General features: G+C 40.0%; 1 protein-coding gene and 1 pseudogene across 2 annotated transcripts; both read right to left on the reverse strand.

Annotated features, from left to right (window-relative positions):
• Positions 1–29,267: 29,267 nt before the first annotated feature.
• On the reverse strand, positions 29,268–186,583 carry FSHR (follicle stimulating hormone receptor). 2 transcript variants are annotated; one of them, XM_040994129.1, is made up of 10 exons: positions 186,357–186,583; positions 123,955–124,026; positions 80,975–81,049; positions 80,664–80,738; positions 56,752–56,823; positions 55,511–55,588; positions 51,881–51,949; positions 51,694–51,768; positions 35,886–36,071; positions 29,268–30,698 (listed from the first exon to the last, which is right to left on the reverse strand). In XM_040994129.1, exons 1-10 carry the CDS (start codon positions 186,506–186,508, stop codon positions 29,465–29,467), a joined length of 2,088 nt encoding a protein of 695 aa, XP_040850063.1. In that variant the 5' UTR covers positions 186,509–186,583; the 3' UTR covers positions 29,268–29,464. The 2 variants fall into 2 exon arrangements, with proteins under 2 accessions (XP_040850063.1, XP_040850064.1); XM_040994130.1 differs by lacking the exon at positions 55,511–55,588 and having other exon boundaries at positions 29,360–30,698; positions 186,357–186,535.
• Positions 56,811–56,926, reverse strand: LOC121165507 (annotated as a pseudogene).
• Positions 186,584–288,358: the final 101,775 nt, after the last annotated feature.

A 288,358-nucleotide genomic window follows, 5' to 3' on the forward strand; every position in this document is an offset into this window, starting at 1 on the left:
ATGGACTTTGGGCAAATGAGATGGGCGGGACCTCCTTCACATGGCCTCAGGGCTCCAGGGGTTAGTTTCAGTGCAGGTTAGTTGGAGGATTATTGTGATCAGCTGCACATATTCATCAGCACTTGAACTGGGAGGTCCTGAACCTTTGAGCAATGGGGGTTAGGAAACATTACATGAGCCATGTGGGAAGGGAGATGAGAGTCCATTTATGGAGATGGGATGCAGAATACAACTGACAAATGATTCTAATATAGCAAAGCTAGGGCAGCTACCAACCCCTTCAGTGGCCAAGATGATAATGAAAAATAAGAATAACAAACACCTTTGCTGAGTATTTTACATGAACTGTTTAATTTTTTTGTTCCCACTGCAACCCTGGAAGGTTGCTATTATGACTCTTATTTTGTAGCTAAAATTCTAGTCTTTCAGGGACTGACTTCTGAGCTCCTCACAGCACTGCATAGCCTCTGTGGGAAGATATCAAAGTAAAAGAGTTGGTTTGAAGTTAAATTGTTCTCACTTTGGCATTCAGATGAGCCCTAAGGAATGGTTGGTTGTGCTTGCCAACACTCTCTCTGTAGGAGGGAACAGAGGGGACCTGGAAAGGGATTTCTCAAGGAGAGATAGTAAGTCCTGTTAGCTAGGATTGTAGTCTTCCCACTGAAATGACAGACACTCAGGCCATCCTGTCTGCTCCAGGCCTCATGGAATGACTCCTGGATATTAGAATTCAGAGCATGCATGGTTGGACACAATGATACCGGGGATAAAAATAAAGATAATGTGATGTCTGTTACCAAGACTGTTACCTCATCCTACAGTGATGGGAGAAAGTAAGAGTCAGGGGATGGAGCTGGGAGAAGAGCTTATAAAATGTTTGGATTTGAGGCACTGGGCACACTGCAGGTGTGAAGGAAGCAGATGGCAAGGGAAGAGTGTCATGAGCTGGGTCCCTGCTCCCTAAATGGCAAACACAAGCAAAGCTACTTGGAAAATGTTTTTGGCTTGCTGGATCATGCCTGTTTGACCATGGCTGCTCTGTCACCAACAGACTGTTGCCATCATGCCTCTTGGGAAGATGCATTTATGGGGCACTTTAGTCTAAACAGGAATTGCTGGCCAGCAGAAGGGCCTGGTCCAAATAAAGGAGTGAAGAGCCAGCAAAATCAAAACACTTATAACCCTGTGTGTGGTCTTGCATTTGGGTTTTTCTGTTGTTCATGTTCCATCTTCCTCATTTCTAGCAGCGATATAGATTGGTATTATAAAGCAACAGCAAATTGCAAGTGTTTTCTACTATTTGAATTTCTTCTTGTTACTGAATTTCAGGCCTAGACTATCTGCTATGGATATGACAAATAATTTTGTCCTTTTTAAAGTAACCAACAATAATTGACTGGAGTCAATTCTTTTAAACATTTATTTTCTTTTTATTGAAAAGGCAGACTTACAGAGAGAAAAAGAGACAGAGAAATCTTCCATTTGCTGGTTTATTCCCCAAGTGGCTACAATGGCCATAGCTCAGCCAATCCAAAGCCAGGGGTCAGAAGCTTCTTCCAAGTTTCCCCTGCAGGTTCAGGATCCCAAGGCTTTGGGCTGTCCTACAATGCTTTCCCAGGTGACAAGCAGGGAGCTGGATGGGAAGTGGAGCAGCAGGGACATGAACTGGCACCCATAATGAATCCTGGGCAAGTAAGGCAAGGATTTAGCTACTAGGTTAGGCCCCAGAGTTAATTTTTCCCCCACAGGTCTCCCAGCCTGTGGAAAACATTGTTAATCCAAACAAAAAAATTGACTCAATGACTTACCACCTACTGTCTAAAAGTCTCTCTATTCTGGTCCTTTGTGCCCTTTTCCTGGTTGCATACCAGAGACCATGTTAGACCTTTGGTAAATGACTGTGCATCAGAAGTAGGAGGAAGCTTTGACAGTCATCAAATATTGATTGGTGTGGGACATATTTGCCTCCTATATAGTGACATGCATATTGTAACAAATACCCTTTAGTTATAGAATACATAATTATGTGGACTTCTCTCTGGACCTCACTTTCCTGATCTGTAAAATGAATGGCTGACTACATGACTTCCAAGCTATTTTTGAACTTTAATGTTCTAAGAGTCTGAATTTTTAAACAATGGACAATGAGGATCTCTCTCACATCTTTTCATGATGCTACAACCTGTTTTAATTTTGGCTCTGAGACTGAATCTTCTAAACTGTAATCAAATTAATTGAAGCAAACAGTTATCCCTCCTTGAATATTTTGACTAAGTAAGATTTCTCTATAAGGGCACCCAATTGCCACAATTGCCAGTCTGTGTCCTGAGCCCTTCATGGAAATGCAGATTTCTGATGAAATCAGGATAAGTCAAAATCAGTAGAATGTTGTGGAAAGGTGGCAGCTGGTAGGACTGCTGGTTCTGGAGGTAAACTGTAAGCACTGTAGAAACACAAGAAGTGAGACTTACAGGTATTTGCTACCTGGGATTGGTGAGAAGAAGGTTCAGCTGGAATACAAAAATGCCCAATGCCCGAGAGACAGCGGAAGCAGGAACCAGCTGTCCAGGACAATCCTGGGTGCCTCAAGTGTCCCATCTTCATCTCCTCAGATCGGTGCTATTCACACAAATCTTGCCTCAGTTCTTTGCCATGTCTTGCAAGCTGATTCAACCATCACTTCCTGAGATCCCTGATGGTCCCTGAGAAATAACACCCAGGCACTGAGACGTGTAAATGTTGCTTGAAAACCAACACTTATTTTCTGGTGATAAAGGAATCATCCTTCTTTCATTATTGTTCCATCAACTCCAACTCACAAAAGGGCTTAGGTTCCAAAGAGCACTCACATAATTGCCTGCCCAAGTAATAAAGAGGTTATATTCTTTTCTGTTGTGATGGCAACAGCACATTTTAGGAATTTCATTTCTTCTGTGGGATCTCCACCTGTGATGTATTTGTTGCAGGAGAGATTCTGAATCTGATGCTCTTTATCCATTTGCTAAAATTAAATCCCCTGGAAATTTGTTTCAGATAACTGAGATGAGGGCCCAAGATCCTGTTCAATAGTAGTAAAATTTTATTCTTTTTTTTAAAACTGAGATTCCTTTGATATACCTTTTTAGGGGCGGGAGTGTCAAGACTTTGGCTGTTCTTTTGGGTTTTAGGGTTTCAGAAATGCCTGCCTCTCCTTCAGTGCGACTTTCCCTGCCCTGGAAGGACCCGCTCCATGTTTTGCTTGCTACTCTTCATTCTGTTAGTACATCCTTCCAGAACACACAGTACCAGCCCAGGCATGGGGTCTCGGCATGGGTTTCTTTTGCTGCAAACATGTGGTTTGGGAGAATTGGTGACTGTCTTGGTCTCTTTAGGTTTCTTTTTCTTCTAGTTTGTGCCAGTGAACATGAAAACCACATCACTTACCCAGGTTTGGGATTTTACTTAAGAGTATCTATCAATAGTAAGGTCTAGGTAATTACCTCTGGACAGACTAACACTGTCCTGGGTAGATGGGAAGCATGGCTGCACCTACCCAGCCTCCCCTTCTGTGCTGTCCCACCACCAGTGAGTGAGGTGGCACTCTGGGGCACTAGGCTTTCTGGCTGCCTGGAACACTGTTCTCTCATTCTGCTTGGTTAATTTCTTTTTATCTACTCTTTGATCTTCATCTTAACGATGATATCTCTTATCAGAAGATTTTTCTGAGCTCCCAGAGCTGAGTGAGATATACTTTCAAAATGTCCCCTTCCCCATCACAGACATAATGATTTATTGTGGTTTCCTATTTACAGCTTTCACCTTGTGAGGGTGCATGTGGGGCTGAGGGACGGGGCCCTGTTTACCTGAGCTCTGCCCCTAGGTTGGTGTGTTTGCAGCTCAGCAAATATTTATTAAATGCTACACTTACCACCTCTATTCTCTCTCCCTACTTCTCTTCCTATTTCTCACTCTCACTCTCTATTTCTCTCTTTTTCCCTGGATTCTGTTCTCCCCAAGTGACTTGAAGCATTTGTAGTTTCTACAGTATACAGAGTTTTAAAAAATGAGTATTATGAAAGAAATTGCACTTGGATTTTTTTTTGCATCAAAATAAGCATACCTTTTAAATCCTATTATCTACAAATTATTTGAAATACTCTGCCTGTTGCATACATGTGCTTTTGGCTTTCTCTGCCCATTGATTTTTCCTTATCCTTTGCTTCCCTAAGTCTATCAATATTGTCTTTCTTTTTGCTATTCCTGGCCTCCAAGGTCTCATTGTGCCGTGCACTAGACAGCTCAAGTTTCGTTCCTCTTCTTTCTCCATTTTAAACCAGTGCCTAAGATGAAGGCTCTTTTGATGACAACCCCCCAAATAATGTTTCTGTGCTACATGACTTTGCAATAAGAGACATGGCCTTGCCAGCCTAGAAAATCAGGTGACCAGTTAACTTTTTGTAGGTAAGCATGTTACAGGTCTCTCTGTCTGAACTTTGCCTTTTGTGGTTTGGTCTTTTCACCAGGAGCAGGTGTGAAGCAGGATGGCTGCTGGATGATTCCTATTGCTTTCATGACATTTCTTTTGAATCTTTTGAATTCCCGATTATTCTTGGTCATCTTGGGCACTAACATTCCGAAACGTAGCAAAGATATCTTGCTTGCTCCTGCTATTTCTCACAATAGGCTGAGGCTAGGTTACAAGGGGTTGTTGTATAGAGATGAAGCTTTCTTTTCTGTGCTGTCCTTCAGGGTTTCACTTGCTACTTTCATAGCCCTCACATGCTGTTGGCAGTTATGTATTCTTTTCCTGCCTTAATTCAAGGCTGTAAGTAAATTGCATTTTTCTATTCTCTTTTGGTTTCTCTGCACTTCTTGCTGCCTTATAGGGCTTAAATAGGGCTTAATCATGTGTGGCTGCTAAGAGTTTGTAGTCTAAACACCGAAGGCAAGGCATCAGTGTGCTGAAGCAGCCCGCCTTGATCTGGTACTATTTCTTACCTGTGTAGTGGGTGACATCACTTTGGGTGTCAGAAATCCACCATTGTGGGAATATCAACACCAAAGAAGTTGTCAAACTTAGCAAATGCTACAAATCATGGTGCCTGTGTATGTGTGTGTAGGTAATGCGTGTATATGTGTGTGTGTATCTTGTGCTTAAGCATTTACCAGCACACTGCTGGCTAAGTCATCAACATTCTAGCACTGTGCTATCCAATATGCTATTGAATCGCCACATGCAACTATTGACATTTTTACAATTCATATTTAATTAAAATTGAATAAAAGAAAAATGCAGTTTCTCACTCTCCCTAGCCAGTACTGAATCCTTGATAATCGTATGTGGCTGGAGACTACGGTATAGTCGTGGATAAGCACAGACAGTTTGGTCAGAAAGCTTTAATGCACTGTCTGTGTGGTTTTTGCTGTGCTAGGTGCTTTGTCCCAGACATTTGGTGCCACAATCTGATCTGAGGCATTCGAGTTAGAATTGAGTATTTGTAGTTTCCCCAGAACCCACATGCCGGAAGTGGCTTAGACTACACTCTGTAGATTACAGGGTGGCATTTTTCTTTCCCTACAAAGGCTGTAGAGTATTCACTATGTGGGCCATATGGTCTCTGTTGCAGCTATTCAGCTCTGCTATCACAGCAAAAACCACATAGACAGTACATTAAAAAATTGAGCATATCTGTGTTTCAACTAAACTTTGTTTACAAAAACAGCTAATAGGCCACATTTGGCCCATATGCCATAGTTTAAAATCTTTGATGGATGCAGCCATCTAGTTTTTTCATGGAATGCAGCATATTTAGCAAATCTAGTTTGGGTCCATTTTAGAGCAATAAATTTGCTTCTGTGTTTGTATATGCATATGCAAAATTTGAAATGACATGAAAGCAGAGAGAAAGGTATAGTGGATACATTCGTAAGTCAGTTTTAGCAATTATTAATACAAGCCATATTTTAATATCACTTTCATTTGGTATCAATTTAGTTCCACTTAAAACATTATTTTTGAAATAGGAGATCTTTTCATTTGAACAAACCAAACTTTGAAGAGTTTTCAAATGCAACTGTCTTACATTATTTCTTGTTATCAATGACTTCTGAGAGCCACTAATTCATTTAAAATTATTATTTACTCATTTGTGATACATAGTGGGGTGGGGCAGAGAAAAAGAATGAGTGAGTGAGAGAATAAGAGAAAGAGAGACTGAGATTGTCGATTTTCTGGTTCATTTGCATGCAACATCTAGGGCTGGGCCAGGCCAAAGTCCCTAACCAGGAATTCTGATATGGGATTAAACATCCCATGCAAAAAACATTTTTCTATACTAACTTTCATTTATTTGAAAGCAGAGAGATAGATTTCTCGTTGGCTGTTTTCTTCTCCTAATCTCTGTAAAAGCCAGGGTTGGGCAAAGGTCAGGCCAAAGTCGGGAGCACATCTCCCACATGGATGGCAGAGCTGCAAGTGTTTGAGCCATCTTCTAGTGTACATATTAACAGGAAACCAGAATATGGATTAGGATCAGGACTTAAACCCAGGCACTCTCATAGGGTTCAGGTATCCCAAGCATATTCTAGACTCAAAGCCAAATGCTGGCTTCAGGAACCAAGCATTGTTAGCTCACATATTTACAGCATCTTTGCCTCCTAAGGCAAGAGGTGCTCCCCACTTGTTGTGCCAGGTGGAGTTGCATATCATAGATTTGCTTGGAGTCATTAAAGAGAAAGCGACTGTGCAGCAGATGACAGAATGCTCCTACTTTTTGGTGTTCTTGTAGCCCTAGGCTGTTCTTTAACAAGCCCAGTCCTTGTCTCCAGAGAGCCACAGGCCAGGTACTGGCCTGGACTGAACTCAGCAGCTGTTCAGGCGTGGGACCTCTGTTTTTCTCTCCTTTCACCCCCTTGCTGCCCTAGGTTTTGCTGAGAGAGATCTCCAGGCAGGCCTTCCTTCAGAAAAGAGAAACTTCCTTCAAAAAAGAGAAAGAAAAAATGGGAAAGGGCCCTCCTCTCTTTGTTCAACTCTCACAAATTACAGGTGATAAAGAAAAGGACTTAGAGAAGGGACTGGTTTACTCAGGGCTATACAGCTTGATTGCAATAGGCCAGGGTCTAGGATGGAGTCTCCTGATCCCTAGTTTAGCATTTGCTAGAAAGATATGAGGGAGAATGGAGCCCTGTACCGATGATTAGTTCTACTTACTTGGGCCCTCTTAGCCTATCTTGCATTTGATTGATTACTAACTAACCCCTGACTGAAGCATGAAGCCAACTGACAGCAGCCAATGGTATTACAGTTGTCAAAGAAAAGTGTGCCATAGCAGTGGAGGCTTAGGTGTAAACACAATGCCATGATGCCAAGGAGTGAGTGAGGCCTTTCATTTGTTCTTACTTTACACAGTGTTTTTCTCCCATGCTGGCTCAAATCAAGCTCTATAAATTAGAAAGCTTCCTGCTGCTTCTGCACCACACAGCCACACAGACACTGCCCCACTGGCAGAATATTAGGAAACTTCTTGTAACTGCAGGGCAAACTCTGTTTCTCCACCCACCTGCAAATAGCTAGAGCTTTTGGCAGCAGTCACATTTAAGCTTCCATCCAGTGGCTTCCATCTTCTCTGAACTTGCTTTCCAGAAAATTAAGAATAAATGAATTGAAAAATGTAATGAGTAAATTACTTTGAGCATTCTGTAGTATTTCTTAATTTATTTAGATAAGATGAATGAACTTCATGTCTTTCACAATACAGATATAGCAGCACATTTTCCACTCAATCCTTCCAACCTTCCCTATCCCCCATTTCCCACCCACCTTCCTTCTTGCTTATTTTCTTTTTTTGAAAAAATTCTTACAATGATATATTTCACTTCACAATTGCAGGCTTAACACTCCAGTAAGTAAAGTATACAACAAATAGCAGGTAGAACAAAAGCTGCCCCACTACTCTTTGAGAATATAAAAAACAAGGCTGCAAAAAAAATCGAATTTCAAAATGTCAATTTCACTTATATGGATTACATTTTTGCACTTTGTATTATTATAGAGCAAAGAAAACATGACATTGATCTTCTTGGAATCTTCACTAAGCGTAATGTTTTCCAGTTGCATTTATTTTGTTGCAAAAGACAGGATTTCATTGTTCTATTATGGCTGAGTAGTATTCTGTAGTATATACACACAATCTTTTCTTTATAAGTCAGAAGTTAGTAGAAATCTTAATTGTGCTTAATTCCATAACTTAACTGTTGTGAATTGAACTGCAATCAACATGAGAATACGAATAACTGTCTCATTCACTGATTTCATTTCATTTGGGTAGTTTTCCAGGAATGGGGTGGCTAGGTTACATGGTAGATCTATTTTCATATTTCTGAGATTTCTCCAAATTAATTATTTTAAAATAGACTATTAGAGTGGCACAGATCTGGTTTTCTGTCTACTGGTTCTTTCTCCCAAATTCCCACAACAGCCAGGACTGGTCCAGGCTGGAGCTGGGATCCGAGAATTTCATCTAAGACTCCCGCATGGGTGGCAGGGACCTTAACCATGAGAAATCACTTATTACCTCTAGTGTGCACATTACCAGGAAACTGGAATTGGAAGCTGAGATGGGACCTGCACCCAGTTACTCTGATGTGGGATTCAGACATTCCAAGTAGCATCTCCACTGCTGAGCCACACACCTCCCCTTGGCATTTACACACTACATCATTAAAAAGCCTGTGGTTCTTCTCGGCTTGATGTCATTCAAAGGCTACTGGTTCCCATGGGAACAAAAGGCAAACTCCTGCACTTGTCCGCAAGGCCCTTTGTGCTGAGCCTTAACACTTCTCTGCTGTCCTCTCCAACCCCACACTGTTTGAGGATATCCTTCCAGGGAACACTCCTGGGCTTTTGTACATACTATTCCTCTGTCTGAAACACTGTGCCCTGATTTTTAATGTGCTATTGTCACTTTCCCAGAACAGGCCTCCACTATAGAGCCAAAAATGAAGCCGTTTTTAGTTAGACTATGTAATACACACATGTGCTACTTAATACATACATGCTTGCCTGTGTTTTGCTGATTTAATAGCTTGATCTACATCTACAGCATCCACTGCCTGAGGAAAGCCATACCTTATCACTGAATACCTACGTTGTAAGAAGTGGACTCAATAAATGTGAGCTAAATAGGTTTTCCTAATTGTTTCACGCCTGTCTATCAATCTGTCTCTTCTCTTTTCCAATGAGATTGCAAACTCAGCATATTCAGGGGCTATGATATCTCTTCCTCCCCCCCACCTTGCTATTCCCATTGTCCAGTCCAGTTCTGGTAAGTGACCATTCACCTGGAGCTCTGGTTCTTTTCAACACCCGGAGAAGGGCCGTTGGAGCTCTCAATTCAGTGAGAGAAAGTTTCTCTGTGTGATTTTCCCAGGTATAGTTACATGTTTTTGTTGTTTGTTTGTGTGTTTTTTTTTTTTTTCAGAAAGGTCTTATGTCACGTGGCAAAGTTAAACAAGATGCTCAGAGAGCCGCCCGAGGCCTCCTGCTTTCACACACCCTCCTGCGAGGAACCCACAGCAAGGCATCGGTATTCCCCAAGGAACGGAGTTTAGTTAAGGTGCTGCTGGGGTGCTTGGCACTGTATGCCCTGCAGGTCAGGGCGATGGGTAGCACCAGAATCTTGCAGCATGGTTGCACTGCCCCCACTGTCCTGCAGGCTCTGGCTGTCCCCTAATTCTGGAAACTACTGATCTCCACACACTCTTCATAGTTCTGTCTTTCCCAGAATTCCATGGCATTGGAATCATGTGGTATCTAGCCTTTCAGGTTAGCTGCTTTTCCTTAGTAACAGGCATCTGAGTTTCCTTCATTTTTTAAAAAAATTGAACTGCAAGATGATCTAACCCAGCATTTCCTAAATGTATGCTTTGTGGATGATCCCTGAGCCTCTAGGTGAAAGAGTAACCCACGGTCAATTATGTTGGAAAATCTGAGTGCCTTCTCTCTTTTGGGAGGGCCAAGTTCACATGGGCTTTATTAGCATCGTTTAACCCACTTTTATCTCAGAGTCTTTTCCAGTGAGAGCTATTAATTGCCACAGAATGGAGTTCCTGTAAAGCCCTCATCTGAGCCAGCCCCGTCTTTGACCTCTTCTGTTTGGATTCTCACTCAGCCTGTGGTGCTGTTACATTCTCTTTAATTCTTCTCATGGAAACAAGGCCAGAAAATACCTCCTGAAGCAATGTTTCAGCGACGTCGCATGTTCTGCACCAAATTTATCTGTCCAAATGTTGCTGTGGTAACAACAAACAGTTGAACAGAAGATAACAAACTTGTGGGCAGACTGAGATTATTGTTTTTTAAACTAAGCCGACTTGGAAAAACTTGACACATTTGTGGTATATTCATTTAAGATCTTGGAGAGATTCTGAAAGGCAGAGTGATTAGTCTGAAAGTTTACCAGCAATGTATGTTTTGGGAATGAATTCATGTGTAGGTTTATCATAGTGATGGTTGTTGGCCATTTGAGTACACGTCAAACAAACTAACGTAAGGAAAGGGCTTGCTAATTTTGTGTAGGTTAGGTAACTGCTTTGCTCCCTTCCTGTTGTGTGAAGTAGGGGATCTTCATCAGGACACGGGTTGGCAGTTGCCCCCAGACAGTGTTCTGCCATCTCATGCTATGAGCACTTCTGTTTTTGTTTACAACACCTTCCTTCTTGAGTGAGAAATGCTGACCCTTCAACTCTCACATAACCAGTTCTTTTAGGTGAAGTTTGGCTTGATTTCTACTTGCCCATCTCAATAGAACCTTCCACAAGGAACCTCATCTGGCTATCTCATAATTTTACAACTCCATGCTCTGCTAGAATGTTTCTTATGGGTAATTAAGACATCATATTCTACTAGTTCAAACACCAGCCCCAGGTCCTGAGAATTCTTTGAAGGTTAAACCAATGAATAAATAAAAGAATGGGTAAATTAATCACTTATAGAGGCCTTCAAAATCAGCAGTGATTATTGGAGATCTGAACAAATACAAGTCCTGCTGATTACCTTTTAGGATCAGTAAGTGTCAATTTGCGGCTCAAAGCCTTGGGACCCTGCACCTGTGTGGGATACCCAGAAGAGGCTCCAGGTTCCTGGCTTCGGATTGGCTCAGCTCCAGCCTTTGCGGCCACTTGGGGAGTGAATCATTGGACAGAAGATCTTCCTCTCTGTCTCTCCTCTTCTCTGTATATCTGACTTTCCAATAAAAATAAGTAAATCTTTAAAAAATAAGTGTCAATCTGATGATTAATCTTTCCCTGTATAATAAACATGATTTAAGATTGTTAGGTTCCCAATGAAATGTTCAAAACAGGAACATGTTACTGATTTGCCTCCTAGTAGCTAAAACTGATGGTTTAATAGTCTTAGCAAGGTAAGGCACATGGATAATTATTTGCCTAATTAACTGCCTACCTTCAAAAGTTTAGAAATTGTTTCCTAATTTATGAAAATGACCTCATAAAAATTAAACAAGACTTGAGGTTTAGGAAAACACCACAGGCATTTTATTCTCTTCCTTTTGCCAACAACTATATAAATGTTCTCAGTGACCCTGCATTTCGTTTCACTTCAAAGGTGTGTGAAATTAGTGGAGTGTCTTGTTCTGTTGAATATAGGGGAGGGAGGTGACAAAATTGAGGAGATTTCCTTTATGCCTCTTTCCCTTCAATAACATAGAACCAGGTTGCTGCTTTATTCCTGCTCTGCTCACTGTGCCTCGGCAGGGCCAGTCATGATGCTTCGGACAAATATTTGCTGAAATAACAGTCAGGGTAGGGGAAATTAAGGACCAGAATCAGGGTGGTGGGCATAGAAAAATGGGCAACTGGAATGGTGAGAAATCCCTGCAGGCGTAGGGCTGATGGCCTTGGAGTGGACCAGACAGGGCTGTGGGAAAGGAAGAGGTTAAAGTACCAGCCAAGTGTCGAGCTGGTGGATGGATCTGATGTGCCAGGAAAGGTGAGTTGGGATGTGAAGTCTACAGATCTTGAGCATTGGGGAGATTGAATTCAGTGATCTGGGGCTATGGCTTTGGCAGGCAGTTGAAAAAAAAAGCTAGAGCTGAGATCACTGATCACTGGTGATACAAATGTGACAGCTTGAAACCACCAATGAATTGGTTGCTAAAATGAATGAGAGAAAAATGAAAAGAGAAGGGCTTCCCTGTGGATCTCGAGGGAATGCACATACCTTGTGAGGTATGATGGGGGTCTAGAAACTAGAGGAGTGACCAGAGAGGCAGACGTACAACCAGAACACAGGTCAAGTGATATTAAGGTCAGCAGAGAAGCCTTTAGGACTGGAAAACATGATTCTACAATTTTTGTATCAAATATATTCACCTAATATGATGATGGTAGCTTTATAGGATAGTAAGTGGCAGACCAAAGCAAGGATACTGGAACCCTCGCGACGTTTACTTTAGATAGCTCACACTGCGGTTACTAATTTTGGCCCATTATAGTTGGTCAATAAACACTTGGTCTTTGAGAGTGGGATCAGACAAAAAGGTGGGTTTATTTCAGGAGTACTTGCTTGACTTCAGGAACTTCCTAAAATTGACTTTGGTGTAATTTTCAAGAAAATAGAGTCTAGGGCCCAGCGTGGTAGCCTAGTGGCTAAAGTCCTCACTTTGAACATGCTGGGATCCCATATGGGGGCCAGTTCTAATCTGGGCCTTCCTGTTTCCCATCCAGCTCCCTGCTCGTGGCCCGGGAAAGCAGTCAAGGACAGCCCAATTGCTTGGGACCCTGCACCCATGTGGGAGACTCAAAAGAGGCTCCAGGCTCCTGGTTTCAGATTGGCTCAGATCTGGATGTTGCGGTTACTTGGGGAGTGAATCAGTCAGTGGACGGATCTTCCTCTCTGTCTCTTCTTCTTTCTGCATATCTGACTTTCCAATAAAAATAAATACAGAAATCTTAAAAAAACTACGCATGAATTTCAAAACTGCTTTGCCCCAGAGTAAGCTTATCTACCTATTATGCTTATTTTCCATGGACTTTTTAAAGCTCCCTCATATCAGTTTAAGTATATTAACTTAGTATATGGCTAAATTAAAATCAATTAAGTTAATCTTTGCTACTGTGATAGTAAATTTCTTATTGCCTTTGTAAATTCTTCCTGGGAATTTGCTTAAAATGACGTGATGGCTGTAGGAGGCTTGGGGATGAAACTAGATTTAGAAAAAGCTGAGGCATGCTGTGTCATTTGCAGTTACTCCCATAACCACTAGATGGAGACGTTGTACTGGCCTGATGAGCTGCCCCCAGCAAAAGGTGGCATCAAGTCAATTTGTAGGTGGTTCGAAGTCATTACAATGAAAGAGAAGCTTTTTTGATGCTGTGAAGTAAGATGGTGGATGCGATTCCTTGCAATACCAACTGGGAGATGATGGTGTCCTTCTGATTGCACAGACTCTAAGGAATTGAGAACTTTGAGCATCTGGTTCAAAATTTCTTTTGGGGAATGGGGAGAATGCTATTTTAAGAAATAAAACCTTCCCCTGAGGTTTACCTGCTGCCGCTGTTCACTGCTGTTGCTCACCTGCAGTCCTAAGGGTTTTGAGTCGCACTGTCTATAGAGCAGAAGATACTAATTTCTCTCTCTCTCTCTTCAAAGAATTTATATATTCTTGTTGGAAAGGAAGATACACAGAGAGGAGGAGAGGCAGAGGATGGTTCACTCCCCAAGTAGCTGCAACAGCTGGAGCTGAGCCAATCCAAAGACAGAAACCAGGAGCTTCTTCTAGGTCTCCCATGTGGGTGCAGGGTCCCAAAGCGTTGGGCTGTCCTCAACTGCTTTCCCAGGCCACAAGCAGGGAGCTGGACGGGAAGTGGGGCTGCTAGGATTAGAACTGGTGCTCATATGGGATCCTGGCGCATTCAAGGCGAAGACTTTAGCCACCACACTATCGTGCCAGGCACAGAAGATACTAATTTCTAAGTCAGGAGTTGGGCCCACTGTTCCCAAGACCTTCTCCTCTCCTAACAGTGATGGAAAAAGAATAGACGCTTACTGTCTAAAGGACATGAAGATTGCTTTAAGGAATCTCAGTCACTGTTTATTATTTCTTTCTAATTTCTTTTCTTGGCCAGGTACATGAAATGTTAGATATTTCTCTCAGTGGTAGAAAATATGACTATAACTTTCCCACAGCCTGAAACTAGAGAAGGGAATAGGGAAGGAGCTTTGAGGGAAGAAGTTCAGCAAGCGTCGTGTGTGTTTGTGTTGGCATGGTGAGGTGGGGAGGGTGTATGTGTGCAGGGATCCAGAACCACCACAGGGTGAAGAAACTGGAAATACCCATTGTCTCGTGGGCTCCCATGATTACCCCCAATCATTAATTCCTCCCTACAATACTTGGTGATGTTTTTGTATCCCATCTTCATAGTTCAGGGACTTTTGAAGGTCTTACAATATATTTATTTCCTATTAAGAACTTATTTTCCATCTCATCATCAATATAATTAAAAATGGCAGTGATTTTATTTCATGGTTAATCAAAAGGCCTGACACGAGGGACATCTTAACTGTTTTCCAGACATTATTTCAGTTAGGAGTTGATGCCATTTTCATAAGAGAAAATAATATCTATAGCAGGGTAAATTGTCAACAGGCTGAAGCAACAACTATTTTTCCCAGGTTCCCAAGGGATATTATCCAAAAACATTTTGAAGAGAAAAGAAGCTCAGTTTTGTCCTCTGTTACACAGAATTTCCATAACCAGAGGAAACATCTTGCTCAATCTAAGAGTAATTCATGATTACCTAGAATATCTTGAAGAAACTGGATTATAAACTTGGAAATCTACTGTCCAAACCACTGCCTCTGTCTTCTTCCCAGAACTGAATAGATTCAATTCGAGTAATGGAGACTTGTTATTTCTGGCAGGAAAGGATCAAGCGAGAGCCATGCAAGCTTGCAGTGGTCCTTGATGAGGGCGGCCCCGTGTCCTGCTCGACGCATCTCTGCCACCGCCTGCTCGGTCCTCTCAGGAGTTGCTGCCTTTGAGCAGCTGTGAAAATTCATCAGGTATTTTCTCTCTAGTGCTGCTGTTCATCTTTGACAAAATTAAATTGATTCTAAAATTATCTCTGGTTTGAGAATGGTCAGGAAAGCCATGTGGGCTGAGTTCAGAGATAGCACATGGTTTAGCTCCAATACTGTTATCAAAACCCTCCATCTTGTAGTTTATTAAAAAAAAAAAAACCTCTTGTCAAGTTCTATTCTGTAACTTTAATATTTCCTAAGTCCCTGTGGCTGAGTCTTTGCTTAGTGTTGGTTTTCTTCTTGAAACCCAACAATGGAAATGTCATAGGGGGAAAAATATGATTGGTAGATCTCAGCTATTTTCATTCACACACACAAAATGTGGAAACCCTTAGGAAGATAAGTGTGTTTGGCTGCCAGAGTAGGAGGAATAACAGAGTAGTGAGGAAGAAAGCCAGAGACGGCCAAAGGACGGGTTGGTAGGAGCATGTGTCCTCTGTTTTGTTCTCATTACTCTGGGTGATCTGTTGCTTGTCTGTGCGGTCATGAAAGCAATGGTAGCAGGCAGAAGGTACAGAGAGGCCGAAAGTAAGAAGCCAGTAGCCATAGCATTGGGAAGTCTCCTGAGCACTGGTTTAGTCCCTGTTTTCCTTCCGTCAGTGGGCTGCCTGAGCTCAGAATGTGCTTGGAGACGCGATGATGAGAGGCCAGAGACATGCTTTGAGCCTTGAAGACCATCTTGCCCCAGGTCACCCAGAGAATAAGCAAAGCCTACGTTTCCACTGCTTGCAGGTGAACATTAAGACTTGGCAGCAGTTGATAGTCCTAAGGGCATTAGACATCAGTTTATAAGAAAAAAGAAAAAGCGGTGAGACATGTGAGGAGTTGAAGGTCTTATTATACACATAATAACAAGAATAAATACAGGTTTATAAAGAAGCTTCACTCATTTGAGTGGGGTGAAGGAGAATACTGGAAACAGTAAAGCTAGGAGAACCAAACACGAAGAAGGATGAAATGGAAATATATGATCTCAAAATATAATTGCTGACCTGTAAAGCTCAATGGATGGCCCTCCCTTAAGAATGGATACAACCTGGGCCTGGCGCGGTGGCGCAAGTGGTTAAGGTCCTCACCTTGCACGCCCAGGATCCCATATGGGCGCCGGTTCTAATCCCGGCAGACCCACTTCCCTTCCAGCTCCCTGCCTGTGGCCTGGGAAAGCAGTCGAGGACGGCCCAAAGCTTTGGGAACCTGCACCCACGTGGGAGACCTGGAAGAGGCTCCTGGCTTCGGATCGGCATAGTATCGGCCCGTTGCGCTCACTTGGGGAGTGAATCATCGGACGGAAGATCTTCCTCTCTGTCTCTCCTCTCTGTATATCTGCCTTTCCAATGAAAAAATAATAAAAATAAATCTTAAAAAAAAAAAGAATGAATACAACCAAAGAGCTATTACCACAATGGAATATAGAACAAAGGATTTGCTTAGAAGACCCTAGAAAAGGATACAGGCATGTAGAGAAAGCACGTGTGTAGAGAAGAAAATTGAAGTAGAATTGTAGGGGAAGAGACAGACCTGAGCTGAAAGGACACAGAAAATAGAGCAGGAGAAATGATCTCACACAGAGACATTCTAAAAGCGACCAAAGATGGAGGACTAGGAAACTAGAAAATCAGATTATCCTCACAACTTGCAAGAGCTACAGTGGGTCTTGGTGAACTGGTGAAGAAGAAACTAGTTGGAGCACGATGCTCCTGCATCAGAGGCCCTGTTATGTGTCCTGGCTTTTCCATTTCTGAGCCACCTTCCTGCTAATGTGTACTTGGGAGGAAGCAGATAATGGTTCAGATAGTTGAGTCTGACAGCCATGTGTTGAGTTTTGGGCTTCTGACTTTGGCCTGGCCCAACATTGGCTGATGAAGGTGGCTCTTGGTCCATCTTCTGTTGCTCTTCCCAGACCACAAACAGGGAATGGGATCAGAAGTGGAGCAGCCAGAACATGAACTGGTGCCCGTATCAGATTCTGGCATCATAAGCAGAGGGCTTAGTCACAGTGCTGATCCCAGCCAAACTGATTTTTTTTTTCATTAAAAAATTATTTTCATATAGAAGTGCCCAAGTGCCCACCATTGTCACCATCTATGCCACCAACCAGCTTGCAGAATAGTCATTCAAACACAAGTGTCATATCACTTGAAAATCCAGCTGTCTGTCACATGTTCTTGCAGAAACTCGATCTTTTTTTTTTTAGATTTATTATTATTATTATTATTATTTTTTATTGGAAAGGTGGATATACAGAGAGGAGAGACAGAGAGGAAGATCTTCCATCCGATGATTCACTCCCCAAGTGAGCCACAACGGCCGGTGCTATGCCTATCCGAAGCCAGGAGCCTCTTCCAGGTCTCCCACGCGGGTGCAGGGTCCCAAAGCTTTGGGCCATCCTTGACTGCTTTCCCAGGCCACAGGCAGGGAGCTGGAAGGGAAGTGGGGCTGCCAGGATAGAACCGGCGCCCATATGGGATCCTGGGCGTGCAAGGTGAGGACCTTAACCACTTGCGCCACCGCGCAGGGCCCCAGAAACTCGATCTTTAAAGATCCATGCAATCCTTCTCAAGGGCAAAGTTGGAAATTCTTGAGGACTTGCATTGAATTTATATATACATGCAGGGGTAAATCCATATCAAGAATATTTACTCTGATGAGTAAAATTTGTCTCTTTCTTAGGCCTCTCTTTGAATGTCTTATACTTCCTTTGTTGTAATTATTTCTAGGTACCCAGTAATATGAAAAAACCAATAGTTTTTCATTACTGACAGGATTTTACTCTTCCTTTATTATATTTCTAATTGTTACCACAGGAAAACAACTAGAACACCTTTGTAGATTTTTTTAAAAAAAAATTGAAGTATAATATAATGAGATACACAGGTCCTGATCATTGTTTGTATCCATGGCACTGCCATAGAACACAAGCTGCTCTCACTACCAGGAAAGTCCTCTGGTTGCAGTTGATCTCCCAATCCTGAGATAACTTCTGAACTTTTCTAACCATACATCATCTTTCTCTCTTCTTGAACTTCAGTTTATAAATGGAATCATATTGTGTTTACTCTTGTGTGTCTGGCTACATTCACTTTTTTAAAGTGCAAATTTTTGCTATGTAGTTGAAAGTTTTGTGGTATATTTGTAACTCATAATTTGCTTTTGTAGCTCAGTAGTATGCCTTTGTATAAATATATATAATTTTGTTTATCCATTTACTTTCCAGTTTTAGCTTTTCATGAATAATGGTGTGATATGTGTATCTTTTTCTGGTGTGTCTAAAAAATGTGTCTTTTAGTGGCCAGCACTGTGTGCAGCAGTGTTTTTTTTCTTAACCTGATGTCCCACAATGCTGGCATTCCATATGGGCACTGGTTTGTGTCCTGGTTGCTCTATTTCTAATCTAGCTCCCTGTTAATGGCCTGGGAAAAGCACTGGAGGATAGTCCAAGTGTTTGTGTCACTGCCACCCACATGGGAGACCTGGACAAAGCTCTTGGCTTTGGCCTGGTCCACCCTGGCCCATGCAGCCATATGGGCCATGCAGCCTTCTGCATGCATTGAGCAGCCCCTCGTTGGGGTCAAATCTGGGAGCCAGAAATTCAACTCGGGTGGGATGCTTGAGCCATCATCACTCTCTCCCAGGGCTGCACCAGCAGCAATCAGGAGCCAGAGCTGGGCATTAAATGCAGGGCTCCAGGATGGGAAATGGTCACCCCAACCAGCATCTTAACTGCTTGTCACTTCGTTGTCTTTCTAGTGTCTGCTTACAAGGGTTCTTTATGTAGTCTGGATATGAGTCCTTCTTAGGTAAGTGCATTGAGAGTTATCTTTTGCCCAGGCTTTGTTATGCATTTTAATTTTCTTAATGTGCCTTTTAATGAGCAGAAGTGTTTTATTTTAATCAAATCTAATTAAAATTTTTATATGAGAGTGGTTTGAGGGTCCCAACCAGGAAATGTGGTCTCCCAAAAGGTCATGATTTTTTATGATGAACATAAAAATTCCATAGTTTGAGCTCTTGTGGTGTTTCTATTCAGCAGTGACTCTTTTATTTTTAGTGTATGTCCTTAACTAAAATTGTTTATTTCCATGCAAAGTTATTGTGTCTCATTTTTGTTAACCAAAACAAACGTTTAATACTGTCTTTGGTTGAGCAGCCTTGGTGTTTTTAAAATCTGTTGAGCAATAACTGTTTTCAAGGGTCAGTCGTTGATTATATCTCCCCCATGCATTGTTGTTTCTGTGCTGACCATTTATCTTTGATCCCCACTCTTGGATTTATTTTTCAGGCTGAGGGGGTGGGTCACAGACACTGTATTCTGGAAACTCCATTCTGTCCTCATACTTCAGCAATACTGTCGTAAAAAAAAAAATCACAGTTTTACATTCTGGAGTTACAGCTGGGGTTAGCTAAGTTTCTTTCTGCTGATAATTATGCTTGCTGGTGGGTCTTCTCTGATTGTCTCATAGGTACCCTCCCTGGTCTCAGGCTTTGTCCTGGGCTGTGCTCAGGCCCCGGGGGAGTTTGGGTCATGTGGCATGGGCCAGATTGCTCTCAGCACTACTTCATTTCTGCATGGTCGCACTTCTCTTCTAACGCTCATATCCCCTGGTGCCTATATGGCGACCTCTTAACTTTTACTCCACATGCATCCTCGCTAGCTCCACTGTTCCCTGATTCTTCTCCCTCCTTCGCAGAAACATTGAGTGCCATATTTCCTGAAGGCAAAGAAATGATAGGAAGCATTAATTACATCATATTTGTTAGGTACCTCTCCTGAACAACCTTTGCATTTCAACTGGACCAATATGTATGTTTCTGGGCTGCTTTTGCTATTTGTCCTTATACTGTAATTTACAAAGCATTGCAAAAATAGTATTTCCACCCTCCCTTCCAACTGTCTCACCTAGGAATTAAGTGTTTTTTTCAAGGCCACAAGACCACAAGACCAGTCCACAATGAAGCTACGTATTTGGGTATGTTACATGTTCTTCCCACCATAGTGGATTTGATGGATAGAGTGGGGGTTTCAGATTCTGCAGGACATTGATGAGGAGACATTATGGCTCTGGTGTGTAGGTGGGGGAGAGGAAGAAAGAGGGGGAGGCATTAGGCTGTGTAGCCTCTTTCCAGTTATGTCATGTGAGGGATGTGCCTACAGATCACAGTGACCTAAACTCCTTAGTCAGTGAAGCATCATTAGTCATGATTTCCTTAAGAGCCTGCCCTCTTGATCATGCACCAGCGCCAGCACCGACCTTTCCAACTGCATTCAGAGTGAGAAGTATTGTTCCGCAGCATTTGTGGAAGAAAATCTGAGAGTCCACAGCAAGTTAAGTTTTGCAAACCTTTGTCAGACTTTGAGTGTGTTGCAGCGTACATGAGAGTAAGACTCGCCATATAAATCATAGAACACACTGGAAGGACAGAACAGCATGGGAAGAGCTGTGCCTTGTAACTAGACAGACCCTTCACTAACCTATCTCAGATAACATTGGCCTTCTTTCCAGATCCTTCTAGTTAGGCTCTGTTCAGCTTTTTGTTTTTTTAGAGCACGGTGATGATGTTTTGCTGTCTTTTTCTTGATTTAGTTGTTTATGAGCTGTCTTCACTGACCAGAGTGGAAGTGCCACCTGGGCAGTGTCCACTTGTATTGTTATGGTGTACAAGTCTATATGCAGAGTCTGGCATAAAACCTAGCATGCACTTTGAGGTAAAGGATGCATGTAGAATAAGCCAATCCAAAAAAGACAAGTATGTATTTTCTCTGAGTTGTAATTAATATATGCAGTACAAAAATGTCATGTGTAAGAGGTGAAACTGACATCTAGAATGTGACTATCATTCTACCCTTGTTTATACTCCTAAGGAACAGTGTTCTAACTTGCTGAATTACTTTTTCCTCTAAAAGATATATTTTATTTTTTTTTGAAAGGCAGATATAACAGAGACAGAAAGAAATATGGGAAAAGGTGCCTGGCATGATAGTGTAGTGCTTAAAGTCCTCACCTTGAAAGTGCCAAATGGGCGCCGGTTCTAATCCCAGAAGCCCTACTTCCCACCCAGCTCCCTGCTTGTGGCCTGGGAAAGCAGTGGAATACAGCCCGAGGCCTTGGGATCCTGCACCTACGTGTGAGACCTGAAAGAAGGTCCTGGCTCCTGGCTTCGGATTGGCTCAGCTCTGGATGTTGTGGCTGCTTGGGGTGTGAATCATTGAACAGAAGATATGCCTCTCTGTCTCTCCTCCTCACTGTATATCTGCCTTTCCAATAAAAATAAATAAATCTTTTTTTTTTTTAAAGAAAGATGGGAAAAGAAGATCTTTCATCTATCAGTCTACTCCCCAAGTGGCCACAATGCCTAGAGCTGAGTCAATCCAAAGTTGGGAGCCAGGAGCTTCTTCCTGATCTCCCACATAGGCGCAGGGCCCAAAGGACTTGAGCTGTATTCTACTACTTTCTCAGGTCATAAGCAGAGAGCTAGACTGAAAGTGGAGGAGCCAGGACAGAAACTTGTGCCGATATAGAATGCTGGCACCACAGGGCAGAGTGCCAGCTGGGTTCACCACTGTGCTATCACCCCCAACCCCTCTCTGAATTCTTTAGTGGACAAACAAGCTTGTGATGACAAAGTGAATTAAAAATAGGTCATCACAAAATTATAAGTAAAATAAGAGAGGGTGAGATGGTAGAAAAATGGAAGTATCATTTTGCTGCTAGACCTGTATCTATGAACTATGTGAGATCTTTTCCTTTTTTATAAATAAGTTAAAAATAGATGAACGAACAAATAACCTATTGGGTCAGCATTTTAATGTTGGATAATATTTTGACTTAAGTTTGTAAGCCTGAAAAATGGGAAAATACTTAAACATTTACCTTACTTCAAATCACTGTGAAATATAAGACACATAGAGCTAAACTAATATTAGTTTTTTTTTCTAAAAATTTTTTTAAAAAAATTATTTAATTGAAAGAGTTAGAGAGAGAGGGAGCAGAGAAGAGGGAGAAACAGAGAGCATAAGCTTTTGTCTACTGGTTTGTTTCCAAGTAGTCTGCAATGGGCCCGGGTGGATCAGGCCCAAGCCAGAACCAAGAGTTTTATCTGGGTCACCAACATGGATGGTAGAAGCCTGAACAGTTGAGCCATTTCCCACTGCTTTGCCCTGCTGTTAGCAGTGATCTGGATCAGAAGAATAGCAGCACAGACCCCAGGCAGTACTCACATGGGATGCTGGCATTGCAAACGGCAGCTTTATGCACTATGCCGTCACACTTGCCCCAGCTTCTTCATCTTCTTCCCCTAAGATGAGGCTATATTCAAGAAGGTGATGATCCAGTGGAAGAGATCCTGTGAGGATGTTTCCATTTGGCCTGTAATGTATGCACTGTTTTGAAGAAGTACATTCGGGTGTAAAATTCCAGGCAGGTGTCCTCTGTTACCGCGCATAGTACCCTGCCAAGCAGCACTGAGTCTGATAGTAACCTTTCTTTCCAATTTGTTAAATGACCACACTGACAGACTTATGTATTTACTTATCTATTTCCTCAGCTGGCCTCTGCTGCTTTTTGTTTTGTTTTGTTTTTTTTTTTTTTAAAGATTTATTTTTATTATTTTTTCACTGGAAAGGCGGATGTACAGAGAGGAGAGACAGAGAGGAAGATCTTCCGTCCGACCCAGGCCACAGGCAGGGAGCTGGAAGGGAAGCGGGGCTGCCGGGATTAGAACCGGCGCCCATATGGGATCCCGGGCGTGCAAGGCGAGGACCTTTAACCACTTGCGCCACCGCGCCGGGCCCCTCTGCTGCTTTTTGTAATCCTGCTGCCTAGCACAGTGGTAAACTTCCCAGTAGGTTCTTGACCAGTGTGTACTGAATGAAAATATAAGTTGCTCTGAGCTTTCATAGAGGAGGGGGACATATTGAACACACAGAGGCAAGGAAGGCCTTCTGGAGAGTGAGGAATGAATGGCAATTTAAAAGTGCGTCGGGGGCCTGGCGCGGTGGCGCAAGTGGTTAAGGTCCTCGCCTTGCACGCCCAGGATCCCATATGGGCGCAGGTTCTATCCCGGCAGCCCAGCTTCCCTTCCAGCTCCCTGCCTGTGGCCTGGGAAAGCAGTCGAGGATGGCCCAAAGCTTTGGGAACCTGCACCTGCGTGGGAGACCTGGAAGAGTCTCCTGGCTTCGGATAGGCATAGCACCGGCCGTTGTGCTCACTTGGGGAGTGAATCATCGGACGGAAGATCTTCCTCTCTGTCTCTCCTCTCTGTATATCTGCCTTTCCAATAAACAAATAATAAAAATAAATCTTAAACAAAAAGTGCTTCGGGCTGGTGTCATGGCTCAACGGCTAGTCTTCCACCATCAGGCGCCAGTATCCCATGTGGGTGTTGCTTTGTATCCCGGCTGCTCCACTTCCCATCCATTTCCCTGCTTGTGGCCTTGGAAAACAGTGGAGGATGGCCCAAGTCTCTGGGACCCTGCACCCATGTGGGAGACCTGGAAGAAGCTCCTGGCTCCTGGCTTCAGCTCAGCTAAGTTCAGCTCTGGTTGTTGCAGCCATGTAGGGAGTGAACCAGTGGTGGAAGATCTTCCTCTCTGTCTCTCCTCTCTGTATATCCGCCTTTCCAATGAAAAAGTAATAAAAATAAATCTTTAAAAATAAATAAATAAATAAATTTTAAAAAAGAGAAGGCAGTACATGCTCCAAGAGGCATGACCTGAGAAAGAAAGATGGAAAGATTGCAAAAGATTCAGGAAATAGTTCTCTGCAAGTGAAGATGACAAGATGAGGATTGTTGGCACACGATACCAAAGTCTGTAAAGACTGAAGGCGCTGGGAATGAGTGAGTTAAAGCATAGTAAGGCTGAGATGGAGTCTGGGTGATCTCTGAGGATGCTCAACTCAGCAGGAAAGTGCAGGTGTGGGGAAGGAGATGGAAACTGAGGGAAAAGGGATGGAAAAGTGAGTTGAATATGGTGGAATCATCTGAAAGGCAGAGCAGGGTTTCTGGGGATATGTCCCAAGTGAAAATGACAACATAGGCTTGTCACCTGTGTTTTAGGTGGGTTTTTCTCAGCCATGGGGCAACTAGCACATCTATTTACCACACTGTTTCATCAGGAAGACCACCACTATCATTGGCAGAACTCAACCAATTGGTACCAATGAAAGCCCCTGCCTGCAGTACCTCTTTTTTTCCTACTATAACTCCAACCAGCATTTATGTGGCTAGCCTACTCTGGGTCTCTGAGCTCCATTGTACTATGCATAGGACAAGATAGACTATGAGTATTTAGGCAGAAGGTTTTGAGGCCTCAACCACCAGAGCATGTTGAAGGTAGGCTTGGCAGCCATGTCTTCCTGGCTGTGTGGGCTCTCAGTAGGAAAAGCAGGCTGTGAGAGGACTTGTGGAAGTACTTTTTGTAGCACAGTCCAGGGCAGGGGCCTGGCTGCCCAGAGTCTAAGGACACCTCTGTTCTCATATTGCTTCCTTACCATTCATTTATGCAATGTCTGATTGCAGCAGAGTAAATAGGTCTTGCTGTGGTCTTACTTTCTTCCAATAAATGGGCTGTTTTTGGAAGGAGAAAACACACACTTAAATTAAAGGTCATTCGCCTGTTGAGGAAACACCTTAGAGATCTGGAACTCTGTCTTAAGCACATCAGCTCACAGCCAAGTGTGGCTCTTGAGTTAGGACTCTCCTGGGCTAGCATACACTGCATGGATGTCATTTGTTTTCGCTCTCTCATTTTTGCTGACATCAGCTGAATGCCGGTCAAGGGGACCCTGAGCTGATTCGCAGGAGGAATGGTGTCATGAGGAATTAGTAGAAAAATCCTTTACACAGGGCTTTGCTCTGTGAATTGTGTGTGTCTTTGAATTCACATCACCCTGGCTTCCAAGTGACCAGGGAGTATCCGCTGCATGAGAATGCAGTAATCGGCCATCCAGCAGCCCAGCCGTGCTGCTAGAGGTGTCTGAGGTAGGTCAGTGCCCTTTAGTCATGCTGAAACTGACAGTTACAAGTCTCTCCACTTCTGTGCAGCTTCAGGAAACGGACACTCTCAGCACTGATAGTCTTTGAAGGGACAGTCTGGCTGGAATCAATGCGTGTGAATTATATTCTTTTTCTACTGTTAGTGAGCTGCAGGACCCTAACTAGGTCACTTTACATTTAGATGGTGAATGCCTTTAGAGCAGGAGAAGTCCTGTCTCACAGGAATGTTTTGAGGATCTAATGAACCAAGGCCAGCCGAAGTTTTCTGGAATGAGTAAAGCATGTTGAAGTGTAAGAGATTATTATCACTGTGGTGTAAGCCATTTATCATATCATTTCCACAGGGACAGCTCCACAGGAAAGCAACTTTTTCTGTGGGGAGAGTGGAAAGATAATGGCAGGGAAGATTAGAGTAGGGGCTGGGAAAGTAGGAGAGCAGGGAAGAGAGAGGATGAGGCGGAACAAGCTATTTAAGGAACTGAAAAGTGTTTGGAGCGACAACTCTCTTCACGTTAAATGCTAGGCTAGGGAGTCTATGCAGATCAGCTCAATGAATACTTACTACAATGTCTCGGGCTTCCAACGTTTTGGAAAAAAGGGTAGAAATGACTCTGCTTTGTCTCCTATTCTTTTCCACCCGTTTTGCTCTGCTTCAATCACATAGCTGTTGTTACACAAGAGCATACCAGGCTCAGCTGAGAGCAAGGGTTTTACACTTAGTATTTGTTTTTCCTGGAATGCTCTCCCTTGAAGATTCACTATCTCACCTTCCATATCTGATTCATTTTTCATCATCAGTACTTACTATGATTTAGCATCGTTACATTTTACTTATTTAGATTCTATGCCATTTGTCACTTCTACCAAAACATGAAGTCTGTAAGGTCAGACATTTTGCCCGTTTTCTACTTTGCTTCTAGTGGTGTGAATGATTTTTGATTTATGGTAGCCACTTTGCAGGTATATGAGTAAATGAATGGCTGGAAAAAGAAATGTGTGGATTTCCTGGGAGTTTTTGATTTCTGGAGGTTTCTTCCAGTCATACAATTTATCTCAAAGCTAAATATTGAATTCCAAATACTGATCTTTATGGTTTTTTTTCTAAAATTAGTTTTCCACCCACAAATAAGTTGGCTGTTGAATTTGAATTTGGATCTATTCACTGACATGCATAGGAAATTAAGCTTCTTGCATTTCAGGCTTCCTAGGAAGGAAGGCATGGCACATGAGCTTTGTTGACTCACAGCCAGTGTTACAATCAAGGTGGATGGGGGTCTTCCTGAAAGACCACTTCATTGGAAGGGTTTTCTCGTCCTGAGGTCTTGAGGAATCTAGAGAAGAAGCAGCTTATCCTGCATGGGGAACACATAGAAGAATTTAGTCAAGTTCTGGGTTCCTTGGGTCCCAGATTAGGTAGGGGAGAGGAGTCCAAAGATCTTACTAAAATGCAAAAAAGTGTAGAAAGTGGTCCGTTCACCTGATACTTGTCTGAAAAATTTAGAAGCCCTGAATTTAGCTACTCATAAATGTATTTTCTTGTTTAGAAAAGTCTCATATCAGGAGTGTTGTGCTGACAGGGTGATGAAGGGAGGATTGCCTTCTGAGCTTCTCCAGGTTGGTGTTTGTCTCTGAAACAGAATGGCTGTTGGAACCAGAATCTCATAAACCAATGTGTCATTAGAAGCTATGTTGTAAAATAATTACTACTGTACCGTATTTATAATTTAGCTGCTACTTGCTTTTGAGAGTCTAAATTCAGAACATTGCCTCTAGCCATAAACAAGGAGAAAGAGAAACTGCATATTTGGTTTGGAGCAGCCCAGCAGTATAGCAAGCTGGTGAGTAGGGGTTCGGGAGGGAAACATTCAATACAGTCTTTATTTTCACGTGCAAGCCGTAGGTGTGATTTAAAATTTTATAGTAGTCACATTATAAACTATTAAAAGCTAAGCATAAATAGGCAAAACAAAATTTTAAATGTCTCTAATTTTTCTCAATACATCCAAAATAGTACATACTGTTCTTGCACGTAACTGATATAAACATCATTGAGCTATTTTTTATTCTTTGTTTATTTTTTGTATTTTTGATTGTTATTTTCCATGGTATGGCTTTGTGGGTACAGGGATTTCCCCATCCACCTATTTTTTTTTTTTTTGCTTTGTATAAATACTTGGCAGCTAGCATTTTGTACTTATAGTACAATTGGTTCGGTCTAGACTTATTCCTTTTTGAAAATATTTTTTTTTGAACGTTTTATTTGCAAGACATAGTAACAGAGAGAATGAGAGAGAGAGGGGAGTGGGAAAGGAAGAGGAAAGATCTTGTATCTACTGGTTCTCTTGGCCACAACAGCCATGACTGGACCCGTCTGAATCTAGGAGCTTCTTCCAGGTCTCCTTCATGGTTGCCATCCTCTGCCACTTTCCCATGCCATTAGTGGGAAGCTGGATTGGAAGTGGAGTGGCTGGGATACGAACTGGCACACACAGGGAGTGGTAGCACTGCAGGTACAGACTTAGCCTGCTATGTCATGGTGCTAGCCCCTGGGATAGCCTCATTTCATACACTCAACAGCTGTATGTGACTGGTGGCTACAGAACTAAATAGCAAAACTGGCTCTATTTGCAAAGAAACTATTTTTTTCCCTTGATGCTCATAATATATTGATAAGTAGCAGAGATGAAGACTTCCTTATTCAGATATTTGGGATCACATTTTGAAATTGTTTCCCAACAGTTGGGGCTTGGGACAGAGGAAGTGGGGATGGTGGAAGGAGGAATCCATGAGCCTTTAGAACTGTATCATGAAAAAAATGATAAAAAGATGTTTTTCAAAGGGCCAGAGGACAGATTGGCTACAGTGTTGGAAGAGAACAATTTGAGAGGAGACTCAGAGTTCTGTGGACAGTGCCTGCTGAAATTTATGGTTGGCCTTTTGATCCAGTTATCCAGATGGGTCACTTATGAAAATAGATGTAAGTAGTATGGTTATTTATCAGGAATGTAATGCTGTAATGGAATGAAATCTAGACTGGGGGTTAGGAGAGTTGGGCAATAGTCCAGGCAGTGGTCAGGGAGGAGAGGAATAAACTCGCATTTAGCAAGCCAGTTATGACATGAGAACCTTTACAACCATTTACTATGCACTCTTAGAAAAAGATTACAAGTTAGGCAATAACTTTCATGCAAAGAGGAAGAAGTGGAACTTTGAGTTAAACGTGAGTTCTGGCTTATGTTGAAGTCTGAATAAAACTCTCAGCTCTGCCTTATTCTAAAGCTTCAGTGTTCTCAACATTATAATCCATATACATGTCATGTATTAGGCTTATTTTCTCATGGTTAGTTTTCAACCAAGGAAGCAGAACCTCTCTCTCTCTCTCTAGATATGTGTGTGTGTGTGTGTGTGTGTGTGTGTGTGTGTGTGTGTGTGTGTGTGTGTGTTTAGGTAGGTGATAGATATCTACTCCAAGGAATTGGTGTGTGCTAGTGTGGGGATTGGTTAGATCAAATCTGTAAGGATGTTGTTCCCATGCCTGCTGCTGGAACTTCAAGTCTTCAGGGTGGGGATCATAAAGGGAAGATCACACACATGCTGGAAGTGACAGGCTACAACGTAATGAGGTTGTAGTTTTTTGTTTATCCCCTCTGGCTGTGACCATAAAAATATTCTGTGGTAGTGGGTCTTTTCATCACAGAGCTAAATCTTTATGCCTGGTTGAGTATTCAAAGAACCTGGTGGAGGATCAAGGTGGCAGGAGAGTGAATGCAGACCTAGTGGCTGCTGCACAACCAGGAGTGGAAACAGCATCAGCAACAAAGTACCATGAGCTTTACAATGGTTGCCATTTCTCTCTGCCTATCCTATCTTCCCCCAAATCCTCCCACTATACCACACTAACTGGAAATCTAAGGAGTTGGCTTGTTACAAATGCAGAATGTGTGAATGGATGAATGAGTGAATCCTATGGTGCTTCTCTCTGAAGTTCTCTGCCAGTCAGAACACTTTATCCTTGCACTACCTTGTAGAAGACAAGAAATTCTGAAGCACTCACTCCATTGAATTTTGGCTTTTTTATTTTCACTAGGAATAAATCTTATCTGCCTATTTTAAAGGACTTATGCAAAGATTATTTATGATAATGTGAACAAAAATATTTTAAACATTATAAAGCACAAATCAAATGTGATTTAGCATTGTATTATTTTAATTATTGTTGTGACTAATAATTCTCCTGCATCATATGGAATTATTAAGTCTGGCCTCTGGTATACCAGGAAGGCGAAATTAGATAAAGTAGGAGGAAGTTATCTGTCAGTTACCTTACACTGTAATCTACACAGGCAAGATTGAGTTATCATTCAGAATCTAAATATATTTTCTCATTGTATTTTATTTTTTGGTTAAATGGCTTAGAGGTACAAACATGTAACTAGAGCCATTGCTGACTCTAGGGGCTGAAGAGCAGTGGCTATTCCTTGGCTGGGAGTTGTGGGCAGTGGATGAGAATTCTGTCCTATAAATGTGGGCTTGCATTTTGTAGCAGCCGAACCTGCTCAGCAGAATGAACAAATCTCTTCGAAAATTCTTGGTGAAGATGGCATAGAGGAAGGGGTTGGCACAGGAGTTGATGGGGTAGAACAGGACCAGGAGGATCTTTGCCTTAGATACTGTGATTAGGGGCACCTTAAGGGAGGCTGAAATGGCAAAGAAAGAGATGGGGGCCATGCAGAGGAAGTCGGTGAAGATGAGCAAAGCCATGCGCTTGGCGATTCTGGTGTCACTGGAGGAGGACGCGATGTTAGGGTTCCTCACCGTGAGGTAGATGCGGGTGTAGCAGCCACAAATGATGACAAAAGCCAGAACATTGAGCACAAGGAGGAGCATGACATACAGTTGTGAGAGAGTGCTGTCAATATCCATGGGCAGGCAGATGCTCACCTTCATGTAGCTGCTGATGCCGAAGATAGGAAAGAGGGCAGCTGCAAAAGAGAAGATCCAGCCCATGCCCATGACACTGGCAGCATGGCGCAGCTGCACCTTGCAGTCCAGCCGCATGGCATGGGTGATGGTGTGCCACCTTTCCAGAGTGATGACTGTAAGAGTGTAGACTGAGAGCTCACTGGCAAAGACCGTGAAAAAGCCAGCAACATCACAGCCTGCTCCAGTTTGCCAGTCAATGGCGTAGTTGTGGTATTGGCTTTTCGTGTGAATGTCAACTGTTGCTATGAGCAGCAAGTAGATTCCAATGCAGAGATCAGCAAAGGCCAGGTTGCACATAAGGAAGCGGGGAACTGTGAGTTTATATTGGCTGGTTATCAGGATCGTTAACACTACGATGTTCCCAGTGATGGCTAGGATGCTGATAAACCATATCAAGACTCTAAGGATGTTGTACCCCATAATATCTTCACATGGGTTGAACGCATCTGGCTTAGGGGAGCAGGAGACATCAACCATTTCATTGCATAAGTCATAGTCAGATTCACCATATGTCATATCAAATCCTCTGCCATAACTGGTTTCATCATCTTCAACCAAAGAGATTTGCTGACCCCTAGCCTGAGTCATGTCATCAATTTCTTGCCTTAAAATAGATTTATTACAAATTGGATGAAGTTCAGAGCTAGAAAAAACACAAAAGGAATAGAATTAACATATAGACCCAATGTGGAAAATACATTAATCTTTGCTTCATCTGGAAATGATAAGGTTTCTTCCTGAAATAATACTTATTATTATTTTTTCTTACATCTTGTCTGCCCTTGAGGCTGAGCACAAGGGTTATGCTGGTTACTGTAAATGAGCAGAACAACTTGTATATATATTTGTAGAGTTGGATGCCCCATTGGGGAAACTATCTAGCCACAACCTGAATGTGGGAAGGAAGGCGCCTGGGACTAGCTGAGCCTTGCTGTTAAGTGCAGATAATTTATATTCCTGGTATCAACTCCACCCTTTGTCTCCCCACATCTTCATTCAGCTATCTTTCAACATGCCTGAATAGCACATACCCCCATTCCTATACTGTCTACTCCAATCCCTGGAAGATCCAGCCAGTTCTCTGACTCAAATGGGAGCTGGTTTGCTTCTTTATCTAAGTAAATTAGAGGATCAGGGTCTGCAGTCCCCTCCCTTTGTTCTTTAACTTAGGCTATTAAGACACCGGCTCATTTTACTGAAGTGCTACCAGGCTGTCTTCTTTATTCTCATTTCCCAAGAGCCACAATAGCTTGCAGACCTGTGTTTGCATTGCAAGGTGAGTTTGGTTCTCTCATATTCAACACTTCCCTAGTAGGTGACCAAAAGAACAAATGCGGATTACAAAGGGCTCAATTATTCTAAGACTGTAGTCTACCCCTGGGGAGTTTGGTTCTTTTGGTGGTCACTCTTCTGTTTTCTCTTTTAGCCCATATGTATGAGAGACCTTCTCAAGAGGTCATAGGCACTTGCAGAAGGATTCAAGTGAGATCCAGAGGATAAATATCAGCCATGAGCATACCCATAAATATTCTAACCTAGCGTATTTTACACACTCTGCATGTGGAGATGCAGAATAACTACTACTGAATTGAAGCAAATGTATAGGATGGAAATGCTTCACCCTGGGTCTCCTTTTGGATTGAAGTAAATCTCTCTCACACACACTCACACACACTCACACACACACACACACACACACACACACACACACACACAGCCTCTCCATCCTTCCCCAGGGGACAAGTTCACAGAAATATTTAGTGACTGCTTCTCTCGAACTTGAATCTCAGATATAAATGCAGAAGTCAGTGTTAAAACCATTTGGAAACTCTCATGAGAGAGATGACTGAAGGCCCAGAAGAGAGAAAGATTCCCTTTGCACTAAAGGATGAGTGCTCACTGCGTGTCCAGGACACTGAATTTTCACCAGTGGCTTTGATTAGAAGAGCTACGAGGCAGAACTGTCTCTTGCCAGAAGTGAATTGCATTGCCAAGAAGTCATTTTTCTCTTGAGGAATTCTCGTTTTCATGAAGGGTATATCCTTTGTTTTTAGAGGCCAAACCAAATCTTTGTGATAAGACATCTCAAATCAGGAGAGGGTTGTTCTAAAGAAGGTACATGGTTAAAACACTTATATTTGGCTGTGAACAGAACTAGACTGCAGAAAATATTTTGATATAGTTGATGGTCTTGTAATACAGGCAAGGGAGCTTCCAAGATGGGCACAGAAGGGAAAGGAGGGCTGTTCTGTGGTTCTGAGTCTTCACGGCCAAGTGTCAAAATATTGTTATTAAATTGGCAATGTTGGGGCACACTTAAGACTGATAGAGTTATAACTCCATATATGAAGAACTATACTTTATGTAATACTATGGGGAAAATCAGACAGGCAGTGGGAATTAGGGGGGAATCCCTGACTACAAAATTGCATCATGGAATTCAAAAATTAAAATAAAAATAAAAACAAAATAAATTAGCTGCAGCTTGATTCTAGGAACAAACAGAAAGAAAACTGCTTCTTGCTGATTGCAGTTTGGTTTATTGGAATGAGATCTGACTTAACCATCTAAGGATGTATTTTGAATACTGATGCTTCTCTCTCCTGAGAAGAAATGACTCACTGACACTAGGTGGGGGAAACATAACACTGTATGTTTCTGAGATAAGAAACATGAATGGGAGCGGAGGGAAGTTAAGATGTACTCCTACAGTATTTTGGCATACCTTAAATATCGTAAAGAGTTGGACATTCCGATTTGGGGTCAGTTTAAATATTAAGCTTGGAAGATTTTTTTAAAGATTTTTTTTCCTCGGCTAGTCAGATTTGCAGAGAGGGGAGACTGAAAGATTTTCCATCTGCTGTTTTATTCCCCAAGTGGCTTCAATGTTTGGAGCTGAGCTGAGCTCTGAAGCCAGGATCCAAGAACTTCCTCCAGGTCTTCCTTGCAGGTGCAGGGTCCCAAAACTTTGGACCATCCTTGATTGCTTTCCCAAGCCACAAGCAGGGAGCTGGAAGGGAATTGGAGCAGCCAGGGTACGAACCAGTGCCCGTATAGAATCCTGTAACATGCGAGGCAAGGACTTTAGCCACTAGACTACTGTGCTGGGTCATTTTGAATCAATTTAAAAAGTGATACACTTGGACTCCAATTAATTAATGGGCAGATGCATGTAGAGCATCTCAGAATCTGAACTTCGGAGACAGGCACAAATTGGGGGTTCGTGTCTGAGTTGGTTCCATGTGGGCCAAGCTATACTGTATCTCACATGGAGCCATAGTTTCTGCCTCTGTGAGAAAGATGTAGTATTACTACAATGTATATTCCCAGTGTGAGAATGAAGGGAATGAGTAGGCAGAAAATGTCGACATTATGAAGATGTTGGTGGGTACATTACTGAGTTCTTGTTGGAGCACAGTTCTTGTGGGTATTTAACTGCATCAGCTTAACATAGAGTTGTGAAAAAATGGCCTAAAAACAAGAAAAATGAGAACAAGATGAGAGAAAAATGATAAGCAGAGTACAGAACAATGGCAAACATTCTGGCTCAATGACGTGGCCTTTTGCTAAGAGCTCGGGCAAGCCATTGGCTAAAAATCTTAGTCACAAGGCTCCACTATTTACACACTAGAGATTATTTTCAAATAAGGATTGGGAGAAGAGTACCATTATATGAGTTTAAACTCAAATCCCATTACCAAAACACATTACCTATAACATACAAAGAAATGACACTGTGTTAGGAAAAAAAAAAGCCTTAGATTATCTTCTGAGCAGCTTAATTGTTTTTGTATTGTACTTGTGTATGAAATTTGGTTACATGCCAAAATCAGTTTGTTATATCTAAAGATCAAACAGGCCAATACTGTGTTTTTACCTGTCCTGAAAGGAGCACAAATATGTCCCTTGTCGCACCCCAAGGGGCCTTGATTGTTAATTACAAGAGGAACTCAGTGGTGAGAGCCTAGAGGCCTGGAGGGCCCAAGGAAGGCTTCTTGGTAGGGAACATTATTAGAAGCCTGGAGATCTCCATCTGGAATAGCCACTACCAGGCAGTGTAAGACCTGAGGAGTTTGAGCAACATAGTGAGATAATAAATTCCTGCAGCATGAGCATGCCACAAGCCAGTCTTGCTGTGATCTTAACATCCTTCAGGATTTCTCTGGAGGAGTATTCAGTTCCAGGGACTTGGGGTGAATTGGTAGTTTTCCTCACCCAGGCTAGAATTATTCTTGCCTGGAATGTAAAAGAGGCAAGCCTTCTTGTACATTAGCCCATGCTGTTAAGAATGCAGGTTGTTGGAAAGAAATTCTCTGGTCCCTGAGCTACCCTATGAAGAATGCCCGATTCCGGATAGTTTCCCAATGATATGAGGTAATTTTGAAGAGCAGTTCTTTTAATGAATATAATTCAAGTGGGTGATTGTAGACTCCAAGTTCTTCTAAAACATTTTAGAATGTGTGATATTTCATTGTTTTGACTTACTTTTGAACCAAGGGTATATCCACATGGACAGGTCAGTGTACAAGAGTTCTAAAACTTTGTGGATAAGTGGAATTTAAACTTTGCTTTTGAGTGCTGAGTGTGATAGCCTAGTGGCTAAATCCTTGCCTTACAACTACCAGTATTCCATATGAGTGCTACTTTGTGTCCTGGCTACTCTACTTCCATCCAACTCCCTGCTTGTGGCCTGGGAAAGCAGTCAAGGATGACCCAAATGCTTGGGACCCTGCATTCCCAAGCGTGGAAACCTGGAAGAGACTCCTAGCTCCGGCTCCAGAGCTCAGCTCTGGCCATTGCAGCTACTTGGAGAGTGAACCAGTGGATAGAAATCTTCCTCTCTGCTTTCCTATTTTCTGGAGATCTGCCTTTCCAATAAAAATAAATGGAATAAAATTTTCTATTTATCAAAAAGGTAACTGAAATCCATTATTTTTTATGATATGTATTTTCCATGAATGTTTTGAGGATCCCCTCCATATGCTAGAAGTTGAAGAATAGAGAAGACTGGGTTAAATAGTGAAGTTATATCACAGGGAAGCTATTTTCATATTAGGTTGCTGTGCAAACGGTAATATAAATGTAATATAAACGAGTCATTTGAGGGCAGCTACACAGTGTGGGTTGTATATGTCAATCCGAGGGAAAGTGAGAGATTTGAGGACCTTGATCTCCAACAAGTTCTTACCTCCAGTGGATTCTTTCATGTGTGGAATAAGCACAGTCTCCAAAGCCACTCCCTTCCCCCCTCTGTCTAGATTCTAAAACTTTCAACTAGTTATCTGATAGGCCTTGGTTCTGGTTGGAATATCCTCTTTAAACCTATGCTTCCTAGAAAGCCACAGGGGTGGTATTGGGCTGTGAGGTGCTAGATTTGAATGTGCATCAGGGAGGCCTAGAGTAGTAGGGCAGTACTGGAGGTGGTACATCACATCAGTCTGTTGTGGCATTTTTGCTTCCTCACAAAAGTTGGTTGAGGGTAAAAGGATGAGGTTTTATGTGGGGGCAAATTTTGGTATTTAAGGAATCAATGTGCTATAAAGGAAACAGGAAGCAGGTACTAAGCACCAAGTAGGAGTCAGGCATCAGGTTTTGTTTTTCATGCTTCCTCATTGAATGTTTCTTGATACTTTAGCAGATGTGTATTCCTTTGCTGTGAACTTATTTTTGAAGATGTTCTTTCCCTACCACAGAAACGACTCTTCACTCTAGCATGCAGCTGATGGTTTCAGGCAGGGAACACTCTGCTCCTGGCTTCTCTGCGTGCTACATGGGTAGATGTTGGGGAAGGTGTCATAGCAGGGTTGAAAGGATCTTCGGGAAGACTTACGTTTTCCGTCTCCAGTTTGCAAAGGCACAGCAATGGCTGGGGTAGGTGAGACTGGCTTCCATGAGGGCAACAAACTTTTCCAGATTAGGAAGCTTTTTTAAGTTGTATGTTGACCTGGCCCTTAGCTTCTTAAGATTTTCTAAGCCACAGCTAGGCAGAGCATGGATCTTTGTTCTTGAAATATCTCTATGAGGAAAAAAGGTAAACATAATGTGATTATTATGGGGCTAACATTGTTTGCTTTCAGTAATAGGCAATGTATTAGACACTGTAGTGCTACTCTAATGTGAGTGAGGCTCCAGTTTGACCCAACAGATATTGGTTTAATCAGTGTTCAGCTCATAGGGCATTTGAGTTGTATGGGAACCCTGGCTGCAATTTGTGTGTGTGTGTGTGTGTGTGTGTGTGTGTGTGTGTGTGTGTGTGTGTGTGTGGTAGGAGGAGTTAGATAATAGACCACCCTGCTTCCTGGTTATATTCACGTTCTGATTGTTGAGCTTCACTGTTGCTGCAGTGTAGAAATAGTCACCTCCTCATCCATAGTCTATTTGTGCTCCCAAATTTGCACAGGACTGAAAGGTTGAGACCATCTGCTGCTGCTATGAAAGTAGTCCTAACAATATTTCTGATGTGCTGGTATGAAATCTGTGGCTGGCCAAATTTCAGAAAAAGGTGGGAGAGTTACATATCGTAAGAGGAAAAGGAGCCTGGAAGGCAGTAGAAGCAGCCCCAGTACCAAGTTCAAGTGGCAAAAGAAATGCAGTTGATGTCTGTGGAAGACTTTCCTGCAGATGTGCCCCACCCTGTTACATATTAGATTTATGTTCTTGGTCAAGTTATGGTACTTTTAGACATATAGACATATAGATCATGTTTACTTCTGTGAAGAGTAAATGAGTTTAAGATCTGCTTGACCAGCAGACAACACCAAGAGGGAGAAAGGAGGGCAGAGGTGGAGAGCAGGGAGAAAGTGATGGGAAAGGGGAGAGAGAGAGAAAGAGAGAGAGACAAAGAGACAGAGAAAGAGGGAGAGAGGGGGAGAGGGATATGTAGAGGCTGATCTTGCTATGTAGGAGAATCTTCCTGGGTGAAACAAAAGAGGTCTCATGGGAGCCAACACAGGTAAGTTTAATCAGATGCTTTCCATGGAAGGCTTCATGTCTCATTCTATTTGGTAGCAGCATCATTGATGTGATATATTGTTTGACAGTGCCATTGGTCATGGCAAGGCTCAAAATGAAGACCAGCTGGTGAAGAATGAGATTTAAAAGATGCCGGTTTACACCTGCTGGGCACATGTGAGCAGTTGCTGTTGATGGAGATGGCAGCAAAGAATGACTAGAATAGGTTCATTTAGACACCTTGTGGACCCTTGAATATTCTTAATATTAGAATTCCTGTGAAGTCAAAGTAATAAAAGAAATGAAGTTTGGAGGTGTGGGTATATACTTGCTAATAGTGTGTACTTATAGTCAGTTGAAAGTTACAATATTAAGGCCTTTTTCCATGTGCCCCACTCTTCCTCAAAAATGTATAGTGCCTTGTTACTCTAAGTGCTACACTGTTGGTTACTTTCCTTTCTTGCATTCCCTATGATGTTACTATTTCCTCAGATGGGCCCAGGCTTAATCCAGCACCCCAGAACTCAACCAGGGACACAACTACTTGAGTCTTCATCTCCTCTGCACTCCTAGGGTGCACACTAATAGGAAAATGGGATCAGGAACAGAGCTGCAATTCTAAGCCCGACACTCTGATGTAGGATGCAGATATCCCAGTGATGTCCTAACTGTTAGGCCAAATTCCCACTCAACTTCTAACTTGGCTTGGTTTCTCAGTTATGTTACACACACAGACACATGCTCTTTCAGAGATACTTTCTTGGCATCTCTTTGATTTCTTTGCATTTGTGCTTTGACTTCTTTCTAAATGTTTTGTCTCTCTTCTATCCTTTAAATTTTACTTCTTCAAATTTGGTACCCTCTAACTGTAAATAACTTCCTCATGATCTTTCCTTTCCCCTAGTTGAGACACTGAGCATATGCTAGTACTTCTAACTGCACACATGCCAATTCAGCTCTCTCAGTCAGATGTTCTCCTCACTTGTTGCTCAAAGCTAGGCTTAGCTGTGATGATCTACACTGCTGAGCTCAGCTGTGAGCCCCTGTGTGATGCTCAGGTTGATTCACATATTCAGAAGTAGTGATTATCTATGAAAAAACGCATCTGTCTGCACTTATCCATCTGAATCCATCCATCCCATTCATCCATCACCTCTGTGCTTATTATTCTTAGATGCCAATATGTCAAATTTGTTCATAGTATTATTTAAAGCTTATATATACTTAGTTCTCTGCTTCTTTTGTGGTCTATTACTGCTGAGAGCAGTTCATTAAAATCTGCTGCTGTGAGTTTGGATTTGTATATTTTTAATTTTGTCTCTTTTTGGCCTTATATATTTAGTGACTTTTAAAAGTCCATATAGACTTGGAAATTTTATATACTCCTGATTTTTAAATAATATATACTAGTATCTGTCTCCTAACTCTTTGAAGAAAGCTAATTGTTTACTGGTTCTTTCCTGGCTTCCAATTGTTGGAATCTGGGGTTGGTGTCTATATTTCTTTATCTTATCACATAAGTTTTGCCTAGTGTTATAACTTAAAACTTGTCTTATTGGTGACTCTGAAATTGTTGTATTGGTGGCTCTGAAATTTTTATTTTTGATTGCTTCTTTTTTTGAACTCTAGACTCTTACATTTAGTTACTCCTTTATAAGACTTACTTGGATATTTGAGAGTTCAAGCATTGAATATTAAAAGACTGAAAACTGTTGCACCTGCAGTTTTTCTGGTTGTTGTTGACAAAATGTTGAAGTCATCCTTGATTCCTTGCTTTTGTTCACATTCCATTTCCAGCCTTTCAGGAGGGCTTCTTAGCTTTATGTATCACATATGTTTGGGCGTTACTTCTATCAACATTCATTGCTGTCCCCACAGGATGAAAGTTTTGGTGTACCAAGGGATCTTTTCTAGTTCCTTCTTTGGTGTTAGAATTCTTCAATTATGGGTTCCCTGCAGGTAAGTGTCTTTTGTCCCTGGGATGAGGCTTCATCTTTCTGTTGCTAAATGGTATTGTTGTGCTGGGTACTTTTGTTTTGTTTTGGGGATGCTTGGGATGCTTGACATTCCTCTGTACCTTTTTTTTTTCTCATCAGATGCATTCTTCTACTGGCACTTGCTGTATTGTGTGTGACCAAATTCTCATTCCATCTGACATTGGGATCCTCTTTTATGCTTAGTTAGAAGTAAGCAATCCCACATTATGTCTACAACAGTTTAAATATTCTAATAAGTGACAGAAAAGCTTTGGAAAAGATCTTCAGAGGTATTTTAAACCAAGTCAGTGTTTACCTGTAATGAATTTTTCTCACATTTCTAAAAGCAAGCAATACAAAACAGATTACTTATTTCCTTTTTAAAAAATTGTATCTTCCTCTTTAAGCTTAGAATGGTTAAAGAAAAAAGTAGAGTGGGTGATTAATGCCCCAAAAGAAACAAATTCCCAAACAATGCATGAGATATCAGAATCAAGATGGCGGAATAGGGTAAGGACATGTTTAAATGAACAGAAAAACATTTATTCAGGATGAAGCAGAGAGGACATATTTCAGGAAATAAGAGAGGACAGAACAACAGCAGAGGGGCACCTGGAGACTGACAGACATAGGAAAGCAGCAAAAACAATGCTGTGCTGTTGCAGTGATTGATAACCCAGTGGCATTCAGCTAATGGTGATCTGAACTCCACCAGCAGTCAGAACTCCACCAGCAGCCAGAATTCCACCAGCAATAAGATGGGGAGGGATGTTTGCCAGGAGCTCAGAAATTGAACCTAGACAAAGAACTGCTTCTCCTACTGGTATTTTTGATTTGACCATGAGAAGAGACAGGGCAGCAGGTCCCAGATGGGCAGTGTAGGAACAGGGTGGATTTCACAGCCCTGTCCACCTCCTAGAGTCCAATTAGGCACCATTTTGTTTGAGGAGGCAAAGGCGATGGGGCAGGACTGTGCATGCATGAAGCTGGAAGTGAACTCATTTCTGGCATAGTGAACTGCAACAACATGGCATTGTATAGGTTCCACCCTACAGGTCCAGGTAGCCCTCATACCTGACAGTGAGGGCTCATTGCATTGCACTGGTCCTACAGGAAAATAATACTGACTATGGCATTGTACGGGTCAAGATAAGTCCGTGTGGCCCTCAGACCTAATGGCCAACAGTTTCCAGCGAGATCAGCACCGTCAACAACCTAGCTATATAGGACACCTGGTGTCCCCTAATGCTGGGACCTACTCCAACCAGAAGTGGGAGAAAGGTTGTACAGGTAGTGGTGCAGCCTCAGCAGTATCAGAAGGTAGAGAATGGTGAGCCAGGAGGTGAGGCTGTAGAGACCATGGTGAAGGTCTAACATGAGAACCCAGACCTGGAACTCCCTGGAGGGGGTGGCACAAGTGACTTCAAAGAAAGAGCTGTGTACCAACTGCCATAAGCAAAATCGAACTGTAGACCTGTGGGAGACCCGGAAGAGCTCCTGGCTTCAGCTCCTGGCTCTTGGCTTCAGATTGGCCCAGCTCCAGCCATTGCGGCTGCTTGTAGAGTGAACCATCGGATGGAAGATCTTCCTCTCTGTCTCTGCTCCTCTCTGTATATCCACCTTTTCAATAAAAATTTTAAAATCTTAAAAAAAAAAACTCACAGGATACCTTTCACAGGAAACCCTACATGCCAGAAGAGAATGGAGCAACACATTCCAGATTCTACAAGCAAAAAATTGTTGGTCCAGGATAATGTATCCAGCAAAACTTTCCTTTGTTTTTGAAAATGAAATAAAATTCTTCCACAGTAAAGTTAAAGGAATAACCCTCTTCCAAACCTGTCCTACAAAGCATACTTGAAGATCTTCTCTTGACAGAGAAAAGGCATAATGTCCACCGAAACCACAGCTAAATGTAAAATAACAACAGAAGACTAAAGCAACGAACAGCCCATTGCTAAAGGACAGAACCAAATTAACAGCTATTTGTATTAACCCTGAATATAAATGGCTTAAACTCATCAATCAAGTGTCACAGATTAGTAGACTGGATTAAAAAAAACAAAACCCACCTATTTGTTCCTACAGGAGATGCATTTCACTAACAAAGATCAGCGGACACTGTATCATGGATTTTGATTTTTTTGTTAGTTTCATCTCTTCAAAACACTTTATTCTGATTAAATTCTTCAGTGACTCATAGGTCATAGAGTAGCATCATTTTCTTCAAGAAGGTTCTTGATTTTCATTTCTTCAGCCACATATTAGTCATTCATTATCATGTTATTTAACTTCATGGTGGTGTTAATTTCTTTTATTTCTTTTTCATTTTTTTAGGTTTTACAGTTCTTTGATGTAGATCATAAGCATTCTGGCTCACATTAATTGTTGCTTTATGGATTACAACGCATTATCTTATTGCATTGGATACATGCTGTCAGAGATTGCAATAATATTACAATATATAGGTATTATTTTCCAGATTAACAACTTTTCATCACAGATTAAGGCAAATGTGGTATTTAACCTTTTGGGATTGGTTCATTTCTCTTAGCATAATGGATTCCAGTTGGGCCCATTTAGCCACAAAGAACTGCATTTCATTATTTTTTATAGCTGAGTAGTATTCCATGGAGTATATGAACCATAGCTTTCTTATCCAGTCCTCTGTTGATGGGCATTTCGGTTGTTTCCAAGTTTTTGCAATTACTGATTGTGCTGCTATGAACATAGGGGTGCATGTTGATTTCTTGTGAAACAGGTGTTTTGGATATATTCCTGGGAGTGCTATTGCTGGGTCATATGGTATGCTGATTTTCAATTGTTTCAGTATCCTCCATACTGATTTCCATAGAGGCCGTACAAGTTTGCATTCCCACCAACAGTGGAGTATGGTTCCCTTTTTCCTGTTGTTTATTTTGTTTTGTGGCTTTTCATTTAAGTGGATGTATAGTAACTGTGTAATGGAGACTATCATGTCTAGATGTGAGGATACAATGCAATATGCATCTCTACTTCCAGACAAAGATGGACTCCCATTGAAGCTGTTTACTATATCTTGACAATAAGATGCTGGATTCTCTGCTATTGTCCATGTCCGCAGTGGACATATGACTGTGTATGAAGAACAATGCTATCGTAATGATATAGGGGAACTCAGAAAGGGGAGAGGGAATTGGGGAGGGAATAAGGGAAATCCTAGAGCCTATAATAGTAAAAAGAAGTAAAATAAAAAAAAAAACAATGCACGAGCTATGACCCTACTATTTCATTTTTCTGGTGTAGATGAAAATAACTAAATTCTTTGACAGTCTTGCCATCAAGGGCCTGTTTGCTCTCTCCTTGGATCTAGGTTGAATTTTGATGCCACTGGATAACAGAGCATGATGGGAGTGTTGCTCAAATTCTGAACTTCACTGTTAAGAACATAGGTCTTGTAGACTTGTAAGTTCCCATAAAAGAACTCTGAATATCTCAAAGCAACTAAATTGGTAGGGTCTTACATCACTTTGAGAGCCATTACAGAATTGAAAGCTGTGTAGAGTGAGGGAAAGAACACACACACACACACACACACACACACACACACACACACACACACCCCTGTAATACACACAGATAAATCAGGCCATGTCAGAGAATGGGACAGTTTGGCACTGATTGTCCACACCACCTACCTGAACTGACACTGCACGAATGAGGGATGTGACATTTGGATTTCTGACATGCAAAATTACAAGCAAAATGGAATGATTGTTTCTAAGCTACTAAATTTTAATGCAGCAATAAAAATCCAAAACAGACTCCACTGAAGTCTCTGTGACTTCACCATCTCCATCATTTTTGGCAGATTTAGAGTTATTTTTTCCTTGAAAACCAGTAATAGTGCAATAACATTATATTCTATATACTTTCTGCATCTATTACTGCTTACTATTTTTGCTTTATGTACAGGCTCTTTGTGTTTGCATTTTATCTCTCCTTGTGGATAGAATGCTGTAGCTTTCTCAGTAGTGCCCTTCATGTAGCAAGCGCCAGGAAACGATTTCTTTGTTTTAGGTTATACTGGAGAGTGACATTACAGAGACGTAGGAAAGGGGCGGGTAGATCATCCAGCCAAATGTGGTGTCTTGACCTCCAAGGATTATAAAAAATCTTACACCTTGTGTTTTCTCTTCGGTGGCTTTATCATGTTTGACTTTATAGGTATGCTTGTTTGTCTCCTAAACCAGATTTCAGATGGCTTCAGAACAGAGATGGTTGGGGCCCTTCTGTGTTCTGCACCATATCTGTCACTGGACAGGGATCATGAGATCTTTTCAGTGGATCATTGTGTGACTAGTGAGTGTGTCTCAGCTTTATAATAAAAAATGACAGTCTGCAGCAAGTCTTATGGGAGGATTTATTCTAATGGGAGAGTTGTACAAGACAGACTAACAGAGAAAACTTGATTTTAAGTGGGTTCAGTAAAATGGTGTTCCCTCAAGAGGCATCAATAGCTGTGCGAATGATATCAGAGGTAGGGAGGAAGGGAATGAAGCTTGCAGAAAGATGGATGCTGCATCTTAGAATGAGCAGAATCCTGTGTTGGCTGGATTGACTTGAGTGCAATCCAACATCTGGAAGTTGGATAAGGAAGCCTCCTTGGAAAGCTATGTTGCTTTGTATCTGCTCAGTTTTCTGTAACTAGCATGTTAGATTTCTGCTTCTCAGAGTACTAAATATGTGTCCTGATACTAAATGAGAGGTGGATTTGCTGCTGTGAGACCAAGGCATTTTGTCATTGACCTGGGATCTTGATCCCCTGTGGCAGAAGGGAATGAGGGATACACAGTCACTTAAAATTTAGTAAAGCAAAAAAAAATTTTTTTTTTAGTAAAATCATTCTTAGAATATAAGAAAATCAGTGGAAATCCTTGTAGAGCTGTTTACATAAAATGTTACTGAGCATGGGGCCCTGCACAGTAGCCTTGTGGCTAAAGTCCTTGCCTTACATGGCCAGGATCCTGTGTGGGTATCTGTTCATGTCCAGGCTGCTCCACTTCCCATCCAGCTTCTTGCTTGTGACCTGGGAAAGCAATCAGTCTATAATGGGCTAAAGCCTTGGGACCCTGCACCCACGTGGTAGACCTGGAAGAAGCTCCTGGCTTCTGGCTTTGGATCAGCTCAGGTCCAGCCATTGTAGTCACTTGGGGATTGAACCAATGGATGGAAGATCTTTCTGTTTTTCCTACTCTGTAAATCTGTCTTTCCAATAAAAAATAAATCTTTATATATATTTTAATATATTTTTATTTTGAAATTTGAATTGTGTGGTACAATTTTATGTAGGCAGGAATTCCCCCCCAAACTCCCACCCCCGTCAGATTTTTCCCATTTTGTTACAATAGTGTAGTCCTTCATAAGGAATCATAATTCTATCAGTCCCTTATTTAAGTGTACCCTGACATTGTTGGTACAGACAATGTCAGACAGTCTAGCATCCCATTGTCTACACATGTCCAACAGTTTCATTGGGAATCCATCTTTCGTCTAGATGCAGGGATGCATCTTCCATTATACCCCCATGTCTGTATATGATAGACCCCAGTACTCCATCACTATACATTACTATAAGTGAGAAGCCATGAAACAAGGTCAACAACTGGTATGAGTTAGAACAGCCAAAACAACAACAACAACAAATTACAGTACCATGAAAAAAAATGCGCCACTGAGTAACCAACACATGAGTGATAAAAAGGGAACACAGAAGTCTCTTGGGAAAAATGATGCCATCGTATAATTCATGAGCCCATGATGAATTTGACTAGAGAAAATAGATTATTTGGAATGACCCAAACTGAAATAAAAAAGATCAAAACACATGGGATACAGCCAAAAAAGCAAACAAACAGTCAAAAACCAGTATGGATTGGACTATTGGAGTTACATTTTCCATGTTGGTTTCCTTATGTAAGAGAAAAAATAAATCTTAAAAAAAGTTACTCAGTATTTTCTAGAACAATCAAAGTGGGAAACTGTCAAGCTTTCTAAATGTTCAACTATTGGAAAATTGTTTTTTCTGCCCATAAATTAAGGAAAATCCATAGGAATTTATATCAATAGGGACAAAGAGAATTAGATCTTGTTTACTGTGGCTTGAGACTTAGTTGTACTGATATTATTGTACTAATCCGCCAGTGTTTTTCTCACCATTCCCCTACACACATACATGCTTCCATGTGTACACAGTTTATTACCTAACTTGCACCCTTCTAAATGGTTCAGAAACCTGATGTTTAACTCCTTGATCTAAATATTCTCTATTTGTAGAGTGCAAATATTCTTGGAGGTAATAACAAAAAGAAAGTTATTGTGATTGTTATGGTTTAGTTTTAGCTGTCAGTTTGCCTTGTATTAAGGGATACTTAGCTGGCAATTCCTTATTTCTGGATATCTGTGAGAGTGTTTCTAGAAGACCCTGACATTTGAATCAGAGAACTAAATACTAAGGTTTGCATTCACTTCATATGTGCTAACACCATCCAGTCAGCCAAGGGCTTGGATAGATCAGCAAGGCAGAGGGGAGGCAAATCCACTCTTTCTTTTCTGTAGCAGGGACATCATCTTCCCATTGCAGGTGTTCCAGCCTTTAGACTCAGGAACTTATACCAGTGGAAATCTGGTGTCTCAGGTCTTTTATCTCATACCTAAAGTTACAAGAGAGGCTTCCCAAAGTTTTTGGCCTTTGGACTTGGGCTGAGTTAAGCTGTCAGCTCTTTTGGTCCTCCAGCTTTCAAATGGACTGTTGTAGGATTTTTCTGTTCCCACATTAACATGAGACAATTTCTCTTGTAAATTCACATATATTTCATATGGAAGTATCTTAATGGTTCAATTTCTTTGCCAAAGCCTGATTAGGGCAATGACTATTGGCTAAAGCTGGGCTTGGAGAGAGGCCCAGAACAGAGAGTATGGCACAATGGGCATTCTTAAGAGCTACTATTAAGAGAGGTCAAGGAATCATGTGTTGGAGTTAGGTCTTGGAACCTTGAGAAGCAAGCAGCTGAGTTTAGAATTTACATGACAGGAGAATGACTTAATGAAATCTCCTTTTTGTTGTTGGGAACATGAGACCGGCATATAGAAGGTAGTCAGTAAATGGTTGTAAATAAATTCTAAAGAGAATGGACTGAAAGTAGGAAATGATGAATGCCTATTGCATAAATTCAGTCTTGAGAGGATAGAGATTCCCTCCCTCCCACCAGGTCACTTCACCTGCTCTAAGTCTTTGTGCCACACTGTGACAAGTGTTTATTAAGGGGCATCTGCTCTGTTCGTATAGCCTACTCTGAAAATTTTTGCAATTCTAATTGTACCAAGAAGTAGGAACATTTGTTACTCTACTGGAGATACTTTAGGCATAGTTTTGCTTTTACATCTGTGTTTTACACTGATTTCCTCACAACTGGGACATACAAGACACTCAACATCAGTTAAGTAAATCCCATGTAGGGTTGGCTATCCTCAATGATTGGGTCAGAATACTTACTTTATTCCTACCCTCAGTTCTGGAACTGAAGAGCTAGACAAGGAGGAGGCAGGAGCTGTGGGCTGATGTTTTTGATCCTTGTCTTTTGGCCTGGTCTGGTCTAATGACTGTGGTCTTTTTAAAATATCACTTTGGTTAACATTTCAACACATGTTATATTCTGGCAGTGAGTGGTTTTGAGACTTGCAAGCTTGAAAAGTGCCACCAGAGACACCGTGAGATGAAATGATGGCTGGCACTGAAGAGATTTAGTAATCCTAAATTGTTTCAGTACTGTTAGGATTCTTGATTTTGAGACAAAGAGTAGCACGGGAAGACAGCAGTCAGTAATATGACACGGAGTCAGGGAGAAGCAGGAGTTAAACAGAATTCTGTGTGCCATTTAATAAAGTATATGTTATAGCCACCACCACAAATTTGATTTGAACAATTTCTCTTTTTTTGTTAGAAAAGATGTTATTATAGGTCAATCATTTCCATAAGTGAGAGCACATTGCTGGTGTATGCTACACTGACAGATGGCTGGAAGACCTTCCTTTCATGATCCCAGGCGGGATAAAAAGGCAATTTACTATCTATAGGGCTGTGGGCACACTGGTAATGGCAGAGAATCATTCTTATACAAAATAACTCAGTGTTTGAATCTAAACTATCAAATGAATCTGAGCTATTGCCAAATCAATTTGATAAACCATCAGAATATGATTGTGCTGGCATCAACCTGCAAAGGCAGTGCATTAAATTGTCCCCATAGGAAATTCTTTCCCAAAGAAACAGAAATTGTGCAATGGCTGAAAAAAAAAGTAAAAGAAAAAGCTTAAGTGAATTCAGAATATCAGGTTAAAATGGTTGCTAATGTTCAAGGTCAAGACTCGTGAGGAGAAATGAAGGTGCTGGACTGTTCTCAACTCCATGGAGCTCTTGTGCACACTCTTGGCTAGTTCCACACTGTATTTTTTTTTTTCCCAATGGAACGGTTTGCCCTTGGCACCCTTAGGTATTTAGAGGCCTTCCATCCTTCCTTTACTGTTCTAGAAATTTTGTCTTCAGGAAAGGCGTTAGGGTAATCTTCATGCAACTCCCTTAGTATCCCTTACATATATCTTCTGGGAACTGTGGCTGTTCAGGCATACAAGACTCACCACAGTAAGCTTGTGTAGGAGATATTGTGCATGCTGGGCAAGGCTCCCAATTCTCACTATTGGTTCCAGGGCAGTGATTCTCAGAGCATTCTTGTACTTGCTACATTGGATCCACTGATGGAAAATTGTTAAAGATGCAAATTCTGAGGCTCCTACCCTGACCTCCTGACTGTCAAGCTAGAATAGTCAAATGTTGTTCCAGCTATGATTCTGACTCACAAACCAACCTAGAGTCACTGAGGTGGCTCACAGCCACGTTCTACTCTGGATATTGTCCCAAGATTTGGGACCCCCCCCCACTCCTGCTGAGTTCAAGACCTGGTCCCTTGCCCTAATTCAATACAACATTGAAGGCCCATCTAAACTCCAGAGATCTCCATATGTTGAGGTTCTGTTGCAAATATATCCCAGTTCAACTTCTCCTTTACACTTATTCTTGCTTTCATTAAGAATTCCCATTCAGTGTGAGAATTTTCTTCTAGAAAACTCCTAAAGACAACCAGATATATCTGAGTTTTCTTTTGGTGAGCAGCGGGTCAGTCTGTGCCAAGGTCTAACATTATCCTGGCTTGAGTATCTGGCAGCTACTACACATTCCAACTCCTCCTACCAGGAACTCATAGCCTTTGAGACAGACTCATCTGCTGCCTATCTCCAGCAGAAACAGCTGTCAGGCCAGAGCTTAGCTGAGCTGGCATGTCAGGATATAGAAGTGGGAAGTAGGCTAGTCCTCTGCTTGCATCCCAAGTCAGCAAAAGAGAGGCTTGAAGGGCATCAGTGGAATAACCTGTAAGCTCCAGATAGGAGCATGATGTTAAAGCAATCCACCTTCCCCTAAGGTGAGGAGAAGGAAATTCACAATTACAAACTCAGCTTTTGGCCAGGCTCATGCACATGTACCCTCATGCAAGGAGAGATAAGATAAGTGTGATATATTATTACTCTCTGCCATTTTAAGCCATGAGAAGTGCTTCATAATTCCATTGGATTTTCTGTAAATTTTACTCACTCAGTTCTGGCCAGATGCTCCCATAGTAAAAAGTGATAAAACAAAAGGCTTTTAACTTGAAGACCCTGTATAACTCCTTCTGAAAGTAACATCTCTCTTCCTCTTTACATTGGTTGCAGGACTGACTGGGAAATATGAATCTTATATTCTCTGTTATGCATTCTTCTTTTTAGGAAAAAATTATTTTTATTGCAAAGTCAGATATACAGAGAGTAGGAGAGATAGAAAAGATCTCCCATCTGATGATTCACTTCCAAAGTGATGGCCAGAGCGGATCCAATCAGAAGTCAGGAGCCTGGAGCCTCTTCCAGGTCTCCCACATGTGTACAGGATCCCAAGGCCTTGGGCCGTCCTTGACTGCTTTCCTAGGCCACAAGCAGGGAGCTGGATGGAAAGCAGAGCTGCTGGGATTAGAACCGGTACCCAGATGGGATCCCGGTGCATGCCAGGCAAAGACTTTAGCCACTAGGCTACCATGCCAGGACCTCTCTTAAGCATTCTAATGGAATGCTTTGGTCCACCTGCTCAGGAAAACACAGGAAAGCTATTCTTCCATGCCATGTTTACCATTCATGGCCTGTCTTCTGAGGCTGGGAAGGTGGTGTCATTTTCTCCTGTATTTTGGTTCACAGCTAGTTGCATGGTGCCTCACTGAAAGATGTTTAGATGTTTGAGTAGACGAATTTCTGTTAACACTATATGGTAGAAACACATGAAGTATAAAGCAGAAGAGCTAGTTTCTGGTCTAAGCCCTTCAGCTGTAGTCTGATCTTCAAATAGATTCTTTACTTCCTCCACCTCTGGTTTCCTCAGGTGGAGAAGGGCAAGTTGGGACTCCCATTTAGCTGGGCCTTTCCCAGGAGCAGACAGGGGTTAAAGTGCTATAGATTTGGTGTTGTATCTGTTGCAGTTCACATATGGAAACTTAGCCTATCACTGACATCCTGTCTTGAATGGAGAGAGGTACTTATTTAGGAACCCTGAAATATCTTGGAGTTTTTGGCTAAGAGAAATTGACAGCTCACCTGGGTGTCAAAGACATCATAATTCATGTCAGAGTAAATTTGTTTCCCAGGTACTCTTGGAATAAGGAAAATTGAGCATTGTAAGTTCTCAGTACTTTGTATTCTTGACCACTTGGCACTGTATGCCTGGTGCTTTCCCTTTGTTAGACCCATGTCCTGCTTTACACTTCATAGCATACATCAACCTGACATATGAAGGTGTATATTAAAATACTATCCAACAACATAAGGTTTCCAAGAGGAAGAACTTGATTTAGTTTCCCATCCCATATATGGGACATGGTGGAAGATGATCCTTAATGTCTTTCTACTGGGGTGGTTCAACAAGTTAAGCCTTCACCTGCAAGTACCAGCATCCTATATAGGCAGCAGTACATGTTCCGGCTGTTCCAGTTTCTATCCAACTCCCTGCTATGACCTGGGAAAGCAGCTTTAGAGAATGGGCAAGTAGGTAAAACATCTTACTCTCTCTGTGTCTCCTACTCTCTGTAAATCTACCTTTCAAATGAAAACAAATCTTGAAAAAGTCTGTCTACTGAATACGTGAAAAAAGCACACAGTACAAATGTGTATCTGTAGGTTTCATGCATATTTAAGAAACAGCTATTATTGCCTTCTTCAATGTTTAGGTGAAGAGACTTAGGTTTTGGGAGTAAAGGAACTGCTGTTATGCCTCTGTTTGAATCATGCCAATGCTCTCTTTTGCATATGCTTCCCATTTAACACTAGCCATTTTGGAATAACCTTTGAACTTGTCCAGGATAATAAATATACCTGGAGGAATCCATTCCTTCCTTCAGAGGGAACAGAATCTCGGGTGTGGGGTCATCACACATTCTTTGTCATAAATACTTGACATTTAATATTTATGTAGCTTCTGCTGCACCTTTTGGGCCAAATGATTGAGACACATAGGTTATAGCCTGAAGGAGATGAACAGTTATCAGGCAAAGACAAAAAAGATGTTGATAATTGTTAGGCAAGTAGACCACTAGACATGATAGCTGACACCACAAGATAAGAGGTACAAGCATGGGACTCCCAAATGCTTCAATTGACTATGGATAATCTACATAAGGATAATCTAGTGAAGTTTACACAAACTATTCTTATATTTAATTGTTTGCTTATCCTTCCTTTTTGCATCAAATTACATCCTTCTGGATTCCTTCTTCCTGAAGCAGCTACTTTAGGGAACTCAGTAGGCTTTGCTTAGAGCCCAGGAAACAAGGTATTTATAAATCCTTCGGAAAATGTGATTTAAGAGGACAGCAAGGTTACACAGGAGGAGGAAGGAGCTGATAGCTGAGATTGTCAGATTTAAGAGCATGTGGGACATAAAGTAATCCTTGATGGAATGTGCATCATAGGTTAGAAGAGAAAAGGGAACATTTAGTTTTGGAAGGAATGATAGGGGTGAAGAAGTGACAATAGAAAAAGAGTAGCAGATTTAAGGCTCTGGGGGAACTGAATGTGTCCCAAGGGGTCTAGAGAGAAGATCCCAACACAATGCACATTTGATTCTCACTGGGTTGAAGAAAACTCCAAGCTGCTGAGTTTTAGGAAGGAGACCTGTACTGTCTTTTCCAGGGAGGAGACCCAGTGAAGAGGGGTTATGAGTCTACACCAGGAGTCAGACCTGTTTGACCTTATATCCATGTTGTAACATTTACCTGGCCTTGAGTGGGTTACTTAGACCATCCGTGTAGGCTAGTTTTTCCTTGAATGGGAGGTTATTATAGGGATCAAGTGAGAAAATACATCTTCACTCTTAAGAACACTGTCTGGCTCTCAGTAAGTCCTCATTACACATGAGTACTATTGTTGCTCTTGTGTTGAAAGCTATACTGTGGATCAACCTGATTCATCCCTGTAAACCTTTTCAGATAAGCATGAATACAAACTGACATTGATTGCCAGTTGTGTTCTTGGAGCTGGTGAGAGGTGCCTACTAGGTAACACAGTTGAGTTCTTGCTCATGGAAAAAGGGCAGCTACTCACAGAACGATGGGTCCAGAGGCTCCCTGAAAAACATCATTAGGCAGTTCTTCCAAATTATTGTTATCACTTAGGTTCCTGGGAATATAGTTGAAGAAAAGAAAAAGGGAAACATAAAGACATGTGAATTTCACTATTGTAAGAGCCATTTCCCTCTAAATGGCCTGGAAGAATAGTCAGGGTTACTTACAGCTCATCTAGTTGGGTTCCGTTGAATGCACAGTTGTGTATTTCTTGAATCCCATTCTTTTTCAGCCATCTGAAATAAAAGGCTCATTAGAAACCCAACAATATCAGATGCAAACAATACAGGGATTTCATAATTGGAAGCACTGTGCAAGGTCAGCAGCACAGGTAAGAGGCAAAAATAAAATGCTACTCTTAAAACTTAGGGACAGGAATGGGAAGGAAATTGATTCATCTCTGTGTTGTCTTTTGTAACTTCTGAAGTTTGTATTGTGTGAATACATTGCCTGTTCAGAAGAACAATTGAAATTGAGATTTTGAAAAGGCACACTGAGGTGCTATAGACTGGATCTTGTAACTATAGGGGCTTTACACACACCCTGGCTGCTATTGGGTTACAGTAGGGGAGAGGGACAGAAAGAACTCTTTCCCTATGCGATTGTTGAACAGGTGTTTCTAAGACAGGAAAAGAACATTTTGTGTCATCTTTCTCTGAGGTCTAAAGCCATTCACCCAGTCTCCCCCACAGCAGCAGTCCTGGCTGTCATCAGAAAGTGATCTAATTAAGTTGTCAGACATCCTGAACATCTCCCATGACCTGTAAGAACCTGGTTATTGGAGGTTTGTAAAGATGACTCTGGGTTAAGGCAGGATGGAAGAGAAATCAATTATAGCAACTGTGGGCTGGGAGAGGGTGTGCCTATGTGAGTAGTCATGGGAGGAGGTTGTGGGGGAGGTGAGGCTGGGTTTAAATCAGTCATCCTGACAGTGCTGAGAAGGTCAGTGAGCAGGTTTATCTAGACAGAGGAGCCCAAGGACACCTTGGATCTCCAGCTCTGCCTTGCTTTGCTCCTGAGTGGATCTGAAAACAAAAAGATATCCAAGGTTGAGAAGGGGTAGCCCAAGAGCCCCTGACTTGCTCTTGTTTTGCTGTTAAGTTCTCTCTGTCAGGCTCAGTAGGTTTACAAATAACGCTGTTCAAAGAGCTGACCCAGAGAAACTCCTGTGTGCTCAGAGCTCTTTTTCCTGAGCTGCTATGAAGAGCTGGAATCACTTGAAATCACTGGAGAGCAACACATGTCTTTTTCCTCCTCCTGAAACCCCATTAAAAAATCTAGAGGGGAGTAAGCTACAGCTTTGAAAACATTAGCAATCAATACATTGATGTTGATGGCAGAGAAGTAGTTATGCAACCCATTTTGCCTGGCCTCCCATCTGCCCTTGAAAAAAACTTTCTAGGGCCATCCAGGCTCTGGACTTATTGTCAGGCTGACCTAAAGTGGAGAGAGCTGCCACCCATAACCCTTGGGAAATGGATCCTGAAGGTTTTGAACCAAACATAGGGCCAATCAAACTTTTTTTTTCTGCACAGAGCTAGATAGAAAATTCTAGGTTTTGTGGGTCAAGAGACAAAAAGATATGTGGATGCTTTGGGTGGGTACTTAAAACTTCCACAATTTTTATTCATCTAATTTACTGATCAACAGAGAGCAAATTATGACAAGAACTCCTGCTCTTGGTTTTTCATTAGACTGTAGGATCCTCAAAGTATTCATAAAAGCAAACTGACCTTTATTCTTTTATTGTCATTATGAATCCTTATGTATTTGAAAGGCATGGGGAGACAGATGAGAACAGGGAGAGGGAGTGGGGAAAGGGAAAAGGGAAGGAAGAGAGTGGTGGATAAGGGGAGGGTGAAGGTGAGGATGAAGGAAAAGGGCAGAACGAGGGTGAGGGAGAAGGGAAAAGATCTGATCCAGGCCAAAGTGACGGGTCTAGAATTTAGGTCAGGTTTCCCATGCGGCTAACAGGTACCCAGGTGTCTGAACCTGCAGCTTCCCAGTGTGTACACTAGCAGGAAGCTGTATCTGAAGCAGAGCAGCAGGCATTTGAACCCAGACGCTGAGTATGAGTATGAATATCCCTTGGAGGCTTAACTGCTGTGTCACAGCACTTATCCAGCAGCTGACCAGTAAATCTGCTCATCTTAAAAGCAGGAAAAGAAGATGATGGTGGCCATCCAGGCAGAGCTCAGCTAAAGAACTGACTTGCTTTTGTCTCCCTTGGAAAAAGACTAGTGTGCTTACTCAGTGGAGGGCCCTCATCCTAAAGGCTGAATGTTCTGAAGGATCTGGTCCCTTCAACCTATATTAAGCAATAGGCAAGGGAGAGAGAAAAGAGAAAATATCCTGTAAAGCTGAACCTCTTGAGACTCAAGCATGCTAAGAATTGTCACATATGCAATCTCATTTTATTTTGTTTGAAGCAGATTGTTCTTTTGGTTATATTGAGATCCTTCCCTTTCTAGGCTTCTGCTTGCAGAGACCCAGCAGGGTAGGGGAAGATTTTAGGGGTTTCATGTTGCTCACTTTCCTGAGTCGCTAGCCACATGTGTAATATGCCTTCCTTGTTGGAGTGTAATTACAGGGTCTCAGAATTTTGCTAAGTGCTATTGGATACCAAGTATTTTGTCATCAGTGCCAGTTTTGTCATATTTTTTCCCCCTGCGTGCACTTGCATGTCCCCACTGAGTGGAAGGATTTTTGCATTAGATAAGCCACTCAAAGTAAGAACAGCTGGAGACAAGCTGCACTAAACATGAATCTTCTGATTCCATTTTCTGTAGATTAAAGGACAGTGAAGGTAAGAAAAATAAATACTGTCATCACAGATTTATCTTTTAGAGACAAATCTGAGACATGTTGACTCTTAAAAGAAAGGTATCCTTTCTTTAAAAGTACATTACTAAATTCCAGGAAATTTCTGTCACTGAACAGGAGTTGGTCAAGAGCAGATAAAATGTACACATCCCTTTCATAGCTTTGGATTAAAAAGATACAGTGAAAGTCATTTTCATGTAGAACAGTGAGAAAGCATGAGGCCTATGTAAAAATACCCCAACAATTTGTAAAAGAATGCTACAATGCTTTTTTAATAGGTGGAACTGCCCTTGCTTCTCTAGATGTCATTGTATTCATCTAACGTTGATGGGCCTCATGAATATTTGAGTAGCCCATCATACCTATTTCTTGGTCATTTTGCAGAGTACATATACTACCATGCTTGCTCCCTGTGCAAAAGATTTAGAAAGTCATTTATTAATGAGTCAGTGCATTTAAAAATATCTCTGGGGGTCAGAGAGAATAACTGAGACTAATTCAAAAAGATGAGTGTTTGAAGAAAATGAGATGTGGTCATCTTCCGTGCCTGGACCTGAGCAGGAATGCATGTCATGGTGCTGGAGGAATGGCCATGACTTCCTAATTCAGTTTCCTCTTGCTTGTTGGCTTTGGGTGACTGAAGCTTTGCCAGGCAATAACTAACTTTATTGATGCCTGAGTTATTCTGTCCTTTGGAACAGATGCAACAACACAGGAGGCCATCATTCAAAGAGCAATTTAAAATACTTGAATTGCACCACAGAATTATAAATTATTAATGAGATTCCATGTTGTGATTCTGAAATGTGAAGATGGCAGAAAAACACAGAACCAGAGAGCGATTTAAATGGTGAAATGCCAAGGTTATTCAAACATGGAGTGACCATTATGAAAGAAGATCATTAAGAGAAAATCCAGATGTTACTATATTAGATTCCCTCTCCCGCCTCCCCCTTGCCAATCCTGTTACTTACAGTATCACACTCTCAAAACTCAGCCCCACAAAAGAATTCCTTTCAATTGTCTGGATGTTTATGTTGTCTTGAACATCTCTATAAGAAAGTGCAGACAAATGAGTGCTTTACTTCAGTTCCGTTAATTCCATGTTTTGTCTTCTTGACATGATGTACCTGTTTAGCTGATGGCAATCTTTTAATGTATTTTTGGTTGAGAGAAATAATTATTGGAAATTTTTGGGAAATAATTGGTCCTCAGCTTACTGTATATCAGTACATGTGAAACATGCAATGGAAGACAGGCAGTGCCTTCTCTTTCTGAAGGTATCCTTAGCTAATTTCATTGTGTTCAGATTCTGGCATCATTTAGTAGCCTTGCCTCCTAAGTTGCTCAATATGACAGTCAGTTAAACTGATATGTCAGCTCATACCAGACTTCCTTATTCGCTTTATTTCAGCTTTCTTCCATCTCTGTCTCCTTCTTATGGTTCAATTCCTTCCTTCTATTCTGCATGGGTTACAGAACAATTTCATCATCAATTTCATTCTTCTTGAATGAAAGGAAGGAGAAAGACTCAATCCTGCTACATTTTGCCCTTTTCCCCATTTGTATTCCTTGTCCTTTCTATCAAACTCCCTCTGGCGTAACAAGTAAGGCCAATGAATAAATGACTTGGAACATTAGAGAAATTCTGGGAGAATCTATTTCTCTCCCCCACCTTCACTCCTTAGCTGTTTACGCTCCTTCCCTACACCTTCCTTTTGTGTTTGTCCGTGCTCTTATAATTTTTTTAATTGGAAAGAAAGTTGCCATTCTATATTTCTTTCTCTCTTCTTCACTCACAGTACAGATTCCTTGGGAAATGGCAAACACATCATATCACTAATGCTTTGGTAGAAACTTGTCAGATCATTTCTTTATGCCTGGGGCAGCATAAAAGTTCTGGAGGAAAGAGCAAATGATGCTAGAAAGCAGAGGGGAGTTGCAAGAGCAAAGTAAATGAAAAAACAGAATGACTTCCTGATTTTATTGCATGTTGGCTGTATTGCCGATACTCTTGTCCAGGAGCCTTTTGACTTCCTCTCAACTAATTTAGGCTGACCTGCAGGTAAAGCCAAGGGCTTGCTCCTTGCCTTCCTGTTTCGATTTATCCAGCACAATATGTTTAGTGAATGAATATAAGCTACAAAATGCAGAAGCCTGCTGGGCAAGACAGCTGCTGAGTAAAGAGCTGGCAACTTCTCATGGAGAAACTTACAGTAAAACTTTTTGGAGAGACTGAATCTTGTGAACATCTGGCAAGTGCTTGATACCTGTATTGGATATTAACCTAGAGCAAGACAAAAGTGAGAGTGAGAAAAAAATGAAGCTGGGTGTTGAACTTCTAAGAACAGATTCTGCACTTGATCCTAGTCAAAAGACTGAGAAGCAGTTGAACCTGGCTATTTAAAGAATTGTTAGAATATGAACCTTGCAGATTCAGCATGTTAGTTTTGAATGATTAGAAGCAAACCTATGAGAAAAGCCCAACAATGTCATCTAGTTTTAGTCATATTAATAAAAATTATATTTTATTGTTTAAGTTCTAACTGGGGTCTTATAAGCTATTGATTCCTTAGAGCAAGTAACACTTGAGTCATCAAGGCACTGGTGTGGCACAATTCACATTATTTTTAAGATTGTTAATATTTAAAAGCAATTTCAAAGTATATAAAATAATTTTCCTAAATTGTCTCCTATTTCCAACATCCTGTTACTTGTTGGATAACTGCCTTTTCCCCAATCTAAAGATCATTCAGGTTAGCATGTGAGTTTCTATGCCCTTAAACCTGAATATACAGGGGACCTCAGCTGGACCAGTTCAGCTCACTCCTGGGAGGTGAGTAGAAAAAGCTGGTGAGGCTGGCAACTTTTGGTGCCATCACAGAAAGAGACAGTCCTAAATACCTGCAAGCTGAGATATCCAGACCAATGTTGGAGCCTTCTCAAAGTCTCATCATCTTGGCCTGGCTTCCCCAGTAAGCAAAGCCTGAGATTAAGGCTGGCCTGTGGGTAATTGATTATATGACTTTAGAACATTCAGTGTAGAGGTGTGAAACACAGAAGGAGGAAAATTGAGCACAAGGATGAATTATTGAGTTGGCCAATTATCTGCTTCATCCCAAGGCCTTGATGTAGAAGATTTTAGATTATATATCAGAACTGTTTGGCTAAAAAGAGGACAGTAGTGAGGGGAAGAATTTATTCATAGACTCTTATTTCCCACTGATTAAACTGACCCTGTGGTATTAGTGCCCTTCTTTTGGCTTCAACATTTGTTAGTATCTGGGGATTGTTGATGAATGTATTTTATAGTGAAGTAGAAGAACTCCAGAGCAGGGAGTAAGAGGTATACTACGGACAGACCCCGTGCTGTCCAGGTGCACCTGCAGTAAACTGGATGAGTTTTCGGTGTCGGTATCTGCTCTGGTACAGATGATGGCCTTCCAAAAGTGCGTTAGAACTGTCTGACACATTGCTCTCTAGCTTTTCCCTGTTATTCAAAATACTTTTAATACCACTCTAGTCCCATTTCCTTTATCTCTGTGTGACTTGCCTAAGCTGAGGTTGATTTTGGGACTTTCATCCGAAAGAAGTCTCATTAATATTCTCCTCACAGCAAAGGACCCTCTGCTTTTGGGGGTTTAAGACTTAAAAGCAGACTTCAGTATGTTGTTATTTAATTCTATATGTCTGTGAATGCTAGCTCTGCATTCTATGGAAGGGCTCCCATGTGTTTTATCCCCTCTTGGTTAATGAATATAGAACCCAACTCAGACAATTGCCTCAGTAAATTGCCTAGAAAAGTTATCATCTTGTTTAATCAAACTTTTGGGATTTCATTTCAGAAAAACATAACCTTTTTGACATAGAAGACTATGAATTAAGATAAATGGGGATACCTGAGCCACGGAACCACTATCATGATACCAATACCAAACACCGAGTCACTATCGGAGTTGTCCTGTACTTTCCCTTTGTAGTTAACCTTTCCTTTACCTCCCGTTTCTAACAACCATTGAGCAGTGTTTCATTTCTAAAATTTTGCCTTTTCATGATGTCGTATTAACATTTAATATGCAAGTGTTGAATGTGGCTTTTTTTTTCACTTAAAAAAATCCAGTCAACATACTTTCATATTGTGTGTATCAGTAATTTATTGTTTTGTCTTTTGGATGTTTTGCTTAATTTTGTATTTGTGGTTAGTATTTTATTTTTAATTGCTAAATATTATTCCATTGTATGGATGTGCCACTGTTTGTTTATCCATGTGCTGATTGGAGGCTATAGAGATTATTCCCATTTTTCATAGAATCTGTGTGTATGTGTGCATGCACAAGTTCACCTCAAAAAATTCTTGGGAAGCGGAATTGAAAGATACATTTATTTTGATGTAAAAAATGCATGCAACTGTTTTTAAATAGTCCACAGAAAATGTATATCATGAGAAAAGTATGCCTGATCTCAAAAATTTTGTGCAGCAAATCCAACTTGCCTCTCGTTTCCATTTCCATGAACATTTTGAAGTACTCTTATACATGAGTGTGTAATATGTGGGTTTAAACATTTATAGAGAGTTTATGTGTATGTGAGGATAGATTGTTATTTCTCTTGTGGGATTGTGGGGTTGTGTTGAATTGTGAACATGTGCTTAACTCTGTGAAAAAGCACTGAACTATTTTCCAAAGTGGCTGAATCATTTTTTTTTCAGTTTTATCCAAAATCAGTGGAAGCTCTAATTATTCTATATCATTTAGTTGTTAGAAAAAAGTTTGTTCTTTGAGCATAGAAGTAATACAGATCTCTTGTGAAATACATGAAATTGTGGGAGAGGTGGGGGGAATCCCAGTGCCTATAAAACTGTATCACATAATAAAAAAAAATAATAATAATGAAATACATGAAAAATGTAAAGATGCAGAGAAGTAAATGCTCCTGTATTAACATTCAGAGATAGCTTCTGTCCACATCTAGATGCTTCTATTAAAACAAATGACTCGCTTGCCAGCTCTCGTAACTCTTGAAATTCTACTTATTTCCATCAAGAATATTTCTGTGAGTCTGAGTACCTTCAGTACCAACACAGTCGTGTTCCATACTTGTTAGTTAATTACATTCAGCCCTCTGCCATTTTTAGATATCATCCCACATGATTGTATATGGTTCCATTGAGCTGTCAAATCAGTGATCATATTTAATATTTTCTGACAATTTTATACTACTGCACTAGGTTTAGAATGCTATGTGTGCTCATAAAATACAAGATTAATTAGCTGATGTTTCTAAAGCATTCTTGCTTCTGTAACCCAGAATGTATCAAAACTCCTTTTCAGGTAATTTACTTGTCAGGTAAGATTGCTAGTTGGTGGTAGTCAATCTTAAACAGAGGTAGGAAGGTCTGGAGACCAGGAACCTGGAGAACCTACATGCCAGTTCTGGTGGACCTAGCAATTTCATCTCTGCAGGAAAAAAAAATGATCCTGATGATAATGTTAAGAAAGATGTATTACATACTTCTGTTCTGGAACTTCCTATTCTTTGATTCAGCCTTTACTCTAGATGTTACCATGCCAACCACCCGTGTACAAACTTAGCTGGCCAACACTTGCCCCAACTATTTTGCTTAACTCTCATTTTCTGCCTGGGATTTCTCTGCTCCCTCCAAGTAGAGACATTTAAGAGGAACCTACTAAATCATAGTGAGGCATATTCAAGTTTAGAAGTACTAGAAACTCCTGACTACTGGTAAACAACTTCTTTTTCTTTTTTTTAAGATTTATTTATTTTTATTGGAAAGGCAGATATACGGAGAGGAGGAGAGACAGAGAGGAAGATCTTCCATCCGATGATTTACTCCCCAAGTGACTGCAACAGCCAGTACTGTGCCAATCCAAAGCCAGGAGCCAGGAACCTCCTCCAGGTCTCCCACACCGGTTCAGGGTCCCAAGGCTTTGGGCCATCCTCGACTGCTTTCCCAGGCCACAAGCAGGGAGCTGGATGGGAAGTGGAGCTGCTGGGTTTAGAACTGGCATCCATATGGGATCCTGGTGCATTCAAGGCGAGAACTTTAGCTGCTAGGCCTCCGTGCTGGGCCCCTGGTTAACATCTCTCTTCCTTGTCTTGGGGGAGTCATTCTGAATATTTTTACATATGTCTTGGAAAGGCTCTAGCATGAATGAGTTCCAGTGCCAGCTGGTGGTGGTCCACTTGCTAACACATTGTTGAGCTGGCTTTCCTTTTTTTTATTATTATTAACATTGTATTATGTGATACAGTTTTATAGGCACTGGGGATTCCCCCACCCTTTGCACACCCCTCCCCATATAGTGGATTCCTCCACCTTGCTGCATAACCTCAGTTCAAGTTCAGTTGAAATTCCTTCATTGCAAGCATATACCTAGCATAAAGTGAGCTGGCTTTCCTTTCTTTGTTTCCCTCTTCCTAGTCATGCAAACATTTTGGATGCACATGAGTCCTTACTTGGACATTTTCTCCCTAGAACGCAGCCCAAGACATAAAAACTTACAGTGAATTTCACATTTTACATAGACTCATTAATTGTTACAAATCTTCTTTTACTTCATTTCTGTTAGTTCTTCTCATCTTTCTTCTTGCGCAATAAAGTTTCCAGAAAGAGTTGTCTGTACATGCTTTCTTCATTTTCTGGAATTTCATTCATTTTCCACCAGCCTTTGTTGTATATCTCTTTTTCCAAAACTATTAAACCACCAACCACCAGCTACCAAAACTAGTCCAAAGCTAGTGAACACTTTGAATTCTCATTTTATCACATGTTTCTGGATTATTAGTACTTCGTGCCACTCTCTAGTTTTGGTTTCTGTCATGTTTTACTCTTTTGTTGCTCCTCTACCCACTTGTACTCTGGGCCTTCTCCCTGCAACCCCCTAGACTTTTTAGGTAGATCTCATTTCCCACAGCTTTAAGGAATATCAGTGACCCCCAGAATCACACTTGTTTCCTTATCTCTCTTGAGTCTATTGCTACTTATTAAAATGTACTTCAGTGAACACCCTTACTCTTGTTCTGTGTCACAGTTCCTGGATTTGCATCCTGGCTCTGACCCTTGCCCCCAGCTTCCAGTTCCCAGTGCAGACACTAAGAGGTAGCTGATGATGGCTCATATAATCAGGTTCTTGCCACCCATTTCAGAGACCTGGATTGTTTTCCAGTTCCTGCTTTCAGCCTGGTCCAGACCCTGTCATTATGGGCTTTGGAGATGGAGTCAGTCTCTCTCTGTTTCTGTCTGTCTCTCTCTCTTCCCTTCTGAAATAAAAAATAAACTTACTTTTCATGTCTTCCTGAATGCCTCATTAATATAACCAACTCAGTATCCCCCCCCCACCATTGTGTCTATCAAACTGCTCTTCTTCAATGGTGTGTAAAATCATTACCATCCACCAGTTCCTTGTTAGAAATCTGATTGTCAATCTTGACCTCTTCTCACTCTCCAAATTCAGTGCCTCTCAATACCCTCTTAAGTACCACTTCCAAAATATGTCTTGATTCTGTATGATTTCGTCCACCAATGCTGGCAACATTTTAAAACAAGCTGCTGTGGTCCTTGCTCTGGATTTCTGAAGTGGTTTCCTTTCTACACATTTGTTCTTTTCCAGTCCATTCTGTATACAGCACACGGAACATTCTTTTGAAAATCAATGGAAATCAAATCGAATTGCCTTATTTCTCTGATGTTAGGGCTTTAATTTTTTTTCATAACACTCAGTACAATTTTACTTCCTATTGCCTGCTCTTATACCTTCATAGCATGCTATCGTAGCTTCTTATCTCAAACTCAAGCAGGGACTTCACCCTCAACTTCATCTACTAGTTGTATTAAGAGTGCACATGCTCCTCCGAGTGTCACACTGAATGGTGGGACCTTTGAGAATTAATTAGCATTGGAAAAGTTCATTAGAGTAGAACTCCTGTGCTTGAATCCTGGTGGCCTTTAACACAGAATACACACAAAAACATGCAAACTCACACAGTGCTTGTCTCTTACCATGTGATGCTCTGCAGAGCCTTGAAACTACCAGCAAGAAGCTAATCACCAGTGTATCTCCTGGACCTTGCACCTCCAGAACCATGAGCTAAAATAGTATCTTTCCCTTTTTAAAAATAAAGGGGTTTATCTCAAGCATTTGTTTATTATAACAACAACAAAAAATGTGACCCAACACACATGTGATTCCTCCAGTATAAATTAGCTTTAGTGGCGTTCTTTGTTTCGTAGACATACTTAAATTCTTCCCTGACTCGTCATTTGCAGGCACTTTATCTGTGAGGCATATACCCATTTTTTACCTGATCAACTGCAATTCATTCTTCAGAGTTAAGTTATACTTGTCATTTCATCACAGAGGTAGTCCCTTATTGACAATCTAAATTAGGGCCTCTGATTTATTCCAAGTATAACCATATCCTTTTTAGCAAATTCTGAAACATATCATATTGTGTTTATTTGTCTAGTGTTTATTATCTATACCAGATTATGAATGACGTTGTGACAATATTTATTTTTTCTAAAATACCCAGTGTTGGCACAGTTGTTGGCACATGTTCTGAGTTTACCAGATTCTTTATGCCATGTAATGTGCCTTGTGTTGTCAACAGATGAGCACACAAAAGATTTGTTAAGGTATGCGTTCATCACACTTAAATATCTGACATTGAATTAGAAGTAATGTGGCACTTCTCTTAGGAAATTAAAACAATTCATATAATCTAAGGTTTGAAGAATTTTTGTTTGTCCAATGAGAATGATACAACTTCATTGAGTAGCAACAGCATGAGTGTTGCACAAATACCATGCTGATGGAATATATACATAGATATAGGTATGTGTTGATACCCATTGAAGTCTTGAGTCTTTATAGAAAAGAAACCATACTGCAAAAAAAAGAAAAGGCTAAAATTATTCCAGTAGAACTGACTTTAAGACACTTAAAAAGATCTAGTGACCATTTGGTGAGATGGATTATTGGTGATAACTCCGTGGCTGAGACTCTCTGTAACCCCAAGATAACACAGGAAATGGACTTTGGAAGAACACTTAGTTTTCTATTCATTTTCACCCTCTGATCAATAATTTTGTGTCAGATGGAGGCTGGAAATGGGTAATTGGCTAGGAGCTCTGTGTTTCAATGGATTTGCTTTGGTTAAATGACTGCTGCAAAAATATTTTGATTGACTCAACCACAGTTTGTCTTCAAAAATAGTTAAAGGCCTGAGAGTGGAATGTCAGCAAATTTAAGTTCTGCAAATGGGTCTTTTATAGGAATGTAACTGGCTCAAAGCTTTCCCTTCTCAATGGCCAGTTTTATATTCATAGTTGGTATTAGATTTTTTTTTTTAATATCTGGCTGTCCCTAGTCTTTGGGTTGAAAAGTGCAAGTGAGTATCTCTGTTATCAGGATGGAGTTAGTGACGTTCTTTCAGTTTCTGGGACCCATTTCCATCTGTCCTGTCTCAGAATAATGCATTTCCATTTCATGAGCAGGTGACCCTGCAGCTTTAAGGAGCCCTTTCTTAAGTGACATAGATGCTTTCATCAGTTTCATTAGTGCTGCTGATGGGTTACCCTTTCTTTTAAGTTCCTAGTATCTATGTTTGCCTGTGTTGTACTGATTACTTACCATTATTCCAGTAAAACATCAGTGTCATCTGAAGGAGGAAGCCAGAGATGGCTTCCATGGTACCATGGTTTCAGGAAGCTTTTCAGGTGTAACTGAGACAAAACAAAGAACTGTATAGTTCTGAAGTGTGTGAAATTATTGTGCCTTAAAGGTTTAGAAGAGGTGAGAGCAGTGTGGGCTAGAGTAGCCAGAAAGAATTACATGTAGGAAAACAAAGTAAAACCCAAATGTGTTAGTGCAGATCAGTGTGTCCTATACTCTCAAAGAGTGGTAAGTTTGTACATTGTTGTCATGCAGGAGTATGAGAAGCTATGAAGCAGAGTAGGCAGAATGAAAGGGAGCCAAGGGGAAGTATCTCAAGAACCTTTAAGCAGAGTAGTATGAGCTTCCTGCATAAGTCTTGAAAATTGGTTTTGGATGCTGAAGGGTGGAGGCAAGAAGACCTGGGGGTCTCTTGCACATGGGTGGTGCATGCTAGCATTGGCCTATCACCTCAGGACTCTGGCATAGTGATCAGGTAAGCCTATGGAGATTACTGATGATCTACGTAAGTGAATACTTAGCCTTTGGGGCTGAGAAACTAAGCCAGGAAAGAGAACAAGATGTTTCTTCTCATCACCCATGATAGTCAGGAATACTTCTTTTTCTCTGGCACCTCAAATCTACCATGGCATGGAATGATCAGCTTTGAGACTTAGTAAGCTAGTTCTTTTTACATTGAAGATTTGAGGCCATTACATGTAGAGATTTCTATTAGCTAGAGATCCAGACTAACTGTATCTTTATGCCACATAATAAAAGAAGTTAGCATGTATTTTCTGATAATTAAATTAAGACTTAGCTAGATGTTGTATCACAGAGTTCACAGTTTGAATAGGCTGTTGTGTTGCCTCAGGCAAATTTGATTTCAGGAAGGGATGCTGTTAATTGTGTGTTCAGCTTATCTTTTTATTGGAGTGCTTTTCCTGGTGGCCAAGATTAGGGTTTGCAGTTGAACACCTTTCTCTAAAATTGGATGCATTTAAGCTGTTTGCATTTTTTTCTTAAAAATTAATTTTTAAACTTATTAGAGACAGAGACATAGTGAGAGACCTGCTATCCGCTGGTGCACCCCCAAAATGGCCACACTGTCCAGGGCCAAAGCCAGTAGACAGAGCCTCATGTGGTTCTGTCATGTAGGTTCAGGGGTCCAAGGACTTGGGCCATCTTCTGCTGCTTTGCAAGGAAGATTTTCAGGGAGCCAGATCTGAAGTGGAGCATCCAGAATGACATCTGTCACCCATGTGGATTATTTGCACTGCAGGACATGGCATAACCGTTTACACTATAATGGCAGCCCCTGTTTTAGTGTTATAAAAACATTTTTACAAAACATTTTAAATTGAATTGTTAAAACCTATTAAATTTAAAGTTCATTTATTTTCCTGATCATTCTGGAAGAAGTCAGGTCAACAATAGTTAAAGAAAAATGGACTGAATTCACTCACATGTAGCTGAATCTGATTATTCATAGTTCTGTTCTATAAAGTCACTGTGAACATTAAATTAGTGAATTTCTGCCTGTAGGGAAATACAGGCTGGAGTCCTGTGAGCCTTTGATCACAACATTTTTGTCATGTTTCCATCAACATATAACTTTGTTTTCTGTGTATTGTGAAATACATGAAATTGGTTTACCTTGTATAAAATAAAATATTGAAAAAGACCCCCAATAGTATGATTTACTGATTTATTAACATTGAACTCACAGCTGTCAGTATTATGGCTGAAGGTAGCCTGTCTAACGCAAATGGTCTCTTCCCAAGGAACATCCTGGCTTCATACTGAGAGGAACAAGACCACGTTTTAGATGGGGGCCATTTTAAGTAGTAAAATCACAACAAAAAGCACAAACATGGAGCAACATGTTACTAAATGGACCAAGCAAAGGATGCTTGTTTATACCGTGTGTGAACTGATACAAGATGGCAGAACATTCCTTGTTTGTTGCCAGTTGGGAAGGTGTGCCCAATGACTTGCATTTTTTACTTCTCTGCACATGTGCGTGTCTGAAAATAATGCAGAGCTGTTGTGCTTATAGATTTTGGCTTGGAAGTAAATTTTAGCAGTAGTCAAGTGAGAAAGAATGAGACATTTAAATAATGAGGATCGATGTTTTATAAGGTTTGCTGATGTTGATATTGATGTCAACTATAAAGCCTTATTAGGAGTTTTCAAATCTATATACAGTATGACTGAAAGTGCTAATATGTATTTTCTGTTCATTGCATAAAGACTTGGCTAGGTGTAGTATCATAGAGTCTTATAGTTAAAGGTCAGGATATGTAAGAAGCTTTAGTATACTGAATAGGACTTTAAGGATTAAGGTCCCTGAAATTGAATTTCCTCCCCCTAACTAGTGGTATGGTACTGAACAGTTCACTTGCCTTTTTAGAGTACATTTTATTTCTCTGTAAACTGATTTTGTTTCAGGAATTGCTGAATGGAAGAGCCTGGTTGCCTGTCTTTCCAACCTCATATCTTCAAAACTGGACCTATTGAACTCTTATATTCCATTCAGAGAGGTCTGTTTCCATGGAAACCAGATTCCTTAATAATCAGATAATTTTACTTAATTTTAAAGGAAGTTTTTTCAAGCCTCTGTCTTACTGTCTTGGCTACTGACTCTGTTTTGACCCAGTGTCCTAGTTCATTAGTCATCCTCTGTTCGGGGAGAGGATTATAGCAAGCGTGTGGCTGGGGCAGGCATTAGTATAGTGGCTTAGATGCTAGTTGGTATGTCCACACCTACAGTAGCTGTGAAATGGAGACTAACATCCAGATGTGAGGATATAATGTAGTATACATTACTACTTCCAGACAAAGATGGACTTACAATGAAACTGTTTACTATATCTTGACAATAGAATGCTGGACTCTCTGCCATTGTCCATGCCCGCAATGATGGACATATGACTGTGTATGAAGAACTATAATTTAGTAATGATATAGAGGAACTATGTTGGGGTAGGGGAGGGAATTGAGGCTGGGATAAGGGAAATGCCAGGAGCCTATGGAACTATATCATAAAATGATAATAATAAAATGTTAAAAAAATAGAAAAAAAGAATATATTAGCTCAGGTGCCAACGCTACTGCTGATTCTAACTTCCTGCTAATGCACAGCATGGCAGGCAACAGAGCATGACTCAGGTAGTTGAGGCCCTGTCACCATTGTGTGAAACGTGGCATAAGTTTCTGGCTCCTGGCTTTGGTTCTGAACCGTACTTGGGAATGAACAAGCAGGTGAGAGCTATTTCTCTATCTCAAATAAATAAAAATTATTAATAAGTCTATGGAACTCAGTCACTGTACCTGTATCGGGGAGTAAGATTTACCTTGTAGGAAAACTAGCACAGTGCCTAGGTGTCTGCTGTGGTCATGCGGCAGCCTTCATTTCCAGCTGCCATAGCAGATGCTGCTTGATTTTTCCTGTTCAGCCAAGACATGGGTCACGGGTTAACATTTCATCAGTTCTTTTGGATGCTGCATGCAGTTTCCACCTCCAAGTTCCTGATGTCCCAGTAGGACTTTGCTATAGCTGAATAGGAAGCTGGACGCTTTCTGTGTTTTCTCAAATTGCTCTCTGCTTCCTACTAATTAATTTGCCTGGATCCACCTTCCTACTTGTCAGACTCTTTTTCACAGTCTCTGGGTCCAGCCCTTAAATAGTTGTGCTCATACTACTACTAGTTTATTGATGACCTTAAGGAAAATTATTTCAAAGAAGTGATCAAATTAAAGATGGCTCTTTTTAAATTAAAAAAAGATACAGGTGATCCACATTTTTGAAAACATTTTCTTTGGTTATGAATGGCTGCCAGATATAATGCTACCAAACAAATGCTTTCAAATTGGACACATTTGAGTTTTCCCTTTAAGGGAAAGACAATGTTACTTCTGGTGTGGAAAATGCAATAAATAGCATTTGAGAAATCTATGCTATATGGAGTATTTGAAAAAGTATATATATAAAGTGTACCACTGAAAGTGATATAATTATTATTGTATGCCGTTAAAGAGTGGAAATAAAATGTTTGACCAGCCCGAGGTTTTTTCAGGAGGTTTTGAATGCTTTCATTAAAAACAAATAGTACAGCATCTTCTAGGTAGTTTGTAAGAACATGTGATTGACATTTGGGAAGAAAATTTACTAGGTGAATTTCATAGATGTTTGCATGAGAAGAGCATATGATTGAATACTAAGTATGATGATTTAGGGATCAAATCTGTGAAGTCATTCTTTTCTTGGATCTACTTACTTCAGTTACGTTTTCATCTAAGCTTGACAGCTGTTAAAATTTAATATTGACATGATCAGTGAATTGCCTTCCTCAGTGTTAAACTAGGGGATTAAAGAAACAATAAAGCATGTCCTAAAATGTTGTTTTTGCTCAAATCTTTCTATCTCTGCATCTATCTATATATGAGAACAAAATAGGCTTACTGTGTGATATAAAATGGTGCATTTTCAGAGAAGATGAAAATACATACACATTCTTTATTCATCTTTATTTCATACTTTAAGGTATCACTTCCATGCTTTTAATGTACATGATGTTGCAGTTATATGTGCACATATGGCTACTTTATAAATTCATTTTAGGACATGTGCTTATGGTTAGCCTCTGACTCTGAAGAACTGCCAGGTGGAAATGGTAATAGATTTGTGCTGTGCTGTTCTGGAAAATAGATATAGGATTCATAATCATAATGGTCAACATTTATTGAACACTTCCTATTGCCCAGGTACCGCATCAAGCACTTACCATCGATTATTTTATTTATTCCTCCCTACCACCTTAGGAGGCAGGTATCGTTTATATCTTCAATGTTGAAGATACTCAATCTAGCCAAGGGAAGTTCAATGACTTTCTCAGAGCCACAGAGCCAGAGCTTGTACTATTTCCGGTGCCTGTCTTGCCAATTTGACCAATTCTCATTGTAAGAGCTGTCTAACAAAGGAATAGGTTTTGATGCTAAGGGCTTGGTTTCTTACTTCTGGAAATGTGTAGCTGTGAAAGATTTCTTCAGTGAGTTGTACACACTGAAATTTGAAACTATGTGTTTCTCTAGAAACCCTGGAGAATCTACCTGCTTTGTTTGAAAATAAAAGACTATGATAGAAAGATGATCTTGGGAAACTCTGGATTAATAGGGTTACAGAGTTTCCTTCCTGCTGCATACTTAGAGCCATTGCCATGGTAATTCATTTGTAATTGCCCAAAGAAGAAGAAATAGTGTGTAGACTTTTTCCAGACATACTGACCTGGGACTCTTCTTTCATTGCAGAGTATCTCCTGAGCCTGGCATTTTCTAGTTCAACCTCGAAAGCCCTGGTACAAGCTTAAACATTTATGGAAATTTCTTTGGTTGAAGACTAATTCTCTGAAAATACTATCACTGTTAGAACATGGTTGGCAAGCCTGTCATAGGCAGATAACTCTGACAGTATCGTAATTCCTCTACCATGCTGAACAACAGTAGGTTTATAGAAAACCAGTATAGAAAACCAGAGCTGCAAAGGGAAGGTTGTGTCAAGAGAACTTTCCTTGAACTTGTCGCAGCACATTTGGGTATTTTAGAGTAGATTTCTCTAGACTACCACAGGGACAAATCAGACAAGAGAGCACACAGCTCACCTAGAATTCTCATAGAATACCAGTCACAGGGTCAGATATGTGCTCCTTTCCTACCCATTGATGTCTACACAGAAACACATTGGGGTGGAAGCAGTGTATGGCAAAATGAACCCAAAGGGCACTAAACTGAGGGGGAATCTTTGACAAAATGAGCTTGATGTGAATATAAAAAAAGAGAAAATATTGTGATTGGCTGTCCCTTGATATTATTTGTCCTGTTAATTTGGCACGTGTGATAGGGCAGCTTTGTGACTAGGGAAAAAGTGTAACAGGATTTAGCAAACACTCTGGTATGAATGGTGCCATGTTGCACATTTCTAGAAACCGGTTATACTATTCTTACCCTCTCACACAGTGGACTTGAAGATGCTACAAGAGTTAAATTTGAGTAGAGACCTTGTGAGAAGGTTCTGGAAAAAGCTGTGAGTTTGCTCTTCCTCCACCTCCAACCTGGGAAGGATGGGATGATGCCACTTTACTTAGATTTTGAAAAGGACTTTTTGATTGTGAATCAAGTTTTGTTCTGTCCATGCAGCTTGGGGATAGGGTGATTCATGTCTGACTTTGGCTTAAAGTGGGCAGGGTGTTGGGAAATCACTGACTTCCTAGGAACTGGTCACGTTGGTCATAATTCTGTCCCAGAGTTCTCTCTTTAAAAAGACTTAAAAATAAACTCGTCTTACTATGTTTTTAAAATTATTTTTATTGGAAGGTCAAATATACAGAGAGGAGGAGAGCTAGAGTGGAAGATCTCTCATCTGAGGATTCATTCCCCAAGTGGCTGCAATGGCTGGAGCTGAGCTGATCTGAAGCCAGGAGCCCAGAGCCTCCTCTAGCCTCCTCCACATGGGTGCAGGGTCCCAACTCTTTGGGCTGTCCTCAACTGCTTCTCCAGGCTACAAGCAGGGAGCTGGATGGGAAGCAGGGAGCTGGATGGGAAGCAGGGCTGATGCCCATATAGGATCCCGGTGCATGCAATGCAAGGGTTTTAGCCTCTAGGCTACCACTCTGGGCCACTATTTTTTTAAAGCACACATAGCTGATAAAGTGACTTGATAGGATTTCATGTGACTTTATAGTGAGTTTCTTAGGCAAGCAGTTGTATTTCCATTTTACCGGTAACAGGTAAGGTTTACAGAGGCTAAATAACTTCCCAGATTTTTTGACTTGAACCACAAAGAATAATATTTAACAGGCCTTTGTTATGTCATACGCTGGGCATCCTTGAAGCCTGTGCACATACCCTGAGGAAGGCACTATTTTATTCACCAGGAAACAGAGGGGTAGAGGCTTTATGTGATCTGTTAGAAAGTAGAAGAAATGGAATTCACAGCTGGGCATTTTGATTGCCATGTCTCTCAGTGATGCACTGCCCTTTAATACTAGAGTGGCTACATAAGAACTTTTAAAATGCAAGTATCTCTCCAGGTTATATTGAAAGTTAATGGCATTGCCAAATGGAAAGCTTTAGGGACCTTCTTGTATGCCAGTGTGAAATAACTAATCACACTATCATTCTGGCAAGCAGTAATTAAAAAAAATACATAGAGGAATCACAAAAAAGTTAATATGTTGAAATGTACACATCTGTCTCACAATGAATTTCTAATATTAATTATTTAGAAAGCTATTTTAGGTATATTTCAACTTGGCCCAAGTAGATGATCACAGGTTCTGAATGGCACAAAGATGAGCATATGGGTGTTGTGCTGAAACATTTGGCTCACTTATACAGCTGGAAAGTGGGATGAGAGAGTTGGAGTCATTCCTGGCTTCAGTTCTCAACTCTTTGTGAGTAACTGTATTTATTTATTTGAGATAGGTGAAAAGAGGGAGACAGCATGTGCTTCTACCCACTGTTTTACTGCCCATATACCTGCTGTGGCAGGTGCTGGAAATGTGCTGAAGCTGGGAGCTAGGAATTCCACCCAGCTTCCCACATGGGTGAGAGGAACCCAAATACTTGAGAAATAATCTGCTGCCATTGTGATTTGCATTTTTAGAAAGCTGGAGCCAGAATGAAATCCATGCATTCTGATATGGGCTGCAGGCTTCTTAAATGGAGACTTAGTCACTGGGTGAAATGTCCACACCAGTTTTCTGTTCTGAATACCATATAATCTCTGAATTTGGAAGAAATGCTACTTGATTGCTTTAGAGGATTAGGGCAGAAGAAAATTGATTTATCAAAAGGCTTAGTTTGGGGTCTGTAGACTACAAGTATACTCAAGAACGATCAGATTTCCTGCCCACCTCCCACCCACTCCAAGCAGAGGCCCTTAATTTTGTTTTGTGAGCTTAAGGAATTCAATTACCATCTGTGAAATTCAAGTTCCCCATGTATGGAACCATTAATACATGGTTCACAGGAATTTGCAAGGGTAGCAAATCAATACAAAGGCAAAGTGTCTTTTGGTTGGTTCCTGTTCCCCACTGCCACACCATACAGTGGTGGGTGGAGCTTTACACAACTAGCTTTGCTTTCACTTGCTTTGAACTTGCAGGGTGCTCTTATACCTTATCCCTTTCTTTCCTTTCTCTACAACAATCTCTTGCAGTGGATAGGAAAGTTTCTTTTCTTTCCATTTGCCCAGGTTTGGAGGGGCATGGTACTTGCTGGTAAGTTCTCATAAGCAGAAGTAGGGCTGGGAACCTAGATCTTTGAAGAGCAAAGAGCTTTTCTGTGGTGTCTTTCTGAGTGAATCTTTGTCTACAAAGACCAAGCTGGATACAGTGTGTAAGTGAGGGAAGATGTTCATTGCTTTCCATACAAGTCCCCCCAAAATCCCATAATGTCTTTATAGCACTCCCATCTTTGCCAGAGAGAAGAGCTTACTGCCTTCTGAACCAAGCATAATTTGCAGATTGTTCACTGTGGATAAACTTGTGATTATACCACAGCAGAACATTTTTATGATGTCTGGTGAAGATGAAAATATTCTTTCTTAGAGCACTTGTCACTTCAGTCTTCACACACTGCAACACCCCAGGATATTTTTCTAAAAACAGCAGCTGCTTCCCTCTCACCCCCCTAACAGAAAGGTTCTAAGCGAGGCCCACATTGCCGGTGAAGGCCTACTGGGTGCAAATGCTGTGTTCTGTAAGGGTCCAGCAATGAGCTGGTTACAGTTCTGGCCATGCATAGGTGTCAGCGTACTCTGCTCGTGACATCCCTTACAACAGCATTGCTCCCTGCTCTTCAGCCAGCTGACCTGGTGGGCTTGCGTGTCATCAGGACTGTGTTTCTTCTGCAGCTCTGCTCCAGGTGGGCAAAGATGGGACATTCAGTTAGAACATGCTATTCCCAAGAGCTTGCAACCTAGGAGCTCATGTCATGAAAGATAAACTAGATGAGATGATTGAATGCATGGAAGCAAAGAAAAAATGATCTCGATCAAGAAATATTTCTACATGAAGTTAGAGCCAGGTTGCAGAAGTCTGCATTCAGCTGGTTTCTTCTAGAAGACACATCGAGTAATATTTACTTGTCTTTCTTTTTCCTTTTGCTTGTAGACTGTATGGAATCAATTGAGTCTACGTGGATGACTCCTTCCTCTCCATGTGCAACCTACCCTTGATGCCCACAGCCATGTCCACCATCTCCTCCCTGTGGAGATGGCAGTTCTTGGTATAACTTAAGTTCACGAATGTTTACAGGGACAGAAATATCTTCTAAGCCTCCCAGCAGTGAGGCTGCAGTTATTGATAAGAGAAGCATGCCTATTTTCTGTGGGATGGTCTTTTTCTAAGATCTTGTAAGGTTCCACTGCTCTGGTTGTCTTTCATTATGTCTGTGCCAGGTACAGACCTTGTCAAGAATGTGTCTTGCCAGGCCAGCTTCAGGGTCTGCCTCTTTACCTTGTCCTCACATCCAGAGCCCCTCAGATTCTGCTGAAGTGGTTGTATCCATTTGTGAGAAACTGAAGTGGCAAGGATGCATCCATGACTATCTTTGTTGAGCTTAAGCTGTACTTCATTTCATAGTAATTTACAGCTGGCTTTAGTTTATTAGTGCATCTGAACATCCGAAGTGTCTGATTAAACATTGGGAAGAAGCATCTGATCTGGAAGTAAAGTGGTCTACAAGATGCTGGGCTTTCTTATTTCACAGAGAGACTTCCTCTTTCCATACAAGGCCCTTTCTGCTGGGCAGAAATAGAATCAGACTCTGGGAATGACACTAGCAGCCCCAGAACTTGTGAAGGTCACTGTTCAGAAACAAAGTGCTTGAGGATAAGAAGAGATCTTAGAGGAAACAAGCCATTTTCCTCACTTCATGCTTTATTATTTCCATTTTTTGGATGAAGAAACTGAGGCTTCAGTGATCATTACATCACTGAGGGCAGTGAGGGAAAGGATTCCAGCAAGGAGGAAGAAAGCAGGGAAGAGCTCTGCTCAGCTCATCTGAGCCCTGCTTCTCACCACATCGTCTCTAGACTTGTCCTTGCATTAGGCTGCTAGTGAGGAGAAATGGATTTGATTTCAAAATTAGTGGAGTGAGGATATGCCTATCTCATCATCTGCAAATATAAGTATATCCTATGAAAATAGCATTGTGTAGAATCTGTAGATGGATGAAGTAAATGACCCCTTATGTGCGATTTGAATGGGTCCTGTAGGTGTTTTTCTTTCCCTGACAATAGCCCCTAAGTCTGGGAGACTCCATCATGATCAGTTCCTGGATTTAATATTACCCTTCCAAGATTCTGCTTTTAAAAATGTAAATTCTTCTGGGAAGAGGAATTTGAGAACCTGAAATATGAATTAAAAGATCAATAGTTCCTTGTGGGTGAGAAAAATATAGTATGGAAATTATACTGAAAAAATTAGAGAAAGCAAATAGCGGGGAAAGGCTACAGCATGCCAACATCATCGACTTCATGGTCAAGAGTTCTTGATCCTCCTAAAGCTGATAGGCCCAGCTGAAATTTCACCTTGACTGTCAGAAAAAGGAAAATCTGGCCATGTTTTCATTTGTTTAACAATAGTAGGTAAAGTTGGTTATGCCAGACAGGTTATTAATAGAAGAAACAATCATATAATCTTTATTGTGCCCAAACATCCCTGGAGCCATGGCAACATCTTTAGACATTTCCACTGATAGCCAGCAAGATGCCTGATAATTCTTCCCCATAATCAAAGCCCTTTTGTAAGGTGACTGAATTCTTGAGTACTGGTACTTTACGAGATGATTCTGTGTAGGGCTCCTAAGGGAAGCGTTAGGGGTAGGGGCAAAACTCACTATAGTTGCCTGTATCCATGTCTGTTCTGAGGGGTGCCATGTGCTGTTTTCACTTTGCTTATGTCTGAGAGCTCTGTCCATATTGAACTAGGCCTTTCTGTTATTCTAGAGACCGTCCTAAGGTATCCTTTGGTCATGGAGATTGCTCCTGACAGGTCTTCCTAGAGTGCGTTCCCTGCCATTCATCACTGTACAGATGAATTCATTGTGTTATTGTCATTGTGCTAGTACGCTGCCCAAGAACCTCATGTTGCACATTTTTTTTCCTAGAATATATGTGTGTTGGAACTTTACTCCTTGACTTAATTTCCCAATCTTATTCAGCCCAATCCATCCAAATGTAATCAGGCTGTTTGTCAGTGTTAAGACTCAGTTTCTCCTTAATCTTTACCTACTCCACAGTCCTTCCACAGTTCTTGATATATACCCTTCTTTTTCTCACAGGAAATTATCCCTCCTTATTGGTTTTCTAAGGCATAGGTTATCCTTGAGTCTCCAGGCTTTGTCCCACAAAGACTTTCCCTGAGTGACCTGACCCATTACACTGGATCTCTCCTCTTATCTGTGATTTGTACTTCACAAGTCGGCAATTGCATTGTTATTTCCCAGAGTTAATGGATGATGGTTTTTCTCCCCAAAAGAATGAGCTCCTTGACATGAGAGATGTCTGTGTTTGCCTCCTGTATTTTTCATAGGCCTTCCTACATATCCTTTCTCAGCCATCCTTTGTGAAACATGATTTCCTCCTTTCTTAATTTTTCCTTATGGCACTTTTACTGCCTGACATTCAACAACATTGTTTGTCCCCTCAACTAGAATAAAAGCTCTTTGGGAACAGAAATTCCATCCTTCTGTAATACTTTGTACAACCAACAGTAACAACAAAGGTTGGGATGCAGGATGCCTCCAGTAAGTGCTTATTCAATGATTGACTGAAAGAATGATTTCTTATCAACTTTCCAATTCATATTCAAAATTTTGGAGGATAAATGGGCAAGCACAAATAGGATCCATGGCTTCCAGAATGTATAAAGATGAATCTTTGGACAGATCATATTCCAGCCACCAAGGACAAATGAATATGGCTGTGCACCAAAAGCATTAGTGATCTATTCTCAAGGAACATTTCATGTTCCTATTTGAAAAGCCCTATGAATACTGTAGGCAATGTAAGCTTAATTCTCTGACAAAAATAGGCCAGTTAGGCTTTGCCTACCCTGTGAATTGCTGTGAGGTTCAAATTTCATAAAGTTTGCTAAAAGTGTCAAATTATAAATTAATATAAAAATGGAAAGTTTTATTCTGCAGACTGAGTGGAAAATGAGAATTAATTTGAATGGAGATAATGAAAACTTGTGGACCACTAGTGTTGAAAATAAACACTAAAAGGCAAGGGTGTGAGTCCTCTATTAAGAAACCAATGGATAATGTGGTTTTATCTGTTGGAAGAATCTTTCTGGATATGTTAAGGTTTCTGTAAGAAATATGATTTTGTCCTTTGAGAAACACAAATTCCATGTTTGAATACTTAATTGATGGATTCTTTCCAAAAGCAAATATTAGAGAAAACTCTACAATGGTAGGGATATTGCCAGGGGATAGAGACAACATCAACACTGACATCCTCAAATCAGAGACATTAATTATGCCCCGGTGCTCTCCCAGAGTCTTTGCATTTGTTAATCTAAAAACCGTAGACCAATCTTGCAATGTATTCATTTTCTTCAGCAGATGACAGAACTGAGGAACAAAGCAACAAAGTCCCATGGAAGGGTATACTGAGATAGCAAATGACAAGTTCAGGAAGTTGATAAGTATTGCCAATATCTATTGAGAATTTTTAAAGTTTGATTCTTCCAAGCACTTCATTTATTTTAACTTATTTACTATAATTCGGTGATGTAAGTCATGTTGGCATTACTGTTCTATCAAAAGGAAAACAAATTTAGAGAAGTTAAGCTTATTATACAAGGTTGTAGAACTAGCTAGCAAGAGAAGAAGCTAAGACCTGGCCCCGGCTTGGGAGGGTGGAACCTCTTGCACTTACTCACTGTGCTGAGCTGCCTCTGGAATCCTTTGCTATGCTATTTGCAACAGTTTAGCTTTTATCATTAGAAAACTTACTTCCTTTACCCCTGCTAAACCCAGTGAGACAGAGGAACATAGAAAACAGAGAGAGGATCCTAGCAAAAGATTGAGGGAGACATGGCCTGGATGTTTCAGAGTTGTCCCAGTGAAAAGCCTCCTGGAATTGTCCCAAACTGGTGAAAAGGGGCAGCGTTGATGGGATGGTTAGCGAGGTCTAAGGGCCCATGTCTCAGTGGAGGAGGGTTTTCAGTGGAGGCGGAGGTTAGGAGGCCCACACAGCTTTGTGAAATTTCTGGTGAACTTGGATTATAGTTTATAGAATAGCAAAGAGCTGTGCCCAGCTGTCTGAGAATTACTTTGACAGAATACAAAGACAAGAGAATATTGTGTAAACCTTACCTACTGATCAATAGATAATCTTTCGTATATGAAAGGTCAGCTGCAGGGAGGCCAGGCAGTAAAGAAAGAAATAGTATCTGTCATTATAATATTGATTTAAAAAAAATCCACCCAGATGAATCCTCAGGTGAGTATTCTTCTAGTCAAAGAACAGTGCTTTATATATGAGTCTTAACCATATCACCAGCAAGAAGGCTTTGATGAGGAGTTCTGATTTCTGATTCTCTTGCATTCTGTGCTGTGAAATGCGCAGCATAAAAGAGAATTCACAGGAATAGCTTGGGAACAACATATCCATATTTTTAAAAATATTTTTCTGTTTTCATCTGAAAGGCAGATTTTATAGAGGATAAGGAGGAAGGGAAAGAGGGAGAGAAAGAGAGAGAGAAATCCTCCATCCATTGGTTCACTCTCCAGATGGCCACATTGGCTTCAACCTAGCTGATACAAAGCTCAGTGCTGTTGGTTCCAATGAGTTCCCTCATCTAGTCTGTGTTCTCCTTTGCTTTGAAGTAAATGGTGTGTCCTTGCAAAGACCAACTGCAATTGTTGCCACTTACTTCGAGGCTGCGGATGCTGTTATTCGAATGTTCATATGCTCAACCATTGTCCTAATTTTGTATGTTTAAACGCTAATCCATACTTAATTGTGTTGGAGATAGTGCCTTTTGGAAGTAAGTAACTGTGTTTAAATGTGGTCTTGTGGGTAGGGCTCTAGTGTAATAGGGTTCAGAGACTTATGTAAAGAGATACCACAGATTCGCTCTTGACTCCATGTGAGAACAATAACTAGAAACCAAATTGGTCCGTAACTTGATTTTGGTCTTCATGGTTGCTGGAACTGTCATACAGTCCGATATTTTGTTATGGCAGCTCAAGCTAACGCATACAGGATGGAAGGTAACTGGGCTTTGCTTCCCTGATGCAGTCATTCAGATCTGAAGAGCCACTGTGAATGCAGTGTGGGAACACTGAGGACAGCTGCAATCTGATCACAGAATAGATGTAGAAGTATAAACAGATTTCAAATTTTTTTTTTACCAAAGCACCAAAGTAAATTTTTAAAGTTTATTGAGTTTACTTGAGAGAAAGAAGGAGAGAATGAAAGAAAGAGAGGAGATTGTTCTTACTTGCTGCTTTACTGCTAAAATGCTTATAGCAACTAGGGCTGAGCCAAGCAGAAGCCAGGTGCCAGATTCCATCCACGTCCCTGACATGGGTAGCAGGAGCCCAATTATGTAAGTCATTCTCTGCTGCTTTCCCAGGAGCATTAGCAGGTAGCAGGAAACTGGAACATGCAGCAGGCAGGACTCAAATGGGTGCTCATGTGAGATGTTGTCATCACAGGGGGTGGTTTAAACCCTTCTGCTGCAATCCCAGCCTCAATGGTCCTCATTAAGAAGAATGATCAGGGGCCAGTGCTCTGGCTTAGCAAATGAAGGCTTTAACTGTGGCACCCGCATCCCATATGGGTGCATGTTGAAGTCTGTGTTGCTCTGCTTCCAATCCAGCTCCTTGCTAATGTACCTGGGAGAAAAGCTGAGGGCAGTCCAGATCTTTGAGCACCTGCATCCATGTGGGAACCTGGGGAGAAGCTGGTGATTCACTAGAATTAAAAGATCAAGTTATTTTTTTCAAAACTATGCAAACTAGGGAGGTGCAAACATTTATGAAAAATGTATATTATTGGTTGGATGGCTGCCATGGTGGTTAACACAGCACTTGGTATGTTCACATCCTATTTTTAAATGTCTGGGATTGAGTCTAAGCTGCTGGGTTCAGCTTGTTTATGACAGTTACCCTGGTAGGCCACAAGTAATGAATCTAGTGCTTGGGTTCATATTACCCACATGCAATTCATAGATTGAATTTGGGCTTCTGCCTTCTAGCTGGCTGAGTCCTGGCTGTGATTGGCATGGGGGAGTAAATCAGCAGATGGAGGATCTCTGTGTCTCTTGCTCTTTCTGACTTTCAAATATGTAAAAATAATTAATTGAAATGTGAATTATGAAAAAATTAAGCCTCTTGAAACTGAGCCAGTTTTGTAAATCGCTTTAGCTAATAAAAAGCATCAGAAAATGTTGTATTCAAATTTCCGTGAAAACTAGCTGATGACTACCTCCTGGAAATGGATCCTTCTTGGAAGACAGCTGAGTCATCCTAATTGGGATCATTCAGAGCCACCACTCTGAGTTGACTTACCTACTAACTACAGATGTGTGATGGATTTCAGATGAGTTCAGAGAAACATACTCTGGGTCAGCAGAATCATTCTGTTGACTGATTCAGAGGGGTGAAATAGGACAAATGGCCTTTGTTCCAAGACGTCATCTTCAGTGGTGGCTGCTTACGCATTGTTGGCATGCTAACAGACAACACCTCCACATACCTGTTATTTCCATTATTTTTATGGGGAACCAAGGTGAGAGACTAATCCTGTGATCTGTTGCTGATCAATGGACCCAGGCAGTTTTAACTTCAAAGTCAGTGACCGCTTTGTGTACTCTAGAGTCTATCAAGCCCGTGGTGAATTTAAAAGCCATTTGAGTGAAGAAGTAGTATGTTTATTCTTTGAGACAGGCCCAAAAAATAAAACACGAAAGACCTCGAATCTCTCTGCTGATAGCACACCATGTATGTTATTGGCTTAAACTTATGAAACAAACACTCTAATGTCTTAGGGAAATAATGCATATATGCAGAACAAGAGAGATAATATCCTTGAGTTCAAGGTCCCAGCTAAATACTAGCTAAAATTTTGGTGACATCTCATTAACATGAAATTATGACTGAGTTTTTTTAAGAGGTCTACATGACAGTCCCATTAATGCAAATAGCACCCCTTATGCCTGTTTTTGCAAATGAAAACAAAATGCAATTATATTAGTGAAATTTACTCATTAAACTATGCTAAAATTTATTTCTGGAGTTGTGTAACTCCACGTTTACCACCCTGACTTCCTTGATTAAAAGTAATTGCTCCTTGGACTAAAACTAGGAAATTTACTAGATAGTAATTCAGAAATTCATAATGGAGGTAGCACTGGGATATATGAGTTCTTACAGATATCGGAGATTGGGAAGGTTCTGGAAGGCTTCAGGGTTGATGTACAGCAGGTTGTTGGCCTTTTCAATTCTACTATAAAAGAAAGAACATACAAATAATTTAAACAGCAAGGAAGGTTATAGAGTTTTTACATTATGTACAGTATATCAATAGTTCCTTTTGTGCTGACTTTAACATCCTATTGTGGCTTTCTAGGTATCTGAGTACAGAGCAGAGCCAGGGTCTCCTAGAAACATAAGAGAATTTTGAGGCTATTATCAAAAAGAGTCCCATGCCACTGTCCCCACATCCCTGTATTTCTTGCTTACATTTCATGTAACTTTGGTAGGTTGGAGAATACCTCTGCCTCTATCACTTCCAAGACTTCATTCTGAGAGATCTCTCTGCAGAGAAAGAAATACAACTCAAGTCAGTTCAGTTACATTCCATAAAGATTTCTAAGGCTCAGTGTAGAATCTGATGCCCAGGAGGATTCATGAGATCACCAAACTCCTTTCCTGCTTTTAAAGAAATCAGCATGGGAATGAGACAAAATTACCAAACCAGTTGCTAATCTGTACCAAACACTGGAAGAATGCACCCAAGAAAGTGGCTCAACATGGAGATCATTCAGATGTAGAAATGGAGGCCCGGGAAGGAGAGTTGATTTATACAGCATGGGAACATATTTGTAGTTCCTTAGAACTTCGGTCAACATATTTTTAGTATTGGGACAAGCAGTACTTTTTGACTTTGTTGGTGAGTTGACCTCTGTTACAACAACTTGCCTGAAAATTTAAGGCAGAAGTAACTATAGCTCATAATGAACGAGCTGATGTTCCAATGAAACTTTGTGGAAATGGGGGACGGGATAGACCAGATTTAACCTTGGGATAGTAGTTCAACAACCCTGCCCTAGGCCATAGAGTCAAGTTCTAATGTGGCTTTGATAGATGAAAATGCTAGTTCAGTCTCTAAAGATAAAGGTTGAGTTAAATGCTCTATCCCTCCAAACCATTGTCTAAGTGAAGGTTGTTATTGAAAGCCTTTGGCATTAATGATATCCTGTCCTAAAATATCCAGAAAAGATCCTTCAGGTGCCAGCATTTTTCCTCCTAGTGGAGTTTGAAGGCAGTGGAGAATGAAGTCCACTGCAGAGAAACCCAGAGCCTGTGGGAAGAAGGGCAGTTTAATCAGTTAATGTTTATAAAGTGGCTCACAGATGAAACGTGCTATTATTAGGCCTCCCGAGGAAGGCTCTCATGAAGTTTTAATGTGGCAGCTGAGAGCGTCTCAGGAAATTTCACAGGCAGTGTGCATTTAAATTGGGTAAGCATAGGGACTGTCTGCTGACCTGATATTGAGCTGAAACGTTCTAGAAAGGTTTCTGATGAGGGGAAAACCCTGGAGGGTAGGTGAGAGAGAAGCCTTGCATAAGGGAAGATTAGGAGTGATCTGGGCAGTAACTGACCCTCTGAAGGGGGATGGTGACATTTGGGGCTTGGTCAGCCAGTGGTGGAAAGGCCATCTTGAGAAAGTAAGGAGACGTTTTGGGAGAGAAAAATCTCTTCTTCTTTCCTTATTCTAAGATAGCATCTTTCATGATTCATCTGGTATATTTAAATCTCTATAGTTTTCACAGTTGGACATAGATGAAGGTAGTGTGTGGGTGTATGTGTCTATTTTTTTTCCTTTGGTTTGCCATTGGCCATTTTATATTTTTGCTTTCTGCTTTGCAAATGGAGGTAGTTCTGGGAGGTCAAGGGATAAGGAAGGGAAGTACAGTGATGGACTTGGAAGATGACATTGATTTGAACACTTCAAGGAGTTGTGGGGAAGAGTCTCACAGGTGAAGAATAAAGGATGAAACAAAAGGAGCAGATGACATGGATAGTTTAAATGCAATTTAGGTCATATTCTCCCAGAATTATTTGTAAGTTCACCAACAGTGAAACACTCATGCTAATAAGAAATATTTTCTTACCTATGTTCATGTATTGGAAATGTCCTTATCTGGGTTTTTTTTGGCAAAAACAATCAGAAATTATTAGAACAAACAAGCCAAGAATCATATCTAATTTAATTATTTCAACAAGTAGTTTATATTTTAATGGGTAAACTTAAACAACAAATGGTGCTACGGTTGGACAAGGGGACCACCTTGGCAAGATTAGCATTGTGGAAAGGAGAATAGAGTAAGGAATTCCCTGAGAAAATCAAGTATCAAGTTCTTTGAAGTATTGTTTATTTAGTGTTTATTATTTACCAGACTTTTTACATACATTCTTGTCCATCTTTTTGGAATTTTGGTCTCCAAGTGTGTCTGTCTGCAAAACCAGCTGTGTTTGACAATAGAATTTCACATACTTTCTGTCAGAAACTGCCTCCTAGGCCCTGCTGGGCATGTCCTCAACTTGGGACTCTTCATTGTAAAGAGAGGGGGGTGAGTCACATGATGGTCAAATCTTTTCCAGGATGGCTTTTGTCCCAAGCAAAATTCTGTGTAGGAGAAGTTCCTCACCTTCTATGAAAAGACTTCTCAAATGTTGACAGATAAATGACCTGGAAGTCTTGTTAAAATGTAGACCCTCGTTAGGGAAGCTCTTCAGTGGAGCATGAGTTTCTGTGTCTGCAGGAGCTCAGCTCACTGCTATTGATCTCAAGACTGTGCGTTGGATCTCAGGGTTCTTTGTGGTGATGGTAAGAACACTCTACCAGACTTTGCTTCACTGCTGCACAACAAATGTCTGGCTAGAGTAGTCTAATTGCATCAGGTCAAGCAAACAGAAGGGCTTGATTTTAGAAGATTTGCATCCTCTGTGAGCTTTCTTTCCCTCTGTTGTCTCCTATCCCCTAAATTCTCACAAAGCATTGCAATATTTGCTTCTTGGGTCAGTGTCTAATTTCGCGACCTGGATTCCTACACAATATATTATCTATCTGTTTCATTCTCTAGTATCAGAAAACTAGTAAATGGTTAAAGGATGAATGTCTATGACTAGATGAATGGATGGATGGAGATGAAGGAAAAGAAAAGAAATCTTAGGACTTCTGGCATCTGATACATTAAAAAGGGGAGAAAATTTCCTGTTGTGTTTTTTTTTTTTTAAACCCAAATCTAGCAAATGACAACCAAACCTAGCTTGTCTGTGACTTAGGATTTTATCTCTGTGATTCTAATATATAACATATTAATAATATGTGAATATGTACACATATTTGGCCTGCTTTATCAATCCATCTGGATATATTCATCTGTATCTTGCTGGGTCACAACCTTATATAACTCCTATGTTGTTACCAGATAAATTAACAGAATACTCATGGAAAAGGGAAGACCGGGGATTCTAGGGGGTTCGTGAAGTATTTGATTGCGATTGGAGGTGATAACTTTTAAGTTCTCTTCTATGCCTCAGATTTTATGTTGGCATTCAGGAAGGGAAATGTACTCAAATAAGGAACCAGAAATTATATCGGAACATTGTCCCTGGCATGGCTTTCAGGGACATTATAAATTTCTTGTCTTTCATATTTGCATTCTTTTGGTCAATGGCATGAGGTACTTTTTGGTAGGGGAAATTAAAGAGGGTAACTTAGCTTTTAGAATTCATTCAGGTTGGGCAAATATTTCAGTCTATCATAAATACCAAGGTGCCCACCGTTTTACCTGGCACTCATTTACTACATGCTGGCACTATTTCAAGCTGAATTACTGATGATTTATGGAATAAAAAGTAGAATATATGTACCATATGTTTTCTTTCCTGTGTGAGGCTTTAAAAGATTACACTGATTCTGGTGTTCCACAAAATTTTAAACAGATTATACAAGACTCTGGTGTTCCACATAAAAATAGGGTGTCGAGAGTCTATGGTAAAGGAATTGGAATGGCAAACTGCCTAGTGTGATGGGAATACATTTGGTTGGAGAATTGCTGTATAGTTCATAAAATATGTGGCTATTTCACATCAATTCAGAATTAGAAAAAATAAGCTACAGCATGCCAGTGCCTCAACACAGATTGTCCCTGCTTCTGAAGCTATCGTGTAGAACCACAGCCTTTTCTCTGAAGGAGTGTCAGTAAAGGTGGTTCATGTTAGCTGATGTTAGAGACATATCCACAGGACTGCACTTTCCTCTCAGAGGCCAACAGGTAGCTACCCGACTTTCCCAACATGTCTTTGATAAAGACACCGTTAAAGATGTCCCCCCCCCACACACACAATGAGAAAGATTAAATCACTGCAGTAACTCACTCCATTCAACCATGTATCTTTTAAACATGTTAACAACAAACGACCATGCTCAGTCTTTTGTATTAATTTCGATGTTACATTGTCCACATTGTGGTGTAGCAGATTTTCCATGCTTCCCTGGGAAACTGAGAAAATGGACCAAGAATCACATTTATAAAAGCTAGTATTAGTTCAGCATTTTGTGTCACATCATTTTTCTGACCTTCACATATGTTAAGTGGCTTTATTCTCACAACAAGCTTGTTAGGTGGCACCATTCTCAAACCTTTTCCCAGAAGAGAGAAAAGAAGCACGCAGAGATTATTTGTTTTCTCCAATACCATAAGTAAGTGAACGTTCCCAGAAGCCACTCATGTAAGTGCTTTTGAAAATATCTTTTCTGTGCAAGTGTAGACTGTAGAAGGTGATAAAAAGTTGTATTCATCCCTTCCAAGAACCTGCAATTTATATAATTAAAATCACCTGCAGGAAAAGTTGAGCATGCAGTCAGTAGAAGGGAAGTGGAAGAAAGTGTGGGAGGAATGTGAAGTAGAGAGGTGGTCTTCATCCTACTCTTTCTAAATGTAAGTATTTCTTAAACCCTGATTGGCACCCCCAAAGCTTTTCCTGTTGAAGCCTTGAGAGTACCTGCATGCCTCAGTGTGAACCCCTCTACTGATGAATCACACATCATTGGAATCAACTTCCCATTTGGAGCAGATCCTGTTTCTGTGACTACCCAAGGCATATTCAACTCTATTTTCTGCGAATTCTTCACAGAGACCTAGTCTAGAACAAGATGATTATTTTCCTCTGCAAATGCTGCTTTTCTTCTCAACATAGCCCCATGGCAATGGCTGCACCTGACACGCCTGTCAGTCCGTTGGACCAGTCTAGGTGTTCTATCCTGGAGTCATCTCTGACTTCTCTTTGGCATTAACTGTCTAAATCTCCTCAAAATATTTGCAGAATTTTTTCTTTTTCACCATCATTATTATAATTAGGGCACTTTACATGTTTTTGCTAGTCCAGCAGTTCTTAATGGTCATGTGTGACACATGAATGGTCTGATATGGATCATGGCTCATCATTTTTGAGACAACTGTCCAGTTGTATATGTAAAGACAGAATATAGACTCAAAGTTTATCTATCTATCTATCAGCTGTCTATCTAAAATGTGGTGACATATACACACATAACATGCCGGGTAGTGGTAGTTTGTGAGTGCATTTCTGCATTGATAGAGAAATGTGACTGGTACTTATACTTGACAGCCACATATTGTATTTCTGTCTGAGAAAACAGAATGAAAAGATGATTCTAAAAAGTGAAAGAGCGGGGAGAACGAAATTCAAATTGGACATTAGAAAATGTAGTTTTTATTATTCTGTGAGTGCTTCTTAGAAAATGCTTAAGCAGTAATTCATGGAGCTGCAGTCATGAAAGATAAGGGTAGTGTGGAAGTAGTATGAAGTGCACAGTGTGTGTATAGAAGAGAAAAGAGAAGGGCATTGATTGAATCACTTGGTTTTAGGGTAGCTTGCTGGTGAAAGGATTGCAGTGGTTCTAACAGTCCCTGGTGCACATGGGCTAGTCAGCTGTCTATAGGCCTAACGTATTTGTTAAATTTGAGCTGAGTAACTCAAGGCTTCAGGAACAATGATGATATTGTAATAATTAACCTTTATGAGACGTTTGTTATGTAGCAGAAACAATGCTAAGTGCTTTAGTTACATGGATACTGCCACAAATGGCCTTTGACTAATTGAGGCTCTGTTGATTTGTTTTTGTCTTAGTGTTCATACACATGTGACTGGCAGCATGAAACTGTAATCCAGACAGGTCTGAATTGAAATTGTAGCTTTATCATTGTCCAGTTGTGTGACCTTGGCCAAGTCAAAACCCATGATGTGTTTATTTCAGTGGAGTATAATTATACCTACTTTTAGAACTTTTGTGGGAATTGTAGAGATAATATATGTCAAGAAATTTATGTCTAATTGTCTTATAAAATCTATTTTCTCTATTTTTATTCATGAGTGTATAGCTGAAGTAAGCCTCCCAGGCAGTCTGCTGTTAGTTGTAGCATTGTCAAATGAAAATTCTTCTCATGGAATATTAAGAGAAGTGATATATTTTAGTCTAGGCCTAGTCCTTAACCCTGTATGTGCTCCCTGAAATTCTGTCCTCCAAAGTGTGGGGCTGGAGGTGTCCAAGACAGTTAATCCATAGTTGAAGAAGGACAAGCTGCTTTTGCCCTATAATTCTAAATAAAATACCCAGGAAAATCATCCTGGATCTTTAGCTGAGAAATAAAATTATTTGTACTTAAGGTTCTTGACATTTTGGAGTTTGCTGTTATTATCTATCACACAATAGTGTCTAAAGTAAGATTCTAACACCCTGCATGGTTCCTGGTATTTGGTGAGCAAGTTCTCTAGCCACAACTGGATAAGAGTTTTGCATCTACCTTATGGCAAGAAATAACTGTATACAGTGGATGCCAGGTAAGTTTTTATTACGTGATTGGAAGTTGTGATGTTAGGGTGCAGCAGATAAAACAACTGCTTCTGACACTGACATCTCATACTGGAAGATTTGTCAAGTCCTAGTTACTCCACTTTTGACCCAACTTCCTGCTAATGCTCTTATAAATGCAGAATGGGAGCCTCACATCAAATTCCTGGTTCATGCTTTTGGCCTGACCCAGAACTGGTTGTTACCACTATTTGGCAGGTGACTGGTATTGGAAGCTTTTTTTTTAAGACTTACTTATTTTTATTGGAAAGTCAAATATACAGAGAGGAGTAGGGACAGAGAGGAAGATCTTGCATCTGATGATTCACTCCCAAAATGGCTGCAGTGGCTGGAACTGAGCTGATCTGAAGCCAGGAGCCAGGAGTTTCTTCCAAGTCTCCCATGGAGTTCAGGGTCACAAAGCCTTGGGCCAACCTTGGCTGCTTTCCCAGCCCACAAGCAGGGAGCTAGATGGGAAGTGGTGATGCTGGGATTAGAACTGGTGCCTATATGGGATCATGGCAATTGCAAGGTGAGCACTTTAGCCACTGGGCTACCGTGCTTGGTCCTGAAAGACTATCTGTCACTCTGCCTTCAAATAAATAAGCAAATACTTTTTTAAAAAAAGGCTGGTTAGGAGAAAGCAAACAGGCAATTAAAAAAAATTCCTCTCAAAATGAAATCTTTGACTTCCTTTAGCCAGAAACTACTCTTTCTTAGTGTATTAGCATTTGAGTATCTGTGATTGACATGCCTGGGGTCTTGTAGGGAACACACCAGGTGACTGTTGCTTATTGAATTGAAGACTCTGCTTCCTTTTAAATACATTTTTTAAACAAAATAAAACAGTATGCCTTAAAAAACAGCCCCCCCTTTTTTTTTAATAGGGACTACTACATGCATTAGCATAAGCCTGGGAGAGTGGTTGGGGTTAAGTGATTTGCACCCTCTGCTCTCTCAAGTACAAAAATGCAGAGCTGCATGAGGCAAGGTGTCTTGTGTGGGCAAGAGGAAGCTCTTCATCACTTAGGTAAATTACTGGCACTCTCTCGGATCCATTTTCCTCTGAAAGATGTTGCTAAGTTCCTCTGTCCCTCAGTACATTTTATCCCCAATCCTTTGTAGTTGTCCAGGCTGTTAAGATCACATGAATTATGCATGTTATGCACTAGGAGAGAAGCATATAGTGTCAAGCAAAGGTCATGCTGCTTACTATTATTTTTATTACCTCACTGAAATCAGGAGAACCAGGTTCCAGTCCTGGCTCTGTTGCTAATTAAATACTCTCCTTGAGTCAGATCAGTTACCTTCTCTGAGCCTTTGTTCTCATCTATAAAACAACACTGTTAATCTAAATCGTCTCCAGGGTCCTTTCTATCCCTACAATTTTGTGATTTTAATTGTTTCTGTGATTCTGTTATTAAAAGGCAGCCAGCCACATCAGCAGCAGTCCTTGAAAGGCAGCTTCCATGTCTAACAAGTCAGAAGGCAGTTGAGTTCAGTGAGCTTCCTGGACTGCACCTGTTCCTTTGGGAACAGCACCCCAGCAGAGCCGGGAGGGAGCAGCAGCATAGGACAGCTGGCCAGGAGTGTTCTTAATGAGGTTTGGACAGCGTGGGGAGAAGCCATAGGTTGAGATATTCTCTTGGAGACAGTGCATGCTTTACTGTCAGTTTACGGAGGCGTCCATTGATAGTCCTTGAAAGCCAGTGTTGTTTTCATCTTGACATACAATCAGAGACTATTTGTATGTAATGGTGGTAAGTATAAAAGTGATAGTAGTATTAGTATTAGTAGTAGCTATGTCTGGCTGTCCCATCTACTATTATCACCCTTCAGCATTACAAAATTCTTCACCAATTTTAATGGGTCTCTTTATTATCCATACTTCATCTGTGACATACCACTCCTCCTCTAACAGGTTTTCTTCCTCCTTTTAGGCTCTGTTTTCATTCTGAAATTCATGTTTACTCTGTCTTTATATGCTTTCATTTTCCACCTCATTAACTCTTATACTTGGCACCAAAGTGCTTCCTCTGTGAGCCTCAGTGAAGGAGCAACTCTGGCCACTGTGATTTTGAGTCCTCTGGATGCTTGTCCCTTTTTGGCATGCTTGGATGTGTGACCCTTCTGAGTGCTGCCTATGCAAAGCACTTCTCCATCCTGCCCTCTGTAGTCTTTCAGGAATGCAGGGGACCATGATCACAGACTCTGCCTTCAATTGGTTTTATGTCTATTTCTCAGCCATGGATTTCTCCCCATGCCACATCCAGATGACAGGTTGGCTCTGTTGGTCCTGAGAATGCCTGCATGTTTATAGTAAAGGTGGTCACAGGCTCATGCACCAAGGTCTTTTAAAAAAGCGTCCTGTTTTGTGAGACACGGCCATGGCCTAGAGAGAAAGGCCATCATTCTAATGAGGAATGGGAAGAATGGATTCAGCCAGTCAAGTCCATCCAAAACGTCGAACATCATCAGCCTAATTCAGTATATATTTCAGCTGTTTAGAGGCCTTGTCACTGTTTGTTTAAGCAAAGGCTTGGAAGGCAGCAAAGCCAGCAGTGGGGGTGTTCCTGCAGAAGCCGCAAAGTGCTGACTGTGTGGGGCTTGGGAAGAGGATGCAGAGTTCCTTCTTCCTGCCAGCAGCTTGAGGACTTTTCCACACATCTGGGGATATTTATCATTTTTCTGTGAAACATGCATTTGTTCTTTGCTAAAGTAACCTCATGTATTTGAGAACCTGATCAGAGAACAGATTTTAGAATTATTTTCTTTGTGTTTTTCAATGCCACTAAAATTTGAATTTCAGAGTAACCAGCAAAGGACCAAGGGTATTTATCAGTTACAGTCTGCATTTATTTTCCTGCACATACTTCCTTCCCCTTTTACTAAACAGAGGGAGTAACACAAGAAATTGTAATGACCTAATTAATAACTGAACGAATCTAAGTTGTAAAGTTTAATACCTGTAACACTAGAGACACATTTTCACTTATGCATGTCACTGAAGTTTCATTACATGGCCTCCTTGTTGGAGCTTTAGAACTAATGCATTCAGGCCATTACTTGCCAAAAAGAGGGGTGTCTGGGTTATGAGCTCGGCAGCGGAGGTGGCGGTGGAATCCTCTGTAACTACTCACTAGCTCTGTGACGCTGGTAAAATTAGTTTGTCTGAACCTTGATTTCATCATCTTTGAAAAGGAGGTAATGGCGTTTACCTAACCAACCCTTGTGAGGAAGGTCTATGAAATAGCTACTAAGTATTGAAGCTTCTGAAGTGCTAAGCAAATGCGATTTATTTTTGTTGTGTGTATCTCTCATGACAGTCAATCTAGTGGCTGCAAATCTTGTAGGAAAGATGATTCTGGTATATGCAGAGCTTTTGTCCCTGCACTCGCAGGCATTCCATACATGTGTGAAGTATGGATAGATGGTGTCTGCAGAGCTTAAAGCCCTTGCCCTCATACCAAGTAAAGCAAAGCACATACTTAGCGTTTGCATCTGAACAGTAATGTAGAGAAACCCAATGTGAATTTCAAGGTTCAATCTTTAAATTTTCTCCAAAGAAGTAGTCTTTAATCCTGAATTAAGACATTTCCTGTATTCTGATCTTTCCCAGTGAATTCTTATGTTTTTGTCAGAGGTTTTCTTTTGTTTGTGTGTTTGTTTTAATGACTGGGTTCACAGTCATACCAGCCATGCTCTTGCTAGCCCCTAAGGGATGCAGCTGTTACTGTATAACGTACCAGTCCCTTTGCATCACTTATGGCAGGCACTCAGCAACCCTTTGCTGGATTGGAGAGAATTGCTATTATGCTATTGTGTCGACATTTCAGGCATCACAGCTCAAATTTATTTTGCACCCCTCTTCTTCAGACACACAGAAGAGAGCTGATTTTCTACCTGCATGGAACTTCTAGTATAATAGGAAATTGTGCTCTTTTCTGCAATGGTTAATGGACAGTGACTGATATTCAAGGCTTCTTGGAATTGGTCTAGAATGTAATAGGCGCTTAGTAAGCTATTTTATTAAAATGAATGAAGAAATCAAAGGATGTTTATCTTGTTAACCTATGACAGTGAAGGTGGAGATGCTGGGTGATTCTTCCAGGGTCACAAAGCAAGTTAAAGATAGAAGGCTTGAATCTGGATTGGACAACTCCTAATCCAAAGTTCTTTCAACATCTCAGTGTAATAGATCGCACACCTGCTTTTCAGCTATGAATAGTCTCCCCTTTCTTGCTTTCCCATGATACAGTTTTCCTTTCTCTCTTTTTTGCTAAATATACATGTATTGAAAGGAAGAGAAACATTCTGACCAGTGTGCATTTGATAGAAACTCTGGAACTAATTTATTACATGAGATCCTGATTTAGGTTTTAGAATTCATTTGAATACATTAGTTTTACAATTTGCATATCTAATTATGTTTTTCTCTGTCACCAACCACAAGTAATTTTCTCCTTTTAGGATCATTGTGTCTTTAAATGTAAGACATAAGATACAGGAATTACCATAGCAACTTGCTTTTCAATTAGATTGCAATTGCTGACAATCAATATGATGAGACAAGGTCAGTGGCTGAGTAAGCCCCATAGTATTTGAAGAGAGCTGGGGATGTGCAGAGAGAACAAGGAAATGAGAAAATGGTTAGAAATCTCTCCCCAGTGTTGCGTGAGGTTCCTTTATTATTCGTGGATCATATACCCTGAAGCTGTGCCTTGGAGTAGCGATAATGCCAGCAAGTATCTCAGAATGGAGGCTAGAAGATGTTTGGTCAATGCTGGCTTTCTTACTTCTAGTAGTCTCTAAGCACTTTACACAACTGAACATGGAGAATCATCAATTTGAAAGAATAATAATAATAGCTGAAGGGAAAGTTAATGAAGAAGATGGGGAAGAAGGAGATTTGAAAGAAAATGAAATGGTTCACCCAAGGCTTTTGTGGACTGGGGACTGTGCAAGCCAGAGTCTGGCTCATGGGATCATAACAACCATGCTGGCATTGCACTGTGTATTTCCTGGGCCCCCATTCTGTGTCCTCTGCTTCCCTCTAGCAGGAAGGGGAGGGAGGCTAAGAAACCTTCATTCACAGCATACAACCATTGTCCCATACCTGATGAAAGCCTAGGTGGAGAAGAATTCCATTTCAACAGGGGCAAAGAGTCATCAAAAATGCTAGGCACAAAAGAGCAGGTTGCAGAGCTGTTTTTTTTTTTAGGGTTTTGGGTCTTTCTGGAGCCTTTATATTACTTCTCTGACCTACTGTGATTTTACAGCAGCCTGGATAAATGAGCTTAGGTCCTCACACAGTGAAAGAAAGATGAAGTGAGGTAATTGTTTTTTAGTGGCTGAATCAGAGAGGCCTCTCAGCACAGTGCGGCAGTATGGGAAGCAAACACGTAACCACAGTGGCCTGGCATGTTTATGCCTAGACAATGGGAGCCAGAGGACTCAGGCGTTTAATATCTTGGAGGAGAACCTAGAGAGATTGACTTTCTTATTGACACCCCATCCATCCTAACTCATTTCCTCCCCTCTTTCCCAGTGATTTGGAACTTGAGGACTGAGTGAGAGGGAACCAGTTCTGACATGGGACAGATTGAGAGCTAGAGCTCACGAAAGCTGTGAGCCAAGGCATCGGATCATCAGACCCTTGCCTGATCCCCAGAAATGTTCTGAGAAGTTAAGGAGAGCCTGCACTGCTAAGGCGGTGGTGATCTTCTACAAATCTCTCTTCTCTGTGGCTCTCCAAATACCCATGGACATGAGTTGAAGGCTGGCATTTGCCTTTCACTTTCTGCAGCTTGTGCTGTGGCTTGAGAAAGATCCTTTAATTGTCCCAATTTCATGTGTAAAGAGAGTAAAATAACTCTTATCTACTTCACGTGATCAGAATAAAAGTGCAATGATTTCTATGAGAATTTGGTAAACTGCAAGTTGTTAAATACAAACACATTTTAGGAATGTATAGAATGATCATCCTCACTACTTTTATTGAGGTCACCTCCCATTCTCTCCATGGCAGCTCTTCCAAGACCCCAGAGGATGCCTGAACCTGCAGGCAGCACAGAGCTCTCTTGAAAAAGCTTATGGACAATGAACATTATGAAAAAATTATACATGCATTTTAAAAGTTCATACCCAAATAAATAATCCTTTTAGCTTTATTTCCATGAACTTTTTGACACCTCTTCATATACTATTTCTTCCTGTATGTAAGATTTAATTGGCAAATCAGGCACAGAAAGAGATTAAAATGAAAATGATAGAGTGATTGTAACAATTTTCTGTAATGAAATGCATGTAAAAATGGTCTGTCTCTTTCTTTAGGTTCTGGATCTGATATGAAATGGCTCCCGAGTGACGGCTGGGCATGTATACACAAAGTGGATATACTGGATGAAGGGATTACTCATTTCCCAGGTGAGATGCAATGGGATGGTGTCAGATTTCAACATACTACTCAGAGTGGCATACAATTTAAAACTTTTAAGTGGTTTCTCCCTGGAAATTCTTACTTAATATTTCAGATTGACTGAGGTTAGCTGAAACTGGAAAATGAAACCTAGAGGGACCCATAGTGCCATTGTTTCCCTTGGAAATAATGCCCCAAGCAACACTTCTACCCCTTCTTCCCATGATTCTTTTCCTCCAGTCACCCATTCTAGAGGTGAAGCTCATAAGCAGCTTGACAAATTCACCTCCAGTGCTGTTAACTGTAGGCCTAGCAATTTCTGGAGAAATAGGTGAAGGGTGAGATAGAAGGCAGGAATTATCCCACAGAGTGGTACTGGGAAAGTAGAAGTTAGGCATAAAGGATAGAACACACAAAATATCTTAGTTTAAAATTCTGTCCTGTGGCGATGGCCCCTGCCAGTGATCTCACAATAATGCTTGTTCCTATACTTAGATAAGTGGCCACCCACAGTCCATTCTGTGTGTCTCCATGTCAAGCATCAAGTCTGATCTTTATGAACTTTAAAGAAAGCATTACTTCCTTCTAAACTTGAGATATTTGTATTAAGGGAAACTACATTCTTCAATGCTGCTAAAGGGATGAGTCCCTTGGGAGTTACGGAGGGGAGAGGATAGAACAACATCCTCTTTGCCACTTTCTGATTGACATGTTCTTCTTAGGTGCTTTTGCTTCATACTACATTTCCTTTTCAAAGGTCTGTGCTAGTGACAGCAAAGACCAAGGATTATGGACATTTTAAATGTATTTAGAGCATAGCCATCTATGTAAACCCTCAGTGGTATTCTCCTCTTTGTCCGTTTACCGGAGAAGTGTTTTGAACCTAGGGACCTTCGTGGCTATGTGAATCTTGGCTCTCAACTCTCCTGCATACAGGTATCGTGAGTTTGAGACTCTCGATCCACCCTTGCTCAAGTCTTTCTAGTAAAATATCTGGCTGTGAGATCATCATGTTACATGATTATATAGCTGCAGAATAATTCCCAACGAGGAGAGAGAACTAACTGATCGTTGATTTAGACAAAGCAGTCGAAGGCCACACGATGACTGGTCAGGTGCTGCAAATGTCCATGGGTGCCTGTGCTTTGTATGTTTCCATTTCCAGGTCACAGCTTTGCTTTTGAATAGAGGACAGCAGTCTTTTATTCTTATAATAGAATCAAGAGAATTTCAAGCACTCTGTCAGGCCACTAGGAGGAGAAATTTTTAAGCATCAAAGGACTTTAGTGATATATTCCATAGTTCATGGATGTAGAGCTTGCTGTATTTTGCTGAAGGTGACTATCATTAGCGAGTAAATTTCATTTAAAAAGTTAACACCTTGTTTCTCACTTTGTTTTCCTTACTCCATGATTAATATGGGATGGAGGGGGTTAGGGAGAAAGACATGGAGACTGTATGTGTCAGGCTCTAACAAATGAAAGTAGATATATGTATCATACATTATTCTTTGCTGTGAACATTAACTTACACCTTTAGCTTTGACTGTTTATGTTACTTAAATATTCAATAAGGTTGGTTATAATTCATATTTCTCATCAGAACCATGTTCCAAAGCTGTTTTTGAGAAGAATAATGACTTAGACTTTGCACAAGGAAATTGCTTTTCCCTTTTGGGGTCTGGAATTTATTATCACTGAAGAATTAGATTAGTTGTTCTTAATATCTGTGCCATAATTTCCAGTCATCCTTTCCTTATTATCTTGCTTTTACTTAGTTATATTTTTGCCTTATACTTTAAAATCTATGCCATGTTGAAGCAATAGATATTTTCTTAGGCTTTACCCAAATTCGGGAGATTTTCTTCTAGGCACTCTTGCTTTTAGCTTTCAATTCGGGATTATTTTACTTTTATACCTCAGTTTCTCAAAAGCTTTTGTAACATAAACAATAATAAATCTATTTTAAAAACCAGTTTTATTTGAATATAATTCTTTTTATTGCATCCCATGTGCTTAGCTTTTCAACCCCAAGTGTATCACCGGATGTTTGAAAAACTGGAGTTTAAAATAAACAGTATTTTAAAAATAAAATTATATAGGTTTTGACTAAAATAATTCTGAGTATAGTCAGTTTACCTAAGGAAAAGTAAACCAGATCCAAAAGGGGGAAAAAAAAGAATCTGCATTCTTTCATTCTTTCTGCTTCTCTTCTCTGAACACAAACGTGTCCTAACTGTAACACCCTTGGAGCTAGTGGTGGGAAAAGCTCCAACAAGGTTGAGCCTTCAGGCCGTGCTTAGAAAGGGAGCAAAGTATGCCAGGCAATCAACTGTCCAGTGTTTGAAGCCATGTCACTATAGAGATGCCTACTCAGAAACAGGGAAGAAGTTTAATGCTAGACAGGGCCGAGGGTTAGGAGGCAGAAGAAACATGTCTGGGTGTACCTTTGCTACAGCCTAGCTGTCGGCCCATGGGACACCTTCATAGATGGCAGGGTATCTAAATGGTCTTAGGATTTGCAAGAAAATGCTAATATGTGTTTCATCACTTTTATGAAATGATGTGTGGAAAAACTCAGCAACCTGTGCTGAACAGATAAATGATAGGTAGAAAAGAACTTTGAAATGTGCACTATATATTTTTATGAATGCAAAGTCTGTAACTCATGCAGGCATGTTATTAACTGCTGTGGAGCTGTAGTGCTGGTGTGAGTTAGTTCATTTGTGATCAGACTTACAGTTCTCATTCTTGGATAGATTTTTCTCAATCCTAGATTTCATACCTATTTTGAAGATATGTTTTTGGCCCACGACTTAAATTTCCAACTATTTTCACATGTGAACACCAGACTTTTAGTTTGCTAACTTTGTTTGCTGGATACATCTTTGATATTTAAATATTTTTATAGGGAAGCTTTATCTTCATATAAATATTAATATGTAACATAAATATCTGTAATATATAGGTAATATATAGGTAAAGTATGTAATATATAGGTAAAATATGAGTAAAAGTAAGTAGTACATGTTTACTTCATTTTTGAAAAGACATTTTGAAATATACTTTTATAAGTACTTATGTATATACTTATATATACTTATATATCTTATGTAAGTAATATACTTATATGCTCATATTGCTTATGTAAGATATTAGTATATATAAGTTATGTATTATATAGTAATATGTAAGTACATAAATATACTTATATAAAAGTATATAAGTATATAAAATATATATAAATATATAAGTTTATATATAAGTATATCAGAATATATAAGTATTTATATAAGTATGTTTTTATTAATATATGTATTTATTTTTATTTTGAGATTTTGAAGTAAATTTAACATAAAAATTATTGATAAAATTTTAATTTTCAAAATATTTATGTAAGTATTTAAAAAACACATTGACAGGTGTGCACATGAGCACATGCACAGACACAGGCACACACACACACACACAGACTGTCTGTCTATTGGTTCACTGTATAGATGATTGAGACAGCCAGGACTGGCCAAGCTGAAGCCAGGAGCCAGGAACATCTGAGCGTCTCTGTTGCATTCCAGGCACATTAACATTTTCTTTTTTGAAGTGACATCAATTAACTTGTACCAGTAGGCTGACTCATCCTGCTTGTGTACATCAGTGTGATCCTCTGCACTTTTGGGATTGGCTCATTTCCCTTAGCATAATGGTTTCCAGTTGGGCCCATTTGGCCACGAAGAAATGTATTTCATTGTTTTCAATAGCTGAGTATTCCATAGAGTAGATGAACCATAGTTTCCTTATCTAGTCTTCTGTTGATGGGCATATCAGTTGCATCCATGGTTTTGCAATTACTGATTGTGCTGCTATGAACATAGAGGTACATGTTGTTTTCTCTTATTTATTTATTTATTATCCTTACATGTAAGTACTTATATATTCTTACATGTCTTCATGTACTTATATGAACATTTTATGTAACATGCAAATACATAGCTATATGATCTGTGTGTCTATATCTGTCTCTGTATTTGTCCACATTTGAATATTAATACAAGGAAGAGAGAGGGCTGGAACCTGGGGCATATTAGTCTTTGGTTTCCTCAGCTTGTTTCTGCAACTTCTACCCAGTCTATTATTACTTCTTGGTACCATCAGGCAGCCAGTTTGTCAAGGCAGTCAGCAACCTAAGATAGATCTTCTGCCAAGAGATTGGTCACCTGCCTCTGGAGTGATCCAGATTTCAGAGGGGAGACATGGGAGAGTACAGTTCTTCATAAGGAATGAGGCAGTGATCCTGGGAGTCCTACCTGAGATGAATCTGAGATGGGGGACTTGTAACCTAGACACCTAGAACTCATGGAGGAAGTATACCAAATATATAATCAATACTTCACCAATTAAAAACAGTGTGAAAACAAATCCATCTCCAGCCTGGTCAGAATGGTGAGGGCACATTGCATCCAGGAGAACAAAGAACAGTTTTGGTTTGCATCATGGCTGGATTTTGGAGCTTTAAAACCCACTTATGCAGAGTAGTCCATGTGGCAGACCCCCTTCTATGAAAGCGGTTGGGACTGCACTCCCTGTGTAAGCTGGCAGTAAAGAGAAGGCTCCTCATTAATGAAACAGGGGACTTATGACCTGTAGAGATGTCGCAGGAGCAGCTTGAGGCCCTGAGTGGAGCTTGTCACCTGCAAGTATTTATCACATCAGGCCAGTGATTCATGTTGAGTGAGAAACCACAGCATCCACTGTGTTCAGTGAAGTTAAGCCGAGACATGAATAGACAGTTGCCCCACTGTTGGGGAAAGTGAATATGCCTGTTGAGATGTTTTCATATCTAGAGTATGGGACTCACATGCTACACATTCCATCCATCCGATTATAGAATGAGGGCAAACATTACAAACTGTACAAGGAAGTGCCCTAATGGAGAGAATGTTTACACCTCAAAAACTAGGGTGGAAAATAAAACTTAAGGGAGTTCCAAAATGCGAGTTTTTAGGTATTCTAAGAAATAAAAGATAATACTTATAATAGACACAGGGAATGCAGAAAAGGACAGATTGAGGAAACACTGGGATATACTGTTACAAAAATGTATAGTCAAGGTAGTTAGAAACTCAAAAAATGGACTGAATAATAGGTATAATTAAAAATTAACTGAATGGATTGTAAAATAGATGAGATCTTCAGTGAAAACAGTTTACAGACAAAAGATGGAAACTAGGAAAGACAAGTGAAAAAACTTAGAGAAAAAGGTTCCAGTATTTGAGACATAGGAGGTCCTGAAGGAAAGAAAAAAAAAATGAAGAGGGTATAGAAAATAATAAAAACTTCAGAATGAAGGAAAGATTGAGGACATCCTTAAACCACAAACTTAAAGAAACAACAAGACTCCATAAACAACAGTGAAAATATGGACAAGGGGGAAAAAATGTCTAAGAACCCATCAGAGAGGAAAGACAGATTAGCATAAAATTTCTGACAGCTGACCTCACCTAAAGAACAATGTGAAGGAACTTTGAGAAGTTTGATGGGGCCAGAGGAGGCGAGAAGGGGACAGTCACTGAGACAGAGCAGGTTGAGCTGCTGCTCTAACATCCTTATCCTGTGCTTGGAGGCCCTGAGACCTAGCCCCACCTCTACTTCCCTGCTTCCCATCTAGCTTCCTGCTGGTCCATAGGAAGCAGGAGCTTGTAGCCCAGGTAAGGGGTTCCTGCCACTCATAGGAGCTCTTGATTTTGCTCTGGCCCTTGGGTCTTCCTCGGATGATGCTAGCATTTAAGGAGTCAGTGGATGGAAGATTTCTCTCTAGATTTCTCTTCTTTGCCTGTCTTAGATACTCTTTCAAATAAATAGGAACTTAAAAAAAAGTCTGTGGGAAAAATTTCCTTAGTGTAAAATTTCTTTTAATCTATTAATAATTTTTCACATTATGATTATTTTTGAACTTTCTTGATGACCCCCTCATATACATATGTTTGTTTCTTTTTTTGGCACCACAATAAACTTTATTTTAGCTACATTTTTGATGAGTTATCTATTGAGTGAAAAATGTGTTGAGCTCAGATTCCTGTACACTATTATTAAAAGTTCAGGAGGGGCAGGGAAGCCATTTCAGACATATAAAAGCTGAAGAGAGCTTACCAGTCATAAATCTTAATTGAATGACAATTAAACAGTTTTCTCCAGTAATAAGAAATTTTAAATCAGAAGTAAGTAATCCCTAGCAATGACAGTAATCCCCAAAAATTATTTCATTAAAATAATATTGCTTTGGAGGAATTCAAAAGCAAAGTGGAATTAAGAATTTCATTGATTAATTTCAGCGTTTGATGCCTATGTTTTAAAGTCTCATAAAGTAAGCCGAGACAAATGTGAATAAAACCATAACTCCCAGAATGGTAGGACGGGGGCAAGATACTTTGGGAAACTGGAATGGTGACATTGTAAGCCTCAGAAATGAAAGGTTTTACTATTTGTGAATGTGTGAACATCTATATGCTCAATGCTTGAGTATCTTCTGACAGCTCACAGTTTTCCATGATGTCCTAGACTTGCCTGATTATAATTTAAAGTGAGCAAGGCTGGGCTCACCTAAGAGTCAGGATGATTTGCCTTTCTTCTACAACTCTTATTCAGTCTTCCTTCTAGAAACTTGTTTTTGTTGAGGCCAACTATCTCAAGTCTGCTCTCTCTCACTCTAGCTGGGACCACACTCCATTTAGGGATTTGCCTTTCCAGTTCTCTCCAGAGTAGAAAAACCTCAGAGGGTCCCCACAACTGGCCAGGGCTCCAGAAGGTGATAAAAACAGTACATCTGACTGGTGCCCAAGGATATTTGCAATCTGTTTGCCATGCTGTAAAGCTGGTGGCTCACTCCTGGTCAAGTGGATTCAGCAACTGCATCACCTGCTCAACACTTTATATTTTGTCTTTTTCATACTTTATATTTTGTGTTTTTTTCATACATCTGGAGTTGCAATTTCCCAAAACCATTCTATTGTAGCAAGTGCAACTATATATGCTCCTGGCATCAAATTCATTCTCTCTGGAAACCGAGTAGCCGGCCTGTAGGGACCTTTTAAAACCCTTGTTCTCTTGGCCAATATTTGAAGGAGCCCTAGGTCTTGGGCTTTCTGATTTGAAATTCAGAGGTACTGAGATCTTTCACATTGATTTCCCTCTAATCATATTCCGCATCCTTTGACTACAAAGACAGCAAGTCCCAGAGGGGCACTTGGGCTTCCAGCAGCACATTCAGGAAAGGTGCTCTCCTTTGCCATCCTTTCAATTGTGCTTGGCTCAGACATCTTCCCAGTGCTCTTGCTTGCTTGCTTGCTTGACATTCTGCAGGAATTTCCACTGAGACTGGGGTAACATGTTCGTTGCAGGTAAGTACCTCCGCCTTAATACTTCATCACAGCGACAGAGGATTATTTTTTCTTAGCCATTCTTTAAACACTATAACTTTCCACATTGTTGGAATTTTTTTTTCCTACAGCAACTGTGCATCACTTCCAAGGCCATAAAAACAAACAAAAATGCTTACTCAATTGTGAAAAACACAACCAAAGGCACTGTAGTTTGGGGAGCTACTTGCAAAGTCAAGTTGTTGATCACTTTGTTGCCTTTGTTCATTCAGTTAGGTTTGTGACAGGAAAAGACCTGGAGGGCTGTTACAGAGGTGGTCAGGACACACTGCAGTGTGCAGGAGTAGCATGGAATCTGAGTATCTTCCAGATTGTATACCTGAAACCAGGGAAGCCAATCCTTTTAATGGAAGCATACTTGATACCCCAAACCCTGCTCCCGTAAAACTAATGATCCATTTAAGTCACTTGATTTTAAAGAAGGTGTTTTGTATGCTCTAAGATTCTGAACCTGAGACAGGCAGGATCTCTATCTTTCAGTCATTGCTCTCTCTCTGCAGCACCTGGCATGGTAGGTGTTATGCGAATATTTATTGGAGAAAGAAATTTGACATGATTTTTTGATATGAAAGAAGAGCCACATCTTGTACTTACTAAGTTAATGGACTGAGAAAGAAAAGTAAGGACATGCATAATGTGGATTGAGGACCAAGAAGAGTCTGACCTGGCTGGTAGGAAGATTTTGAAGATGAAAAGTAGCAAGTGAAATGAGATGGTTGAGCAAGGAAGAGGTGATTTATAGGGCTTCAGCGTAAGGTAAAAGACACATTCAGGGTGAGCAAGCTCAAGGCATGGGCAGAGAGCCATGTAGCATTTCCTGACATGGTCTCAGGTCAACAATCCAGTATTGATATTGGAGTGATAGCCCTTACACTGGCTATCACATTAAGAATGGAAAGGAAAAGTGGATACTAGAACCAAATTTGGAGTAGGAATAGGCTAGATGGTTTCTTTTATTGTCTGTGATGATATTGCTTTGAGTTAAACATTTAGGGTTTAACAGCTTTGCATTTGAAACTATTTTTCATTCAAACCACCTGACAGTGCAAGACAGCTATACTTGTACTGACACAGAGCATGTAACGAGATACAGCCCTTTTTCTTTAGGCATCTCTAAAACTCTAATTAAATGAAATGGATCTGTGTCTCATTCTTAGCTCTGACTCTTTTCATACAATGCATTTGGGAAGCACAGTGTGAATATGTATTTGAGCATTTTGGTGGTGCTCATTTGCAATGAGTATGGATGGAAATGGAATTCACTCAGTATAAAATGTTTACACGCTACAATGAGCACGCCTTTGCTGTTTCTGAAAAGAGACAGCACACCTTTTTGCTTAGTCCGGCTTCTGAGGGTGACATGCCAGGGAGCTCCTCCTGCCATGCAGAAATCATGAATTATACTAGAAAATGGAAATTGTAATTAGGATGGGTAGAACCGAGACCTTGTCTACTTTCCATATATATGCATATCTGTTATAAGATTTCCAAGCTGCATGACAAATCATTTCAATACTCATGCTGCTTAATTGAGAACTGGAAACATTGCAATGGAATATACTAGAATTGAAAGGGAGTCTGAGAAAGCAATACATTATTTCCTTGAGACGATTGCCTGTCATCCTTGCTTGAAGAGAAGAAGATGGACTTTCCATGACTCAGAGAAAGCTTTCCTTCTATTTCAGCATAGGACATTTACTTTTCTGCAGCAAAGAAGAAAAAAATACATGGGAAGCATGGTGCAATCATAGTAGTTTAAAATAGCTTAACCACTGCCCTGACTGTATCCACAGTCATTCTTGTAGAAATACTTCAAGGGGCATAGGCAAGTGCAGATTCTCCTAGTTTATTTTCATATGATAGACCCTAAAGCTGGTTTTAATTCTTGCCTTTCTGATTTTGCCCAATGGTCTGGCTCTGGGTTGTTTACCTGTGGCTCAAAAGTGCTCAGCCCCCCCTGTCTTGAAGAATTATTCTAAATGAAAGGCCTAATTAGGTGAAGGAAGGAGAATGTTTTTGGTGCAAAAGAAGAGATGGCTGATAAGAGCAGAGCAGGAGTCGGGAAGTGGGGTCATGAAAGGCACAGGAAATTGGCAGAAACAGGAGTAAAAATTCAGCTTTGTCTTTGATAAATAGCATCCGTTGCCGTTAACATCTTCTATGTAGGATGGTGATAGAATTTCCACATGTCTATAGTCTCTGTTTTTGAAGTTGACTTTTAATTATTCACAGGAAACATAAGAGCAGAAATTTCTTTTGTTTCAAATGTGGTATGTTAAGCCCTAAAGAACCAAATATGTCTAATGTACACCAGGGGCAGAGCAGATTAGTGCCAGAGACTTCACAAAGAAAGCCTGAGGATGCGGCTTAGTTCTCTTCAATCCTGACACCTGATTGTCTAAGCAGAGGACTGCCAAGAGGCAGATACCAGCGGCAGTGTTATGCCACCCGTGAACTCATTGACCATACAGAGCTTGTGTTTGAAGTCTGACACTGACAGTAATTTACAAGACAGAGAATACAATAGATCCCAGGGCACCTTACTGGCGTATCATACCCTTTCCAGATTTCCACTCTGAGAACACAAGACTGGGGCTAGTGAACATCTGCCTCCTCTTGAGAAGATCAGGGAGACAGTTTGTTATTAGTGGTGGTCTTTAGAGAGGAGTAGAATCTTTCCTTTTCTGACTTCATTCCTGCTCCAGTTTAGGACATCACTGAGGAATTTTTCCTGTGTCCCCAGGAAGGACAACCATTTCTTAGAGCCAAGAGACTTGGCTGCATGAGAGTAGTCTATGTGTGATTTGCCACTTCTTCTACATGCTTCCAACTGGGGTGAATGGAGTGGAGCGTGGGGCAGAAGTAGGCATGTTTATAACTTAGTATAGCTGATGAAAACAGAGGAAATCCTGAAAATTAAAACCCTGCAAGGAATCTTACATGTGTGATAGTTGGATTATGCAGTTTTCTGTGTGGAGATGTGTAGTTGTACCCTGCTCATTATTTGGTTTTTACGTTGAGTCTAACCTGAGGGGTATCTATCCTTTGAATCAGTGGCTTCTTTCATAGAAGCTACTCTGATTAGTGATACAAAGCATCACTAGGTGTAATTTGAATGTGTTTATTCTACTTAAACCACAATACTCTTAAAACACTTGAAGATCAGGCTTCTGATAATTTTTATAAAGAATCAAGAGTAAGGACACAATCATGATGAATTCAGGTACAATTTTCCCAAGTCATGGAACTTCATTCTTATATTTCTGTTAGAACGTTTGAATTTCAGTGTAATCCTGCTGTATATAATGTCATCAAATGCCAAGACTGTGGAGCCTGCTTTACTTTCAGGAGACCAGATACTATCACTCTGATTCTGTTTCATTAGTATCTGCCGCTCAGAATACTTCACCCTCTCCGATGTGATTATGGGAATCCTACGGTGTCCACACAGCCTTCTTTCGTTTCTCTGACTCACAATGACTCTCATCTCTTTGAACTGATTCAGCACTCTTGATCTGGACAGTGACATTTCGAGGGTGCTTATTTCTGGTTTATTTCCTGTAACATGTGAATTCCTATTTCTGTAACTATGTCATACATGTCTTAGAGGTAGAAACTCAGCCTATTTTTTCTCCTGGCTACTAATCTGAAAGATTGAGAGATGGACAGACAGATTCCTAAAAGTGGCTTAGGAGCTACTAAGAAGAACGGATATGAGAGTGTAATTGATGTGCAGTTCCTTTTTATTATACAAAGTCATAAACAGGTGGAGGAGACTCACATTTTCAGTTGGCAAGGAGCACCTATTCTGTTTATTACTGTTCCCTCTAAGAATCCCCCATACCTCGCCCCCATCTTCCCTCCTTCCTTTTATATACCATGCTTAAAATTGGAGGCATAACCTTGTTCAAGAGTGTGCAAAACAGGTACATGGTAATGAACTCTTGTTGCTGGTATAAACTTGATGAATGGCTTGTGGAGGAAGGGCATTAAATGGCAACCTCAGTCCAGTGATCAGCTCTGTGTCACTCCTCCCTTGGAAGTCAGACAGGCCAGTATAAGTTTTGTTCTGCTCTAGGTTTTTGGGGGCTCTCATCAGGTGTACAGGAATGTTTCTGGATGTTAGCTGGAGGGGAAGGAGCAAATTAGGTCTGTTTCCTTCTTTCCAGCATTCCAAGTGTCTTCCTCTATCTCTTACCCCTATAACCCATATTACTTAAAACTTCAGATATGCCCTTTCATTCTGACCTTTGCTCATTTAAGAGTGCCAGGACACAAATGCTTTCAGTCTGATTCCTTACTGGAGACACACATTTCTGCCACAAGAGGGAGGAGTAAGGCTCTGTTTGTCCCCAAAGAACCATATGGAGACCTATGGGGGCAAAACCAATGGGCATGCTCCTGAACAGTGATGTGAATTGCATTTTTCAGTGTCCCCTTGTGTATTCCTAACACAGCTTGTTTCTAGAGAGACTTTTAGACACTGTGATCATCCCATGGTGTAAAACCAGTGATCCAAAAAACAAAATAGCATGGTAACTAGTAGGTATGATCTGATAGTCACACAAAGACTGATGCATGCACATATTTGCTGGGTTTTGTGTGTGTGTGTGTGTGTGTGTGTGTGTGTGTGTGTCTTTTAATATGTGTTTTATTGGCAACTGCACTGCAGTGGAGGATGTGTGCCATCTCTTCTGGATTCTTCACAGCACAGTTCCTAACATACTGTATTGCAGACCTTGCAACTCATTGCTCCTTGGGGAGGTGGCTATCACTGCAGAGTCTTGGGTGCCACTTGGACCTCCTCCATCAGACCCTCCACAGTACTTAGTTCTGTAGGTTATTTGTATGCATGCTAAGAGCTGTGTGTCTTGATGTAGGAGACACTGAGCAGGAGCTCATGAAAAGCTCATTGAATTTGACTAAAAGAAAAATTCTTCCTTGCAGAGATGAAATCCTATATCTTGGCTAAGAGGTTCTGGTTGAATCTACCTGTCACTAGAATATTAATGTCAAGGGGAGGCAGACAGAAATAGGCAAAAGCGCGAAGGAAGGCAATAAATCTACTTGACTTAGATGGGAAATTTTCTTTCTTGAGAAACGATGTTTTACTGGGACTGCATAGGCCAAAGTTTAATAATGGATAGACCTTATTGAAACATTCACCCCGCAGGCATGGAAAGGCCAGTTTTGCACTTGGGTTTTCAGTGTTTGAATCAGACACCTATTCACCTCTAGGGTATCTTTGTCTCCCACTGCGAAGTGTTTGGGACTCTCATGGAAATATGAGAGTGGCAGGTGTTTTTTGAGAAAAGCTCAGCAAAAAACATCAGCAAGTGAAGGTTACAAATTTGGCAGAAATATAAATGTTGCCCTTTTTTTCTGACCTGGGGCCCACTCTTACTTATTCTTTACTGACCTGACTCTAAGACTTCTGACATCTAAATTTTGCTACAACAGCAGAGGTAACATGGCAAGAGCAGTGCCACAGGCCGTGGAGTCAGGGAACCCACCTCCATAGGGTCCACTGATAGGGGCACAAGTTAATGCCAAAGCCTCCATGAAAATGTTGGTAGGGAAGATGAATGTGTTAATAGTTATATGAGGAATATCTGAAATCACAGATTTCCACCCAAAGATAGTCAAGTTGCTAATGTAAGTAACATGAATGAGAATTCTGTTAACTTGTTTGTACATGTGTCCTACTCCTGTCCTATAGAGAGGTGTTTTTCATTTTCCTATGTCACATATTTTCTTGGCTTTGCATGTTGAATTTATAGCTATTGCAGAATAGTAGTGCTATAATTTGGATGTCATTTTGGCTGTTAAGTGTCTCCCTCAGGACCATATATTAAAGGAATGATGGTGTGGCATGATGGGTATGACTTCGGCAGGTTTTTCCTCCCAAGAAGGTCGTATAAAAGCCCAAGTTTTGGCCCAACCACTGTCTGCTTCCAGGCTTACTATGAGCTCTTTCCTCTGCATGAGCCCTGCTGTTGCATCTGCTGTCCTCATCAGTAGTAGTCAAACCTGTGGGGCCACCTGTTCTTCAACAGGAATCTCCACAACTGTGAAATCAATACAGCTTTCCTCTTTATAAAGTTAGGTGCCTTGAGTTTTTTATAACAGGAACAAAAACCTGGGTAATATAAGTGAACAATCACATGAGATTTGGAGTTAGAATGGCTGCGTTCAAATCCTGGCTCTAACACTCAATAAATATTTGATGTGGAGCACTTTGGCTTCAGCTTCCTTACTGTTAAATTTGGATGATACTAGTATTATTTAGGATAATTAAATGAAACAATGCATGTGAGATGCATTTCCATTTTTGATAAAATAATCACTCCACAAAGGGCAGCTGTGTTTGTTGTTAAGTAATACGGGAGGCCTATGGGAGCATCTACTTTATCACCCTTAATGTCTAGCAGTGACTGGCACAGAAACCTCACTGAATCTTTCATCTAATAAACCCTCATGGAATTTGTTGACTTGCTGATTGATATGAAAATTATGCTTCTCTCAGTTTTGCTTGGTCTCTTTTCCATCTTCTTGTGAGTACAGGAGAAAACACACAACAGTATCTATACTGGTCAGGAAGTGGTATCCCCAACTTGAGGAAGCTCATTAGCTCTACAAGCCTCATTCTTGCAGCTGTACAGGGAGTGATGGAAGTTGCAATCATTTACTCTGTGAACCCTGATAAATCTCTTGATGGATTAGCTGGTGTCATCCATCAGTCTGCACTTGTCTTGAGTATTTGATGTCTATAAATCTCCTCCCTCTAAAAAGTCTCCACCAGTGATTTCTGACTTGACCTCACTTTCTTGACGTTAGCAGGGAATTTATTCTCTATGCAGAATTTATTGTTGCTAACAGAATTGGCATTCTGATGGCAAATCATTATTACAATTTTCCCCCAAAGTTAAGTATATGCTTAACTAAAAGAAAATTCATACCATAACTATCTGACTTGGTTGGCCTGAAAAGTTATTTAGACATGTGAAAAGAAGCCAAGAAGGAAATTTAAAGGGAAGAATTATTGTGGGGATGAGGTGGGAAGAGTACATTTTTTAAAATGTACTCTTTTTTTTAATACCTAAAGACTAGCACCTCCATTTTCTACATTTAATAAATGATGATATTGAAAGAAAATCAGCCTTTCTCCTCTTGGTCAGTCAGGCAGTAAGGAGCCCATTCCTGAATAGGCTCCCTGAAGTACTACTCTCAGTGAGATTACAGGCTCATCCTTCTCAAACACTGAGGTTCATGTACATCTGCACCTTGCAGTCCGTGCAGATGAGTTGGCTTGTCACAAGTGAAAGTAGATCTTATGCAGTTTTTCCATATTTACAAGAACTGTGCTATTAACAATGTAACCTTTTCTGATTGGGCATTGTTCACTTAATGGTTTTTTAAAAAGACATGTTATTTGGAGGAACCTGTTCATGAACACCTTAGACTTTCATTGTGAACAAGTTCTTTAGACAGTGTTATTCTTGTTTGGAAAGAATAATTAGGAACAAAGTGAGAAAAAAGAACCGTATTTAAGAAAAGTGAGGTGATAGATATATTAATTAGTTTGAGTGTGGTAGTAATTTGACAATGTGTACATATACCAAAATATCATGTTGTATACCTTAAATAAATGTAATTTTATATGTCAGTCATATCTAAGGAAGTCTGGGGGAAAAGTTTGGAATGATGATAATAGTTTTTCCAAAGTGGTTTTCTGGTAGGAAAAAAGGGCAGTTCTGGACAGTTGGAAAAGGATGGAAGAGATAGAGTTATAGAATTTCCCAGACTATGCCCACAGTTATCATCCAGGGTCCGCAGCCTTGGGCTGGGTGCCCGGGAGGAAGGTGAGAGGAAGGAAAGGCAAGATCAGAGGTCATGGTATAGTTGAGCTGGGACACCAAGAATGAGAAAAGGAGCAAGCATTTCTCTTTATTATGTATACCTTACATTTGTATGCACTTTTAGCTTTTCAGAGTACATTAGCATCCAAGTGAAAATGGCATGCTTATAAAACAGTTGGTATTGACAATTGCTGTCTGCGTGCCCAGACTTTGTCAGATTCTCGGGCCCATTGGAATGGTTAATTTCTGTATTATTCATTTAGGCTCTTCTGGCATTTGCTCCTTATTCTTATACTTTCCACTGTGTTCACTAGACTTCTGGAATTGTCTAAACTATAAAAACACATTTGACCTTTTGACTTGGGTAGGCTGGCTGGTGTGGGTCTGAACCCAATAGGGTGTGTCCGTAAAGTGTAAGATCCTGGGAGTTTCTGTATGGGGTGCATGGCAGGCAAGGGTCATCTGAATCTTCTACTGTTTAAAGCATCTTATTAAGTCAAAAGCAGCCCAGATGGATATGGTTGTAATGGGCAAGGATTAAATGAGTAAATAAAAATAAATTGTTTCTGCATTGATTGGAGCTAGCCTTCAGATCACGTATTTATTTATTTAAATATTCTGTTTAGAAAAGAGCAGAGACCCAGGATATTTTAACTTGAGTATTGTTCTACTTCAATTGTGTTTTCTCCACATAGATACAAACATTGAGTTAGAAATGTTGAGATACAAATGGCAAGGACTCGTAAAAGCCAGTTCATTTTCTGGTTTATTGGTGGACACTCACAAATACAGCATGTTGAAAGGGGTCTCCTTCCACAGTCTTCCTCATCAAGAAAGGTCAGATGGTCAAGTGTGAATCTCACCCTTAGAAGATAGAGAAGATGACTTGACTATTGATTAGTAAATGGAAGGTTGTGTTTGGTGGCAAATCAGAAAAAACCCTTAGTAACCTTTGGTCATGTGGAAATCTTAGCTATTGAGTGAAAAATGCTAAACAGATGTTTCCAGGACCATGAATGCCTTTGAACATCAAGAGGTCAAAGGATGGAGGATTTTGGAGATGGAGGATGTCAATAAGGGCACATATCAAGGAGAAGGGTTTCCCCAACATTCATCTTTACTAACACTAGTAAGACATGTTTGCTAGTGCCCAGTGAGGCTCTCATCTGTATTTTCCTGTATTCTCTTTCTTGCTGTCATTTGTCCCTGTCTTACAGATAAAGTATAAGTGAAGAGCTATAGTGAGTAGACAGTTTGAAGGCATCTGTAAAATTGCAGATCTCAACAATTTTGTTTCTCTTATCAGACTCACACCCCAATGCTTAAGATGAAATCAAAAGAAAACAAAGGCAAAACAATCAGAACATTCAAGCATATACACACAAAGCTGATAAATCATCCCCTGTCTGAGCTGGGCAGCACTTAGATGTTGTCGAGTTTATTTTAAGGACTTACCTAGGAACAACTTAAAATAAGAAGACTTAATGGAAACACTAAAACCACATTAGCTCAAAAAGTGACAAGAAAAGAGCATCTTGTGTTCTTGGTTGAAGCAATAAATATACCAAAATACTTATTTTCAGAATATTTATGGTGAACAGGAAATGAGAAAGACTTTCACTTTCTAGTCACTAACTCATGTTTGACCTGGGTCAATAATGACAACTTAATTGATCCAAGTCTTAAATTTTCCAACTGCTGACTAAGTTAATTTGCAACTCAACAGGCACCACAATTTGCAAACCCTCTTGTGATAAAGCTTCTCCAAGCAAGAATTACCCAGAAATTAGTCTGTACACAGAAACATAAAAGTGAAAAGCCCTAGGTTAGCATGCTGGTGTGGTGTGCTGGTAGACTGGGCTTGGGGAACCATGAATATGCTTGGATCTTGGGTGGGCAGAGAGGCAGGGTCCCAGGCCAGCACGCATGCCAGGAGCCAAGGTCCCTAGTGGGTGGGCAGAGCTCCATGCCACTTCACCAGAAAATTAGGCTTGGGAAGACCGGGTTGGGGAACCCATGAGCTCCTGGGCACAGGGGCTGTGGATATCTCAGAGAAGGGGTTAACAAGGATGTGTAAGAGAGAGAACCATTGATGGAGTATGTGGCAGTTGACAATTGACTTCTGGGTGACTTCCATCAACAAGGCAACTGTACTTGCAAGCAAGTGAGGGGGCTGAGACTGAACAGCTTGGAGGAGGAAGCCTGGAGGACTTTTCTGGGTCAGACTAGTGCACCTGCCTATGTGGGAGACCTGAGCTGGGCTAGTTAGCAACAACCACCACAAAACACTACCCACCAGCATGCATTAATGCTAGAGTGGGGGGGGGCCTCCCTGTGATCTAGCTAGGGCTAGATTATAGTACCCTCCAGCGACTGTTGGAAAAGGGGATGGGTAATGCTAGGCTGGGCCATGACACTAAGCAGCATGCAAGGGAAACAAGTCTTGGGATAGATTCTATGGGAGTATATCTGTAGAACTGCAATATCCACTGGTTTACTCATGAGCTGGGGGTAGTGATGGGCTTAGCTAGGCATGACCATGGAACTCCCTGACACTTGTGGGTACTAGAGTTGGGAACAGATGAGGCTGCTCCAGGCTGCAGCACCCATACATGCATCCAAGAATAGGGTATTGGGCAGCTTGGGCCACAACATCCACCAGCTCACATAAAGGCTGGATAAAGGCCTAACACCAACTGGCACATGTGAGATATGAGTCTGGGAGTGGGCCTGGTAGCGGAACTTGGGAAACTGCCCACGTGAGCCTTGGCTCCCCCTGCTGGTGAGCATGTGATTCAAGCATAGGTTTTCAAAAGCCTGGCAATCCCCTATAATTCTGCATGAAAGCCAGGGATGGGGACAGACTAGGCAAGACCAGGTTGCAGCATCCACTAGCAGAAGTTGCATCTGGGGGTAGGCTGTACCAAGCCAGGCAGCAGCATCTGATTGCAAAGGCCAAGACAGGGAATGGGCTGTGTTGATCTGGGTCACAACAACCACCGGTGATCTGTGGCTGGAAACAGGCCTGACTGAGAAGCTAAGGGTGTGCCTTGGTTGGGTTATAATTCCCATTGGTGAGCGAAAAAGCTGGATTTGGGGAGGCTATCTGAGCTGGACATGATTGCATGCTACCTCGGCTTGGGTGTGGACTGGCTCTGGGGTATGCCAGACTGGGCTAGACTCCAGCATCCTTAGGTGGTTGCGAGAACAAAGGTAGGTATAGGACAGGCTAGGCTAGGTCTCAGCACCTGCTGAACCACATGATAACTGAGTTTGGGGGTGTATCAGGCATGGCTGGGCTATGGCAGCCAGCACCCTCAGTGTTGTGTGAGCCTCGCATGTACCCCAAGGCAGTGCAGGGTGTGGTCACTGTGAGTCCCAGGAATGACACAGGTAGTACCTGCCTAGGCAATGAAGTTGCTGTCTATATCACCCCTTCTACAATCTTACACAGGTAGCAGGCAACCATACGTCTGCTTTGGGACTTAGTGCCAGGCCAGTGAAACCCAACATTGAACAGATTCTAATGATCCCTCTCCCTCAGAGCATCTTGATCAGATCTATTGCCAAGTGTGGTTCTGTAGCTTCAGTTGACCAGTCGTGTCTCTAAGCTAGTATTATCAATGGCTGGTTGGAGTAGTCTTAGGCTCAGTCCTCCAGAACAGGGTAAGCATAATTCCAACATCATTGCTGCACTGGTATTGCTGGATTGTAGACTATTGAAGTGATCAAGCATCTTAATATTGGTGACCACAGGACCAAGCATCTGGCCTACCTCAGACCAAGGAAAGGGGGCAGCATTGTATAGGGACACACTATCCCTTTTTACAAACTTCCCCAATTCATTCCATATAATACATATGGACATGGGGAAAATCTGAGCTTGGGACATATTTTAGGACTGAGTTGGAAAAAGAAACCAATGAAGCACCTGCAACACAGCTGAAAGTAAGCTATAATCTAGTACTTCAATATCAGAAGTGTCCACAGACTCAGAGAAAATAAACTGCTTGGAATTTCTGTAAGCATTTCCACGAACAAGGCCATATTAACGCAATGAATCCTTCAGTGCTTAGCTAAGGCCACGTACCAAAAAGCATCAAGAACTTGCAGGCAACCATGGTCTCCCCTAGAAATCAAAATCACATGGCAGAAAACAAGAATCTAGGTGCTGAATTTTTAAATGCTCAGATGAAGGTTTCAAAACAGACGTTTTAAGGAAGTTCAGTCAACTTCAGAACAACAGAAAGAAATTATATGATGCCAAATAGAAACTTGCCAGAGAAAAATAAAACAATCTTTTAGGGGAAAAGCACACTGGGTAAAATTAAAAACCCAAGAGAGGTCATACTTCTGATCTTGTGCCAGATCAGGTTAAACAGAAACACAAACATACAAACAAGGAGTTGAAAGATAGGCTACTTGAAAATATACAATTATGGCAGAAAGGACACAATAATAAAGAGGAGTGAAGTAAGCTTATAAGAACTTAGGGGCATCACAAGTAGTGCAAGTATCTGACATTGGGATTCAGTAAACACTCGAGAATGCCAATGTGGTGTAAGTCATATTTAAAAAGATAATAATACAAAACTTCGAAAACTCAGATGTAGCTCTCAAGGTCAGGGAAGGTCACGGAATAGTTGGATTTAACTAAATCAAGTTTACCTATAATGAAAATCTCCAAGGTTAGAGATAAAGAGGTTCCTTAAAGCTGCAAGAGAAAGTTGTCTGAATTTGCCTGACTGCACTCTCTTCTCACCAGAAACCTTACTGACCAGGGGATAATGAGATTAGATGTTCACAATGCTGAGAAAGAGATAGACAAACCTGCTGACTCAGAATACTGTATGCAGGGTCAGCATTTGATGCAGTGGTTAATCCCACTTGTGATTTCAGAGTGCTTAGGCCTCAGACCTGGCCCTGCTTCTCATTCCTGCTTTCTGTTCAGCACTACCTTAGGCAGCAGGTGTAAGTACAAGTACTTGGGTTACTCCCAACCACATGGGAAAGATGGGTTTAGTTCTTAGCTCCTGGCTTCAACAGGGTCCAGACCTGGCTTTTGCAATAATTAGAATTTGACTTAGCAAATGGGAAATCTCTCTCTTTCCATTTCTCTTTTCATTCCCTCTCTCCCTCCCTCTTTTTCATGCATGCTTATCTTTATGCTTTTCAAAAAGTATAAAGTAATAAAACTTATAAAATAATATACTGACACTGACAGTAAGCAAAGCTATTCTGAATGTATCCGATAGAAATTTTTTTAAAATTCCCAAAATAAAGCTGACATCATTTGTCTTCATCAGACCTGTCTTGTAAGAACTACTAAAGGTAATTCTTTGCATTCATCTCAGGGATGTAAGGATGGTAAAATATATGGAAATTAATACAGTTGATACATAGAAGCAACAGAACAAAAGAAAAACAAACATGATCATCTTAATAGATGCAGGTAAGATACATGATAAAATTCAACACCTCGTCATGATGAAAGCTTTGAGCAAAGTAAGATTAGGCAAAACAAGCTAGAACATCAGAAGAGCCACAGGCAAGCCAACAGCTAACATCAGAAATGATGAAGTCAACGTATCAAAACTTGCAGAAGACGTAATCTTATAAATAGAAAGCTCCAAAGATTCCACCAAAAAGCTTTATAACTAATGAAAAGGTTCAGCCAAGTTTTGGGATGCAAATTTGTTACGCAAAAATCAATAATATTGTTATAGAGCAATTCTGATTCATCTGAAAATTAATCCAAGAAAGCAATACAGTTACCAGTACCTACCAAAACCACATAGGAATAAATTTAGCCAAAGAGGTAAAAGATTTCTACAGAGAAAAATATGACCTGGATGAAAATCATTGGAAAGAACAAAAAGAAATGGGGAGATGTTCCCATTTCCTAATGAATAGGTATTCTTCGTAGATAACAAGAATCAGTATCATTAAAATGTGAATACTATCCAAAGTGATTTATAAAGTCAATAAAATCAAAATTTCAATGACATTTTTCGCAAGAGTAGAGAATAAAGCACTGCTCAACTTTGTATGCAGCCATGAAAATCCTCAAATAGTCAAAGCAGTCTTGAGCAGAAAGAACAGAACAGTAAGAATTACATGTCTTTAAAGAATATTACAAAGCTACCATAATTGTAACAGCATGATATAGGCATAAAAACTAAATAAACTAATAATCATAAACTAATAATCAGAATACAGATCTTAGATGCAAACCCTACACAGTTACAGCCAACTGCTCTCTGATAAAGATACTATGAATGTGTTCTGGAAAAACGATTGTCTTTTTAGTAATTGATTTTGGAAAAAGTGGATATTTACATGTGGAAGAATGAACTCTCTCTTCTTTGTCTTCAATTCAACTCAGCATAGATCAAAGATATAGAAGTATAACCTGAATCTTTGAAATTGCTAGAAGAAAATAGTAGTAACACTTCAGGACATTGGAATGAGCAAGGATTTTCTTGGGATCAGACCGCAAAATCATAAGAAAGAAAAGAATAAATAGACCATTGAGGACTGGTAAAACTAAAGAACTACATGGGAAAGGAAACAAGCAACAAATTAAGAAACAACCCACACAAAATATTTGGAAGTTATATATCTGATAGATACTTCCCAAAGAAAATGGCTTCATGGAAGGTATGAGAAAGAAAAGTGCTGAACCGTAGTAATCATCCAGAACATGCATAACGAAATCATTATGTGATATCATCTTATTCATTAGATTGATTATTAACAAAAATATAAATAGTAACAAGAACTGATGAGAATGTGGAAAAGGGAAACCCTTTCACATCATTAGAGGGGAAGTAAAGTAGTGTAGATTTTTGTGGGAAAAAAAAAAGTATGACTCCCCAGGTGGGCCAAATTGAAGCTAAGAGCATCATCTGGTTCTCCCACATATATGGTTGGGATCCGGACACTTGGATCAACTCTCTCTTGCCTTCTCTAGGCTATTATCAGGGAGTAGGATTGAAGTTTGAGCAGCCAGATCATGAGCCATTGCTCACATGAGATGCTGGCTTTACTAGTGAGAGCTGTACTGGCTATTCCACAACACTGGCTCCAAGTTTTACATTTTGATGAAGTCCAGAGTAACATACCTGTTTACCAATGATAGTATACTGCTGGAAAAAGTTTGCCTATCCCTAGATTGTGAAAAATTTCTCCCTTGCTTTTTAGAAGTTTTATCTTTTATGCTTCTGTCTATATTTTAAAGTTAAATTTTGTATAGTACCTGAGGGGAAAGTGAAGTTTTTTTTCTCATGTGCTTATCAAGTTCATTCAGCACTATTTAGGCAAAATATACTTTCCTAATGGAATTCTGTAAAATAAACATTTCCAGGATATAGATTATGAAAGAACTTTTCACAAGTCATAATAGCAGTAGGGCAAAGCCAATTGGACTAGAAAATAAATATCCAAATTAATATCCTTACAAACGTAGAAACAAAATCTTTAAGAGAATATTAGCAAATGAAAATCTATGTGTGAGAGCAACAGTTAATAAATACAAATTGGATAATAGTGCTCAATTACTCAAAACATCCCATTTAATTCTGTGGCACTAAGTGTTACCTGAACTTGTCCCTGTGGCATAAAACATGTCCAATTGATATCCCCTTACTTCCCAGCTCACTCTTTGAGCTTGTGTCCTACCAGCTTCCTCTTTGTTTATTATGATCTGGTCACACTGCGGAGACCATGTTCGTAAATGTATGTCGATCAACTGGATTCAGGTTCAGCTATCATCTACCTTAGTGGCTTCCATTCCTAGCTGTATGTTAAAATCAACAAGGGAGCTTTACAAAATAGTTAGTGCTTGAACATACTCTGGAAAAATCAAATTTAGATAATTTCTTATCCTCAAGCCTAAGATCTGTTTTGAAAAGCACCCTGAGGTGAGGACCCACCTCTGAATTTTGCCTACATCTTGTTATGGCCTGGGACCCAAATCCACTTTTCCCATTTAGAGTTCTAACTCATCCCACATTTACTTTCCTTTTCATTCTGTTTTTTAACTGGGAGCCTGTTGAGTATCAGTGACTTCTTGTTTCAATTCGGTGAGTGGAATTCAAGGGTCCTTTGCTCATGAACTTTTAGAAACCCAGAAGGTTCATCTACAGAAGCAGTGCTCAGTGAAGCAAAGCTGATGGAACTCAAATTCACTAGCACTGTGGCAGTGATAGGTTTAGCTACCTGCTTTATTTGCTTTTCTTTTCATCTGTGGTGAGTGGACCCAAAGAATGGGAATCAAGAACAGCCTTAACTTTTCCAATGTGCTTATAACTGTTCTCATTCAATAAATCTCATTCTTTAAAAGTCCCTCTGTTAACTTTTCTTTCTCTAGTGATCCAGGAGTAGAGGCTGGAGTGTCAGACGAGTGTTCTCATTTTTATATGCAAATAAATCACTTGATTATATTTTTGTCCTTATGTTATCATGAATATTTCAAATGAATTTTATATGGTTCATATTTATGGCTTGGGAGCTATTTCACATTTTGGCTCATTGCCGCCTCATCTGCATATACCATATCTCAGCTGATGTTGATTGGTCTCATTTACATATTCATCATGCTCCTATTTTCAAAGATATTTTGTTATAAACCGACTTTTCTTCCCCTTCCAGTGTTATAATAGCACATAGATGTGTTTTTAAATTGCACTCATTTCCATACATAATTTTCCTGGTTACCATAAATCACCACATTGTCACCTACTCCCCCCACCCTATTTAGTGTAATCTTCACACTTTATACCAAGCTGACATATGGCTCCAAAGTAATTAAAGACAATGTAAACAGTTTACAGTGCACTTTACAAAGCCACTTCACATTGCAGAGAATTTCATGATTTTGTTTTCTCCGCAGCAAGTCCCAAAGCAAGAAGAACAGCAGTTTTGAGGTGGTATTGATGAATGCTAAGCTATGATCAGTGAACATTTTATTTTCTGTTTCATATGCTACCACAAAAAGAAAAAAACCACACTTTTCCTTGTTGACCTCTGAGAGAAGCAGAGAGGGCTGGAGTATGCTTAGTTAATGAATGATAAAGTATCACCTATTAGGATGGGGTGTGCATTTCCCATCATTCTAAAAGCACAAAGGAAGGAAGAGCCAAATTCATTCAATTTTCAGTTATTCCAGACATTGTGAATGGATAGTGAAGGGCCTAAACACTTATCAAATAGTTCTCATTAACATTTTTCAGATGGGAGAGATGAGGTTCAGAGAGGTGAAAACATTTGTACAATACGGAGCAAAACTAATGAAAAAAGGAAATTAAGCTATATGAATTCAGAGCCCTGAAAGTTAGCCTAATTCCATAGATATAAGAAATACTCCATTATGGATATGTATTTCTTTTTTTTTTTTAGCAACTATGCTACCTTAGAGAGGAACTTGATCTCTATAAGCCTCTTGCCTCATCTATAATATTTCACTAATGGTGGTATTTGCCTCCTATGTGATGAAGATGTGAAAGATAATAAATATGGCAAGTTTTCATTAATGTCTGGGGCACATTAAATCCTTAATAATGCTGACTACTGTGATAATAATTTTAATGAGGATCTTAATAACAGTACATCTTGTGCCCATACAAATCTCCTTATCTTTCAAATTTTTGAAACCTTCCTTAACCATCCTGGCCATAGAGATCTTTCTCTTCTAGATGACAATAGTACTGATTTTCCTTTTTAACCATTACTTATTTGCACAGCTCTCAGTATTTAGTTTCCATTTTTCCCCCCAGAAATACCTTCTGTTAGTGTTTGTTGGTGTCTCCTACCATATTCCAAGTCCCTGTGTGTGGGTTAGGTCTTCCCACTTAAAAAGACAGAGTCTGTCATGCATGCCAAAGCAAGTGGAGAGCATTCTGTTAGTCACAGTGGTTATTCCAGGAATGGTTGAAAGTCTTAAGGCCTTCGCAGGAAGAAAATATCAGCTCCTTTCCTTTTGAAGAGAACACCCCAAATATATTAACCCTAAGACGATATGCTGTGGCCATCTTATCCTCAAAGGTGAGATGAGGGCTGAAACTAACACAGTGGAAAGGAAATCTGAGAGAGGGGGGAGGCCAAAAGTAGCAAGGACTTTGGCTTGAATGGAACTGTTTCCGAAGTCATTTTCCCTCTCTGAATATCAAGTTAAATGAGCCATTAAATTTCCTTCTTTTCCTTAAGCCTGTTGGAGTTTATTTTCCTTTGCTTCTCATTGTACCAAGAATCCTAGCAAATACAATGCTCATATTCTTTATTTTGCAATACTGTTATACACATTTTTTTATCTTGGCTTATGTTTTACATTATAGCTATATAATCAAGTGTATTATAGCAGATTCTCAGTATGTGTATAACTCAATTCATACATTGTTATTATAATGCATATTATATTTTTCTTTGATACTTGGATCTCTTATCTAGTCTGCTAATTGCTTATCCATTCATTTTTATTCATGCATTTTTCAGATATTTATTGCTTTTATCTGACTCTGTGAGGCACATAGATTCTGTATTGAATAAAATAAGCATTATGGAACTAACTGTCCTATTGAGTTGTTACACATAAGATTATCTCATAAAGAAACATAAAATTTCTTTTTTATTTAAAAAATATTTTTGCTTATTTGAAAGACAGTTACAGGGACAGGAGGAGAATGAGAGCAAGAAAGAGAGGGAGCAAGAGCTCTTCTATCTGCTAGTTCATTCTTAAGATGGCTGTATCACCTTGGGGTGGGGTGGGACCCAAACCAGGAGCCAGATGCTTCACCTGGACCTCCTTTGTGGATTCAGGAACCCTAGTACTTGGGACATCTGCCGCTGCATTCCCAGGTGCATCAGCGGGGAGCTAGAGGGAAAGTGGAGCAACTGGGACACTAATCTGTACCTATAAGTGATACTGACATTGCAGGTGGAGGCTCAACATGCTACACTGGTCCCCAAAATTCCTAAAATGATAGTCACTCATGGAGACTAATGGTTGATTCATGAGTGTATAGAGTAGGAGGCTTTTCCTGAATTGAGGAAATCAGAGGGGGCTATCTTCTCTGAATAAGTGATAGTCACATGACACTGAAGGACAAAGAGGAACCAAGTAAAGGAACAGAGGGAAAGAAGATTCTAGTCAGGAGCAAGAGCATGCGCCAAGGCCCATGACTTGTTGTATATGACAGAGAGCTATTTGAGCAAAGACGAGATTGCAAGAGATCAGGCTGCTTAGAGAGGTACTCCTACTCCTGGTTGTATGAAGGAATCCACAGTGCAAAGGCAAGGAAAGTTTTTTAGTGTGCTTCTGTAGGTGTGGTTGGTGGCACAGATATGGAAGATTTCCTGATAGGAATTTAGGATAGGCCAGCCCTTGTTTCTGTGCTGAACATGGTTGGGGTTGAGGAGAGTGCATGCTAGTGGAGGAGGAAGCCCGGGGAGAAGACTGGTACAGCCACCCAGGTGGTATGAATGGTTTTGTTCCCTCCAGATGCCACGTGGAAGCTTAGTCCCCAGTGCAGCGTTGATAGAGGTATAGTCTTTGGGGAAGTGCTGAGGCCATGAGGGCTCTATACAGGGTTTCTTTAAGTTAGTTCACTTTCCTTTGCTCTTCTGCCATGTGAGCACACAACATGTATCACCATTTGCTCTTTTGTGCTGTGAAGATGCTGCCAGAAGGCCATACTGGGTTCCTGAACATTGATTGTGGGCTTCTCAGCCTCCAGAAAGAAGAGAAAGTTATGTCTGTTCTTTCTTATTAGCCAGTCTGTAGCATTTTGTGTTAGTAGCACAGATGGAATATGACAGCAGAGAGAGATTATGGTGGTTAGATAAAGAGACAAGTGAATAGGTTAGAGGTATGACAAGGATGTAAGTCTAATAGGATTCAGTGCTACTTAATTCAAACTAAGTCATACTCCAATCTTGCCTTTAATGAACAATTGTGGAATCTGGAAAAACTTATAGATTCCTTATTTAAAAATATGACCAACTTCTAAAAAGCACTTGAAGAGAGATGGATGGCAATATATGCTGTTGCACTCTGTAAATGTTCTTAATAGCTGGGCTGGCCAGACCAAAGCCATTTGCTTCTAACACAATATATGTCTCTCATATGCTTGGTAAGGGCTCCATTATTTGAGCCATCAGTTTTGCATCTGAGGTTTTGCCCCATAAGGAACCTGAAATCAGAAGCATGACTGGGACTTAAACCCAGGCATTGTGATATGCAATGTGTTTTACATGGCATCTTAACTGCTGTGGCAAACACCTGCCCCAAGCCTTAAATTCTGAGTACAACCTGATAAATGTATTGTTAATACAAAGGCAAAAGCTTAGGATTTGGAAACAGTGTACAGGTCCTAGAAAGTCTCTACAGAGGAGTAAACATTTCCTCTGACTCAAGCATAATTCTATGGAGAATTTTTAATATGGAGCATTTACATAAGAAAAGTATGAATATACATTTTGCTCATTTGTTTACTTATGCATTTATTCACCTGCAGCCATTTTTTGATTCTGCAATATGCCAGGCATTGTCCAAAGAGCCAGCTTTCACATTCTAAATAAGCAACGTGATGTCTGGTAATGACAGTGTTTGTGGAATGGAAAATTGTCTCTTCTGGTGAGACTGGGATACACAATGCATCTGGTGGGAGTTAAAGGACTTTGATTTTTGTGCCAAGGAATTCATACTAAATTTCTAGAAATGAGTGTCCTGACAGGTTTGTCTGCATGGGAGTGTGAGCAATGTGGGACTTGCAGCATAATGACGCCAAGACTAGAGCCCAGGCAGACATGGCACCCTCACACAGCATGTTATAGAAGTGCTAATGAGACCTTGGATCCCCCCAAATGAGAAGATCACCGGTTTCTAGAACATTTTTGGTGGGGAGGCAGTAGGTCTGCAAGAACAAGGAAAATTTAGGGCTTTTTTGCTTAGAAATCTGGGCAAATGCTGGAAAGTGGGTACCATGGGAATATGTAATATTAAAGGATCAAGGTAATGAAATAGTTCTGGATTGCTTAGATTTCATGTACTTGTAGTTCACTGAGGTGTGGATGTTTAGGCATCCCTGCATATCAAAATAATATCCACAGCCTCAGAAGTCAAGTGAGATTTCAGATGAAGGTTTAGGAGCCATGGTACTAAGACATTATTTGATGAGAATTGGTTTGGCTATAGGGCAGGTAGTTTCATTATTGACACATTGCTACCCTATCTACTTTGGGTTTGTTAATGAATTACTTTTTGTTTAGATCCCACCACAAAATCTTTGGCAATATCTGTATATATATAGATTATGCATAGAGATATCTATATACATATACATGTCGATATCGATATCGCCAAAGAATGGCAGAGTGCTGGGAGAAGAAAGGCGTGAGAAAGGGGAGGGAAGTGTGGGGAGAAGTACGCGCACATGCACATACACACACTCTCACACATATTCACGCGCAGAAAGACAGAGAAAACCTTTTATCTGCTAGCTCATTCTCCAAATGGTTGCAATAGCTGTGTCTGGTCCTGGCAGAAGCCAGGAGCTTAGAACTTCATCTTAGAAAAGATGAGAACAACAAGAGAAACAAGAACAGCTTCAAGAATGAGAACTGCCTGAGTTGGATGTTTTGCTTTCTTTATGCAAGAGGCCTGGGTGGTGAGTCCCAAAAGCCTCTGAAGGGAGGGCAGATTATGTTGAATGTGGGAGAATTTGCTGTAGTTTAATTTCACTATACCCCTCTTTGAGGAAATCCACTCTGGGGAGAAACTGCCAATTAAACCCATCCAAAAAGAAGAGAGCATTTGTGGTAAAAGAAGACTCTCTTCCAAGGAGTTCACTGAATTACAGCCATTCCTACCACTTAAAAACATTTATGTATATCATATACCACTTGTCTGCAGGCATGGATGTTGAATAACTCTGGAAAGCTCCTAAAATACAAATCTGAGGACCTACTGTCATTTAAAAGCTAATATGGTAGGGGGTAGGCCTGGTGGGGGTTATGGGGAGTCACCCCAACTAGGCTGCAGCTCCTACTGGTTTGCATGAGGGCTGAGTAGAAAGTGGACAGGAACGGGCTGGACTACAACACCCATTTGTTCACATGGAAGACAGGGCTGGAAACAGAACTGACCCAGCAATTGAAATGACCAGCATGTGCATAAGCTGATTGGGGTGACGGACTGTGTCAGACCCTGTACTGGCAAACACACACAAAAATCAGTTCTGGGATCACCTCAGATGAAGTTTCTTTGGCGATCCCTCCAACTGAACTGCTAATCTCAGAACCCCAACCATGAAGGGACTATGTCAGCCAGTGGATTCTGAATAGATTTCATTGTGATTGGAATGGCGAGACTTGCAGCAATTCAGAACTGTTGAACTATCAAAACTGCATGAGCAGGACCCTTGGAGCATGCCCCACGTTGGGGACCTAGGATGGGTGGGAGACTGGGTGGGGCTTTTCCCTTTATTTCTTGCCTGACCCCAAATACAGGGGAAAAAAATATTAGTGTGAGAACAAACAAAAAATGCTAATCAGATATCAGAGAAATTATCTTTGAATGAGAACAGGTATCAGTAGAAAAGAAAATACACTTTGGTTGATGAAAACTCCATTCACTGGGACTTTGGGAGCAACAAGTCACACACAGCTAGAGCTGGGATTTACTTGGATTGCCTTTGCTCATTTCAACAGGCCTGATCTGACAGAGGCCACAGTATTGTTTAAGAAGCATGGCTTGCTTGGTGTATTAGTTTGGCTTCTGGTCCTGGGCCATTGCCATGGAGACAGTCTTAGTTATTTGAGGACATTCAACCCAGCAGTGTTGGTACATACATTTTCTCCAGGTCCCCAAATCCTGAAAATGCTCCTTTTGGGATGACTCGAAGCCTGGTGAGTACAAACCTCCTGAAAAGACAGTGGATATAAAATATCACAAGCTGCCCAATAATAAGTAATTGAGTACCTAAGGCACATTTTTCAATGAAGAGCTGATATAATACTAAGTGCTTTCCATATTAATAATGGCTGAACTTGCTTTCGCTTTCTCTTCATCTTCACCACGTGACAGTACATCAACACTATTGCTTTCCCTTTACCTATGAGGATATTGGAGCTTAAAGAGGATGAGAGGCTTATCCAGGCTCCTGTGGCTGAAATATGGTAGAGCTGGGTAGGAAATGTGCCTGTGTCCACTCTGCATTGCTTCCTCTAGTGCAGGAATCTCTTTTTCTTACTCCAATCCCATTAAATCTCTTCCTTGATTGCCATGCTCAGCGTACTGTGCCTCCTGTTCCAAAGGGAGAGTGAAAACCACAGCAGAAAACTCCCTCCTGCTACCGCATGGCTCATAGCTCTGCATCACCTGTACCATGGCTTAAGCGACACTGCCTTGCTGCCTGCTCCTCAGGTTCCTCTCTGAGTACAACCCTGCCTTGTTCACACTAAATCTCTTCCCCTCATGTCTAGTCTCCAGAGTGACCACAATGATCTCCCCTTTTACTTTGATGCATTTTATTCACTCATGTTCCCTCCTTTACTGGATTTGGCTCATCAGCATAAAAAATATGCCATAAATTGTCCCATTTCCTACACTTTCTCTTAACCCTGGCTGCTTCCCACTTTTCCCATTTCCTTCTATGTGACGTATGTGTCTCACACCTGCCTCGACATCTCTGACCTTGACTCACACCTCAGTCAAAGGAACATCAAAGGTATTTATCAAGGCCATGTGCCCGGGGGTTTCCTCCCCTCCACTCTCATCTTCACCTTTGGTCTGACAATAACCTCTTGATAGTCCTTGCACATGCCCAGTTCCTTCGTGTCTCAAATTTCTGTATCATCAGTTATCTCTTTCTGGAACTTTCCTCTCCTTGGTATCCTCCTAGATCTCTGCCTCAGCTTCATTTGCCCAAATGTCACCTTCTCTGTGAGGTTTTTCATAACTACACTATTGACAATGACCATCTCCCTAACTTGATTCCTGGCCTATTTTCTTGCTTAAAGCATTTATCATAGCATGTCTGACTACATTCTGTTTATTTATTTAGCTGTGGATTCATACATTTGCTTGTGTTTCCCCCTTTAATAAAGCACATTCCACCATATAGGAATTTTTGCTTGACTTGTTGCTGCTATATACCAAATACCCAGAATAGCATCTGGTACATGACAGGTAGGCAATAAAACATTTGTTATCACAAAGTCTGAAATACCTAGACTTGAGGGTAAAACCCTGAGGGACCCTTTAGGATTCTTGACAATAATAATATTCTTTCTCCTGGCATTTTCTTGTACTGTAATTGGTTATATTGTTATTTTAATCACGTTAGGCCCTCCTTTCACAAGGAAGTCTTATAATTAAACAGGAATTATCCTGTGGACTTGGATAGTTGTAAAAACACTTCACTTCTTTAGTCTCTTAATGCTTTCTAGCTAGGTGAAATTCTTGTTTCAGATGTTAGCTGTTCCGCAGGAACATACATCTTTTACATTGCATCTAGCTCCCTTCTGTTGGAGAATTATGGTAGAGGGTCTTGTATGCCATCTGGCTCCTGAGGACTTTATATGCTTGTTGAGAAAGCAAAACCAGAAACTTTGAGGCTGCCAGAAAGTAATTGTGTGGTAAAGTTAATCTAGTAAGTATACCTGTACAAAGATTAACAGAAAAAATTCCCAAGTATGCAAATTTACAAAAGAGATGTTCTGAGCATGGGTGAATTTTGAACTTACAATATAGTTATGCAAAGTGTTTGTGTCTATAAAACCATTTAAATAAGTGATGGCATAATTAAAGCTTGAATGTATCAGATTTAGCAGAGAATCTACCACTGGAATGCCCACCTAATAACCTGGGTTAGTTTACACTCCATTAACTGTACTCACTTAACCTTAGTTAACATATGTAAGTTCCTTTTGTTCCTATTAATTACAAGACCCAAGGTTAGAAATAAACCAGTAAAAGAAGTAATGTGGTTTGAGCTATTGAAGCAGCTTAAAAGTTTTAAGGGCACTGAAATATTGAAGTAAGATGTTCATTAATTAAATGACCAGAGAATGATGTTTTAAACAATTTCAAGAACAACTTGTATTAAGTGATTCAAATTTAGTAATGTAACTAGTCTTTCTTGAAGAAATTTCCTGAAACATTATAAGCAAGATAATCTGAAGATACTTCCACTAAAGCTTTCAAAGATGGATGAGGAATTCCCCTGGACTCAAAGCAAAGTGACTGAATGGAAGAGGTTACCCTAGCAGTGGCAAATGGAATCCAATGAGGGTAAACTGGGGTCAAGGTGCCTGGGTGGAGTTTCTGGTGTGATTAGCTCAGAAATTTGTATTTTGATGCCAAACAGGCACAGGAGAGAAGACGCAGAGAATGGCATGCACAGGTGCTTCTGGCTGCCTTCCTCCTTCCCTTTCTTTCTACCTCCGTCCTTCCTTCCCCCACTGTACATGCATTCATTCCTCCTTTCTTTCCTTCCTGTCTTCTTCTTTCCTCTCTCCTTTCTTTCTTCCCTTTGTTTCTGTCATCTCTTATGTATTCTAGGGGAAAAGGGTATGAGAAATGAATGGTAGTCAATTATTTTAGTGATATCTTATATAGAACATAAGATACAGAAACTTTCATGAGACAGTGAAAAAAAAATAAAAATAAATCCCTTCCAGATACTTATGATTTAACACTGCAGACCCAAAGAAGAAAATATATTAGATATGCACAGCGAGAAAAACATTTTCATAGGAAAATTAGAAGAATTAAAAATATGTTTTAATATTATTAGAGCAAATAATTGCTGGTTTAGTTATGTATTTAGAGAATATGTGAGGTAAAAATAAAAACACTTTTGGACAAGGTTGACTATTACTAAATTTTAGCAAAATAATTTCATTAGGGAAAACTTATATCCAGTAGGAAGATACTGAAAAACTTGAAGGAATAGTGAAAAGAGAAATTAGTATTCTTTGTTGAATAAGTGAGTTTTCATAATAACTGTAAAATCAATAAGGAACTTTAAAATATATTGACCAAGTACTAAATCACAAAGCAAATTAATGTAAAAAGAAATCATGTGTGTTTTTTGAGAGACATGTAAACAAGTTAGCTAGCAATCAGTAGTAAGATAATTAATCCCTCTCCCAATTCACATCCACTCAATCGGAAAAATAAAAGTGAAGCAAAGCAAACCCAAAGAAAATAAGCCCCCTTTTAAGTAATACATAAGTCTGAAATATATAAAATTTTTAGCTATAATGAAAATAAAATGAATCAAACCTATGAGATTAGCTAATCTGCTCACCTTATAAAGAAATTTATAGCTTTAAATTATTATACCAGAAAAGGAAACAAAATAATGGAAAATGGCTATATCAATGTGCTACATTTACAACACAAACTCAGTAAAAAGCAAAGGAATTGTAGAAACAGATAATTATAAAGCTATTATTTCTTACTACATTTATGTCCATAATGCTAAGTAAAACTAAAAGCCTCCCAACACATTGGCAGGAGACTGGATTGGGAGCTTGGGCTCAAGCCAGAAACTCCAAGATGGGATGCAGGCATCACAGTTTATCAGATGCAGAACCATAGCTTGCTATGCCTAAACGTCTGTCTCTAATTGTCTTGATAGTAATGCAGTCTGATTACTTGGAAATCAGCTGGAAGGTGACTAACCTCTCTACCAGTGCACATACAAGCATCTGGAAAACTAGAAGCAAAGAAAAACAAGCCAAATCTGAACAAAACACCCTTTAAAGTCATACGTGAATCAAAAGAGAAATTATAATTAGAAATTTTACTAGAACTGAAATATAATGAAAATATAATAGAGCAGACCTGTGATATATTGCTGAACTGCTACTTACAGAGAAATTAAAATTTTTAATTGTTATGCTACAAAATAAAGATATTAAATGAGATGATAAATGAGGTATTTATCACATATTGGGCTTTGTGTTGGATGATTTTCCCCAAGTACTATTCTGCCTGTATTTAAGGGAGGCTAGTCTTGAAGTTTTGGTATCTGGTAAATACGATGAATTAAATGTATTTCAACTTAATGATATTTTCTGCTTATAATGGACTTATTAGAACATTTATAGCATTGTAAGTTGGGAAATATTAGTATAGATACTGTTTAAGTTTATACATGTTATTTCACAATTAAAAGATCAATAATCTGCTGAAACTTACTGCTAAAATGGATAATATTAAGTTAGTAAAAGTTTTTTTAAGAACCCTTATAGTTTTAACATTAAAATGTTACTTATCATAGACAACTGCATTTATTTCAGTATTTATTTCTACTGATGCTTATAAGCTTCATCATAAAAGTTTTGTTTTAACCAACAACCTTCTGGTGATTGTTACGGCTTCATTGATCTAGTTTTGAGTCATTCAAAAGGTGTCTACAGATTTCCTTTACAGCAGTATCGGATAAAAAGACATTCTCAGTGAGTTTGTGTTTTAGAAAAGGAATAAAGGATAATGAACAGATTAATACACAGTACAACACTTAAGTTTGCATTGAGAGGGAGCTGATGGCAAATACATAAGGAAATAACAAAGAAAGCAGCCGAAATAAATTAAAATAATAATGGAATTGACAAACCCCAAAGCTAACCTTTTAAAAGATGAATAAAATAGAACCTACGTTCATTCTGAACAAGAAAGAGTAGAAGATGAACAATGAGAGGCATGAAAAACGATATTTAACTGCAGATATAAAAGGTTGTAAATTTAAAAACTCTACAAATAATTTTATAGCATTATATTTGAAAAATGAGGCAATATGGAGAATCTTTGTAGAAATATAATCACAAAAACTGCCTCAGGAAGACAGAAAACAGGATAGATCTGTAAGTATTAACAGATTGGTTTGGCAGATTAAAAGATGCACAATTGACAAGGTCAGCAACTATTCTAATGCTTAAAATAAATTTTATCTCTTAACAGAATAGTAAAAGAGAAAAATGATCTCCAATCCATTTTATGGGGCTGATATAAAAATCAGAGACAATAAAATAATAAATAAAATAAATTTAAGCCAATCTTAGCAATTAATATAAAAAGAAAGATCTGAAAGAATGTAATGAGCATGCTTACCCAGTAGTCTAAACAAACATTATATGATTAGTACTTTGAGTTTATTTCACAATTCAAGGGTTGCTAAATTTCAAAAAAGTCTTTTTTGAAAGTCTCTATAAAAAGAAATAAAAAGAAAATTCCCTCATGGTTTTCTTAATTGGAATTGAAAATGTAATTTACCATACCCAAAACCTATTTATAAGGCATTTTGACAAAGGAGAAAAAGAAGAAATATTCTTTACTTGCTAAGGAATGAAATCTAGCAAACACTAAAATAAATACCATGTCCAGTGGTGAACCATTAGACAAATTTCAGTGAAAATTAGCATGAGGCTAAGATGCCTGCCTTCACTTCTCTTCGATATTATGCTGAATGCCCTGGTGTATGGACTAGAAGGAAAGAAAGAGCATGCACCAGGAATACTAGTATGACAATCTATATTATCCATAGAAAACATAATTGTCTATATGTATACAAAGAAGCTGTGTAACCAGGCTAAGAGATTACTAGTAGAACTAGTGAGAAAGATTAACACGGATAGTTAGATGTATTATTAGTGCATAAAATTATTTGCATTCTTAACTACTAAGACTTCCATATTATTTTAAGATATATTAATTATAATATAGAAGCTTTAAAAAGCTTATATAATATCAATAATTTCAAAAGCCATTTGGCAATAGGTATTATCTATGAAGATGCGAATGCCTTTTGAGCAAATTATTTCATGTCTCTTCTACACTTGCACTCGAAGACAGGTAAAAGGTTAATGACTGCAGTATCATTCTGGACAGAACTCAAATGTCAGTGAACAGGTATATGAATGGGCAGTGATATACTGTACTGTACTGTGTGCCACAATGCCAAGCTATAGAGCAGTGAAAAGAAGTGCACAGAGTACAGCTGTGTTCAACCATCTAAATAAAACCCCAAAGCATAAAGAGAGGGAAAGTGTGTGATGAATGCACACATGAGCTGTATCATTTTTAAAGCATAACATAATGAAAAATAATATAGCATTTTGTTTTTGTATTAATCATGCCTTTTTATTCTGGATTTTTTTTTTGTGTGTGTGTGTGTGCTTTAATATCTTGGAATTTTATAGATTTCAGAAACTGTCCCATGCAAAGGTAGCTAAATCCTGGAGATAACAAACCATGGCCTTTATACCTTTCAAATGCAAACCAACCAATCCATGGTGCTTCATCCTGATCACATATTTTTTTTAGTAATGTCTGTTAGACTAGGCTGACTCCCTGGCTCCAGGACCACTTACTAGACAATTAGGGACAGCTCTAATACCCTGCAAGTGTGTTGAGGTTTCTCGTAGAAGCCAGTTTCAACCTGTTTACCACCTGTCCCTGTGCAACCCATAGTAATGTCCTGTCTGCATTTTCCCCTCATTTCCTCTGTCTTGTGCCTGACCCTGGTGCTTCACTGTCTGTGTGTCTCCCCTGCCATGAGGTGGTCTTCTCTAGGATCTCAGATCGTCTTTCCCGTGGCGGTTGTCTCCTGGTCTGTAGGCCTCACGAAACTTGAAGAATAATGTCAGTATGTTAGAACATATTTAGAGAAGGGTCTGTATTTATAAAAACAAAGGAAACTTTGGGAATGACTGACACCAAAATTGGTGTAGTATTTGCATCTGTGAGAAGAGGAAAAGGATTGGTACACGGCTGTATTTTTTAAATATATATGTTTTTAAAGAACTGAAAAATTATGATGCAGTGTTAAGTTTTGGCAAAGTTGAGTGGTGTCTTCCAAGTATTTTTTATTCTTTACACGCAATTCTTGAACTAGTTCGTATCAATTTTTCAAGATTGAAGTTGTTAACCAGGCTCTATCTCAAGCATCATTTGTTTATTTGTTTGCAGACAGAGTTGTTTGCAACTTCTTGTCGGATGCACCTTTACTCGCCCTGTGTAAGGGAGTCAAGTAATCAAATAATTTCTGTAAGAATGCAGAATTCACCAAGAAGAAAATTGTCTTGATTATACTTCATGTTATTTAATGTTCCTTCTATTATAAATGGGGTGGGTGGGCTTTACATTTTTCTTTCCCTGAAATTGGAAAGCTTTAGGATTCCCTTGAACTTCATCACTGTTAGAAGCAATTCATATCTTGAGCAGCCCATTCACCCTTGGCCAAATTTAATTTCCCTTTCTTGCTTAGAGGAGAATGGTTTTAAAGATTCCATAAAAAGCTTTCTGGCAGCCTGGAAAATAGCCAATATTCTTTTTGAGAAAGCTGCCTTTTTATGATGGCCCAAGTGTAAATGACACTGGGCTCTGTGTTCTTTGAATTTCACACAAGTTTAAAAATTAAAGTGAGAACAGCTTGGGAAAGGATAAAAAGTAAAGAAATCGACCACCTTCCTGACCTCAAAATGCCAAGAGTATTTTCTGCCTCACACTCTTGAGGTCAAACTTGTACCCCAATTAACTTTCTGGGATTGTATGTAGGCAAATCACCCAAGGAGGTGGATGGAACTTTAAGCAAGTCAGATCAGAAAAACATAGAAACAAACCAGAATTAGCTGTTTACTCACTCTCCCCAATGAACACCTCATTTTCACAATCATTTGGGTATCTAATTAGTTGTATGTCTCACATTGTTACACATGGGTTTTGAAGCCAGCTGGTGGCAGGAAAGCCAGTTGTTAGGTAGGAAGATGTGGGGTTCATATACAAGCGACCTTAAATATTGTTACCAATCAAAAACTCCTTCTTTGCATTTTTAAAATCAGTCCTAACTACCTTGCGTAATAAAACAAATGCAATCATCTCAAACCTTTATGTGAGGTGCTGAGTCACTGTGAAATGCAGAGAAATTGGACCAGGCAGCTAACATCCAACCTTCGATCAGGATGTGTAGGTAACTGCCAAAGATCCTGGTGGGATTGTATGGACTCTCAGTGAGAGTTTCTTGGGAGAGAGTTTCAAGTTTTGTCTGTGATTTCTTCTGTGGTGTGGATGGATACAAATGTGTGTGATTAGGAGGGGTATTGGGAAAACGAATTAAAAGAGTTCATGCACATGGCTACAATTTGGAGGACCTTCTAGGATTTGATTTCTAAAGGTGAAAATTGTCCTAGTGCTTTGCAAGGGAGTTGGGAGATACTTGTGGTCTCTCTTGCAAGACTGTGTAGATTTCCCAGTGCACCAGGTGTGGGCCCAGCCAAAGGGAGCTAGTTATTCAGAAAAAAAAAATGGACCTGATGCTGAAAAAGAAGCTATGTTGCAGACTTCTGGAAGCTGATGGAAGAAGTGCTGTTGCTTATCATAGAAAGTACAAAGAGAAGGAAGTCTGCAGTGTGAGTATTCCAGCCCAGGCCACAGGAGCTTCTAGGAGAGAAAGAATTAGCATTTGGAAGTCTGTCACAGCCAAACGGTTCCAAAGTCAGTGGTCCCCCTGATGCTGTTCAATCCAGTTCCATTTCCTTCTTGGGCCCAGCCCATGGGAGGAGGGAGCGCAATTTGGAAGAGGAAAGGAAGCCACCCATCATACCAGTTGTGGGTTTCCAAGCCTGAAGGAGGCATACTAGGCTGGAAGAGAAGTTTTAGATGGGCTGAAAAGTAGAGCGTTAGTGTTAGACAATGTGGTCTAGTCATGAGACTAGAAGTGTTATGGTACCTGCTCACAGTTTCATTTGTGGTATGGGAAAAAATGAGTCAAAAGAGTAGATTTCCTTCTATTTTGATAAATAAATCATGATTTTTAGAGTTGGTATAAATGTTCACCTATGGGACAGAGTTGTGTATTTAGGTGTTGAAGGATTGGAAAAGCATGGAAGGCACATTTGTTCCTACTCTTCCAATCCTGCCTCTTATTTTAACTCTCATTTACATGGGTTGTTGATGAACAATTTAGGATAGAGTGGGCAATTTGTCTTTCTTTACCCTTTGCCATTGTATGAAATGTCCAAGAATATTTTCAAGTCAGGGCCCAGCAGTAGTTCTGTTTTGTTTTGTTTTTTAATGCCAGAATGGTTGGCTGAAGCGGAGGAGATTCAGTTGTCTCAATCTTCAGTCCCCAGTAGGTCATTTTTTCACCCAGAATTCCAGGTGATGTGTCTTATGCAGACACCCTCACAGCCAGTGTGTAAATGTACAATGGCAGGATCTTTTGTTTAGGAGAGGCTATGCTTCGAAGATACAAGTTCACAAGACAGGCACCTCTCCAAGCCCACTCCAGTCACACTGCACTGTCCTCGGTGTCTCTGTGGCTTCCTTTCAACAACCTTTCTAGGGTGGTGGTTCTTTACTTTAATATCTCCCAGTGAACACATGCTATCTAAAGCTCTTTTGAATCTGCTTGTCTTTTTATTTCCACTTATGTCCTCTCATCTCAACATCTGTGCTAGGCTGATAAAAGGATGCTGGCACTGTTGCTTACTATATACCACTCCTGACTTTGTACAACCTTTGCATTAAGGTTGTGAGATGTGTTTTCCTGCCTCCCCTCTCCCCATCTGCAGTGACCTGCTGACTGTGAGATTGTTCTTCACTGCTTTTTTTTTTTTAATCAGCTGCTCACTTTGGCCTTTTTACCTGAATCTGCCACACGATTTGTATATTATTAATATATGAAAAGTCGGGACAAAGAAACAACATGTTGAAGAGAAAAGAACACTATAGTAAAAAATCAGCAGCCTGAGCTCAAGTGTTTATCTGCTACAGGGTACACAAGTGAGTGGGCAAAGTCAGGCCCTGCCTGCAACCTGCAGAGTCTAGCCCAGATAATCCTAGGCTCTTTAAGATAAAAGCACAATGTGATCCTGTAGTAGAATTGAATTCAAGTACTCTTTCATTTCAGTTTTACTCTAATTAGTGTAAAAGATATAATTGGCTGCTATGTGCTCCACCCAGAATAGGGCCCATTCCCCAGTGATTATTGAATACTAGCAGGCTCTATTATTATTCTGCTCATAGTCAACATCAATTGAGCCTGTCCCTCCCTTTCTATCACTCTATCATCACCCAGGATAGACAAACCTCCTTGTCTACAGTCTTAGCAGTGACTTAGTAAGTTCTTTTCTGGTGGCCAGTAGCCAATCTTCCTTATTTGCCTTGATCAGAATCCTTTGCCCAGTGATTGCCACTCTCCCTCTCAAAAGCAGGAAAAAACAAAAGGCAACAAAAATCGGAAACATATAAAGCCCCATCAATGGCTCACATTATTGCTGAGAACTTTACCTGATTTGTAATCCTCTGGAGGTATTCTATAGTTTGCCTCCACTTCGGGGTGAAAGTTTTACTACTTCCTTTGTTTAACCTCAACTCTTGCCAGATTATTATGATTTACTGACTTGTGTTGTATCTGGACTAAAATCCAATGAGACTAGATACATCTCCATAAGAAATGGGAAGGTTTAATACAGTGGAACTGGTTTTGATTCAAAAAGGTTTATTCAGTGTTTTGAGTATTTAAGATGTTACAAATACATGTACATGAGGGATGATATTCACACCGACGACTGTTCAGAGTTTGATATTGGAGTTTGTCAAATTCTAAATAACAGAATTATTTCAATGACACCAATCAGTTTTGTTCAGAACATTTCATAGAGTGCGCTGGAATTTTAAAATGTGACTCTAGCTCTCTAAGAAATAAATATGGATTTGGGATGACATCTAGGGATATAGGCAAGTAGTGGATAGGTAATCTAAAATGCAAATTATTGGCTTATGAATGGAATCCAGCCCAGGGCATTTCATTTTGGTTGTATTTGAAATTCAAATTCATTGTCAGCACTTGAAATTGGGAGAGTTCATTCAAAATTGTAGATTTGTGAGGCTTCTATTGAAGATATTGAAGATTTACTTATGGGGGGCTGCATTATTACATAATCGTAATTGGCTACTGTTGAATAATGGGTGATGCCTTAGATATTGCAAAAACTACCAGTGTTAGAGTGCTTGCCAGCCTTTTGGTCTTGTGTCAGAAGACTTAGTTTAGAGTTTCTGGAACACTAAAATCTTCAGTCTGGTACCTGCAGTCTAAATGGCTTTGAGTCCTATAGAATTCAATTTTGAAGGCTCTTTAGGTAAGTTTGATACATATTCAAGGTTGAGAACCCCTACTTTAGTAAAATGGACAAAGATCCAGCAGCAAGCTGCTTTACTCACATGTGGCGAGTTGGCAGTTGCCTGTGAGCACAGAAAGTTTTTAAAGTCACTCCTATGTCAAATCTCGCTTCTTTCAGTACATGTTGAAAGCCTAATTTAGGCAGTTTTGTGTAGTTTGAGAAGGGTGAGAGAACTAGATCAATGCCTTATTGTACTGTGAATCATTGCAAAAGTACAAAGGAGGGCTGGTATTGTGGTATGGCTGGTAGGGTTGCCTGTGATGCTGGTATCCCATCTGGGTAGTGGTCTGGCTACTCCACTTCTGATCCAGATCCCTGCTAATGGCCTGGGCATATCAGCAGCAGAAGGCCTGAGAGTTTGGGCTTCTGCTACCCATGTAAGAGACCCAGATGAAGCTCCTGGCTTCAGCATGCCCTGGCCTTGTTGTTGGGGTCAACTGGGGAGTAAACAAGTAGATGGAGGATCAATCTCTCTGTCATTCACTCACTCATCCACTCACTCACCCACTCACTGTCCGTAACACACACACTCTCACTTTCTCACTCTGTAACTCTGACTTTCAAATAAACAAATCTGTGTATTTTTAAGATTTGTTCATTTGATGCTGGACTCAAAACCCTAACGAAGAAAAGAGAGAAGACAGAACAGGTCAACCAACCATCTCAGCTATGATGGACTATGTCAATCAGTGGATTTTTCAAAGCCCTCATAGTGCTTGGAGTGGCAAGATTGACAACGATTCATAACTGTTGCAATATCAAAACCACTTGAGCAAGAACCTCAGCGCATGCCCTACATCCGGGATCTGGGGAGGGTGGGAAAATGGGTGGGCCTTCTCCCTTAAATAACCCCCTTTAAACATGAAGGTAACAATATGGAAAACATACTAGTATTATCCACTTTCATGTAGCCCTTGAACCTTCTTACCCTAATTAACTATGTAAAGAATGTCAAAATAAAATTTTATTAAAAAAAAAAAGATTTGTTCATTTGAAAGTCAAATACACAGGTTAATAGTATATGTGTACCTGTTTACCTTACCCTGGAGTCTCCTCCTGTTTTTTTTTTTTTTAATCAATGGACCTTACATTTTTGGATAAATAGGGCTAGATCTAAATGGAGGTGTTACCAAGATGCATGGTGCACTGAATTAAGGTGGTGCATTATCATATTCAAAAGGGGAACACTGGCAGAAGTAAAACTTCAAGCTGGAAATGAGAACCCAAAATAAAGAACTGGAAGCAGATACTGAGAGAATCGATGTCCATTTGTTCTTTTGATGGATATTTACTGTATTCTCATTGTAAGCACTGATGACATAATGGTGAAAAAGACAAACGTGTTTTTCCTAGTGAGCTTATGTTTTAGCTTGGGAAATCTGCAATGAGAAGTAATTTTCAAGAAGTAGGTATAATCACGGGATGATAACTTGAATAAAAAGGTTGATTTGTGTGTGAAGCAACAAGGACAGAGAAGCAAAATTTCTTCAAAATTTGGATAAAAAGTTGAAAAAATAAATTATACCTTCCAAAGGTTAAAAATAGTGTACTTATACATGTGCACAGAAAGAGGAAGGAAAAGGAAGCGAAGGTAAGAGAACTGACAATGCAATTACAAAATTATTTACTAAGGATTGACTAACTTAAACACATTATCTAATGTTCTAGAGAAAATAATGGTGATCAAAGCATGTTTCCTTCCACACCAAGTTTAAATTTGTGTATCTGTTTTATCCCTCTGAAATTTAAGTAGAATTTCTCTCTCCAAAACTCCTGCAATTGTTTAAACTCCCTGAATAGACAACTTCATGGGACAGATTTCGTGGAACAAATAACTATAGTGTGTCCACTTATAGATGAGGACATAGAGTTAAGAATGGATTGGTAACAAACATAGGGCACAGCTAGGAAGAGGTAGATCTAGTTTTAAAGTTAAGTGTGGTCCCAAGTCCCTGTTAACAAGTCTGCGTGTATGTTGGCACACAGATAATACAAAGGGATGAATATGAGATGCAGGGCTGGCAGAGTTTCAGTGAGGACAAGTGGGATGAAGGATAACGAAAGAGATCCATAGCTTTCATGTGTCTTTCAATAACAGGACCAGTCAAGCTAATCAAAAATGGATATGGCAATCTACTGAGGTTGTTCTGGGAATCTGGGGAAACAGAAAAGAAACTGTATACAGCAACTCAATTCACAATAGATAAGATTTGGAATCAAACCAAATGTTCCTCAACTGATGACTACATAAAGAAATTGTGGAACATATATTTGGTGGAATACTACTCAGATGCAAAAAAAGAATGAAATCTTGTATTTTTTATAAAAATAGTTGCAATGAGAGACTATTTCTTGGGATAAGCTTGTCCAGAAAAGATAAATACCATCTTTTTTTCTGATTTGTTGCAACTAATGGATAGAAAACAAAAAGCAATATCTATGGGTGAAATCGACATTTTGAAATTTGATTATTGATGATAGTTCTTGCAGTTTCTCTACTTACTACCAGTCAAATTCTTTATTTTAGTGGAGGATTAAATTTGCAACTATAAATTGAAAGTATGTCATTATGAAAATTAAAAATAAGGGGGTGGTGGTGAGGGAGGGAGAGGAAAGTGTTGGAAATATGTTTATGTTCTTAAAACTGTATACATGAACTGCATGAAATTTATTCCTTTTATGTACATTTAAAAGAAGGTAAAAAAATTGTAACAAATTTTTCAGAGGGCCATTCTTTGATCAGATTCAGAACTTTAATGTTAATGTAGTTGTCAGGTCTTGGAATTCAGGGTTGCCTTTACTTTGTGAGAGTGAATAAACAGAATCCCACTTTAATGATTCTCCACCATCTTGGACAGTTTGTGATAAAGTGGCAAATACATTATGCCCTCAAAGCAGTTCTCTTGGTCCCCTTGGTTAATGTCAAGCTGATTTAAGTGTGATTTTCATTGACAACACTTAGCTCAAGATGCCATAATGAAGGGTGTTTGTCACATAAAGGTCAGTTTGGGGGCTACTTCTGCTCAGATGCGGGAGGATTAACTAAGGATGAAATCCCTTCTAGAATCAATGGGCTTCCCTCACTGTCAGTCACTGAAAATGACATCAAAAGAAAGGCTGATCATTGCTCCACAAATCACAGATAAATTTAGGTCTTTTATAATGCACTTAAACCAATTTCCGTTTTCAATTTAGAAGTTTCACACATTTAATCAGAAAGCATATGCACAGGATAATTAGCTTTTACTGACTATGTAAAATGCAAATGTTGAATGTTCAAATGAGCTCTGCTAGACACAAGAACAAATACATAAAACTATTTAGAATAGATCCAGATAAAAGCAAACAGGACGTACTGCTCAGAATGTAACCCTATGTTCAAATTCACTTCTAAGGTAATGAATATATCATTTGTTACAAGGATGATTTATTTAATTTTTAATCTTGTGGTGATAACTTGCTAACTTTACCTAACCTTTAAGAGCCACATGTATTTTGACAGGTAAAAATTCCATGAAAAATTCTATGTCCCCCATTGTGAAGGAACAAAAGCGTTTTCTTAGCATCATGTCATATGAATATGGCCTAGAGATTTTTATGAGAAATGAAGATAAATAGCTCTGTTTTGCATTAGACGAACACAAAAATAATACGAAGCACACATCCTGCTTCTCCTGTTACTAATGGAGAGCGTAGGGACAGGTCCTGCATGTGTAGCACTCGAGTTGAAACGGAGGAAAGCCTTGTTAGCCTTTTATGATGCTTAGTTTGTAGAATTTAATAGCCATGGCAAATAGAAACACAAGAACTGCTCATTAAAGCAGCTGAACTCTATCAATGGTCATCTCTCGAGTGTGTATGTGTCACAAAGCAACAGCTCTTTCAGACTGTGATGTGATGAAGATATAATGATATTGATACCTTGCATTTAACAAAGGACACATGCTTCCAGTTTCCAGAAAAACAGGGTTATATTTCACAGTACTCTAAGAATGAGACAGATATCTTAACTGCTGACATTTTCTATTTTGACAACATTCATTAATCCAAGAAATAAATGTTCCTGTGAAGAAGGGGTCTCTGCACTAACTGAGCTGAAATGCCATGGAAAGGGGTTGTATCTTTTCTAGGCTTTTTCAGCTCTGAACTGGACAAAGCCCAGGAATCCCAGCTGGGAGAGATACAGACCAGTGGAATGGCCTTAGTCATAGCTACAGGGAAGAGAAAATCGGAAAAATGAACTTGTGCCTTCCATCAACAGTCTTATTTAAAGCCGTTCACTACAATGTCTCAGATTGTTCTCACCAGGTTAACAAAGGCTTCCTGTTAAAAGCAACATACAGGAACTGGCCCAGAAGCTCAGCTGAATAATCCTCTACCTTGCAATGCCAACATCCCATATGGGCACTGGTTCCTGTCCTGGCTGCTCCACTTTTTATCCAGCTCCCTGCTTGTGGGCTAGGAAAGCAACAAAGTTTGGGCCAAAACCTTGGGACCCTGGAACCATGTGGGAGGCATTCCTCACCAACTTGTCTCTGGTGATTCTTGTGGCCGAAGACATCTGCCTCAACCTTGGTGATTGCGGAGCCTGCTGGCAGGCACCAACCCCAAGAGATGTATGCCTTGAGGATTTTCTTAAGTGTTTATTGGTCATTCCTTAATCCTAGATGGTGAAGTTTACGGCTTCATTGGTTAAGATATTTTTTCTTGTTTTATTTATGTTAACATATATTCTGGATATGAGTCTTTTCTCAGATATAGGGCTTGCAAACTTTCTCCTAAACTATAATTTGTCTTTAATTCTCTTAACTAGCTTACATGGCGTGAAATGCTTTTCATTTTGATGCAGTTCTGTTTTTTTTTTTTTTTAGTTTTCTCTTATATATTGTGCTTTTAATGTCATGTCTCGTTGTTTTATGACAGGTCATGGAGACTTGATATCAGAAGTTTTATAATGTTATGCTTTCTATTTAGATTAATGATCCAACCTTGGGTTAATCTTTATATAGGTTATGAGGTTAGATCATTTTCTCTTAATATGTGCCCTCAGTATTATTTACTTAAAAGTTTATTTTATTTGCTATTGAATTGCAATTTCCTCATCATCATTTTTATGTTTACCTTCTATTCTGTTTCTGACTCCATGCTGCTTCATTGATCATTGCATCTTTCTTTGCAAAGATGTATTTTCTGCAACACTGTGTTCATACAGTGAGTTGGGAAGGCTCAATGTCCTGTTGCTCATTGAGAGAGGGTGTTAAAACAAAAAAGGTACAAGAGTAGCTTGTCCATTTCTCTGATCAGTTTTTGCTTCATGTGTACTGAAGCAGTGTTGTTAGCTGGATATACATCTAAAATCTTTCAACCTTCTCAAGTCTTTTGTCATTATGACTATTTCTGATAATTTTCCTTCCTCTAAAGTCACCTTAAATTCATACAGCCATTCTGATCATCTTTCAATTATTTTTTGACATGGTCTTTTTCATCCTTTAATTTTCAAGATTCCTATAGAAATATATTTAATGTGGATTTTTTAAAAAAGATTTATCCATTTTTTTATTACAAAGTCAGCTATCCAGAGAGGAAGAGAGACAGAGAGGAAGATCTTCTGTCCGATGATTCACTCCCCTAGTGAGCGCAATGGTCGATGCTATGCCAGTCCAAAGCCAGGATCCAGGAACTTCTTGCCGAGTCTCCCACACGGGTGCAGGGTCCCAAGGCTTTGGGCTGTCCTCAACTGCTTTCCCAGTCCACAAGCAGGGAGCTGGATGCGAAGTGGAGCTGCCGGGATTAGAACTGGCGCCCACATGGGATCCTGGTGCGTTCAAGGTGAGGACTTCAGCCTCTAGGCCATGCCACCGGGCCCTAAAATGGATTTGTTTTAGCTAGCATATAGTTGGTTGGTTTTTTAAATTGGCTCATTAAAAATGATATAATCCTTAATATTTTTACATCTGTGTCTTTTTAAAAATAGCTTTTATTTGCTTTCCTATTTTATTATTCTTATAATTTTTTATTAATGTAAAGAAAAATGATTCCATGTACTTCCTAGTAACAATTCTGAAAACAAAAGAAAATCATTCTTGCCTCTCTTCCTCCCTCCCTCAAACCCCCTAACCTTTTGCCTTCCTTTTCTCCTTTAATTTTTGCAATTAACCCTCCATTAAATAAGGTATTCAACAAGTACTAAGAAGAAAAACCAGTGGTACCTAGAGTATAGATGAAGACTATACACAATAATCAAATCTCAAAATATCAATTTCATTTATGTAACATTACTTTTTTTTACTCTGTATGTTTGTTATTACAAATTAGGGAAAACATGTGAACAGGCTGTCTTTTTGGGACTAAATTATATCATGAAGTTTTCATTGTCCTGATCTTTTACTTCTTCCTTTTCAGTTTAAAAATTTCCCAAATTTTAAATACATTTTAAAGTGATTCCTCAAGGTATTTCAATTTATGTTACTTTAAATTTCAGAATCCAGTTAAGGTCAGTACTTTATTATTTCAATAGGAATGCGGACTCTGCCACCAGATCCTCCTAGTAACCCCTTAGCTCTTCTCTTTTCATGTTATAATTTTCATATGGATATCATGTATAAAATCATTAGACAGTCTCATCAGATAAGACCATAATTTTTCCTTTTTCTTTTTAAAATAGTATTTTATTTGAAAGGCAGATCAAATCTACAGAGAAAAGGAGAGACAGAGAGGAAGATCTTCCATCTGCTGGTTTATCCTCCAAATGGTCACAATGGCCTGAAGTGAGCTGACTTGAAGCCAAGAGCCAGAAGGTTCTTCCAGGTCTCACATACAGGTCCCAGGTCCCAAGGCTTTGGGCTATCTTCCACAGCTTTCTCAGGCCATAAGCAGGGAGTCCTATGGTAAGTGAAGCAGTTGGGACACAAACAGGTACCCATGTAGGATCCCAACACTTGCAAGGTAAAGATTTAGCCATTGAGCCACCATGTAGAGCCCCAGTTTTGCTTTCAATTGTTGTGTTTACACTTAAAGACATTAAGAGGGTCTTATATTTATCCAGTTACTTTTGAACATTTAATCATTTTCCTATTCCTTTTAAATTACTAGTACTAGTGTTCTAAATTTGCTTTAGTATCCTTTTCTTTAGTATTCTTCCATTTTATCAACTTCCTTCAGAATTTCCCTGGCAACAAATTCTTAGTTTTCTTTCTTCTGAGAATGTTTCACTTCTATTTTTGAAGGCTATCATCACAGAGTTCTGAGTTGGAAGGTCTTATAGAGCTGTAAAATGTTAATCCTTTAAAAAAAACATACTATAACTTGTGGGATGCTGTGGAAACAGAACGTAAGAGGGAAGTGTATCCTGATGAAAGCCTATACTAAAAATTAAGAAAGATCTCTAGGCAATAAGCTAAATTTCAACATTAAAATTTAAAAGCAAGAAAAATAGCCAATATTAAAGCTTATAGCAGTAATAAAGGTGATGGAGAACAGAAAAAATCAGCAAAACCAAACATTGTTTTTTTGAAGCAAAATCCATATAATTTGACAAAATTTTACCTTATGACTTAAAAGAGGAAAATAACTAAAATTGGTAAAAAGGAAGAGATATGCTTAGCAAATGAGAAAGGGACTATAAATGAGTCCTACGAAATATGGTATGCCAAAAATTATGTAAGCTAAAGGAAGTTGACAAAATCCTATAGCAATTCAAACAATTCAAAATTTAAAAAAATCTACTTACAATTAACAAAGCTAAAATAATCATAATAAAAATAAACTTTCTCACACACATACAGAAGTCCAGAGCTAGTAGAATCCATGATGATAGTTTACAGAATTATTATAAATCATTCAGAATATAGTGTAGAATATGGAAGAGGAGTAAATAGTTCCTATCTTATCCAATGAGATGAGTATTATGCTCTTAGTAACATCAGGCAAAGATTATCCTTATGAATATAAAAGCAAAAATTTTTTACAAAATAATACTAGAAAACAAAATTCAGCAGCATATACGGGTCCCAAGGCTTTGGGCTATCTTCCACAGCTTTCTCAGGCCATAAGCAGGGAGTCCTATGGGAAATGAAGCAGTTGGGACACAAACTGGTACCCATGTAGGATCCCAACACTTGCAAGGTAAAGATTTAGCTATTGAGCCACCATGTAGAGCCCCAGTTTTGCCTTCAATTGTTGTGTTTACATTTAAAAACATTAAGAGGGTCTTACATTCAGCAGCATATACAAAATAGTAGGTTCCATATTCACAGTATTTCTCCTGTGAACACAAAGTTGGTTTGTGCACAGTTCAAAGAGGAGCCTTGACAACTTTCTCACAGCTATATCACCACATGACTTTGAAATAAAATGCTTGTTTGAGCAGGGTCAAATGGGGCTCCTCTTCCTCCTTTTCTCCCAAGCTGTGAACTCATAATTTGAGGCCCTTGTGAGGCTTGAACCTGGGCACAGGGGCCTGTCAGTAGCTGGTATCTCAGACTAAGGCACCTTCTGAAGTGGTGTTCCCACATAGCTGTATGTAATACTGGCTCATCAGGAAAGCATCTTGTTAAGTGACGGTGGAGGTGACAAGATTTCTAAACATTTTATCTGACTCTAGGTTTTATTGAAACATGGGCTGAAGTTTCTTGTGATGTCACAGACCAGGCACAACGAAGCACACACTCACCAGTCAATACCTTGGATGAGATCTGGAATAGACAGATCTGTTCACTGCACAGTGTGTGTGGAAGGACAGTTGCCATGCTTTTAGTTTTGTATTCACTGTGATGAAATACTCCTGGGTTCCCCAAAGCCCACATGCTATGAGTTTATGATTTTGTGGGGTATGCTTTCCTTAGCTGCTGTTGAGGGGATTCAGTAGCTTCTCTGTGATTTCACTTTGCAAAATCTTGGGGGAGATGACACTATCAGTTATCTTGCCAAAGGGGTGAATCGAAAAAGCCATTATCTACCAAACCTCTACTATGGGAAGGTTAGTGTAGATTTAATCTTTGTGAAATGCTGATGCTGTGCTTACTGACCCTTCAGAGAAAGAGATGGCCCTTGAAGCTGACAAGTTGCTTTTCTCTGGAGTCCCATCTGGCTGCTAAGATGAATGGACGCACCTGGGCTTTCTGGCCAGCCACTTCTGCTTCCTTCCAGCACAGACACAGCATTGCTATGTGTGGAGTAGGAGCAGGGGCTGCTTTCTAGAGGCCATCTGACATCACAGCCCTTTGCAGGAGAGAGGTTTCCTTTGCCCAGAGTTCAAAATGATTTTATAAGCTGTTTTGCTTTTTTTTTTGTTTTGAAGACTGTATTTATTTTTATTGCAAAGGCAGATTTACAGAAAGAAGAAAAGACAGAGAAAGATCTTCCATCTACTGGTTCACCCTGCAAGTAGCCACAAAGTCCAGAGTTGGGCCAATCCAAAGCCAGGAGCTTTTTCTGGGTCTCCCACAAGGGTGCCGGGTCTCAAGGCTTTGGGCCATCCTGGACTGCTTTCCCAGGTCATAGCAGGGAGCTGGAAGGGAAGTGGAGCTGCTGGTACATGAACTTACACCAACATGGGATCACAGTGCTTGAAGGTAGAGGATTAAGCAGTTGAGCCATTGCCCTGGGCCCTATTTAACATTTATTGTTTCAGATCTATCCAGCCTTTTACACAGAAAAAGACAAGTCTAAGACAAAGAACACATTTGTTTTCAGTCCTTTCTTTATATTCTAGTCAAGTTGTAATCTTGACAGAAGCAGCAAAGGAGGGTAGAGAAGGCAGCAGCTCCTCCCAGTCAGCTGTGTAGTTCACGTGTGTGGCTCTGGCTGACTTTGGGTAATTATTCTGGGTCTGAAGAGACCTGTGGTAGGAAGGAGAACAATGTTCCAAAGGCTCCTGGGACACGAGGAGAGTTAGAAAGGCTGGACAATGAAGGTCTGAGAATTCAAAGTAAGAAAAGTCAGGTAACAGGAATATTTGATTTGAGAAATCCAGTTTCAAAAACATTTGGAAAAAACTGAAGCCATCAGTCCTGGACTGGCTGAGGAAAGGTTTGAGTGTTCGGGGCCAATCACTCTTTATACTTCTTAAAGGAATATTAACATGAAGCACACGTGTCGGCTGCTTTCACTGATGTAAGCTGGTTCAGTGTGAATATCAGGAACACGTTTGCACAGCGCAATCTGCAGCCTAGATTGAAAGCAAGGGCAGCTTCCTCTCCTGGGCCTTGGATGGTGCCAGTGGAGGAGCACGGCTTGCATTGATATACCTCAATCAAAGTGTGTTGCACCTAGTTTCCGCCACCACCAGTTACTCATGTCACTGTTCAATTTTTCAACTTTATTGAGAAGGTGATGGTTTTAGGAAAAACTCACTGTAAAGTCACTTCATGCTTTAGAAAGCGAGACACTTCCCCTTTTATGTTTGAAAAAGCAGAAACTAGTAATTCAACTTCAGAAGTCAGAAGACTGAGAAACCAAATAGGTGGAAGAATTTTGAGAAAAGCAACAGAAATTGTGGCTTTCTCTGAAAGATGGGGCCCTTCAGGCGCTACTGATGCCGTGAGGGCCACTGCAGTCTCAACAGATACATTTGGTCTTTCAGAACAAAGCACTGCTGGCCGTGTAAGCTGCACTCCCCTGGCAGCCTGGTGCAAGTGGCCCTGCTCAAGGCCACTGGGCAGACAGACATCATTCTGTAAGGAGGTGTGTCTAGACGTGTTGACCTTGCGTTAGTATGTGGGGGCCGGCTGGGTCTTCCAAGTGCAATAGAGATGAAGGAAGGCTGACTCAGACAGAAGAGCTCCATGGCAATAGACAAACCAAGCCTCACCCCCAAAGTGAACTGTATGGTCTGAAGCAAACAATGTAACCCATCTGAATCTGTTTTCTCATCTATGTGAAATGTGTATATGATCATCTGTCTTCTGAGCAGGTTGTGAGTAAAGTCAAAGGAGGCAGTGTTTGAGGGCTATCAGCAACATCTTCAGAATGAGCTGCAGGAATGTGGAGAGATGTCTGTGTACATGATCTGAGTTCTCCGGCTCAAGCTCCCTTGAAGGGAGGCAAAGATGGCCTCTTCAGGGCAAACAATCCAGAGAGATTAGATCGGCTGATTTGCACTTGTGGTGGGTGACTGTACTGAATATGCTACCTGGAGCCAAGTATGCTAAGTGGATGGAAAAAGAGGGAGAGAGACCAATCCCATGCTTGGCCTGCAGGAGGAAATGGTCTGCAGGATGGGAATGGGGGAGGTCCTAGGAGGAGCTGCATGAATTGTATAGCCTGTTTAGGGACTGATCCAGGCATTTAAGTGTTTTATTCATAGCACAGCTTGAAATCAGTTAACAAAGAAGAAAGACATATTTTTCCCCATGCTGACATTTAGAAGTTTTATGCCATGTAAAAGAGATCCTTACCAAATTTTAGCAAACCTCAGACCCATGGGTGCAGAACAACATAAAATCTATGTCACTGGCTATTACTTGCATTTTGCTTATTACAATTCAGAAAAATAACCTCAGGGTAGCAAATTCTTTAAGACATTCCTTGCCTCATGATCTCACCTCCCTTTAATTCAGAGCTCTGTAACCCATACAGCAGCTGTAACCCATACAGCACCTCTCCCAGGTGGGCCACAGAGCCTCCATATGTGCAAAATAGCAGTCCCTTTGGCTTTCTGAGCGGTTGTGTGGGACCTGGGCAACGTCTCATCTTAAGCCATCCTATTGCTGCCCACAGTAAGCAGTATGCTTATTAGCGGAATTTGCATGTGACATGATGTGGAAGAAGGAAAGTATTACTTTAGGCCATTTCCTACCATACCTAAAGCACGCTTCTAAATGCAACTCCTGTCTCATCATTGCCTTTCAATGGGTCATTATGGCTTAAGGAATTATGTCCAAAGTTCTCAGCATGACACTTGTGAACAAGTCCTGCATGATCCAGCATTTATCTCACTGTGTGGCTCTGTGATGACTTGGCTGGTTTATTTCATTATAATTAGCTTCAGGAGGGCAGTTCTATGTTAGGCTCATCTTGGGTCTTGAAAATTATAGGTACCCAGTAACTTACTCAGAAACAACTACTCCATGATGGCAAAAGAGAAACCATTTGGTTATAAAGTAGAAACTGATCAGAAATAATGAACTATGCAGTTATTAATAATCACCACCTTTTATTGAAAATGCGCCATGTGATAAGAACAACGCACGGGGGGGGGATTTCTGTGCTTGCTTTTCAGTTCTCAATCACCGTATCAACTAAGAAATACTGTGTTAGTTCTACAGGTGAGGCAAATGAGATTAGCAGGGGTTGCGTTACATTTTCCAGGTTCACTCAATTTCTTAGCAGCAGAGGTGAGTTTGGGGAGTTACTTCTGAGTCTGCTGTTTGAGGCCTTTTCTTTGCCTGTACCATGGCTTTCAGATTATTTTTTGAGAACATATTCCTTACCTAGACACGTAAGTACTCTGCCAAATGGGCTGTGCCAAGAGGTGCCCAGGTTCAATGAGGTTATTTCTGGATCAAATTAGTCCTTGACTGTGCCTTCTGCAGAGTGCCCTGTGTAAAGTAAGGCAGTGATTTGAAGGACTAAAAAGGACCAAAAGGCAAGGAAGGAAGAATATGTCTTTTTTGCTTCCTGTCTGCCTGCCCGAGCTGGGATATTGGTCTTCTCTGATGCTGGACTGAGGTTTACAGCTCTCCTGGTTCTCAGACTTCAAGTTCAGAACAGAATTATTCAAGCGCCTCTCCTGGGTCTCCAGCTTGCTGATGCCGATGGTGAGGACGTTCTTCACTTCCTGTGAGTACGGGTTTCATATTCATTCTCTTCCAGTGATTTCGCAACATTAAAACTGAGCTGGGTTGGGGGGGAGAGTTGTGGGAAGTGAAAGTATCCATCATAGGGAAAGCCGGGCACACAGGATATGTTTCATGGATAGTTAAAATGTCAAAAGTTTTAGATGCCTAATTACATATGTGGCATTGGAGAGTCCTTTATGCATTCATTCTGCAAACATATAACTTACTATGTGTCAGGAGAGGAATGAAGAGACAGTTTAAGGCCAAATTCCTGCTTTTGTGGTGTTCGTTGAGCTAATTGAATAGATGGGATTGAGCACAGCTGCAGGCCTAATTGCCAAAGGAGACATCTTCATCAAGATTTTAAAAAGAGGGGATGCAGGGAAAGCATTTCTTTGTGATTTTCTGGTTGGTAAGTTAGGGGCAGGTGTGCAGGGAATATTCTGGAAAGTTCCATGGACAAAGCTGAATGTATAGGGTTGTGTATACAAGGATGAGTGAACATTCCCTCCAAAAGGGTGAGTGTGTGTTCTGAGTTAAAGGCAAAATTGAGAGGGGGATGGGGAGAATGAGCAGCTCAATGTGGAAATAGAATATGCCTTAAGGTAGGGAATAGGGAGAAGAGAGGTGTGAGGTTGATCTTTAGGAGTTACTGGGGTGGTGGCAGAATTACTACACCAGATTTTAGGAAGGTAACTCTGATCACAGTGTGGAATGGGCTGAAACAGGATGATGAAAAATGCATCCCCTTTGGTCATGCATGTGGAGAACTGTGTGGTTGTCCTCTTTCCAGAAGGGGGAGAGCCTGTGGTGAAATAGAGCAAATCCAATTTTGGGTATGTGGACCAGACATCCTGAGTGGCAGCCACCTGCTGTGCAAAGCTTCCTGCACCTGTCACTCTCCTGTACTGTTCAATATCACTGCTTCTGAAACCCATCTTTTTTTTCCCCCCTCAGGAACCATAACGGGGAGGTGGGAAGTGGAAACAGAATTCCAGATTTGGAAAACATGGGATATCCTTCAGGGGGAAAAAAAAAAAGATTGGATTCTTTCCACGTCTCTAGGAAATCAAGACAAATCCATGTATGTAGAACAAGAGTTCTGAAGTAAAGTGTCTAGAATGAAGGCATAGGCCTTACAGGCAATGGATAAAGGGCGGGCACCTGAGCAGCTGAGTCAGAAATGTTCCAGATGGAGCCAGTAAGAATGCATTTGAGGTGTCAGTGTGCACAACATCCCACACGAGGACTGGTTGCAGTTCCTGCTGCTCTGCTTCTGATGCAGCTGCCTACTAACACACCAGGGGAAAGCAGTAGCGGCTGGGGTGCCTGGGTTCCTGCCACTGTGTGGCAAACCTAGATGGAATTGTAGGCTCCTTGCTGCAGCAATCCCCAGCCTGGCTATTGTGAGCGTTTGACAATTTGAACGAGTAAATAAGAGTGCTGTCTCTCTCTTTTTCTCACTTTACATTTCAGAAATACAAGTCTTCAGAAATTGTTTCGGAACTAAATTTGCATGTGGATATTTTGCAAACTAAGTCACGAGAATCCTTGTGTTTGTATATCTAGCTCATTTGTTATTACCCAGCAGCGTAGGGCTTGCCTTATATCAAGCATGGTTTTAAGTATGTTACACACACACACACACATGAGACAGAGGTAGAGAGGTTCACTTCGCAAATGCCTGTGACAGCTGAGGGTGGGACAGGACGAAGGTTGTCCCATGTGGGTAGGAGGAAGCTAAGTAGAGGCCCACCACCTCTGTGTCTCAGAACCTGTGTTAGCAAGAAGCTGAAGTCACAGTCTGGAGCCAAGATTTCAACAGGCACTTTGCTGCGGGATGCTAGGCTAGCTGCCAGCCTCAAGTGTGTTACTGTGACTATTTACCTGTCTTAAGAACCCCTGAGGAAGGCGTAGCACCCTCATTTTGTAGGTAAGAAAGCAGTGGCTCACAGCAGGTCATTTCTAAGAAGTGGAAGTTTCAGGATTTGAACACAGGCAGTCTGAACCCAGTGCCAGCTCTGCTTACCATCCAGTGTACTGCCTCTGAATGATAGAGCTCTGTGAGGAGTACTTGAATTGTAAATAATTTATGTCTAAGTGGGGATACGATGTTCATCAATATCCCATAAAAGTCGATTAGCTGGCACAGCTCAAGGAGAATGGGATGCTGGAGGCTCAGTATCTAATGAGTTGTTGGCTGACAATGTGCTGGTCACCCTGACTGGATTTTCATCCTCTTGAGGGTCAGGGCTTCTGTTTTTCTGGGTCCCTCATGAAAGTGGATGTAGGTCTTTTCATAAAGCAGGTGCATGGATGTCTGTCAGTTACCCACAACTTGCCCCGTCCCAGCTTAATCCTTATGCACCCAAGGTTTATCCACATCTGCTCTTGTGTACCTTCTGCATCATATGGATTTGTTGCTTGGAAATGCCTGCTCAAGGGCCCGGCGCCATAGCCTAGCTGCTAAAGTTCTCTCTTTGTACGCGCTGGGATCCTATATGGGTGCTGGTTCTAATCCCAGTGGCCCGACTTCCCATCCAGTTCCCTGCTTGTGGCCTGGGAAAACAGTCAAAGACAGCCCAAAGACTTGGGACCCTGCACCTGCATGGGAGACTCGGAAGAGGCTCCTGGCTCCTGGGTTTGGATTGGCTCAGCTCCAGCTATTGTGACCACTTGGGGATTGAATTATTGGACCAAAGATCTTCCTTTCTGCCTCTCCTCCTCTCTGTATATCCGACTTTGTAATACAAATAAAATAAATCTTAAAAAAAAAAGAAATGGCTGTTCATTCAAGGTGATTTCCAGCATCTACCTCCTTCAGCCCTTGCGAGTTGGTAGAATTGAGACTTTGCTGGAAGGAAAATATTTTTGTTGTGTTAAGCCACTGTGATTGCAGGAGCTTGCTTGTTACAGCAGGTGAGTCCATGCTTGTGAATACACAGTGATTTTCTTTAAATTAAAAACAAAACTACAATCTTGCTTCACATACGGCCTATAGGTCCTGTGGCTTAACTGAAGTGGACCCCGCCCGCCCCCCCCCAGTGGCTTCTCTTTGTCCTGGTTAGTTCAGTTGTTACCATCTTGTCCTGACCAGGCCAGTAGCATAGAGGAGACAATGTGTTCTGAATGTCAGAGAAGGGCCTCCCCTGACTTCTATGACAGACAAAAGGCCATTGTATAATCAATGATGATTTTATTCCTTTCCAGTGACCAATCTGCCTCCTGTTATTTCTTGGTTGGCCCCATAAGGGGAACAGGTGAGGGGGAGTTTTTGTTTGAATCCACTGTCTGGGCTTCCCCTGAGACATTTTCCCCTTTAAAATGAGTTTGGACTTTGAATTCAGGCCAATCATAGTTTTTGCCAGAGGAATAATCATCCCCTCGCAGCTCAGCTGGTCCCTTCGTTTCTCTGGTAAGCCTAGGAAGCTATTACTATTAGACAATTTTTCTTCCCTCCAAGGGGGAAAGTGCAGTGATTTGTTCTGCTCAGGTCTCAAAAGAAGGTGAAAAATGTACTTTCGCTGGTGGCTTTTGTGTCCATAGACCCTGCGTGGTAGAGGAGAAAGCAGTTGTTGCCAGAATGGCAGCTTTGTAGATTGAGATCATGGAGGAGAAGGCCTGTCCTGACACAGCTCTGTAGCTGCTGTGCGCCAGCGCTCCTCAACCAGATTCCATCATGGGTTTTCACAGAAGGCTCTAGAACTCTAACGGCAGAGCTGGCAGGGAAAGCTCCATTTTCTCCCTGCACTCCTGCTGTGTGCCTCTTCTACTCTGCGTGTCATCTTTCTTGTCCTCAATAATCATTATTGCCCTCAGGACGTTGTCTTTACAATGAGAAACCAGTGTAGTCTCCAGTGGGATTCTTGCAAAATTCTGATGAAGCCCACAGGATAAACAGCATAGGAAACTTCAAAATGTCCATGAAAAATGAGATGGAAAAAAGATTTCCTTAGATACAGAAAACATTTGAAATCCATGTGCAGTGTTTTCATAATGCACATTTTTCTATGAACTTTTTGAAGGTCCCAGCTATTAGGGGAGAGGAAATAGGAAAGATATTTTCTTTAAAGTAGACAGCTGCCAAGATATGGGGTAACAACTAGCATCCCTCCATGTTCTTTTCATTTCATGGTGTCATTTCTCATAGAAAATGAGATTAATGCTTTGGTTGCGTATGTGAGCTTCCTTTAATTATAGGACTCAAACTCAGCAGAGGGAAAAATCCCATCCTAATCATCACATTTCCATTCACAAGACTGCAGCGAGGCACCAAGTGCTTCAGGGTAATTCCTGTGTGTTGTATTAGGTTGAAGTTGGGTAAGGGAAATATCATTTTGCCCCTAATCAAACACAGGCACAAATACATATGGATGAAACACTGTCTAGATTTTTCTTCAGAATTTCACAGGAGGGGAGGGAGAATTGGCACAGCAAGTAAGGAGCTGCTCAGAACACCAGTATTCCTTATGGAAGTACCGGGGTTCAAGTCTTAACTTCATTTCTGATTCTAGCTTCTTGTTCATGTGTGCTCTGGGAAGACAGCAGATGATGGTTCAAACTTGAGTACTTGTCATCCATGTTGGAGACCTGGGTTTAATTTCTGGCCCCTGGTTTGGCCTGACCCAGACTTGGCTATTGCAAGCATTTTTGGTATGAATTACTGGATGAAAGATAAATATCTCTACTTTTGAAATAAGTAAAAGCAAAATAAATTTTTAAAAATGCAAAGTTATGCAATGGAGGAGGTTTTTGGAAGAAGATAATAGACACGTATTAAGCAAGACTGGCCATATATTGTTGAAGCGAAGTCTTGGCTACACTTGGATAATTTAATTCTGTAAATTAGTTCTGAACAAAATGTTAAATATGTAAAGATATATTGATATTTGGGGCAGTACTGTCTTATGAATCTATAAGGAGAAGCCCAGGCCATTTGGTAAGCAGATATAGAACAGCACTGCAATCAAAAGCTCCCTTCTACTTTGGGGACAGAAACTTCCCAATACTTAAAACTAACCAAGGAGAATGACAGGTTTTTCTTGCTTCCACATGTTTTTGCTATTGCAAGCAACATTTGATTTCAGTTTTTACATTGCCACCAAGATATTTGGATGAGCTGACTTTGCTGTATATTTGGAAGTTGCATTAATGGAAATTGGCCAGTAGAGACCCAACCCTGAGAACTTTAGTCCTGAGTCAAGTCCCAAATGCCCACTGGGAAAAAACATTGAGGGTATAAGAAAAAGGCCCTGGTAATGTGGAACATTTAGAGTAGAAGCTAAGGAGGCCATATTTGAGCAGCAAGAAGGCTGGGAGGCAGGATAGGAATTGGCAAGCTATGAACCAATGGGGAAAGTCAGATTTGCTGTGGCCAGGGCATCCTTTGGCTCCAGCCTTGACCACCATTGAACTTGAGCAGATGCTAGTGCCTGCAAATGTGTGGACTCTGAGCTCTCAGGGCCAGCTCCAGAGGCTGGGCTAAGTCCTGTCCCACACATTGCTTATTCCATTGGCAAAACACAGGATGGAAATGTTTGTGTACACGTTGTCATGTGGTCTGGGTAAGTCTGGGGTGAGAGGATGAGCCCTGAAATCGTTACATCCTTAGCTCCTGTAATTTCTTCTCCCTCAGTGCTGCAATGTGAAAGATGATTATTTGTGAAAGCAGTTCATCCAGCAACATCCTCACTTCATGCTTTGCGAAGCTTATGGATTTACATAGACAGGGAAGCACTGATATTAGCTCAATAGATTAGCATACAAGATTTCAATCAAAGCCCATCCAAGCTGTTGTTGCTTTCTTGCTCAAATGTACTTCGTCCCTGTAACCTGTGAGAATGTAAGAAGTCATTCATTTGTTTTCCTCCCAAACAACTGGTTTTAATTGAATTGAATAGTCCCATTAGCAACATAGCTTCTATTTTCCTGTGTTGATAGTGATGTTGTAGGGGAGGTGGTCTCTGAAGTAAACTCAAAAAATACCCAAGAACACCTTGAGGAGGCCTTAGCATCCAGGTATGTAAACAAAATTCTGCCTCTCTGTGGATTGCATGAAAACTACCATAAGTGTTTTCATCACCTGCTGTGCCCTGCCATCCACTGGTGTAGTTATCGCAAATGAGCTTTATGACCCGTACCACGAAGATGGAGTAATTAAGGCTTAGGGAGGTGGCAGTTAGTCAAGAGCACATTTCTGCAGGGCCCAGGCCACACAGGAAAAACACGCTGCTATTCCACTCTGTAGGACAGCTCTGCTCCCCTGCCTCTCTCACCACAGACCTGTTCTCCAACAAATCTATCTTCTTAGTCCCCTTCTTAGTTATCAAAGGTTGACACAGAGACCACTGTGCAAATGAGTAACTTTAGAACCCAACATCACCACATTGCCAGTATAACCACCTGCACTTCTGGAGGCTTTGCTGAGTTTCACTTTACAGGGCTGCCTGTTATCTAAATGCTGCACACAGTCATAGGCGCACCATCAACCCTGTACCCTGAGGAACCCCTGTGGACTCCTCCATCCATTCTAGACCTTGACAATGTTCTTTTAATTCATTACTTTACCATTGTGCATTAAAATCAGCCTACTCTGTTTCCCTTTATTTCTCAAGCATGCTCTTGCCTTTGGGCAAGTGCTTTCGAGAAATAAGGAATGAAACAATGAAGCTTGAATACTAATGTGAAGTCCTGCATTCAAATTTTAGCTCTCATAGCTAATAGCTGTGTGGCCTTTAGTATGTGGTTTACTTTTTCTGTGTCTTGGTTGTCACAATCCTAAGAATCCAGCTGAGGAATAAAAGCCTTTTTGGAGTGACGGAAGAACTCACAAGGGTCAATAAATGTGAAAAGACCTTATAGAAATGTAATAGAGATAATAGCAACCACAGTCCCTGTGTATTACTGAATTCAGAAGTTTGGATGATTTCTCTTTACTCTGCCTTGGGAAAACTGGGGCACCATAAATTCTAAGAGAAGCCCCACATTGAATTGTGTTGCATTGATATCAGCCAGCAGCTGTGGTAAAATAAATATGACATGTGGTCATAAGAGTCTTGAAAAAGTAAGGAAGAGAAAAAGGAAGCATTGCCTAATGCTGAAATTGGAGAACTGAAACTTGGCACAAGTCATTTGGTTTGGAAATATGGCTTTATCCCTACCCTTCAACAATGGTTCCATGTCATTCCAGGGTCTGCATGGACAGCAGTTGGATCCCTCAAACCCTTCTGTATGGCGTGGAAAGAAGACCTGGCTTGTAGGAGCAAGGGTAGGTAGATCTGGCCACTGCATGTCCCCTACCTCCCCCGACAGATTCAGCCAGGAGGTACCAGAGCAGATCCTGATAACCAGATGTAAGTCTGTCATGCTTCTAGATATGCTTTGAAAACTAACTCTGAACCTAGGGTCTTATGCATGCAAAACACTCCAGCTGTTGTGATACTTATTCTTCTCTCACACCAAAGCCAAGATCACTGCAAATATAATGATTGAACACCTGCTCTGCAACAAACACTGTTCTAGCCTTGTGGCAAAAAAAGAAAAACCGGGCCAGAGTGGCACTGTACAATCTGCTGAAGTGATCACTGTAATTGGGGTTAAATGCTGAGGTGAAAACAAACACGAGGCTCTTCTGAGATGAGAGAGTCAAGGAAACCCTGCTCCTGGTGGAGGCTCATTTTAGGGAATTGTTAGTGGCAGAGCCGAGATTTGAATCTGTCGGCCACATGCCGCTTGAGATACAATTCCAATAAATTGCATCATATTGTATCACAAAAAGTGTAAGAAAATCATGCTCTCATTGTGTGCTGGCCCTGCCTCGTTGTTAGTGAGGATCAACGGTAGCAGCAGGGTGCCTTCACTCACTGGGCCAACTCATGGAGCCCTGGTTTATGCCATCATGGCACTAGGTGCTGGGGCTGAGAAGGAACACAACACAGCTACTGTTCTTAAGGACCTCCGGCTAGCTGCAAGAGGGAAAATAGCCTTTTGGTGTGATGTGCTGTATGCAAATGAGAAAGGATGGCTGGAGCAGTCCAGAACCAAGAAGCAGTGAGCTGAGCCTTCTCGAGCCTCAAGGATTCCTGTGAGGAGGCCAATGTGTGTCCAGTCCTCTAGGTGCATGTCTGTAAGGGTAAAAGCAATGATCAGTGATCGGGCCAGAGGAGCCAGGAAGTGATTACTCCTGGGGAGGGGAACAAGATGTTGCCAAAATCTGCAAATGAGAGGCAGCCTAGGGTTTGCCAATGATTGTAGCAAAGTCACCCTGGGAAAAGGCATGAGGGGTTTGTGAGAATGGCAGGTGAGCTAAGCTGGAAAGACTTTTAGTAAGCCAGATTGGGGACTTTAGACTTCACCTCTCCCTGGAGAGTGAAAAGGGCCCTCTGGGCAGTGTTCAGGGAGATGAGCAGGAGAGAATGAGGCAGCTCATGAGTTCAAAGGCTCAGATACCTTCTCATCAAATGGCATAGGTAACAGGAAGAAATGTACTGTGGCATTAGAGAGATTGTGGTTTCATTGCTTCCTATGCTACCTGGAAACTGTATGCCTTCTGAACCTCATCTTTGCCTTCTGTAAAAAAGTATGGAAAGAAGGCTGGTGTGAGGATTGAGATCATGTAAGTGCAGGTGAGGTTCTCAGCAAAGGGACTGACTGCCAACTAAACATTTGATAAATGATAGAAACATCAGCTAGATTATTAACAACTTCACTGATGTCGATAATAACATTTTGTATTTCAATGATTTGCCATCATACTTCTTAGAGCATGGCTGTTAGTTCCAAATTCCACCCTTCTCCCCTACAACTGCTCTGCTGGCTCAGTTAGAGAGCAGACAGAAAACAAGGGGACACTCACCCCTCCTTGTTCTATTTCTGTCTGAGCCTTGGATAACAGTGGAAACATTTTTTTTTTTTTTTTTAGTCTCGCCAGTTCTAGGGAGAAGAAAAACAAGAGAAAGCAGAGCTTAGGGGAGGGGAAGAGATCTTTCTCTTTATCATCTACTTCTGTGTAAGACACAGCTGGGCACATTATGGACATCCAGTCAGTGTTGGCCAGGATTGCTGCTGCCCCAGAAAGAACTGCTAGTCCCAAAGCTGACCTAGAGGAAAGGTGGACAGAAGGGACCGACTGCTGTTTTATGTTCAAATTGTTGAGATTTGTGTTTGATATTCACCATTCCAGGATTCCAGATCAAAGCAATTTATTTGGCTCCCACTACACAGTTGCCTTTATGTCTCAGGCCTGTCTACAGAACAGACATAGTGAATGGGGCATACCAGTCAGCCAATACCTTGCACCTTATAGGCCTGTTCCTGTTTTTCTGAGTATCTGAATTGACTGCTCAATGACGTGGGATGAACAAAGAAAGGCCAGCTTTGGATTGTCGTCTTACCTCCCTGGGAATTCAATCTGACTCATAGAAACTAATAGCTTCTCCCATTTATTTATGTTGAGAAAGATTAGTGAGCATTCAAAGGAGTAAGGTTTTATTCTGTATGAATGCAGTGCCCTTCCTGGAAGCATTGAGCAATGCAGCCAAAGAGGGAGGTAGAAGGTTTAATGACATTGAGATACCAATATATAAATACTAATGACAGATGGAATATAGCACCTAGGAATAGTATTAAGTTCCTCACTCCTAGTGCTGCATTTTTTTTTTTCAGATTTTTTTTCCAAATGTGCTCCAACTTTGTGCTGTTTTGTATTGCTTGACTGTTCTTGAAAATGAATTATTTCATCTCAACTTTTCTCAAGTTGATCTCTGGACATCATTTTATGTCCTGCATCATAGGCATGCTTGCTCATTGCAAGCAGAGGGAGAAACCCCAATACAAACCAAAGATACAGGGTTACTTTAGGGAGCAATCACTTAGCAAAGAATTGCTGAGCTCTGGACTAGGAAGGGTTATGGGTGAAGTACAAATGCATTGGGCAGCTGACCTTAACAACTTGGAATTCCTGGGGCAGAGCTGATGAGCAGATGTGGTCAGTAGCCTTGAGCATTTCTTAGGGAAAAAAAAGTGGATTTCATGAAAAAAATTGTGTGGGGAGAAACTACCCTTAAGATTATAATTTGTGGAGGGTTGGAGGTGGTGGTTGTGGGGGGTGCATCTGAAGGCAAAATTGGTAAAGGGGAAAACTAGGAAGGTGTCTGTCCACCTCCAGGCTGGGGGCTTATTTTTGAGAATCCTGCACGGAGGTGTCTTTGGCAGATGTCAAGAAACTATTTTTCGTGAGACAAAGGAGAAACAGAAGAACTGAGAAGGACAGGGAGGTTTGGGTGATGCAGTGAAGGCTGGGAGATTCCTGTAAGTGCCTGTTTGGGTTGGACCACATGGTGGAAACGCTGCTTTCTCCTCACCCCTCAGCCTGGCTGAGGACCCTTATCCCTATGCAGATGCAGTGCCATGAGGTGACAGCGTCTCCTTGTGCTGCCCCCTCTCACTGTTCTGAGGCCACAGCAGGAGGGGAGGCATCACGCAGTGTTACTTCGAAGGCAGAGGGCCTCAGTGAGCAGGGCAGGACTGCTGCTACACACGTGACCACCCCCAGGAACTCGCAGTGTAACTCCAGGGCCATAGAAGGGTGAAGTGAAGGCTGATGTACCTGTCAGTATACAAAAGGGGAGAAAAAAGTTTGCAATTTATTGTAACTTTGCGGTAATGTATTGCTACTGTGCTGGTGGAATGTGAGGGAATTTTCATTACCTTTATTGGTAAGTAGTATTCCACAAGCAAATGTAAGAGTTTGCCAAAGATCAAGACATTATGTTTTCTTCTGTAGAAATTTCCATGTTAGAAACCTAAAGTATTTCCTTAATTTTCCTTGAAAATTCATCAAATCAATTTAGAACAACACAATTCTGTTCCTTTTTTTTTTCCCAATGGCAATGGTGCTTCTTCAATCATTGTTTTCTTTGACCAAATCTGTTAGTGCTGAATTATGTTGAAGGATTGTTTTGTGACTAGTGTATGAAAAGCATAGAACTGAAACCCCAGACAACAAATACTGCCTTTGTAGGTTCGTTCTTTGCAGTTATGGAAAGAGGTGATTTTCAGTCAAGATCAAGTGGAAGGGCATATGCAAAGGAAGCAGATTCCAGACATAGGATGTGTATCCCATTTTACGATTAGATCTGGGTGAACTGCCGCACTGTACTACTTCTCTTGAGCCTTAGTTTGCCCATCTGTAAATGGAGTCAAAGACATGTAGTGAGTCAGAATAGTGGGTCCTTAGTGGAGAAGGAAATTGCTAGAATCCTGTGATGAGAAATAGAATCTTATCTCCCAAGTTAAAATGATCATGAAATTCCTTATAAATCAAGATTTTGAGTGAAAGGCCTTGTGGATGATACTGATGAATTCTTGTTTTCATTCTGGAGATAGGATGACAGTTTGTAGTTAGCTGATATTTCCTTATTATTATTATTATTATTATTTTCCATGATATGATTGTTGTAGGAATAGGGATTCCCCTTTGCACCTCTCCTTCCTCCCTCCTCCTGCACCCGTACCGTACTATTCCGTCCCCCATATTATTACAATAGTATAGTCCTTCAGCAATTGTCACAAGTCCAAAATTCTGCTACATAAATGTATGATGGCATTGTAGGTATAGGCAATGGAAGAAACTCTAGTATCATATTGCCCATGTATATTTAACAGTTTCATTGAGAGTCCTCACTTTATTTGGTAGTAGAGATGCATACTGCTATGCATCTTCACTTCCCATTATGTTAATCTGCATTATATAGTTTATCTACGATAATATGTACATGTTTACCTATAAGTCTGTTTTGTATTTTGCATGAATGTTGCCTTATCACAGACAGAACATACGATATCTGTCCTTTGAGGATTGGCTTATTTCACTGAGCACAATGGTTTCCAGTTGGGACCATTTTGTTGCAAATGGTAGAACTTCATTCTTTTTAATGAAGCTGAAATAGCTCAATTGGGGGAGCATTAGACTGAAGTTAGATTATATTTCAAAATAAATATGAGAGAATCTAATATCTTGAATTGTTTGAATATCATTGAAAGAGCTAGAACTTGTTAAGAAGCGCTGCTATAGCATTCTGACATTCTCTAGGATTAAAACAGACTGTTACATAACAAAAAATAGGATGAAATGGAGACACATTTTGTGGCGTCAGACTAGCTGGGTAACACACCACTCATGCAACCTTTGGAACCTTCCTCTCTTCTCTACAGAGAGCCTGCAACGCTGATTACCTTACAGAGCTATTTTAAAGGAAATTACTCCAGTTGCTGACCAGTAACAGTGATGAATGTGTTCGTTTCCTTTCTACTTTATTTTCATAGCTAAAAGTAACATTACTGTGTTCAGCATAAATTAATGAGATATTGGAATGTGAGAATTAAGAGGTACATAAAGGATACTAGTAAATTTGCATTTTTCTTTCTGGCCAATAAAACGACCAACAAGTTCTTTTAAAATTTTAATTTTATTTAAAAAGCAGCAAGAGAGGCACAGATGTGCATACCCACACATGCGCATGTATAGCCTCCCTCCTCCCTCCCCTGTATAACACACACACACACACCTCTCCTTCTGCTGGTTCACTCTCCAAATGGCCGCATTTAACTAGGATTGGGTCAGTCAGGCCCCAGTCAGATGCTGGGAAATGAATCTGGGTCTTCCCATGTGGGTGCCAGAGACCCAGCTACCCGAGCTATCATGTGTTTCCAGGACCTGCATCTGCAGGAAGCAGCACTAGAACTGACACCCAGGCATCTGATACAAGATGGGAGCTTCTCACATGGTATCTTAGCCATAGTGCCAGATGTGCACCCCTCTCAAAGCCCTTGTAAGACTCATAGCCAGCCAGTGATAATGAAGCAAATCATTTTACTTTACAGGATCCTTCTATGAGGAATTGCTGAAGCACTTGTCAGGCTGTTCTGGGTAACAAGTAGTTGATGGAGTTGCTATTTGTTGGGGAATAAGATGCTGCCATTTGTTGAGCATCTCCTATGTGGCAGGAGCTTGGATTCAGAAGCAACTTCATCATTTAGTATTTGTGATTCTCTGTGCCCTCGCCAGGACAGAACAGTAAAACCTGCCTTATGATTTTGAGAGTTAAATGAAACAATGCCAAGCTGCCTTATAAACTGTTAGCTGCTGACATGAATTAAGAGAACTTTCCAGAGAAGAAATCTGGCCTGTTAGCCTCTAACAGCCCTTTGTCCTGTGAGTGTCTTTGGCTGAGAGCAACACAGATAGGGACTGTTTATTGAAACTTCACTGCATTCCAGATCCTCTGTAAGGCCTCTTAGCTACCTGCATGAGGCTCTGGGTATCAGTAGCCGACTTCTCCATGATCTGATAATTACTATTGCCGTGAAATAAGACCCCACCCCTCCCGAATGTCTTGGTGCAAGTAGAAAAAAAAGCAGCTTATGGACGTGTTATGTGCATAACAACTTTTATTCCAACACTCTTACACATGGGCTGGTGGTTGCTGTGTGAACATCTTCAAATTTTTCAGTTTAATTTTTTGTTGTTGTTGTTGAGAGGCTGAGAGAGAGAGAGAGAGAGAGAGAGCGAGTGCGAGCACGACAGTGAGCATATTCTGATCTCTGGTTCACTTGCCAATCCCCCAATGCCTAGGAGTGTATCAGCATGAAGCCAGGAGCTAGGACTCAAAGCAGATCTACCACGTGAATGGCAGACTCTGTAACTTGAGCCATCACCTGTGCATTAGCAGGAATCTGGACTCCTCAGCCGAATGTCAGCCTAAGTTCTCACAGACATGCACCGCTAGGCTAACTGCTTGCCCTTCCTTATCAACAACCAAAGTTCATTCTTAAAAGTAGTTGTAAGGTAGCGTCTCTTTTCTGCCTCATCATTTCTTGATGAGGACAAAAGTGAACACTTTTTTCTATAGAACGTGATCTCTTTTCCAGTTATTTATTTATTTATTTGAGAAATTTGTCATCCAAAGCACTTCAATCAGATCTGCCTTTCTGTTTCCCCTCTCTGATGCCTGCTCAGTTAGACGACATGCATACTGCTGCAAATTGCTCATAACTAAAGAATCAGAGCCCTTGCTCTGATCCACTTTTCTGGTGCTTTCAAAAATCATAGCATTGATGGCATGAGAGGTGAACTTATTTTCTTTCTCTGCTTTGGAATAAAATATGCTTTGCCGAGAGCTCGCTCTGAGCATTTTTCTTTGTACCTTCAAAGTGGAGGGAAAGAGCTGACAACAGACTGGCAGACCCCATCGGGGGTGTTCTTGGCTTCCACAGGAAGGAGCAGCTGCCTCACTGACCTTGCTGACAGAACTTGTCATCCTTGTAGCGGGTAGCATTCTTTGGGAATGGATCTGCAAGGTGACAACAAACTTGTGGACCAGTGAGTCCTTGTTTTTACCATGAGGGCTTTTCTTTGACCCATCTCCCCTTAACCCTCATCACCCCAGACTGATTGCCTCTCCCTTGGGAAAGATCTTGAATATTCACTATCGTTCCAATGTCTGTGTTGTACCCTGGACAGGAGTCTTCACGTCATGAATGGGGACCTCTCTTGGCTATTGGCCCTCCCTCCAATTGACCAGTCTCTTTTACTCTTTCTTTCAATGCTTTCCTGCAGCAGATTGCTCTAGAAACATAAACACTCAATCCTGACCCAAGCCTAGTAATGGCTTTCCGTGATATTGAACCTGCAATCCTCTGCCTTAAAATACTGCCTGCTGCACAGGTCTGAAATCTTGGGCTTAGCATCACTCTTGCCAAATTTTGATGTTGCATCTTTGGAAAAGTCACCTAACTCTTAATCTCAATTTCTATTAAATGAGTAGCATAATAGCTTTGCTGGGGTGTGCTGCATAGCTCATGATGTGCAAGAACTATAATATTTCTATATTCTTGTGTCCCTCCCTTCTTGCCTCCTTCTCTCTTTTCTCTCTATTCTGGCTTGAGATAAAAAAACAAATAAGAGCCTAATGGAATTATGACTCCTTGTGAAGGACTATTCTATTGTAGCAACATGGGGAAAATCTGTCAGGGGTGGGAATTTGGGGGAATCCCAAATTTTTAAAAAAAGGGTATAAATAATTTAAGATTTCCTAAGTCATATGAAGCCCACATTTTCACATTTTGTTTATGGACTCTGACCTGAGAGGAATCATGCCTCCTAAGCATCTTCCAGATGTCAGAGGCGTCCATCCAAAGTTGCTTTCTGGGGAGGTAGGAGTATTTGTGGAGATGTAGCATCAGTATAGGTGCTAGGGTTATGCCAAAGGGCAAGGGGAGTGAGGGCAGCAAGGAAGAAGGGTGGGGAATGTCTGTGATAGAAGGAGCATATTGAATGGTTATCAACTGGTGGGGGAGAAAGTCTGGCCTGCGTGATTAGCATATGTACCCTGGAATAGGCCTTAAGTTTAAAGGTAGAGAGAAACTGTCCAGCTATTAACAAGTAATTTTTAAAGCTGTCACTGAGTTCTAACTTACAGAATTCTTATTTTTTTAAGTGTAAATTTTTAGTGTAATGTTCTGGGTCAAGAATGGACAAAAGGTTTATCTGGATAGCAACAGGAAAATGTAATTAGCCAAGTTACAATCTAATCTGTGGAATTATTTCCCAGACCACATGGAGCTGTGTACTCTAGGGTTCAGCTGAGTTCATCACTCTATCCTCCCTGTTTTCTCCTGCCTTCTGCCCCATCCTGGAAAATGGCAGCTCCATTTTTCTGATTGTTCCACTTTTAATTTATCAATGAGCTTGTCCCCACCTTTGAAATATGCCCAGAAGCTGACTCCATCTCATTCCCTCCACTGTGGCCACTTTCATGTGATCTATCGTCTCCTGTCAAATGGATTATTTTAATAGCCTCCTAAATAATCTCCCTGCTTATGTCTTGACCTCCTTCAGTCTGCGGTTAGTAGTGATGCTGTAAAGCTCAAATGAGATCACAGTGTCTTTCTGTTTTGCCCTGAAAAGGGGCTGGAATCCTTAAGTGCGACCTTCCTGGTACTCTACAACTTTGTCTTACATTGTGCTCCTTTCCTGTATCCACTCCAGGCCTGGGAGTCATTGTTGCTTCTTCAAAATACACAAGCATCTAGACTCAGGTTGTTGCTCTGGCTGGGCCCTTTCTTAAAACACTCTTCTGTCAGATATCTAAATAGTTTTTGTCCTTCTTGAAGTCTTTTCCTCAACTGGTTATTTCTTTAATAGGTACCTTAACTTTCTCAGTTTGGTTGTTTTCAGTAACATTCATCACCATATAGCATATGCACTTACCTCCTTTTAAAAAAAGACTGATCTGTTTTTATCTGAAAGGAATCTTTACAGAGAGAAGAGACAGAAAAGGTCTTGTATCTGCTGGTTCATTCTCCCAATATTCTCAGTGGCCAGAGCTGAGCTTATCTGATGTCAGGAGCTTCCTCTGGATCTCCCATATGGGTACAGAGACCTAAGAACCTGGGTTATGCTCTGCTGCTTTCCTGTATCATCAGCAGGGAGCTGGATCAGAAGAGCAGCAGCCAGGACACAAATGGGCATTCGTATGAGATGCTGGTGCTGCAGGTGGAGGATTAACTTGCTACACCAGCACACTGGTCCCCTTACCTCCTTGTCAGTCATCTCTTACAAAACATAGGCTCCATGGAAGTTTATCACCTCTTCTGCAGTGCATTTTATCCTCTGCTGCTTCGAGAACATATACAGCTATCTATCTGGTACCTGGTAGGTATTCTGTACTAGTCATTGAATGAGTCAATGAATTTTTGCTGAGCAGTTTTTTCTTCCTTCTTTCAAAATGACATTACTTGAGAATTTTAAGGTCAACGCTGCCTCAAATTTACTGGACTGTTAGTTCAAAAATTGTAAAGGCGTAAGGAACTCCCAAAACAATCCTACACTTCAACTTGAAGTGGCCCTCACTGCCCACACTGTCTGGGGTCCAGCTGTAGCGGTGTTGAAGAAATATCAAAGGCCAACAGCCTTATAGACTAGGAGGCTGTGGATGGCTGATGAGACCTGTTGGCCTCTGCTTTTCTTTCTGCAGTAGCGTCTAGAGAGAAAACTGTCAATAAAGGCCCCACATCCTCTAGCATATTCCTGCTGTGACTTATTCCTAACAAGCCAGAACAGAGAGAATTTTTTCACTCCCATGTGGCATTTCTAGACCTACATATGATGAAACTGCCAAGGGTCTCTGAAAGTGGTAAGCTGGGAAGGATTGGCAGCTAGATACATAATTGGTTCTAGTATTCAATGGTTGAATGCCCTCAGTCATTATTCATTCACCAGGCTCCCATTTTCCTTCTGTTTTGTGGGGTTTGGAAGGCACTTTGTGACTCATTGTGCTCACTTCTGTCAGTTTATAAATGGAAATAAAAAGAAGCCAAGAGACAGGGATAGTTTGCCTGGGTTGTACTGGAACAACACCAAGGTCTTATCACTCCTGGCCCTAGGCTCATCTCACTAAGATGCCAAGGAACGCATCTCTCAGGAGTTAAGAAGTGTGAGGTAGCCAAAATGGGGAGTAGGTTTCTCTCATGTTGAGGAATCCATACAGTGTGCCTGTTCTCTGAAGTCAGCAGAGAAAAAGAATGCCAGCTTCTACCAAGCTGGCAGAGAGAGAGTGAGCAAACAGGAAATTCAGTTGGACCAAATCAGTGGGATAAAAGGGAAGCATTTGAGACAATCGGAGAGTGATGATCCTGGAGGAAAAAGCTGCAGGGTGGTGAGATACTTAAAATTTTGGAGCCTATCAAATAGTTGAGATAAGAAGTAGCAAGAAAAAAGTACATCATGGGTAAAAATAAGGGATAAGTAATGGAATGGGGCAACAACAAACACCTAAGCTTTCAGTGTTAAGGTGATCCTGATTCTCAATAGTTTGACTCCTGATCCTTCTTCCCACAGTGTAACATAACACACACACACACACACACACTCTCTCTCTCCCTCCCTCTCTCTCTCTCTCTCACTCACACTCATTATCCTTCTCATCTTCCATTATCTAAGTAATTCAAGCCTTAAATCTACTGGCATTGCTACCATGAAGCCTTCTTTGAATCCACTCTGTCGCCCTCCCAATGCTGCCTCTTGCCTGAACCACCTCTGAATTCCCATTAACAGATGTATATCTCTAGTGCTTTCAACTTATGCTTGACTTATTTCTGAACACAGTGTCATCTCTGTTTAACCTTTATGTTTCACTAAGACTACTTCAGTGCATGTTTAATAGACATTTGTTAAAAGAATGAATAAATGATGAGAAATTTCTTAACCTAATAAAATTATTAAGGATGTATAATTGTTAAAACACATTCATGAAACAATGGGGCAAAGATGAAAAACAACAAAAAAAATGTACTATCTGTTATACAATATTCAAAAGAAAGGAACACAGTTAAGGGTTAAAGACAAGTTAGCAGGAACTTAAAAGTAAGTGTGAGCAAAAACATGGGAAAACAGAGTAAGGTCTACCAGGACTTTTCATCTATATTAAATTCAAGAAGAAAAGCAAAGGCTAGTCAGTTTTGTGCAACTGTAACCCTCCAATATGTTATAAGAACATCCAGGTATCTGCCTTCTATTTCATTTCTACCTTCTTAATTATGGAAGATTGACCTGGAAAGTGTTGAATATAGCAAATGAAGCTCAATACAAAGCAGGGGAGAGGAAGGCTTGTGAAAACAGATGAGTGGTGTTTCAGAGCTCTAGAAAAACACATGTAAGTGAGTAGGAGATACCCACCTATCAGACCGGAGAGTAGCACAAAAGCAGGTTCTAGAAACTATAGGTCAGAAAAACCAACATCATCCTAGTAATTTATTCACAGTCCTAATTGTACATTGTTGTCACAAAATGCAAGCATGTGAAGCATTCAGGTTATTTATCTGTTTCTTTGTTGTCTTCACTCATCTGTTTTAAGTTCATTTCAACCTTATGGCCCAATATACTCTTTGGTCTGCACGCTCTCTCTCCCATGCCAGGAGGCCCCTCACAAAAAATGTATTATCTTTTTACTGCAGTACATAACACGTAGTACATAACACTGGCTGGCACTACTAGAATTTGATGCCATTCCTGCAACTGGCCTCTTCAGCATTCTTTATGCCATACCTTACTAATCCCTGAGAACTGTGGGCCATTACTTGTCTTCTTTCTTCTACAACCAGGCCAGATAGCCTGATTCCCATTAGATTTCAGAGTAGCTGGAATAACTTCCATGACCTTAGAAATATAAGGAGCCTGTTGCTATAGATATAGATATAGATATAGATATAGATATAGATATAGATATAGATATAGATAGCTAGATGAAGCAATAATTAAAATCACTTGCATAGGTCTGAGTCCAATGGAATGATGAGGATCCCTATATAGTCTGGGCTCAATGGAGCCTCTTAAGAAGGCACTGATGGGAACAGCAGACCCACAAACAGGAAGGTCTTACATTTCATGCCATTGATGGGGCCATAGCCTCACTTTAGGATTCCTGTTCATTCTGTGGTATAACAATAAAGCCAAGTGCCCAGCACTGATGGGGCATATGAATTTTAGGACAGTAACTGGACACTTTTAACATAATGGGGTCCTGTTTTGGAATGAAAGGATAAATAAAAATGAGATAATTTATTATTTTTTTAAATCTTCACCTTGTGATATTCCCAGAAGTCAGAACCCTGACACTCTCCAAGGTTCTGTATGATGAAGCATGGCTGAGTCCACTGAACCCAAACTTCAGGAAACAGAATAGTAAAATCCAAATAGTTCAAAACACAGATTGAAGAAATTGAAATAGCTTAGAATTTCATTTTCTCAAAAAGGAATAATCCTCCTTCTGTGTTTCCATTTCGTCAGAACTTTGTGTGTTTTCCTTTGCTTTTAAGTTCTTAAAGTTTTCAATTCTTTACCTCAATTGCCCATAAGGTCTTGAAATGGTGAAGAGAAATGCCTTAGGGTCTTAGCTCCAGGATTCAGATGCTGGATGTAGCAGTTGGGCCAGTTAATCACTTCAAGCCTCAGTTGCTTTATCTGAAAATGAGGAAAATAGAGCAACCTACCCTGACAGGTTGCTAGGAGGGATCAGTGCCTGCTACAGCCAAGCCCTCCGAGCTGTGTCTGACACACAGCGCATACTTAATAGGTGTGAATCCAATTATTTGCACTGTTATCGGGTCCAGAGTCCTGTTCCACTTTGCTTTCTGTCCTCAAGTAAGTCCCTTAATCTCAGCTTCCTCAGTGTCAGAGTGTTGGGAGGACCTGATCAAGTTGTGGTCTTGATAAGCTTGTGAATGGAACTTTCACTCTGAGGATAGCCACTATGTCACTTCAGAGAAGTCAGTCTGACAGCTCAACACATTAATTCAATGTAGTGCAAGTCACTCGTTTACTCAATAATAACTTCTGAGGTCTAAATACGCATAACACTTACTATACCTAAGACAGAAACTAGGCAGCTTGTGGATCCTTGTTTTTGAGTGTGTTACAAATATACTTTCATGAGCTTTGCATTTTTCTTAGTATAAAGAAGTTAAGAAAGAGCCTAGCCCCTTAGAGGCCTCAAAGACTTTTCCTTGGAACAATCTGGAGGGAAACTACACACCTAGTGGGTTGCTGGAAAATGCACATACAATAACTAAGTGGTTCTAATTATTTCTGGTCAAAGGGGAAGTTCCTAAAAGCTGGCAAACTTTCCCTGGGGGCTGCCGCCGATGAGCAACCAAACTTCAGTGAAAACAAGAAGGTGGCTGTCTCAGGGATCAAACAACAGCAAAATAAACAAAGTCCCAATTAGGATTCAGAGAAGGTAGACAAGTGCTTCTATTTAGTCAAAAGGAATTCATTTCCCCTGGAGTGTCACTTTCACCATAATGGTTATTGGAAGGGAGACAACTTAACTGATGCAAAAACAAAATGAGAAGGGCTGCAGTTAAGTAACTGATCTTGACTGTTTGCCTTGAAGGCAGAGGGAAAAATAAAATGTGAAGTTATGATATTTGAACTATTTCCTAGTTTTTTTTTTATTACTACTACTTCAGTCATTTTTTTTTTTTAACTTTTTCCTCTGCTTCAGTAAAGGAAATTGGGAACCACCACAATAGTATATTCTAGTTAATTCTGAGAAAATTGAACCTATGTGCTTCATGCGTACAAGACTAAAGTAACCCGATGTTTTAACTAAGTTTCTCTGAAGGAATTACTTATTCCCAAACCACTGGGTTTCAGATCCAAAAATCTGCTGTGTACATGTGTCCTCAGCCAAGTCCTGCTCTAGGCAGCTGAGACATACAAATCAAAAGAAAATCTGTTCCATGCTAGAAGACTTCTGGCAACTTAAATCATTGGTATTTCTCAAATGCAAACCAAGACAGAGTCTAATTTGTTGTACAATCAGACATAGAGATTTTTGTAGCCATTTATTGTGCCCTCTAAGTATCCCTGTATCATACCTTGGTTCTTTCTATGCAGCCCTCTACAAGCTATTAAAAAAGAACTGCACTATGATTTGCTGCACAAGAATGAATATAAAGATTTTGAATGGAAATGCTTCAACTTCCCTCACTTCTACCTAAGTGCTATTTCTAGATAAGACATTGTTAATTCAGAGGCCATGCTAATTCCTTAAATTGTTTCTTTGATTTGCTGTTTGACTTGCTCTCCAGATATTCTTTCCACTTTCTATGCAATCTCCCTCACTATCATATATTTAAAACTTTTTTAATACTCAGTGTGTATCTCACTTTTTGGAGACCGTGCTTTCTACAATGCTTTTTCTGGTTTAGGCATTTCCATTCACATAGTGTCTTGCTTACTTTATCTCTCTATTAGCTTGTGATAATTTGAAAAGTTTTGTTCTCTTTTCCTGTGTGTGTGCACCCGTGTGTGCATGTATGTGTTTATTTAAGCTGTATTACAAGCATCTGTATGTTAAGGCTTACATCCTTTAATATTTAAAGTATGTCTTTTTTGTGTGTGTGTGAAGAGAGATGGAGATGGGAGGGAGGGAGAGAGACGAGGTTCATCTGCTGATTTACACCCCTTTGCCTACAACAGCTATGACTGGGCCAGGCTGACACCAGGAACCTAGAACTCATTCTGAATTGCCCATATGGATGACACAGACCCAAGTACTTGAGCCATCACGTGCTAGTTCTTCTATCTCAGTAGATGACTACGCATGCTCTTAAGTATTCAGTGAAGAAGTTTTGTCCATAGTGACAGGTCTTGCATGATGTGTGACTCTTCAGAGTCTCAATGATTTGCTGTAAAGTTGCTCGCCTCAGGATTTGAATCTAAGGTTTGATTTGTTTTCCCTCTAATAGAAGTGCATGTTCTCTGTTGCTGAAATTACTTCAGTTAATTGGTCAGGGGTGTGAATACCACAGGAGAAGGTCATTTTTGCCCTATCTTGCTCAGCAGAAAAATAAATCTAGTCACTTACTTTGACTTAACAAACTAAAGCAGTCCTGGAAAGCATCTTGTAATTCCATTGCTGCAGTTTTCTTGCCATATCAGACTGTTTATGAAACTGTTAGCCCTGCCAACCAGAGCCACTAGCTGCCTTATTTTGTAGGCAATAGAGCCATTACTGTTCACCAGGCAAATATTTAGAACATGTATACCGAATTATTAAAAAAAAACAATAATGCATGTGAAAAGCATTAATGCAAAAAAAATGGAATAAGTAACTTCACAGTGATAACATTTGTTGTCTGCTGGCTTGCCCAACTATTATATTTGTTTAGAAGCACTCCACAGATTTTAGAGATGATCATTTTAGTTGTCAGACTACTTTGCCTTTTTCACTGACAGCATACTGTTTTTCCACTTGCTTGATGAGAAATGTAGTGATGGGACTGACATCTAGCATGATGGTGTGACCTCCTTTATTGTGATGAAAATTATGAAAATAAACCACAACCATCAAAAAAGCTATTCTGAGCCTTTGGAAATGATCTTCAAGGCAAAAAGCAAAGAAGGAAACATCTTTAAGATAATTTATGCAAATCCAAATAAAAACCAGAAGTATCTGGTTTGAACCAAGATCACATTCCCCTCTGCTCTCCCAAGTCAGAGAGGCGGAGCCTCCTGTTCTCCAAATTGCTATAAATTCCCTTTCTCCCTAGCTCCCAATGAGTGGTCTTTCCTTCCAAGAGAAGCAGGGTTTTAGCACTTCTCATTATATTCCACTCACAAGGCTGATATTACCTTGGGCAAGTAAAATTGAGAGGTGATGGTCGTATTCGGGGGAGGGGAGGTCAATTCCTGCTCGTGCACACGCTTGCACACACCATGCTTGCACAGTAGAGGCTCTACTGTGGGCATGGTTTACTGAGGGTCTATGGGGTCTTAAAGCCCTTGCTACAAGTTCTGTAGCCTGTTGTTCCATACCAAATCATCAAGCCATGAGAATTTCAGGCCACAGTTCTCCCACTCTCCTAGGGAGGTGATGTTGTCCCTGGGTCAGAGTTGTTTTGGTGGAGAAGTGCCTGGAAGGCAAGTGGCAGGAACTTTCTTCTCAAAGAAACTAACTTGATTCTCAATAGAACATGGAGAAGTTGGAATGTAAGGACACTCAAGAGCTGTAGAGGTTGTAGTAAAAGACATTTGGGAAATTCAGAGATTTAACGATGGTCTAATGTGGATGAGCAATTTTGTGGGGGAGGACTGTGGAAACAAGACAGATGGAAGGAGCCCTCCAGGGGTCAGAACAAATATCAAATGCTGTTCTCTGAAATGATTTCTTTGAAGGAGCATAATTTGTTGGATTAATTTGTGCCCCCAAGGAATTGTTGGAAACAATAGCACAGACTGCCCACAATTAGTGAGGTTTAAACCCTTGGGTGAACCTTGTAAATATCATGCTAATTGAAAGGAGCAAGTAATAAAATAAGCCACAATTTGTATGATTCACTCATTTGAAAGTTCAGAACAGAGGAATCTATAGACAGGAAATAGCTTTCTTTGAGGGTGGGTGAAGGATGGATGGTTAAAAGGATGATTAAGTCTATGAGTTGTAAGAATGTAAAAATATTTTAAAATGGCGATGACTACATATATTGGTGACCATGAGGAAATCTTAAATAATTCATGACATTATGATTTAAAAAACTGTGCAAAGAATTCAAAAGTATTTTGCTCACAGACTAATTTTTTCCTATAAACTTATTTATTTTTAAAATTTTATTCTAAAGATTTTTTTTATTAGAATGTCAGATGTATAGAGAGAAGGGGAGACCAAAACATCTTCTGTCCACTGGTTCACCTCCAAAGTGGCTGCGACAGACAAACCTGAGCTGATCCAAAGCCAGGAGCCAGGAGCCTTGAGCCTCCTCCAGGTCTCCCATGAGGCTGCAGGGGCCCAAGGATTTGTGCTGTCCTCAACTGCTTTCCCAGGCCACAGGCAGGGAGCTGTATGGAAAGCAGAGTCACCAGGAAACAAACTAGTGCCCACACAGGATCCTGGTGCATGCAAGGCAAGGACTTTAGCCACTAGGCCATCACACCCGGCCTTCCTATAAACTTTTTTGAAGTAGCCAAGTATACCAAAACCACTGAAGAAACACTTTAAATGTGTGAATTATATGATAATGTGAATTATTTATTAATAAAGCTATTTTTAAGTGGGCAAAATAAAATATGAGTAGAATTTTTATGGTCATACCATCTGGAATGTGTTGCCTTGAGTGGGAGGGGATAAGAGATAGAGGTGATAATGGGGATTGTCTGTTATTTATGGGTGGAGAGAATTTGTTTTGTCACCATGTCTTTCACAGAAGCTTGGAAATAGCACGCTGAATGTTTTGGGCTCTGGAAACAGGATAGCCAATATCCCTGCATATTCCAGTGACTTCATAGAAGTTATTTCATTTTACTAGGCTTTATTTTTCATTCCTAAAGCAAGGGTAGGGAGGTGGTATATTTTGTTTCAACTAGGGAAATGCCCTGTGATTTGAAGAACAAGGCAGTTTTGCACCTATTTTCAATTGCATATATTACCTTTCTCAAACCTTCAAATTCTTTGAGTGTTTATATGTATGGAGGCCCATCTGCTAAAGAATATTCTTGGGGAACCACATCTTGGAGTTTTCTGAAGTTTGTTCTGAATGACATGATTTGTAAAAAGTTGGTCTGCCTGGCAGCCTTTAATTTGTTGACTGGATATGATTCTCTGGAATGGGGATAATGTGCTACATTTTTTAAAGTGTTACACTTGATCATGGCAAATCTTATTTTAGAAAATCACTTTTTGGGGGCCCAGCATGATGGAGTCAAGTGGCTGAGTCCTTGCCTTGCATGCCACAGGAGTCATGTGAGCGCTGCTTTGTGTCCCTACTGTTCCACTTCCAGTCCAGCTCCCTGCTTGTGGCCTGGGAAGGCTATAGAGGAAGAACTGGAGCTTTGGAATCCTGCACCCATGCTAGAGATCTGGAGGAGACTCTTGAGTCCTGGTTTCTAACCAGCTCGGCTTTGGCTGTTGTGGCTACTTGGGGATTGAGACAGCACATGCAGGATCTTTCTGTCTGCTTCTCTTTGTGAATCTGCCTTTCCAACAGAAATGAGTCTTTAAAAAATATTTTTAGTATGTTATCAACTAGGGTTGGGAGGAACACACTTTGAAAAATGCTGGAGTTAAGGTGCTAACCTTTAAAAGCTTAAGGTTTTTATCCTTCAAGAGGATTTTATACTTTAACTAGAGACTTTTTGAAATTGGGGAAATCTTTAAGGCTCTGGGGATTGATTTGTTAATGATGGTTTTGTGACAAGTAGCAGAGGACATACTTAGGGGCAACTAAGTCACTTTGGTGCCTCTTAAATCCCATTAAGACAGCCTTGGCCTACACATTAACTTACACTCGAGATGAAAAAACAGAGGTACAATTTCCCCAGTTCTAGAAATAAATCTTAGAAAACAGACTGGGAGGTCATATTAGATCAATAAAAAAAAAAAATTCTTTCCTGAACTCAATGGGGACTTTGAAACATTATCATCCGGGCCCGGCCCGGTGGCGCAAGTAGTTAAGGTCATCGCCTTGCACGCCTGGGATCCCACATGGGCGCCGGTTCTAATCCCGGCAGCCCCGCTTCCCTTCCAGCTCCCTGCCTGTGGCCTGGGAAAGCAGTCAAGGATGGCCCAAATCTTTGGGACCCTGCACCCGCGTGGGAGACCCGGAAGAGGATCCTGGCTTTGGATTGGCATAGGATCGGCCTGTTGCGCTCACTTGGGGAGTGAATCATTAGACGGAAGATCTTCCTCTCTGTCTCTCCTCTCTGTATATCCGCCTTTCCAATAAAAAATAATAAAAAAAATCAATCTTAAAAAAAAAGAAACATTATCATCAAATTTCATCTAATTCAATGAGGACCATTTATGGAGTATTTACAGTGATTCCTGAGTCTTCATCAAGCATTCGATTTTCACATTGCATTCAAGTTTGCTGAGCCTCCGCACCTGCAGTAGATCAGCTGCTGAACCTGCTGAGAGTTAATTATTTCTGCAAAACTCTCTTAGCAGGAGACATGTAAAGGGCTACAGAAAGTTGAAGCCAACCCTGTCAACTGCCTCCCCCATAAGCATACGTGTGGTGCAAACAGCTCCTGAGCACCAGACAACTTCTGATTAGTTTGCCGTTCATCACTGAAAATGGCTATTGACATTTACTTCTCAGCCATTTTATTTGTTCACAATCCCACTGACTTTATTATTTATTCTTTCTCCTCCTTATTAGGTAGTTATTGAGTGTCCAATCCCAGTTGGGTGCAGGAGAGCTGTGGAGTTCTAGTTCTCAGAGTTTCGTGCACTTGGGAGACAGGATATGTAAATTATGTAGCAGAGATGCCTCCAGCATGCTAATATAGAATTACTTAGATAGTTCAGACATTTGCTTTAGGAATTCGGGGGAGAGGGACATCTCTTCCTCTCTCTCTTTCCTTTTATTTTTGTCATGATAGTACAAAGAATCAGGGATATCAAGGATGATGATGTTAATTGATACCAATAATCTTAGGGCCTTTGGGTCTTTTGTTTCTCTTTGATTTAATTTTCATGATTTCCAAAGTGGGGGCAGTAATAGCTCTAACGCAATATGTTTGGGGAAAACACTGTAAGAGGCTTACTGCAAAGTGACTTGATAGAACTTAGTAGGTGTTACACTTAGTTTTTTTTTCCTTCTAGTTGTTATTTTTTTGAAGGGACTTTTCATTTACTCATATGCTATATGTGTGTGCTGCTCATCACCCTAGCCCAGGGACACCTCAACATGCTGGAACCTTTGACATAACTGTTACTTTTTAACTTGAAGCTTCTCTTGGCATTGGGGAGGGAGGTAAATAAGTGGAATCAATCAAATCACATTAGGTTTTTGAAAGAAAATAATAATATGTTATGGCAATTATGGATGCTACTAAGCAGGATGTGGTCAAAGAAGACCCATTGAGAAAGTGGCACTTGGGTAGAGTCTGGAAAGATGGGAAGTCATATGAGGAGATGAGAAATATCGCATGCTGGAAGAAGAGCAAGTAAGGAAAGCCAAAGTGAGAAAGAGCTTAGTTTAACTGGTGAGTAGAAAGGGAGCCAGGGTGATTAGTGATGGGCAGGCCATGATACACCTGTTGCTTAGGGAATACCAGATAGAGGTCAGACTGTGGTGCCTTGTGGTATGACCTGGCAAAGAATGCAAACTGCATGGAATAAAGAAAGGGTTTATTATTGCTTACTGCTGGTGCTCCAGCACTTAGCGCAATACCTATTATTCTAGGCAGTTGTTAAATACGAGTTGAAGCAATTTTATTCTAAGAATTGTTCTAAGTAATTTTCTGCCATACCATTTTGAAAACTCTCTCTAGCTGCTGTAGTGGTGGATTGGAAATTCAAGTGAAGCTGGAATATGTGGTAGCTGTCGGGATTATTGTAGCCCACATGATGGATGATGGTAGTTTGAACTAGGGTTGTAGAATAGGGTATATGGAGGAGTAAAGACTTCAGAGATATACTATAGGGGTCAAATACTTCCTGATGGGTCAAATTTGGGAATGAGGCTGTCATGACAAACATTTATACAGATGGTAAAATGTGATACTGAATTTCTGTGGGGCTTATAAGAAGATCAAGTGTACAAATTTATACTTGCTGACTTTGAGTTTATCCAGTGCCTGTGCAAGAATAATTTTTGGTGAAATTATGGAGATCGAGCTACATTGACCAAGCTAAGTGGTGAATGGGCATTTCTGGATAAATATGGCATATTTAACAAATAGCTATTTGTTCCCTTCTGAAATATCACCAAGAGGACAGTAAAAATATGCTTTAAAAGGCATAAAAACACTAAGAATAGCAGGAGCAACCAAATTTTAGCATTGCAAAGAAGTCAAATCAATGTGAGTCTGCCACTGGTACTACCAGCTTTTCCTGGTGGCTGAAGAGAAACATAACCCCAGATCCTAGTTAAAAGTGAATGCATCCAAATCTATATCCTGTGGATTTGCATGCAGATTACCATTCAATAAGTACCACCTTGACAGCCTGTAGAAAATAAAATCCTGTGCCAGTGGATTTTCTAGTGCACAATTCTTAAGGTCCCTGGGACTCTGGCAGGTTCTGCACATAGGATGAGTGGATACAATCAAGGGGACTGGTGGAAGGTTTAGCTGGCAGGTAGGCAGGCAGGCAGGCTTCCCAGACGTGTCATCCAGCTGAATGCTCCTACCCACCTGTGTAAAATGCTAAAGATTTATTCTTCGCTGAGAGTAAACAGAGTTCCTGGATGTAAGGAAGCTACTGAGACCCTCCAGGCACCAGACGGTTGGCAGTAAGAGCTTCATCCTCCAGGTTGGAGTTTGGGGGAAAAAAAATAGTTTTCAGTGCATTCGATCAATGCAAGATTTAAGAGCCAAAGATACCTGAGCAGTGATTTGCACTTAATGGCCCAGCTGTTTCTTTTGCTGTGGTTCCGGTTGCTTCTGCTACTCTTCATCCAGGATCTTTCCCGCGAGAGCTGCTTCCAGAGCTACTTTGTAGTTTTCCTATCTGGCTATCGTAAATGTTTGTTCTCTTTATACACATTTCTAATATTTGGAAGAATTAGATGTCATTCCAAGACTGTATGTTTTTATTGAAGGATTTCAAACTTTATTATCAGGGACTTGATAAGCAATTTTGCTACTGTATGCAACATTTCAGATGTCCTCCTGGCTATTTATTATAATTCTCTATATTTTGCCTTTTCAGTTTGTTTTATACCTTAAAACAGTGTTTATTATTGTATTATCTGCTGCTTTTCTATGAAAATTGAATAGCAGTTGATGGAAATGTGCTTCCCTTTTTGCTCTGTGAAGAAACTAATGTTGGTGGGCATATGGCAGTAGCAAAGCTTGGGTCTGAGTTTTGATATCTGCTCAGGATATATTCCAAAGATGGAATTTTACATCTAACTTGTTTTTCAATCGTAAAGCTAATATAGCCTTACAGAAGTGGCAGGAAATACATATGCTCAAGAACATTTCATAATAGTTGATAACGTCCCTATCAAGAAAAGTGCCAAGGAGTGTTTTAAGATATGTCATTTTGAAAAGGTGACGGGCTTTGTGCGGTGTGTGTAGGTGTGATGACCAGTTGTCAGAGATTATACCCAGCTGCTTGAGGGAGTGCTGGCAGACACAGGGAAACTGTCACCTAATATACACACAACATTTCATGAGGGCAGCACCTTCAGGGAAAATGATATGTTGTTGTTGGCAAAATGGGCAGCAAAGTTTAACTTTCTGGTGCTCTTTCCCCCTTTTTATGATAGCCTTTTTACCCAAACTTAGAAGATCCAGTCCCTTGTGTTTCTAGGGGTTGGCATTGTGACATGCAGGGGAAAGCTATTGCCAACAATGCTGACATCCCGTATGGGTGCTGCTTTGAGTTGTCGCTGCTCCATTTCAAACCCAGCTGCTTCTTAACGCACCCGAGAAAGCCACGGAAGATGGAGGAGGTCCTTGGGCATGTGGGAGATCTGGATGAAGCTCCTGGCTCTCTTTGGTTATTGCAGCTATTTAGGAGTGAATCAGCAGAAGGAAGATCTCTCTCATTCCCTTTCTCTTTTGTCTCTCTGTAAGTCTACCTTTCAAATAAATACAATATTTTCTTATTCAGTGTTAAGTACTTAGATATCTATAGGATAAAGCCTATTAGTGCTTGCCTGGTATTCATTTTTCATCCTGTTTCATTTCAGATCTGTGCACTTTAACATGAAACTAGAATTTGGTAGCTTTATAAATCATAGAGTACTTTGGAAGTGGCTTTGTATAGCTCCTGAAATTAAGCCTACAAGAGTCAGAGGGCAGATCTAGATGTGACAGGCACACATTCAACTTCTCATCAGCATTCTATGGCATCACACTAAAGGAGCCATCATCTCATTTGCTTTCTTTAGGTACCCACTTTTCGCAGCTGTCACAATCTTTAATCTCAGGTTACACAAAGCAACATGCAATTAATTGTCAAATTGGCCATTTTGTCAACGACTGTTCTGGGTTTGGAACAAGATTTCAGTTATAGTGGATAAGAATGAGGGAAAACGTTGTTGCCATTACTTGTTTGATGGTCTGGTCTTCTAGCAAGCCCAGAGAGCAAGGTCTTGGCCTCATCTATGGATTGTTTTGTTCCAAGTGCCTGGAGTAGTGCCTTGAACCAGACATAATTGACAGACATTTGCTGATGAAGGAGTTTTATGAAAAATGAACACCTTTTCCCTGACAGGTACATAATACTGGAGTAGGAGAACACATCCAGGTTGAGAAAAATAGTCTTTGACTGGAGACCATAAAAGATATTTGGGAGGTGGGAAATTGAAAACTAGAACACTGAACAAATGGTTAAGAGGACGGAAGATAAGAGACAGAAGAGTTCAAGTAGGTTAGCATGCAAAATATATTAATGTCAAAGTATGAATTTGGATGTATGCTCCGTATCAGAGCACTGGAACAGGGCAGGTACTTGGAGGAAGAGACAGAAAGCTCAGAAAATAATTCAGAGGTGGCTGCCAGGATAAGGAAAAACTCAGCTACAAGCACCACTGCCTTCAAAGGCTGAGAACATAGCTTCTGAAACACAAATGTAATGCACTATCTTCAAAGGAGTAGAGCACTACATGTGGAACGCATTCTTGAAGGCCTAGTGTGCTTGGCTGTGTCACTTTTGTGTAAAGCTTGCTTTCTCGTGATCTTCCTATTCCACAAGGGTCTTGAAGAGCTGCAATATTCAGGAATAGTTATTTAGTTAGAAGGTGTTTTGGGGACTTGGATCTCTTGCGAACACTTGGTTTAAAGCCCCTTACTAAATAGGAAATAACAGGAAAGGAATTTGCAAGGGGTTTTGCCATGCTGCACTTAGAATGACAGAACTCTCTTTACCCTGTGCATCAGAGTGTCAGTGCAGTTTAGGAGTTGCATAGCTTCTGAATCACAGCCCTAGGAAAAGTGTTGGTTTTGGAGAGTTCAGAATTGAAAAAAAAAAATCCTGGCATCATTTTACCGCAACTTGTTATCAGTCTGCTGGAGAGTTTTCTCTTTGAAATCTTAATTAGTTGATCTTTCTGTCTCATGGAAACTTGGTGAAACTTTTGAGGTCCATACTTCTGAGAGATTTTCCATCTAGCTTGGCATCTTGGAGATAAAAATAAAATGAATCACACTGTCCATTTGCCTTGATTTCAGACATAGGTTTCTCTGATGGCTCTTTATTGGATTTTATTGAACAATGATTGGGAGGAGAGATGAAAGAGAATGGACTCAAGCCATTCCAAAGACTAAAAATATAAATAAGTTCAAGTCCACGGCAAAGGTTTGGTTGCTTTATTCAAAAATTTTTTCAGATCCCTTGAAGATTTGTGAGAGCAGCCAGTGTACTTCATATGAAAGAATAAGGTAATGGCATGTTCAGGTCAGAGTTGGAAAACATGCTCTGAAATACTTGAGGGAGAGGTCAGATTCAGAACAAACATCCAAATCTCATTACAACCAGATCCTAGCAATTAAAAATAATTACTGTCTTTCCTAGCTGACCTTGTGGGATACATAAGCTAGAATCTAGTCTAAATAAAGCTAAATTGGAGAGTCTAAATCTAACATCTTAAAGAAAAATGTGTAGTCCAATCAACTATAGTGACTAGATAATACAATTAGTGGCTTTGGAGAAGGATAATCAAAAGTTAAATGTATCTCTCCCTTATTACCCAGATATGCTGCTTCTGTAGCTTGTACTTTTTTAGGAGAGAGCTTGGGTGAGGAAGGATAGTGGGACGCTTCAGATAAAAAAGGGCATTTTATCATCGCAAGTGAGTACAGTACTGTACTGTCAAACCCTTACTCTTGAATGGCTGATATTGACTCTGTAAATTACAGCTCCTAGCCAATTCTTAGAGCAGAGTTCATCTTCTACCTTAGGAGATTCTTTTCCTGAGATGTCACTTCCACTTTGTCAAGAGCTACATTCTAGAGTTCGTTGTTCCTGTAGGCATTTTTCCCCCTGATTGTCCTACAGGGAATGGGGGCTTCTGCTCCCTCTAACCCAATTTAAACTCCAAATGTTGAGCAGGGACATATCATTTCTATGTAAATTAGGTGCAGGATTCTGTGTGGAGCTATGGAATTATGTATGCACTAATTGTGAATACCATGCTGCTTGCTTCTTTCAAAGGACTATCCAAATAAGGCTGCACGAGTCTCTAGATGTGATCACCCAGGGCAGGCTTCACAGTGCAGTGTTTGGTTGGATAACTAGATAGAGCTGCAGCAATTAAAGTACATCTGGGGAAGGTAGGAAAGCTAACATTCGGGGTTGGGGATCTTATCCTAATTGTTAAAAATTACATTTCTTTGAACATTTTTTGTGTGGCTTAAAGTGATTGTGTTTAGTGTATTCTAGTCAATATCCTTGTTGCTTATAGAGAGGCAAATATTATTAAGTCAAAAGAATTGATTTGCCTGGAGTACAAAATAGTCAATGTCTTAAGAGACCATGTGTCTCTGTTTTGAAATAAATTAATCGATTCTGGAATGATGTGCAGGCATTTTCTTAAACACATAAAAAGCAAGGAAAACAAGAAAACGATCAAATCCAACGTAGTTCCCTGCAGGAGAAAACAATAATCATCTTTCACAAGAATCTTTCCCTCTTCACTGACGAGCAGAGCAAATAACCAGATGTAATTCCCCCTGATTTATTGAAACATTTGTTCTATACGTAATTGAGGACCCGGAACATACGCTGCATTGAAGCAGGCACAATGAGGAAGACAAAATTTCCACTGTAGCTGAAGAAATAAGACACACATGAAAAATGAAATGTACGGCAAGATGAAGTGTGAAACAAACTGCACCGGAGTACAGATGAAAGCAAGGTTAACTAAAGATGAAACAGTAAGGAAAGATTGCATGAAAGGGGCAAGTTTGAGTGCAATTTTGATAAACAGGTTGGCTTGCAAGAGGCAATGAAGAAACCACTGATGGTATGAATGAGGAGCATAACACACAGACTCGCAGGGGTAGAAAAAAAGCACAAACTGTGAGAACAAGTCTGCATCCATCTTATGGAATAGGATTCTATTGGAGAATAGTAAGGGGAAGTTAGAAAGGGAAGCTAAGGAGTGATTTTTGAATTATGGTGTCCTAAGCATCATGTTTTCTAGAGAAAATTGAATAGTGGTTGCATGCTGTTTTGAATAAAACATTTCTATGAAGGGGATAATTAGGAAGTCATCACACAATCCCAAGTTAACATGACCAGAGTCCACAATTAAGTGTGTGTGTGTGTGTGTGTGTATGTATATATATACCAGATATGAATTAAATTAATATTAAATTAAAATAAATATTAATATATATATTAAAGCTGTTCCTCTTGGAGGTCACAGAATTTATTTTACACAGAACACTGATGCATGCCTCATAGTTAGGGACTTCCTAAGGAATGGCTATACTAGACATACTTGATGGGCTACGAAGAATGATACAAAAGCAAGGCAGTGAAATAAGTAATATATGACGAAGCAAGAAAATAAAATGTGAAAAGGATAATTAGATAGTTAAACATAAATTATAATCAAATAAAACTGGATTGAAATATAGAAATTTGTGAAAAGAGGGTTCAACTAAGGCAGCCTATAATGTAATTCTAGTAGGTATCCTAAACCAAAATGACAACCAAAGGTACCCTATTTTCTTCATTCTCTTGGTCACCTAATCCTGCTAAAGAAAAGGACGGTTGTGTCCAGTTTCACTTCGACCTCAGACACAGGATTAGAACGAGTGTTGGTAGTCTCTTTAGGAATTCCAGCTCCAGGAAGACTAAAGAATCATCAAAGCTACTTTTCTAGAGCCAGTGAATGCCTCCTCATGAAGCTGGGTTTCTTTGAGAAGAAATAAAATTTCCTCTATATTAAAAGTGAATTTACTCCTTGAGTTCTTGGCAACTATTAGCAGCCTTAAGGACACAATATCCTACTCAGGTAGTGGAGATACACTCAGCCACTCCAGCCACTGGGTGGATGAGGTTCCTAAAAATGTGGGAGACAATAAACTATCACTTTCGTGAAGCGAATCAGCATACCAACAACAACAACAACAACAACATGAGAATTGTTGTGCTAAGTGTTTTGCCTACATGGTCTCATTTTGTTCCTTAATTTCCATAGCACCAGCAATGTGAGTTTTAGTTTATACCATAGAGTCAAGAACCCAGAGTACACAGCTAAACCAGAATGGCACAGGCTAGGTTTAAAATCAGGATTCTGATTCTAGTGACTTGACAGAGTCTGTTAATGTCTGACCTATAAGCTACTACCTCATAACTGTCTTACTTCCTGTTCCCTCTTGCCTACATTAGCACTTCTCCCAGATGCTTCCTCATTTCAGGCTGTACAACCTCACGTACTAAACCAGTAAGACTTAACTGATGCTTGGCTGCAGTCTAAATTTGAAGTGGGCAATATATACTTAGTGTATTCTTTTTGGCTTACTCCTTGATTTTCTAGAACCTAAAAAAATCTGAGAATCTTTTCTACCATTTTACATGGTTGACAAAACAATCAATAGAGTAATTATTTGCATGTGATGTTAAAACTATATGAGTTTTAGTCAGTTTTGCCATAACACCTCCATGTTCTTTCCTGCTACTATAAGAGTTTAGTAGCTGCAAAAAAAAAATTATATGGCCCATAAAGTATAAAGAAATGTTTTCAAAGAATAAAAGAAAAGCATCAAAAAAATGTTCATTGTATACAAAATGGAGGGGAGTTGGGGGCCTATAGGAAGCTCATAGAAAAATGGAATTAAAACATTTTGGTATAGAAATTTTGAAGTCCATCAATACAGAAATTTCGTGGAAAGTGAATATAATAGAAAAACAATGCTTGTCTTTCAATTTTTTGGTACTAGAACAGAAATCTTTAACTCCAGTTTTCCATGTACCTTTTGAAACCCACATAGGAACAGATCCAACCTTGAGCCCCAGTTCTGCCACTCTGGAGCTGCAGGGCTCATTCCATCCAGGCAGTTAAACTATTACGTATTTCAGCTTGTCTCATTTGAAAATGGAGCAATAATCCTGAACCTGTAGTTCTGTTGCGGCATTTTATTAAAGCAAACAGTAGGAGCCCGTTATACAATGACATCTACCCACCCATTGATGGTGTTTTTGTGTCCCTCTGTTGTTAATATCTGCATGTGCGCATCAAGGGGTACTGCCATCTTTGGTGACAGTTGTCAGATACTCCTATATGAAGTGAAATGACATTGCTGTGTAGGCGATGCAATGGTGGAATGAGAATATACATGGTGAAATGTAAGAGTCATTTCCACCCAGGTGAGCCTGAGTAACAATGTAGCTTTGACATGTTGATGGATTAGGCAATTGCAGTCAGTGAAACTCGCTATTTCACCCACCTACACCTGATGGGATCATCATGAAATTTGATATCCAGACTTGGAAGACTGCAAAGTGAATTAGAAATACTTAGTTGAGCAAGCTATTTCATTTCCTTCTACCAACTTTTCAGATAACCCTGGTCATACATGGTATAGGGAAATGAAAGTAAGATTTTTGTTCTTGCATTCTAACAGAATATCTGAGTTCTAGTTCATTTCGTATTTTATCTGCCCTTTGGTGACTAATACTTAAAATATACCTTTAAATAATTTGGGTTTTTAATCCATCAAAGAAATATTTCTCTTTTTTTCCTCAATGCTCTTCGGCCAAAAAGATTACAAAACCATACTCTAGGAGTGTCCAAGTCAAGCCTTCTGTTGAAGCACACAGTGACAAGAACAACTTTAAGTTCCAAAAGCTGTCATTTTTTCAGGGGGAAATGCCAACATCTTGCAAGTTTTTTCCTTCTCCTTAAGTTTTATGTGACAATGGCCTCTATTATAAACAAGTAAGTGAGGGTCAACCCCTCACCTCCCCTTTCTCAAGCCTGAAAATTTGTCACACTTCATCCCACAGTCTCTTTTCCTTATATATCTGATTAGGCTCTCTTTGTTCAGTTGTAAAATGCCCTTGGGAATAGGTAAGTTTTTTTTTTTTAACTTATGTGTTATTCTGATGGAAATATAATCTTCCCCTAATTTCTCCCATTATAATGTGGACACATATACTCCCTGGGGCTTGAGGATTTTTCCATCCCGCCTTTCCTCCATCCTTTTCTCTTTTTCCTTCTTCTTCATCTTTTTTTTTTTTTTGCTTTTTATTCCCTTGCCTATACTTCCCATGCAGATTGAGGGAACAAAACACTGTCTTGTGTAGGGATGTTTCAAAAAGCAAAGAGGCCTGGTGTTGAAGGGAGTTTTGGGGGCTGAGCAGTTTCATCCTGAAAAATAAATTTTGTTAGGGGCAGTTGGCTTTATCAATGGGATGGCACTGTTTGTCCCAAGGGAAATTCTGGGAGAAGTTAAGAAAAAATTTGGAGATAAGATTGGGATAAGGAGTCAAGAGTTCAGTTTCTACAACTCTCCGACCCTATAGGTTGTACTGAAGTCATCTCAGGAGTGAGGAGACTGTCTCAGAAGGCATTAAGTGATGGTTCAGCATCATTTGGGAGACAATGAGGTCTGAGAGTATTTCAGGTCCATTGGCCTCCTCCTGTTTTTATTATGACTTAGCAAACCAGACTGTCTTTGTACAGTCATGTGGTTCAGTATGATGAGGAACAACTGTCTCATCTGAGGCAGTATAGCCAAAACACAGAGCTGGGCAGTTACTTTGCCTGCCTCTATAGCTGTGTCCACAGTGGCACTGGGGACTTGAAGTGTTGGAAGGGGAACCTGGTATTTGGACCACCAAATATGAGGATTGAGATGAGCAACTTCTGAAACAAAGTATAACTCAGGAATACCCTGAGGGCACCATTGAGACAGGCTTGCACCTGGAATAGAAGCATCTGGTTAGCCTGAGAACAAAAACATGAAGACTCTCTATAGTCTGTGTGTTACATCTTGCTGGTTAAGTAGTGGCTGGGCAATTAAACAGCTCTGCATCATGGAAGTTCTGATATGGTCAGGCACAGGGGGCAGGTGTGGGAGCAGACAATACAGAGTCCAGAGCCTCATTTCTAGTCCTAATTCAGCTTCAGCTCACTAGGAGATTTTTGGTAAGTTTCTTTACTCTTTAGACCTCAGATTCCTAATTTCAAAGAGAAAGTGAGGTGATTACTGTTGCCAAACTCTAGGAATTTATTTTCCATTAGAATAATTCATCAAAGAGTTCTAATCAGAAGCACATTTTCTCAGCTGCATAAAAGATTATCCTATATCACTCTCCCTCTTGGCCTCCTTCCTCCTGGTACCCTTTGCCCTCCATTCCACCTCAGGAAGCAAGCACTTCCATTTCAGACCTATTTTCTGGTGCCTTCAAAGCTACAAGGCATTCTTGACTTCAGGGTTCATGGCAGATACACATTGAGCACTGCTCTTTGAATTTCTTCCTCTGAGTCTGGGTCTCTTAAGCTTCCCCTTGGCTTTCGCTTTGTTTTTCTGGTCCTAATTTAAAAAAAGGTACAGCTCAAGAGCAAGTGTGCTGAAAAGCCAGAAAGCCTTTTTCTGTGCCGGTGGATCCCAGCTTCCGCAGTGCCCTTCCCTGAGACGCCCACATAGACTCTCACCTAGGATCCTGGGAGCGCTGTAGACAGGAGTGTTGTACTAGGAGAGTCTGTTTTACTCAAGCCATAACTCAAGACAAACTTAGCTGACAGATAACCACTTATTGTGAAAATACGAAGAGTAGTCAGTGCACAAATGCCAACTCTGATACTCACAGTTCGACCGCATTCCTGGGGAGGTCGGAGGGGATCTCTGTCACCTTGCTTTCTTGGCAGAGGCAAACCCTGTTAGAGCAGTGACAGAGCCGCTGATGACAACCAGAGCCCAGGCTCAGGATTGCCAGCAGGGCGACCAGGAGTAAGGCCATGTCTATTTCTCCATCCACCTGTTTTCTTCCTGCCTTGGTGGAAGAAAACCTCCACGGATTTCAGAGGTGCCACACAGTGCCCTGAAGAGAAGGAATCTGCCTAGAGAACTGATTGAGCCACGTGATGTACCAAGGGGTGCTTTTTTCCCCCTCCCTCTCTTTCTCCCAGCCAAATAGCAAGAAAAAAAAATGCAAAATTCCTGTGTGCCAGCAGCTGCTGCTGGGACAAGATAAGCTGCTCCTTATCCTTCAAGATTCAGTTTCTTACACTCTGGAGAAAAAGCCTGGATGTATGTGTGTAACAGTTTGTAACATTTCGTGGTAGAAGTTCCTGCTGGTCACCGTTTTCTTCCCATTAGGGTAGACGATTGACTTTTCATGAAATAGGGACCCAGAAGGTGTGTATCACAAACAGGTGTGTATTGATGGGAGCAGGCATGGAACTGGAGGAACTGTCTTTAGTGTCAGCTTCTTTCTACAGCCCACCTGGCTTAAAACCAGACCTCCCAGGTCACTTTCTGTGGCTTTTTCTTTTCTTTTCTTTCTTTTTTTTTTTTTTTTTTTTTGGTGGGTTACTTTCTTTGATCCTGTTCCTCACTGCAATAACCCAGAATGTGTTTTACTTAGAAACAGGCAGGTCAGTTGGTGAGAACCATGGGTGGATCTCTGAGGGTGCAAGGCATTTCGGATAATGTTATCTGCTGAGAGAATTGACCACACTGGGCGAGCTAACAAATAGAGCATGCCTCAGCTATCCTCATCCCCATCGTTTCTGACTTCCCTCGGTCTCTGAAGACTGCCCTTGCATTTGGCAGTAGGCAAGATGAATTTATTTAATGGTTGCCTCTAATTTACTTTAAAAGAGTCCTTGTAGGTCAGCTTCAGGTGGTATTTCTGAACTCCTTTTAGGTGAGGGATCTGAGGAATACTGGTAAGAGTTTTAGTAAAGTGGTTTTCTGCTTTTAGTTCCAGAATCTGTGAAGATGTAAAGGCAGGACATTTTCCAAAATTCTGCCTATGACTTATGATTTGAAAAATTTGCTTGAATACTATTTTTAGATAATGAATTACTTTAAATTTTCATAGAGATGCTAAAAATAAGCATCTAACCCAACCCTCCTTCCTTCTTGACCTCAACACATAATGAATGAATGAGATGATCAAGAGAAAAAAAGACAGCAATTGATTTTGGTGGTGAATTTATTCCCTGGCTTTTCCTAGGAGAAATTCTAATTCTAGGATTGGAAGGTAAGGTCAGAATGTATAAGAACTCCATATTGTTAATTTTGGCTAATGTGACAATTAGTTCGCTCAACACCTATTCAAAGGAAGCATAGTGTTTCAGATTGAGAAGGGTCTTAATTAAATAATGTCTAAGTTTACTTTATAATATTCATACTAATCTGAAAGATTTCTCATCTGTGCTTGAATAATTCTAATGACAAATTCACTGCCAGTTGAGTCTTCCAACCATCTATTCCATTCCACAAGCCCCCCACTTACATTTTGGAGAACTGCAGTTATGACAAAGTTAGTGTTGGCATGATCAAAAATCTTCAAGTTATGAAGTTATACTGTATCCACAACGTAAAGTGTAATCTGATAAGTATAGCAATGCACACTGTGGGAAGAATGGACATCATTCCTCTGCATCTACTCATCAGATTCTCCTTATCGTCTCTTACTGTTCCTGTGCTCAGAGGTGACCAATTGTCTGAATTTTATATTTATTCCTTTTGTTTTTATTACTTTATTTACAAACATATTTTGTCATTTAAGAGACAGAAGGAGTGAGAGCCAGAGTGAGGGAGGAAAGGGGCGGGAGTGAGAGAAAGAAAGTCAGGTACTCATAATAGCTGGAATTAGGCTGGGCAGAGCCTAAGAGCAGGAACTCAGTGCAAGTGAGCCATGTGGGCGGCAGAAGTCAGTTATGTGGGGCCTCACCGCTCCCTCCTGGGTCTATGTAAGCTGGAAATTTAAGAGTGGAGCGGAGATCGTAACCCAAGCACTCCAATATGGGACATATTGTACTGTTTAACATTCCAGTTCCAACTACAATTTATGTTTTCCTTCTCTGTTTTTCTTGCCACAAGTTTTGGAAAACTTTCCCTCTCTATTCATTTAAAAAATATCTCTGACTTCAATGTCAGCTCATTACCTCTCAATCTTTTTTTTTTAATGTACATAAACTAAATTTTCCTACATCTGCATTAGTTTCAGTCTACAAATATTGAGGCATAAATTATACTCGAGTTATAAATATTTCTGTTTTCCATTACTTTGGGGCTTCATTGATTTGTGTACTTTTGAGAGTTATAAACTTCAGAAATATTCAAATTCATCACATTGTTGACCTTTAACTCGGTTGTATACTGGTCAAATGCTGCAGTCTATCATGAGTCTGTATTACCCACAACATGTTGAGAGTTTTGAATGACTTGGTACATAATTATTTCTGCAAAAATTCAAAGGGAAGAGTATTTTCTGCTTATTTGTTTCCTGGATCTGTCTGCCTAACAGATTTAACCTATCAGTCTTTTAAAATGTTATAAAATACATTGAAAATTTTTAGTTTACTGAAAATACTTCAGAAATTTCTCTTGGGATTCCAAATGATGATGCTTATATAAATTATTCTGATGGTGCTATTATTTTTTTCTTTATTTACAGGTTATTTTATTTGATACATACACATTTAGATTTATTATCTTGTCAATATTTATGTTTTATAGCATCTTTATGATATCTTTTCTTAGTTTTATTCTATCTGATAGTACTATAGATTAACTTTTTATGCAGTAAGTACTTTCCTGAGTTTATTATTTTTTCTGACTTTTCAATCTTTGGATCCTAGGCTTTTCTTTTATAACCTCTTATTAAAATGATTTTATGTGTTTTCAAAAAGGTTTAACTGTTTTTTATTTAGTGAGAGAAAAGGAGAGTGTGAGGAAGGGAGCAAGCTTTGACTTGCTGGTTTAACTTCCCAAATGTCCACAACAGTTATGTCTGGGTCGTCTAAGCTGGAAGCCAGGAACTTCATCCAGGTCTCCCACATACGATGGCAGGGGGTCAAGTTCTTGGGCCATTTTGGGGAGATTTCCTTAGCATATTAGAAGGAAGCTGGTTCAGAAACAATAGATGGGACTCTGAAAGAGGAAATAAGTCAACCTAAGAAAAGTATTCAAGAAATAGGGAATACTATTGAAAGGCCAAATGTAAGTTATGAGAGCTCCAGAAGTCACGGAAAGAGAAGCTGTGTTTAAGGTGTATTCAAAGGGAGAATTTCCCTAGTTTGGAGAAAGAATTAGGAAACAAAATACAGGAGGGGGCACTGAACTCTTAGTAGGGTTGACTCAAAGCAATCTTGGCCATGATACATGATAATCAAGCTCTCTTCAGTTGAGCACAGGGAAAAGATCCTTAAATATGCACATGAAAAAATCAATTGACCTATAGAGAAATCCCAGTCAAACTCAGTGCTGACCTTTTAGAGGGAACTCTATAGGCCAGGAGAGAATGGAATGACATATTCCAAATTTAAAGGGGGAAAACTGTCAGCCCAGAATAACCTAGCAAAGCTTTTTTTGTGTCTTTGAAGATGAAATAAAATTCTTCCACAGAAAAGCTCAAAGAATTCATCTCTTCCAGACCTGCCCTATAAATGATGCTTAAAGATGTTCTCTTGACGGAGAAAAGGAATAGCACCTACCAAAAACCAAAGGCAAATGTGGAGAATGTCCCAATAAAACAAAAGAAGACTAAATCAAACAATGAACAACCATTGCTAAAATGACAGGGCCAAATTACTACCTTTGCATATTAACCCTGGAAGTAAATGGCCTAAACTCATCAAACATCCTAGATTACCAGATTGACTAAAAAAATCCCTTTATCTGTTGCGTACAGGAGAGACATCCCACCAACAAAGATATGTGGAAACTGAAACTGAAAGGATGGAAAAAGACACTCCAGGCTAGTGGAAAAGAAAAATGAGCTGGTATAGTCATCCTTATTTCAGGATAATATAGACTTTGATGTGAATAATATTTAAAGAGATGGAGGAAAAACAATATATAATAATAACAGGACCCATTCAACAAGAACATATCACCTTTCTAGTATCTTAGAATGTTTTCTTTTTCATTTCTGATTTTACTTGGTTTTCCTCTCTAGCTTTTCTTTGCTAGTCTGGCTAAAAATTTGTTCTACTCAACTTTTAGAAAAGTGTCTCTTGTTGCAATTTGTAGTTTTTTAGTTTCAATGATTTTATAATTTCTTACTTCCTGTTCATTTTTTTAATAAGTCCTTCAGATGCATCATTAGATCATTTACTTGAGATATTTTGATTTTTGTAAGCATTTGATGTTGCAAATGTCCTTTTCAATACTATTTTTGCTACATCTCAGGGGGGTTGACATTTTTGTTTCCATTTTCATTTTTTTAAGTGTTTTTTCATGTTAATTTCTTCAGTGACACACAGGTCATACAATGATATCATTTTCTTCAAGAAGGTTTTCTATTTTCAATTCTTCATTGACACTGTCATTCAGTAGCATGTTATTTAATTTCATGTTGTAAATTTTCTACTTTTCTTCCTGTTGATCTTGTTTTATGGCTTTTCATTTAAGGGGACATATAGTAACTGTGTAATCGAAACTGTCATATCCAGATATGAAAATTCAATGCAGTATGCATCTCTGCTTGCAAATCAAAAATGAACTTCCCATGAAACTGTTAAATATATCTTGACAGTAGGACTCTGGACTCCCTGCCTTTGTCCATACCCACAATGTCAGGATACGCTTAAATAGTGGAATGACAGACTTATGTCTGTTTATGAAGGACTATACTATTGAAAATCAGTGGGGGGTGGGAGAAAGGGATCTAGGGAAGGAGCCTATGGAACTGTTTTATAAAATAATTAATTGATTTTTAAAAGTTTTTTTGTTTCTTATTTTTGTGACTGTTACATATTCCCTTTTTACATATACATTGGTTATTTGCTTTATTTCTCCTTCCATTTAGTGTCTTAAAGCTTACTTATTTTCGCTTTATTTGAATGTGCGAAATAGGGATAGAAAGAGATCTTCCAGCTACGGGTTCACTTCTGAAATCCATCTCACATCTGTACTGATCCAGGTTGAAAGCAGCAGCTGGAAATTCAATCTGGGTTTTCCGTGTGGGGAGCAGAAAGTAGTTGAGTGGTTGGGTAATCACTTTCTAACTTCAAGATGCACATTAATAGGAAGCTGCATTGGAAGTAGAACCAAAATTTGAACCAGGCAGACCAATGTAGGACAAGAGCATGAATCACTATGAATCACTGGGCCAAATTCTCCGCTTCTCTTTTCCCCCTGGAACATGTCACTGGTGTGTCTAAGAGCTTTCATTATTCTCAGCTGTCTTTGAAAACACCATACTGGGCATCTTTGAGAAGCATAGGTCGTAACTTTAAAAGCTTTAAAATAATTAAAGATGTACAATTTCAATAGTATTCTAGTACATTTTGAACAGATTCCAGAAAAATGTCCTATTTGGATCATCTGCTGATCTGTGTGAATATTCTTTCTACAGCTCAATGTAAAGTCAAAGAGCTTGCCCAAGTACTCAATACTTGCCAATCTGCTCTTACGAGCTGGTAAGGAGCTGGCTCCAACCCTCACTGGCTATTTGGTATCTGTTGAGTCATTTTCTTACTTACCTTGGTGGTGCACAATTCCTTTAGCATTCTTACTGTATAGTTCTGAATGAGTTACAATTTGGGGGATCTTCCCTTTAGAATGACCTCCTATCTGGGCTGCTCTAGCTCAGTGACTAAGCAAATGGTGGTGGTGTTGGTTGTTTAGCTCCATAATGAGTTTGGTGAGCTTTATGAGAGTCTGATCAGACAGAAAATGTTTTAGAATGTGATTATAAATGTGTGGCCAGAGCTAAGAAACAGCAGTCTGGAGTTGCATCCTTCAACTAGAGAGAGAGGAAAGGCTCTCCCACCATAATCAAAGCAACTGAGCCGAACAATTATGGCAGCAGTGTTTGGCACTAGTATAGGATGCTAAAGGGGAAAATGCTGTTTCTAATATAAAATGGGATCACATGAAGAAAATGCAGCTGTATCAGTCCCCCAGTGGTGATACGCCTGAATGAAATGTCTTATTACAGTGTTCCATTCTGAAAAATGAGGTGGAGTAGTCCCGCTGTGGATCTCCCATCTGACTTTCTGGATCCTTTCATCCTGTCACTAGCTTACTTTGTATATCCTTTACTTTAGTTTCACAAAGAGCTTCCTCTTGAGTTTGTTACCAGTTCCCCCTTGTCTTAGAGAGAGGACACTCTGCATTGACATTTTTTGGGGGCTTGCTCAGATTTTCATGTGGATTTGTTAGCAATCAAGAACTATGTAAACCTCAGGTAACAATGCTGACTAGCATGGATTGCTTCATAAATCTGCATCCTTAGAATTCTACTAGAAAGTCAGGGCCTATTTGCACTTATTTCACCTTTTAGTTTCATAAATAACAAGCTCTCCTGTCTCACAGATGAGCTGCTAGCACAGCTTTCACACCATGCTCCTTTAAGCAGCCTTTGTCCGCTGGACTTTGATAGCCTCAGAGACATGTCGATAATTTTTCACCAAGGAAGGCTTGTCACAGGTCAGAAATCTCAAATGGCCTGTAGAGGAATCTGAAGAGTGAATTTTCAGACACACTATTCATCCCCAGGAAGTCACATGAAGACACAGTCTCTGGAGTCAGTGGAGGAACATGTGTGTATATTTGGAAAGAAACTTTTCCTGGTGGTGTCCAGTGTGGGCACATAAAGATAAAAGCCTAAGCGTGTGATCATAAAATGAGTTGAGGAAGCTCCAACCCTTCTACCACGAGGAAAGCTGGCCTAAAGAACAGGAGATGTTTCCTTTCTTAGGTGTTCAGAAGGATTTTGGTATGTAACAATCCCCATGCATCATAACCTAAGTTTTTTTTTAAAAAGATTTATTATTTTATTATTTTTTCATTGGAAAGGCGGATATACAGAGAAGAGGAGAGACAGAGAGGAAGATCTTCCGTCCGATGATTCACTCCCTAAGTGAGCCGCAACGGGCCGATACTATGCCAATCCAAAGCCAGGAGCCTCTTCTGGGTCTCCCACGCGGGTGCAGGTTCCCAAGGCTTTGGGCCGTCCTCGACTGCTTTCCCAGGCCACAGGCAGGGAGCTGGAAGGGAAGCGGGGCTGCTGGGATTAGAACCGGCGCCCATATGGGATCCCAGGCATGCAAGGCGAGGTCCTTTAACCACTTGCGCCACCGCGCTGGGCCCCATAACCTAAGTTTTACTCAGGGTCATAGAGGTGAGTTCTTTTTTGGTTTTGGTTTAGGCGAATCATTTCAGGTTTAGCCATGTTTAAACTTGTGCCTGTGGTCAGCTATTGAATTGGTTGTGTCTCCCTGGGCTGTGATGGTTTAAGGACAGACAACTCAGTGCCATGCCTTATTCTCCAGTGGGCTAATTTTGTGATATTCATGCGGTGACTCTCAAAAAGGCTTAGAAGGACCACAATCCAGTTTTTGTTGTGATCTGTTTGTGCAAAATTACAAGACCAGTTTTAAGGACTGTAGAAACTAAGGTTTTGCTTTTCTTTTCTTTTTTTTTTTTAAGTAACATGTCACACTATAAAGTGGTGTGTAGACCTATCCCCTTTTGATAATGATAATATTTGGTTATAGATGACTAATAATTTAGAAGGAATCAGTGTTCATAATAATAGGTAATTTATCGATGTTTTCTTACTGTTTTCCAAAGCACAAGTTAGGTCAAATAGTTGAGATACTTACAATGATAGTGTGGAAGAGTCATTTTCCGCCTATAGTAATTTTTTTATGTTACTAGCTATGTTATTATTAAAGGAAGGAATGTAGTATAGGTTAGTATTTTTATTTATTATTTTTCATGATACAGTTTTATAGGCACAGGAATTCATGCCTTCCTTATCTTCCCTCCCCAATTTTACTCCCACCATTTGTACCCATGTTATCACAATAGTATAATCCCTTTACATAAATTATAAGCTTAGCTTTCTGTTATGTAAATGTCATGATATGGTGAGTATGTGAGAAGGTAGAAAACCTGGTATCATAAATTAAGGGTATATTTATAAATTTCATTGGGGGTCCTGCATACTTCCTGGTATGCTAATCTCGCTTTTATAGTTCAGATATATGTATGTATGTGTGTGTATATATATATATATTTACATATTTATTTCATACACAAATCTTTCGGTTAGTACTTTTATGATAATCACATCAAAATATGAGCAGAGATTTCTATTTTTCATTCAGAAATTTATTTGGGAGATTTATGATTATGAAATATTTTCTTTCTTTTCATACATTATTGTCTTGTAGTGTCAGGGCAGTTGCTGAGGTGAGTTTCCTATAACCTGCTATGATCTATATTTCATAATGAAGTACGCTGTAAGACTTAAGCAGAAATTAAAAGTTTCTTAGAATAGATGTCAGTGTAAAGGTATAGCTTATAATTCATGATTATTTGTAAAAATTACTATCTTTGAATACAATGTTGTTTTTTTTTAAAAAGGGGTTTGTTTTTAATATTTACAGAAAGAAGGAGAGACAGAGAAAGGTCTTTCATCTGCTGGTTCACTCCCCATGGGGCCATCCTTTAACTGCTTTCCCAGGTCACAAGCAGGAAGTTGGAAGGAAAGTGGAACAGCTGGGATCTGAACCAGCACATGCAAGGCGAGGACCTCCGCTCCTGGGCTACTGTGCCACACTTGAATACAGTCTTTCAAGTTAGCATCCTTAAAGTCACATTATTACCAATAATAATATAGATCCTTATATACATTTACATATAGATATACACTGGGCTTTTAAAATTGATATTCTATTACTCATATAAGCATAGGGGAAGTTTAGATGGGGTTTTGTAATTATAGCCTCGTTTAGCAGCTCTCAACCAGCCACAGAGGGTCTGATGGACCCACTGGTGCACTTTTCTCATATTGAAGCTGGATAGTGAGTTCATAATGTTAATGAATCTGAGAACTGCACATGCTATACACATACAATCTTGGTGCCCCTGCACTGCGGGCTTGGGATGAATGCTGCCAACCAAGGAGAGTAAGTTCATTGGATGCTGACAGTGGATGCTGAGGAGTACACACGTGCATACGCAGTGTTGGAAGGTAGTCCGGAGGAACATCACTGCAAGTGCTTTGGAGCTGATTGGCTGCATGACCATTCTTACATTTTAAGATTATTCATTTGAAAGGCAGAGCTGGAGAGAGACAGAGACAGACAGTAATTTTTCATTCACTGGGCCACTCCTCAAATGGCTGTAATGGCCACTTCTGCACCTGGCTGGAACCAGGAGATTCTTTTGGGTTCTTCATGTGGGTACAGGAAACCAAGCACCTGGGTCATCTTTGCAGATTTTCCAGGTGTACTAGTTGGGAGCTGGGTCAGAAGTAAAACTGGTGGAATAGGAGCCAGTACCCATGCATGATGCCATCACCACAGGCTGTGGGTTAAACCCACTATACCACAATGCTTTCCCCTCCGTGACCATCCTTTAGGGAATCAGAGGACCAAGCATTGTGCTACAGTTGGACGTTCTGGGCTTTGGTCATAGCTATGTAATACGGTGGGACTTCTGGAGATCTGTCATAATGTGATGCCCATTTCTCCCCTGCCCAAGGAGGGTGTGAACACTTTAGGGGCTTTTGTGAAGACAGGCTGAGGTGTACATGGGAAAGTCCCATGGGTCAGCCAGTGGAGAACATAAATTGTCTCCTCACAGCTGTTTTCATGAAAGGGAGAAGTTGATGGCTCATCCCTGCAGAAATGGTTTTCCAGTTTGCTCGGTGGCAAAGGAGTATACAGATGATTCTAGTCCCATGGTTCTTGGTCCTCCATGCTGCCAGCCTGGCCAGAGCCTGTCACAAGTGTGCCATTGTCAACATGAACCTGTCACATGCAAAATTGTTCAGAAGCATACTATGCCATGTTCATTGACCTGCGTTTCCCTAGGGGACCCATTCTGCCTCTGAGGACTGGTGGAGGTCAAGGCTGACCTGTTTTGGTTAGAACACAGATATGCCTTTCTTGACTTGTCCTTGACCAGTTTGGATAAAAGTGTATGGGCAAATTTGTATCAACAAAAATGTGACGATAAAAACTAATAATAGCTGGAAGGGAGGCATCTTGGAAAGCTTCTTGGGGAATTTGATACTGCTTTGAGCAAACAAAGTTGAGTTTGAAATTCTTACTATGGTTTAATCTCATAGAAGATAGCAAATTTCAGCCTCTTGAAAAATGAAATGGGATGAATCTGAATCCTATTCAGTCATGGCATATGATCTTTGGTTGAATCATCTCACTTTCATCATGTTGAAGTTTCAGATGAAGCAGAATTGAAAGGGAGCATGTTTAGGAGTGCAGATTCCCCAGTAGGAAGGTCATACACTTCATTTGTTCTGCCATGAGGGGCCAGGTGCGAAGAGACTGGGGAGGTAGTCTTTGATGTTATCATGGGGAGTTTCATGAAAATTCCAGACAAGTGTATTTTGTCAGAAATGCTTGCGTAAAGTCAGTGATCACATGCATCTACACTTGAGGCTTACTGCAGAATATGACAACATTGCAGAAACATAAGACAGAGAACTTCACAGGAACATGGTGCAACTAAAGAGTGGCATGATGGCTGTCAGCTATCGATATTCTAGTCCTTACAGAAACACTGTACACATGTTCTCCATAGTCATGAAGATAAATGGGTTTTCGGTTTCCCAACTTACCCATTTCTTGTACGCACTGAGATCTCAGCATCTGACCACTGGCTGGCTCAACAAAACTTTGTAAATGTGTGTATACAGCTTAGCCAGCATCTTGGGGTAGGGCCATTGTTTATAGAAGTACCAGTGTTAACTGTCAGCAACATGGCACTTCAGGCTGAAAATCCAAGGCCTGCTTTCTATTTTTACTCTTTGGAATGAAGAAAAATAATGCTGAGCTAACATTATTTATAAAATGGTTATAGACACGACAAGCTGAAATATCACTGCTTTCAGAGAAAAAAAATGTTTTGATTCCATGTAGAACCTTTTGCCTTTCTTCACAAGGATCTTCTGTTCTCTGTGGTCACCTTAGGCAACCCCAGTGCTGTGATCTTGGCTCCTACTGGGGTTGAGAAGGAGGGCTGGAGGGCCTGGCTCTCAGCTCCGCTGCATTTGGGAGGCAACGGATTGATTGATCAGAAGATACTGAAAGACTGTTCTGTGCATTGTAGTATGCAGCTCTGGATGCTGTGAACAAAATGGAGCATGCAATGGAGACTTCATTCTTCAAGGATTTGTCAAATCACAGAGGAGATAACAAGGCACATCAAACTAGGAAACCATTTGTAAGAAATGTATGCTCGCATACTCAATTATTCAGAGTTAAGATTTAGGATTTGGAACAGCTTCTACTTCTTCTATGTTAACTTAATGTCAGACCTCAGCAAAAATAGCTTACTTCTACCATGATCCTTAACTAATTATTTCAGGTAGCTCTGATTATTCTCATTGTAGATGGAAAGATTGAGGCCTAAAGAGAAGTGAAAGGAGTTTGTCCTAAATCATATGTCTGGCATGTGATAAGCCCAGAATTCAAATACCACAGTGAAAGGTTTCTATAACCAGTGTTGGGGCACTGTGGGTATGGCTATCTGAGAAAAAAAACGGACAGCCCTGGACAATGGATTGGAAGCAGTGGCTTAGACCGGCTGGTCGGCGTGCTGATGAGTGACTTTTTGCTGGGCAACACTCTGACACTTCCTGGAAGAAAGTGCTCCCTTGGTGACCTGAGAGACCGTGGTTCTTTATTTGTTTCTGCCAGATAGTCCTGCTTAATCACCCCAGCATTATTGTGGCCAACCTACCTGCATTAATGTTATATTTTTATTTTTGTGGCTCCAACTCAGCTGGAAATAGCTCAGCTTTCTTGGTGGTTTTTAGAGTGAGGTTTTCTAAAAAATGTTTCAACTAATATGAAGGTGGATAACTTTGAGAACGAAAGGAGTCTCATTAGCAATAATGCTAAGATAATTCAGGAATCTGTTCTACTTATTTCAGATCAAACGTTACAGTTATATACTATAACAAGGTACAGTTAGCACAGAAATGAGATCTACTTTATTAAGGAAAGACCATGTTTAGGGATGGGAGGAACGTCATTTTTTATAGCAATAGTAATCTCCTGTGTGACGTGAGGACATAGATTTGGCCAACATAGTCACTCAATTTTCATAACCCCTTTCTTTTTAAAAAAAATTTTAAAAATTATTACTTTATGTTTGACAATCTTTACATAGTTAATTGGGGTAAAAAAGTTTCAAGGGCTATAGGAAAGTGGGTAAGACTATTTCCATATTGTTTCCTTCATGTTTCAAGGTGGGCATATACCCCTTTCTTAAGTAAGGGCATCCCTGACTTCTTGTTTCAGGGTGACATAGGCAAACCTCTTGCTTATTGCCAAAGTTAGGACTGAAGACTATTCTAATTTCTAAGATTGGAATTCCTTGGAGGCCTTTTGTCTATTTTTTTGTGTAAATTTTATGAATGAATCACAAGCAGAAACATTCAAGTTTCCCATAACAGATAATCTGTCCAGAGTCTGGGCAAAGCACATTGTGCCAACTTGGCCTACCAGAGAAGACTTGGGGAAGGAGAAATGGGGAGGAGAAAGAGGCTCTAAATGAACATGACTCTGGTATCATTTGTTCTTTCTGACCTGATAGCTAAATGTTGCCTATGACAGTATTGATGATCAAATGATACATTGTCTTGTATTATAGCTGATCATAAAGGAGCAGGAACATGCTTCTAGGACCCCATGGGCAGGGGATTTAAATAACAGTGTCCATGTCTAACTTGGACTGGGATTGGCAACAAATTCCCCTTGTCTAAATCCTTAACATTTTTCATAATTAATGCCAAAGTTAGCACTTGCTCTGAAATGAGAAGCATGAATGGTTTTCATCAAATAATGCCTAATGAAAGAGTTTCCCAGAGATCCCCAGTAAGATCAACTTGTTTTTTGGAATCTCTTATGCTATATATATGATCATTTCACATGCTATTTTAGAACAATCATGTTGATTGTCAAGTTTCTCAAAATATTTTTAGTAAGTGTTATGTGCCAAGAAAATACCCCATTTTACTTTGTAGCTTTCTCTTGGGCACAATGCCATATCGGCCATTTTGAGAATGTGGGGCTCCAAATTCCCAGAGTAACTAACACAGGGAAGAATTATGGACCTGCAAAATCATAGGCAGAAAAATGTTGACAAGAATGTGAAGTAGAAACCTGAAAATGCAATTCTATTTAAAAACTTTTCTGTGATTAGTTCATTTAATTAGATCAAATAGGATCAGATTAAGATTCTGGTGTTACTGTACACTATACTGACATGCTAGGACACAGGAGTGAGGGTTCATTGAGAAAGTTCATGTCAAAGTCTTTGTACCATTGTCCCAGATGGCTCTCTCATCCCAACATCTTACTTTTATTAGATAATGTACAATCTAGACTTTCAAGATGCATTGAAATTAAAATAAAGTAATAAGTTTTTATGTAGAGAGTCTGTTACTTTGGTTTCATCTTCTCTTTGATGATGGAGATTAAAATTTTTTTTATATAAGTACAGTTGAATATAAACCTGGATATTTTTATAGTGGACTTTAAGGAGATGTTCTTTCAAACTCATTTGATTTTCTGATAAAAGCAATTAACTTCAGGATGTATCTGTTGACTTTGTGTGGTCCTTCATTTTATATACTGCCAGCATCCCAAATATAATGCAGACATAAACAGAAAACCATAATGACCACTCAGAAACCAAAGCAAACAAAAAGCTATCGTTGACATGTGAGGTAAAAGGCTAATTAGATTTAGAAAACATTTCTCTTTTATTTTAATTTCAAGTAACTATATTGGTATAGATACATAAATTTATTTGCCATAATAGAATCCTTCTGCATTAAAAAAATATTTATCTATTTAGAAAGATCTTGCATCTGTTAGTTCACTTTTAATATTGCTGCAATGGCTCATACTAGACCAGGCCAGCGCTAGGAGCCACAGTTTTCATCTAGATCTTCGATGTGGATGGCAGGAACCCAAATATGGAGCCATCTTGGTTTTCCCAAGTGCATTAGCAGGAAGTTGGATTGGAAGTGGAACAGCTGGGGCATGAGGTGATGCCCTCATGGAATGCTAGCATCACAGGTGGTATCTTTACTCACTACACCACAAGGTTGGCCTCAAATCTTTCATATTTATGTAGCTACTAACATCCAGTGTTAACACAGATGACATTGTGATCTCAAGAGTTTATAGAACACTCTCCAATGGTAGTGTAATTGTCCCTCAGCCGCACTGATGGCTGTTTGTTCTTTACCTCTATTGATATTTCCTATCTCATACACACTGTTCGCTGAACATCTTGAAAAGGTGCACTGCTCTGATCTCAGCTTAGAGTTGAGACAGACAGCTAAGGAGTACTGTCCTGTGTTATGTGAACTAGACCAAACAGGGAGCTATATTTTCCAGGCCAGTCTTCTTTTTCAAAGGAAAAGCTTACTTGAGATTGGCTAACACAAATGAAGGAGAATCCTCTGCTCTTCAAAGAATGTCAGCATTGATGGAAGTAATAGAAGGTTGCAGAAATCTGATGAGCTCCTCCAAGTCCTCTCCTCCACTTCTCTTGCATTTTTTGCTTCAAGCAGTAGTGTAGCTGGGCCTGTACAAGCAAGCTATTCCCAGGAGGGACAGTTTCACAGACTGTGGGATTACTTGGGTGGCTTCTTTAATGTCTTTCCCCACTCCTACTGGCCCATCCAAAGCTTTGTTGCAAGGTGCATGGCTAAAAAACTGTTTTTCAGACCCTACAACTTACTCTCTCAACTTTTCCCAATTTTGTATAAGCTTTAATAACTCATGTAATAAGAATTTTCTTCCCATAATACTTATTGTGCCTCTCCTTTGCTATCTGAATTCCTTTCAGACTGCTAATAGAGGATGTGGTATGAAGGCTCCACGGTGGAGTCAGGAAGATTTTTACATAAGGGCAAGCCTGGCCTGGAGAAGCAGGAAAGGGTAGCCCGGAGAAATTCTTTGCAGTATTTTGGAGCTTCTAACCATTCTGTATGGCCAGATCATAAGAGAAGTAGTAGGGGGTAGGTTTGGAGAGATTGGGTAGGAGCCATACATGAAATTACTTTATGGCTAATGGCCAAGGAGACTGTTTTATGAACAATGTGCCTTGTGCTTTGAAATGGCGAGCGTGATGATACTTTGGAAAATTTCTTTGGCAGACATGTAGAAAGTGAATGGAGAAGAAATGCAGGTGGACTCGGAAGAATTGTGATGCATCAGATCATATGAAAACAGAATGTAGTCAAAGCAGGAAAGTGTAACACCCTGTAACGAGTTCAGGGAAGGAATTTAAGAGACTCACGGGCCTGGCACGATGCCCTAGTGGCTAAATCCTCACCTTGCATGAGTCATATATTCCAAATGGGTGCCAGTTCGTGTCCTGGTTTCTCCATTTCCCACCCAGCTCCCTGCCTGTGGCCTGGGAAAGCAGTGGAGGATGGCCCAAAGCATTGGAATCCTGCACCTGCATGGGAGATTCAGAAGAAGATCCTGGCTCCTGGCTTGGAATTAGCTCAGCTTTAGCTGTTGGGGCCACTTGTGGAGTGGGCCACTTGTGGAGTGAACCAGCAGATGGAAGATCTTTTCTTTCATTCTCACTGTAAATCTGCCTTTCCAGTAAAAACAAATAATTTTTTAAAAACAAAAAAAGGAAAGAAACATGCTCAGAAGGTAGAATCTATGAGAAACGAGTGGGAATAGAGAGACAGGGAGAACATTGACAAAGAAAGTGGTCAAGATTGTAGGGAAATTAAATGAGAGAAAATCACTTTTTTTCAGTTGTGCTGATATAAGCAACCATAGGTGGAGTAGGCCTATTACATCTGTGTTACGATTCTTTCACAAACCTTCTGGTCATACAAACTTGAAAAAATGACATTCAGTTTACGTTGAACTTGCGTTGTTAAAATAATTAAGCAGTGGGTCTGGTGCTATGTCTTAGTGGCTAATTCCTTGGCTTGCATGCGTCAGGATCCCAAAGGGGCACCAGTTCATGTCCCAGCTGTTCCACTTTCCATTAGGCTCCCTGCATATGGCCTGTGAAAGCAGCAGAGGATGGTTCAAAGCCTTGGGACTCTGTACTGCTTGTGGGTGACCCAGAACCTTCTGGTTTCAGATCAGCTCAGTTCCAGCTGTTGCAGCCAGTTGGAGAGTTAACCAGCAGATGGAAGATCTTTATCTCTTCTTCTCCCTGCAAATCTGCCTTTCTAATAGAAAAAAATAAGTGCTACAAAAGAGAGAAGGAGAGAGAGAGAGAAAAGAAAAGAAACCAGTTTCCAGGTTCTCTAAGTGAGGCCTCACTATTCTCCAGAGGATGCAGTTCCTTGGGAGAGTCTCTCTGATGCTTTTGGATGTTGGAATTGTAACTACTGGCATCAAGCCACATACTGAAGGGGGTACAAGGCAATGAGGATGGGGAAAATCACAGCACTGAAAACCTAGAAGACAATCTTCCTAGAAAGTAGATACACTTAACTCTAACACTCTGCTACACTTAGGCGTTTGGTTCATACACTTTATTTTTTCACATTCTCTTGCTGTTTTAATGCATGTTATTCATTTGTTACATATTTTAAATTCAGGCTGTGTTATAAATAAGATGCAGCTTCCGTGGATTCCTTCCAGGAGTCTATTACTGAGGAGCTGTGTCCATATACCCGTATGTGCTATCTTTGCACATGGTTCCACAGTGTGTGTGTGTGTGTGTGTGTGTGTTGGTTTAAAGATTTATTTATTTTTAAAAGGCAGATTTACAGAAAGAAAGAGAGATAGAGAAGATTTTCCATCTGCTGGTTCATTCCCAAATTCCCGCAATGGCCCAAACTGAGCAGATCCATATGTAGCTGGGAGCCAGGAACCTCCTCTGGGTCTCCCACTTTGGTGGGGCCTTTTTCCACTGCTTCCCAGGCTGTAAGCACAACATGAACTTGTACCCATACGGGATGCTAATGTCGTAAGACAGAGGATTAGCCTGTTGAGCCATGGTGACTGCCCCTACGGTTCCATGTTAACCAATGGCTTACAGTGAAGGAGCTTTTGAGGGGACCAAACACTTGGACAAGTTATCAACCTGGAAGTGATAGCTCACAGATATCCTGTTAAGGGCAGCCCCTAGCACATGTCTTTCATCACCCCTCCTACCAAGACATGCACAGGCAAATGGCCACCCACTAGACTTTAAGTGTGTAGTAGAGCTTTGAGTATAGGGCTCACTTTTATTTGCCTTGATATCTGCAATCCTAGGCATTATGTATGGCACATGAAGATGACAAAAATCATTTCAATCTTAAAATGGGTCCAAATGCTTTATGACTGGAATTTTAAGAAAGTGTTTTTTTTTTCTTCAGACTTCTTTTCCAAGGGGTTCCCCAGTGAATTCTTAGATTCCTCAAACTAGTCTTGCAGTCATTTGGTACTGTGTATACTCACACAGCTCCAAGCCATTGCTTTCCTCCAAGGCCACATTATCTTGTTTTATTAGCGCTTGCTTCTCTAGACCGCTGGCTAGCTTCTGTTTGTGTGTCTCAGCAGTGGCTACAACTGGGGCCTCGGGCTTCACCTCTGAGCCAGGAGCTTGTTTTTATCTCCTCTCAGATGTGAGTACCCTTTTATTTGATGGTATTTCTAGAAAAGATAGTTGCAGTAGTCACCAATTTATTTTCCCTAGTCTGAGATATTTTATTTAGATAATTCCTTTTAAGGAACATGAATTATTAAGCCTATTGCCTAGAACACTTATCTAAATCCTAAAAGCCCCGGTCTGGCTTACCATTGAGTACAACTGATTTCCCTCCCAACCCCCAAAAAAGAACTTAAACCTGCACCATTTGTGTTTGCAGGCAAATGATTTTTCTCTAAGAACAGTTCGTGGCATTTATATTATTTATGTGTAGGTGAAGGGTCCTTTCTGATAATTTATGCTACATTTAAGAAGTGTTTTCCAAGAGATTGTAATAATTCTTATTAAAATATTACTGAAACATTCCAAGTTTATCTTTATTATTATTCCAATACAGTAAGTAGTTGGTGACTCAATAAGGTTTCTGTGTCAAACGTATTACCCTTGAGTGTTTCTCAGTCCATTTTCCAAGAGAAACTAGTATAGAATTTTGAGTTATCAGTATTATTATTGATACTTTTTTTTGAAGATCTTTTAAAATTTTTTGGAATGGCAGATCTACAGATAAAAGGAGAGACAGAGAAAGATCTTCTATCTGCTGGTTCACTCTCCAGGTGGCTGCAATGGCTAAAGAGCTGGGTTGATCTATCCTAAGCCAGAAGCCAGGAGCTTATTCTTGGTCTCCCATATGAGTTCAGGACCCTAAGGCATTGGAGCATCCTTACCTGCTGTCCTAGACCATAAGCAGGTAGCTGGATGGGAAGTGCAGCAGCTGGGACATGAACAGTGCCCATATAGGATGCTGGTGCTTGAAAGTGGAGAATTAGCTGGCCCTAATTTTGTTTTTTAAAATAGGAGGTACTATGTTAATAGAAATGCAAAATAACTATTCCCTCTTTTTGTTAGGTGTTTTCTTCTCTCTGATCACATTAGTTATACAAGAATCTCCTTTTTCTGTATTTGTTACTCAATTGAAGTACTTCAATATAAAAAGGTTTATTTTTCTTGAAAGATTTATGGTGAAAAAGTGAGAATGAGAGAGATCCTCCATTTCTGGTTCACTCCCCAAATAGCCACAACAGCCACAGTAGACCCAGTTCGAGGCTTGAGGCAGGAGCTACTTCTGGTTCTCAAACATGGACGCAAGGGTCACAGGCCTTGGACCATTTTCTGCTGCTTTCCCAAGCCATTAGCAGGGAGCTTGTTCAGAAGTGTCACAGTCAGCACATGACGTGGCACTCATATGGGATGCTGGTGCTGCAGGCAGAGGATTGACATGCTATGCCACACACTGGTCTCTGAAACAATATAATTACATAGTTAATTAGGGCACAAAGGTTCAAGGGCTACAGGAAAGTGGGTAAGACTATTATTTCTTCATCATTTTTTTTTCCTGTATCTGGGGCAAAGGGGGAGATAAAGGGAGAACCCCCCCCCCCACTCTCCCACCCATCCAAGGTGCCTGATGTGAGGCATGCTCCAAGGGTCTTGCTTAAGTGGTTTTGAATGTTCAACAGTTATAAATTGCTGCCAAACTCACCATTCCAAGCATGATAAGGTTGCTGAAGAATCCACTGATTGACAAAGTCCATCTTAGAGTCTCCATTTAGCAATGGGTTTTAATGAGCATGAACCAGGGGGGTTCCCAGACTTCTCTCTGTGATTTTGGGGACTTCCTAATATTTGGGCTACTATTTTCTCATGTACTCAAGGGAGGGGATAAATCTCATCTCTTTTACTAGGTATAGTCAATAAAAGACACAGAACTATTACTCGACATACTGCTGAGCAACTCGGGGATCTGGATGCTAAGAATAGGAGTTTCCATATATGTGGGAGAAGCACAAACAGAAGAGCATGTAGATGTGGTATCAGGGTCCAGGGGAAAGGGGTTGAGATGGATCCTGTACTTTTCAGCCATGATCTCAGCTATTTTCAGTTGTGGACAATCCTTGGAAGAGCTGTCCACTCTCTGCTAGACTAGGAAATCAGATGTGGTTCCTGTCTCTCAAACTTGAACTCATGGGCAAAGTGTCTAGTCCAAATGTTTCACCAAGGGATTTTTTAAAAAGATTTATTTTATTTTTATTGCAAAGTCAGATATACAAAGAAGAGAGACAGAGGAATATGTTCTGTCTGATGATTCACTCCCCAGGTGACCACAGTGGCCAGTGTTGTGCTGAAGCCAGGAGCCAGGAACTTCCTCCAGGTCTCCCACGTGGTGCAGGGTCCCAAGGTGTTGGGCCGTCCTTGACTGCTTTCCCAGGCCACAGGCAGGGAGCTGGATGGGAAGTGGAGCTGCTGGGGTTAGAACCGGCGTCCATATGGGATCCTGGCACGTTCAAGGTGAGAACTTCAGCTGCTAGGCCACTGCACCCAGCCCTACCAAGGGATTTTTAACAATGTGTATTACCTTTAAGTGGTCATGTGATGAGTTGTGTGTATATTTGGGGTCTTTCAGGATTACTCATTGCAGGAAATGCTACACCTTTTCTGTTTTTACACCAGTGGCTTTCATTATGTGAAAGTCAAATGACTTCAGAGAAAGATAGAAAGATAGACATCATCACTAGAGGAACAGTAGAAGAGGTCGGCCTGCAGAGACTGCAAGGGCTAGCACACACGTTGGACTCCAGCCATGAACTCTTTGACAGGCGTTCCGTTGGTGTGCATACCTTCCACAGATCTCGTCTTTGAACAGCTCATGCTGTCTCTGGCTATTCCGTGCAAACACGGACAGATGCAGGAAATGAGACCTGCTTCTGACAATCAGTGTAAATAATGAAAATTTCAATAGAGCTGCAATCATAACCTTCTTTTCAAGTAAACAAGACAGCATTACTGAGTTATCAAATAATGCTTAATGAAAATTGACACTTGAAGATTGTTTGTCGGCAATATTTTGGAACAAAGTGAGGTCTGTTTACTGTGAACCAGCAAGAAAAGCCTTGAAATAATTAATAACATGCTTATGCTAACAGGCATTATCTGAATTGCTGAAGCCAAAACACACACACTCACACTCACATCAACACACAAATTATTCAGTGTGGAACCTAACCTGTGCTCGTCTTTTCTTATTTAAACCAATACTGATTATCTAGTTTCAGTGGAACAACATCCTTCATCACAGTGGATTAGCATTTTAAATTTGACTTCTACATATTGTAGCAATTAAATATTTTTTAATGCATATGGTTGTTTCAGTTTAATCATTTTCAAAGGAATGTATGGCTTTAGTCAAAGAATAAAGGTATGCAAGTGTTCTTCCTCATTTTTTAAAAACTTTTATTCATTTATAAGACAAAATGACAAAGAAAGAGGAGAGAAAAAGATCATCTAGTTGTTCGATGTCCAAATAGCCGGAGCTGGACCAGGCCAAAAGCAAGACCCTGGGGTTCATCCAGGTCTTCCATGTGAGTGGCAGGAATTCAAGTACATGGGCTGTCTTCTGTCTCTCCAGGCGCATCAGCAGGAGAGCAGCAACTGCAACCCATGTGTTAGAGTTGGCTTAGTCCCATGCACTGCTAGCTAATCCCCATTTTTGTGTGTCAAAGGGATCTCTGCATCACTCAGATTTTAAAGGGAGTAAGGGTAGACTCCAAATAAAACTGTTACATTTGCCTTGACAGTAGGATTATCTATGCCTGCAATGTCATGATGCTCTTAACTGGCAGAATGTTGGACTTGTGACTTGCTGAAGGACTATTCTATTATAATAATATGAGGGAAAGCAGTGTGTGGGGGCAGAGGATAATGTGAGGATTAGGGGTGTGGCATGAGAGAAAATGTACAAATAGGTGACAGAATTGAAAAGGTACGGTGTTTAAAATAACTGCGTTTAAAAGCGAGCTTTCATACTTAAAACTGTCTAAATTTGGATGTGCTGTTTAACTGGATTGTGCTGTTTTCCTGGCCTACTAAAATGGATATTGTGATCATCATCATCATCTTCATCATGATTCTGTCACCTGTATTACGTAGTTACTGTAAGGAATAAGTGACATAATGGCTTCTCAGTGCAAGAATTTGTGGCATATACTAAGCCCTTAGCATTATCATTATCATAATTACATTATTTACTAAACTTCAATCTGAGACATCCAAGAGTTAGCAGAGTTACATATAATAATAAATGGCACTGCTTTCAAGGAGACTTAAAAGGTGGTCAAGGAGACTAAAGATGGTTTGGCTGGGGCAGCTGCAGAGATTACCTTCAGCTCTGGAGACAACTGAGGCTGTTCGTATCTGAAGGTTCTCTTCCTCTCCAAAAGCTTACAGTATGGATCAGGTTTAAGGAGGAAAGCAGTGGTTCAGTTTTCAATGTTGACTACTGGTTCCAAAACTTCCACCACCTTCTCAGTTTAAAATCCATGGGCAAGGAGGAGTTTAACAAAAAATTGATGGGGTTGGGGTGTCTGGCTGGCATTGTGGTGCAGCATATTAAGCATCCCACATCATCATGCTGGTTTCAGTCTTGGCCACTCAACTTCAGATCCAGCTTCCTATAAATATACCTGGGAAGGCAGCAAACAAAAATGGCCCAAGGTCTTGGATCTCGACCATCTGTGTGCTACCTATTGTGGATGGTGTTCCAGGCCCCTTGCTGTTTCGCTGGCTGAGCCGTGTCTGTTGCAAGCATTTACAGTGAATCAGCAAATGGAAGATAGCTCTTTCCCTGCTTTCTCTGTCCCTCCCTCCCTCTCTCCTTCCTCTTTCCCTCTCTCCCTCTTCTTTCTTTCTCTCTTTGCTCTGCCACTATCAAAATCTTTTTGAAAATTACTAGGGGCTCGTGTTGTGGTACAGCAAGTAAAGCCAGCACCTGCATCCCGTGTTAGTGCTGGTTTGAGTCTCAGCTGTCCCAGCTGTCCCGCCTCAGATCTAGATCCCTGCCAATGGCTCAGGAAATGCAGCTAAATATGGTCCAAGTACTCGTCCCTTGCACCTTTGTGGAAGACCTGGATTCAGACTGGCCCAGCCTTGGCCACTGCAGCCATTTGAGAAGTGAATGGACCACTTCTTTCCCTCTGTCTCACACTCTATATAACTCTACCTTTCAAATAATATAAAAATGTGTCATTCAAGGGAAAGCTCAGCTCTTCTGTGCTGCCTGACAGTTCGCTTCCTAACTCCCAGGCCCTGCAGCTCTCAACAAAGAATGTAGTGGATATCTGGAGGGTTTCGTAGTATAGATTATTCCTGTCATTGTTTTGTTGTAATGTCATGGGCTTCATCAGAGTACCCCTCCACAGTATTTCTCATAGAACTAACAGAAATCCTGATCAGCATCCTGTGGAATTCCTTCAATCCCAGCTTCCCTCCTACAATGGTTGGATCACAGATTTTTCTCAGATACAGTTTAGATGTCTCAGAGCTATCCATCAGGGCTGGGGAGAGGTAGGGTACAGAGAACATTAATGAGTACAGCTAACGTGGAGAGAAAGGAGACAGAATCTACAAGATAATCAAAAGAGAACAAAAAGAGTAGGCCATGTCAGTCTTACCAGCCACACAGAATGTTCACTATGTAACGATTTTAAGGAAAAACAACACAAAACAAATCCCAAAGGTGGGAGAACTCCAAGAGAAAGATAGCCTGATTTCTTCTTGTGTGGTTTGTGCTAAGACTTCCTGATCCGGACACCTGGTTAGAGTTGCATTAACATGTAGTACACACAGCCTTCCCTTTCCAAACCCACAAGACCCTCTGGATAGATTTTTCTTCTTTTTCTATTTTTCCTAGAACATCTCAAAGCCTTTCTGTGCTCCCAGAGAGCATGAATTATTCACTATTATAGAACATCAAGCTTCAAAGTTTATTTTTTAAAAAAGTAGAATTGCCTAAACCATCCAGTACATTACCTCTGCCTTTGTTTTCATTACCTAAACATTTAAAAAGACCACTTTTCACCTTTCTTCTTGGCCATCTCTTGACTGAGTTGAAGCTGCTTCTTATCACCCCTCTCACTCTCACCCCATAATATCTGAGGGGCTCTGTCTTAAGAGTGAGTTTTACTCCTATAGTCATATACCATATAACTATCCTTTTATGCATTTTAAATGACTCTATGATCACACATGGCAAGGTGAAATATTTGGCTCACAAAATATCAGGCCTGCTACAAATTCTTCTGATAAAAGATGTTGATGATCTTAGCATTTATTATGATTGAAGAACCATCCACAGTACCACTGAAGTAGTTGTATGAGCTTGGGCCAACTATGGAATTTGCAGAGCAGCTAATAATTCTGCTGCTGGTGAGTGTTAGAGAACTGACACATCGAGGCACCTGGCATAGAGAAAGCACTTTATTAGTGATATACTTTACGTAATCGGTGAGAATTGATGATTACCCACAATCCAAGTTGCTCCTGGTTTCAGCAACTGCTGCCTCCCATTGTAAAAACATTGTTTGTCCGCCACAGTTCTAGGCATGTGCTAGGAATATCCTAAAAGACAAAGGGAGAGCCGAGACTGAAATACAAACACCCCCCCTCAGGTGTGAGAAGCTCATTCATTTGGAGCTGAAATCATATCATGGCCACTTGGCCTTATGAGGCACCATGAATGTGCCCACCACTCTAGTCTTAGCAATCAATGGTTTCAGTAAGATAATGAATACAAAGCTTTTAGTCTAGTACTTGACACGTGATAAATATTTGGAAAATTTTAGCTTGCATGTGACTTGGGGAAAGTTTCTGTTGGACGGTGCTGGTTTAGTGTAGTGCTGATTCTATATTCATAATAGTAGGGGCTTCTGGGCCACAGGGCTGTTTTCCTCAGCCTCACGGGGTGAAGTCAGCTCTGCTGCCAATTGGTTGTACTAATCTGGATTCTCAAACTTAGTGTACAATCCTTATTACTTCACATTTGTGTTATGCTTGATACTGTCTGTTTGGAACATTTTGGGATATTTGTGATTATGAATTGCATTCCATCATCTTATTTTACAATTGTCTCATTAGTACTTACAGTGAATATTTTCCCCAGTATATATTAGTCATTTGTTTTTCGTATTGGAAATGCTGGTTAATGTATTTTGATAATCTTATGTGACCTTTTTTGCCATTAACATGTTGATTTCTTGAAATATATAAAGATACAATCTTTGTTCTAATCCCATTTATATTTTCTGAGCTATATTTCATTTTCTTCCAGGGGAATTATAATGAATATAAGTTCTTAAGGTTAATGTAGTCACTTTTTTAATGCAGTAAAATATTTTTCTTTTAGGGTCAATGCTTATTTCTTTACCCTGCAGTCATAGAGGTATCCTTCTACATTTTGCCTTTAACTCTGCGAAATATTAAGAATTGTTTGTGTGTGTTGTGGCCCTGGAAGTATAATTCCAATATGTTTACATGTATATATTTATACCCACACATATATACACATTTTTTTCTGGCATCCTTTGTTAAAGAACTCTTCATTTCTTTCATGCAATACTATATCAATGAACACAGCAAATCATGTAAACTAGTATGACTAATTCTGGTTTCTCTGTTCTAGTGCTGTATGAGCCAATTCTCATAGTTTCATTATTATAGCATATAAAATCTTTTGCTTTGGTAGACCAAGAACCTTTTTTATTTTTGCTTTTTAAAAAGTTGCTTGTTTATTTGAATTATAAAATGACAAACTGCAAGACATAAGGTGATGGGGAGAGAAGGAGAGACAGACAGAGATGGAGTGGGAAGAGGTAGAGATGGAGAGGCGTCTTTCACTCACCAGTTCACTCTGTTGGCTGTAATGTTCAGGGCCAGTGCAGGCCCTAACTAGGAGCTCTTTCACGTGGATGGTAATTAGGTGGTTCTTTGCCTTCCCAGGCACATTTGCATGCAGTTAGATCAAAAGTGGAGCATCTAGGACTGGAATTGGCACCCAATATGAGATGCATTGCAGGTGGGAGCATAATGTACCACAATGCTGGTCCAGAAACTTCTTGTTTTAAAAGTGTATTGGCTCTTCTTGGCCTTTGATCTATGACATGGATATAAAAACCAACTTTATAAAATTCATTTAAATTTTCTGAGATTTTGATGAAATTGCATTCAAAACTTTAGGTCAATGTAGGGATAAGGTATATGTCTTAATGATATCCAGTCTTCCAATCTATTATCATTGTATAACAGTGGTATCAAAGATCTTTTATTTAGTTTTTTTTCCCAGTGTCTTCAAATCACATTTTGTAAATATTTCAAAAAATGACTTTTATTTTTAACTGTGTTCATATATATAATTAGCATAATGTTACCATTTAAAATATTGATTCTTTAATTTATTTGAACGCAGCCAGGCAAAAGAACAGACAGACAGAGATCTTGCAACTGCTGTTTCACTCCTCAGGTACCTGCAAGAGATTGAAGCCAGGAACCAGGAGCTGAAGCTGGGTCTTCCACATGGGTGACGCAGACCCAATCACATGAGCCTCCTGGCATTAGCAGGAAGCTAGAATTGAGCGCAGTGTCAGGACTCAAACCCAGGTCTACCATTATGGGATGTTATAATCCCAGTCATATCTCCTAACTGCTATATTAAGCTTTTCCCACAAGGCTTTTTTTTAATGCATTTTATAACTTGGAGTAGAGAAATGCAGTTAATTTTATATATTTTTATGTAATTACATTTCAACATTCTTAATAATGCTAATACTTTAGCTATGGACTCTTTGGTTTTCATTATAGACAATGACAAAATTCTTTGATAATGATGTGTTTTGTTTTTCGTAGCAGTCCTTATATATTGTTTTATTTATTCTTATTTATTTGCAAGGCAGAATTATAGATAAAGAGGGAGAGATGGAGAAAAATAGAAAAAGGAAATTTCCATCTCTCATCTAATAGCTGGGTATTCCTTTTTAAAATATTTATTTTTATTGGAAAGTGAAATATACAGAGAGGAGGAGAGACAGAGAGGCATATCTTCTGTCCAATGATTCACTCCCTCGAGTGACTGCAATAGCCGTAGCTGAGCCAATCTAAAGCCAGGAGCCAGGAACTTCCTCTGGGTCTCCCACATGGGTACAGGGTGCCAGGGCTTTGAGCCATCTTCAACTGCTTTCCCAGCCACAGGCAGGAAGCTGGGTGGAAAGTGAGCCTGCTGGGACAGAACTGGTGCCCATATGGGATTCTGGCACATGCAAGGCAAAGATTTTAGCCACTAGGCTACCGCACCTTGCCCTAGATAGGCATTCTTGCTAGGACTGGGCCAAGCCCATGCCAGGAGTCTAGAGTACTGTCTGGATATTTCACACAGATGGCCATCTTCGGCTCTCCTAGCCAGCATCATAGCAGGGAGCTGCAGTGTAAGTGGAGCACTGGGATTCATATGCGCCCTCATGGGAGACTCTGGATTTATATGTGGCCCTTCAACCCACAGCACCACAATGCCAGCTGGTTTTTTTTATGTTTTATTTATTTGTTTTAATTGTTATTAACATTGTATTATGTGATACAGTTTTATAGGCACTGGGATTCTCCCCACCCCTCCCACAACCCTCCCTCCATAGTGGATTCCTCCACCTTGCTGCATAACTACAGTTCAAGTTCAGTTGAGATTCCTTCATTGCAAGCATATACCTAGCATAAAGTCCAGCATCTTATTGTCCAGATAAGTTCAGTGGCTTCTTGGGGAGACCTTCTCTGGTCTGAAAATAGAGCTAACAGAGTAAAGTTCCGGTCAGTTAAAAGCCCCAACAAAACATCAGCTTGTTATGGAATTAATTGACATAATATTGAGTAAACAATATGTTAAAAATAATGCAAGTTCAATTCTTCAAAACACCTGGGTTGTGACAGTATCAATGACAGGTTCAAAAAGTAACAAACAACCAAACAAAAATTACAGGTTAAATCAAGGCAAACATGTGGTATTTAACCTTTTGGGATTCGCTCATTTCCCTTAGCATTATATTTTCCAGTTGGGCCCATTTAGCCACAAAGAACTGCATTTTGTTTTTTTTAATAGCTGAGTAGTATTCCATGGAGTAGATGAACCAAAGCTTTCTTATCCAGTCTTCTGCTGATGGGCATTTCGGTTGTTTCCATGTTTTTGCAATTACTGATTGTGCTGCTATGAACATAGGGGTGCATGTTGGTTTGTCGTAAAACAGGTGTTTCGGATATATTCCTAGGAGTGCTATTGCTGGGTCATATGGTATGCAGATTTTGAGTTGTTTGAGTGTTCTCCAGACTGATTTCCATAAAGGCTATACCAACCTGCAGCTCCACCAGCAGTGGAGTAGGGTTCCCTTTTCCCCACATCCTCGCCAACAAGTGTCGTTGGTGTTCTTTTTTATGTGGGCCAATCTTACTGGTGTTAGGTGGTACCTCATCGATGTCTTAATTTGGGTTTCCCTTATTGCCAGGGAACTGGAGCATTTTTTCATATGTTTGTTTGCCATTTGGACTTGTTCCTTTGTGAAATGTTTGCCCATTTCCCGTGCCCATTTCTTGAGTGGCTTGTTTGTTTTGGTTTTTTGGTTGTTTTGGAGTTCTTTGTATATCCTGGAGATTAGCCCCCTATCTCCTACATAGTGCGCGAAGATCTTCTCCCATTCTGTGGGTTGCTTTTTTACTTTGCTGATTGTTTCCCTTGCTGTACAGAAGCTTCTTAGTTTGATGAGGTCCCATTTGTTTATTCTGTTCTCAACTGCTATTGCTTTTGGTGTCCTTCTTAGAAAGTCGGGACCTACTCCTAGGTCTTGCAGGGTATTTCCAACATTTCTTCCAAGAGTTTGAAGGTTTCTGGATGTAGGTTTAGGTCTTTTATCCATGTAGATTGGATCTTAGTGTATGGTGATAGATGTGGGTCTATTTTTTTGTTTCTACAGGCTATCAGCCAGTTGTCCCAACAACATTTACTGAAGGGGCCTTCCCATTTGCTTGGGACTGTCATTGGTCTTTTTGTCAAAGATTAATTGGCTGTATCTGTGTGGGTTCCCTTTTGGTGCTTCTATTCTATTCCATCGATCTTCCTTTCTATCTTTGTGCCAGTACCAGGCTGTTTTGATAACCACTGCTCTATAGTATGTCCAGAGGTCCAGAACTGTGATCCCCCCTGCTAACTTCTTGTTCTTTAGGATGGTTCTAGCTATTCGTGGTTTTTTGTGTTTCCAGATGAATTTTTGAATCATTGTGTCTAGTTCCGTGAAGAATGTTTTGGGCAATTTGATTGGCATTGCATTGAAAGTGTATATTGCTTTTGGTAGTATAGACATTTTAATGATGTTGATTTTACCTATCCAGGAGCATGGAATGTTATTCCATTTTTTGAGGTCTTGTTCAATTTCTTTTTTGAGTAGTTTGTAGTTTTCTTCGAATAGGTCTCCCACAATGCCAGTTGTACATTTTTGTTTTTAATATGACCATTAAGATCTTCAATATGATACTTGATAGAATGTATTGAATCATGATAATTTGAATGTCTAGTGAGTCATGGTTTATAGACTTTGTCAGGCACACTTTTGTGAAAATGGACTTTATGAGGGGAAAAATTTATATACATTGTGCATATTAAATTTTCCCACTGTATTCCTCTTACTCCCTTGTTCCTATTTGTCCAATGTATTTTCATTTGGCGGGGAGTGAGCTCTTTTAATTTTTATAATGACATTTTCTTTTTTAGAATTATTTTTATTTTCCATAATACATTTTTGTGTAGGAATAGATTCCCCACTTGCCCACCTCTTTATCCCTCCCCATTTTACCCATATTAATACAATAGCACAGTCCCTCAGAAACAGTTTAAATTTAACATTCTTCTATTCAAGTGTACCCTGGTGTTGTAAGTTTGACAAAGGCAGAAAACCTAGCATCATATTATTGAGGTATATTTAACTGTTTCACTGGAGTTCTCCTGCTATGTGGGTATAGAGATGCCTATTGCAATGTACCTTCACTTCCCAATATGCTTGTTTGCATCGTACAGTTCATCTATGAGAATATATGCATATACTTGTTCACATGTTCTTTTGTAAAAACAAACAACAACAACAGAAAAACCCTGTTCATTTCCTTTGCCCTTTTATAACAGGATTGTTTTTTGCTACTTTTGAGTTTCTGAAGCTCTTTATAAACCCTTGATATTGGTGTGTAGTCTGTTGCATAGTCTGTAAAGATCTCCCATTCTGTTGGTTGCCTCTTTGCTTTGCTGATCATCTACGTTGCTGTACAGAAGCTTCTTAGTTTGATGTAGTCTCATTTATTCATTTTAGCTTTAACTACCTGTGCTTCTGATAACTTTTCTACGTCTTTACCAATGGCTATGTCTTGCTTTGTGCTTCTTATGCTTTCCTCTAATAGTTTGATGATTTCTGGCTTTGTAATTTTCATCACAGAATCATTTGTTGCTGAATTCTATTGAATATTGTAAGAGAACTTAACCCAAACCTCCCTAAATGATTCCAAACAATATAACAGGAGGCAATCCTTCCAAACTCTGTGAAGCCAGCATCACCTTAATGCCAAAGCCAGATCAGCACACAAAAGAACTACAGAACAGTGTCCCTTATGAACATAGATGCAAAACTCCTCAGCCAAATATTTGCCAACAGAATCCAATCATATATCAGACAGATCATTCACCCAAACCAGGTGGCATGCAGGGGTGGTTTAATACATATAAATCCATAAATGTGATACAGCAAATTGAAAAATAGAAATAAAAACTTACGATCATCTCAGTAGATGCAAAGAAGGCACGACTTCATTCTAAAAACCATAAGCAAGATAGACACAGAAGAAACAGAATCAGTGCAATATATGAAAAACCCAATGCTGGCATCATACTGAACAAGGAAAGACTGTAAGTTTTCCCATTAAGAGCTAGAACTTGACAAAGCTGTCCAGTTTTACCATTGCTATCCAGCATATTATTTGGAGTCCTCACTAGAGCTATTAGGCAAGAAAAAGAAACTAGATTAATTCAAATTGAAAATGAGGAAGTCATTATCTGCTTACACATGACATGATGGTATACATGGGAGAATGAAAAGACGCAATCAAGAGACTAATGGAACTCAGAGTTTGGCAGAGTCACAGGGTACAAAATCAGTGAACATAAATTGATGGCCCTAATATACACAAATAACTCCTTGACTGAGAAAGAACTTCTAAGAACGATCCCACTCAAAATAGACAAGAAGAAAGTTAAATACTATTGAATAAACCTAACTGAAGATGTGAAAGACCTGTATGATGAAAATTGCAATGACATATTTCAATGTATTTTATAATCACAAGCTTAACCCTTGCCCTTAAAAATATTAAACACTCTGAAGGACTATACTACTGTAATAATATGAAGAAATCAATGAGGGAAGGGGATTTGGCAGTGGGGAAGGGGAACCCTCAAAGCCTTTGGAACTACATTGTATAGTAATGATGTACATATAATATGCTAAATACTGGAGAAACCACTGATCCTTGGGAGTATAGCTAGGGGCTATAAACAATAATGAAAGTTTGCATATCAATTTTTCATTTACATTATATTCTTTATACTGTTTTAGTGACTACAGAGAAAAAAATGTCTTTTTGAGATTGGCTTATTTCTATCATCATTATGGTTTCCAATTTCTTCCATATTTTCTGCAAAAGACAGGGATGTCATTCTTTTCTAAGGATGAGTTGAATTCTGTCATGTGTATGTACCACAATTTCTTTATTCACTCATCGTTTGATGGACATCTGATTTAATTCTACATTGTAACTACTGTGAAATGAGCTGCTATGAGCATGAGGGTATAGGTACCTCTTTTACATGTTGATTCTATTTTCTTTGGGCAAATTCTCACAAGTAGAATGACTGGGTCATAGGGTAGATGCATTTTCAAATCTCTGAGGGATCTGCATATTGTTGTCCATCATGATTGCATCAATTCACACTCCCACCAACAGTGCATTATAGCATCTCTTTCTCCACATGCTTCTTAGCATTTATTATTTTTTGATTTGGGTATGAGTGCCATCCTAACTTAGGTGAGGTGAAACCTCCTTGTGCCTTTTATTTTCATTTCACTTAGAGCTTATGATCCTGGGCATATTTTCATATGTCTACTGGTCATTAGTATTTCATTTTTTGAAAAATGCCAGTTCATATGCTTATCCCATTGCTTAACTGGATTGCTTATTTTTTTTGTTAAACTTCTTGAGTGCTCTGTGTGTGTGTGTGTGTGTGTATTTATGTACACACACATATATATACATATATATGTGCATATATAGATACCTAGTTTTTTCTAGATCTTCAATTTGTTCGCATATAGCATTGTAGTAATTCTAGATGACTTTTTAATTTTTGTGGCATTTGTTGTAGCATTTATTTTCGTTTTAAATTTAATCATGTTAATTATATTGATTAGGGTCTTTTCCCTTTGCTGTATTTTTAAAAATAAGGCAATGTAAATCTTTTGTTTCATTTTTTTCAAGAAATAGCTCTTAATCTCACTGATATTTTCCATCTTTTCATACTTTAATTTTCTTTATTGAATTTTTAGCACTTTTTTTTTCTTACTAATTTCCACTTGGTTTGTGCTTGTTTTTCTTGATCTATGAGATCCATTGTTAAATAAATTTATTCAGTGCCTTTCTAATTTCTTGATGCAGGAGCTAATAACTACAAACATTCCTTTTACCACTGCTTTTGCTGTATCCTAAAAGTTTCTATATGTTGTGCTATCATCCTTACTTTTTTCTAGTTTTTTTTTAACCTATTCTGAGTTGCCGTCTTCATTCAGAGGAATGTTATTTAGTGTCCAGATGTCTACACATTTCCTAGAGTCTCTAAAATTAATTTCTATCTTCATTTGCATGGAAAAGAACATGGCACAATTTCATTGTTTTTGTTGAGACTGGTTTCATAGCTTATATAATCTGAAGAGAGTGTTCCATACATAATGAAAAGAATGTACATTCTGCAACTATGGGATTAAACACTCTGGAGATATGGCTTAGATCTGTTTGGTCTATGGTGAAGATTAGCTCTACTGTTTTTGATTTTTTTTTTCCAGTCTAATTGACCTGGCTACTAAGGAAAATGGGGTATTGAAGTACCTCATTAACTTAGCGGAGCCTTTGTCTCCCTTTAGACATAGTAATATTTGTTATAAATAGCCTTGTGCCCTGGCAGTGGGTGCTTGTAATTTGCTATGATCATATCTTCCTGTTGATTTGTTTCCTTAATCATTATACATCATTTTTCTTTATGTCTTTTTGTAATTTTGTGTTACAGTTGATTTTGTCTTATTAGAATGGTTACTACTACTTACTTTTGCTTTCTATTGTGGAATAATTTTGTCTATCCTCTCACATTCAATTTATATATATCTTTGTTGGTGAAGTATTTTTGGTGGATGGGTCTGGTTTTTTAACATCGATAATCCAGTCTGTATATTTTAAATGGAGAATTAACCCATTTATGCCGAAGTTCATTCCTGATAAGTAATGACTTGATCCTGTCATTTTTATAAGTGTTCCCATTGTTTGTTTTGAATTTTCTTCATTCTCTTGCTAGAAAGTTAGGCACATTTCCATTCTCCCATAATGATCACTTTTTTCCTCTTGCTTCTGCGTACATTTGAAGACTTTCATTTTCTGTTTATTTTAGAAGGCATTTGTTTCATATCCAGACATAAATGAGAACTTAAATGTAGTGTCCTGAATTGTCAGTTTTTCCTTTTAGGTGTTGGACTGGGTCCCCCCATTATCTCTTAGCTTGCAGGATTTCTGCGAAGAAATCACCTGTCAATCCAATTGAAACTCTTTTGAAGGTAATTTGGCATTTTTCCTCACACATTTTACAGTGTTTGTGGTCTGTTTTACTTCTGAATGTATCATCTTGAAGATCTTCTCTAATCAAGCCTATATGCTACCCGTTCTTGATATTCAAATCTTTTTCCAAATTAGAGAAATTTTTTTGTTTGTTTCACTGAGTAAGTATTTTAATCCACTCTATCTTTCCACACCTTTTAGAGTTTCCTAATCATGTATCCCAAAGATCCCGAATACTATCTTGGGCTTTTTAAAATATTTTTCTCTTTATTCCCCTACTCCCTCCCCTTTCTCTTAACATCTATTCAGCAGACTTTTTCATCCATGTCATGTATAGATTTCTTTAACTTATATACTTGCCTGTCTGTGTGTTTGGATAATCTTATGATCATTCTCTTGGATCCTTTTTCAGGCATTTTGTTGACCTCTTTGTCATTAATAATCAAGAGTTATGCTCCTTTGTGAAAGTCATGTTGCCTTGCTTGTTCATGTTCATGGCATTGCTGGATGTCCAGTTGTTCAGTCCAAAAATGTTTTGAATCTTGCTTGCCTTTGATGTCATGAACCCAGCATGACAGTAAACCTCACTGTCTCTACTGAACAAATGATTGACACATAATCCAACTGTTTTTTAATTATTTGGTGGTTATCACCAAGTTATAAGCCACTATAATATCTGACGTAATTTTCATAGTGTTGTCCTTACTTGTCACCATGCATGCTGTTTTGCCTTTTAGTCTAGCCAGATCATAAAAGTTAAAGTGGTATTACAAAATACAGGTGCTATTAAATCTTAATAGTGTCATTTTCCACTCTTTTAAAAACTGGTGCTTCTTGTAAAAGCTTTGAGTCCCTGATCCATCACACGTCCCTTATCCCTGGTCTCATGTCCTCCTCCTTTCCCTCAGGCTCATCCTACTCTGCATCTCAGCCACACCTATCCAGCTTGGTGGAGCCATCTAGGCACACACTAATCTCAGTTTCTTTTTATTCCTGGTTTTGTCTTCCTGGAATGCTCATCTAACAGTAAATTGTTCCTCCCATCATCTCCGTCTAGTCTGCTGAAATGTTTCTTTCATAGCCAGGTTTACCACAGCATACCTCTGTAAAACTACAAACTCTGCTCTTCCTCACTGGTTCCATGTCTCATTTCCTTTTTTGTAATTAAAAAGAAAATATTTATTTGAATTAGAGACACATAGACCTTCTAATTGCTGGTTAACTCCCCAAATGCCTGCAGTAGCCAGGACAAGGCTGTGCTGAAGTCAGGAGAACTCAGTCCAGGTTACCATGGAGACGGCAGGATGCAAGCACTAGAGCTGCGCCTCGTGTTTGCCAAGGTGTGCATTAGTAGGTATCTCGAATTGGGTGTGCAGCCAGCTCTCAACTTCAGGCACTTGGATATGGTGTTTTAAGCATGTCACCAACTATTTGTCACCACATTATTCATATGCTTAATTCTTTAATAATTAAGCTGGTAGAAATTTAAGTCCTTTTTTGTACTTAGCAGTCTTTGTCTATGTGATCAGTTAGTCTCTGAGATGTTAACACATCCTGTATGTTTGTCAGTTCTCACTCAGTACTTTCTGTTTTTGCTCTAGATATTTTCTGGTGTCTTACAGTGATCTGAACTATTTTCACCTTCCAGGAAAACTGAACCTTTTCCATTATAGAGTACATTCTTCAGAGTTGTTTTTATATGTATATAATGGGATTTTGGCATACATGCATATTCTGATACCTTTGGCTAATATTGTTTAGTACCTTTGCTTCATCTCCTTATTCTGAAAAAAGTATATTCATCTTTAATGTGAACCTGTTTATTCCTCCTCTTTATGCATTTCAGATGTTCTTTTCTTGGTTTATTGAATGAATACATTGTTTCCACCTCATTATCTACTCTTCCTCATACCTGTTTGGAAGATACATACTTGCATTTTTTATGAGAACAAATTTAATATCTACGCTTCCTGTAGTTAAGACTAAGAAAGACATGAAGAACCAAAGAACAGAAGGACATGAAGGCTTCTCGTATGAGACATCAGAAGGCCTCTTGGCTCTTGCACTCCTCCTACTCCGACATTTTTCCTCTGTGTATTTTATCCAACTTCCCCACTTGCTTGTGTCTTGCCTGCCTGCCTTGGTGTACATGTAAATTTCATAGGAATAAGAAGTTTTAACTGTTCTCTTTGATTTACTCAGCATATCATAAGCATCTCATACAGCTGTTGCTCGATAAACCATCTCCACAGTACACAAATAAACATACTTCAAATTTATTTAATATTACTGAGCAGCTTTTGAACCCTTTTATCTATCTTTCGCTTAACGTTTTTATTGCTTTGTATAAATGATATTCATTTCGTTTAAACCATAGCATTTTCTTTGCCCATTGTTCATCTGTATGGTAATTTTTTTCTCAACACCCTCTAGAAGCTTATATATGTTTTATAGATGGCAAACTCTGACTTTTGTTCATGTGAAATATTTTTCTTCGATTCCTGTTCTTGGAAGATACATTTTGATGCAATACAAAGGTTAGATGACAGTTTTCTCGCTATTTGAAATTATCTAGCTGTTTGAAACATTAGGTGTCAATGTGAACATTTATTTTTATATAGCCTGTTTTTCTCTGTAGTTGCTTTGAATATCTTCTGTTTGTCCTTATTGATGCAATGTACCTAAAAATGAATTTCTGCTTAAGTGGTTTAGTGATCTTTTTTTTTTATCTGAGGACACACTCATTTTATTAAATTTGGGAAATGTTCAGGAATGATCTTATTATTACCCATCTCCTAATTTCTCTTTAATCATCTTCTACTGTAGGTGTTTTTGCTCCACTTTAAATCCCTCCATCTCAGTGTTGTTTGCTTTGTTTAGTTCCATCACATCTGCAGTCCTATTACTTGGCTTCTCCTTTTGTTGTTTTAATGATGTATTTATTTTTGTTGGAAAGGCAGATTCACAGAGAGGAGGAGAGACAGAAAGATCTTCCATTCAATGATTCACTGGACGCATTGGCTGAAGCTGAGCCAATCAGAAGCCAAAGCTGAGCATCTCTTTTGGATTTCTGACACAGGTGTAGGGTCCGTTCCAAAGCTTTAGGCCGTTCTCTACTGCTTTTCCAGGCCAAAAGCAGGGAGCTGGAACTCAAACCGGCACCCCTATGCCACTTGTAAGGTGAGGAGTTAGCCACTGAGCCATCATGCTGGGCCTTGCCAGGCTTCTCGGTAGATGTCAGTAGATAACTGTCTTCTAATATTAACCTTTCAACTGTAGTTTTTCAGTGATTTTTCAGTTAAGTTCTACTTGAATGTTTATCAAATCACTCTGTTAATTTCTAACAGTCTCCTGCTCATTACCCTTATTGTTGTTTCCTCTTTGACTTCTCCAACATGTAATGCCTGTGTGCTTTCTTTTGTTTCTCTCAGTTGTCTTTCCACCTCTTGTGAGTGCAAAATACCCATACCAAGGTTTGCTTGAGTGTTGTGCTTTGATTCTGAAAGGCTCTAGGGATACTGTTACAAATCCAGGTTTACTTTAAACTAAAATATTTTGGTTCTATTTTTTTTCCAACTTGGAGAAAATGGTGTAAACCAAGATGGCCATCCACATGTTCTTAAGACATCCAGAACTAAGAACAAGGCAGAGCCTTTTTATTTGCTCCTTCTGGGTGGTTTTTCTTCTGATCCACCACATATGCCTCCTCCTGAGACCTTTACAGGGGCCCTGTGCTGCACACTCCTCGGGCTTGTGTAAACTTCCTGCTTTGTCTGCTGATGTCATTGACCGAATGGATCTTTACCTGGTCTCAGGTGTACCACAGCTGCAGTGCCTGCTTACCTCATCAGGCTCACATTCTCAAGTTTTTCTGCCCGTAGAGGAGTTTATTCATTTTATTGTGAGCATGCATTTGAACAATTCCTTATATTGATAGAAACTGCATTGTGGCACAGTATTTCTTAATATGTTTTTGTGCACACTTACTCTCATCAATCAAGGCAAAAGAGCTGTAGGACACATCAACTTGTGCATGAGCTCTGCGGTCACCCATGTGGTCTGTGATCATGTGAGCTCGTGGGGTCGTGATCACACTGACGTTTTCTCTCAGCTCTGTCACTTGGGCATTATTGTAATGTGCACCTCTATTCTGGCCACTTCTACCAATCCAAGCTAGTTCCTCCCATTGCAAAGGTTACACTGCATGGCTTCTGTGGAGTGTGATAGGATACCTGGAGTTAAATGATGAACCACTTAGTTCTGGATGAAGTAAGTTTGCTATATTACAGTGTCAAAACAACCAGCACTCTGGAGTCCCAGAGAGAGGGTTGTTTTCTCCTTTCACGGGCTGACTTCTTCTGTGACAACTCATCAGTGCGTGGTTAAGCTCTTCCTCCAGTCATCTCACCTAATGTAGCCGAGCAGGCAACAATGAGCATCGATAGGTCATCCCCAAATTTATATTCCTTGACCCTACGAATGTCTATTCCAACATTAATCTTTGAATGCCTCTCCTTGTACCTTATCATTAGAAGGTATCCTTTAGGCATGGTCTCTCACAGAGTTGTGTGTGTGTGTGAACACCTCCAATGATACAGAGTAAACATTATACAATTTTTTTTTTTTAATCTTAGGGCTTCATTTCTTCAGGGGCTAAAACTGAACCAAGATTCTCATGGTTTACTTGTTTGTTTCAGTCTCAAAAGTAGCCAGTACATGAGGAAACAGGCCAGGGAAGTCCCCAAATATATGACAAGAGAGAACACATATTCCTATGCTTGAAATATCTAAGACCTATCTTTGAAAGCACAAGAAGAGCCAGAAATTTTAGAAAAGCACAGGCAAAAACTGTTGGTTGCCATAGTCTAGTTATTTGTATTGTATTAGGATCCTGAGCTACGTATACTTTATTGATTAAGGCTCTCAAAAGATGAATTCCAGTTTACCTAACAAAAAGCTGTAAAAAAAATTGTTTATCCCTCCTAAGGCCATAGAAAGAGGCAAAAGATAAACATTACAACACTGAGGGCAGGGTATCGTGAATTTACAATCTGAATTCCAAAGAATGCAGAATTGTTAGATTGTCTTGTTAGGGAAATTTCAACTATTTGATCTTTTAGTTTATTCATTTTAAATCTGTCTTATTTTCTTACATTTATGACTTAATTCTACCAGTACTTACAAATACATCTTTTAGCATATATGCTATTTAAATTATCTGAAGTTTAAATATGATTTCCTTTTGCCCATATGACTTTTATTCATGGTAGATTATTGATTCATTTGTACCATAAGATGGGAATTGAATTTATTCTTGAGGGTAGTTATCTGAAAAACCCTGTGTGTGAGTTGAGTTTTATATTTTACCCCTGTGATAGCTTTGAATTTGTTTGTGTCAATCACTAGACAAATACTGTTGGCTTAAGACCAAACTTATGCTAATTCCTTGACCTGCCATTGTCAAGTTTTCAGGGATGTTCCTGCTAAAGTGAGGAGGGGTGCTTGTGTAGCTGTAAGAGGACAAAAAGCTGGTTGGTGATGTTCAGGTGTCAGAGAAGAGAGGGCCAGCCTAGCCAGAAATCCCCTATAATGATGTGCTGGCACTTTGAGGAGGATGCATCCAAAAGAAATTTATGACAGCATTTTTTACTTATGTGCATTTCTCATCCCACACAATCCAAGGATTGTTTGTTTAGCCTCCGTTCTTTCCTGCCATTAGACAGTCATCCAATCCTAATGAGCTGGCTCTGGCAAGAAACCTTAGAATACTCAAATGTCAACGAGGAAAAAAAAAAACTTTTTATTATTATTTTTTCGCCTTTGTTGTCTGCAGGTACCCATTTATTTAGTTTTTTCCTAACTCATGGGCAGAAGGATGGGCTTATTTTTTTTTCAGCAGCCCTTTCAGAACCCCAGACCACTCCTAAGTGGTAAAATCACCTCAAACTACTCCTAAATGAAACTCAAGAGGATACAAATAATTGCATAGCTAACAGAGATTTTTTTATTTGTCTTTATTTAGAAAAGGAGAGAGGAGGAGAGAGAGAGACAAAGAAATTAAAAAGCTGTTTTGCCCTCTGGTTTATACCCCAAAGGCCTGCAGCAGCTAGAGCTGGGGCAGCTGACACTGAGGCTAAGAATGCAATCTGGGTTTTCCAGGTCGTCATCTGTTGCTTTGGACAGTGTGCATTGGCTGAAGGCTGCAATGGAAGGTGGACCCAGGGCCTAAAACCAGGACTCTGTGCGATGTGAGGATCCCAAGCAACATTTCATGTTCGTGCTGCATAGGTTTTTAGAAGTTGCCTGTTTTTCTTCTTCTTCTTCTTCTTTTTTTTTTTTTTAAAGATTTATTTTTATTGGAAAGGCAGATTTACAGAAAGAAGGAGAGGCAGAGAAAGGTCTCCACACACTGGTTCACTTCCCCAAAATGGCTATAGTGGCCATAGCTGAGCTGGTCTGAAGCCAGGATTCTGAAGCTTCTGAGTCTCCCACATGGGTACAAGTCCCAAGGTCTCAGACTATCCTCTACTGCTTTTCCAGGCCATAAAACAGAGAGCCTAGGTGGGAAGTGGAGCAGCTGGGACATGAACTGGTGCTGTGTGGGATGCTGGCATTTGCAGCTGGAGAATTAGCCAGTGGAACCATTGTATAGACTCCAGAAGTTGGCTGCTTTCGTTATTTGACTCCCCGCTAGCCAGTATGATTCGTGTGTGTGTACTAAAATGAAATAGGATGTCATTTGACGAAGGCAGTGGTATAAAGTTATATGGAAAGCAGGTAATATATTTGTACTTAATAAAGAAACGGCTGCAGCACATGAACGTTGCTCTGTGAGACTGCTACCCAATCCTCAGTGATGAGAATTGTTTTTCAGATCTTACTTGTGACAGAACAGGAAGTGATTGAAGATGTGTAGGCAAGTAATGCTCAGTTTCAAAACTGAAAGACTGTGTACATCTCTAGAGCTGCTTTTCAACATGCAAAAGAGCAATTCTTGCAATATATCTGGGTGTTACAGAACCAAAGTTTCATTGAATAATTCACGCTGAGTTAGTATTTTGGGGGTGGATATACTAGCTCCTGGGGATAAGAAAATAGGAAATGATGCTAAGTTCCCTGTCTTGTTTGATTTCTGTCTAAGCCTTTCCTTCACCAGGTATCTGGTGCAGAATATTCTAGTGAAGGAAACATCTGAGGATATCATATGTTGACTATTTTATTTAGAGAAATTCAGTCTTTAAACATGGAGAATAAAGGATGCAAAGGCTGAGGGACTAAATATAGACAAAGGTGAGCAAATAACTTGGGCATTATGGGGGGGAAAGTAAAACATAAATATGGACTGTGATCAGTTAGCAACCAGTGAGGCATGGGAGAGCTAGTAGTTCCACATGGGATATTTGTGTGTTGATCATTGAACAAAAGGATGTAGCAGCCATGCCATTTGTTGGCAGAAGCAATGAAGAGTCAAGTAAATTGTAACTGTCACCAAAGCACAGATTTTAGTATCTCAGATTTATACTTGTGCTGTTTGTACTTTGTGCTATACTGGAATTGTTATATGCACCTGTTTCTGTCCATGGGACATTTGTCCAAGACGGTCTTGACAACTTAGCTGCTATTGGCCACTTAATGCTATAACCAAATACTAGCCGGCCTGGGAGTTGATCTTAGCAAGAAAAGGTTATCATCCTTCATTGCTTCTCTTCTTGATTTGCTAGCTCCTGTGTGGTTTTGTCCAAAAGTTTGCTTGCATTGCTCTCTTTTCGTACCTCATCAATGATGTGGGTAAGACTCTATGCAGCTTAGATAAATAGAAACTGGGAGTTGTTTATGCCTGATCACATCAGAGGTAAAGGTTGTAAATGTTAAATATGCAGTCCCTCGTCTGGTGATGCATGCTTTGTGTAGTTCAGTTAAAAGAATTATGGATAGGATGGGAAGATGGAGTATGTAGACTGACTGTTCTGCTATCTTCTTTTTTGGAGAAAATTTCTCTTTTCCAACTATATACTCTGATCTAATGGGGTTGCCTGTCACTCAGACTCACTGGCCATTAGGGCAAACATGTGACAAAGAACAGCAACTGTCATTTCTTTCCATTTATCTATAGCACTTGGTTGAACTAGAGCTAGAAGGGGCTTGCCTCTGAGTTCAAGAACTAGGAGAAATCAATTCAGTGAAATAGCACAATAAAGCTCCTTTAATGTTACCTGCTTTGTGTTAAATTATGTCTTTATAGATTCCTGATAGATATTAGTCATTTGAAGTAGATTGTTATCAGGCCCTAAACTTCAGAACTGATTGGTTTTAAGTAGACTGTGATGGATAAGATTGCCTCTATTGGGACTGTGAAAATTGCATTATTTTGTGATCCTATAACAGGTGGTTAATTCCCTCCTGTCATGTCTTGGTGTCATAGTCTATCCATATTTACCAAGACAGACCTTAGAAGGAAAGCTCAGATATGATAGGGTGTTGGTTCCTTCTGAAACTATCGGAATTCTAATAAGGAAAAAGACCAACAACCTGCTGTTATAAATAGAACCATGAAATAATCAGTGCTTATTATTGTTAGCATAAATCCCTTCCATTTGCCAGCAGCATCCTTCCTGGTCCTTTGCAAGACCCTGCCTCCTCCTGCATGAATGTATTTCTATTTATTCCAGAGGGTTCATCCATCTCCTCACGGCCTTTTCCTACAAATGTTTACTTAGCACCCTTTGTGTGCTTGATATTCAACAAAATTTCAGATGATTCTACTGAGTCCATTTCTAGGACATGACATTAGTACGCCAATTGATTACAGAAGATTCCATTTAGAAAGACAACTCAGAACTCTAAATCTGCAGCATGTCAGCAAGCACTGCCCTTGTGAGATTCCTAAATGGAAACCATAATTAGATGAGCATTTGGTAATACCACTTGGGCACCCACTATGCAAATTCATCATGATATTTGCCTTTGGGGAGCTCAAAGATTCTTAAGAATGTTCCCAACGGGATCATGGTATATCCTTAGGTTTTGAAGCTGAGTTTTTCTTCAAAGGGACTACATTCTCATTCTCTCCTGAAATCAAATAACGCCAAAGGAAAGAATGAGATATTTTGAGCTCCAGGGCAAATGCCAAAGTTACAGAATCACTTTGTGAACAGTGTGAAACCCTCTTTGTCATTGAATAAAGTTTCCTAATGGGATTTGTATTCAAATCTTTCTAACACACATTTCCTGCATTTCTATGCTCATAGAGTGAAATCACCAAGGTTGAAGTCTGATTGTTAAGTGAATTTTTAAATTCATTATTTGATTTATTCATATATTTGTTTACAAAATATTCATTGAACCCATGCTATATAGCAATTGTGTGCCAGGGAAATTCAGAGGTGACAGAGCTGACAGTGAAGAAATTTGAATTACAGTTCTCATTTTCCAATGAGTGACTTTGTGATCCTGAAAGAATTAAGAAAATGCTCAGAATATTATTTTTATTTATAGAAGGACTATATATTTTACAATTACAGAAAGGACCATGTAAGTGTAAAAATTATATAAGTACATGATCAAATAAATGGGAAAAAGATAAATGTAGAAGGAGTAGAAAAATAAAATTACCATCTGACCATTGCTACAAATGACCTCTATAATTATATGCTAAAACCAGTGGATGGAACTTTATGTAGGATAGTTGAAGAACCTCAAAGTGTTTTCTTCCAATATTTTTTTAAGTTGACAGATACAAATTGTAGTTTTGGATACTGTGTGATACTTCAATATATATACATATTGTGCAATATTCAACTCAGTAAAATTCTTCAAAGGTTTGTTCTTTGCAATGAAAACATTCAAAATCCTTTCTTCTACGGTAGTCGAAATACACGGTCCATTATCATGATCTGTAGTCACCTTACTGGGTAATGGAACCTCAGAAGTTGTAGAGAGATGGCTGCAATGTGCCTACAGCTTTGGCATTTCTTCATCTCAAATGTGAAGTTAATGGCTCCTACTTTAATTGCAGGTGGGTTCAGTCCTCCTTTAGCATAGAATGTGGGAAGCCCTAAACAACTCTTTTAAGAGGAGCAATCTGGCAGATACCACCTTAACTAAATTATCACTGTTCACATCATCAATAATCCCACAAAGCCCCTAAAATTTTGCAGTGAAGTAGGTCCTTCACTTCTGCAATATTTTTTTCCTCAGAATCATATCCCTGCTCTGCTCATGTGAAAACATGGGACAAATCCACATTGGTGGACATTCTGCTGATACAGGACCAGGATTTTCATATATGTCCCAGCAAACATAATTCAGATGAGTGTCCAGCGATTCCAAGTCACTGTCTAGTTCATGCCTTGTAGAATGTCAGCACTGTGTTCTAGCTCACAGTACAGTGCTTGATACATGAAAAATGCTCAGTAAGAATTGCTGGGTGAATTAGTGAATGAATCCTGTGCATTTTTTGTTATTATGGTTTTTTGATTTCTGATTTTAACATTTCTTCATGTCTATTAAGAATGTGAGGGGTTACAGACTCATGTGGGCCCCTGATTCCAATTAGGACCAGGGGGAGAAGATGCAGGTGGGTGAGATAGGTATTTCAATTTTCTCTCCTGTGTCCCCAGGTTGTGGGAGAATGTTTGTGCTCCATGCTGTCATACTGTGTCAGTGCCTGGAATGGAGAAGGTCCTTTGAGGCCCTGATGTGAAGAATGTTACATAAGCGTTGCTTGAATGATCTTTGCTATTCAGAGGGGTTGTCAGCTTTGTTACAGCAGAGCTGCAAAACTCTAAGGCCTGATGGCTGTCCTTGTGTGCCTCAGTGTTCAGAGGCTGGCCCAGAGTGTTATCCACCCTGTCCTTTCCATCTTTGATGAGGGATTTAAACTCTTCAGTTGGCTTAGGTGAGCTGGTTGTCTTGTCTTTTGTGTTCATCTGGGCATGCTCTCCATTCTGAGCTTAACTCCAGACCTCAGGGAAAAGCACATAGATGTGTGGTCTGATCCCGGAGCACACATTGCAGCACTGTGTCACCTCAGGTGTGGACCCTCCTGCATGAATTCTATACTGGTCAATAACTGGTAGGATTAGGATGCACTAATGGAAGTGAGCAGAGATTAAAACCCTCAAATCATGGTTAGGATATGAGAGAATTTTACTTTTACTCTGTTTAATAGGGTAAAATGAAGGTTTTCAACAGCAGGGGCAGTGGCCAAGGGAAATATCTAGCGACAAATTATGATTGAAAGCCTTAGGTCCCATCAATCAATCAGTGGCCTAGCGAGTCTGAGTTTTTCCCAAGGATGCTCTGTCTTGCCTTGGAGGGCCCAGAGCCTGGACACCTAACTGTCAAAGCTCTCTGATCACAGCCAGGCACATGTATGGCCAGGTACATGGTACCTTGCCTCTCAAAACATCTATGACTGTGGGCCTCAGCCCTCAAATGTGGGTTCCAGTGTCTGAATGGAAGCATGTTCCAGACCTCCTGCAGAAGGATGTTTCACTTGCTCTTACCTAGTGCTTGAAGTTGTTGAGATCGCTGGGGTCTTGCAGTGGGGAGACACAGCTGAGGACAGCCAAGGAGCAGACACAAGAAGTCAAAGCACAGTCTTAAGTTCTAGACAGGCAATTCCTGAATTTTAGAGAACTGATGGAGCTGTGTTATCTACTTCCTGACTGTTTGCCAGAGCTGGGAAAGCATGTTCTGTGGACAGGTGTTTGATAGGCCACTGACTTGGCATTTCTTAGTGAAGGAGCCTCTATTCTCAAGAGAGCCCTTCGCAAAGCTTGAGTCTGTTTTGGGGCCATTCTCTGAGGCCACACACAGTGCTGTAAAACAGTGTCTTTCTCCGTTTAGACAACACAAGGGAATTCGTTGTTACCTTGCCTTCTTCCTATTGATTTAACTTCTTCTGGTTTTTAACAAGCTGACCTCTGTAGGTTTGGCTAAGACCAACTTCCAGGTCATGACCATTAGCACTGGGTTGCAGTTTTCTGCAGAAAGCTCCTTTTTTCCCCAGAGATGGTAGCTCAGCTATTTCATGACATAATAGGGTAGAAAAGTGGCAGACAGACTGTCAAACCTGATGCAAATGATATTTCATGAAAACTGGCTTAAATTGGCTGAAGCTGTTTTTAGACAGATCAGTTGAAAGAGTATGTGGGGCATCATTTTGACTTGCAGGAACACAGTTCTAAAGAATTGGGTTTTTCATCTTATACTCATAGAGGTTTGTAGGTGTAGGCAGAGGCTGCTTAGGAAAAGCTGGTGAGGACTTGTTAATGTGAAGCTATGTAAATCGGGTACATGCTGCCCTGGGTTAATTGAAAGGGAAGTGTGAGCTAAGTGATGAGAAAGAAAAAGCCATATTGGAATGAGAATACTTGCATGCCCTGGAAAGATAAACCTTTATTCTACCCAGGCTATTTAAAAAGTGGCAGGAACTCTGCACCAAGACACAGGAGACTGGGCTCCTTTAGCTCAGTAGGATTCCTTTACAGAGGAAATGGAAGAGGCAAGTGGTATTTTGATGCAGAAGTTCAAGAGTACCACCCAGCAACTTGGAAAAGTTAGCTTTCTGAGGCCTCTGACGACTCATTCTCTTGAGTTTAGACAAATCACAGCCTCAAAATGGAATGGAAAAACAAATGGAAATTTGTAATGTATGTTATGCACACTACCCAAATGCCTTTCTTCTTCTTTCTACCCAAATCTTGGCAATGGTCATGTCTCTGTAATGGTCCAGTTGCCAAGCAAGTGTGGTTTCCTTTGCAGAGTGCTTCTGCCAGGCTGTGCCCCGCCCAGCTGAGCCCAAGACCACCTCTGCCTGAATAATTGTATGCTAGAGAGAGCATCTGAGCTGTACCCGGTCCATCTGGGGAGTCTGGGTTCTCTCCTCAAATGTTCATTTTCACTTTCAGGATTCAGAGACCAGTTTCTTTGCAGACAAGACACAAAAGTGAAGGTGTTTGTTTCCCATGGGTTTCCTGCTCCCTGTCAGCGTTCCTCCTACTTGTACACAACTGGAGACAATATAAAATAAGTCAAGTTTCTTGTTAAGCTTAGGAGGTTAGGTTCTTTGAAATCCATTTCCGTAATAATTTATTTATTTATTTTTTAAGATTTATTTTTATTATTTTTTTTATTGGAAAGGCGGATATACAGAGAGGAGAGACAGAGAGGAAGATCTTCCGTCCGATGATTCACTCCCCAAGTAAGCACAACGGCCGATACTATGCCGATCCAAAGCCAGGAGCCTCTTCCGGGTCTCCCACGCGGGTGCAGGGTCCCAAAGCTTTGGGCCGTCCTGGACTGCTTTCCCAGGCCACAGGCAGGGAGCTGGAAGGGAAGCGGGGCTGCTGGGATTAGAACCGGCGCCCATATGGGATCCCGGGCGTGCAAGGTGAGGACCTTTAACCACTTGCGCCACCGCGCCGGGCCCAATTTCCGTAATAATTTAGATGAGAGACAAAGTGCTGAACATAGTCCTATCACATTTGACTCAATGTAGAATAGATGTTGGGAATTTGTCTGAAAATCATTACTGTGTGGTTGCCTACAAAATCTCCCCTCCTCTTCCTTACACTGAACCATTCTCTTGGTTGATTCAGTATCCCTGCTTTTCCCTGGATCCTTTTTAGGTTATGGAGATGAAGAATTTTGGAGGCAATCAAGCAGAAGTATGGAGTGGCCCAAGCTATTTTTGAGGAGAGGATTTGAAGCATGTATATTGTATGAAATTTATGGTAAACAGGGAAGATTTTTGCTGAAAATTTTTAGAAATGTTGCTGTTGGTGAAAGTCTTTTTTATTTTGTTAGGGATTAGAGAAAAAATAAGAATGGGAGAAGGAACTAATTTGAATTTTTGGCGATTGGATCACATTCATTGGCCTGCAGAATCACTCTGGTGTCAAGTCATGTGAATCCTAAGTGTGTATCATAAATATTCATTCTAACTGCTCAGCCCATCCATATGTATCTTCCAGTATACATCCTCTGCTTTCTAGAAGAGACGGCAGAACATAAATTTAGTTTGGAACCTATTTGGGAAGATTAAAAATGGGAAGAAAATTCCTAAGTGCTTGGTGTTCATTATGTTAGTGACACTGTGCAACAGAAGATCAGAAATGGACTAAATCACACAAGCAAATCAGACTCAGAGGAGTTCAGACAAGTGCCTAGGGTCACACAGAAATCTGCAGAGGAAGTATTCAGTACATCCCTGCTTAGTCCTCACTTGCGTGTCTCATTTCATTTGCTTCTATACTGCACTCCTCAGGACAGAAAACCTCCACTCTTCTATGGTTTACTATTTATCCCATCTTTGGGATGATCAGTTACCATTTTCTGCTTCATTGATAGCCAAGCCCTTCATAAGAAGTCCCTAGGAACCTCTGCTTTTCTTCCATGAACAACATCAAAGGCTCATCCATCCCATAAACTTTATTTTCTAAATAGTCTTCAATCACTAGGAACATCAAGATGAAATGAAAATGAAGTTCATGTACTCTGGTTCTCTGGAGAGAGATGTTAGAATTTAGCTGGTACTTGGAATCAACTTTTGTTATTTTAACTTTGAATCAATTAAAAGTTCTCAGAACATGTACATATCGGAACCCTGGACGTATATTGGGTGGTGGTTCCCCATTCCTGGGAACTGGGACATTTGGGAAACTGGGTGTGGCTTCCCTCTTTATCTCTCCTCTTCCTGCAGAAACAAGAAGAATAAATAATAAATTTGGAAGTAATAATTTCACCCACTTATCCCTTGATCCTTCCCATCCTGATCAACCATGTAATTGACATGAAGAATAAAATAAATAAACAAAAATAACCCGGAAGAAGTTCCTGGATCCTGGCTTCAGATAGCTCTCACTTAGGGAGTGAATCATCGGATGGAAGATCTTCCTCTCTGTCTCTTCTCTGTATATCTGCCTTTCTATTATAAAAAAAAAAAAGTAAATCTTAAGAAAAAAAGTTAATCTCTATGTTACAGAGAATTCTGTATACCTGAACTGAATAGAAAGAAAAGTTTCCATGTAGAAATCAGTGAGCAAAGCAAAATTTATTAAGTTGGAAATCTCCTACTACAGCAGTGAGGAGGGGAGCTTCCAAGTGAGAAGACATGAAAAACTGTGTGTCAAGTTTTAAGCATGATTTGGGGCTGGGGAGGCGGGAGGGAGTCGGGGGGAGAGAGAGAGAATGAGAGAGAGAGAAAGAAAGAGAAAGAGGATGAGAACCACAGCTAGCAACTAGTTAGATTTTGGGGATAACGGGGATAATACTTACCCAAAGGACAGAGTCCTAGTCGTGTCTAACCTGTTCAGAACAAGCATCTGTTAGAAGGGTGTGACTGGTCACTTCTTACCTGCAAGCTCGGAAGAGTGATGTCACTATTGCCTTGCTGTGTTCATGATAAACAGGAAATCCAGAGGAATAGGGATCAGCACTTTTCACATGGCTGAAGGTGGAAGAGAAACAAGCCTGGTATGCCCTCTTAAAGAGACTCCTCCTTTCCACATTCCAATGGGGTATATACCTAACTGCCTAGTCGTTACTATTCTTATGTTAACACTAGAAACTCAAAGGAATGGATATTTTACCTTTTCAAAGCAGTTTTTGCAGACACTTTCCATGAATTTCCCCTTTTCTCATTTCATCAGGAACCTGGCCCCCATCCGCCTATTTGGTCATCTGACTCCTTACAGTGAGATGTAAAGGACAGTTGATCTTATTTTTTTAATGAGTGAATTCTGCATGCTGATTGACAAGCGTGGGAATGGGACTGATGGGCTATTATGTCCCAAACATAGTGAAGATGAATTTCTCCCTGCGCTGTCACACATTTACAGATGCTTACCACTACCCATCGGGACATTGTGCATGGGTAACAGTGAGCTGGACATTAGATTAAGGCAATCTCTGCTTTCCAATGTTATTTCTTGTTCTCTTCAGATGTACTGACTGACTGTGACTGTTTGATCTCTGCAGGGCTTCATGAGGTGACAACCCTTTTAGTAGTTTAATGCTTCTGTTTAGGGTAAGCCTGCTGTTTGAAAGGATTTTATGCGGCTTAAGCATTTAATCCTTAGCGTAGTGGGTAAAGCTGACACCTGTGGTGCTGTCACCCCTTGGGGGAGGGTTTGGGAGTCCTGGCTGCTTGACTTCTGATCCAACTCTCTGCTAATGGTGTAGGAAGGCATCCAAGGATGACTCAAGTATTTGGGTTCCTGCCACTGACCTAAGGGTTCTGCATGAAGCTCTTGGTACCTACTTTTGGCTTGGAACTGGTTGTTGCAGCCATTCTAGGGTAGTGAACTAGCAATATCCTAGAAGATTTTGCCTTCCCGCCTGTCTGTCTGTCTCTCCAACCCTAAAATAAATAAATCTGTTCAAAATGAGTGACAATACTTCAGGATCTGCAGTCATAAGGGAGGCTGTTTGGGGCTGTGATCCTACAGATTTTAGTAACAGGTGGAAGGAACGATTCTGTTTTTTAAATTTAAGTCTCCCACAATATCCATTGCATTTCTGTGCCTTGAAAATGTACGCTAATTTAAGGTAGTGATAGTGGCTGAGGCATGGTGCAGGCAGGTTAAAAAAATCCAAATTTAAGAAGTGTTCACCATGAGACCAAAGTCTTTGTGGGTCATGAGCTATGTCTCTTCGTCCTATATGCAGGCATCACTCTTGGGAGTCTGGCCTTACTCTGTCATTTGCCTCATTAACATCTATAATTCATCTGCTGCAGGTCACACATTCACCAAATTTCTGCCAGGTGTTTTTTTTATTCTTTTTTTTTTTCCTCTGGTGAATACTGGTGGACGGGTTAACATCAAAAGGAATTTTACACATTCAGAAATGACCCTCAGGCATTTAATATACTAACAGGGTAGGCCTCATTCAATTTCTCCTGTCACTACCTATCTTTTTCACCTAATGGCATCAGAGTCTATTTGCCAGGCAATTGCAGTTGGGACTATAGTTTTGAATAATATTACTGGCAGATGGGTTTATTCAGCCCCTGGGAATGGAATCATCTGATGGCTATCATAACACCACAGTGTTTGTTCTCTTTATTGTCAAAGTGCTTTCCCATTCATCTGAACCATCAGCTTTCCCAATTACCTTTCTTTTAAAATAGCAGCCATTGCCTCCATGCCCCTTGGGAACAGAAAGGTAGAGAGCCGGGTTTCTGTTCCTGTAGCCTTGAGATGCTGTGGGATGTTTTCTTGATGAGATCATAACTCCACCTGAAATGAAATTAGAGAACTTTTGCTCACTAAAGACAGGAGGAGACTTTGGCAGCCCATGTACACTGGTGTGTCTGTCCTTCTGTGATCTGCCTCCAGCCACTTGTTTCTTTCTATAGTGTTTTCTTCTCTGTGATGGGTATTGAGGAGTTCCCAGAGCAGACTAAACTTTCTTCTCCTTAAGTAGTTTGTCTTCTTTTTTTTTAAAAAAAAATTATTTATTTATTTTATCATCCCATGATACACTTGGTTAGGTGCTGGGATTTTCCTCCCCTCCCAAATCTCCTTCCTCTTCTGATTTCCCCTGTTAGTACAATACTGTAGTCCTTCAAAAACAACCGTGAGTCCATCATTCTGTTACTAAGTGTATCCTGACATTCAAGTATATCTATGGGTTACCTACTCTATTAGAGCACATTGTGCCAGTGAGTCAAATGACTAATGTGAGCTATGTCTTAAAGGATCATAATATAATAAGATTGCAAAGATGCAGTAACATACCAAGCACAGTGATGTGAGTGTGTACAATAAATTCTCAGTGTTTGTGTACGTGCCAACATTTTAATGTGTATTGCCAGGCTACTTTTGCTTTAAACTATTTTTCCTATCCCAGTTTACTTCTTTTATCTTTTTAACAGTGTCAGTCAAACCAGTATAACTAAAATATTCATCTTTTCCTCCCCTCTTTCACCTTCCCCTTCTAACCAGATGTTCACAGCTCCATATGATAAACATCTCAAAATATAGAGCCCTCTCTTCTGCATTGCCCCATTCTCTTTTCAACTGCATTGTTTCCTCCTGCAATTTCTATTTTAACAATGATTCCAAAATGATTGAGCTGGATAATTGTCCCTTAATCTGATTCATCTTCTACGCTGCTTCAAAAATTACAATTCTGATATCATTCAATATTGTGTGGTTCTTTAAATAATCATAGAAAAAAATGTTCAAACAAGGAAGCGAGGCACATGAGGACCTGTGACTGCAGATAGCAGCATTTTTCGGTAAATGGGCATAGCCTTAGCATGAACCCAATGTTAGCTATGAGCTCTGGGTGATAATCACATGTAAATGTTGGTTCATTATTTTAATAATTATACTCATCTGATAGCTGATACTGATTACGTGAGAGGTGGTGCATGTGTAGGGTAAGGGGCATATGGAGGAAATTCATGTAGCTTCTCAAATTTTGCTGTGAACCCAAAGCTCTAACAAGTAAATTTTATTAGAAAACAGAAAATGAATTAGAAAACTAAAATAGTAGATATTTTCGGCTTTGTAGGCCAAGGAGAACCTATTAATGCTCCTCAGCTTTGCTTCTCTAGTACAAACGCAGCCGGACAAGGCATAAAAAAATGAGCTCAACTGTGCTACAATAAGATCTTACGCACATTGATATTTGAATTTCATTAAATTTATGTTTGCCAGTATTTTGATTTTTAAAATCAATGTAAGAATATTTTCACACAAAAAATTCTTAGTACCTAGCCTGTATGAGATGTATGGCAGTCCAGACTTGGTCCATAAGTCACCCCCGATGTACACAGTCTGAACCTTGTTAGCTCCCTCATGCCCATTACTTCACTCCGTCTTCTTCCCAATCCTTTGTTTGTGCCACAGTGAACTATCTGCCTGCAGTACATCTCATATGGTTTCACAAAAGACCATTCAATACTGAATCTCTGAAAATCCTGTCATATCCTTGAAACTGACCCTTGGGACTCTTAGACTTCCTGTCCGGAGGCCATTTCCTTGTGAACACACCACTTCCTTGATAGCACCTTCTAAATGATCAAGAATAGTAAAGGGCTCGAGATTTTAGCCCATTGGAATTTACCCAAGATTAGAACTTTGTAAAATTCTTGCCAGGTTTGACTTTATTCTTATGAATACATTCTGTAATTTTTTGATAATTATTTTATCATGCCCCAGATTTATTTATTTTTGTGTTTTACCTTTATTAAGACAACAGATTCCATGTAGTCCACAGGTACAGCTCCAAGTAGACTGTACACTTTGCTTGCTCACTTGCTTCTGCATCATGTCTTTCCATCTTTCCCCTCTCAACAGTACATGCACAGTCATAATTAACAAATATATATATATATATATTAATTACATTGCATTATGTGACACAGTTTCATAGTATTATTAATTACATTGCATTATGTGACACAGTTTCATAGGCTCTGGGGATCCCCTATCCCCTCCCCGTACCCTTCCCCCATGGTGGATTCCTCCACCTTGTTGCTGTATTACATTTCAAATTCAGTCAAGATTCTTCCATTGCAAGCATATACCAAGCATAGACCCCAGCATCTTATTGTCCAGATAAATTCAACAGTTTCTTGGGGAGACCATCTCTGGTCTGAAGGCAGAGCTGGCAGAATATCATCCCAATCAATTTAAAGCCACAGCATAACATCAATGGCAATTTACAACATTGTGGAATTAATTGACATGGTATTGAGTAACCAATATGTTAGAAAATGCAAGTTCTTCACTGCATCCTGTGATTAGTTCATTGACATTTCAATTTTTTAAATATATATTTTTTATTTTTTAATATATTTTTTATTAATTATATATTGCATTGTGTGACACAGTTTTATAGGCACTGGGATTCCCCCTACCCCTCCCCACACCCTCCCCCCATGGTGGATTCCTCCACCTTATTGCATAACCACAGTGCAAGTTCAGTTGAGATTCTTTCATTGCAAGCATATACCAAGTATAGAGTCCAGTATCTTATTGTCCAGATAAGTTCAATGGCTTCTTAGGCAGACCTTCTCTGGTCTGAAGGTAGATCCAGCAGAGTATCATCCCAGTCAATTAAAAGCTCCAACATAACATCAGCAACGATGTATAACGTTATGGAATTAATTGACATAGTATTGAGTAACCAATATGTTAAAAATAAATGCAAGTCATAATTTTAATCCATTGTATCAATTGTTACAGTCTTACTTTGCCACTAATCATAATATGCGTCAAGTGAGAATTAAAAGGGTAACAAGAACCCATTTCCACTGGAGTGTAAATATGGGCTAAAAATGACAATCTAGTCCCAGTGTGACCATTTTATTCATGTTCTTTGGTGTCTCTTCCAGACTGGCTGCCACATATTAGAGAAAACGCATGATATTTGTCTTTTTTGGAACTGGCTTATTTTGTGAAGCACAAAAGTTACCAGTGTGCTGCAAAAGATAATTTAGTTCATTTATGTGTGTTGATTTTATATCTTTCAACTTTGCCACACTCTTATGAGTTCCAATATTAGTAGTCTTTTGGTTCCCCTTATAATGAGAATTCTAGTCAGTACGCATGGGTTATTCTGAAGTACATTTCAAGACTCCCTTTCCTCCCGCTTACTTGCTGCTGTACAGCTGCTAGCATACAGTTGGTAAAAATCTCTAGTGTTTTGGAATCCTGGGTGCTATCTTGTCACCTCATCTTGTAGTAGGAGTTGTCCTGTGTTTTGGGTTTTAGTAGATCTGTTTTTCAATGGAGTGATTTGAAGGGATTTAACAAGGGCAATGTTACTGTAGCCCTACACCCCAGGATCCCGCTGTTTAATTCTTCCACTGTTCTAATCTGGTTCAATATGACCCTCCATTATTTTTCATTTTCTGCATTTTGCCCCAAACCTCAATACTTCTCATGGGGCATAGCTTGTTTCCTTTTGTTTCTTTTCTTGTTTCTAGTTCAAGCACCTTTCCTGGGGTATAGCAATTTTATCAAAGGCTATAATGTATCACCAATGATATTATCTTAATCCACTGGATTTCTGTATCTTGTGGCATTTATTTTGTACTTATATACCCTCTTTTGGAAATACATAAAGTGTATATTTCAGTACCTTTCAATGAAAGTTAAAGTGTAGCTTAGAGGCAATGCCAGGAAAAAAACATGATCAAATTATATTCTATGCTATATATGCCTGTCTTTTGCTGTAAGTTAATGAATGGCCAAGGAATCTCTGAAAGGCAGTTGATGTCAGGAAATATGGTTTCTTTGGCTTCTGACGCCATTCTTAAAACTTAACCTCTGTGCAGCAGAAGCGTGATGGTTCTGTCAAGCCTCATTGATTTCCTGAAGATGAAAGTGCTCCATATCTTTTAATCATAAAGACACTTTAAAAAATACAGTCTGCTACAATATTATGGTTTTACGTTGCGAATGCTCTGAAGACATGTTAATGCTCTGAATCTAGTGGGTCAGGCTGTTCATTCTGAACTAGTGGTGATGCTTTATGAGAAGTATGACTTTATAGATTTTGTATTCCTTTTCCATGCTATCCTAAGAATTTATCACATATTTAGTAGATGAAATCATCATCATCTACTGTTCTTTAATTTCTATTCATTGGGTGGGCATGACTTGACCTTTGACTCAAGTCTAACAAGGTGAAAACCAAAATGTTGGCTGGTTTCAGTTATTTGTCATACAGAAACTATTTCCATAGTTCAGCCATGTTGTTGCCTGTATATAACTTATTGCACCTGCAAAATGAGGTATGAGATTGCTTACTGGTTGTGGTTGAAGATCAAAAATTGCTACTAGAAATTGCTTTTAAAGCCTTTGCATGTTTTCCAAATATGATAGGTGGAGTACATCTCCTGTTTCTAATCTATCTGACACTGCCCCTCTGCTTTAACTTCTTCTTCGTCTAAATACAGTTCTTGGTTCCTGTGATTAGATTTGGCCAACCAGATAATCCAGGAAATCTGCTTTTTACATTTTAAAAGATTAGCATATTTATTTGCAGATTAGTTACAGAGGGAGAGAAAGGGAGAGAGGAATCTTTCATTCCTTGAATCAATGTCCACATGGCTGCTGTGGCCAAGGCTTGGCATGACCAGGGCCAGGAGCTTCATCTGTGTCTGCAGCATGAGTGGCAGGGAACCACGTACTTGGGCTGTTTTCTGCTGCTTTTCCCATTATTAGCAGGGAGCTCGATCAGAAGTGTTTCGGCTAGGACACAAACTGGCATCCATACTGGATGGCAGTGTTGCAGGCAATGGCTTCACATCCTATGTCACAATGATGGACCAAAAATCTTTGTGTTTTAATGTTAGCCACTCTAATTATTATTTCGAAGTTTCCAAAACCCTTTTAATAAATATGAATCCAGGGGTAACTGTGTGGGTAACTTTGGAACAATAGTCTGCCTTACAGAAAGATTGTTACTGGAATTGTATGTGACACAGCAGTTAAGAAACTACTTGGGATTCCCAGATCTCATATTGAAGTGCTAGGGTGCTAGTCCCTATTCCTATGATGACGCAGCTTTTTTTTTCATATACATCCTAACATACAGTAGGTGATGCTCAAATACTTGTGTCCCTGCCACCCACCTGGGAGACCCGGATAATGTTCCCTTCTCCTGGCTTTACACTGGCCCAGCTGCGTTGTCACAGGCATTTGGTGAGTGCATCAGTAAGAAGACTGGTGTGTGTGTGTGTGTGTGTGTGTGTGTGTGTGTTTGTGTTTGCCTACTTTCAGATGAGTAAACAATAAGCTTAGATGTTTATTTCTCAATGATTAGAAAACAGCAAAAGGGAAAATAAATTTAATAATGAGCAATAACTTTAATCATATTACCTCCAGCATTAGGCTCATGAGCACTCCATTCCAGATTCTATCTCATACAGAAGGGAGAGCTTAAATGTGTAATGGTAATTTCAAGGTTATTTTATGGATCCCATTTTTGAGCAATGTGTTCCATAAAGACTGGCGACAACCCGAGAAACAGTTTTCCTTTAAAATTTTTTTTGCCTCTCTGTCACCATAAACCTAGAGGGAATGAGAAGATCCTTTTGAAAAATATCAGATCATATGTTCTCTCTGATATAAGGCAACCTTCATGCAAAACACAAGATCAACAGCCCTTTCAATACTGTTTTTGCTACATCTCGGAGGGTTTGATATTTTTGTTTTTATTTTCATTCACTCAAAAACATTTCTGTTTTTCTTATTAATTTCATCACTGGTGCATAGGTCACACAACAGCATTGTTTGCTTTGGGAAGGTCTTTGATTTTCTTTTTCATTCCTTCAGGGACACATTGGTCATTCAGTAGCATCTTATTTAACTTCATGTTGTTGTAAATTTTCTGTTTTTCCCTCTGTTGTTGATTTTGTCTCATGGTTTCTCACTTAAGGGGAAGTATAGTAACTGTGTAGTGGAGACTGTCACAATCGGATGTGAAGATACAATGCAGTGTGCATCTCTACTTCCAAATCAAAATGGACTCTCAATAAAACTATTGAATGTCTCTTGACAATAGGATGCTGGACTCCTGCCGTTGTCCACGCAGGACAGTCTTAAGTAGCAGAATGATGGACTTATGGCTGATTGTGAAGGACTATACTATTGTAATGACATGGGGGAAGTTAGTGAGAGAATGGGGATTTGGGAAGGGAGGGAAGGGAAAACCCAGAGCCTATGTAACTGTGTCATGGAATAATAAGATAAATAATTATGTTTTATAAAAGCCAGATCTTGATTCCAGTTAACTCAGAAATTAAAATCAATAGATAACATTGTTCCCTAGAGCATTGACTAGCCTTACTGATGAACCTACATGCATTTTGTCATATCTGACATTTAAAAAAATCTGTAAGGTGCGTACTGTTTCTGCTAGAGACACTAAAGCATCTGAGTAAAACCCCCGAACTTATACAAAAGGTGAGAGTATTCCATCCACCCATCCATGTATCCAACCATCCATTCAGAGCCTAGAGTTCAACCTGGGTTTTCCGCATGAGCTCTGGAGATCACTTACTACCTCCCAGGGTGTGCGTTTTAGGGAAGCTATAGCTGGAAACAGAGCTAGAACTTGAACGCAGATATTCTCATAGGAGAAGCAAGTTTCCCAAGCAGTATGTTGATTTTTGTGCTAAATGTCTACCCTGATAGCATTGTTTATAACATTTTAATTTGTATAAACAGAACAAGCTTCATGCATTTAGTATGTATAACTTTTTAACATTTATTATTATTTATTTGAAATACTGAGTTACATAGAGGCAGAGGTAGAAATACATATACAGAGGTCTTCCATCCTCTGCTTTGTTCTCCAATGAATGCAACAGGTAGGGCTGAACCAGGCTGAAGCCAAGAGCCAGGAGCTTTCTCCAGCTCTCCAACATGAGTGCTGGGGTCCAAGCACTTGGGCCATCATCCACTGAATTCTGAGGCTCATTAACAGGAAACTGGATGGGAAATGGGGCAGCCAGGCCTTGAACCAACTCCCAAAAAGGTTGTTGGTGTTCCAAGTGATAGCTTAACCGCTTCTGTCGCAATGCTGAATCCTATGAACAGCTTGAAGAGTATCATGCGAAACTTCCCGCCCCACTCTTCCCTCTCTGTGTTATTCCCAACCTTGCTTTCCTTATTTTCTCAGTTTTCCTCTAATTGTTATGATGCCATACTTTTTGTTTAGTTTCATCACAAGCTTAGCCCTCCATTAAATAAAGAAAGCAGTAAGGGCCCGGCTCAGTAGCCTAGCGGCTAAAGTCCTTGCCTTGCATGTCTCAGGATCCCATATGAGCGCTGGTTCTAATCCCCAGTTCTAGTCCCAGCTGCTCCACTTCCCATCCAGCTCCCTGCTTGTGTCCTGGGAAAGCAGTCGAGGACAGCCCAAAGGCTTGGGACCCTGCACCCACTTGGGAGACCTGGAAGAGCTCCTGGCTTTGAATTGGCTCAGCTCCATGCATTGTGGTCACTTGCGGAGTGAATCATCAGACGGAAGATCTTCTTTTCTGTTTCTCCTCTCCTCTGCATATCCAACTTTACTATAAAAATAAATCTTAAAAAAAATCAACAAGTAGTAAGAAAAACTACTGTTCATCAAGAGTATAGAAAAGGGAAATAAACAAAGAGGAGTTATAAAAGTTGTTACCTAGTGGTCTACTAATGTCACCTCTGTTTTCATCTCTTAAAGACCACTGCTTCCAACTGCTGGCTACCTCCATTATAGCCACTTCACATGCTAAAGCTACTATTTTACAGTCTTTCTCTCATCATTGTAGTACTGTCAGTTACTACAGTGCTAGAGGTGAGTATGAACTGCACTATAATTCTGGTTGCTTCTCAGCACTGTTATCTTTGTTAAGGTGCAACTTTAGGAGTTTGTTCTGCTCTCACTGCTTTCCAGCTGTCATCATAATGTTGCTATAACCTGCTTTCCCATCATTGTGAGCTTATGCCTTTTGAAAATGCCTTTTCTATCATCTCAGCAAGGTTTGAAAGGAGCAAGGGTAAACACTTGTGCTCACTCGCCATCTGCCATCTTCCACTGGCACCCAAGTCAATTGCTTTATTGATCGTGGTTGGCTGTGCTTTCAGGCCCTATGCAGTCCACACAGGGCAGATGGAATTGTTCATTCAGATGAACAAATAAGGATCAAGGGTGAGGGCAACTTCAGAAAAGTCTGCATTTACTGCAGGGTGCCAGAAGATGCTCTGGTGTTGAGTACAGATTTGCAGATGCAAATGTCAACAGACACACACACACACACACACACACACACACACACACACCCTTCTTCATCAGTAACCTTCAGAAGTGGCTGTAAAGCTACCTCTCATCCGACTTCAGCAAAGCCTCCTCAGAGGGTGAATCTGTGTTGGGGTGTGCTCTAGGCTCCTTAAGGAAGAGGATCAGAGACAAGATTTTCTAATTGTATCTCCTAAAGAAGCAGGAAATCCAATTAACTGTACAAATCTTAGCATTAAAGCAGGATACCCTAGGATTCTCTCCTCCATAGAAGCCATGCCATTGAGAGTCACCAAGGATTTTGAAGGCAGATTAGAAATAAATCTGTTACAAGAATAGGTGGTAGACTGTGATTTAATAGAAACCACTTAGCTCCTGTGAGTCTGTACTGTTCCTTCAGCTGATCGGTCATCTGGAAAAGGCTTGCTAAGCGCCAGTTCCAAGACTGGTAGAATGTGAGGTTCATGGTGTTAGAAATCAAAATGTGTGTAAAGTGGCAGCTACCCACAGTTCTTGGGATATCGTGGCCCTTATTAAATATTACTAATTTAAAAACAATGGCATTGCTCATTCCCAAATATTGTATTCTTAAGTGAGGTAAAGTCCATTTTGAGAGAATGCATAAAATGCAAGGATAGTGATACTTTATAAAACTAGTGTAATCAACACATAAAAAATAAATGATAACCTGAATTACACCCTGTCCATGCCTAAAACACTTGGCCAAGTTTGAAAGTAGTGTAAATAACTGTGAAGCAAAATATTCAAGGTGCTGCACATCATCTAGAGTAGTGGGAAATGGCAAAGACAAGGTAAGTATGTGGATTTTGAAGAATTCTTTTCTAATATGAAGTTTTTGTTTCTTAGTGAAACAGGAATATAAATCTGGGGCCACCAGACTTAAAAAGAATTGTATATGTCATTCTAAAATAAGCTATCTTGAATAGATTAATTGAATTATCGAGACAAAATTTACTTCTCCATTAGGTTTAGATAACATTTTAAAAATTTGAGACCCTTAGTTAATGATAAAATTAATATGCTCATGTAGTTATCTGGGAATATGGTGGTAATTTTGTATTTAAACTGTAAATCTAATGTAGAGGGGCCAATGATGTGCTGTCGCAGGTAAAGCTATTACCTATGGTACCAGCATCCCCTCTGGGTACCTGTTTGGATTCAGGGTGATGTATTTTTCATCCAACTCCATGCAGATGTGCCTTAGAAAGCAGTAGAGGATGGCCCAAGCCCTTGGCCTCTGCATCCACTTGACAGACCCTGAAACAAGTCTGGGTTCCTGGTTTTGGAGCAACCCAGCTCCAGCTGTTGAAGCCATCTGGGGAGGGAACCTGTGGGTGGAAGATACTTTCTTTCCCTCCCCCTCTCCTTTTTTTCTCTCTATAACTTTGCCAGATGAATAGCATAAATCTTAAAACACTAATGCAAAACACTGGAAAAAATTGTATCATGAATCCTACAGTGATAATTTAAGTCTTAAAAAACGTAGGCCCTCAAAGAAAAATCCTTTTTTAAAAGATTCATCTATTTTTATTGGAAAGGCAGATTTATGAAGAGGAGAGACAGAGATCTTTCATCCACTGCTTCTGCCCCAAATGGCCACAGCAGCCAGAGATGTACTGATCTGAAACCAGGAGCCAGCAGCTTCTTGCAGGTCATTCAAGCAGGTGCAGGGTCCCAAAGCTTTGGGCCATCCTCTGTTGGTGTCCAAGGCCACAACCAGCAAGTTGGATAGGAACTGGAGCATCCAGGACATGAACTGGCACCATGTGGGGTCCCAGTGCTTGGAGGTAGAGGATTAGCCAGTTGAGCTATTGCACTAGTACCAAATAAAAATTTCTATTAAACTGGTTGAATTACTGTGGTGGAGTTGTTTATTAGTCCTTATTTATCTACCCACTGTTTTACTGGTGTTGCGTTTCTCAGGCTCCTTTCCTGTTGATTTTAAGGAATGAACGCTTGGTGAGAGATCTTCATGGATTATTAGGCTGCAGATGGTGGTGGCAGCCACCCTGCTTCTATGGTACCTTTCGCTGAAAACTGGGCCATGGCTCCTGTTCACTGTCACCTTTATCAAATTCAGTCCATTCAGTTCTCGCAACGACACTCAGACTTCTTTGTCTCTAGGCAACTCTCCATCCTATCTTTTGTGCCCCTAGAACTTCCAGCAATTTCCTAACTAGCTCCTGCAGGAAATCTCCCTCTTCCCAGGCTATGTGGAATGTTTTCTCTTTACCTTTTTACATTAGCTGATAAAGAACATACATTCTTAAAACTTAAGTCGCAGTTTTCCTAGAGCCTTTGGTAAAGTATCCTATAATTTCTTTATGTTGGCTTAATGATTTTTTTTTCTGTAACTCTTGGCCCTTTCTGAATTTGGTCTCATTTGGAAATTATTTTCATATATGTGACCATATAGTTATTATTTCCACATGATCAGATTGTCTTCAATCTTATTAAATAACATTTTATTTACTCTGCTACTATGCAAAATGTTAAACATTTAAATTGCTTGATTTAGTTATCTGTTACAGCAAAACAAGATAATGGCCAGCTTAGGTGGCCTAAAAGAGCATTCATAATGTCATGGGAATTAACATGAACTAATTAAATTTTTTTTTGACCTAGACTATCCCTGAAGACAAATTATGGTTGAATAGGGCTGAGACCTCATGGAAAGTTTCAGTATATAGAAGACCTGCTTCTGAACTCACTCATCTAGTCACTAGTGTGAGGCAGTCACTCAAGTGGACTGTTGGGCGAGGGGCCCTACTTCCTTCCTAGCTATCATTCTGGTACTTTCTTGCCCCATGAGTTGCCCACCAGGGGAGCTCACAAGATGGTAGCTGACTTCATGGTAAAATATAAGAGAGAAAAGGTGGTGAGGGGAAGAATGATAGGCGTCTGTCTTCTATAAACTAATCTTAGAAGTGGCACCTTTTCTCTTTTTGGTAGATACAAATCACCACATGCATCCCACATTGAAGGGAATAGCAGTCACACAGGGTTGCATAGACTGGAAGGCAGGGGTATTTGGGACCATTTCAAAAGGTTCCAATCACATTACTTTCCTCTAGGTTTTTGCCTGCCCCAGTGTTTACTAAGATATTGATGAGAGTTGGGTTTTTATGAGTTATAGAGAGAGTCTTATTATTTTATTTCAGTGACTATACAAATAAACTTAGTTAGCAAAAGTATGCAGCCCAAGAAATTAAGCTTTCTTTTTCACCCTAGAACATACATGTATTTGAGATTGAAATCAAAACATCATTAGTATTTACTTGAATGTTTAACATAAATGAATCACCTTAGCCATTTTCTAATTTATCAGAGAATTTTAAGTTGAAAAGAGGGATTTAGGATCTTCAAGTCAAGATGACTCATGCCTTCCATGCTGTAAGTCATCCCATAATGGTCACAGAAATGGAAAACGTGCCACCTGCAGACTTTCAGATAAACCCATCTACGTCTGCTTCTAAACGTATCTTTCAAAATTGCATCATGCTTGCACTTCAGGCTCTTCCTTAAATCCTGATAAAGAGCAAAGTGCTGTCTGTGGATGGGGGCAAGTTTCTGCTGTTAAAGATGTTCTTATGGCAACCCCTGGGCTATTTCTTACAAGTCCTGCCATCGCTTTTATCATTTCAAATCTAAAAACGGCTTCAAGTGGCATCGTTAAATCCTCTCTATGAAAAGCTGAAATCTTTCAATAAGTCAGAATGAGATGCAGCTATATAAAGACACAGCAGTTATATGGTTTTCCAGGTAGGAAATATATTGGCCAGACTCAACTGTGTTACTTTTGGAGAGAAGAGGTTTTTATACAAATGAGAGATTTAAGCACAAAAGTTTTACTTATGTACATTTAAAAATTTGGCACAAGTCTTTACTTTGCACGAAGGCAGCAATGACACTACCCAAGCGTTGCAACTTAAAGTGCAAAGAGCACGCAGCAACTGTCCTGTTTTGCTGTGATAACTGATACTCCTTCACTCAGGATTCACTCCTATGGCAGAATGCACTGCCCCCTTTCCAAACACAAGTGTTTCTGAAAAGAAATACAGACAGACAAGTGATTTTTAAGACCAGGTATCTTTGGGTACATCAATCACATTCTTTCCATAGGTCTGTGCTTAACAGATGGCAGAGGTTATGGGCAAGAACCTGATTGCCTTCCCCAGGCAATAGAGCGAGCAGGTCACAGGGTACTTGGGTTACTAGGAGGGCAGACTGAGCACCACAGGGAAATGAGAATGTAAACCAGACATTGATTTGTGTGTAAGATCCCACGTAAAGTCTGATGTACACATTATGAAGTCTGATCTCTATGTCTGTTGTATGGCTGGCCAGGGCAGAGTTAGGATGCAGGTTCAGTTCTGTCTAGTTCCAAAGATAGTTTGTTCTCTCTCTCTCAACAATTCATTTTTACTTGAAAGGCATATTTTACAGAGAAAGATCTTCCATCCACTGATTCACTCCCCAACTGATCCAAAGCTGGAAGCCAGGGGCTTCTTTTGAGTCTCCCACATAGGTGCAGAGGCTCAAGGACTTGAGCCGTCCTCCACTGCTTTGCTAAGTCATAAGCAGGAAACTTGATTAGAAGTGGAGCAACTGGGGTTCGAACCTGTACCCATAAAGGACGCCAACGCTGCAGGCTGAGGAGCCTCTATGTTGGCCCCAAGCTAGGTTTCTTTTAATCATTTTTCAGAACAGTCCTAAGAGTAAAAAGTGGGCACCCCCCCAAAATGGAACTGGCTACTTACTACGAGTATGTAAGTTAAAGGTAAAGATGAGGGAGATATCCCAATCTAGAAATGCCTGTTACTTTCTTTAGGGAATAAAAAACAAACAAACAAACAAACAGAAAACAAAAAAACCCAGCTACTTGCATTTGGGTCCAACTTTGTCTTTCCCAAGGAAAATTGTTTATGTACGAATTTTATTCCAGGACTCTTGGCCTTAGTTCTCGGAGCCTGAATCTTTCCTAAAAGTGCAAAATTTACCCATTTCCTTATAGGGAGAAGCAAGCAATGATCGATGATCATGTTAATAACCTTGAGACATCAAGAAAATGTTAAATTCTACTTATTGGCCTATAAATGAGGAAGCAAAAATATGCATCCTATATTTCAGAAAGATTTTTAGTTTGGTTATTTTTCTAAGCATTTTTGCCTAAATCCATTGGTGCCAACTCACATTTTGACATATTGCTGGATTAAAAAAAAATGTCTAAAAGCTGTTTGGCATGATTCTTGTCAATAAAGATTCCTACTTTTGTTCATTCAACAAGTTGGGCCAAAGTCTGGAGGTTAGAGATAGGGTGGTGAAAGAAGAAATCATGTGGAATAACAAAAAAAGACAGAAAATTAGAAGCCTAGATATAGTGTACGCATTCTTCGTATGATAAGAATGCAGGGAAATGAGAAAACACGAGAGCAACACAGTGTTTGGGTAAATTTGTATTTGACCGAAAAGAATAAGCTTTTAATTTTCTGATGAGGTTAAAATTTACTTTAAAAATGAACTCTTTCCCTTAACAGCACTGTCATAAACACATACATCCGTCTCCCCATGTTATCAGCCAGCTTCTGTCCATTCTTCCTTTCCTTCATTGTTTCCATCCATCTGTCCAGCTGTCTGTCCATCTATTCATTCATCCAATTCCCCATCCGTCCATGAATCCACGTTTCTATTCATTCAAAAAAAAATCTAGTGCTGACTTTATTCAGGAAAAGAAGTTGAGTTCTGTTAATGTGACGGTGAACCAAATGAGAGAAACTTATGGGAAGATTTACGTTTTTGCCAAGTTCAATAAAGAAAAATATCATAATTATTTAACAGATACCTATTAGAAAGGCTCTTAGGAAACATAAAAAAGGGAAAGCTAAATGAAAAATTAAAGTACAATGCAGGCTATGCTTCCATCCTTCATAGGGACCAAGGGTGAACATGAGATTGGCATCTGTAGAAATGAACACTAGTGCGGTGTGTTCAATGCATTGGAGTGAAGGTAGAAGTCATAGGAAGTTGAAGAGCTGGTCAGAACTCAGACTGTCGGAGTCCTGGGAGCCATGGTGACTGCAAAGTAAGGCACTGAGAGGGGCAAAGGAAATATTTCCACTTTGTGCTTGCAAATATACAGATTATATTTGTAAATATCATCCTGGCTTCCATGTGGTGAGTGAATTGGAAATGGAAGGGAGTAAAGAAAAACAACCTGGAGGCTTTGTGAAGGCATCGTGAGTCCTAGATCATAGATGTAGAGTCTGTAACACAAACTTGCATTTCCGTTGTACAAAGCACTTTCCTTTTGGCTTAGAGATATTCAATCAACCGAAAAATTGCCAAGCTTTTTCTGTGTGGATCACATAAACATTCAAAGCCAGTTTCAAGTTTAACCCACACTGGAGTCTTTCTGCATGTTGTTAACTCCTCTCCCATCCTCCTTTTGATTTTTTATTAGTATTTTCCCAATCTGTCTTGATTGCTCCAGCTATATATTTCTCATGCACCCACATCCAGCTCAAACAAGGATCTTCTCATTCTCTCAGTCATCCTAGTCAAAGAAAAAAATAGATAGAATTCACAGAATACACTAACTAATACAATAAATTTTCAGGGTGTAAACAGTGAAAGTACAAGAGAAGAAGGGATTCTTTTTGCTCTTCATCTTATAAATTTTTGTTAATGTAAAGAAAATGGATTTTATGCATTCCCTAGGTAACAGTTCAAGAAGACAATCACATTATTCTCACTCCCCTGCTGTTTCTTTCCCAAGACCCTCTTCCCTTTTTCCAATAGTGTTTGCATAATTTTAATGTATTCTATATTCATAGGCTTAATTAAATACTAACCATAATATTGAATAAGTAAAAGATAACAAAAATACATTTGCATTTGAGTTTAGACATAAGGTAAAAATGAAAATATGATCCCAAAATAACCACTTTGCTATGCCTTTGGCCTATTCTGTTTTAACAGTCAGAGATCAGAAAAAATATGATCAGAGGCCACTTTGCTAATCAGAATGGTTTCCAGTTGCATCAGTGTTGTTGTAAAAGGCAGGATTTCATACTTTTTTTTATGGCTGAGTAGTATTCCATAGTATGAAATGCCACAGTTTCTTCTATCCAGTCATCTGTTGGCAGACATCTGCATTGATCCACATCATAGCTATGGTGAATTGGTAGTGGTACAGATAACATATGTTGATTTTATTTTGTTTGTGTAGATTCCCAAGATTTTTTTCAGATCTATTTTCAGATCTCTAAGGAATCTCTACCCTGTCTTTCGTAATGGATTTACTAGTTACATTCCTACAAAGAAGTGATTTTTAAATGTCCAAGAATATTCTAGCACATTCGTCATTTAATAACATGCAAATAACAACAACTAAGTGATGAGAATTTTGCTTGCAAACACAAGGGTAATTGATGACCCAAGAGATCAGAGGAGGCAATTGGTTTAGGCAGGAGAACTAAACTTGAACTGGTTAAAAACAATCAAGGATCAATTCTGGTGACTATGATGGAAACAGTCATTTCTGCTCTACCTTAAAGGGATCCATCCTGAGTGAAAGAGAATTACTGATGACAAGAACGCAAACTGCCTACATATAATTGGCTTGGGCTATCTATAGCCAAACACGCAAGAGCAGGGGGCTTTTATAACAGAAGTCAGACAGTCCTGAAGGATGCAAGTGCAGGTGCAGGTTGCTGACAAGATAGGGACTCCGCCTGGTTTATAGATGTCTGTGCTTTTTCTATGTCATAAAGAGGGGTGTGGAACAGAAGAGAGGAAGGAAGAGCAGGAGGGGGAAGAAGGGAGAGTGAACATTTTACAATGTCTGTCCTTGTGGGAACATGAATTCCTTTAAGAGAGCCTCATCCTCATGAACTTATGGCAGCCTAATTACGCATTATGGGTCCCAGTTCCAAATATCATTATACTAGGGGTTAGGACTTCAATATGAATTTGTGGGAACACAAGTCAATTTATAGCAAAATGTTTCAGATTCTCACTGCATATGCAAACTTTTTACAATATGCATGAAAATGCATTTATATATCACATGAACTATAAATTTACTTAGATATATATGTCCCTTCCATGAAATCATATACTATAAACTCAACTGAGTCCTTTGCTAATTATTTTTATCTTTAGTAGCTGTTTAAGTGGTAGGTTCTTAGCTCATATTAGTTTAATTAAAATATTTAAATTTAAATTTATAAATCAAGCTGAAGGAATCATAATTCCAGACCTCAAGATACAATACACGGTATTATTCATCAAAATGGTCTAGTACTGGTACAGAAACAGAAGAAGATCAATTGAACAGATTAGAAACACCAGAAGGGAGCCCAAACATGTATAGCCAACTAATCTTTGGCAAGAAAACTGAAAAGAATCCAGGGAAAAAGTCTGGTCTCTTCAACAAATGTTGTTGGGACAATTGGATAGCAGCCTGCAGTGGTAAGAAGTAAGACCCCCATCTGTCACCTTAAACAAAAATCAGGTCTAAATGGATCAAGAACCTAAATCTGCACCCCAACACTATCAGACTATTAGAAGAAAACATAGAAAACACTCTCCAAGATACAGGAATGGGGAAAGACTTCTTGGAAAAGACACCAAAGGCACAGACAGTCAAAGACAAACAAATGAGACTACATCCAGCTAAAAAGCTTCTGTACAGCAACGGAAACAATGAACAAAGCGAAGAAGCAACTAATGGAATGGGAGAAAATCATGCACACTACACAACAGATAAGAGACTAATATTCAAATTCTAGAAAGAACATCAGAAACCCAGGGACAGTTAAAAAAAAACTCTGAAGAAATGGCAAAGGAAATGAACAGATATTTTTCAAAAGAACAAATTCAAATGGCTAACTGACATATGAAAAGATGCTCAGGCTCTCTAGCCATCAGGAGTTACTAATGAAAACCTCATTGAGGTTCCACCTAACTCCAGTGAGGTTGGCCTACATTCAGAACTCAACTAACAACACCTGCTGACATGGATGTGGGGGGGAAGGTACCCTCCTTCACTGCTGGTGGGGGTGCAGGCTAGTACTACCACTATGGAAATCAGTATGGAGATGCTTAGAGAATGCCAAATAAACCTCAAATATGATCCAGTTATCCTGCTTTTAGGAATATATGCAAAGGAAATGAAAACTGCATTTGAGAAAGGGATGTGCAATCCTTTATTTATAGTAGCACAATCTACAATAGTAAAGACATGGAAACAATCCAGATGCTCATCCAAAGAGGAGTGGTTAAAGAAATTGCAGTACATCTACTCTATGGAATACTACTCAGCCATTAAAAAGAATGAAATTATTCAATTTGCAACCAAATGCACCCAACTAGAGACCTTTTTGCTTACAAGAGACCTTTTGTTACAATAGTGTAGTCTTTCATAAGAAGTCATATTCTATCAGTCTCTTATTTAAGTGTACACCAACATTGTTGATACAGATAATGTCAGATAGTCCACATAGTTCTATTTAATTCTCACAATGATCCTGTGAGGTGAGTTCTGTTACACAAATTTTAACTGAAGAAACTGAAGCTCAGAGAAGTGAAGGTACTCTCCTGAAATGATCATGTGGATAGTTAGTGATAAATCCAAGCTCATATCTCAAAGCCTGTTTTCTACAATATAGTAAATTTGATTCCAAAGGGACTTACAAGACCACCTAAATCTTCAACACTCAACTAATATTACATTTCCTTTATGCAGCCTTCACCAAATAGTCTAATTTAATAAATCATCATTTCAAGAAAACTAATAGGCACTTTATCTTGTGTACCTGGATTTCTATTGCATTCTTATATCTAAATTATTTAATGCTTTCACTGTCCTCGTGAGATTAGTGGTACATTTTTACAGACAAGAAGTTAATTTCAGAGTGGTATAGTAGTTTTATTCAAGGTCACAGAGCCATAATGTTTTGGAAGAAACATAATGTCCCATAATGTTCAAGAGTATCAGCTGGTGCACCAGGTATGGCTGGATGGGGATACTACTTAGCATTTAATTAACTAATGCTTACAATAATTTAAATGAATTGATCCTTACCATTAAAAAAATGACATGATGAGCACAAACAGATCCATATTTAAAAAAATCATAAGATATTTAAAGTGAGTAGCTGGTGTAACTAGGACACATTGAGTAGCTTAAAACAATAAAAATTTATTTTATTACAGTTTTGGAAATTGGCAGGCCGACATTTCTTTTGGAGCTCCCAAGAGAGAATCTGATGGCCCATTCCAGCTTGCAGAGGCCGCATGGTGCATGGTGCTTCTTTTCTTCCTCTTGAATATCAGCAGTAGAGCGTATCCTAATCCTTTACTGTCCCTCATACCTCTCCATTAAAAGGAGCTTTGTGATTACCTGGGCCTACCTGGATAGTTAAGGGTAATCTCCCTATCTGAAAATGCATGATCACATTTACAAAGTTATTTTGCCAGATAATCGGTATGTGCACATGCTGGGGATTGCGGTAAATACTTCTTTGGGGGTTCAATGGTCAGCCCACTGCAGCTGTGATATATAGCACATTCAGCTATTCAAGGCCGGTAGACAGAGTTGAGGCCTGATTGTTCTGATTCATATAGTGAGTATTTGTTTTAAGAAACACAAAGTGTGAAAAAGGAAGATAATCCAAAGTTGGTGGGGAGAGATCTCTAATGGTGAGATTTGGGGTATTTCTCTCTGTAGCACATTTTTTTTTAAAAGGAATTCAATAGGTAAACAATTACCTATTGACTGAGGAAAAAATGCCCAGAGATATTTCTTAACAAATCCTTACTAGGGATAAAAATGTAGTACTCATACATTCTCTTTGAAAAATCCTTCAGTCACTGGAGTGTGATTGGTGGGCGCATGACCAAATGTAACGGTTGGACCTGCCCAGAGTCCTACTAGCTGAAACAGGCATGCCTGTTTACTATGTCGTAAAGGGGTGGCATCTGAGTGACACGGCTACTATGCTGAAATGCGAGACTGGGCATTGGGATCTTCAGTCTTAGTCCAGCACCCGCATGCATTCTGACTCACTGAAACTGAGGAATGGAGGGGAGTATAAAACAAGGTAGATTACACAGAGGCTGGTGGATCGTGTGTGTGGAAAGAGGAGAACAAATTCACTTCTATACTGCTTTGTTTCTTCTTTTAAACGTTACTTCTTTTTATTATCATTTTATGATTCAGTTCCATAGGCCATGGGATTTCCCTTATTCCATCCCCAATACCTCCCACCCCCTTACTGTGTACTCCTATATGGTTACTATAGCATGATTCTTAATACACAGACATATGTCCATCATTGCGGGCATGGACAATGACAGTACAACATCTTATCGTCAAGATATAGTAAACAGTTTCAATGGCAGTCCATCTTTGTCTGGAAATAGAGATGCATACTGCATTGTATCCTCACATCTGGATATGATAGTCTCCATTACACAGTTACTATACATGCTCTTAGATGAAAAGCCACAATACAAAATCACAACAGGAAGAGAAAAGAAATTAACAGCACCATGAAGTGAAATAACATGCTACTAGATATGACAGTCTCTGTTACAGTTACTATATATGCCCTTAAATGAAAAGCCACAAAACATAATCAACAGGAAGGAAAAAAAGAAATAAACAACATCATGAAGTTAAATAACATGATAATGAATGATTAATGTGTCGCTGAAGAAATGAAAAAGAAAATCAAGAACCTTCTCGAAGAAGGTGCTGCTGTATGATTTATGAGGCAGTGAAGAATTTAATCAGAATAAAGTGTTTTGAAGAGAGGAAACTAACAAAAAAAAATCAAAATCCATGAGATTTAGTTTCCACTGATCTTTGTTGGTGAAATGTGTCTCCTGTAGGCAACAAATAGATGGGTTTTGTTTTTTAATCCAGTCTGTTAATCTATGACATTTGATAGATGGGTTTAAGCCGTTTACATTCAGGGTTAATAGAAACCGGTGATAATTTGGTCCTGTCATTTTAGGAATGGGTTGTTCATTCATTACTAGGATGTTCTTCGTATTTGCCTTTGGTTTTGGTGGGTACTATTCCTTTTCTCTGTCAAGAGAACATCTTCAAGTATCATCTGTAGGGAAGGTTTAGAAGAGGCATATTCTCTTTTAACTTTTCTTAACTGTGGAGGAATTTTATTTCATTTTGAAAGAAAAGGAATGTTTTACTAGGTAGGTTATCCCAGGCTGACAAAGTTTTGCTTTGAAAATCTGGAATATGCTGCTCCATTCTCTTCTGCCCTGTAGAGTTCCCTGTGAGAGGTCTCCTGTGAGTTTAATTGGCGTTTCTTTATATGTCAGTTGATTTTTTTTCATGTGCACAATGAAGAGAGCTTGATTATCATATGTCATGGTGAAGATCACTTTTGGTCAAGCCTGTTGGGAGTTTTAAGCCCATCCTGAATGTTGTTTCCTAATTCTTTCTCTAGTTTAGGGAAATTTTCCCTTATTACATTGAATACACCTTTAATCCCAGTTTCTTTTTCTGCACCTCCTGGTACTCCCGTAACTCTTATATTTGGCCTTTTAATTGTGTCTTTCAATTCTTGAATACTTTTTTGTTTTTTTAGCTTAACCTAGCTCTTCTTTCAGCTTTTTGTTTGTATCTTCTGAATTTGAGATTCTTTCTTCTGCCTCCTTCATTCTATTTTGGAGACTCTCCCCTGTACTTTCAATTTGCTCGACTGTATTCTTCATTTCTAATATATCACTTTCATTTGGTTCATTTCCAGTGTGACATATTTCTTCAATTCCTTAAATGCCTGCTTTATGTGCTTCTCATTGTTGATAAGAACTTTTGAATTCTGTGTCCCCCATGTTTTCGATGTCTTCCTCACTGAACTCTGAGGTTGGCAGAGGGTTTTGCTCCTTTGCTGGGGAGTCTTCAATAATATTCATTGTGCCTCTGTCTCTTCTCTTGCTTTTGGTCATTGTTCTTCTGGTTAACAGATTCTTCTTCTTGGTGTATATTGCTTCATTTCTAAATAACATCCCACCCCTTGGTCATTTTTACATCTTCAAGACAATGATGGAGTGTTTGTGATGGCCCGTGGAATGAACTGGTGGGGCAGAAAGTGCTAGTGTTGATGTAGGAGCACATGCAATAATTTTTATCCTACCTTGAGTTCTATTTGTATGGTTAACATGTCTTGAAAGTTAAATGATTTGGGAAATGGACAGGGTTTCCAGATGTTGCACAGGATGCGTCGTGATATCCAAGTTCCATGTGACTAGTGACATTGACAGTTGCACTCTAAAGTTGAAGCTGCTGATCCCCTCCCAGTTCTGTAGCACAGGCAAAAGCAGAATGTTGAATTTTTGAGGCTGTAATGACAAAGACCAAACAAAACCGAGCAAAACATGTAGATGAACTTCAAGCATCTTAAAAATAGAGATGCAGAGAAAAATTACACGGATAAACAGTTGAAGAATGATTGACAAGAAATTAGTGTATCTTGATGGAGTTTTAAAACTATAACTTCAAAAACAGGAATTTTCTGAAGCTGAGTATCAATCAGATTATTGCATTTAAGACCTCGGTGTCCATATTTGGCTAACTGGGTAAGACACTAAGAAATGTTTTCTTACAAAGATATATTTGCTGCAGGTTAACACTTTGCACTTTGGAATAAAGTGACAGTTTCAGTGTATCTCCCTATGCATATTTACTCCTGCTCATCTACACTGACATATTAGGGCTGACATGTTAGAGCTGGCATGCGCTCTATTCCAAGGGAATTTGCATTTTAAAGGAATCCAAAGTGAATGATACTTCCTAGCAAACTAATGCAGAATTGCAGGTAACCATGGGGAGTGTATTTTGGAGAAAGAGGATTTCTTCCTGCAAATAACTACCATATTTTGTATCCTGGTATTCATACTGCTTTAGTGTCACATGAAACTTAAATCCAAGTTTCTAGAATGCATACAAATCTATCAATAGTGGACTTGGGATTGGACTAGTAAATGCTGATGAGTTATCACTCCCCAAGTGTTAGCATCAGGGCTGAATCGATAGGAAGATGACATGCAAGCAGCTGGAACAACTGCACCAGCATCAGAAGTGTAAAGGAAACAATTTGTCAAGGCCATGTCATAGACTAATTTATATATAAATAACTGATGATAGATTCTCTTTGACTTCCTCTTGTGTTAGAACTAAAAAGTCCCTGCCAGAATAACCAGTATGGTTGAAAGGAGTAAGTTAAAACAGCAATTAGATGGCACTAATATGGCTCCAATATAATCTCTCTTCTTGTTTCAGGTCTTTGCGTGCCAGGGTTCTTGGCCGCCATCCCAGGGCTAAATTGCATTTTGCAAGAGGCCATAGTACATTTGCCACTATATCTCCCATACTCATTCCAAGCAAAATCCTCAGTTCTAATTGAGTAAAAATGAAACTGAAATAGCTATGACAGAAAAATTGAGAATGTTATTTAGTTAAGATTGGTCCAGCTCAGGGAATTGCTGGTTCTGAGAGAAAAAATAAGTGAATAAGATAATTTCTTTAAATTAAAAAAAAATGATAAGCAGGGTAACAGGACAGCAAGGGATACACACATGAGAGAGAGGGAGAGAGAGAGAAATAGAAGAGGAAGAGGAAGGAGAGAGAGAGAGAGAGAGAGAGAGAGAGATTCCTCCTGTTGTTTTACTTCTAAAATATTTGCGATTATTGGGGTTGGAGCAGGCCAGATCTGTGAGCTTGAACTCCCTCTAGGTTTCCCACATGGGTTTGGGGACTCAAGCCATTATCAGGTGCCTCTTCAGCTAATAGCAGGGAGCTGGATCAGAAGCAGAGCATCAGAGACTTAAATAACAGGCTGCTAGTGTCACAAATGGTGGCTTAACTTGCACACACAGTGCCTGCTAATCTCAAACTTTTTATTGAAGCATGAAAGTTATGACATTGTTGGTTCTTACTATTTCATGTCTTCAGTCAGGTGGAATCAGTTTTCAGGAATTTAAAGGCTTTTTTGCTTTATAGAAATTAGACACATTTGAGGCTTAGTCGAGAGAGCTCTGATTGCATTCTTTTTTAAATTAATTTTTAAAAAATTATTGGTTACATTGTATTATGAGACACAGTTCTATAGGTACTGGGATTCTCCCCACCCCTCCCCCCATGGTGGACTCCTCCACCTTGTTGTGAGACCTCAGTTCAAGATCAGTTGAGACACCTTCATTGTAAGCATATACCAAGCATAGAGTCCAGCATCTTATTATCCAGATAAGTTCATCTACTTCTTGGGGAGACCTTCTCTGGTCTGAAGGTAGGGCCAAGGGAGCAAGATCCCGATCAATTAAAAGCCCCGGCAGCAACAATATATATCGTTATGGAATTAATTGACATTGTGTTGAGTAAACAATATGTTAAAATTACATGTAAGTTCTTAACAACCTCCTGCGACTATTTCAGTGACATTATAACAATTGAGGTACATAACAGTTTTAGAGGGGTATGCAGAGAAATCTTCATACCTTGGTGAGCAGTACTTGTTCTTTGTGTTCTACCTAGTAGGGTATGTGTGAGTCCATGACGACCAGTCTTTCTTTGTTCTCTGATTATCTATTCCTACTTGTGTGTGTTTGTGTGTGTGTGTGTGTGTGTGTGTGTGTGTGTGTGTGTGTTTGGGGGGTAGGTCTGGAGGGAACCTGTTGGTCATTGTAGAGGGTGGGGGCCCAGAGCTGGAACTAAGTAAGGACTGGAGAAGGCTCCTCTCCCTTGTCCCGAAGGAAGTTTATTGTTCTTCTGATTCTGAGGACCGCTCGTGGTTCCTGGCTGTTGTTCCGATGACTTTGGATCCTATGAGGGAGGACTTGGGCTTCTTCCATCTCATGTAATATGTCCAAAGAGGGGGGATGGATGTCCTCTAAGTTCTTGGCCTCTGAAGGCATTCCAGTTCCCCGTGTTCTCTTTGGCAGTTGTGATGAAGTCCTTGGTGTCCATTCTGATAGACCTTGGTGGGAGTCCGGGAGTCCTTATGATTGGGATACAAGCCTCCTCCTGTCCTGCTGCTCCGCTCTGGGGCTCTCCCCCATTCTGTGCACATGCCCCCCTGATAATAGATTATTAGGGTCGCTCCTGATTCCCACTGTATGTCTTTGTAGTTTTTACTATTGTCTAATGCTTTTCTGAATCTATCGTCTATAAGATGCCTGTCCAGTTCCTGTAGGTTACACTACACGGCTTCCTCACACATTCAAAGGAGATGAGAGATTTCTCTGTGCTCCCACCCACTTTCTGTGTATCACAAGGAATTGGGAGTGTATTGGATATTATAATCATTCAAAACACGTGGGATGAGATCGTATTAATTGCAGGTTCATCTGAGGAAGATTTACCATCATTGGAAATCTTTAGGGTTGTTTCGCTTCCCCAAAGCACTGCGGGTTCGGCATGAGGCTGTCTGAGCATCAGAGAACCAGAATCCCAGGGCTCCCTGGCTGGGTGGCCAGCAGGCCGAGCCTAGCGCTACCTGGCGCACCTGCCGCCTGGAGCGGCTCCCCATGTGGGCGTGGGAGCCGCCTTGGTACTTACCAGGTTAGAAGTGGCTGTACCCGGGGACCCCCAACCGCCACATGGCAGCAAGGGGACCAAGTCACCAGCACTCTGATTGCATTCTGCAGAAAACTAACTTGAAACTGTTCTAGTTTTAGTTCATCTATTCTTGTTACTGAGTGTATGAACTTCAGAAAAGGTTCCACAAAAATTTCATATCTCTATTTTTTTTAAAAGATTTATTTTTATTATTTTTTTATTGGAAAGGTGGATATACAGAGAGGAGAGACAGAGAGGAAGATCTTCCGTCCGATGATTCACTCCCCAAGTGAGTGCAATAGGCCGATACTATGCCGGTCCGAAGCCAGAAGCCTCTTCCGGGTCTCCCACGCGGGTGCAGGTTCCCAAGGCTTTGGGCCGTCCTCGACTGCCTTCCCAGGCCACAGGCAGGGAGCTGGAAGGGAAGTGGGGCTGCCGGGATTAGAACCGGCGCCCATATGGGATCCTGGGCGTGCAAGGCGAAGACCTTTAACCACTTGCGCCACTGCGCCGGGCCCCATATCTCTATTTTTTATCACATTGAGAATCCAATATAAATTTCCCTCATTTAAGTTGAAGTATTAATTACTGAAGAACATGTAAAATTATAAAATGATTTGAAGAACTTGAAATATGACCTGTATACATTTTAGTAATATAAACAGTTGTTTATCAACAGCATCTTCAAAATTTTGAGGAAGGCTGGAGGAACACTTAAGAAAAATGAGTTTATAGAAGGCTGCAGTATGCGTCTCTACTCATGAATAATAAAAGATGGACCCCTGGGTCTGGTGCTCTTCCCGATTTACAACACACACAAACATACAGACGCCGCACTACACCACACTACACCACACCAAACATAGACACACACACACACCACACCATACCACACACAGACACACCACACCACACTGCATCACACCAAACACAGACATACACAGACACACACACACCACACCAAACATACACACCCCACACAGACATACCACACCACACTACACCACACCACACCAAACATAGACACACACACACACCATACCACACCACACCACACCACACCACACCACACCATACCATACCACACCACACCACACCACACTGCATCACACCATAGACACACACACACACCATACCACACTGCATCACACCATAGACACACACACCACACCACACTACACCAAACACACACACATGCCACACACACCACACACAGACACACCACACTGCATCACACCAAACACAGACACACACAGACACATGCACACCACACCAAACACACACACCCCACACAGACATACCACACCACACCACACCACACCACACCAAACATAGACACACACACTACACCACACCACACCACACCACACCACACCACACCACACCACACCACACCATATCACACTGCATCACACCAAACATAGACACACACACACACCACACCACACTACACCAAACACACACACACCACACACCACACCACACTGCATCACACCAAACACAGACACACACAGACACACGCACACCACACCAAACACACACACCCCACACAGACATACCACACCACACTACACCATACCATACCACACCACACTGCACCACAGCACACCAAACATACACACGCATGCCACACACACCATACACAGACACACCACACCGCATCACACCAAACACACACACACACAAAATCCTTAAGGAAAAATTTTTTAAGAAGATGGACTTCCAATGACACTGTTAAATATATCTTGACAATAGGATGCTGCACTTGCTACAATAGCCTATTCTTATCATGTCAGGCTATACTTAAATTACAGAATAATGAATTTGTGACTTTTTTTCAAGACCTATAGTATTGTAATAACACATGTGAGATCAGAGGGGGTGGAGAGGATGGGAAAGATGTAAGGGGGAATCCTTGAGCCTATAGAATTCTATTTGAAAAGAAAAAACTATGTACCAAGAAATTTTCAGAGTTTCTATTCCTTTAGTTAACTCCAATTACATGGATGTATCTTGCTTTTACATTAGGCCGCAGTACAGTGGAATGTGTCTGTGAACTGCCAACTGCCAACATGTTATTGAGAAGTTGTGGAATACTAAACGTTAATGCTAACCATATGGGAATTGAGGAACATTCCAATTTCAGTTTGTTTCTTTAAAGATATTAAAATTAGGGCCTGGCACAATAGCCTAGTGGCTAAAGTCTTTCTCTTGCACACGCTGGGATCCCATATAGGTGCTGGTTCTAATCCTGACAGTCCTGCTTCCCATCCAGCTCCTGCTTAGGGCCTGGGAAACCAATTGATGACAGTCCAAAGCCTTGGGACCCTGCACCTGTGTGGGAGAACCTGGGGAGGTTCTGGGATCCTGGCTTTAAATTGGCTCAGCTCTGGCTGTTGCACTCACTTGGGGAGTGAATCATCAGACAGAAGATCTTCGTTTCTGTCTCTTCCCTCTATATAGCTGGATATCCAATAAAAATAAGTCATTATTTAAAAATAGAGTATTAAACTCTAGGTGGATGAACAAGCCCAGATAGCATCCAATTTGTCAAGAAACCATGTACTTATAGATTGTTTTATATACATGTTTTTTGGAAGTTGTTTTGTTTGAAAGGCAGCATGACACATACAGAAACAGAGGATAATATTCACCTGCTGACTCATTCCTCAATTGGCTGTAACGGCTTAGTCTAGGCCAGGTCAAAATCAGCAACCGGCAACCAAAACCTCCATTGGATCTTCCAAGTGGGTGGTAGGAGTTCAAGTCCTTGGACCATCGTTCCTGCTTTTCCAGCTACACTCACAGGGTGCTGGATGAGAAGCAGAGCAGCCAGGCCTCTGACCAGTGCTCTCCAATGGGATGCTGCTGTCCTTGGAGGCAGCTTGATCTCCGGCATCACTACACGGGTCTACATACACATTGTAATAGCAGTAGGAGTGGAAGTCTTAAAGAGATGGACAGAAAAGAACTGTTAAAAGCAGCGTATAGAGGAATCTGAGGCAGGTGAAAAGCATTGTTATGGCCTAAAAGTAGGGATATGGAAAAGGTTAGATAGTTTAGGAAAGCAACAGAGAATAAATAAAAGCCTATAGAAAAGAATACAGATGATGAAAAGAAAAGTGACTATTAGATGGGATTTTATGATTATGTTTTAATAGCCCCTATGTAATCAGATATGTGACTCCTCCAAGAGCCACACCAGTCGTGTGATACTCGTATTAAAGGAGTAAGAGTGATTTTTAAATCTATGAATTTCCCCCAAGCCATCAGGACTGCTGCGGGGGGGGGGGGTGATAATAAAGATAATAATAATTCAGTAATCAAATTTCCCATTAGAGCAGTGTTACTTTACATCCTAGTCATAGGAAGAATGTTCTTTTTTCCCCTGAGCCCAGACCATAGAGCCCAAAAGAGATCTTGAGTAGCTTTGCCTTATTTTATTTCAGATAAATTATTAATAATTTTGGAGAACTCTTTGAAAAGACTTAACTGCACATTCTAGCAGAAAAATAAAAATGAATTGTTTTAAAATATATTTTTAAACATTTATTTATTTAAAGATTTATTTATTTATTGGAAAGTCAGATATACAGAGAGGAGGAGAGACAGACAGGAAGATCTTCTGTCCGATGATTCACTCCCTAAGTGAGTGCAACGGCCAATGCTATGCCAATCCAAAGACAGGAGCCAGGAACTTCTTCCGGGCATCCCACACGGATGTAGGGTCCCAAAGCTTTGGGCCGTCCTCGACTGCTTTCCCAGGCCACAAGCAGGGAGCTGGATGGGAAGTGCAGCTGCCAGGATTAGAACTGGTGCCCATATGGGATCCCAGCGCGTTCAAGGTAAGGACTTCAGCCGCTAGGCCATGCTCCCAGGCCCAACATGTATTTTTATTATTATTTTTTAAGATTTACTGATTTTTGTTAGAAAGTCAGATATACAGAGAGGTGAAGAGACAGAGAAGATCTTCCCTCTGATGGTTCACTCCCAAGCAGCTGCAACAGCTGGAGCTGAGCCAATCCGAAGCCAGGAGCCAGGAGCTTCCGGGTTTCCCACACAGGTGCAGGGTCCCAAGGCTTTGGGCCGTCCTCAACTGCTTTCCCAGGCCACAAACAGGGAGCTGGATGGGAAGCAGGACTGCTGGGATTAGAACCAGCGCCTATATGGTATCCCAGCATGTGCAAGGCGAGGACTTGAGCCACTGTGCTATCGCGCTGGGCCCTATACATATTTGTATGTGAAAGAATTACTGAGAGGGAAACACAGAGACAGAGAAGTCTTGTATCTGCTGGTTCAGTTTCTGAATGGTCCCAGTACCTGAGGCTACATCAGTTTGAAGCCAAGAACCTGGTGCTTCATCCATAATCTCATATGTGGGTGGCAAAGGCCTAAGCATTTGGGCTGTCTTTTGCTGTTTTGTTTGGTACATTAGCAGAGTTGAACAGGAAGTGGAGTGGCTGCGATTCAAGCCAATTTCCCATATGGGATGCCAGCATTGCAGACAACTTACCCTGCTGCAGCATGACATTGACCCTATTTATATATATATAATATATAATATATATATACACACATATATAATATATATTATATTTATTTATTTGGTTCAATTTTTTGGCAATTATAAAGTAGATTCACCCTGTGTCATTTTAGATCTTAAGACAGAGAAGAAAATGGTATTTGCAAGGTGGAGTCCCCAGAAACAAGAATCTATAGCGTAGTGTTAATATAGAGTGGGGAATTCTCTCCAGAAAGACCAGCAGTACTGTGTAGATTCTATCAGTACTTTTGCAAGAGAAACACAGCATTTGTGATATTATTGTAGAAACTTCAGCCTAAAAACAGTGATTGGTAGAGGGGAGTAAGGAAACACAATCGGTAAAATTGTGCCCAAAGACTCATTCAGTTTATTTACAAGTTTGGAAGAGGCAGTTTAGAGCCAATGAATTAAACCGCTGTATAAAACAAGTTGGATTTGACTAATTTAGTGCAACTTATTCTTGATGTTTTTGGTCTCTTAGCTTATCAGTAAAAAAAAAAATAAAGAAGTGAGCAGACAACACAATTGAATGAACATCTGAAAAATATCTAGGTTTTAATGGCATGTCTGAAACAGAAATAAATTTCTGATGGTCTGAAATCTCAAATAACAGAAGCTTGAATGCACTAGAATAAATAATTACATTTAGTAAAAGAAATTTGCCTGGGCATATTCTTTAAATGAATTCCAGAGAATATTCTGATAGATTTGATAAAATAAAAATTGTCATATTTGGTAAAGCAAATCAGACACGATTAGTGATTTCAAAGTCTCAGAAAGCATTTATAATATATGAGACTGGTTTTGATATTAGCATGTATTTCTTAAAATATAAGGTATAAATATGAAGTTAACTTCCTTAATATTTGAATAAATGTAATACAGCAGTTAGAGGTGACAATCCCAAAAGAAAAAAAATAGCTATATAAGAAATAGTATCTAATATCATTAGTGGCCAAATCAATGTTAATTCAATTAATAACAAATGAATAATTTGGTTTTGAGATTAAATAAAAATATCCAATATTATTAAGCATATTGGGAAATGATAATCCCAAAACTGAAATTTTAAAAATAATTAAATTTTAGATTCCAGGATGGCTGAATAGAAGTTCTCAATTCACCATCTTTTCCAAAGGATGTCAAGCTAAATAGAGAGTTGAATTTTCAAGGTGAGAGCCAATGGAAAGCATTGAAAGAGAACAAGGGAGACAAACAAGATAGAACATGGCGAACTGACATGGGAGAAATAGAAGCAGGTGTACATCTTTACTAAACGGTAGTTTGAATATTAAATGGATTAACTTCTCCAAGTAAAAGATTTTGGTTTAATGGATAAAAAATCAGGAGCAACAATATGCTGTCTACAAAGAGCTCATCTCATCAGAAAAGACATATGCAGACTAAAAGTTAAGGGATAGAAAAAGATATTCCCGGCAAACAAAAGCCAAAAGTAAACAGGAATTGCCATTTTCAAGTCAGAAGAATATGGACTTCAGGGGAAAAAATGATGAAGAGATATGAAGGTCATTATAGAATGACCAAAGCATGACTTCAGTAAAATATGTAATTTTTCTGTGCAAAAAATGCTGTAGCATTTATTTGATAAAACATGCTTTTTTCTACCTGAAGGGCTAATTAAGTTTCAATACAGCAGTAGTGGGAGAGTCCAACAATGCATTCATTCTGGTTGGACAATTCAGGAAAAACATCAATCAAAAAACACTAGAGTTAAACTGTGAGTTAAGATACAGATGGATCCAACATGTATTTATAGAATACTTTATCCAATAAGTTCAGAATCTACATTCTGTCTACCAGTATATAGGACATTCTCTAGAAATGCATTTGTTAGGCCATAAAGTCTCAACAGATTTAATGAGAATCAGAAGAATACTTTGTATCTTTTCTGACCACAATGCAGTAAAAATAGAAATTAGCAAAAGATACTTTACAAATTCAGTAAATACATGGAGACTGAACAATTTGCTACTGAACAAATGAAGGGTTAAGAAGAAAGAAAATTTGAAACATGAAAATGGAAACAGACATATAAAAGCATATGCTCCATAGAAACAGCAATACTGAGGGAAATTTATGGCAGTAAGAACTCAGATTTAAAAAGGGAGAGATTTAAATAGAATGAAGTATCTCAAAGACTAAGGAAAGCAAGAATGAACCAAACCCATGATTAGTAGAAGGAAAAAATAAAAATCAGAGCAGAAATAAAAGAAATGGAATATGAGCATGCAATACATAACTCAGTGAATTTTTAAAATAGGTAAATCTTTAGATTTACCAACGAAGGAAGAAGGGAAGACTCAAATAAAATGAGAAAATAAAGAAGATGTTGCATTAGATATCACAAAGACACAGTGGATAACTAGAGACTGTTACAAATTGCTAACATCAATAAAATGGAAAACTTAAGAAGATACCATTCTAGACATATAACATACCAGTATTGAATAATGAAGAATCAAAAAAAAAACCATGAATACACCATAATTTGTAATGAGGTGGAATCATTACTCAAAAGTATCCCAACAAAACAGCACAAGATGCAGATGGCTGTACTGCTGAATTCTATCGAACTGTTAAAGAATTAACACCAGTTCTTCTCAGACAATTTATAGAAAAGCTGAGTATGAGGGAAGTTTCCAAAAACCATTCCACAAGCCTAGTATTACTCTGATACCAATGTAAAACTAAAATAACAAACAAGAAAACCGTGTACCAATATCCCCACTTAACATAGATGCAAAATTCTAATAACAACTACTCAAATCTAACAGCAGAACAAAAAGAGCACTCATCACTAACAAGTGAAATTATCCCAATCATGCAAGGATTTTTCAGTATATTTAGATTAAAATAAAAAAACCTATTATGCAAATCTGGCATTGCAGCCTAGTGGGTAAAGCTGCTGCCTGTAACACTGGCACCCCATGCAGGCACTGTTTTGCATACAAGTAGTTCTACTTCTAATCCAGTTTTCTGCTAATGGCTTGGGAAAAGCAGCAGAAGATGACCCAAGTGGTTGGCCCCTACACTGTGGGAGATCTAGATGAAATTTCTGGCTCTCGACTTCACCCTGGCTCAGTCCTGGCTTCCTGGGTGTTGCAGCCATCTTGGGGAGTGAACCAATGAGTGGATGATCTTTCTCCCTCTCTGTAACACTTTTAAATTAATGTGATCATTTCAATATATGCAAGAAAGTGTTCTATGAAATTCAGTATCAATTCATGATCATTTAGTTGTTTTTTTTTTTTCAAAAAATGTTTTTTTTTGAAAGAGTGGGCACTGAGAAAAGGAAACAGTGGCAGATCTTTCTTTCAAATGGCTCCACGGTCTGGGCCTGGTCTGGGGCTGGTTCAGGGTTAAAGCAGCACCCCAGAACTCCATTCTGGTCTTCATGTGGGTGCTAGGGACCCAAAATGCCCAGCTCATTCTTACATGCTTTCCTTGGTGCATTAGGAGAAAGCTAGATAGGAGATGGGCATATGTCAAAGAGGAAATAGAAATGACTTTATGAAATAAAAAAAATTGCATATCATTATCCATTAGGAAAACGAGAATTGAAATGTAGATAACATCTCATCTTAATTAAAATGACTGTAGCAAAGTAGTAAAAATGACATGCTGGTGAGGATGTAGACAGAACCTTTACACACCATTGGTTAGAAATATAAATCCTTATACCTGTTATATAAAACAGTATTGGTGTTTCCCTCAAAACTAAAATTATATCAGCCATATGACCCTTTTTCCCTTTTTTTGGGTGTATTTCCTAGGTAAATGAAGTAAACCATATAAAAAAATAACTTGTACTCCAGTGCCTGTTGCAGCACTGTTAACGATAGTCAAGATGAGATTAACCTAGGTGTCTGTTGATGGGTGAAAGGATAAAGAAAATACGGCATGCACATATAATGGAATAGTATTCAGCCATAGAAAGAATGAAATCCTGACATCTGCAATAAAATGAAACTTCAGAGCATTTTGTTAAATGAAATAAGCCAGACTCATGAGGACATATACTACATGTTTGAACTCACTTGTGAAAGCTAGAAAAGGTCATTCCATATGTAGGATATGATTCCTAGGGGCTAAGAAACGTCATGTGGGTAGATTGAAGGAGGCTGGGGCATGGATACCGGAAAGTTTTTATAAAGGAGTAGGAAGGAGAATCTCTAAATCTCCAAGTTCATAGAACAATGAGGAAATGGAATTGCTGTTTATTGATTTTATTACTATGTGCTGTATATATGTGGTCAAGTTTTCGGCTGTATCATAGCAAAAATTCAAGTATTACATGCTAGCCAAACATTTTAAAATGTTGATATTTAATACATACTATGTGTCATATTCCAGTTCACATTCTTTGTGTTTTCACATTTAATTTTCAGATCAACCCAATGAAGTTAATTCCATTTTATTTTTCTTTTAGATACAGAAACTAGGATCTGGAGGAGTGCAGTCAACTAGCTCAGCAACTTCAGAGAGGCAGGTAAGTCGTGGTTTGCATCCAGCATCTACTAAAATGCCATAGTCAGCTCTGGCTCTTCATTTCTTCATTTCTTTTCTAATGCTATTCTTACAATTTGGCAAGTACTAATTTAATCACAAAAGTTAAAAGCTTCATGTACTTTTACCTACAAATTCTTTTAAGAATGTAGTGATCTGAGAATGCAGAATCATCTTTTTAAACAAAATTTACATTTTATTTAGATTGAAATAAACTATGCAAAATTTCTTTTCTTCCCCCAAAATAATAGCAATATTTTCTGTATTATTTCTAGATAAACCACAAAACACTTCCTTTTGTAGGTTTTTCAGGTTTTGCTTGTAAATCAAGACAAAGCATCAGTCATGGAAAAAGAAGAAAAGAGAAGTCAGCTTTCGGTATCCATGACCTCCGGTCCTGTCTTAAAAATTAAACACAAATATTCAACATAAACCTGTTGAGATGTAGGCTCAACAAAGGGATGTAAACAACAACATCTAGATGTGGAATGACATGGGCAGGGCTTTCCACTGCTCACTTACTCCTTTAGGTTCATTTGATCAACACAAATTGATTCTGAAATCCTCATGTGGGAGATCACTAGCTTCCCTCTGGTAATTATCCATTACGGATTTTTAACACCTATTAGTCAAAACTCCTAGTAGTCTAAAAGTCAATCGTGGGCTTCATCGCAAATCTCTTAAAATCTATTCCTTTCCCCACACCTCCTCTATTTATCTCTTCAAAACATTACTAACTTCAACCTGACAAATGGATCCATAATAATAAATGTCTAAAATGACTCAGCTATTTCCAGAGTGCCACCACCAGAGACCCAGAAGCGGAACATGGCACTTCCAGTGCTGCTTTCTGGAAGAACTGAGAGGTTGTCCAAGCACGGGAGTTTTAACAGCAGCCATTTTAATTAGGGAGATTATCGATGGCTAATGTATTCAGTGGGAGGCCTACAGGCAGATATTCATCGATTAATTGGCTTACATTTATCAAGCGTAAGAGAAAGTCTATTTTTAAAGTCTCTAAATACTTTCAAAGGGTTCTGAATTATCTATAGGAAGCTCTGACTTAGTTGTATAGAGTTTGATGTAAGTATCCAACGTTAAGTCTAGATCATGTTTTATATCAAAATTTATATTAAGCAAAGCCAAGTTGCCTGACCTTTGGTCTATTAAAGTGTTCCTCAAGTATGCTTTGAGACGCTTTCGTCCATTTTCATAGTGCTCATTCTCAGCCTTCATCACAGAAAGTGTGCGCATTTCCTTCAGTAAGGCATACACATTAGGAAAAAACTTGACGTGAAGCAGATGGAGGGCCTCATAAATGGTGGACGGAAGCTCTACATCTTTGCCTCTGTGCTTCCACTTGCTTCTCCAACAATGAAGCTCGGCAGAGGGTGTGTCAGGATTGGGTAAGTCATTTCTGTACATGTCAGCATGGTGTTCCTCTGATGTGTTGAATTTGAGTTGTCCTGTGACCGAGGGTACCAGAGATAAGAGAATGCAGAATTATAATGTACAGATATCCTGTGGGCCATAGTGAGAATACAATTCAAGTAGCAAATAATACATAGTTAACAAGTTGATACACTTTTGGTTTGGCTGTGTAACATACACGCTGTCTCTTTAGTGATGACTTGTTTGAGCACTGTATCAGTTGCTTATTGGAAATTTAAGAGAAATTTTAAGTGGATTTCAAGCCATGTTTTACCTAATTCATTTTTTTGTCTTCTGTTATAGCTACTGCACTTGGTACTTCCTTAAGTTTGGTAATGGCAACTTTTGTCTTGAGCACATGAATTCTGTAGGCTGCCTTCAGTAGACTGTCTGTGCAACGACGCTCCATTACAGAAACCTATGGATCTATTGGTTCTGCACTGTTTATTCCTCAGGTCCCACATGCAATTAATGACTAACTACAACAGATTTACCCTCATAGTGATTAGTTCATGTATCCTACATTTGCCTCTTCGTTTCTTTATCATCCTGACTGCCTTCTCTCTCTGAGAAAGACACCACACTGATTTGTGTCTTAAGAATTTATCCATGAGACCACCTTCACCTATTTCATAGCTGGATTCTGACTAAACCAAGTCAGATCAATCCCTTGTCTCCTCTTAATCGTTCCCCCCAGTCCCCAATAAAGTAAATGCAAATGCCTCATCCTGACATTTGCAACTAGAAGTGCTAAAATATCTTACCTTTAGTCCCTATTGTATATGTTTTCTAGTCTTGTCATGAAAGAGATTGTAATGCTCACCAAATATCATTCTTTTCCCCCCTCATTTCTTACCTCCTGGCAGTTGGGCTGGTCATATGGCTAGTTCTGGTTAATTAGCTGTTAGCAGAAAAGACACGCGCCACTTCCATGCCAGGGCATAGAAGAACAGATGTGAGTTCTCCATGCTTCCTTTATTCTCTTGAAGGAATAAAGTGGCACATTTAAGACCAGTATACAACGTGGCAGAATCTGAGACTCCACTGATCTATGATGAATGTGCACTGTGAGCCAGAAGTGAATCTTGGATGCACCAGTGTTGTTACTTTCAGCCACTCTGGGGCTTCAAAGTTAGTTAGTTATCACATGTAACCTCGCCTTCCAAAGTTAATAAATCAACTAAAGTGGGTGAACTCGTCAATTCTGGCACCATTTGTGCTTTCTCCTATCCCTCCCTTTGCTTTTGTGTCTCTCCATTGGGAGCATTCTTCTCTAAGTGGTCAATGCTTCCATCCCTCCTCACATCACTCAGTGTGTTGACATCTTTCTCATCCTTCCAGATGAGCTTTTAGAAATACCCTGTCTGGGCACTGCACCTTATTTGTCCAATCAGATGTAATTTTCTTCTAATCATAAATGAATTGGTAGTTACTATTTGGATTGCTCTTCACAAATTCTGTCTCACCTCATAGTTCTGTACCTATTTTGCCTCTATTAGAAAACATGGTCTTTAGTAAGTCTGAATCATGAGTCACTATTATGACTAACCTTCACAGACCCTTGTACCTTGTAGTTTTGGGGTCAGTATCATGACACCTTCACAGACCCTTGTAGTCAATAGGAAAACCATTTGTGTAGCAATTGGAGGCTAAGAGTGTGAAACATCATTTAAAAATGTTTCTGCCACAGCAGCTAAAAGAATATGATTTAGAAATTTGGAGAACTAATATGTGTATGGCGGGTGTCTGCACAGATTCTGTTGCCTTCCTTTCCATTTCCATAGCAAAGCAGTAGACTGTCTTCTTCACCACTGTCAGCTCAGGACCTAGCACATTTCTTGTTACAAAACAAGATTTTAATAATAGGTCAGTAGGTATACGATATTTAGTACATAAAATATTATTGTACTAACAATGAAGGTAGCTGATTGTTTACATGACTTACAGAACTGAAAGTAACCCTTCACGTGTCCAGCGAGAGCTTAGAGCTAATGGTGACTTCACAATAGGGTAATAGTAACTCAGTTTTTGGAGGAGTTGTTATAGTTTGTAAAGGATTGGATATTGCCCACCTTACAGAGCAAGAAGTTGTATCCCAGGGAAGTTAAGTGGTTGGTAAAAGGTCAAACAGGTTGCTAACATCTGAGTTGTAAAGTCTGCTGTTATGAGATCTGCTGCTCCTTATGTTACTGCCTTTCCGTATCTAAGTTCAGGATAATGTCAGCTTTATTAAGCTTATGCAGTGTGTTACCTTGGCAGCACAACTAGTGAGTAGTGAAATCACACGTGCATACACTCACATTTGTATGCATACACACACAATTATATGAACCTTCTCCTGTTTGGGATCAAAAAGCCTGTGTTGGTTATGGTGAATGCTGAATTCTTCCATATCAGTGTTTGTGTTCAAGAATAAGTCAGTATACACACTCTGTAATTGAATGTCAAGAAATATGAAAATCTATTGTTTTATTGCTACTGTTCATTGATTTATTGAAGTGATTTATTGTCAATGGACATGCAGTACAACAAATCACTTTCCTGACACCATCAGCTGCCTTAACTAGGTTGTCAGTTCACGACATTAAAGGTAATGGATGGTGATTATTTTACAGTAATGGGTTTAATCAGTGCTTTGAATGACTTAGCAGTCATGTCAGAATAGAGCCAACTTATCATCCATCAAGGCAGCATTTTGTTTACCAACCTCATCTATAATTCATTTGATTGTTGAAGATCATCAACAAATACCTTTCAGGCAAAGTTTTATCAGAGATTGAAAATTGCACAGCTGCAGCTTGGTAAGTCATCTCGCGGGGCTGCCTCTTCAGAAACAGGTGGGGAAGGATGCTTTTGCCTGCAGCATCCTACCCTCCTCCCAGAGGTCAGTTTCCACCAATAGGACCTCCAGTCTTCTCACCATTTTTGTAGATTTGGTCCTTCCTCTTTCTCTCTTTAAACCCCTGATTCCCTTAGATCTTCAGTAAGCCAGTGAGGCTTTACGCACAAAGTCTAGGAAGGTAGAAATGGGGAGGCACACAATCCTATTGCTTGAATCAGCTTAATGCTGTTAAATACACGGTTCAGGCTCTGCTCCTTGTAATAAGTTACAGTAAACATCTGAGCTGATCCAGTCCTAAGGTTCCAACATGTTTGGACTAGGTTGCTGACTCAGTGGGGCAAATATGAGAGGAGTCTATTTTATAAGATTGTACAGCTTACTACAGGAAATTACCCTTTTTAAATTTCTTGAACATTTGACGTTTCTCCCCAGAAAAAGAAATTCACATGGAGACAACATTTTACATTTCATTTCATTTCCATATGAGTTTGCAAACTCTCTAAAGCTAGCTACAGCTAACAGGGTAAAGTGGCTAGGAGCTTGGATTTCAGAGGCAACACGCTTGGAATATCTGCTCTGCTTCTTACCAGTTGTGACCCCTTGGGCAAATGACTAGACACTTCTCCTTTAATCTATAAATGGCAATGATTTTACCTTTGTCACAGGATGCCTGTGAATATTAAATGAATTAATATAGGAAACATGCTTGGTACTACTACATGCCCAGAGCAAATGCTCAAAGAGTGGTTTCTCTTTTTACCATTAATTTCATGTATGGGAAGGGAGCATCAGAAAGCCAACATAACATTTGGCTTGGTGATGAAGCTGCTGACTGGGACATCTGCATTTCATGTCAATGTACATGGTTTGATCTCTAGTTAGTCTCTGACTCTAATGAAAACCCTGTGAGGAACGTTATGCCTTAGGTAGCTGGCTCCCTGCAAGCCAAATGAGAGATCTGCACCACATACTCAATTTCTTAGCTTTCCCTTTGTCCCAGCTCTTGGTCTCAGCTGAAGGCCTTTGGGGCATGAGCCAAAGGATGTGAGTTCTCTCTCTGTCACATACATACATAAGCATATACAAGTTAAAAATCCAAATGAAAATGGATAAAAAGCAGTAGTTGTTTGAGTTCCAGTTTGATTCTGCTGGCCTATATTTTTCCAAATATGTGCCTGCAAACACACAATTAAGAAAACAGGAGCCATAAATAAGCTGAAAGAGCTGATTCTGCCAACACTTGGTGGCAGGCTGTACCACATGTGGTAGTGTGTTGGTTTTCTGTATAACAGAAGAGGTGTTACATAATACACATCTGTGGCATCTCAAAGATCCCTGGGTGTCAGTGGGAGGAAGTAGATTATCATGAGCGAGAAGAGTGCTGATAAGGAGAGGCGGCCACATCCAACCCAAGGTTCAGGTCAACAGAAGCAGCAGTGGGAAATGAATGAAGCCAAAGGATGGGGAGGTACCGTGGACCCAGGTGTGTAGCTGTGAATTAGTGCATCCACCGAGGGAAACAGTATGGAGATTTCTTAAAAAGTAACAGACTGGCTGTATTATCCAGCAATGTTACTATGGGACATTTACCCTAAATACATGAATATGTTATATCAAAGAGAGATCTGTACTGCCGGGTTCATGATAATCCAGATTTGAAATCAAGTTAGATGAATGGATAAGGAAAAATGCTGTGTATATATATAATATAATATATAATCTTGTTCATTTATACAAAGAATGACATGCTATCATTTATATTACAACGGATGCTACTGAAAGACATCCTGTTATGTGTAACAAAATGGACAGAGAAAGACAAATATCACATGATCTCCATTACATGTGGGAGCTAATTTTTAAAACGCAATTAAACAGAAGCAACAAAAAAGAAATGCTTCTGTGTATCAATCTTGTCACAAATATAGTTTTGTAGAATTTGTTTTAGACCTTTGCCAAATTAATGACCTTTGATTACTTTAAAATTTGGTATTAGCAGTTGTAACATCTCCTCTTTTTATCTTTGATTTTGTTAACTTGGGTGCCCTGTATTTTTTTGTTGTTTTTTTTGGTCAGTTGAGCCAACTGTTTATCAGCTTTCGAAATTTACTTTAGAAGTATCTCTTGATAACTGATATTTTGTGTAGCATCTTAAAATTCTATTTTATTTAATTTTTACCTCTTTCCCCCTATTTATATTGTGTCCAGTTTGCTCTTTTCTAGATCCTTAAGACTGTTAGATTGTTTATTTGAAAGTTTTGCAGTTTCCTGATGTGGCACTTTTTGCTGTGAACTTTGTTTTTGCAGAATCTCCAAGTTTCATATTTTGTGTGTTTTTTTTCATTTAAATTCTAGTTGGAAGAATTTATCTTTTTTATTTCTTTTGCTCATTTCTAGCTTGAATCTGTCGTGGTCAGAAAAGATGCACGCTATGAGTTTAGATTTTTTGAACTGTTTATGACTTATTTTTATGTTGTAGCACATGATCTGACACATGCTCTAGACTAGAGGAAGTTCCATGGACTGATAAAAAAAAACTACACATTCTCAAGCTACATAATGAAGTGTAAAGCTCTGGTAGGTTCCTTTGCCCTATGATATAGATTAGCTGCTTTTTAGGGGGAGTGGGCGGAATGGTTGATCTGTGTTTTGATGCAAATGCAGTGATGAAATTCCACATTATTTTGGTGTTGGAATTTCTGCCTCACCTTAGATTTTCCAGCATCTCCATCTCTGCGCAAGTTCTTGTCTGTGTGTACATTTCTTTACTCCATTTACCTGCTTCTCTGTATTTTTGAATAACATTCTTTATTTTTTAGAACTCTTTTTCAAGCATTTCATCAACCTTCCTTTCTTCACAGTTTAGTGTTAATAAATGAATTATTGTGTTTCTTTTTGGGAGGCATTTTGCCTTTGTTGTAGATGTATTTTTGTGTTTCTACATTTTTCGTGCCTTTGGGGGAAATCTTGTTATCTCATTTAGAGGCTTTAAAAATTCTTTTTGATTGAAGGTTTTATTTCTTGGAAATGTATCTCTGGGGTTTGGTGGAGTATCTAAGGCTTACTCTTGAGGCTCAGAGGTGTGTTCTGAGTGGGGCCAGGGAGCTCTGGCTCCCGTTAGTGAGTGGGGTCAGAGTCCTGAGTTACATACAAACTGTGTGGTAGAGCACTTCTGATGAGTGTTGTTGGAGCTGGCTAGTGTGTTCACAGTCCTTGGCCTTCTCCACACTAGGGTGAACCATCTGAGCTTGCGGTGCCAGGGCACCTCATTCAGGCAGGTGCACCACGCAGAGTACCATGTCCTGACCCATCCATAAGACTGGTCTCCAGTGTTCAAGGGACTCTCTCTCTCTGTAGTCAGACTTAGTGGCTACCCGGGAACCTGGTCACAATCCACAATCCTCTCAATTTCCAGGATTTAAATCCAGAACTCCAATAGTTACAACGTGTGGGAGTTGTACTGCCCTCTGGTCCATTCCATGGCCCTTGCAATCCCTAGGATTTCTTCAGAAAATACCAGGGCTTCAATCTGCTTATTGACAATAAAGGAGAAAACAACTTTGCTTTATGCATAGGGATAACATTACCTTTCCTGTATATTTCATTATTATGGGCATAATAATGGCTGGGGATATGTTTAAAAATTATAGCTTCTTACAGAAATAAATTGCCTTAAGCCCCAGGTTCTGAGTGAGGTTAAATAATAGAATGACTAGGCTCACTTAAGGCATAAGTGTCTTGACCATCTGCTTGAATGAGAAATGAAAAAGGGCTCTTGAGTATGTGCTTTTACACTGAGCCCTTTGGTCCTCTTCTTCATGGTGACTGATTGATCTGTTTCAAAGCAGTCTTGGAGATTTCTGTCTTTTTTTTTTTTTTAAATTCTTGTCAAAAGATTGAGGCCTATTTACCAAGTTTGAGAGGTAAAGAGTCAGAGAGTGCCCTCAAGTGCAGAAAACAGGGGAGGCTGGACCAGGGCAAAAATCTGAAGCCAAGAAGATCCTACACCTTCCACACAGGTGTCAGGACATTCATTGCATAAGGCATCACTGCCGTCTTCCAGGAGGGATAGGAGCCAGGAATTAAACCCAGAGACACTGGTTTGGGAGCAGAGATCTCACCTGGTAGGCTAAACAACTACTCTGCAAGCACAGTTTTTGAGGGGAGAAAAAGTGACAGGTAGACATGACTCAGGTGAGAGAAGAACTGAGATAAATTGGATGATTTCTAAACAGAGTAAGAAGTTTCTTATAGTCAGTGATGTTGCATGACTGACTCAGTGTGGGCTTGGGGAGTCCACATTCCTTCTACTATTATCTAAATTCCTTGGTTCTACCTCTTTTATTTTACAATTGTTACATCTTTGAGGCAATCTCCATACCATTTCCTCATTGTACATTTGAAAATATCAACTTTTGTTTAAAGGATGAGACACTGGTGTGGTAGGCATTACACAGCAGTGCATCAAGCTGCAGCAGCTGAGTATACCCATATCCCAGTCAGCAGTGCCAGTTGGAATGCTGGTACAAGTTCCAGCTACTCAACTTCTGCACACGTGGAAGGCAGAAGAGGATGGATCAAGAGCTTTGGCCCCTGCCTCCTTCATGGGAGGCCTGGATGGGACTGGGCAAATGACCCAACCTGGCATAGGTCTGGCTATTGTCGACATCTGGAGATTGAACCAGAGGACGGAATAGTTTTTTTCATCCTTTTCGTCTTCTGGCTTGTGTCCCTTTTCCCTCACTAACTTTTCCTTTCCTTTTCTCTCCCCTCCAACCTTCCCTCCTCCTTCCATTCATCCCTCCTTCTTTCTGTTTCTGCCTCTCAAGTTGATGAAAATAAATGAAGAATTCATTTTTTTAAAAAAGAATTGGACCATAACCTATGAGGAATCTTTGGAGCTGCATTATGAATGTGAAATTCATTTTTCAAGTTTGCTCTTCTTTCTTTATCCTGCTTATATAAGCAGAATACATTTCATGTATCTCACAATGCAGATTTAGGAGCATAGCAATACTTCCCATGGTCAATTCATTTTTAGAGGTCTTTTAAACTTCCCACCTGCACAATAGGAATATGATGCTTGCTTGGGTTTCTTCATCCTGAATATTCCTGTATATCGTATCAATTGCCTACTCTGCCTTTTTGGGAAAGCAAATATAGTTCAGTATTCCAGCACTTAAAATACTTTTTGCCTCTGGTGGTAATACTCATTTAGTAAAATGATGCAATGCTTCTTAATAGGTTGAACCATATATTATTGCTGTGTTTGTATTGCAAAATTGTCAAATATCAGCAATTTCAAGTAGATCAGCCTAGTATCTCAAATAATTACTCTTCATGCATTCATGTTTATCTTTCAGTATATGAGTCTTCCCATATTCATGCTATTGCCCTGGGGAGAATTAATATCTTCATATTTTTTTCTGTTAATAGATATGAGTATGATACAGCTTGGGAGAATGATGCAAATGGTGCACACAATTATGAGCAAATGCTCATAATTTGATAGTGGGCATGTTGAGGGATTTCAGTGCTCTGAAAAGAAGGGAAGGCTTTGCAGACCACATCTAGAAACAATTGAGGGAAGGAGATTGTGACCAAAGCCAGGGCAGGAATGAAAGACTAGGTCCTGGGAGAATCCCAGGGCCTTTTCTCTGGAATCTGTTCTAGAAGTAAGTTCTGTAGTGAAGACATCTGTTGAAAGTAGGGAAACCCACACTCTGGGAATTACAGGATCTCTACCCAAATGTCACTTTCCTTGTTAGTAGTGCATCTATTTGCATGATGAAAACAGATGCTGTTGATTCTCCAATCCAAAATGTATACATGAAATCAATTTTTTTCATTCATTCATATGTTTGATTTGGCCCTCAACATTCACATTATAGTACAATCTTAGAATTCCAGTGGAGTGGATAAGATTAGATGTGTGTGGAATCCTTGCTGTGAAGGGTGCAGTGCCTCTGAGATCATGGTGGAAAACAAGGGGGAGAATATAACTTCTGGAAAGGCAGTCATGCTTTGCCTCCCTTAGTCATGCTACAGAAGGTGAACTGGCCACACAGTATAAGGCAAGGAGTGTGGGACGCAATAAGATGGAAAGAATGGGTGGTCTATGTTTCCTGTTTTTTTCTCTTTCTTATCAGTTTATCCTTTACACTTTGGACTGTTCACTTATGGACACGACTTGTACATAGAGCATTAGCTATGACAAAATGGTATTGAACATAACTGAGTTCTGCATGATCAGTTATCTACTAAAGGATTAACATGCTTATTTAGCCCTCAAAAAATGGCTGCAAAAGAGGGACCATTAACATCCTTATTTGTAGGTGGTCCCGGTGCGGTGGCCTAACGGCTCAAGTCCTTGCCTTGAACGTGCCGGGATTCCATATGAGTGCCAGTTATAATCCCAGCAGCCCCATTTCCCCTCCAGCTCCCTGCTTGTGGCCTGGAAAAGCAGTCGAGGATGGCCCAAAGCCTTGGGACCCTTTACCCCTGTGGGAGACCTGGAGGAAGTTCCTGGATCCTGGCTTCAGATAACTTGGGGAGTGAATAATCAGAAGATTTTCCTCTCTGTCTCTCCTTCTCTCTGTATATCTGACTTTGTGAAACAAACAAATAAATAAATCCTTATTTGTAGATGACAAAAATTCAGAGAGATTGATGTCCATGTCTCAGATCATACAGTAAGGAAGAGCAGAACCAGGCCACCTATCACTGTAGGTCTGACGGTACGATAGGTGATGTGGAATGGCCCTGTAGGCAGATGAAGACTTTTTCTGGACACTTCAGTGGTTTTTGGAAAAAAAGGAGAGCTGCACCTATAAGGGCAGGCAAGGCTGGCTCTGTATTCTCCAGTGTCTATGTAAAGAACAAACTGCCCATGGTCACTGTCAGGTAGTCTGCTTTATTTATTCCAAATTGACTGCTTGTCCATCCCCAGGTGATCCTCTTTTCCCCGCGTAGAGAGCTAAAATCTTTCTGAATAAAATAAAACGGAGACCTACAAGAACCCTGAGTCTTTCTCTTAGAGCGGGAAACACATTAAAACTTAAATATACTCATGTCCTTCACTAGCCTGATATTTCTTCTCCTACATTCATTTTGCTCACCTTGGAGATAGAATCTGAAAGTAGATTAAATAATTTCAGAACCTAGGTTACTATGGTGACCCAGGATGGAGTATACGATTTCTTCACTTCATTTGTTGATATTGAGAAGTCTGCTTATTTTTCCAGCTTTTGACTGAGGCATACAGTGAAATAAAAGGGGTAATGTGTGGGATGAAGTATTATTACAAACAGAGAAAATGCTGTTTCAAACTGGTCTCTGTCTGCTTCTGAAAGCCCAGGGACAAATAATTCTGTAGCTCGTGCTGAAAGGCCAATCAAGTCTTGGAAGGTTTGAATACTGACAATTGTCCCGAGCTATTTATTTATGGATGCCCACACCATGCTCATAGGTGTTATCACTGTAGCGCTGCGCACATCCGTAGAGGAACCTCAAGCAGCCTTGCTTTAAAATGTCACAATGGTTCCCCCCTTTCATATATCCATCTAAAAAATCTCATCTCAACTTTGTCATTAAACTGAAATGCCAAAATGTTGCCAGATAAAAAATACAGAATATCCAGTTCATATTGAATTTAAGATAAACAATGAATTATTTTAATGCAGTTGTACTCCAAGTATTATATTTATGCTGATGATTATTTATTAATTTGTATCCCAAAATTCAATTTTGACTTCTGTCCTATATTGCATTTGTTAACTTTGGTAACCTTTTCCCTTAACCCTCATCTCTATTTAGATAATGAACAAATGTCCCAAGTTTGTCTTCTCCTTAGTGGAACTACCAAATTTTCTCATCTAAACCTGTTCTCTCACAGTCTTTCCCAAATCAGTGAATGACCATCTCTCTGATTACTCAGGGCAGAACCCTCAAAACTTCTCTTTAATTATTTTTTTAAGATTTATTTTATTTTTATTGCAAAGTCACATATACAGAGAGGAGGAGAGACAGAGAGGAAGATCTTCCGTCTGATGATTCATTCCCCAAGTGACCGCAACAGCCTGGTGCTGTGCCGATCCTAAGCTAGGATCCAGGAACTTCTTCCGGGTCTCCCACACAGGTGCAGGGTCCCAAGGCTTTGGGCCGTCCTCCACTGCTTTCCCAGGCCACAGGCAGGGAGCTGGATGGAAAGTGAAGCTGCCGGGATTAGAACTGGCGCCCGTATGGGATCCGGGGCGCATTGTGTTCAAGGCGAGGACTTGAGCCACCATGCCATGCTGCCTTCTCTCTGCATACTCTACAAAGTCAAATTGTAAATGCTTTGATTCAATCTCCATTCTTAATTTTTTCCTGCACATTCATTGGTGCCACCTCGAGCCAAGCCATTTTTGTCATGTTGCCTAGGGAAGCCTCTTTTTTATCTCCAAAGTCCCATACTTCCTCTTGCATATTAAATTCTGATTAATGTCAGAAACCTCCGATTTTGAGTAAAAGCCAAAGGCTTGAAAATTACTCACAAGACTATGTGCCCAGTACTCTGTGCCCACAGCCATCTCAGCTTCATTCTCAAAGACTGCTCCACTGCGTGCTGCACTCCCTGCTGAACCCTTCACTGTTCCTCAGACGCAGCAGGCATGTTGGCCTCGGGGCTCTGCACAGCGCTCTTATTTCCTGGTAGTTTCCTTCCTTTGAATATGCATGGCTGTCTCCTTCGCTGTCTCCTTCAGCTTTCAGCTGTCATGCAAGGGAGCTGACTTCCCTGCTCTCCTTATTCCTGTTACAGTGGATTGCTTCGCTGTTCTGCATTAGCAGTGTTCACCACTTCATGTACATGTGCATATTTGTCAATTTCCTGTTGATCCCCTTGAATAGAAGAGTAATTAGGGCTGAGACTTCTGTTACAACCCCTGGACTTAAAGAACAGTGTATGGTTCCAAGCTGCGATCCTGTGAAAACCTAATGAACAAGTCAATGGAATCAACAGTTGTAGTGATCAGATGCAGAAAATGCCACTTAACCTACTGACAGATATATTTATCTGTATATAAACTTGAACGTGCAGTGTTTATATGTACTTGTGTGTGAGCCTGCAAGAGTAAACATCTTGTGTATATGTGAGGGTCTCACATACTTTTTTTTTTTAAAGATTTATTCATTTTTATTACAAAGTCAGATATACAGAGAGGAGAAGAGACAGAGAGGAAGATCTTCCGTCTGATGATTCACTCCCCAAGTGAGCACAATGGCCGGTGCTGCACCTCCGAAGCCGGGAAGCAGGAGCCTCTTCCGGGTCTCCCACGTGGGTGCAGGGTTCCAAAGCCTTGGGCTGTCTTTGACTGCCGTTCCAGGCCACAAGCAGGGAGCTGGATGAGAAATGGGGCTGCTGGGATTAGAACCGGCGCCCATATGGGATCCCGGTTGCGTTCAAGGTGAGGACTTGAGCCGCTAGGCCACAGTCTCACATAATCTTGTGTCATCAGTGAGTAGTATGCCATCAAAGCACCTTTCCTTCCCTGGTCTAGAACCTGGTGCTTCTGCTAGTGATCTGTTTCTGTGTAATGCATTGCATATCTATAACCAGGATTGGTTTTGTCCTACTTTTGTAGAGGAGGGTTTACGGAGGTGTGTTTTTTTCCCTTAGCACATTAAGTAATGCCTTCCTGTGTCATTTTTCAGTACTGATAACTGTGTATCTGGGCTATACCTCTTTTTCTTGGCATCTGCAGGATTCCTTTTAATCACATTCCCATTACCATCTAATTATGTAAAATTATGTCATATTATGTATAATTTCTGCTGGTAACCACAGGGTGGCATTCATGTTCTTTGCTATCGTTTTAATGACTGATGGATTACAAGGTCACTTTGAGTAGATAAATTGCCTATAGATTCTTTCCAGTGAGGTTCATGTCCTGATTTTTCATATTAACACGTGTAAATTACAGAATTTATTATACTCTGCCACCTGCACCTCATTTTGCTTCCAGCACCTTCAATCCCTTCCTACAGGAATCCAAGATGACTCTATCAGGTGGCCTTGTTTTAATATTCTACTCAAAGAGCATGTAATGAAAGCCAGCAGCTGACACTGCCTTGGTATTTGCTTCAACTCTGCCGTCGTGGGAAGATGTGCCAGCAGCCCTGAGCATAAGGCTCCGACTGAATGCTTGCTGATACCGCTCGCCTGAATAGCAAGTAGGATCACTCACCTCCACTGGTTTGTGCCAGTCCAGGTAGCTTCTCCAGGCTAGTCCTTGAGGCAGGAAAGCCATGTATTTAATATTTAAAGACTGCTTTGATAATGAAAAGTAAACATACCCACAATGCAGTGTTTTCCTGGGAACGTGCATGCCAGTGAAGCTTCTGACTGGGGTTTGGCGGTGCAGTGCGAACACTTCCTAGTCCAGGGCGAGTATTCATTTGTTCCTTCACTTGATTTTGTTTATTCATTCTCTTAATTACCACTTATTTCACTAATGAACTCAAGCCACAGCACATATTTTACCACATTAATTTCTCAATTATTATTTTGCCCAGTGGTTGAGAAAAGCAGGTTGACATTTATTTAACAAAGATTACAATTATTTGGAAATAGCACTGGCAGCAAACTATAGAGGTGAAATAAACATGGAAAGCGTTTGGCTAATCTCCGTGTTTTATTCGTTTATTTACACCCTCGCGGTAGTCCTTGGCAGTGACAAACAGAGTTGATTTCCAGCTATTCTAGAACACGAAAGGTGCTGACATGCTCAGTTAGTCCTGCGGCTCTGTGGGACAAGGCTTTTTTGGCCTTTCTCACTTTGTCCTATTACGTAGTCTATTCTTACAGTATCTTCTTGGAATCATTTTACTGGAACTACACACAATAAATTTTATTTTCAATCCACTTTGAAAAGTAGGATAACATAAAATAAACCTCAACTGTATTTATAGCGTCTACTGACCTGTTAAAATGAATTCACCAAAAAGTGCCGCTGCCTCTCTGAACACCTTAGTAAACTGTATGAATTCATGGGTTACTCACAGGTGACTGAAAGCCCTATACCTTCTTTAAGTCACAAATAGAAAATCGGCACACAAATCAGGGTGTCCATCCAGATGCATTAAGTGAGGCTTTAATCTTCGAACTTAAGCAAAATGCTTTTCTCCTCATCTGGAGCTTAGAAAATTTCAAGGAGCAGAGGGCAATCCATTCCATCTTTCTTACTTGCTCAACTGTTCCCGTATGTCTTAGATGCTAATTTCGGCCATTTAGGGATTGCAGTGCATGGAGAGAAGAGAGGTCATGTAAGAAACATTTATTAATTGACTGGTATTAGAAGAAAACTTTTCCCCCATGCTTGAGAGATAAAGATAACCCTTGAGTGTATCTATGCTTTGATCAGAGGCTCTCTGGCTAGGTTTTGAGGTCACATCTTTTTCAACTTGTTGCCCTGATGTCCCTTAGTTTTTGGTTATCTTTGGTACTCCACTACACATAGACCACATGTTGGATTGTAACTGCCGTGGATGCAAATATGTGAACTTCTAATGATAACAGCTGTGACTCTCTGCCTAACTCTTTTTTTTTTTTTTTTTTTTTTTTTTTTTTTTTTTTAATTGTTACTTACACTGTATTGTGTAGTACAGTTTTATAGGCGCTGGGGATTCCCCCCACCCCTCCCCATACCCCTCCCCCCATGGTGGATTCCTCCACCTTGCTGCATAACCATAGTTCAAGTTCAGTTGAGATTCATTGCTTGCAAACACATGCCTAGCATAAAGTTCAGCGTCTTATTGTCCAGATAAGTTCAGTGGCCTCCTGGGGAGACCTTCTATGGTCTGAAGATAGGTCTAACTCTCTGCCTAACTCTTATCATAGGTCCTATGGTCCTTGGCAATGATGTACTCTTCACCATCACTGGGGAAGAGGGATGGAGTTGTGGAGTTTCTTCTTAGATAATAAATCATACTATACTGCCAGGGGATTCTTCAGTTAGGATTTGATCTTCAGATTCTTCTAAACTAAGTTTGCACAATTTTTATGTGTTCCCCAACTACAAAGAATGTTTCTTGGGCCCAGCGCAATAGTGTAGTGGCTAAAGTCCTCATCTTCAATGCTCCAGGATCCCATATGGGCGCCAATTCTAATCCTGGCAGCCCCACTTCCCATCTAACTCCCTGTCTATGGCCTGGGAATGCAGTCGAGGATGACCCAAAGCCTTGTGACTCTGCACCCATATGGGAGACCCAGAAGAAACTCCTGACACCTGGCTTTGGATCAACATAGCTCCAGCCATTGCAGCCTTTTAGGGAGTGAACCATCGGACAGAAGATTTTCCTTTCTGACTCTCCTTCTCTCTGTATATCTGGATTTCCAATAAATATAAATAATTCTGGGCCTGGCACGGTGGTGTAGTGGTTAAGGTCCTCGCCTTGCACGTCCCGGATCCCATATGGATGCTGGTTCTAATCCCGGCAGCCCCACTTCCCATCCAGCTCCCTGCCTGTGGCCCAGGAAAGCAGTCGAGGATGACCCAAAGCTTTG

The sequence above is a fragment of the Ochotona curzoniae genome, unplaced genomic scaffold (genome assembly GCF_017591425.1).
Source record: "Ochotona curzoniae isolate NIBS_2020 unplaced genomic scaffold, NIBS_Ocur_1.0 contig_883, whole genome shotgun sequence".
Taxonomy (NCBI): Eukaryota; Metazoa; Chordata; class Mammalia; order Lagomorpha; family Ochotonidae; genus Ochotona; species Ochotona curzoniae.

Excerpts from the sequence above, each read along its gene's own strand:
- FSHR (XM_040994129.1), bottom strand. The coding sequence starts at position 186,508 with ATGGCCTTACTCCTGGTCGCCCTGCTGGCAATCCTGAGCCTGGGCTCT. Across the intron at positions 81,050-123,954 it reads TTTGGGGACCTGGAGAAAAT|AGAGATCTCTCAGAATGAAG; the intron begins GTATGTACCAAC and ends CTTTCTCTGCAG. Across the intron at positions 56,824-80,663 it reads CTTCCCAATCTCCGATATCT|GTTAATATCCAATACAGGTA; the intron begins GTAAGAACTCAT and ends GTCTTGCTCTAG.